This window comes from Rhinoderma darwinii, chromosome 1, assembly GCF_050947455.1.
Source record: "Rhinoderma darwinii isolate aRhiDar2 chromosome 1, aRhiDar2.hap1, whole genome shotgun sequence".
Lineage (NCBI taxonomy): Eukaryota > Metazoa > Chordata > Amphibia > Anura > Rhinodermatidae > Rhinoderma > Rhinoderma darwinii.
The window spans coordinates 315,698,036-315,986,393 of NC_134687.1; the positions used below are offsets into that span (position 1 = coordinate 315,698,036).

Consider the following 288,358-nt stretch of genomic DNA (forward strand, 5'->3'; position numbering starts at 1 on the left):
ACTTAATGCTATGTGCGTCTATTGATGCGTTTGTACTCTAATATTGACGGGCATTATCTGAGAAAAAAATGTTCTACCTACGGCTTTTCATAATTTGTTTTCTACTATATTTATATATATTTATATCATATTGGATTCCAACTTTTGCTTGTGCATAGTATTTTGCACATCCATGTAACTGGTATGTTCTCAAATATTAGTACATGGAATCCTCCTTATATGTCCTAATTTGGATCTTTAAGGGTTATTTTTTCACATGCATTGTTAATTGCTACAGGTGTTACACAGAACTATACCGCCCAATTCACAGATTATGAGTATAAACCAGAGAGGCCCACATTGCATACGAATATCTGCCATGAATAAGAACACAGCTAGTGTTTGAAACGCGTAGGCTTTATTTGCACTTACCATTTTTTAAACCACCTCGATACTGTGTCTTTTTATATTTTAATAATTTTTCTGACAATAAAAGTGGGAACATCGATTCCTTTTTTAAATCACCAAACAGCGCTGAATGAGTGCAAGACGTAGTACTGGTGAGCTGGAGGTTTCCTTCCTTCTTCCAATACCTCGACTACTCTGCGCCCAGCCCTCCAAAAATTTGTGTGCAATGTCCAGGTCAGATAGGATACGTCCCCATCTGCAGAACATCATATTAGTATGTGTTTTTGCGGCCATATTACAAAGGCCCCAATACAATATGGTGATAGTAGGCCGGTGAGAAGGGGGACCAAGAAAATTATCGAAAGGGGTATTTAGGGCTTCTTTTTCCAGATTCCTAAGTTTAGAATGTATGAAAAAGTAAAGTTGGATATAGGAGAAGTGATATTTTCTACTCAGATCAATCTTGGAAATAATCTCTGAGTATGTCAGCAATCTCTTCTCCCCAGTATGCATCAAGCAGCATGCAGTACTTATCCCATTGTCTCTCAATTCCTTATAAAGGATGCTCTCCCTGTCAGGCGGGAATTCTGGGTGATTCCATAGAGGCATATGTTTTGAAAGGAGAAAAGGCAAACTTTGCTGTTTCCTCATTTATTTCCAGGTCACCAGTGTGTCTCTAATTACAACAGACTGTTTTGCTACAGCAGGTCAGTGAGAGTATTTGGTGTGTAAAAGCGATTTGATGTGCCATGGGGAAATTACCGTAGCGCTTGCTCTATGTGTCCGGTCGAGTAGTAGGGTGACCCATGACACTACAGGGTGATACTACACCTCCTGGCAGTACATATCCTCCGGCTACACCTCCTGGCAGTGCTGATCCCCGATTTTCTCTGCCGCTACCTCACCACTATGATGGAGATGCGAAGACCTGTCGTGGATTTTTGAACCAGTGCCAGATCCACATGAGCCTGTAGGCAAGGGCATTTTCGACTGATGGTGCATGGTTCGCTTTCATCATCTCTCTACTCACTGGCAGGGCCCTAGCATGGGCGAACCCTATTTGGGAGAGACAAGGACCTGAGAACTGTGACTTCCAGGGATTCCTACAGAAATTTCGCACGATGTTTGAGCAACCTGGACGATTCTCGTCGGCAGCTGCCGCCATTCTGAACCTACGCCAGGGAGACACTTCAGTGGGCGAGTACGCAATCCACTTCTGCACCCTGGCGGGAGAATTGTCATGGAGCAATGAGGCCTTGGTGGCTACATTCTGGCAGGGACTGTCTCCTGAGATTAAGGACGAGCTTGCCGCCCGAGATCTACCGTCTACCCTGGATGAGCTCATCCTCCTGGCCACCCGGATTGATATAAGGATCCGAGAATGGTTCCAAGAAGCTCGTCGGGAGAGAAGACTCCCTAGCCCGGTTCCTACTTCTCCTTAGATGCTGATCCTCCAAAGGAGTCTGTGAGGATGGACCAGTTTAAGCTGTCACGTTGCGGGGTGTGGACCCACTGGGCCATACCATGTAGCGGAATGGCAGCTGGCCAAACAGGTAAAGTACAGAGTCAATAGTCTAGAGAGGATACCTGAGGCAATGTAGACAGTAGCAAGGCAGGCTTGGCTGGGACCAGGCGGCAGGTAGACATCAGGCGTGGCGTAGCAGAACAGGCGTGGAATTCAGCACAACACGGCAACAGCTCAGCACGGCACTAGATCTGGATAGCACGGGAACAGGATACAGGGAACACTAGGAAACTGGAAGACACTAGGGGACCATTAGCAAGACAAACTTTGGGTAACGAACAACGCTCAGGCAAAGAACAAGAGGGCAGAGCCCCTTTTATAAGCTCAGTAGCATTCCGGGCTAGATTGCAGACTTCCTGCAATTATGCGCGCACTGGCCCTTTAAGACCGTGCACGCGCAGGAGCGGGCACCGTTCAGAGACAGTCTTGATACCCGGAAGTGAGTGCCGGCGCCTCACAGGAGGACGACGCTGCAAGGAGCTCGGATGTCCATGGCCACGGCCGTCGAGGGTAAAGTCAGAACGACGAGCCGTGGCCATAGACGTTACAGTATCCCCCCTCTTCTTGAGACCAGAGCGGAAGAGAAACTTCCTCATGAGGACAGGGGCATCGATATTCTCCTCTGGCTCCCAAGACCTCTCTTCTGGACCGAACCCCCCCCCCCCCCCCCAATCCACTAAATAAAACGTCCTTCCTCTCACCTTCTTGGTGGCCAGAATCTCCCTTACTTCAAAAGTCCCAGATGAGCCGCCAGGGTCCACTGCGGAACTTGGAGTCCTGGAGTGGTGGTTCAGGACCACTGGTTTCAGCAAGGAGACATGGAAGGAGTTAGGGATCTTGAGGGTAGGAGGCAGCCACAGTTTGATGGACAACGGGTTGATCTGTAGCAGGATTTCGAAGGGTCAGAGGAACCTAGGGGCAAATTTGCAGAACAGCACCCTCATTTGGATATTCCTTGAAGACAACCAGACCTTTGTACCTGGAAGAAACTGAGGAGGAGCCCGTCTTCTTGTATCTGCCTTTCTCTTTATGCGGTCCACTGCCAGCAGGATAGAAGATCGGGTCTGTTGCCATATTTGCAGAAAGTCCCTGAAGATAGCATCAGCTGCAGGCACCTGGGACAAAGTAGAGACAGGAAGAGGTATACGAGGATGTTGGCCGTAGACGATGAAGAACGGACTGGGATTGGTGGACTCACCAGTGTGGTTATTATAGGAGAACTCTGCCCACAGAAGCAGCTGCACCCAGTCATTATGCCGCCTGGAAACAACGTGACGCAGATAGTTCTCCATAATCTGGTTAACCCTCTTGACTTGCCCATTGGATTGGGGATGATAGGCTGAAGAGAAGTCCAACTTTACACCGAGGAGACTGCAGAGTGCTTTCCAAAACTTCGAGGTGAACTGGACCCCTCGGTCCGAGACAATATGCAGGGGCAAGCCGTGCAGACGAAAGATGTGTTGAATGAAGAGGTCAGCCAATCGCATAGCAGAAGGTAGACCGGTCAAGGGAACGAAATGAGCCATGAGGAGACAAAGTCCATAACGTCTTTGGGCAGCGTGGGCCACCAGAAATAGGGGGCGATTAGATCTTGGGTCTTACAAGCACCCGCGTGACCTGCTAGCTTGGAACTGTGACCCCAGCAAAGGATTCTTCCTATGTCTGCCAGACGCACAAAAGTCCTTCCCGGAGGAATGTCTATAACTTGCAGGGGGTTCACAGAAGATGCAAGAAGGGCAATAATAGTCTGTGGGGACTTCACAGTGTCCTCAGTTTCAAATGACCTAAACAAGGCATCGGTCCTCACATTGACGAGGCTTGACGAGGATTCAACCGCTGGGCCGTCTGTAGGCAGGTCAAGTTCTTGTGATCCGTGAAGACCAGGATAGGATGGACTGCGCCTTCCAGTAGGTGTCTCCACTCCTGCAGAGCCAGCTTGATGGCCAGTAACTCCCGATGCCCAATCGAGTATTTGCGCTCTGCGGAAGAAAACAGCTTGGAATAGTAGCCACCTACCACAGCCTTGCCTTTCGGACCTCTCTGGAACAACAGTGCACCAGCACCAACAGAGGAAGCGTCCACCTCTAAAGAAAACTGTAGGGATACATCAGGGTGGTGAAGAATAGAGGCTGACGTGAACTTTTTTTAAGGATTCAAATGCGGCTTCTGCCTCCGGAGTCCACACTTTGGCATTCATACCCTTTTTAGTGAGGGTAGAAATGGGAGCAGTCAAAGATGAGAAGTTGGGAATGAACAGCCGGTAGAAGTTGGCGAATCCCAGGAAGCGTTGTATGGCCCTTAAGCCTTGGGGGCGTGGCCACTCCAGGACAGCCTTTACCTTCTCAGGGTCCATCTTCAGGCCCTGATCGGAAATTATATAGCCCAGGAAGGGTAGAGACTTTTTCTCAAACACACACTTCTCCAGCTTAGCACAAAGATGATTCTCTCTTAAACGTAGCAACACCTGGCGGACATGAGTCTGATGAGTTACTGGATCTGGGGAAAAAAATCAAAATGTCATCGAGATACACCACAATACAAACATAAAGGAGATCACGAAAAATGTCATTGACAAATTCTTGAAACACAGCGGGGGTGTTACACAGGCCGAAGGGAATAACTAGGTATTCATAGTGCCCATCACGAGTATTAAAAGCAGTCTTCCACTCGTCACCTCGATGAATCCAGATCAGATTGTAGGCCCCCCGCAGGTCCAGTTTAGCAAAAAAAATTACCCCCCGTATGCGATCAAACAGTTCTGAAATCAAAGGCAGTGGGTACCTGTTCTTCACCGTGATCTGGTTGAGGACTCGGTATCAATGCAAGGTCGTAGGGATCCATCTTTCATTTTGACAAAAAAGAACCCAGCTCAGGCTGGGGATGAGGATTTACGAATGAAGCCCCTCTCCAGATTCTCTTTAATGTAGTCCGACATAGACTGGATCTCTGGCAAGGAGAGAGGGTACACTTTACCGCGAGGAGACGACTCAGGAACCAAGTCGATCGGACAATCATCTGCTCGATGTGGCGGCAATGTCTCAGCTTCCTTCTTATCGAAAACATCAGAGAACATAGAGAAACAAGAAGGCAACCCTGCCAATAACTGAAGTGGAGGAGGCTGCTGTGGCTGGATATGACCCAGACAGCGGTCAAGACACTTCGGGCCCCACTGGAGAACCTCTCCAGAGTTCAAATCCAGGACTGGGGCGTGCAAACGGAGCCAAGGCAAACCCAGCAGCATGAGGTTGAATGCCTTGGACAGGACAAACAGGGAGATGAGCTCAGAGTGAAAAGCTCCCATTTGAAGTCTCAATGGCTTGGTCACAGACACGACTAGGTCAGGCAATGGCAGTCCAGGTCAGGCAACGATCAACGGCCTTTCCAGCAGGACAGTGGGCAACTGAAGAAGGTCCACAAGGTCTTGGTAGATGAAATTGGTTGCAGAGCCAGAGTCCAGGTAGGCAGAGACCGGATGGGGCCTCTCGCCAGCAATGATGGTTATGGGAATGAACAGTTTGGAGGAGAGTTCTCGATTGAATGCAGTGGCGCCCAGGGTTGTCTCTCCAACCAAACCTAGGCGCTGGGTTTTTTTGGCTTCTGAGGACAACGACGCACGACATGGCCAGCGAGGCCGCAATATAAACAGCATCCAGAGTCCAGAGGTGCGCCTGCGCTGTTTCTCCTGGACAGACAATTTTAGCCAATCCACTTTCATCAGAACCTCGGGCAAAGCAGTAGAAGGAGGCAAGAGGGGTTGCTGGAAGTTGGGCGCCAGTCTAGGGAGCCGTGTCTCCTGATGAACTTCATGAGATCTCTCCTTCAGCCTTATGTCCACCCGAGTGGCAAGCAAAATCAAGTCGTCCAAGGAGGTGGCAGATCTCGAGCGGCCAGTTCGTCCTTGATCTCAGACGATAGACCATGCCAAAAGGATGCCACCAAGGCCTCATTGTTCCAGGATAGTTCTCCTGCCAGGGTCCGGAACTGGATGGGGTTTTCACCCATGAAGGTGTCCTTCTGGTCGAAGGTTAAAGATAGCAGTGGCTGCCAAAGAGACTCGTCCTGGCTCTTCGAAAACAGTCCGGAATAACCACACAAACCCCTGGAAGTCTTGGGTCTCATGTCCCTGACGTTCCCAGATAGGGTTTGCCCATGCCAGGGCCTTGCCAGCAAGTAGAGACACGATGAAGGCGATCTTGGTTCCGTGCAGGGTAAAAGGATATAGCATTGGTTCAGAAACCCCTGACACGTACTGGGGTCTCCATAGAACCGAGAAGCTAATGTCAGCGAGAACCGAGGATCCAAGTCGGAACTGCCAGGTGGTGTAGCAGGAGGGTCGATCTGAGAAGCTTGCATAGAGGCAGGAAGAGAAGCAGCTAACGTCCCTAGCTGCTGTGCCATGGAATCTACTGCCACAATAAATTGATCCTGTCTAGCTCGGAGATCCTGCAGGTCCGTCTGCATTGCTTGGGAGGGTGACATGCCCTTGAATTGACCAGCGGGGTCCATGGCCTGAGCCTACTGTCATGATGCGGGGTGTGGACCCACTGGGCCGTACCGCGTAGCGGGATGGCAGCTGGACAAACAGGTAAAGTACAGAGTCAATAGTCCAGAGAGGATACCTGAGGCAATGTAGACAGTAGCAAGGCAGGCTTGGCTGGGACCAGGCGGCAGGTAGCCATCAGGCGTGGCGTAGCAGAACAGGTGTGGAATTCAGCACAACACGGCAACAGCTCAGCACGGCACTAGATATGGATAGCACGGGAACAGGATACATAGAACACTAGGAAACTGGAAGACACTAGGGGACCATTAGCAAGACAAACTTTGGGTAACGAACAACGCTCAGGCAAAGAACAAGAGGGCAGAGCCCCTTTTATAGCCCAGTAGCAATCTGGGCTAGATTGCAGACTTCCTGCAATTATGAGCGCACTGGCCCTTTAAGACGGAGACAGTCTCGATACCCGGAAGTGAGTGTCGGCGCCCCACAGGAGGACGACGCTACAAGGAGCTCGGATGTCCATGGCCACGGCCGTCGATGGGTAAGTCAGAACGACGAGGCGTGGCCATAGACGTTACATAAGCTGTCTACCCAGGAGAGACAACGCAGTCGCACCTCGGGACTGTCTATATTGCGGCCTCGGAGGCCGTCTTGTGCGTTTGTGCCCCCAAAATCCCCAGAGCCTAGGGTTGGTAGGAGAGACAACCCTGTGTGAAGGACTTTTGTCTAAATTGTCCATTCCCATGACCATAGTGTCCGGCGAAAAAACGCCCTGGGTCTCTGCTTATTTGGACTCTGGATCCGCTGCTAATTTCATTAGAAGACCTGGTGGATCTTCTCCAATTGCCCAAAACCCCTCTGGAGAGGCCTTATATGGTTGCATTTGTGAATGGACTACTTCTGCCAGACCCGGTGGTAGCTGTGACCAAGCCGCTGAGGCTCCAAGTGGGATCCCTTCATTCTGAGGTCATCTCGTTCTTTGTCCTGGCTTTAGCTGTCAACCCTGTGCTGCTAGGCCTGCCCTGGCTCCGACTACATGTCCCAGTCCTGGACTGGAATTCTGGAGGGGTTCTCCAGTGGGGTTCCGAGTGTCTCAACCGCTGCCTGGTACAGATTCATTTGGCTCAGCCTCCTCTGCCTCAGTCCTTGGTAGGATTGCCTTGTCATTATTCTGCATTCTCGGATGTCTTCAGCAAGAAAGAGGTGGAGACGCTGCCCCCACACCGGGCGTATGACTGTCCTATCGAGCTGGTTCCTGGTGCATCCCTTCCCCAGGGTAGGGTATATCCTCTCTCCTTGCCACAGACTCTGTCCATGTCCGCCTATGTTAAGGAGAACTCGGAGAGCGGTTTCATACGGAAGCCTTGCTCCCCGGCAGGGGCCAGGTTCTTCTTCGTCAAGAAAAAGGATGGTTCTCTGCGTCCTTGCATCGACTACCGGGGTCTCAACCAGATCACGGTAAAAAATAGATATCCGTTGCCATTGATTTCTGAACTGTTTGATCGTATTTGATTGAGACAAGATTTTTTCTAAGCTAGACCTGCGTGGGGCATACAACCTAATCCAGATTTGCCGGGGTGACGAATGGAAGACGGCATTTAACACCTGTGAGGGACACTATGAATATCTAGTAATGCACTTCAGCCTGTGTAGTGCTCTCGCGGTCTTTCAAGAGTTCGTTAATGACATCTTCCGTGACCTCCTCTATGTTTGTGTTGTGGTCTATCTTGATGACATCTTGATTTTTCTCCATATCCGATGAGTCATCGGAGACATGTCCATCAAGTTTTGCTGCAGTTAAGGGAGAATCGCCTATACGCCAAGCTGGAGAAGTGCGTATTTGAGAAAGATGCTCTACCATTCCTGGGCTACATCATCTCGGATCAAGGCCTCAAGATGGATCCTGAGAAGGTAAAAGCCATCCTGGAATGGCCACGCCCTCAAAGCTTGAGGTTCATACAGTGCTTCCTGGGATTCGCTAATTTCTACACACACTTCATTCCAAACTTCTCCTCCACTTTAATAGCCTGAAAAGTGCCTTCACGTCAGCCTCTATCCTCCATCATCCAGATGTATCTCAACAGTTCTCATTGGAGATGATCGCCTCCTCTGTCGGTACTGGTGCACTCCTGTTCCAGAGAAGTTCCAAGGGCAAGACAATGGTATGTTGCTATTACTCTAAACTCTTCTCTTCCGCAGAACGCAACTACTCGATTGGGGATCGGGAGTTACTGGCCATCAAATTGGGTCCAGAGGAGTGGAGACATCTACTAGAGGGTGCAGTTCATCCCTTGATATTCACGGACCACAAGAACCTCACCTTTCTCCAAACGGTCCAACGACTGAATCCCCGTCAGGCCAGGTGGTCGCTGTTCTTTGCCCGGTTCCAGTTTTAGCTCCACTACAGTCCGGCCGACAAGAATGTGAGGGCCGATGTCTTGTCCAGGTCGTTCGAGACAGAGGACACTACAGAATCTCCACAGAATATCATTGATCCATCCTGCATCATCCCAATCAACCCTTTGCAAGTTAGAGACATTCCCCCGGGAGGACTTTTGTGCGTCTGGCAGACAGAAGAAGAATCCTCCGCTGGGGACACAGTTCCAAACTGGCAGGTTACGCGGGTGTCCGTAAAACCCGAGACCCGATTGCTCGTCAGTTCTGGTGGCCCACTCTGCCCAAAGACATCACAGACTTTGTCTCCTCCTGCACGGTGTGCACAGCAAATAATGTTGCCCACTCCAAACCGGCTGGCCTGCTCCAGGCGCTGCCCCCTGGCAACAACATATTACTATGGACTTTGTCACAGACCTGCCTCCCTCTGCTGGATGCAGTATGGTCTGGGTGGTGGTGGACCGATTCTCCAAGATGGCTCATTTTGTTCCGCTGACTGGCCTACCTTCTGCTTCCCGACTGGCCAATCTCTTCATCCAACTGTAAAGGATCTGCCAGGCACAGCTTCGGGGTTAACGCCCATAGGTAATCAGTCTTCACCTGAGTCTATGTCTCTGAGACGGACTCCAGCTTCCACCACTCAGGCTGGCAGGCTTAGGAGTGGGAGAGCCTATTGCAGCCTGGCCAGACTCAGCTAGCTCCCGCCCTCTGTCTATTTATACCTGCCTTTCCTGTTCCTCCTTTGCTTGTGATTCTTCTCGTGTGGTTTCCTGGCCCAGGTACAGCTGCTGACTATTTGATCCTGCTCCATATTGACCCCGGCTTACTGACTACTCTCCTGCTCTGCGTTTGGTACCTCGTACACTCCTGGTTTGACTCGGCTCGTTCACTTCTCTTGTTGCTCACGGTGTTGCCGTGGGCAACTGCCCCATTTCCCTTAGCTTTGTGTACCCTTGTCTATTTGTCTCGTGCACTTACTGAGCGTAGGGACCGCCGCCCAGTTGTACCCCGTCGCCTAGGTCGGGTCGTTGCAAGTAGGCAGGGACAGAGTGGCGGGTAGATTAGGGCTCACTTGTCCGTTTCCCTACCCCTATCATTACATAATCACAAGCCCATTACCTAGTCTACCCTGGTCCCTGTCTCTACTATGGACCCCCTTGAGACCCTGGCCCAGCAAATGCAGGGTCTCTCCCTACAGGTCCAGGCCCTGGCTCAGAGGGTCAACCAGCCTGACGCTACCATGGTAGTGCCCCTCACCTCACCTCTTGAACCCCACCTCAAGTTGTCTGACCGGTTCTCAGGGGACCGGAGGACTTTTCTCTCCTTTGGGGAGAGTTGTAGGCTCTACTTTCGCTTAAAGCCTCACTCCTCAGGTTCTGAGAGCCAGCGGGTGGGTATAATTATGTCCCGGCTCCAGGAAGGGCCCCAAGAGTGGGCCTTCTCCTTGGCTCCTGACGCCCCTGAACTTTCCTCCGTTGATCGTTTCTTTTCTGCTCTCAGACTAATTTATGACGAGACTGACAGGACTGCCTTTGCCGAGAGTCAGCTGGTGACCTTACGTCAGGGTAAGAGACCTGTTGAGGAGTATTGTTCTGACTTTAGGAAGTGGTGCGTAGCTTCTCGGTGGAATGACCCTGCCTTAAGGTGCCAGTTTAGGTTGGGTCTGTCGAACGCCCTGAAAGACCTGCTAGTTAGCTATCCCTCTTCTGACTCCCTAGACCAGGTTATGGCTTTAGCGGTACGACTTGACCGACGTCTCAGGGAACAACAACTTGAACGTTTTTGTGTTTTCCCCTCTGACTCCCCCATGATGCCTCCCGAGGTCCCGTTGCTTCGCTCTTCCACGGAAGACTCGGAGGTACCTATGCAACTCGGGGTCTCCATGTCCCCCCGACAACGTAGAGAGTTCCGCAGGAAGAATGGTCTCTGCTTCTATTGTGGGGATGAGAACTATCAAGTGAACACCTGTCCTAGGCGTAAGAATAAGCAGCCGGAAAACTTCCGCGCCTAAGTGATCATCGGGGAGGTCACTTGGACGCACAGGTATTTCCCGTAAATATGAAACGTAATAAAATCTTGCTTCCCTTTCAGGTCTCTTTTGGTGGTAGGTCTGCTACCGGCAGTGCCTTCGTGGATTCAGGGTCTTCTGCTAATATCATGTCTGTGGAATTTGCTATGTCTCTAGCTATGCCTTTGATTGATTTGCCTAAACCTGTCCCGGTAGTGGGTATCGACTCCACTCCTCTTGCTAATGGTTATTTTACACAGCATACCCCTGTTTTTGAACTCCTTGTTGGCTCCATGCATTTGGAGCAGTGCTCTGTACTGTTGATGCAGGGATTATCGTCCGATTTGGTTTTAGGCCTTCCATGGTTGCAGTTGCATAATCCCACGTTTGACTGGAATACTGGGGAGCTTACCAAATGGGGTAATGAATGCTTGACGTCATGTTTTGCTGTTAATTCTATTTCTCCCCCTGAGGAGGTGAACACGCTACCTGAGTTTGTGCAGGACTTCGCTGATGTTTTCTCTAAGGAGGCCTCCGAAGTGTTACCTCCTCATAGAGAATACGATTGCGCTATCGAATTGGTACCAGGAGCTAAGCTCCCTAAGGGTAGGATATTTAATCTTTCTTGTCCCGAACGTGAAGCCATGAGAGAGTATATCCAGGAATGCCTGGCCAAGGGTTACATTCGCCCCTCTACTTCTCCGGTAGGTGCTGGCTTCTTCTTCGTAGGGAAGAAGGATGGTGGTCTTAGGCCATGCATTGACTACCGTAACTTAAATAAGGTCACTGTAAGGAACCAGTATCCCCTTCCTTTGATTCCTGATCTCTTTAATCAGGTTCAGGGGGCCCAATGGTTCTCTAAGTTTGATCTACGGGGGGCGTATAACCTTATCCGCATCAAAGAGGGGGATGAGTGGAAGACTGCGTTTAACACGCCCGAAGGTCATTTCGAATACCCCGTCATGCCCTTTGGGTTGTGTAATGCTCCTGTATCATTTAACGCGTTTCATAGTACATATATTCTCATGACAAACAGATGAATATAATCAACCTTTTTTAATATATAATATATAAAATAGAATATACGTTATTATTTTTTAAATACATTTTTATAACCCCTCTTATGTACTCATATTCATTATTATATATTTTTTGAACGATTTACAGTAGTTTCTTTCTCTTCTTGATCTCCCCTGTTCCTCTTTTTATGGCCCTAATAAGCGGTATGTCTCTAGGACAACAACATACAAATACAAAAATACAAGAACGACAATATAATGTTTTTTGATTAAGTATGACCACAATTTAAGTTAATCATGTTTTTAGATATATATACAGTGTCTTCAGACATGGGATGTGATCCTCTAAGTGTGCTATTTTATAGGAATATCTCTCCTTATGATTTTCTTCTATGTTTCAGTTAGCGTAAATATGGAGTATCTTATTAATATCTTTTTGAATGGTCTTTTTCTTATGTTCTTTTTTAGTTTGGACCAACTAGTGTCTTTTAGGTATAACTAATTTATTTTTTAACACATCCTCTGTATTTTTATGTATTTTAAATCTTTTTGTATGTTTATTGTGATCACAGTGTTTTGCCGTAACCCGCCCCCCTGCTCTGACCTTTGACCTTTAACCTGACCCGGTAGTTATCCGGTTTCTCTGGGTTATATAAGCAGTGAATCTTCTCTGAATAATCATTTGTACTCTGACCTGACGAAGAGGCCGGTACGGCTTCGAAACACAGTCTTTTGTTGTTGTTTCATGTACAATTAAAGTATCTCATCCTTATACGGCTGCGCCCTTGGATTTCTCCGACCTTTTTTCCTTTTTACTAAATTAGCCCATGAGCAACCTGGACTATAAGAGGGGCCCAGCCCCTTCCTGTCTTGCCTGAGCTTTGTTGTCGTTACCCTAGTCTGTCTATGCAAATGGTCTCCTAAGTGTTTTCCAGTTCCCAGTGTTTCCCGTTCCTGCTACCTGTATTCTGTGCTATCCTGGTCAAGTGCCGTATTGAGTTGGAGTTGTGGTGAGCTGAGTACCCAGCCTGTCCTGCTTCACCATGCCTGGTGCCTGCTTGCTGCCTAGTCTCAGCCAAGCCTGTCTTGCTACTGTCTGAGCTACCACAGGTACACCTATACGAACTATAGACTGTGACCTGAGTCCTGTTGGCCAGCTTCCATACAGTCAAGGCGGTACGGCCCAGTGGGTTCACGTACCCAACGTGACAGATTGTTTGGAGGGGATTTAGCAACTTAGGAAGGATAACACTTTCAGTAAATGACACCTCCGCAGAAACAAAAAATTGTTCCTATTTCTGGAGTTTGTCGCGCATTTTTTAAATAATGGAGGATAACATAACCAGTAGAATGTATATGTGATATGTGATTCTCCCGGTTTGATATGTGGTTCAGAACATTCAACAAATGAAAAAAAAAAACCTGTGTAAATGTTAATAAACAGACCTGCGGTGTGGAATTTAATTCCACAGCATGTCAATTTATGCTGCGTTTTAGTTGATTTTCCGTTGCAGGATTTCCCCATTGAATTAATTGGGGATGCAAATCTCGCAACAGAAAGTCAAGTGTTGCGACTTTTGCGGCATATTACACCGCAAAAATCGCAACTACGGAAAAAAAAATCATACTTACCCAGAACTCTGTCCTTCTTCCTGCAGTCCGGCCTCCTGGGATGATGTTTCATCCCATGTGACTGATGCAGACAATTACAGGCTGCAGCATCACATGGCCTTCAACGTCATTGTAGGAGAGCGGACTACATGCAGAGAAGACCGTGGGGGTAAGTATGAACGGCTTTCTTTTGCAGCGGAAATTCCATTAAAAAAACGCACCACAAAGTGGTCGCACACGCTGCGTGATTTTTACGCAGTGTCCGACCCGTGGAAACCTGGCCTTCGGCTTGTTTGGATTTGGTGCAAAGCCATGGTCCTAAAAAAGCCTTTGTTATCGTCATTTGTACCATATGCACTATAAATAGACCACTGCTCCACATTCTCATCCATAATCACCTGCACCCATCTCCCTTCCTGGTTCTGTGTACTGTGGAGTATTTTACACTAGAAAGTTTTTAGAAATTAGGATCAGTACTCCCGCTTTACCGTGGACAGAGGATGAGCCATGCATAGTACTCACCCAGAACTTCTAACTGAGGTGGTAATCTGAAGTCCTCAGATGAGTCTTCTGTAAGAGGGCCACATCTTGACGAAGTCTTTTGTGGTGTCTTAATATTTGGGATCTTTTATTTGGAGAACACAATTCCTTTCCAGGCTATTATGCGCATATCAAATGCTTATTTTAGGTATGAAAGATAGAGAAGTGATTTGTGCATCGTCAAGAAAATTGTCCGGCGGATGTGATGAGGAGATAGATGAGAGAAATAAAAATTAGTTGTCATCTGTGCATCAGTCGTTGTGCCCTGCGACATAACATTAATCCACAAACAGAATGGGATACAACAGTCTTAAGAAGGTAGTGTCCTTGCATCTTTTAAAACATATCAACTGGCAACACATAGGAAACCGTAGTAATATCAACTAAAACTAAATCAATGCTGACTCATCATCTAGGATAAGGAAAATATTCTTGCTCTTCAGTCTCGTGTGTGGTACTTCACTTTTTGATGAGGTTAGCTGGCATGCTCGTGAGCCGTGAGGGTGACCCTAAATAATTAAATGTGTGAGCATTGCAATATCTACGTCCAGTGTGATGCTCACATCTGTGTTATCCCAGACATAAACAAAGGCATTATACTGTGTTATGCAACTGGTGTATGGCCTCCTATCTATACATTAGGTGCAGGAGTTTTACAGCAAAAAGAAAAGCACCATTTATCGTTATAATCCAGGAAGGGCATGATGTATTGTCTTGGATGAATATTCTGGATTTCACTTGTATTGGACTGCACGTTATTTCACTGCGGAAGTGCTGGAGATCACTTGATTTAACTGACTCTGAGAGGCCCATCAGGCGTAGATTATTGTGTCTGGATCAGTATCCAATATCATCCACCTTTTTTGTGAGCAATTTGTTATCTTGTAGAGCCAAACGCAAATGTTTTCGTGCAGATGCCTGGCCATATTTCAGCTGTGAGACCTGAGTTTCAAGCTCTGTGATTCGGGAAGAATGAGCTGTTACTTCCTTTTGCAGTTGCATTAGGGTAGGATGCACTGTGGATTCCAGGTTTTTCTGGATATCTAGGGCAATGCATTTAGCGACTTCATAATCCAAATGTGCTTCTGATCTGAGATCTGGAGCGTCATCACTGAAGAATTCCTAAGAAACCTCCGCCAGGGGGATACCGCTCGTTGCAGAGTTGTAAAAATTTCACTGCCTGATAGAACGATTCAAATAAATTTTATTAAAGCATTAAAAGTAAAAGAAGTGCTGTCAAATACCTAAACAGGCATATCCAGATAATATCAGGAAGGAGATACTTGGTGTCTCTATTCACTTTGCTTGCACACCCAGTCTCCCTTTTTATGATATATGCTCCTGACCCCTGATGAGGCACGCCAATAAATATTGAGTGCTGAAACACGTAGGGACACTTCTATTATTGACAGTGGATCAAGAGCATATATCATAATAAGGGAGACTGGGTGTGCAAGCAAAGTGAATAGAGACACCCAGTTTCTCCTTCCTGATATTATCTGGATATGCCTGTTTAGGTATTCGGCTTGAGAGCACTTTTTTTTTACGTTTAATACTTTAATAACATTTATTTTAATCGTTCTATCAGGCAGTGAAATATTTCCCCCCTTCCCCTTCAAATCGCTACTTACCAAGTTTGACGAGACAAAATGTTGCCGCCCTCTCCATTCTGTAGTTAGGTACACACCTAGAAGGGTGAACCCAGGGGTTTCAAGAACCATATAGGTGAGAGTGATGCAGAAATATATTTTTGAAGATCGCTGTGCCACCTGAATACATTGCCAATACCTCCAAAACTATGTTTATAGCTAACATTCCCCGGCACCTCTGAACTTTTCCGTCTAATGACCAAGTTGTCTGTGGTAGTGAACTCGCTTTTCCGTTATTCTGTTCCGCCATGGGAAAAATGGAAGTGCTGGATCTGTCGCATGATGGAAACCAACGGCGCCAGACGGAACCCATTGACTTTAATGGGTTCTATCTGCTTTCTGTAATTTTACCGGACAAAATAGCGCTGCATGCTGCGCTTTTCAGTCCAGAGAATATGATAGAATCTGTAAAGGAAGCTACTAACTGAGCCTTCGACACAGATGTGAACAGAGCCTGAGTGACCTCAGTCAGTAAAAGGGTAAATGCTAACATCCATGATGGTCTCCGGTATACAAATAGAGTGACGTTACCTGAGAAAAACCTGGGTACCACCGATAATGATAAAAAGTGCTTAGAACTTCATTCCTATATTTAATATACCCATTCATATGTTCAGGGGTGGACGAACGACAATTTGATCATTAGGGCAGTACACAGGGCCCGACGGGGTCCACTACCTCTTACAACACACTTTAAAGGGATTGTCACACCTATTAGCACATATGGACGTCATAGGGGTGGGTCTCCCATATGCTCCCTGGTGGATGTGGCCCATCCTTGTATTCCATGCACGGCGATTCATAAGGGTTTTTTCACAAGGCCAAGTTTCGCCCGTTTTTCGGGCCGTAGATGGCCGAAAAATCGGGAGCAGAACGCCTCCAAACATCTGCCCCTTGATTGCAATGGGAAATACATCATTCTGTTCCGATGGGCCGTTTTTTTACGCGGCCGTTTTGAAAAATGGCTGCGTAAAAAAACGGCTGTGAAAAAGAAGTGCAAGACACTTCTTGGGGCACTTTTGGAGCTGTTTTTCATAGACTCTATTGGAAAAAGCTCCAAAAACGGCCGTAAAAAACGCAGAGAAAAACGCTGCGAAAATCGCGAGTGGCTTCAAAAACGCCTGAAAATTAGGAGCCGTTTTCCCTTGAAAACAGCTTGGTATTTTCAGACGTTTTTAGTCTAGCGTGTGAACATACCCTTAGGCTGGGTTCACACTGAGTTTTTTGCAGGCGGACATTCTGCCTCAAAATTCCGTTTGGAATTTTGAGGCACATTTTCCTCTCCCTGCACGCCGATTCTCGCTGCGTTTTTCGCCCGCGGCCATTGAGTGCCGCGGGCATAAAACTCTGCGAAATACGCTTTCTCTGCCTCCCATTGATGTCAATGGGAGGTCAGAGGCGTAAACGCCCGAATATAGGGCATGTCCCTTCTTTCTCCCGCGAGACGGTTTTACCGCTCGTGGGAAAAAGACGCCTCCGCCTCCCATTGAAATCAATGGGAGGCATTCTAGGGCCGTTTTTGACGAGTTTTGCGGCGCGGTTTCAAAAAACTCTGTGTGAACCCAGCCTTAGAATGCCACCAAGTAATACTACATGTATGGCTAGCCACAACTTCCCCCAGGGATAACAGCTGATCAATGGGCCAGTTTCATTTCTAAAAAAGTGGTTGTCACCATGAGAAAAATACTTTCATATTTAAACGAACACTAAACATAAAAAATACAGTACTATTTTTTTCTCATATTGCACTCAAACTTGTCCTTTAGTTCCTCCACTGATCATAAAAATGTGAGTGACCTCAAACACTGTGACTACCACTCTTAGGGGAGATTCACACGAACGTTGCGTTTTTGCGCGCGCAAACAACGCAGCGTTTTGCGAGCGCAAAAACCATTTGACAGCTGCGTGTGTCATGCGTGTCTGATGCGCGGCTGCGTGATTTTCGCGCAGCCGGCATCATAGAGATGAGGCTTGTCAACGCCCGTCACTGTCCAAGGTGCTGAAAGAGCTAAATCTTTCAGCACCCTCGACAGTGAATGCCGAACACAACAGCGAAAAACCTGTAAAAAAAAAAGATAAAGTTCCTACTTACCGAGAACTTCCCGGCCGTTGCCTTGGTGACGCGTCCTTGGTGACGCGTCCTTGGTGACGCGCCTCTCTTGACATCGGGCCCCACCTCCCTGGATGACGCAGCAGTCCAAGTGACCGCTGCAGCCTGTGATTGGCTGCAGCCTGTGCTTGGCCTGTGATTGGCTGGAGCTGTCACTTGAACTGAAGTGTCATCCCGGGAGGTCGGACTGCAGGAAGGAGACAGGAGTAATCGGTAAGTTAGAACTTCGGTTTTTTTTTACAGGTTAATGTATTTTGGGATCGCAAGTCACTGTCCATGGTGCTGAAACAGTTTAACTCTTTCAGCACCATGGACAGTGACTATCTCCTGACGTCGCGTACCGATAATTTTTTTGCCGGGATCGGCCAAAACGAGTTTGGCCGAACCCGGTGAAGTTCGGTACGCTTGTCCGGCTTCGCTCATCGCAAAGACACTCCGTTTGGATGTTCGGAAACAGAAAAGCACGTGGTGCTTTTCGGTTTTCATTCATCCTTTTCACTGCTGTTGCGCGAATCACGCTCGTCCCACGGAAGTGCTTCCGTGTGGTGCGCGTGATTTTCACGCACCCATTGACTTCAATGGGTGCGTGATGCGCGAAATACGCAGAGTTATTGAACCTGTCGCGCTTTTTGCGCAGCAGACAAACGCTGCGCAAAAAGCACGGACTGTCTGTACTGCCCCATAGACTTGTATTGGTCCATGCGTGCCGCGTGAAAACCACGCGGCCCGCACGGACCGAATACACGCTCGTGTGAATCCCCCCTTAGGCCTAGTTTACACTGAGTTTTTTGCAGTCAGAAAAAAAATCTGCCTCAGAATTCCTTCAAGACTTTTGAGGCAGATTTTGAACTGCCAGCGTTGTTTCAACACTTTCTTTCCTTGTTTTTTGCCTGCGGCCGTTGATCTTATGCAAAAAACTCTCAGAAATTAACAGCAGAGGTTTTCTGCCTCCCATTGATTTCAATGGGAGGTCAGAGGCGGGCACCGCTCAAAGAAAAAAGTATGGCGCTTTTCTTCGCGGCCAAAAGCTGCCCTGGATAAAAACGCCTCGTTAACAATAAGGCCGGATTCACACGAGCGTGTGTCATCCCTGTATGATGCGTGGCTACGTGATTTTCGCGCAGCCGCTATCATTATGACACTCCGTCTGGATGTTTGTAAACAGAAAAGCACGTGGTGCTTTTCTGTTTACATTCAGAGTTTGACAGCTGTTGCGCGGATCACGCGCGTCCCACGGAAGTGCTTCTGTGTGCCATGTGTGGTTTTCACGCACCCATTGACTTCAATGGGTGCGTGACGCGCGAACAACGCACAAATATAGGACATGTCGTGAGTTTTTCGCAGCGGACACACGCTGCGCAAATATCACGGACTATCTGCATGCCCCCATAGACTAACATAGGTCCGTACAACACGCGTGAAAATCATGCGCGTTGCACGGACGTATTACACGTTCGTCTAAACAAGCCCTAACAAAAGGAAGATAGTCGGGTAACTGGCACACGTATACACTAAGCCGCTATAGAACAATATCCTGGAGATCTTCTTAAATGAATATAATGAGAGTGAGGGCATTTTCACACAAACGCTGAATACGTCCGTGTGACGGCCGTTAAAACGGCCGTTACACGGACGCATGTATTTCAATGGGGCCGTTCACACGGTCATTGCTTCAATGCACCGTGTGAAGGGTTCGTTGAAGAATAGAACATGTTCTATTTTCTTCCGTTTTCACAGATCCATGAAAACGGGACCCGCACGTGTGAAACCGGACGTGAAAAACAGTAGTTTTTTACGTCCATGTTTACCCATGTTCGTGTGAATAGGCCCTAAGAAAAATTCTCAAAATCACAGTGGACAAGTAAAATCACGAGCATGCATAGCAGTCAACAAGAACGTGTCCTCCATCTGTATAGAGACCCTCACATGCAAAACTACCAGTCCTCCGTGTCAGGCGGGGAGCTCTGTATCATGTGAGGCTGAACGGAACACGCACGACTACCAGGCGAGAGTACGGGCTCATTTACATAAGGGGCGGGGCATCCTCCTCCGCTAAGAATGGAGAGCAGATGCCAATCAATGGAATACTACATGTACATCCAGTAAGGCAGCGGGCTGAACTGACACACTGCGATCCAGGGAGCCGCCGGGAAGCGGATCGTCAGGATGGGGAGTAATGGCCATTCTCCTCGTACGCGGGGTCCTCATGTAAGTGCTGGCCTCTATTGTCACTAGACCCCTTGCTGCACAGGCCTGGGGGCGACGTGGATGTTGTGTGTGTGCTGATCTAGCTGTTGTAGTGACCAAGCCACGTCCCTGCTGTGCTGAGGACACTTGCAATTCACTGTGTTGTCTGACAGCCCTAACAGGAATAGTGGGGCTGATCCATCTTTTGTCTGGTTGCTGGTCATTTCCTTCTTTCCATGCCTTGTGAAATCTTACAGCCTATAATATATATATATATATTGTGGGGCAGAGGCTGTCTAGATTGTGCACCCTGTAAGTATACTGAATGACCACATTGTAGAACGCTTTATATTTTCTTTACATTCAGATTTTTTTTTTACAGTGTCTCATGGTCAATATGACCTCTTCTGTAACCGGGACCAGATGTTCCATGTTTTATGAGAAAAAGAAAGGATCATATACATTATAAAATTGTGATGTCCTATTCTTATTGGCTGTGCAGCTCCACACAAACGACAATTATTGACTTAACCCAAAAAAAGTTTTTTTTAAAAAAAGGGACCATTTAAAGGGACACAATCTAAAGTCTATCTTGTTATGAGGCTATATGCCGTTATTGTCCCCTGTTTTCAGCCATTACATAGGCTGTAGTGTTCTTCAATGATATGAGCAGCTCTTTTTCGCTTGGCTGGCTTTGACGTGCACTGATCTCTGTGCTCCACTGTGGAGCTACACTACAAATCAGAAGAGCAAACCTTTCACTGACAGGTCTGCTATAAACTACAGGTGACATTGTTCAGCAAGGTGTCTTATTGTGCGTTGTTCCTGTACTGCATGTATATCTTGTGCCTCCGCTTAACCCCTTAGTGACCACCAATACGCCTTTTCACGACGGTCACTAAGGGGCCTTAGCCTAGGCTGTCGCCTTTTCGCGGCGGCCCAGTTTAAGTCCTGCGCAAGTGTCCCGTGCAGGCTGGAGCCGGAGCTCGGCTGTCTGACGACAGCCGGGCTCCTGCTCCAACGGTAGCAGTCAAAGTTTAATTAGATCGCAGCAGTTTAACCCGTTAAATGCCGTGGTCTATAGCGGCATTTAAATAATTTACGGAGGGTGCTAGCTCTGTCACCCATCGGCGGCCTACAAATGCAATTGCGGGCCTCCAATGGGGTGCCATGACAGCCGGGGGCCTGATAAAGGTATATACCTAATAGATTGCCTGTCTAAGTATACCAAAGCATTATATCTGTGATCTAAGGATAGCACTGTGAAGTCCCCTAGTGGGACTAAAAAAAAAAAAAGTTATAAATGTTAAATACAAATTATTAATAAAGATTACAGTAAAAAAAAATTATAAATATTTTCCATAAAAAGTGGTTTTATTTAAAATAAAAGTTATATCTTTTTGAATGCGACTATAGAAAAACTCAAAAAATAGCTTGGTCATTAGGGCCTAAAATAGGCTGGTCACTAAGGGGTTAAGAAGGTCCTAGATCGAGGCTGCGTCAGCTCTTCACCCAAGCTTTTATGTTTTATTTAGTTATACTGTTTCTTAAGTTTTACAATGCAGTTCTAGTATTATTACCTATTTGTTTCTTATATCAAAAATTCAATAAAGGCGGATTAACCCTAAACTACAAATAAGGTGACCTTAGTAGTTATAGCTGATGGGGCCAAAAGCTGTACTGCCTTGTAGAGGTAATGCAGTAATAAGTGTCAATAAATCAGTGTCACCAAGTGGAGGAAGAAGTGATCCTGACTCTGACACCTTAAACCGCACATAAACCTCTATTCTATAGATCGGTGCTCCATCTACATCTGTGTGCCGGCTCCGGAAGTGATTTTCAGACAAACAGGATGTGCTGTGTAAGGACGACTTTTACATACTAAAAGTTCCTCAACGATAGATAAACAGTTTGCTCATGCACTATAATAAGTGGAAATGCTTCCTATAATTAGAAAAAATACTCCCTTTTATGCGTCGGAGCAATAACAGTAACTACCTTCCGGCTTAAAGGGGTTTTCCAAGACCAAATAAAAATTAGCTAAATGCAGGAAATGTGATAAAATAGCAAAAGAAACATTACTTTCCTGGTATATCTCCCGCCACTCTAGTGGTCCCATGGATCTTTGTAAGGCCTCATGCGGCTGCAATTCACCCACAAATCTGCGGGTGAATTGCGGTTCCATTCGTTTCTATGGGCCCATGCACACGACAGTGGTTTCCACGGTCCGTGCATTTCCCAGGAGCCGGGACCGCAAAAAGATAGGACGTCTTATTACGGCTGTGTTTTTGCGGTCCAGGCTCATAGAAATGAATGCACGCGGCCATGTGCACGGCCCGCGATTTGCGGGCGGCCCGCGGGTGACACTCCACGGCTGTCCGAGCCAAACATCACGGCCGTGCACAGCACTACAGTCGTGTGCATGAGGCTTTAGCTGTCCTGCAGTAATAACCATAGCAATGCTTCATCACCACTGAGGCCAGTGATTGATTATATCGGCCATCAACATGTCAGTCAACACATCATCACTGCAGGGCAGTTAGCAAAGAACGGTGGGACCACTTGAATGGTGGCGGATTTACTAGGTGAGTAATTATTTTATCATATTCCATGCCTTTAGCAAAATTTTTATTTTGTTCCGGAAAACCAGTTCAAAGGGATCTGTCAACCGTTTTGAGCTCTCAAAACTGCTGACCGCGCTAAATAGAATAGGGGGTGTGGAGTGCAACGATAACTGTTGCATGACTGAGCAACCACCATTTAGTCCCCCCAGCACCGTGGTCGCAAGTGCCACTCTCTGCTCTGAGTGACAGCTCTAGCGTCCAATCTGGAGATCACTCAGAGCAGAGGGGAGAAACTGGCAGCGTTCTCTAAGGAGAGCTTAACGGGGTATTCCCTAAATCATAAGTTATCACCTATCCACAGGATAGGTGTACATTTTCTGATAGCTGGGAGTCCCACCACTGGGAGACCCTCCGATTGTGAAAAGGGGGTTCTTGAGCCCCCCAGATCCACCTCACTGCAACTCTCATGGGGAGGAGGAGCTGGAATGGAGCTGCAGTTGCCCCATTTTTAATGTCTATGACAATGGAGCAACAGGATATGCCATAAATGGTAGATGCGGGTACCACCTCTGGGACCCATACCTACCTCTAGAATGGGGAGCTACGGTATTTCCGTAACTCCCATTCACTTCTGTGGGAGTTATGGAAACAGCGTAGCTCAGTGATCTCGGCTGTTTGTGTCTCCTGACCACCTAATTAGGAAGTGACCGGTCAGCAGCAGGAGCCGAGCAAGTTAGAACGGTGTTTAGGGGGCCCCGTTCTAGAGATAGGTGTGGGTCCCAGTCCCGCATCTATCGGACATTAATCGCATATTCTGTGGATATGCCATAAATGTCTAAGATGGGAAAACCCCTTTTAAGGGGTCGCCAAGGGAATTCGATTGGGAATTATACTGACCTAACTACTGCCGTATAAGGCCTCATTTACACGAGCGTAATATACGCGCGTGCGACGCACGTGCTTTTCACGCGTGTCGTACGCACCTATATTGCTCTATGGGGCAGTGCAGACAGTCCGTGGGTTTTACGCAGCGTGAGTGCGCTGCGTAAAACTCACGACATGTTCTATATTTCAGCGTTTTTCGCGCATCACGCACCCATTGAAGTCAATGGGTGGGTGAAAACCACGCAGGTCGCACGGAAGCACTTCCGTGCGAACTGCGTGATTCGCGCAACAGCTTTCAAAAGGATGAATGTAAACAGAAAAGCACCACATGCTTTTCTGTTTACAAACATCCAAACGGAGTGTCATAATGATGGCGGCTGCGCGAAAATCACGCAGCCGCGCATCATACACTGATGACACACGCAGCTGTTAAGTGCATTTTGCGCACGCAAAACGCCGCGTTTTTTGCGTGCGCAAAACGCACACGCTCGTGTAAATCAGGCCTAAAAGTAGCCTTAAAGGAATGTCATTAAAAAATTACATAGGTTGAAAAAAGACATACTGTATGTCCATCAAGTTCAACCAAGGTATGGAAAAAAGGAAGCAAAATACATATTATTTATATCAGGTTTTTATTCTAACTGGTTTTTTTTTGGTTTTTTTAATCTTTGGAGTTTTTTTTTTATTATTTAATATGTGACTACACCAAAAAAATCTTGCATCATTCCAGTTTTCACACTGGCCACTAGAGCTGACATCCTGTTTTAGGCACATTTTCCACGAGCAGATATTTGTATTAGCGATCGCTAATACAGCGTTTACAGACACAAATTTATGCGGAGATAATTGGTAGACTACTTAAAGAAGATCGTTCACTAGGTCATATAAGTTGAACTGGTTTACTGACCTGAATAGTGCGGTCTCCCTGATTCCAGCGCTGTTTTTTCTTTTTTCCTGGACCCTTTTATTTAGTCATGCTCCACATGAAAATTAGGTGTGCTGAACTCTAAGAACTCCCCTCTCCAGTTGATCAACGGTTTTGCTTGTCTTCACCGTTAGGGCTCATTCAGACGAACGTGAATAACGTCCGTGTGGTGCGCAGGGAAATCCAGCACACGGACCCATTGATTCAATGGGGCCGTTCACATATGCAGGCGTTTCCACGCAGCGTGTGTCCTTTGCGTAAAACTCATTGCATGTCCTATATTGGTGCGTTTTTCATGCACCTATCGCCCATTGAAGTCAATGAGTGCGTAAATATTACGCACAACACACGGATGCACATCCGTGTGCTGTGCGTGATTTACACCAATTCAATTGAAAATAATAAAAAAAAGATGTGCTTTGTGAGTGCGTGAATAACGCATGCCCCTCGCAAAGCACACTGATGCATAATGGAGCAGAAAAACGCGCATGAATCTGATACGCTCGTGTGAATGTAGCCTTATACAAGCTGAGACACAACTGCAGAAGGGAGGCGTTGGGGCTCTAGATGTCGGGCAGTTCGTGGTTTGGTGGAACTCCAACCTTAATTGCATATCTCACACTTATATTTTACCCTGATGCAAGCCTTAAGATCTTCAACACTTGTATGTTCCTATTCCTTTACCCTATTGCTAACAAGCGGTGTCAGACGTTTGTTAGCCTCAAATTTCATGACCGACTCGCTTTACAGGAAATGTCATGTATTTCATTTTAGTTTCATCAATTAGATTTAAAGAGTATCTCCACTTTCAAAAAACTTTTGATATGTCATAGAGACATGTCAGAAGTTTTGATTAGTGGAAATCCTGGTGCTGAGAGCCCCAACGTCACTGAATCAAAGGTGAAGAAGCGCTCAGCTGTGCACCTCTAGCTGTGATCGGCATTCTTTTTTTAAGCTGAACACACCTAGCTGTTCTATGTGACCCCAGGCTGACTAGGAGAGACGATCACAGCCCAAGGTCGCAGAGCACTGAGCTTCTGTCTGTAACCAGACTTTGTGTGCTTTTTATTTAATGGGCAATGCACCTGTGAAACCCACACTTCCAATCTCATCTCCTTAATTGAAACACCTTTTGCCAATCAGCTCTCGGAGAAGTGAATTAACACAGGTTCACTAACTTTTTCTCTCTGCACTGAGACTATTTACTCAATGTGCTCAAGAAAAGACATGAACAGTGCAACTGTTTGTGTGTTATTAGTTTTGTTAGACTGTATTTGTCTATAATTGTGACCAAAGGGGGTTTCATAGAACGCTCGTTCCCGATAATTGCCCTGTGTAAACAGGGGAATGATCAGCAGATGAACGAGCAAACGCTCGATCGTCTGCTGGTCGTATAGTTTTAAAAAAGTTAAATATTATCGTTGTCAGCAGCACATCTCCCTGTGTAAACAGGGAGACGCGCTGCCGACATGATAATAATGGATGGGGACGAGCGATCCGAGTAACCACCGCTCGTCCCCATCCATAGCTCCGTGTGACGGGAGCAAACGGCGTCAATCAACGATGTCTCGCTGCACCGGCCGATGTAAAAGGGAATTTAGATAACAAATAGACAACATTTTATTAGTAACCAACGCAGAAATCCAGGTAACTCCAGGTAATTATATTTTCTTACAACTGTACAGTATGTCCTATTAGGATATACAGAGTTAATAGTGAGTGGTCCTCCAATCGAGAAGAGAGTCTCTGTAAAGAGTGGGAGACTACTGCCATCTAAACATGCCATAATGCCCATTGATCTCGATCAATGGCCCGTGTAAAAGGGCCATAACAATATGTCACACCATACAGCCCTCATTTGTTCCCGAGAAACAATTTGCTTGGAGATTTCCATTACATCCGAATATTGCCCCTGTCAACTTATTCAGCCTAAAGGCAAACCACAAATACAGGGGTCCGCATCCTTGTATACAAAAGCATCATCTTTTATTAAATAATGCTAATGACCTCTGTCAAAGGCTGTGAATTTTACCAAAATCCGTGACAAGGATCACAATACGCAATCCAATTTTAGGGTGCCACTTCTGACTTTACTAGGATTGCTAGTGTTGTCTTTACAAACAGACCCATAGCAGCCCTCCTCTGACTACATATAACAACATAGACCCATAGCTGCCATCTTCTGACTACACTCAAGAATATTTTATAATGACCCAACTGTCTTTGTTTGAAATGAGTTTTCTGAGCCTTTGAAAAACACAGAAAAGTACCTATATGTGTCTAAATTGTCACTACATGATGACACCATACCTCAGAAGTAGTTATTTTTAATTTTCATTATCTTGCCCATCTCTGTGCAGCACTGTTTTCATTTTGCTAGGGCTTGCTGCGGACGGGACTACAGTTTAAAAGATTGCAGCTCCCATAATTCCTCTACCCTCTTACAGACATTGTTTATATTTGCAGCTGCCTGCATGCCCCTCTATTACAAGGTGTAAGGTAGTGCTGTAATTACCTTCTGCTACTAATACACAGCTCTGTATAATCTGCTGTCCAGCATGTGAAACATGATCCCTCCAGCGATATGGAAGGAGGGGGGGAAGCAGGGAGCAGTGTAGATAAGAGACATATGATGTGGGGGGAGGGGGGGGGAGAGTGGGGATCACCATGTATTTCATGTGCAGAACGTCACACAAGCAGAGGAAATAAACACAAGGAGCATGGTCATGTGACTGCAGGTGAGACTGACTTAGGGCTTATTTACACGAACGTGTAATACATCCGTGCAACGCGAGTGATTTTCACGCGTGTCGCACGGATCTATGTTAGTCTATGGGGCCGTGCAGACAGTCTGATTTTTGCGCAGCTTGTGTCCGCTTCGTAAAACTCACGACATGTTCTATATTTGTGCGTTGTTTGCGTATCGCGCACCCAATCGCGCATCACGTACACTTCCGTGTGACGAGCGTGATTCGCGCAACAGCAGTAAAACTATGAATGTAAACAGAAAAGCACCACGTGCTTTTCTGTTTACAAACATACAAACAGAGTGTCATAATTGAAAATCACGCAGCCGCGCACCATATGGTGCTGCCACACGGAGCTGTTAAATACATTTTGCGCTCGCAAAAATCCGCATTTTTTGCGCGCGCAAAACGCACATGCTCGTGTAAATCCAGCCTTAGAGACATTTTAGCTACAGACACTACATTAGTAAGTAACTAAACAGACGTATACATCCAATGTATGTGACTGTATGCTATTGTTGATGCAATCCTGGCCAAAATATATTAACTCCTTAACGCCGAAGGACGGATATATCCGTCCTCAGCAGCTGCTAGTTCGCGCAGGAGGACGGATATATCCGTCCTGTGATGGCGCGGGTACTGAGACTGTACCCACGCGATCAGCGGCAGGAGCACGGCTGTTATACACAGCCTGGCTCCTGCTGCAACTGCCGGAATCGAAGCGCGCGCCGATTCCGGCAGTTTAACCCATTAAATGCCGCTGTCAATAGTGACAGCGGCATTTAATGTGTTTGACAGAGGGGGGAGCTCCCTCTGTCACCCGATCGGCGCCCCCGCAAACAAATCGCGGGTCGCCGTCGGGTTTCCATGACAGCCGGGGGTCTAACAAAGACCCCCAGGTCTGCCTTCAGCATCTGCCTGTTAGGCGATGCCGGAGGAATGACCTAACAGGTTGCCTGTCAGTTTTACACTGACAGGCAATAATGCTTTGGTATACTAAGTATACCAAAGCATTATATATGCGATCGGCACATCGCATAGTGAAGTCCCCTGGTGGGACTAAAAAAAAAAAAGTAAAACAGTTAAATAAAGTTTGTGAAAAAAAAATAAAAATAATTACAGTCAAAGTCAAATAAAACTACTTTTTTGGCCCAAAAAGTGGTTTTATTTAGTAAAACGGTCAAAACAAATCACACATACACATATATGGTATCCCCGCGTTCGTAACAACTTGACCAATAAAATGAACATATTAATTAAACCGCCGGATGAACGGCGTCCAAAGAAAACGCAAAAAACAACGTCAAAATTCTCTCTTTTCTCCCATTCCCCCCATAAAAAATAAAATAAAAGTTAATCTATAAGTTCTATGTACCCCAAAATAGTACTAATAAAAACTACACATTGGCCCGCAAAAATCAAGCCCACATACGGCCACATCGACGGAAAAATAAAAACGTTACGGCTCTTGGAACGCGGCGATGCAAAAACAAGTAATTTTTTTCTAAAAGGGTTTTTATTGTGCAAACGTAGGAAAAACATATAAAACCTTTACATATTTGGTATCCCTGTAATCGTGCCGACCCACAGAATAAAGTTAACATGTTATTTACGCTGCATAGTAAACGGCGTAAACTTATAACGTGAAAATCAATGCTGGAATAGCTGCTTATTTTCAATTCTCTCCTAAAATAAAGTTAATAAAAGTTAATCAATATATTATAAGCATCTAAAAATGGTACAATTACAAAATACAACTCGTCCTGCAAAAAACAAGCCCTTATACGGCTATGTCGACGGAATAAAAAAAGAGTTACGACTCTTGGAATGCGACCGTGAAAAAACAAAAAATAATCCTTGGTCATTAACGTGCAAAATGGCCCGGTCATTAAGGGGTTAAACTGAAGGATTGTGTGGGTGTGTCAACTGACACCATTCAGTACAGTTATCCAGAGCCAAATCCATATGTTATATCGATATATCGGAGAGAAGTAAGAGACAATGCTTTGTGTACCCAAAAATATGCTTCTCTACTTTATTGTAAAAATGCAATTACAATAATATCTTTCAAAAGGGGAGTAGCTTTGAGGTCAGCCAATCGTTTACAATGTGACGTTGGCTCTAGCTCAGCCAATTACATACAATGGGGAGTTGTTCGTGCTGAGCCAATCACAAGCATGAAAGGCTTTTTACATGTAAGACTACAATTTCCCATAACGTGCATCGTCACGAACTGATGGGTCATAAAGACCCCACAGCTGCCATATCTCCAGTCTATTCCCCATAACAACAATGGTAAACAAACTGTATTCCCAGATGGTATGGGGCGGCAGACTCGAAAGAACTGGTAAATATTTAGCTATATTCTCCATAACAAGGAATCATAACATTAGCTAAGGGCCTGTTCACTTCAGCGTTGGCTTTCCGTTGAGGGGTTCCGTCGGAGGTTTCCATCGAGTGAACCCCTCAACGGAAAGTCAAATGTAAACCTTAGCTTCCGTTTGCATCACCGTTGATATCAATGGTGACGGAAACATTGCTAATGGTTTCCGTTTGTCACCATTACGGCAGGATTCCGTTTTTTTCGATGGAATCAATAGCGCAGTTGACTGAACTCCTCAACGGAAAGCTAACACTAATGTGAACCGGCCCTAAGAAATAAAAACCTATAATTATTCAGACAATCCACCAGCATGAATTTACTTCTGTTTAAGAAACAGCTGATTCTTCAAACACAAAATGGATTCTTTAAGACAAGATGGATACTCCGTGCAAGATATGGTCAGATCACTATACTTTCAAAATGGAGTCACAAACACATTTGACTCACTTTCACAGCCATACAGCTGCATATGTCGCCCATAGTCTGCTATTGTAAAAAAAACTTCACACGATCATGTTCGGTCCGTAAAGGACGGAACGTATTTCGTCCGCAAGTCCCGGACCGAACACAGTGCAGGGAGCCGGGCTCCTAGCATCATAGTTATGTACGATGCTAGGAGTCCCTGCCTCGCTGCAGGACAACTGTCCCGTACTGTAATCATGTTTTCAGTACGGGACAGTAGTTCCACGGAGAGGCAGGGACTCCTAGCGTCGTACATCACTATGATGCTAGGAGCCCGGCTCCCTGCAGTGTGTTCGGTCCGGGACTTGCGGCCGAAATACGCTCCGTCCTTTACAGACCGAATATGCTCGTGTGAATCCAGCCTAAGGGTATGTTCACACGTAGTCAACAAAAACGTCTGAAAATCCAGAGCTGTTTTCAAGGGAAAACAGACCCTGTTTTTCAGACGTTTTTTTACCAACTCGCATTTTTCGCGGCGTTTTTCGCGCCGTTTTTGCACCGTTTTTTACGTCCGTTTTTGGAGCTGTTTTCATTGGAGTCTATGAGAAAACAGCTCCAAAAACGTCCAAAGAAGTGTCCTGCACTTCTTTTGACGAGGCTGTATTTTTACGCGTCGTCGTTTGACAGCTGTCAAACGACGACGCGTAAATAACAGGTCGTCTGCACAGTACGTCGGCAAACCCATTCAAATGAATGGGCAGATGTTTGCCGACGTATTGGAGCCGTATTTTCAGACGTAAAACGAGGCATAATACGCCTCGTATACGTCTGAAATTTGGCCGTGTGAACATACCCTAAATGTACACTGATGCAGTCTGAGTAGTCCATGAGTGTGCTGCATTGTCTATACCAAACAATGTAATCTTTAAAGGACCAGTGTCACGAAAAAAAAAAATTTTAGATCAATTTGACTTTAGTGTGTTATTAAAATTTTTTTTATTTATTTGTGTGTTTGTGTTTTACTTTTTTTTTATTCTTTCACTTTTTCTTCCCTATGGGGGCTGCCATTTTTTTTTCCATTTCTGTATGTGTCGATTAACGACACATACAGACATGGAATACGGCACATACAGTCCCATAGTGAATGCGAACGGGGCCCGTTCCATCCACTATGCTGTACGCCGTCTGTGTGGGAACGGTGCATGCGCCGCTCCCACACCGTCCAAGTTGAACTGTGCGACGTCCGGCGCCATTTTCCTGTGGACCGGAAGTCGCGGCCGGACAGTAAGATTACTACTTCCGGTCGCGGCTTCCGGACTTGTGCACTTGGAGCGGCAGTAGCAGACGGAGCGGACGGACCGGAGGGAGCGGCGGCGGCAGGAGCAGGTAAGTTATTTCTCTGTATGTTCGTGTTTTAGTGTGTGTTTACTACTGTATGTTAACCTACTACACTGTGTGTTAGCTCAAAAAATGGCGACACACAGTGTAGGAGGTTTGACCGTTCAATCCCCTCGTTTCTCCCGGCACTAGCCAGGATAAAGGAGGGGGGATTCTGAGAGCTCACTAGAGCGAGTGAGTTTTCTCAAATTTTGCAGCATAAAGCAAGGTGGTTGCTTTACCACATGCAATGCTGCAATTTTGGGAATTGCTCCATCTAGTGACCAGCGCTGGGAAATATTATAAATTAGAATCTAATTTATAATATTTCCTGACTCGTGAAAAAAAAAAAAAATTAGAACAATGTTTCATCACCTATACACTAATTGTTTAACTAAAAAAAAAAAAAAGGTTTTTCTAGCGACACATTCTCTTTAATGTTGTTTCACAATCAAAACCTAACTGCAATAAACTTTCTCTTCCTTGTGTTCAGCCCCAACGGAAAGTATTCTACTTTTACTTTGACCACTGCTCATTGTAGTTAATAGAAGAAATTTGTGGACAAACAAATTATCCTAATGCAAAATGTTTCGTGCATTTCCTTCAAAAGAAAGCGTTAACTTAAGCAGCCATAAGTCTGAGAGATAAGTTGACCTACTTTTTATGGATGGTTGCTGGAGAGACCAGATGCTACAGACGCGATAGAACAGTCCATCATTGTTTTGAGTTGTCCTGGATGAGACTGTCACATGAAAATATGTCACAAGTAAGCGGAGTTCTCATTCGATAGGGTTACAGACCAAAAGGGGAAAGGCAGGCACCGCTGGAAAGAGAAAAAAAAATTATATATATATATATATATATTGGAGTGCAACACAAGCGTCTAACAAACTATGGTAGCATATATATTAACCCGTTAGTGACCGACCCATCGTGTTTCTACGTCGGTCACTAACGGGCTTTATTCCGATGCCATAGACTTTTTACGTTACGGCATCAGAATAAAATAGCGCCGCTGGGGGAGGTTTAGCTCCCTGCTCTCAGCTGCCGGAGGTAGCTGAGGGCTGGGAGCAGTGACTGGGGACCGCTGTTTGCGGTCCCCATACCGGCGATCGCCGGTATTCAACGAATACCGGCGACCGCCTTTACAATAAATGTGCCTCAGCAAATTATGATTTTATCTCCTCTCACCATGTATGTTTGGTGAGAGGAGATAAAAAAACTGCTTCTTAGGCCCCCTGCTGCCTCCGATCGTGTCCCCCGTCGTCCCCCCGTGCCCCCCCCCCCCCCCGTCCCTAACTGCCGGGAAAAAAAAGAAAATGGCGCACGCATGCGCAGTCACATAAGACAGCTATTCTGCCTGTACATAGAAACTGATCAGGGACCCTGATAATTGGTCCCTGATCATATGGTCACTGTGATATACCCATATTTACACAATACAGCACAAGATTTGTGCTCTTTCCCTCCCTCCTCTCACTGTAGTTGATCTGTGAGAGGAGAGAGAGAAATACTATAGAAATCTTGTGCTGTATTATACTGTGAAATACACCACATACTTACTCGCCAGTGTTCCGATATTGTCCATAATCACCCCAGATTACCCGTAATCACCCCAGATTACCCGTAATCACGCCAGATTACCCGTATTTACTTGTTATCTCCGTCATTCTTATTTTTTTCCGCTGAATTAGTTTTAGTTGCTGTAATTAACTGCGGTTTACCGTATTTTTTTATTTTTTTACGTTCGTGTTGTGTCTATATTATATAAGAAAAAAAAAAATCCCCCAAAAATTTAAAATACAAAAAAATAAAAAATGGACTTGTTAGTTTAGTGTTATAAAATTTTGAACCGCAGAAGCCGCAGAATGTTCTCTGCAGAGCAGGCATACGCCATGCTATGCTCTAGCGGTTCCGGCAGTGATACGGACACTGCGTCAGAAGCAGAACTTGGCTCAGAAAGCGACACAAGTTCTGCTTCTGCCACTGGACCCCCCAGCCCTATGGTGGTGGACGCAGCGGTCACCGGTGAAGCGTCAGGAGCCGGGCCTAGTACTGCAGTCCCTCCCGCAATGTGGGATCCTGCAGTTTCTTTCTCCCCCCAAATTCCGCCATTTACAGCGACTCCAGGCATCAACTCTGATGTCACAAATTTTACCCCCTATAATTTTTTTAATTTGTTTATAGGCGATCAGGTCCTGGAACTAATCGTCCAGCAGACGAATTTATACGCCAGGCAATTTGTCACCCAAAATCCCAGTTCTTACTATTCCAGAGGATGGATCCCCACAACCGTCTGTGAAATGAAACATTTTTTGGGAATTACCCTAAATATGGGGATAGTAAAAAAAACGTCTATCCACTCCTACTGGGCTACCAGCGCTATCCACAGCACCCCTGTATTTGCTGCTGTCATGACCCGAACGCGCTATGAGACGCTAATGCGCTTCATGCACTTCTCGGACAACTCCCAAATCCCCCCAAGAAGTGACCCAGGCCATGATCGCCTCAACAAGTTGAGACCCCTCATCTCCCTCCTATCTGAGTCTTTTCTAAATTTGTACACCCCAGGCCAAAAAATAGCGGTAGACGAGTCCCTTATGGCCTTCAAGGGCCGTCTATCGTTTCGCCAATATATCCCCTCCAAAAGAGCCCGATACGGAGTGAAACTCTATAAGGTGTGCGTTAGCACAACGGGCTACACCTGTGCCTTTTTTATATATGAGGGCAGGGACCGCCACCTTAATCCCCCAGGATGCCCAGAGGATATTGGCATTAGTGGGAAAATTGTCTGGGAACTCATGGTGCCATTCCTACAGAAAGGGTACCATGTGTACACCGACAACTACTACACCAGTGTCCCCCTGTATAAGTCCCTCCATGCTGCGAATACAGGGGCCTGTGGGACAGTACGAAAAAATAGAGTCGGCTTCCCTCAACAGCTGGTGTCCAGGCGACTAGTAAGGGGTGCGTCACTCTCATTCACCAGTGACCAGTTACTCGCAATAAAATGGAGTGACAAAAAGGACGTGTACATGCTCTCCACCGTGCACGAGGACACCACAGTGGCAGTAAGAGAGAGGGGCGCTACCTCTGATAAGAGGAAACCGGTCTGCGTGGTGGACTATAACAAGTTCATGGGGGGAGTCGATCTATCTGACCAGGTCCTACAACCGTACCTGGTCAAGCGCAAAACTAGGGCCTGGTATAAAAAGGTAGCGATCTACCTTATCCAGATGGCCACTTACAATAGTTATGTGCTCTATAAGACCCAGGGAACGCTCAGTTTCCTCCAGTATCAGGAGAAAATTATAGAGCACCTCCTGTTTGACTCCCCCGCACATGGAGACTCCTTTGAGTCGGAGAATGTTAAAAGGCTCACTGAGCGCCACTTCCTTCACCCCGTCCCTGCCACTGAGAGTAAGGAATACCCCCAAAGGAGATGCCGGGTGTGCAGTAAACACGGAAGGAGGAGGGATACCCGGTTTTACTGCCCCATGTGCCCTTCAAATCCAGGCCCGTGCAACTACCCCTGTTTTGAGACCTACCACACCGTTTCTAATTATTAATTTTATCTATAATTTAGGGAACACCAAAAAGGGTGTGGTGGGGGGGATTCTTTTTAGGGAGTCAATTTCATTTATTCATATTTTATTTTTCGTTACTGAGCTTTCCAAGGGAGGGAGGGATTCTCACGGGGAGGTAGTAAAGTATTTATTTCAGACTGTAAAACTAATTTTCCCCTTTTTTGATTTTTTTTTTTTTTTATACATTTCTTGGACAATTAAATCCAGGACTTGATCACTCACAAATGAATACAGTTTATTGTGCAGGAGCCCACATCTGTCTATTCAGAACATGGACCCCACAAGTGTTCTTGAAATAAAAAATAAATGTGGGCATTGCATTTATTAGTAGATAAATCCAACACCTGCGGCCCGTGCCGCCCCTGAATTAGTGGAAGTCGTGCATTTTAGCAATGGTTACAAGAATAAATTGGGGATGTATTTCCTTTTTCTTATGACTATGTCCTGTCACATACGGCTGTTACATTCCTAATTCTGTACCGTGATACGGGCATGATATTTTTTTTTTGGAGGATCTCTAATAATCGAGCTGTTCCTTATCAATACACCATGGGCTTTGTTACGGTTCTTATGGAAATACTGACATAATTTTGGGGATTAGTGATCCTTTACTGTTTCTATAGATGGTTTTGGACACTGTCCCTTTATATATTCTGTAGGTGATTGGTTGTTTTGTGCACATAGCGGTTCCTACCTTGCCGGGCAGGGGCCTGTTATGGTGTACCGCGTCACTTGGCACATTCGTCCCTCATAAGGATTGATGGAGCTAAAGAGACGTTGTACAACCAGTCACTGAAAAAAAAAATCTTGTCATGGCAGCCCTGCAGGTGTTCTTCTATCTAGTGAACAGACTCGAGTTTGCAACATAGTTGGATACATTTTCCTCCATTTGTCTGAAGATATTGCCCGTCACTCCAGTACAGTTTATTTTTTCCTCTCTGACTGATTTTATATTAGGACAGAATTCTGTCCACAATGACATCATAATGGCACCAACTGCTTCTTCAGCAAGACATAGTCATAAGTACAGCCAAATACGTCTATAGCGACATGTATCCATTATGAATACACGGCTTCACTTCTCTTCTGTATGCCGCACAAATTTATTAATGTGGCATATTTCTAACAAAATAACCTTCTACCACGTCTCCTCTATTTCATGTGGAAACGTAATAAGAGTTTGAAGAAAACATTATATACCCATAGTGTCTGAAATGATACCCATTATTTCCTCCTTTAAAAAATTTTTGGTCCGCATGCCCACTACACCACTAGATGAATACCTTTAGGGGTTCAGTTTTTAAAATGGGGTCATTTCTGCGTGTTTTTTTTGTTTTGTTCAGGCAGCTCAATGCCTCTAAATGCATGATATGGGGCCTAGAATTTATTCAATTGTGCCCTGAAAGCCAAAGGGTGCTCCCTCTCTTTTTGGCCCAGCCACACGTCTAATAAGCAGATTGGGGCAACAATGAGAGTATTTTTGAAAACAGGAGAAACCGGGTGATTGATTTTGGGGTGTGTTTCTTAATTTTCATGTTCGCTTTACACAGAAATCGGTCTTCAAAGTGATACTTTTATGAAAAAAGTGATATTTTTATTTTTTTTCACCTTATATGCATTAAATTTAGCAAAAAACTGTGGGGTCAAAATACTCAATACACCCCTAGATAAATACCTTAAGGGGTCTAGTTTTCTAAATGGGGTCGTTTATGGGGAGTTTCTATCGTTCTGGTAGTTCAAAACCTCTCCAAATATACAGTGGGGCCTAAAACATTTTCAAGCAAAATATGAGTCCTGAAAGCCTCCGGGTGCTCTCTTCCTTTCAAGCCCTGCTGTGTGTCCAGGCAACGCATTAGGCCTCATTTACACGAACGTAATATACGCGCGTGCGACGCGCGTGGTTTGCACGCATGTCGTACGCACCTATATTAGTCAATGGGGCAGTTTAGACGATGCGTGAATTGCGCTCAGCGCGTGTGCGCAGAAAAAAACTCACGACATGTTCTATAATCGTGCGTTTTTCGCGCACTCACGCACCCATTGAAGTCAATGGGTGCGTGAAAACCACGCATGCCGCAGGGAAGCACTTCCGTGCGAACTGCGTGATTCGCGCAAGAGCTGTCAAACTCCTGAATGTAAACAGAAAAGCACCACGTGCTTTTCTGTTTACAAACATCCAAACGGAGTGTCAAATTCGAGATGAGCGCACCGAACTTCACCGGGTTCGGCCAAACTCGTTTTGACCGAAACCGGTAAAAAATGTTCGGGTACGCGACGTCAGGAGACAGTCACTGTCCACGGTGCTGAAAGCGTTAAACTGGTTCAGCACCATGGACAGTGACTTCCGCTCCGAAAATCCATGAACCGGTAAAAAAAAAAAGACGTTCTGACTTACCGATAACTCCGGTCCGACCTCCCGGGATGACAGTTTAGTCCAAGTGACAGCTGCAGCCAATCACAGGCCAAGCACAGGCTGCAGCCAATCACAGGCTGCAGCGGTCTCATGGACTGCGGCGTCATCCTGGGAGGTGGGGCCGGATGACAAGAGAGGGACGCGTCACCAAGGCAACGGCCGGGAGCCCGGACTGGGGGAAGCAGGAAGTTCTTGGTAAGTATGAAAGTCTTTTTTTATTCACAGGTTGGTGTATATTGTGTTCGGCATTCACTGTCGAGGGTGCTGAAAGAGTTACTGCCGATCAGTTAGCTCTTTCAGCACCTTGGACAGTGACGGGCGTCGACTAGCCTCATCTCTATGATGGCGGCTGCGTGAAAATCACGCAGCCGCGCATCATACACGGATGACACACGGAGCTGCCAAGTGCCTTTTGCGCGCGCAAAACGCAGCGTTTTTTGCGCGCGCAAAACGCACACGCTCGTGTAAATGAGGCCTTAGAGTCACAATGGGGGAATTTTTGAAAACAGGAGAAACAGGGTGATAGATTTTGGGGTGTGTTTCTTCATTCTTATGGTCGCTTTACACAGAAATCGGTCTTCAAATTTATATTTTTATGGAAAAAGTGATTTTTTATTTTTTTTCACCTGCTATGCATTAAATTTAGTAAAAAACTGTGGGGTCAAAATACTCAGTACACCCCTAGATAAATACCTTAAGGGGTCTAGTTTACTAAATGGGGTCGTTTATGGGGAGTTTCTATCGTTCTGGTAGCTCAAAACCTCTCCAAATATACAGTAGGGCCTAAAACATTTTCAAGCAAAATATGAGACCTGAAAGTCTCCGGGTGTTCCCTTCCTTTCGGGCCCTGCCGTGTGTCCAGGCAATGCATTAGGGTCACAATGTGGGCATTTTTGAAAACAGGAGAAACAGGGTGATAGATTTTGGGGTGTGTTTCTTCATTCTCATGGTCGCTTTACAAAGAAATCGGTCTTCAAAGTGATACTTTTATGAAAAAAGTGAGATTATATTTTTTTACGCCTGCTTTGCATGAATTCTTACAAAAAAACTGTGGGGTCAAAATACTTACAACACCCCTTAATAAATACCTTAAGGGGTGTAGTTTGCAAAATGGGGTCACTTGTGGGGGTTTCCACCATTCTGACACCTATGAGCCTCTGAAAACCTGGCTTGGTGCAGGAAAACCAAATGTACTTCAAAATGTATAAAATGATTACTAAACTTGTAAGTCCTCTAAATTGCTCAAAAAAAAATATTTTTTTTCAAAAGTGCAACCAAAATAACAACAAAGCAAACCTCAATATTTATTACCCTGATTCTGCAATTTGTATAAATACCCCATATGTGCCACTTATGCGCCAGTTGACTGAAACACAGTCCTCAGAAATGAAGGAGCACCTTACGGAATTTAGGGCCTCAATTTTATTATGATGTTTTTTAGGCACCATGTCTCATTCGTTGAGCCCCTAAAGTACCAGTACAAAGGAAACGCCCAAAAAGTGACACCATTTTGGGTGTACCCTTCAAGTAATTTATCTAGGGGTATAGTAATCATTTTGACCCCATGTGTTACATAGAAGTTACAAATGAGAAAAACATATTATTTTCACAAGGGGTAATAGGAGAAAAAGCACCCTAAAATTTGTTACGCAATTTCTCCTGAACTCGGAAATACCCCTATATGTGGTTGTAATTTGCTTTATGGGCACACGGTGGGGCTCAGAAGGGACAGAGCACTATTTCGCTATGTGGCAAGATTTTGCTGGAATAGTTTTTAGGCGCCATGTTTCATTAGCTGAGCCCTGAAGTACCGTTACAATGGAAATCCCCCAAAAAGTGACCCCATTTTGGAAACTACACCCCATTTATTTAGGGGTATAGTGATTGTTTGGACCCCACAGGTGTTACATAAAAGTTATTAACACTGGGCCCTAAAAATGGGACATTTTAATGTTGTAATAGCAGAAAAAGCACCCCACAATTTGTTAAGCAATTTCTCCAGAACACAGATATACCCTATATGCGGTCGTAAACTGCTGTATTGGCACACAACGAGGCTCTTTGGCTTTTGGACACAGATTTTGCTGGAATGGTTTTGGGCCACCATGTAGAATTTGCAGAGCCCCTGAGGTATCAATACAGTAGAAACCCCAAAAAGTTATGCTGTTTTGGAATCTATACCCATAAAGGAATTAATCTAGTGGTCTAGTAAACTTGTCCCCGAAGGTGTTTGTTAGAAATGGTCCATGAAAAATCAAATTTTCTCCAATAATATGTGGTTTTAGTCCAATTTTTTTTTCTTAAAGCGTAATAGGAGAAATAGCACGCCATAAGTTTGTACACAATTTCTAACGAGTACGGCAACACCCCATATGTGGACATAAACTGCTGTTTAGGCACGTGGTAGGGCTCAGGAGAGAAAGAGCACTATGCAATATTTGAGGCCTACTATGGTGGTATTTATCACATTGTGCCGTGATTACAGAGGATTTGAGGTGTCAAAATATTATAAACCCCACAGAAGTAACCCCATTTTGGAAGCTACACCCCTCATGGACTTAATCTAGGGGTATAATGGGAATTTTTAGTATGTGACGGACACCTCTCATGGTATTCATCTAGTGGGGTATAGTAAGAAGTTTTAGTTCGTGAATTGACACCTCTCATAGTATTCATCTAGGGGTGTAGTGAGAATTATTAGTTGTGAAGTGGGCAGCCTGGAAATCCTGCACTGAAGGTGGAATGGCAGGTACCACTGCCAACCTACCCACATTCCATAAAATGCAGGCCAGAAAATAAATTTCTTAAAAACCTCAGCAAATTTTTTTGCTGAGGTAACCCATCTATTCTGCATTTTATCATCTCAACCAGCTTTACAACCAGGGTGAGAGGGACCATTACTATTACTCCATTACTATTCCAGCTGCCTACAGGGTATAGTGTACAGGGTACATTGAGAATATTTTGTTTATTTTGGGGGTTTTACTAATATTACAATGAGCAAAGGGGCTTGTCGGTGATTAAAAAAAAAAAATGATGGCCAATATGCAAGACAGAAGGGTGGATGAGAAATTAAAAATCTAAATAAGTGTGGTAAAACACTGAAGACACAATCCGGGGTTTGTGGGGCACGTTTCGCACATATTTCTTGTGTCCTTCCTGCTGCCTTGTTTGAGCACACGTGGCATCTTTTCTGGGGACTCAGTGGGGGGGGGGACTTCTGTGATGAAATGCTGGCCCAGAACAATCCTGCTAACGTCTCTGCTAGATGTACTGCCCTCAGCTTCCTGGTCAGCAAATAATATGGATTTGATTAACCTTTCCTGAAATTGTAGCAACTTATCCCTACTGCCAACATATCTGTACAAAACAAAGGCGTTGTATAGTGTTATTTGTGTCCGCTGGACTAACAGCTTCTTATACCATACCTTTTTGTTTTGCGCATGGCGCTGTACGGCTTCATGACTTGATCAACGCCTCCCATAAATTTATTGTACTCCGGTATGCACAGGGGTTTGAGGGCTTGGGTGGTGGACCTGCGTACTGGGACAAGGCTGCTGCTGCCATCATGAATGGTGGTGAGGATCAGGACGTCTCTTTTGTCACTATATCTGAGGAGCAGCAGATCTTCAATGCAGACGGCCCTGCTCTCTCCCACCCTTAATGACTGTCCCAGCAGAGTTTTGGGGAGGCTTTTCTGTTTTTTTCTGGATTGTGCCACAGGGCAATGTGGATCGGGAGTCAAGGACTTTAAGCAAAGTGACACTATTTTAGAAATTCTCTATATATAAATATTACCCTTTGCCAAGCAGCGAATACACAAGGGACCATACAATCCTCATGCTGACTCCTAGAAAGGGGGTGGGGATTTAGAGCATTAATTTTAGAGTTCTTTCCCTCAAACTCTGAAGCGATGGAACTACCTGGTGGCATTTTCACAGATTTTGTACAATTTAATACCGTACAGGGCACTTTTGTTTGGAAGGTACTGCCTAAACCTGAGCCTTACCTTAAAACAAACAAGGTATTCATCTACTGCAATATTCTGTCTAGGGATATAATATTGGGAAAATGCCTGACAATAATGGTCAATTAATGGCCTTATTTTGAAGAGCCGGTCCAAATTTGGGGCAACTGGGGTTGGGAAGCGACTGTTGTCATTAAAATGCAGAATATAAGTATCGCTTCAAAGCGTGTCCTGCTCTTTATTGTGTGGTAGAGGGGTGCTATAGAAAATATCGGGAGACCATCGGGGCTTTATTATAACACCAAAAGTTACCTTGCTCTGCTGCATTTGTTGGAGTCCAATTTTGGCCTCTGGCATAGTAGGAGTCATGGTTTTGGGAGAATGACTGAGCAGCTTAAGGCTGGATTCACACGAGCACATTACGTCCGTAAAGGACGGACGGATTTCGGCCGCAAGTCCCGGACCGAACACACTGCAGAGAGCCGGGCTCCTAGCATCATACTTGTGTACGATGCTAGGAGTCCCTGCCTCTCCGTGGAACTACTGTCCCGTACTAAAAACATGATTACAGGACAGTTGTCCGGCAGCGAGGCAGGGACTCCTAGCATCGTACATAAGTATGATGCTAGGAGCCCGGCTCCCTGCAGTGTGTTCGGTCCGGGACTTCCGGCCGAAATACTTCCGTCCATTACGGACATAATGTGCTCGTTTGAATCCAGCCTAAGTGTTCGTCTGCTCAACCATAAAATGTATTAGGGAGTGAGAAAACAAAACGAAAAAAAAAATCAATGGCTCCGAACCCTGTGGCATCAAATGGAATACCTCAGGAGACTGCGAAATGAGGCACTTGGGGGCTATAATTGTCTGCAGCTAGCCATGACAACTCGGGCATAGCAGGACCTGCGACTCTTCGGCGCCGACGGAGGGGGGAGGTCAGTGTCGCTAGATACGGTCTCAGATGAAAGCACAAACTGCTTCACCTTCACTTGCTGAGTCCGTATAAAGATTTCTTATGCCTTATCAGTGGTGTAAAGCCTTTGGACCATATTTTTCTTTATACAGTACAGGAGCGACTGGCCACAATTTCTTATTTTTGTAGTTTTTAGAGGTTTTTTTATATATAAAAAAAAAAATGCTGATTCCCAACTGAACACTGGGAGCAGTGCGGCTACCAGTGATTCTGCTGTATTTGAGTGGAGATACCTTACCTACCTACCAAATTCTAGATGAGAGGTGTCATTGCTACCTAACCGAGACCTCGAGCAGTGAGCAATTTAAGGGTAAACGGGTATACAGCTGGGTATAGGTGATGACCGGTCTGGTGACACAGATCATTAAATAACCAGTGAGCACCAAAGGTGGTGGTCACTGGTTTATATGTGTCAGCAGCTGATGAGGGGCTGATCGCCAGCTTTTTTTAGTCTTTACTTAAAGGGAATGTGTTGCCAGCAAAACATGTTTTGTTTTTTTAAATTAAACATTTAGTGTGTAGGTGATTAAACATTGTTCAAATTTTTTTTATTTTTATCACGAGTCAGGAAATATTATAAATTAGATTCTAATTTATAATATTTCCCAGTGCTGGTCACTAGATGGAGCTATTCCCAAAATTGCAGCATTGCATGTGGTAAAGCAACCACATTGCATTTTGCTGCAAAATTGGGAAAAAAGCACTCGCTCTAGTGAGCTCTGAGAATCCCCCCCTCCTTTATCCTGTCTAGTGCCAGGATAAACGAGGGGATTGAACGGTCTAACCTCCTACACTGTGTGTCGCCATTTTTTGAGCTAACACACAGTGTAGTAGGTTTACATACAGTAGTAAACATACACAAACACGAACATACATAGAAATCTCTTACCTGCTCCTGCCGCCGCGGCTCCCTCCGGCCCGTCCGCTCCGTCTGCTGCCGCTGGTCCAAGTGCACAAGTCCGGAAGCCGCGACCGGAAGTAGTAATCTTACTGTCCGGCCGCGACTTCCGGTCCACAGGAAAATGGCGCCGGACGGCGCGCATTTCAAATTGGACTGTGTGGGAGCGGCGCATGCGCCGTTCCCACACAGACGGCGTACACAGAAGTGGATGGGACGGGCCCCGTTCGCAGTCCCTATGGGACTGTGGCTGCCGTATTCCATGTCTGTATGTGTCGTTAATCGACACATACAGAAATGGAAAAGAAAATGGCAGCCCCCATAGGGAAGAAAAAATAGAAAAAAGTAACACACAAACACACAAATAAATAAAAACGTTTTTAATAAAACACTAACATAAAACTGACATGAAAATTTTTTTGTGGTGACACTGTTCCTTTAACAAATTGTGCCCTAACAGACGGCGTCTGGCTCTGTCAAGCTCCAGGACACAAGTAAGCTTGACAGAGCCAGAAATGGCGGCAAAACACTCCTTCTGCGCTGTGATTGATCAGTACACACTTGCCAATCACATCGATCGCCAGCACGGAACCATTCCGATTGGTTCCATGTCGGCATCTCCTGCCCGTCAACTCTTCTTTGGAGCTGCGTGACGAAGGTATACATATATCATCACAACTAAGCGGTATTCTATTATTTATTATTTATTATTAATTATTATCACTATTATTTTCTATTATTATTTTTCATTATCTATCATTTATTGTTTAATTATTGTTTATTTATTCATTATTATTATTTTATTTTAATTACTATTTCTCTTTCTATATATTATGTCTTATACATTTATATGGCATACACAATCATATTTCAGTCCTATATTTTTTTTATTTTTTATAATGCAATTAGGTGATATGCTTCTATTAGCTGCTCATCTAACTGATTGTATTGTTCCCCACATCGAACCTGTTCGGCCCTTTAGCTGTTAGTGTTCTTCATGACTTCATTATTTATATTACAATATTATCTCTCAGTATTTCTATCATACTTATAATAAACTTATACCCTGTTGCTTCTATCTTTGGCCACTTATGACTGATTGTAACAGAAAAAAAAAAAAAAATTTGGCCAAACTTTCCCACTGCGCGCTGTTGCGCTTCACTATGCGTTCCAACATAGTTTCCCTTCTCTTCCGGTATGTCTGTGTTTACAGGTTACCATGACAACGCGCTACTATGCGCTATATTAGGATCTCGTACAAATAAAACATTCTCTAGACATCGTACTATCTCACCATCCCCCTGACAACTCCATATCATCTATCCCTTCCATATACCACATATAAAACACTTGTATAAACAATATGTTATTTGTACTGAATGCCGATAATCATTTTGGTTCAGGAACTGAACGGATCAGTTTGTTCATAGATTTACTATACTAAATGTGACATCTAATAACATGTACTATCTGTTAGCAACTCGTTTGTTATTGCATTCACCCCATTTTTTCATTTTGTATTATGTTCTTTATGTTATGACATTTGCTGAACTTTGACCTGCTGATTTTGGCGGTTTTTCTGGCCAGGAGGCTGGTCTGAACTGGCCCAATGAGCTTGATTTCAATTTTGTACATTTGTGTATATATATGTGTCCTCTGTACTATCCCCTTGATATGCCTGATGAAGATGCCAGTCCGGTATCGAAACGCGTAGCATCCATCGTTATTAAACTAATTACATTAAGCAGCGCCGTGTATCCCATTTTTTCCTCCTTATCTCTCTTGGAGCTGCGTTGCCAGTTCTGTCACCATGTCGCTTGACACAGTGCCAGTTTAAAGTACTGACGTGCCTGGTATGTTGGATTGCACGAAGTCAATCACACGTCGTTTTTTGCAGGAAGGGGTTAATATACTGTATCCTGTTTGTTTCCAAATCTGGTAGGAAGGAACGTACAGCTTAGTTTTTAAAGGGAAATTGTTACTGACTTTATGAACATACTTTTTCACTGCACTGTACTTTTACATATTGGGAAAAATTTGGAAGGCAAATATGTTTCTTTGCCAAAATCCCCAATTTATTAAGCACCTGTGGCACTTTTTCCAAAACATATAAATATTCGGGCGGGGCTGCAGAGTTGCGCCGATCGTGACCCATTTATAAAGATTTCTAAGCTGAAAAGTAAAGGCAATCAATGCCAGGTCCAAGTTGGGGTTGTTTTTATTCCATTTCTAAATTCATTAATAGGGCGTTCACCTTGTAGATTAATCCGGCGCACACTACAATGGTTTTGCTGCATTTTTTCCCCCATTGACTTCGACGCGTCGTTGAAAGGCTCATGCAATCACCACTGTGTGGGTCAAGCCAAGAGATGGGTAGACCGGTAGGAGGCCCACTGTGACTGTAACCCTGAGGCTTATATACACCTGGATCCGGCGTTGCTGGTATGTCACAACTACAGAGTATTGTGCATATACTTTTGTTCTTTCCTACCTTCCCGGTAGCAAAGGTGATCTAATTATGTAACCTATTTAAGCAATAATAATAGTGAAACTCAGGAAGTGATGGTTCCTTATTGGGTGGACCAACTGCCTAATTTCTTAATGTAATATTTTTATAATAGTATAAATAAAAGTAATACCCTGCTGGGCTGTGGAGCATCTCTGTCAGCCATTTTCAGTGCAATGCCGAATGGCTTTACTGTATCCAACTACTTTAGGGAGTTTGTCATTCTCTGCAGATTATTAGTAGAACTCTTATTTGTAAATTGTGACTCCATAATACCATGGAAGTACTGGGAAGATGATGGCATCTTTAAATTGGATCGAAATGTTGGACTGTCCTATATCAATATACTTGGCTTGCATCTCTATAAGGGTATGTTCACACACACTGTTTTCAGACGTAATTCGGGCGTTTTACGCCTCGAATTACGCCTGAAAAAATGGCTCCATTGCTTTCAATGGGCTTTACGATGTTCTGTTCCCACGAGGTGTAATTATACGCGTCGCTGTCAAAATACGGCGCGTAAAAAGACGCCCGCGTCAAAGAAGTGCATGTCACTTCATGGGACGTTTTTGGAGCCGTTTTTCATTGACTCCATTGAAAAACAGCTCCAATAACGTCCGTAAAATATGCAGCTAAAACGCGAGTTGTTAAAAAAAAGTCTGAAAATCAAGAGCTGTTTTCAGGCGAAAACATCTTCGTAATTTCAGACGGATTTTCCTACTGCGTGTGAACATACCCTTACTATTATAACCTGTTCGGCTAGTTATTGTTCTCCAGCTAAACTATGATAAGAAAATGTTATGCGGAAGGGAATTTCCCACTATTTTAAGGTATGGTTTCTGTCAATATTGTCTGCAAATATGAAGTCAATTCAGTTCAGTGTGTTCTTTCTTTGGTGTGTGTATGAAGGATTTAAAAAAAATAAATGACTGAGTAAAACGATTGAGAAAGCAATTTAATGTAATAGCGGCGTAGGGAAAATTATAAGCAATCATTAACGGTGCCTATAGTTTAAGTCTGGACGAGGAGAGGGCCCCATCTGCTTTTGGCAACAGCCCCCCTTCAAAACCATTAAAGACACAGACCCCTTATATATTCAAGATTTCCACCTAAAACGGAAAAATAGAAATATACAAGTAAATCAGAAGATTTCAGAGCGATAGGCAAAGTTCAGTAACAATTCTTTTTGACCCCATGTCCTTATAGAAGTATGGCAGTTAGATTCAAAATACTATTAGGGTATGTGCACACACACTAATTACGTCCGTAAGTGACGGACGTATTTTGGCCGCAAGTACCGGACCGAACACACTGCAGGGAGCAGGGCTCCTAGCATCATAGTTATGTACGATGCTAGGAGTCCCTGCCTCGCTGCCGGACAACTGTCCCGTACTGTAATCATGTTTTCAGTACGGGACAGTTGTCCTGCAGCGAGGCAGGGACTCCTAGCATCGTACATAAGTATGATGCTAGGAGCCCGGCTCCCTGCACTGTGTTCGGTCCGGGACTTGCGGCCGAAATACTTCCGTCAATTACGGACGTAATTAGTGTGTGTGCACATACCCTTAGAGCGTGTACACAAAGAACGGCTATAAGTAATGTAGACCGTAGGCAAGCGGGTGATTCTGACCAATGGTCTATGACACATCTAATGGTCGCCATGCCCCCTGAATACCTTTTTGCTTTTCTACTATCAAAGAAAAAGAGCAAAGTTCATACTTTGCTTTGTGGTATGGCTCAAATCCACGCAACAAACACTGGGGGAAACCATGGTGTTGATGTAGTTGTTGTTTTTATTTTTGCTTTTATGGAAAACTTGAGTTTTTGCCCAAGCCAATAAGGAAAACCACCAAATGTAGGGTTCTATGAAAATCCCATGAAAACATGATTACAGTACGGGACAGTTGTCCCGCAGAGAGGCAGGGACTCCTAGCGTCGTAAATAACTATGATGCTAGGAGCCCGGCTCCCTGCTCTGTGTTCGGTCCGGGACTTGCGGCCGAAATACGTTCCGTCCTTTACGGACCGAACATGCTCGTGTGAATCCAGCCTTATTGTGTAAAATTGGAGCCACATGGATTCAGTATATGCCCACAGAAGTCTTTGGTTTGGATTCATAATACGGTCATGTGCACAAGGCTCTAGGGTACATTAAAGTGCAATTTTTTTTTTTGCGTTTTGTCCACTGTGGTCATTTTTGTTCGGTCACGGATTCTACAGTTTGTTTTCCATTGACTTTGATGCGGAAAACCTGCAGAATTGGAAAAATTTAGGGTTCTACATGCAGTACCGCAACATAACAATCACTTTTAGGACTATTTATCAAAACCACTGAAAAAAAGGCAGGTATTTAAATGCAGTTTTGGTCACAGTTTCTGCATCACTGCTTGCACACAGTATCATATCCTAATAGATCCGGTCTTTGTTTTGCACATGAGCCAGTGGCATTCACCTTTCACTAGAATAAATCATGACTATGGGCCTCATGCATAAATCTTTCCTAACAATAAGTGTTTGTATTGTGCAGAGTAACCAATTAGATTACTTCTTTCCTTATTAACCCTGCCTTGAAAAAATGATTGCAGAAACCTGTTTTGATTAGTGTTTTTTTTTTTTTTTTTAAAGGAACAGTTTTTATGTCGCATGTGCTTGAAACACGTATAAAGTGTCACAATCCTTCAAATAGGACTTTAAGGCCGTGTTCACATACTGCAGATTTTGCATGTATTTTTTTAAGCCAAAACTCGGAACAGAGCCCAAACAGAAGAAATATATAAAGGAAGGCCTTTTTTGGTTAAAAAAAAATGTGAACAAGGCCTAAATGTTCCTAAGTCACAAGAACTAAAGAGAACTCCACATGATTTCAAGTAGCTGGTATAAACTTCAAAGACATAAGTTAATTCCTTTTTAATAATATATGACTTGGTTAAGCTTGTGATTTTGTTTTTCAAGAAGACCAGATATTGAATTGTAGGAAACATAAGAGAGACAGCTCAAAACAGGATAGAACAGTTCTGACCACTGTGCGGCATTAGGGAAATTGTAAGGTAATAATAGAACAGTGGTTTGTATGATCATGCATGGCACGGTCACTCCACGACGGCACAGTGTGCCCATAATACAGACCTACATGCACCCTGTGTGCCTCTGTATTATGCTTTCATGAGGCACCTCATGCTGCCCTAGACGCAATGCTTCTAGAGGACAGTACCTCTGCAATATGGCATGCAATGAAATATGCTACACTTTTGTACTTTGCACTTTGTAACCCATGAGAATAAACTATGGGGGCCACAATATGGGGGCCACAATACGGATCCATACAACACTTTGTGTGCATGAGGCCTTAGGGCGGATTTACACGAGCGTGTGCGTTTTGCGCGCGCAAAAAAAAACTGCGTTTTGCGTGCGCAAAAGGTACTTAAAAGCTCTGTGTGTCACCAGCATATGATGCGTGGCTGCGTGATTTTCGCGCAGCCGCCATCATTATGACACTCTGTTTGTAAACAGAAAAGCACGTGGTGCTTTTCTGTTTTCATTCATACTTTTTACTGATGTTGCGCGAATCACGCGCGTCCCACAGAAGTGCTTCCGTGTGCGGCGCGTGATTTTCACGCACCCATTGACTTCAATGGGTGCGTGATGCGCGAACAACGCACAAATATAGGACGTGTCGTGCGTTTCACGCAGCGGACACAAGCTGCGTGAAAATCACACAACCGTCTGCACTGCCCCATAGACTAATATAGGTCCGTGCGACGCGCGTGAAAATCACGCACGTTGCACGGACGTATTTCACGTTCATGTAAATCTGCCCTTAGTCTCATATCCCCCATTATAGTATATGCATGCACAGATGCCCTTGTACCTGCTACAGATACAGCCATATTGTACCTGCCCCAAGTGTCCCATACAGTGCCTACCACAGATGCGGACCTGAATTTCTAACTGCTGGAAGAAGAGAGGTTCTAACATTCTAGTTTTACTTTTCTTTTTTTTTTTTAAATATAGTGCTGGTTCATGGACCAGTGTTATCCAATGTCCATAAATTCAGGGATTGTCTGTAAAAACATGGGCCCTTAGCAGACTAAGGGCGCCATATTATGGATCAATACCAGACGATCATGTGCATGCGGCCTTGGTCCGTAACAATATGTCAACCACAGATTCCGCCATAACTGTGTGTACCTGCCACAGATCCCATAAATGTAATGCCCCATATCCGTGTCTCACAGATGCCCCCAAAACTTGGCGTGTCTGCCACAGATGCGGACATCGGTGGTACTGGTGACTGATGCTGGCAGTCAAGCACGGCATGCCTCAGGCTAGACTATAGCAATGCGGCACGTGACATCGGGAGTTCCTTTTCCCTTTAGCCTAGGTCTTCCCTCTACATAGTTTCCCTGACTCAGGACCCATGTACAGACAGGGCCAAGACTTAAAGAAGCAATCCGCTTTTTTCTTTATTGCCTCCTCTATTTGTATGTTGGTGTTTCAGTGGGGTGCTGTGTGTAGAAAAACGTACCGATCCCATCATCATGTCGTATTTTTCCGGTGCTGCCCACATGATCTTCACTCTGATCGGTCTGTGCTCGCTGTGCTTCCAGAAAAACAGGACTCAGGCTCTCAATGCATTCCTATGGGAGCAAGAACGCATTTATGAGGTCAGACACTGATATTGGACAAGACGGCCTGGCTCATAATCGCCGTTCTAGTTCATCCCAAAGGTGTTCGATGGAGTTGAGGTCAGGGCTCTGTGTGGGCCTGTCAAGTTCTGCCATGCCTTTATGGACTTTTCTTTGTGCACTGGGCACAGTCATGCTGAAATAGAAAATGGTCTTCCCCGAACTGTTCCCACAAAGTCGGAAGAATACAATTGTCCAAATGTCTTGATATGCTGAAGCATTAAGATTTCCCTTCCCTGGAACTAAGGGGCTTAGGCCAACCCCTGAAAAACAACCCGATAGCACTATACCTCCTCCACCAAACTTTACAGTTGGCACAATGCAGTCAGGCAGGTAACATTCTACTGGCATTCGCCAAACTCAGACTTATCCATCAAATAGGGAAGGGTGAATCGTCACTCCACAGAACACGTTTCCACTGCTCCAGAGTCCAGTGGTGGTGTGCTTTACACCACCCCAATCCGATGCATTGTGCTTGGTGATGTAAGACTTGCATGCAGCTCCCTCTATGTAGCATTGTGGTTTGTCTACGTCCTGCTGGGAAGTGGTGTGTGTACCTGCCCTTGTGAGTAAGTATGGCCTGTTAAGTGATTTTTAATCACCACCCCGGCAACTAAATCGATGGGGAGCCGGTGGCTGCAATGGCAACCGGAGATCTAATACTGGCCTCCCGGCCTGCCTAGTATGGAAGCCTTCCGGTACCGACGGCAAGATGGTGCGGGCTCAGAAGCTGCGCCAATGTCATCAGCGGCGGGTGTCAGCTGTATGTTACAGCTGACAACCTCCTGTAATGGCAGGGACCGGAGCTAGCCCCGATCCCTGCCATTAACCCCTTAGATGCAGTGATCGGAAGCGATCACTGCATCTTAGTGGTTTGTAGCAAATCGGCAGATCTGTCGTGCGATCGCAGGGCTGCCGATTGCTGCTATGGCAACAGGAGGCCGAACAATGGCCTCCTGGTCTGCCATTACGGAAGCCGATTAGGCCCCGCCTGGAGGCGGAGCCTAACCGGCTTGCTGTCAGTGAATGACTGACAGAGCTAATACATTGCACTACATAGTCAAAATGCCTTGAGGGTCTAGCTTCTAAAACCGGGAAACACAGCATAATTGGAGAGCTGTCGTTTCATGGTGGCACCAGCTGGGCACCACATATTGGCATATCTATTGAAAAATTGCCATTTTCACTCTGCAACATGGAGTGCACACTAATTTCTGGAAAACACCTGCAGGGTTAACATTCTCAGTACACCCCTAAGTGAATACCTTGAGGGGTGTAGTTTCCAAAATGTGGTCACTTCTGGGGGGTTTCCACTCTTTTGGTCCTACAAGGGCTTTGCAAATGCAACATAGTGACCAGAAACCAATCCCGCAAAATCTGCACTCCAAAAGCCAAATGGCGCTCCTTCCCTTCTGAGACCTACTGTGTGACCAAACAGCAGTTTACGATCACAAACTAGATAATTCCGTACTCCAGAGAAGTTGCTTTACAAATGTTGGGGGGATTTTTCTTCTTTATTCCTTGTGTGTGAACATTGTTTTTGTTTTTTTTTATCTAAAACGACATCTTATTTGAAATTTTTTTTCATTTTCACGTCCAAGTTCTAATATAATCTATGAAACACCTGTGGGGTCAAAATGCTCACTACTCCCCTAGATGAATTCCTTGTGGGGTGTAGTTTCCAAAATGGGGTATTTTATGGGGTGTTTCCTTGTGTTTTGGCCCCACAAGACCTCTTCAAACCTGACAAGGTGCCTAAAATATAATCTAATAAAAAGAAGGCCCCAAAATCCACTAGGTGCTCCTCTGCTTCTGAGGCCTGTGTTTCAGTCCACAAACACACTAGGGCCACATGTGGGATATTTATAAAAACTGTAGAATCTGGGCAATTAATATTGTGTTGCGTTTCTCTGGTAAAACTTTGTGTTACAGAAAAAAAATTGATTAACCTCTTGCCGCGCTGCTCCGCAATAGTACGTCCTGCAGACGGAGTTAGTTCCCGGCGCACACTGTCCTAACGGACAGTGTCCGGGAACCGGGAGGTCAGCTGTCCCTGACAGCTGACACTCCAGCCTTGCCGGTCAGCGGACCATCGCCGCTGATTTCGGCAATTAACCCCATAAATGCGGCGACGGATTGCCGTCGCCGCATTTAAGTGGTTTGAAGCACATCGGCAGCCCCCACGAAGTGATCGTGGGGGCTACCAATGCTTGTCGTGGCAATCGGAGGTCAGATAATGACCTCCGGGTTGCCATGTACGGAAGCCTCGGAGGAGCATCCTCCTGCCGCTCCTCCGAGACTTCCTGTCAGTGTGACTGTCACGTCACAATGACAGTTGGAGTGCATTACACTACGTGTGTAGTGTAATGCATTCCAGCAGCGATCAGAGCTGCAAGTCTAAGACCTCATTCACACGACAGGGTTTCCCGGCCGGGTGCCGGCCGTTCATAAATCGGCCGGCACCCGGCTGCATTAGGAATAATAGACCCCTAATGGGGCTATTCACACGACCGATTTTTTGACGGCCGGTAAAACCGGGCGTCAAAAAATAGGACATGCTCTATTTTCGGCCGGATACCCGGCTGCCCGGCTCCCATAGAAGTCTATGGGGCCGGGTAATACACGGCCATCACCGGAATGTGTCCCGAGTGATGGCCGGGTTTTCCGTCGCTTGCGCTCTATCTCCTCCTCCTCACAGCGCAGAGTGCACGTGAGGAGGAGGAGTTGATGCCATTCGGACGACTGGCTGTACGCTGTACACTGTGTGGCAGGGCCGGGGTGTACAGCAGGTGGAAGGGAGCACTGCGCTGGCTCCCTTCCCCTGCTTGTTTTAAAAGCGCTCTGGCTCGGCCCACCTTCCATGGCGCCGCTAGCAGCTGCTGCGGCTGCTTCTACTGTAGTGATGCCACTATAGCAGAGCAGGGAGGTATCTCCCCGCTCTGCTATGTGCTAGCCCCACTTTAGCTCCTTGAAGGAGCAGAATCCCTGTGTGTTCGGGGATTCCGCTCCTGGACAGAGCGCTTGATATCTGTCCATATCTGGGCAGTGACATCAGGGGAAACTGCTGAAGCGAAATCCTCGAACACATGGGGATTCCCCTTCAGGAGTTGCCGCTGATGTCACTGTCCAGATCTGCCCGGCCCGGAACGGATGCAAAACTTTATGCAAACCGGCCGGGCAAAATGGCCGATTTTACCGGCCGACACTCGGGCTCGGGCGGGACCCTGTCGTGTGAATCCCGCCTAAGTGTCCCCTAGTGGGACAAGTGAAAAAAGTAAAAAAAAAAAAAAAAATGTTTTAAAAAAGTGTCAAAATAAAAGTTGTAAGTTATATAAACAAACACTTCATTTTTTTCCTATAATAAGTCTTTCATTATAGGAAAAAATGAACACGTTAAAAAAAGTACACATATCTGGTATCACCGCGTTCGTAACGACCCCAACTATAAAACTATAATGTTATTTTTCCCGCACGATGAACACCCCAAAAAAATCAATAAAAAACGACACCAGAATCGATTTTTTGGTCACCACCCCTCTCAAAATAGAGAATAAAAAGTGATCAAAAAGACGCATGTACCCGAAAATAATACCGATAAAAACTACAACCCGTCCCGCAAAAAACAAGCCCTTAGACCGCTTTTTTGACTGAAAAATAAAAAAGTTACGGCTCTCAGAATATGGTGACAGAAAATAAATTATTTTATAAAAAAGAGATTTTATTGCGCTAACGCTGCTAAACATAGAAAAAACTTATATACATATGGTATCACCGTAATCGTACCGACCCGCAGAATAAAATATAATGGTCGTTTATAGTGCACGGTGAACGCCGCAAAAAATAAAACTAAAAAACATTGTCAGAATTGCTTGTTTTTGGTCACCCAGCTTGCAAAAAACTTTAATAAAAAGTGATCAAAAAAATCGCATGTATCCCTTGTGAAAATGAGAAAATTCAACATTTTAGTGGAAAAAAATTGTGATATTAATTTTCTCCGCCTAATTCTAATAAATTCTGCAAAAGACCCATGAAGTCTAAATGCTCACTATACCCCTAGAAAAATTCCTTGAGGGGGGTTTCCAAAATGGGGGGGCTTCCACTGTTTTGGTCTCCCCAGGGCGTTGCAAAGGCGGCATGGCACCAAAAAACAATCCATCAAAATCCGTGCTCCAAAATCCAAATGGCGCTACTTCCCTTCTGAGCGCTGCCATGGGTCCAATCAGCAGTTTATTACCACATATGGGGTATTGCCGTAATCAGGAGAAAATGCTTTACAGATGTTGTGGTTATTTTTTTCCTTTATTCCTTGTAAAAATTTAAAATTTCTATGATTTTTCAGAAAAAAAGTTGATTTTCATTTTCACTGCCTAATTCCACTAAATTCTGCAAAAAACCTGTGTGGTCAAAATGCTAACTATACCTCTAAAAAAATTCCTTGATAGGTGTAGTTTCCAAAATGGGGTCCCTTTTGGAGGGTTTCCCCTGTTTTGGTCCCTCCAGGGGGTTACAAACGCGACATGGAACCGAAAACCAATCCAGCAAAATCCATGCTCCAAAATCCAAATGGCACTCCTTCCCTTCTGAGCCCTGCTGTGGGTCCAATCAGCAGTTTATTACCACATATGGGGTAATGCTGTAATCAGGAGACATTGCTTTACAAATGTTGGGGTGATTTTCTTCATTATTCCTCGTAAATATTAAAAATTTCTATGTTTTTTCAGAAAAAAGTAGATTTTCATTTTTACAGACTAATTCTAATAAATTTAGCGAAAAACCTGTGCGGTCAAAATGCTAACTATACACCTAGATAAATTCCTTGAGGGCTGTAGTTTCCAAAATGGGTTCACTTTTGGGGTGTTTCCATTTTTTTGGCATCATAAGACCTCTTCAAACCTGACAAGGTGCCTAAAATATATTCTAAAAAAAAGGAGGCCCAAAATCCACTGGGTGCTCCTTTGCTTCTGAGGCCGGTGCTTCAGTCCATTATCACACTAGGGCCACATGTGGGATATTTCTAAAAACTGCAGAATCTGGGCAATAAATATTGAGTTGCATTTCTCTGGTAAAACCTTCTGTGTTACAAAAAAAAAAAATGTATTATAAATTAATTTCTGCAAAAAAAATAAAATTTGTAAATTTCACCTCTACTTTGCTTTAATTCCTGTGAAACGCCTAAAGGGTTAAAACACTTTGTGAATGCTGATTCGAATACCTTGAGGGGTGCAGTTTTCAAAATGGGGTGACTTCTGGGGATTTTCTAATATATAAGGCCCTCAAAGCCACTTAAGAACTGAACTGGTCCCTGAAAAAATAGCCTTTTGAAATGTTCTTTAAAATGTGAGAAATTGCTGCTAAAGTTCTAAGCCTTGTAACGTCCTAGAAAAGTAAAAGGATGTTCAAAAAACGATGCAAACATAAAGTAGACATATGGGAAATGTTAACTAGTAACTATTTTGTGTGGTATTACTATCTGTTTTACAAGCAGCTACGTTTAAATTTAGAAAAATGCTAATTTTTGCTAATTTTTTCTAAATTGTGGTGTTTTTCAGAAATAAATACCAAAATTATCGACAAAATTTTTTCACTAACATAAAGTACAACATGTCACGAGAAAACCATCTCAGAATCGCTTGGATAGGTAAAAGCATTCCAGAGTTATTACCACATAAAGTAACACGTCCGATTTGAAAAAATCGGCTGGGTCCTGAAGGCCAAAACAGGCTGGGTCCTGAAGGGGTTAAATATGAATATCTGCAAAAAAAAAAAAAAAAAAACATTTGTAAATTTCACCTCTACTTTGCTTTAATTCCTGTGAAACGTCTAAAGGGTTAAGAAACTTTCTAAATGCTGTTTTGAATACCTTGAGGGGTGCAGTTTTCAAAATGGGGTGATTTATGGGGACTTTCTAATATATAAGGCCCTCAAAGCCACTTTAGAACTGAACTGGTCCTTGTAAAAATAGCCTTTTGAAATTTTCTTGAAAATATGAGAAATTGCTGCTAAAGTTCTAAGCCTCGTAACGTCCCAGAAAAATAAAAGGACTTTTAAAAAACGATGCAAACATAAAGTAGACATATGGGAAATGTTAATTAGCAACAATTTTGTGTGGTATAACTGCCTATCTTACAAGCGGATACATATTAAAGATACTCTGTTACCACATTATAAGTGGCCTATATTGTACATGATGTGATCGGCGCTGTAATGTAGATTACAGCAGTGTTTTCTATTTAGAAAAACGATCATTTTTGCCGGAGTTATGATCTATTTTCTCAATGAACAACTGGGCGTGTTTTACTGTATGGCCAAGTGGGCGTTGTACAGAGGAGTGTATGACGCTGACCAATCAGTGACCAATCAGCGTCATACACTTCTCCCCATTCATTTACACAGCACATCACGATATAGCTATATCGCTATGTGCAGACACATAAACACACACTAACATTACTGCAGTGTCCTGACAATGAATATACATTACCTCCAGCCAGGGCGTCATGTGTGTTCAGAATCCTGACACTACAGCACAGGAAGCGTAATCTCGTTGTAAATGATAGTTTACAGCGTAATCTCGCGTGATTACGCTTGCTGTGCTGTAGTGTCGGGATTGTGTTACCGAAGTGTCAGGATTCTGAATTACATCACGTCCTGGCTGGAGGAAATGTATATTGATAGTCAGGACACTGTTTTTGTGTATGTGGCTGCACATAGTTATCTAGCTATATCGCTATCTGCAGTGTAAATGAATGGAGAGAAGTGTATGACGCTGATTGGTCACTGATTGGTCAGCGTCATACACTTCTCTCCACAACGCCCACTTGGTCATCTAGTAAAACCCGCCCAGTTGTCCATTAAGAAACTCATTAGCATAAAGCTAAAATAGGTCATAACTCCGTCAAAAATGATAGTTTTTCTAAATAAAAAACACTGCTGTAATCTACATTACAGCGCCGATCACATCATGTACAATATAGGCCACTTATAATCTGGTGACAGAGCCTCTTTAAATTGAGAAAAATGCAAATTCTTGCAATTTTTTTGCAAAATGTTGGTGTTTTTCACAATTAAATACTGAATATATCGACCAAATTTCCCACTAACTTAAAGTCCAATGTGTCACTAGAAAACAATCTCAGAATCGCTTGGATAGGTAAAAGCATTTCGACGTTATTACCACGTAAAGTGAAACATGTCAGATTTGAAAAATGAGGCTCTGTCAGGAAGGTCAAAAGTGGCCAAAGCGGGAAGGGGTTGAGGTGTGTCCCAATACTTTTGTCCATGTAGTGTATATAAAACAAACTACCTTTCACTAGTACCACCTCATACTACAGAATCCACTTGCTATGGATGCAGAAAATCCATTTATCTTTTGTCATCATTATATCCTACACACTCTTTTCGATTTGAAACAGTTTGAGGAAAAAAAAACGTGACTAGTCTGTTCTCTTTCCCTATTTTGACGGAGCTCCCCTTTTAAATGCAGCACTTTATTGCAGCAAGAATAACCCGCTATGAATGTCATGCAATATGGTTGCGATTTTCCATTGTGTACGTTGAGGCAACACGAAACCCTCTGTATTACAGCAGGGGTCACGGCACTGGAAGTACATAAGTCAATATTTGAGCTCAGGGCAGCCTGGTATCTGTGGGGAAGCATAGAACGCACAGCGCAGTCATTCCTGACACGAGGTAACCACGCCCACGGAGGCGTTCGCTTCACAAAACCTAATGACCGCACGTCTTCGACGAGCTCATGATCACGCCCTTTGCATAGCTGTCCGTGTTGTGTCCGCCCATTTCCCCTCAGGAGCCCCTCCCCTCAGGCCGCATCGTCCTGCAGAATCTCGTTCCCGTTCGTCTTGCCGCATCTTGTTTCGTGATTGCGCATTATCTGTGCTGGGTCCGCTGAACACCCCCTCCAGGTAAATAGTGATGAGACCCGGGAAGAAGCTCTGATGTGTACGTGTGGCAGTACCACTTGGGGAGGGGGGGGGGGGGTTTATTATATTATTTACTGTGAGCCCTCCTCCTACTCTTGTGTTTTTCCCCTGGCATATACTTTATACATTGTCTTCATAGTTGTTTCCTTTTAGCTCATCTTTAAATAACTTTATTTTAGAGGTCACTTGTTAAGTGTGGATATCTTAAAATACATTTTAGGTGGCCTCTGAGTTTTTCTTCATTACAAATATAATACAATGGTATACCTCCCAACTTTGAAGTATCGCGTAGAGGGATAACCGATATATGCGCGCTGCAATTTTTTTCCTTTTAAGCCATGCCTCTAACCCCGCCCATTCACTGCCCACACACACCCATGTTCAACCCACACCGTATCATGCTCAACCCACACCGTATCCTGCTCAACCCACACCGTATCCTGCTCAACCCACACCGTATCCTGCTCAACCCACACCGTATCCTGCTCAACCCACACCGTATCCTGCTCAACCCACACCGTATCCTGCTCAACCCACACCGTATGATGCTCCCATTGTTCCTCCCCACAGTGAAATGCCCCGATAGAACCCCCACACAGTATAATATCCAATAGTGCCTCCCACAAAGTATAATGCTAAATAGCTGCCCCACACGTATAATGCCCCTATAGCTGCCTGCATACAGTATAATGCACACACAGATTCTCCCATACAGTATAATGCCTCCATAGCTGCCCCATACAGTATAATGCCACTGTCACGATCTGTGGGTATGTGGATCCACTAGAGTATCCAATAATACAAAGTCCAGCACAAGGTTACCTGAATAGTCCCGACAGTCGCAGTGGCTAGGCACAGATGGCACTTTAGACGGCAGACGATGCAGAGCGTGGCAGATGACACCAGGCGTAGGGTAACACAGAAGGCGTGACCAGAGGCACAACACGACTCCAACTACTAAGGCACAGGAACAACGGTAGCACGGGATACAGGTAACAGGTACGGGAACACTGAGAACAGGATAACGTTAAAGGACCATTTGCAAGACTAACATGGGTAAATACAACAACTCTCAGGCAATGGGTGAAAGGGCAGGGCCCTGGTTAAAGTCCAGCGTGGTCATGGGTTAATTGGTAATTATTTTCATGTGCGCGCTGACCCTTTAATGCCAGGCACGAGCGTGCACGCGCACCCTACGGGACACAGCCAAAGGAAGCGTAAGTGAGCGCTGGCGTCTCCTGGGGAGGAAATGCTGCCCAGCGCTCACTGATCCATGGCTGCGGCCGCCAAGGGCACTACAGTATCCCCCCTCTTCTTGGGGCCACAGCAAGAGAGAAACTTCTTAATGAGGGTAGGAGCATTGAGGTTCTCCTCTGGCTCCCAGGACCTCTTTTGGACCAAACACCTTCAATTCCACTAAATAAAAAGATCTTCCTTCTACTTTTTTGGTGTCCAGGATCTCCTTAACCTCTAATATATCAAAAAAACGTTTGGGGCAACTGCAGGACTAGGAGTCTAGGTGTAGCGGTTCAGGACCACAGGCTTCAGGAGGGAAACATGAAAGGAGTTGGGGATCTTGAGGGTAGGAGGCAGCCGAAGCTTATAGGAGACGGGGTTGATCTGCTGCAGGATCTCGACGGGTCCGAGGAACCTGGGAGCAAACTTGTATGATGGCACCTTCAGCCGGATATTCCTAGAGGACAGCCAGACCTTGGTGCCCGGAAGAAACTGAGGCGGCTCTCTTCTCCTTGTGTCTGTCTTTCGTTTCATGCGGTCGACCGCCAGCAGAATAGAGTATTGGGTCTGCTGCCAGACCTGCAGGAAGTCCCTGAACGCAGAGTCAGCTGCGGGCACCTGGGACGTAGCGGACACCGGCAGAGAAATTCGTGGCTGGTGGCCATAAACGATGAAGAACGGTGTGGCAGCAGTGGACTCTCTTATGTGGTTGTTATAGGAGAACTCGGCCCAAGGAAGAAGCTGCACCCAGTCATCATGCTGCCTGGAGATGAAAAGGCGCAGATAGTTCTCCATGATTTGATTGATCCTCTCGACTTGACCATTGGACTGGGGATAGTAGGCTGAGGAAAAGTCCAACTTCACATCAAGGAGTTTACAGAGGGCTCTCCAGAACTTTGAGGTAAACTGAACCCGCCGATCAGACACGATATGCAGAGGTAAGCCATGCAGGCAGAAGATGTGTTGAATGAAGAGGTTGGCCAGTCGAGAAGCAGAAGGTAGACCGGTCAGCGGAACAAAATGAGCCATTTTCGAGAATCGGTCCACCAGCACCCAGACCGTACTGCATCCAGCAGAGGGAAGTAGGTGCATGACAAAGTCCATTGCTGTATGCTGCGAGGGAGCATTGAGCACATGCAGCGGTTGGAGCAGACCAGCAGGCTTGGAGTGAGCAACCTTTTTAGCAGCGCACAACGTGCAGGACGAGACAAAGTCCCCGATGTCTTTGGGCAGCGTGGGCCACCAGAAATTACGGACAATCAGATCTCGGGTCTTATGGGCACGCTCTGGGCGGGGATTCCGCTCCAGGAGTAGACCCTGACGTCACTGTCCATATATGGACAGTAATGTTAGGGGCTCCTCTAGGAGCGGAATCCCGGGGCTGAGTGTTATTGACGCTGTAGCAGGGGATTCGGCTCCTGGAGAAAACCCTGGCGTCACTATCCATACATGGACAGTGACATTAGGGGCTCCTCTAGGAGCGGAATCCCCAGCCAGAGCGTCAACTAAGCTCTGGCTGGGGATTAAACTCCTGGAAGGAGCCCCTGACTTAACTACAGTTACGTCAGGGGCTCCCTATATGAGCTGAATCGCCGGCCACAACGCTCTGGCCAAGGATTCCACTCCTGGAGAAGCCCCTGACATCGCTGTCCATATATGGACAGTGATGTCAGGGGCTCCCTTTATGAACGGTAAATTGTTGGAGTTCCGGTGGCTGCAATGGCAACCGGAGGCCTAATACTGACCTCCCGGTCTGCCTAGCACGGAAATCGGAGGCGGGCCTGAAAAGCTTCCGTAGCCGATGGCAAGATGGCTCAGGAGCTGAGCCGGCGTCATCCGCGGTGGATGTCAGCTGTATGTTACAGCTGACATCCACCTGTAACGGCAGGAACCAGAGCTAGCTCCGATCCCTGCCATTAACCCATTAGATGCAGCGATCGCTGCATCTTAGAGGTTGCTAGCAGATCGGCAGGCCTGCCATACAATCAGGGCTGCCGACTGCTACCATGGCAACAATGGCCTCCTGCTCAGCCATTAACTCCTTAAGGACGCAGCCACTTTTTGACCAAATGACACAGCCTAATTTTTTAAATGACGTGTCACTTCATGTGGTAATAACTCCGGAATGCTTTTACCTGTCCAAGCGATTCTGAGATTGTTTTCTCGTGACATATTGTACTTTGTTAGTGAAAAAATGTGGCCGATTTAAATTCAATATTTTTTTGTGAAAAACACAAATTTAGAGAAAATTTGCAAAAATTACGTTTTTCTAAATTCAAATATCTGCTTGTAAGACAGATAGTTATACCACACAAAATAGTGACTAGTTAACATTTCACATATGTCTACTTTGTTTGCATCATTTTTTGAACATCCTTTTATGTTTCTAGGACGTTACAAGGCTTATAAGTTTAGCAGCAATTTTTCAAATTTTCAAGAAACTTCAAAAGGTGAATTTTTTTTTATTTTTTTTTAGTGAACAGTTCAGATCTGAAGTAGCTTTGAGGGCCTTATATTAGGAGCCCCCACAAATCATCCCATTTTAAAAACTGCACCCCTTAAAGTATTCAAAACAGCATTTAGAAAGTTTCTTAACCCTTTATGCGTTTCACACGAATTCAAGCAAAGCGGAAGGCAAATTTGCAAATTTCATTTTTTTTTTTAAGAAAATCCATTTTAACCCCTTCCCTCTTTAGCCACTTTTGACCTTCCTGACAGAGCCTCATTTTTCAAATCTGACATGTGTCACTTTATGTGGTAATAACTCCGGAATGCTTTCACCTATCCAAGCGATTCTGAGATTGTTTTCTCGTGACACATTGGACTTTATGTTACTGGCAAAATTTGCTCGATATGTTCAGTATTTAATTGTGAAAAACACCAAAATTTAGCGAAAAATTGCAAAAATTAGCATTTTTCTCAATTTAAATGTATCTGCTTGTAAGACAGGCAGTTATAATACACAAAATTGTTGCTAATTAACATCCCCCATATGTCTACTTTAGATTGGCATCGTTTTTTGAACATCCTTTTATTTTTCTATGACCTCACAAGGCTTAGAACTTTAGCAGCAATTTCTCACATTTTCAAGAAAATTTCAAAAGGCTATTTTTACAGGGGCCAGTTCAGTTGTGAAGTGGTTTTGAGGGCCTTATATATTAGAAACCCCAAAAAAGTCACCCCATTTTAAAAACTTCACCCCTCAAAGTATTCAAAACAGCATTTAGAAAATGTCTTAACCCTTTAAACATTTCACAGGAATTAAAGCAAAGTAGAGGTGAAATTTACAAATTTCATATTTTTCTGCAGAAATACATTTTTAATACAATTTTTTTTATAACACAGAAGGTTTTACCAGAGAAATGCAACTCAATATTTGTTGCCCAGTTTTTGCAGTTTTAGGAAATATCCCACATGTGGCCGTAGCGTGCTACTGGACTGAAACACCGGCCTCAGAAGCAAAGGAGCACCTAGTGGATTTTGGGGCCTTATTTTTGTTAGAATATATTTTAGGCACCATGTCAGGTTTGAAGGGCTCTTGCGGTGCCAAAACAGTCAAAATCCCCCAAAAGTGACCCCATCTGGGAAACTAGACACCTCAAGGAAATTATCTAGGGGTGTAGTGAGCATTTTCACCGCACAGGTTTTTTACCGAAATTATTGGAAGTAGGCCGTGAAAATTAAAATCAACATTTCTTCAAAGAAAATGTAGGTTTAGCGATTTTTTTTCTCATTTCCACAAGGACTAAAGGAGAAAAAGCACCGCAAAATTTGTAAAGCAATTTCTCCCGAGTAAAACAATACCTCACATGTGGTAATAAACGGTTGTTTGGAGACACGGCGTGGCTGAGAAGGGAAAGAGCGCCATTTGGCTTTTGGAGTTCACATTTAGCAGGAATGATTTGCGGAGGCCATGTCACATTTACAAAGCCCCTGAGGGGACAAAACAGTGAAAACCCCAAACAAGTGACCCCATTTTGGAAACTATACCCCTTGAGGAAATTATCTAGGGGTATAGTGAGCATTTTGACCCCACAGTTTTTTTGCAGAAATTATTGGAAGTAGGCCCTGAAAATAATAATCTACATTTTTTCAAAGAAAATGTAGGTTTAGCTAATTTTTTCTCATTTCCAGAAGGACTAAAGGAGAAAAAGCACCACAAAATTTGTAAAGCAATTTCTCCCGAGTAAAACAATACCCCACATGTGGTAATAAACGGCTGTTTGGACACACGGCAGGGCTTAGAAGGGAAAGAGCACTATTTGACTTTTTGAGATCACATTTAGCAGGAATGATTTGCGGAGGCCAGGTCACATTTGCAAAGCCCCTGAGGGGACAAAACAATGAAAACGCCCAAAAAGGGACTCCATTTAGGAAACTACACCTCTTGAAGAATGCATCTAGGGGTGTAGTGAGCATTTTGACCCCACAGATGTTTCATAGAATTTATTAGAATTAGGCAGTGAAAATAAAAACAGTCCTTTTTCTTCAATAAGACGTAGCTTTAGCGCAAATTTTTTCATTTTCTCAACAAATAAAGGAAAAAAAGAACCCAACATTTGTAAAGCTATTTCTCCCGAGTACGGCAATACCCCATATGTGGTCATAAACTGCTGTTTGGGCAAACGGCAGGGCTCAGAAGGGAAGGACCGCCATTTGGAGTGCAGATGTTGCTGGATTGGTTTCTGGGCACCTGTGGGCCCAAAACAGTGGAAACCCCCCAGAAGTGACCCCATTTTGTAAACTACACCCCTCAATGCATTTACCAAGGGGTGTAGTAAGCATTTTAACCCTGCAGGTGTTTTGTAGAAATTAGTGTGCGCTCAATGTTGCAGAGTGAAAATGGGATTTTTTTCCATAGATATGCCAATATGTGGTGCCCGGCTTGTGCCACCATAACAAGACAGCTCTCTAATTATTATGCGGTGTTTCCCGGTTTTAGAAACACCCTACATGTGGCCCTAATCTTTTGTCTGGACATATGACAGGGCTCAGAAGTGAAGAGTACCATGCGGAGTGGAGGCCTAATTTGGCGATTTACAAAGTATTGGTTCACAACTGCAGAGGCTCAGATGTGAAATAATAAAAAGAAACCCCTGATAAGTGACCCCATTATGGAACTGCACCCCTCAAGGCATTTATTAAGGGGTGTAGTGAGCATTTTCACCCCACAGGTCTTTTCCATAAATGAATGCGCTGCGGATGGTGCAAATTAAAAATTTATATTTTTCCCTAGATATGCCATTCAGTGGCAAATATGTCATGCCCAGCTTATGACGCTGGAGACACACACCACAAAAATTGTTAAAAGGGTTCTCACGGGTATGACGGTGCCATATATGTTGAAGGAAACTGCTGTTTGGGCACGCTGTAGGGTTCATGGCCGAGGGAGCACCATTTGGCTTTTGGAGAGCGGATTTTGCTTGGTACTATATTTGTTTGAGTATTGCTGGTGTTTTATAATGTGGGGGTACATGTAAGCGGGGCGGAGTATATAAGGGGCATAGTCAGGTGGTATAAAAAAATAAAAATAATCCATAGATGTGTGTTACGCTGTGAAGCAATCCTTTCTGCACAGGCCGGTGTCGCACTGATAAATGGTGTCATTTCTTATCCCCCTTTTGGTCCACACTCCGCGCCTTTGTAGTTTGGGGAATTTTGCTGGGAAAGTATTATCCTGGTATAATACGGGCACCGTCGCTTCCATCGGATATGATTGGGCCCTCCCTTCCTGGTTCCCTAATTTTAGGTCCTTGATAAATCGCCTCTTGAAACAGAAGAAATGTTCTCCTCGGGCACAACTGCATATTTTTTTATTTCCTGACTTATTGGAGCCATAACTAATTTTATTTTTCATAGACGTAGCGGTATGAGGGCTGGTTTGTTGCGGGACGAGCTGTAGTTATTATTGGTACCATTTTGGGGTACATGTGACTTTTTGATCACCTTTTATCCTATTTTTTGGGATGCCAGGTAAACCAAAAAACGCAATTCTGGCACAGCTTTTTTTGGTTTTTTTTTATACAGAGTTCACCACGCATTATAAACTACATGTTACCTTTATTCTGCGGGTCAGTACGATTCCGGCGATACCTCATTTATAGAACTTTTTTATGTTTTACAACTTTTTGCACAATAAAATTACTTTTGTAAAAAGAATGTATTTTTTCTGTCGCCAAGTTGTGAGAACCATAACGTTTTAATTTTTTTGTCGACGGAGTTGTATGAGGGCTTGTTTTTTGCGGGACGAGCTATAGTTTTTATAGGTACCATTTTTGGATACGTGCGACTTTTTGATCACTTTTTATTGTAATATTTGTAGGGCAAAGTGACTAAAAAACAGAAACTCTGGTAACGTTTTTTACGGGTTTTTTTTACGCTGTTCACCGCGTGCAATAAATAATATAATATTTTGATACCTCCGGTCGTTACGGTCGTGGCGATACCAAATACATATGGTTTATTATTATTTTTCAATAATAAAGGACTTGATAAGAGTAAAAGGGGGATTGTGTGTTATTTGATTACTTGAAACTTTTATTGTTTTCAAACTTTTATTTTTTGCACTTTTTTTTACACTTTTTTATACTTTTTTTACACTTTTTCTCAAGTCCCACTAGGGGACTTGAAGGTCCAACGGTCAGATTTTTTTTTTTCTAATACATTGCACTACCTATGTAGTGCAATGTATTAGATCTGTCAGTCATTCACTGACAGCAAGCCGTTTAGGCTTCGCCTCCCGGCGGGGCCTAAATCGGCTTCCGTAATGGCAGAGCAGGAGACCATTGTGTCTCCTGTTGCCATAACAGCAGTCGCCAGTCCCGATTGCCTGTCAGGGCTGGCGATCTGCTTGTAACCGCTACGATGCAGCAATCGCTTTCGATTGCTGCATCGAAGGGGTTAATGGCAGGGATCGGAGCTAGCTCCGGTTCCTGCCGTTACAGGTGGATGTCAGCTGTACAGTACAGCTGACTTCCACCGCTGATGACGCCGGATCAGCTCCTGACCCGGCGCCATCTTGCCGGCAGCTACGGAAGCCGATCAGGCTCCGCCGCCGGGCGGATCTTGACCGGCTTCGGTGCTAGGCAGACCGGGAGGCCAGTATTAGGCCTCCGGTTGCCATTGCAGCCACCGGAACCCCGGCAATTTCATTACTGGGGTTCCGATGAGCTGCAAACACCTTAAGTGCAGCGATCGCGTTTGAGCGCTGCACTTAAGGGGTTAATGGCGGGGATCGAAGCTAATTTCGGTCCCCGCCGTTACAGTCGGATGTCAGCTGTAAGATACAGCTGAGATCCGGTGATGATGGGACCGGCTCAGCTTCTGAGCCGGTGCCAAACGTTTGACGTACATGTACGGCAAGATGCGGGAAGTCAGTACTTTCCATGACGTACATGTACGTCAAATGTCGGGAAGGGGTTAATCCAGTTTCATTCCTGTAATAACGAAGGTTTTTACCAGAGAAAAACAACTGAATGTTTATTGTCCTGATTCTGCCATTTTTAGAAATATCCCACATGTGGCCCTAGTGTGCTACGGGCCTGAAACAAAGGCCCCAGAAGCAAAGAAGCACCTAGTGTATTTTTCGGCCTTCCTTTTTCTTAAATTATATTTCAGGCACCATGTCAGGTTAGAAGAGGTCTTGTGGTGCAAAAACAAAGGAAACCCCCCAAAAGTGACTCCATTTGTGAAACTACACCCCTTGAGGAATTCATCTAGGGGTGTAGTGGGCATTTTGACCACACAGGTATTTCATAGATTTCATTAGAATTGGGCAGTGAAAATGAAAAATTACATTATTTTCCAATAAGATGTAACTTTACCTCAGAATTTGTAATTTTTTTTTTTCAACAAATAAATGAGGAAAAGCACCCCAACATTTGTAAAGCAACTTCTCCAGAGTACGGAAATACCCAACATGTGGTCATAAACTGCTGTTTGGGCAAGCGGCAGGACTCGGAAGGGAAGGCACGCCATTTAGCTTTTGGAGCGCTGATTTTGCTGGATTCATTTCTCTGCACCATGTCGCATTTGTACCAATACAGTGGAAACCCCCCCAAAAGTGACTCCATTTGGGAAGCTACACCCCTAGAGGAATTCAACTAGGGTGTAGTGAGCATTTTGACCCCCCCAGGTGTTTCATAGATTCCATTAGAATTGGGCATTAAAAATGAAAAATTACATTATTTTTTTCCCACTAAGACGTAGCTTTAGGTCAAAATGTTTCATTTTCTCCTCAAATAAAGGAGAAAAAGCACCATAACATTTGTAAACCAACTTCTCCAGAGTACGGAAATACCCGATATGTGGTAATAAACCACTATGAATACACATCAGATGGGAAGGCGCGCCATTTGGCTTTTGGAGCACAGATTTTGCTGGATTGGTTTCTTGACACCATGTTGCTTTTGCAAAGCCCCTTAGGTACCAGTACAGTGGAAACTCCCCAGAAGTGACTCCATTTGGCAAACTACACCCATTGAGGAATTCATCTAGGGGGTAGTGAGCATTTTGACCCCACAGGTGTCTCATAGATTTTATTAGAAATGGGCAGCGAAAATGAAAAATTACATTATTTTCCAATAAGACGTAGCATTAATTCAAAAATTTTCATTTTCTCAACAAATAAAGGAGAAAAAGCACCATAACATTTGTAAAGCAACTTTTTCAGAGTAGGAAAATACCCCACACGTGGTCATAAACTATTTGGACACACAGCAAGGTTCTAAAGGGAAGGAGCGCCATTTAGTATTTGGAGTGGAGATTTTACAAGATTAGTTTTTTGACACCATGTTGCATTGAGCTATAGTACCAGTACAGTGGTACCCCCGAAAAATTACCCCATTTTGGAAACTAGATCCCTCAAAGAATTTATCTAGGGGTGTAGTGAGCATTTTGACCGCACAAGTGTTTTGCAAAAATGAGTAAGCAATAGATGTTGCAGATTGAAAATTGCCGTTTTCCACAGATATGCCATTTCAGTGCCCAATGTGTTGTGCCCAGTTTGTACCACCGTAGACACACCTTCCATAAATTGTTAAGCGGGTTCTCCAGAATACAGTAATACCCCATATGTGGTAATAAATTGCCGTTTGGGCACACTGCCAGGCTCAGTTGAACCACCATTTGGCTTTTGAAGCGCATATTTTGCTTGGTGTTTTACTGGTATTTCAGCTTATAATGTGGGGGCATATGTAAACGGGCGGAGTACATCAGGGTATATGTAAGCTGGGGGGAGTACATCAGGGCATAATAGGATGATGTAATAATGGGGTGAATGAATAATCCATGGATTGGTGTGGTACGCTTTGAACCAATCCTTTATGCACAGGCCGGGTTTATTGGGTATTATACAAAATATCTGCGCTCCAGTATTGACTTCTTCATTAGCCCTATAAGCCGCACAAGGCCCTAAAGTTTCCTCATCTCCGCTGCATCTGCAGGTGTTATTTTTTCCGTTGTGTGAGGGCGCGTTTTTTGTTGAACGAGCTGTAATTTTTATTGGTTCCATTTTGGGGTACATGCAACCTTTTGATCACTTTTTATTACATTTTTTTTTGAGACAAGATGACCACAAAATAAAATGCTGTCATTGTTTTTTTGTAAAAAATGTTTACGGTGTTCACCGTGCAGTAAAAATAATGTGATATTTTTATAGATCAGGCCGTTCCGAATGCGGCGATACTTATTATGTATAGTTTTTTTTTCATGTTTTCATTTTTTTTTTCTAATTTATAAAGGAGTTGATCAGGGAAACAGGGCGATTTTGTTGTTTTTATTAGTTAAAGGGAATGTGTCGCTAGAATTTTTTTTTTTGTACTTTTACTTTAAACACGCCCAGTTGTACTTTAGAAAGCCTCATTTACATAATTAAAATGGTCATAACTTGGCCAAAAATGCTCGTTTTAAAAAAAAAACAAACGTTACTCTTATCTACATTGCAGCGCCGATCTGCTGCAATAGGAGATAGGGGTTGCAAAATCTGGTGACAGAGCCTCTTTAACCCCTTAATGACCTGGCCATTTTGCACGTTAATAACCAAGGATTATTTTTTGTTTTTTCACAGTCGCATTCCAAGAGTCGTAACTTTTTATTTTATAGCCGTATAAGGGCTTGTTTTTTGGGGGACGAGTTGTATTTTGTAATTGTACCATTTTTAGATGCTTAGAATATATTGATTAACTTTTATTAACTTTATTTTAGGGGAGAATTGAAAATAAGCAGCTATTCCAGCATTAATTTTCACGTTATAAATTTACGCCGTTTACTAAGCAGCGTAAATAACATGTTAACTTTATTCTATGGGTCGGCACGATTACGGGGATACCAAATATGTAAAGGTTTTATATGTTTTCCTACGTTTGCACAATAAAAACACTTTTAGAAAAAAATTACTTGTTTTTGCATCGCCGCATTCCAAAAGGCGTAATTTTTTTATTTTTCCGTCGATGTGGCCGTATGTGGGCTTGATTTTTGCGGGCCAATGTGTAGTTTTCATTAGTACTGTTTTGGGGTACATAGGACTTCTAGATTAACTTTTATTTTATTTTTTATGGGGGGAATGGGAGAAAAGAGAGAATTTTGCCGTTGATTTTTGCGTTTTTTTTTTGGACGCCGTTCATCCGGCGGATTAATTAATGTGTTAGTCAAGTTGTTACGATCGCGGGGATACCATATATGTGTATGTGTTATTTGTTTTGACACTTTTACTAAATAAAACCACTTTTTGGGCAGTTTTATTTGATTTTGTCTGTCCATTTTATTTTTATTTTTTTCACAAACTTTATTTAACTGATTGACATTTTTTTTTTAAGTCCCACCAGGGGACTTCACTATGGGATCTGTTGATCGCATATATAATTCTTTGGTATACTTAGTATACCAAAGCATTATTGCCTGTCAGTGTAAATCTGACAGGCAATCTGTTAGGTCATGCCTCCGGCATCGCCTAACAGGCATTTGCTGAAGACAGACCTGGGGGTCTTTGTTAGGCCCCCGGCTGTCATTGAAACCCCCGACGGCGACCCGCGATTTGTTTGCGGGGGCGGCGATCGGGTGACAGAGGGAGCTCCCTTTTGTCAAACACATTAGATGCCGCTGTCACTATTGACAGCGGCATTTAATGGGTTAAACTGCCGGAATCGGAGCGCACTTAGATTCTGGCAGTTGCAGCAGGAGCCAGGCTGTGTATAACAGCCGTGCTCCTGCCGCTGATCGCGTGGGTACACTGTCAGTACCCGCGCCATCACAGGACGGATATATCCGTCGTCCTGTGCGAACTAGCAGCTGCAGAGGACGGATATATCCGTCCTTTGGCGTTAAGGAGTTAAACTGTTAGTCAATGATTACACATTGTTCTAATTTTTGTAATTTTTTTTCACAAGTCAGCAAATATTATAAATTAGATTCTAATTTTATAACATTTCCATGTGCTGGTCATTAGAGGGAATTCCCAAAATTGCAGCATTGCAATGTGGTAAAGCAACCTCATTGCTTTATGCTGCAAATTTGGTGTAGACACACACGCTCTAGTGTGCTCGCACAATGCCCCCTCCTTTATCCTGGCTAGTGGCTGGAAAAAATAAATAAGTTGTGGCTCTCAGAATATGGTGATGCAAAATGTGAAGAGCGTTTCAAAAGCAGATAAAACTGGGCAACATTTAGCAGTGCGACACCGGGCACACATCTGCGGATTATTATTTATTTACCGCATTATTATAGCCTTTTATTATGCCCTGATGTACTCTGCCCAGCTCACGTATGCCCCCACATTATAAACTGAAATACCAGTAAAACCCCCAAACAGAACTGCTACCAAGCAAAATCCATGCTCCAAATGGCGCTCCCTGCCTTCTGAACCCTACAGTGTGCCCAAACAGCAGTTTACGTCCACATATATGGGGTCGCCATACCCATACGCCATACCCAGGAAAACCTGCTTAACAGTTTATTTGTCTTCAGTGGCAAAAACTGGGCACAACATATTGTGCACTAAAATGGCATATCCGTGGAAAATTGCAGTTTTCACTTTGCACCATCCGCTGCGCATTCATTTCTAAGGATAAAATACCCGCGGGGTGAAAATGCTCACTACACCCCTTAAAATGCCCTAACTGGTGTAGTTTCCAAAGTAGGGGGTCACTACTTGGGGGTTTGTTTTAATATTTGACCCCCAGAGCCCTGCAATTGGTCAATGCTCTGAAAATCACTTCTGAGCCCTCTCAAATGTCCAGGCAAATTATAAATGCCTTGAGAGGTGTAGTTTTGAAAATGGGGTCACTTCTTGGGGGCTTCCACTGTACTCCTGGTACCTCCGGTATTTGCAAATGCAACATTGCACCCGAAAACCAATCCCGCAAGATCTGCATGCCAAATAGCACTTCTGACTTTCTGAGCCTTGCCGTGTGTCCAAACAGCAGTTTATGACCACATGTCGGGTATTCCCGTAATCTGGAGAAATTGCTTTACATATGTTGGGGTGCTTTTTTTTTCTCCCTTATTCCATGTAGAAATTACGTTTCCATGTCTTATCAGAAAAAAAAAATAGATTTTTTATTTCACGCCATAATTCCCCTAAATTCAGCAAAAAGCCTGTGGGGTCAAAATTCTCATTATACCCCTCTATAAATTCCTTCAGGGGTGTAGTTTCCCAAATGGGGTAACTTTTGGGGGGTTTCCACTGTTTTGGTCCCACAGGGGGTTTTAAAAATGTGACATGGTGCCCAAAAACCACTCCAGCAAAATCTGCATGCTAAGTAGCGAGCGCTCCTGCCTTTTTAAACCCTGCCGTGTATCCAAACACCAGTTTTCTGATCACATGTGGGGTATTACCGTACTCTGAAGAGATTGCTTTACAAATGTTGGGTGGCTTTATCTCCTTTAACCCTTGTAGAAATGTTGATATTCATTTTCACGGCCTAATTCCATTAAATTCAGCAAGAAAACCTGTGGGGGGGGGGGGGGTCTAAATGCTCACTATACCCCTCGATAAATTCCTTGAGGACTGTAGTTTCCCAAATGCTGTCTTTTTGGGGGTATTTGCACTGTTTTGGCACCACAAGACCTCTTCAAACCTGACATGGTGCCTAAAATATATTCTAATAAAATAGAGGCCCCAAAATCCACTAGGTGCTCCTTTGCGTCTAAGTGGCCGGTTTTTCAGTCCATTATCACACTAGAGCCACATGTGTGATATTTCTAAAAACTGCAGAATCTGGGGAATAAATATTGAGTTGCGTTTCTCTGGTAAAACCTTCTGTGTTACAGGAAAAAAATGAATTAATAAAGATGTTCTGCCCAAAAAAAAATGAAATTTGTAAATTTCACAGGAATTAAAGCAAAGTGAAGGAGAAACGCCTAAAGGGTTAAGAAACTTTCTAAATGCTGTTTTGAATACTTTGAAGGGTGCAGTTTTTAAAATGGGGTGATTTTTATAGCCGGTTTCTAATATATAATTGTGAATAGACATCCCGTGGAATGTCTATTCACTGTCTAAACACTTCAGTATTGTTAATGTGTTAGTATAAGACAGCACATAAGGATCTAGCAGGATCCCTATGCGCTGTGTAAATGAATGGAGAGGAGTGCATGAGGCTGATTGTACAACGCCCACTTGGTCTAAAGTAAAAACACGCCCACTTGGGCATTAAGCAACTCATTAGCATAAATCTAAAATCTCTAATAAAGTGGTGAAAACAGATCGTTTTTTTTTAAATAAAAAGCATTACTGTCACCTACATTATAGTGCCGATCTCCTTATGTAGGAGATAGGGCACTTCTAATGTGGTGACAGAGCCTCTTTAAAGTACAATGTGTCACGAGAAAACAATCTCAGAATCGCATGAAAAAATAAAAACATTCCAAAGTTATTACATAAAGGGACACTTGTCAGATTTGAAAAAAATGGCCTGGGCCATTAGGCGAAAACAGGCTGTGTCCTTAAGGGTATGTTCACACGAGGTCATTACGTCCGTAATTGACGGACTTATTTCGGCCGGAAGTATCGGACCGAACACCGTGCAGGGAGCCGGGCTCCTAGCATCATAGTTATGTACGACGCTAGGAGTCCCTGCCTCGCTGCCGGACAACTGTCCCGTACTGTAATCATGTTTTCAGTACGGGACAGTTGTCCGGCAGGGACTCCTAGCGTCGTACATAAGGCTCCCTGCACTGACTTAGGTCCGATACTTGCGGCCGAAATACGTCCGTCAATTACGGACGTAATGACCTCGTGTGAACATACCCTAAGGGGTTTAAAACTGACGATTTGTGGTAAAATCGCATGTTGGCTTAGTGTTTAGCATCATCGTGGTTGCTATGTATGTCTCCAATATGTTAAGGTGTCTGTAAGTCTTAATCCTTATAAGTTTAACCCCTTAATGACCAGCCTATTTTAAACCTTAAAGAGGCTCTGTCACCAGATTTTGCAACCCCTATCTGCTATTGCAGCAGATAGGCGCTGCAATGTAGATTACAGTAACGTTTTTATTTTTAAAAAACGAGCATTTTTGGCCAAGTTATGACCATTTTTGTATTTATGCAAATGAGGCTTGCAAAAGTACAACTGAGCGTGTTTACAGTAAACGTACAACTGGGCGTGTATTATGTGTGTACATCGGGGCGTGTTTACTACTTTTACTAGCTGGGCGTTAGGAATGGGAGTGTATGATGCTGACGAATCAGCATCATCCACTTCTGTTCGTTAACACCCAGCTTCTGGCAGTGCAGACACACAGCGTGTTCTCGAGAGATCACGCTGTGACGTCACTCACTTCCTGCCCCAGGTCCTGCATCGTGTCGGACGAGCGAGGACACATTGGCACCAGAGGCTACAGTTGATTCTGCAGCAGCATCGGCGTTTGCAGGTAAGTCGATGTAGCTACTTACCTGCAAACGCTGATGCTGCTGCAGAATCAACTGTAGCCTCTGGTGCCGATGTGTCCTCGCTCGTCCGACACGATGCAGGACCTGGGGCAGGAAGTGACGTCACAGCGTGATCTCTCGAGAACACGCTGTATGTCTGCACTGCCAGAAGCTGGGCGTTCTGAAGAGAAGTGGATGATACTTCTCGTCAGAACGCCCAGCTAGTAAAAGTAGTAAAAACGCCCCGATGTACACACATAATACACGCCCAGTTGGACTTTTACTTTAAACACAGTTGGACCTTAGCAAGCCTCATTTGCATAAATACAAAAATGGTCATAACTTGGCCAAAAATGCTCGTTTTTTAAAAATAAAAACGTTACTGTAATCTACATTGCAGCGCCGATCTGCTGCAATAGCAGATAGGGGTTGCAAAATCTGGTGACAGAGCCTCTTTAATGACCAAGGTATTTTTGACGTTTTTCTATCATCGCGTTCCAAGAGCTATAACTTTTTTATTTTTGCGTCGACATAGCTGTGTAAGGTCTTGTTTTTTGCGGGACAAGTTGTATTTTTTAATAGCACCATTTTGAGATACATATTATCTATTGATTAACTTTTTTATTAACTTTTTTTTGGGGGTGAATAGAAAAAAACACAGAAATTTTGCCACTCTTTTTCGCGTCCTAAATCTACGCCGTTTACCATGTGGTATAAATAACATAATAAGTTTATTGAGCGGGTTGTTAGGATTGCAACGATACCAAATTCGTATAGTTTTTGTATGTTTTACTACTTTTACATAGTAAAAGCGCTTTTGTTTTTCAAAATTATTTGGTTTTTGTGTCTCCATATTTGAAGAGCCATAACTTTTTTTATTGTTCCGCCGATGCAGTTGTATGACGGCTTTTTTTTTGCGGGACGACTTTTAGTTTTTATTGGTACCATTTTTGATCACTTTTTATCACATTTTTTTTTAAAGTCCGGATTCACAGAAAACAGCAATTTTTTTCCATTGTTTTTTTTATTTTTTACGGCGTTCACCGTGCGGGTTAAATAATGTAATAGATTTATAGTCGGGTCGTTACGGACGCGGCGATACCAAATATGTGTAACTTTTTTTTTTTTTTTTCTTTATTTTGGTTTTTTAATACTTAAGCAGTTTGTAAGGGGAAAAAGTGGGTTTTTCATTTTATTTTTTTTCACTTTTTTATTAACTTTGTTAAACTTTTATTTTTTTTGACTATTTTACTAGTCCCACTAGGGGACTTTAATATGTGATCATCCGATCGCTATTATAATACACTGCAATACTTTTGTATTGCAGTGTATTACTGCCTGTCCATATAAAACGGACAGGCATCTGCTAGGTCATGCCTTTAGAAAATGCCCTTTTATAAGTTTTTATGTTACAAAGCAAAGGGTGAAATCTGCAGCAACATCTGCATTTAAAACATGCAGAATGTGCCTCAGATTCACAGCAAACTCCAGTGTCCGAACGTAGTCCTAAAACGAATGCACCCAGCAGAGCCTTGTGCATGGAGCCTGTATGGAAGTGCATGAAGGCCATTTAAATTATTAGCATGGAGCTGTCCCATTCTGTCAGGTGGCGTATATACATGGATATTCTCCCCTAGTTATGCAGACTGTGATGGAACATGCCCCAATTTTTATCGACAATTATCAAGTCGACAATTCTCACCTATCCATTATTGATCCTGGTATAAGCTCCTTTAAAGAGGCTCTGTCACCACATTATAAGTGGCCTATATTGTACATGATGTGATCGGCGCTGTAATGTAGATTACAGCAGTGTTTTTTTATTTAGAAAAACGATCATTTTTGACGGAGTTATGACCTATATTAACTTTATGCTAATGAGTTTCTCAATGGACAACTGGGTGTGTTTTACTATATGACCAAGTCGGCGTTGTACAGAGGAGTGTATGACGCTGACCAATCAGCGTCATACACTTCGCTCCATTCATTTACACTGCAAATAGCGATATAGCTATATCATTATGTGCAGTCACATAAACACACTATAACGCTACTCATGTGTCATGACAATGAATATACATTACCGTCAGCTAGGACGTGATGTGTATTCATTCTCCTGACCACTTCTGTAGCGTCTCTGAGACTACAGCACAGCGAGATCTCGCGAGATTACGCTGTGAGCTGTCATTCACAGCGAGACTACGCCTGCTATGCTGTAAATAACGGACGCTACAGAAGAGGTCAGGAGAATGAATACACATCTCGTCCTGGTTGGAGGTAATGTATATTCATTGTCATGACACGAGTAGCGTTATAGCGTGTTTATGTGACTGCACATAGTGATATGGCTATATCGCGATCTGCAGTGTAACTGAATGGAGAGAAGTGTATGAAGCTGATTGGTCACTGACTGGTCAGCGTCATACACTTCTCTCCACAACACCCACTTGGCCATATAGTAAAACACGCCCAGTTGTCCATTAAGAAAGTCATTACCATAAAGCTAATATAGGTCATAAGTAAAAAAATGATAGTTTTTCTAAATAAAAAACACTGCTGTAATTTACATTACAGCGCCGATCACATCATGTACAACATAGGCCACTTATAATGTGGTGACAGAGCCTCTTTAAGATAAAACCTTCATATGAGGCACACAGAGGTGCAGTAAAGACCCAATGGACCGCTTTATGGGAGCCCTATTATGGTTCCGTACAAAAAGTTTGGATGAGCCCTTCTAGTGATGACCTGCTGTTACGGTCTTCCAGAAAAACCTCTAAATAGGTTCTGAGAAAGAGTAGTGGTAGGGTTGTATAGTGGTGTAAAACCTCTTCAATTGCTATAATAATACTAACAAAAAAAAACTTCTGGTCAGTCAGGTTCCCTTTGTCTACTATTACATGTTGCATACATATCAGAAAGCAGTCAACCTGCGACATCTTTTCAAGGCTCTATATTTTCATTTTATGTGTCTGGTCTATAAAATATATATATATATTTTAGGCAGATCACAATCTGACAGCATTTGCACTACACTGGAATGAATGCAGCATTTACAGCAGACGTTTTATACACACCACACACAGAGATATATTATTTATTTATTTAATTATTGTATATCTCTGCCACTAAACCGATGACTGCAACAACAAAGACTGTGCAGAGATGATGGATTGACAGACTCTGTTGTATAACTAGTCTGGAGGGAGGAGTCCCCTAATGTACTATTAAGTTCCAGCCAGGGGCAACAGTACAAGAGTTCCTCCACTTCTCCTTGGCTCTAATTTTTATATTCACTCTTCGCCAGCCTGGTCCTTGTGATTGACAGATTCCATAAGTAGAGATCTGTCAATCACTATGGGAAGCAGAGGGGACGCATCTCTCTAACAGGCTGGCGTTTAATACTGAGTACACGCCGGTATGATATGTCCTTAACCCTTTCAGGACCAGACTAATTTTCGTGTTTATGCTTTTGTTTTTTCCACCCCGAGTTCAAAAAGTTTTTTGTTTTCTTGTTGACACAGCCATATCTTTTTACGGGACAAGTTGTACTTTCTAATGGTACTATTTAATATTATGTGCGATGTACTGGGAAGCTGGAAAAAAAATTCAGAATAGGGTGAAATTGGAAAAAAAAACCAGCAGTTCGGCCATTTTCTTAGGCCTCACGCGCACGACCATAAAAACTCCTGTTATTACGGGTCGTAGACTTCTATTGGCCACGGGTACCTTCCTGTTTTCTTACGGGAAGGTGCGCGTGCCGTTGAAAAAGATAGAACATGTCCTATTTCAGGCCATAACGGCACGGACAGCCCATAGAAGTCTATGGAGCTGCCGTAATGACGGGTGGCTACATGTGTGCACCCGTCATTACGGCAGCGTTGCTAGGCGACGTCAGTAAATAGTCACTGTCCAGGGTGCTGAAAGAGTTAACTGATCGGCAGTAACTCTTTCAGCACCCTGGACAGTGAATTCCGATCAGAATATAGAGCAACCTGTAAAAAAAAAGACGTTCGTACTTACCGAGAACTTCCTGCTTCCTCCAGTCCGGTCTCCCGGCCGTTGCCTTGGTGACGCGTCCCTCTCGAGATCCGGCCCGACACCCCTGGATGACGTTTCAGCCCATGTGACCACTGCAGCCAATCACATGCTGCAGCGGTCACATGGACTGCCGCGTCATCCAGGGATGTCGGGCTGGATGTCAAGAGAGGGACGCGTCACCAAGACAACGGCCGGGTAAGTATGAATTTCTTTTACTTTTACCTCGGAAAGGGCTGCCCCTTCTCTCTATCCTGCACTGATAGAGAGAAGGGGCTGCCGATTACTGCAGTGCAATTTTGCATCGAAAACGTGCCCGTAAATACGGGTGAAATACTGGTGATACCGGAACCGTATTTACGGGCACTGGTCCGTAAATACTTGTGCAAAATGGGTCGAATACGTGTGACACCGGACCCGTATTTACGGGTGGGAGAAAATACCGTCATGTGCATGAGGCCTTATGGGTTTCTTTTTTACAGTGTTGAATGTACTTTGAAAATGACACTTTACCTTTATTCTGCGGGTCAGTACGATCACTTTAATACCAAATTTATGTAGTTTTTGTTATGTTTTAGTACTTTTTTTTTAAAAACATTGGCATCGCCATATAGTCACAATATAGCAAGGCAAAAATGTAACTTTAAAAAAAATAAATTACTTTTTATATTTCTGTGTACAGAGCTGTGTAAGGCATATTTTTCTACGTAGACAGATGTAGTTTGTATGAATACCAATTTGGCGGATGTCGGGCATTTCGATCACTTTTTATTCTATTTTTTTTGGGTGTTGAAGTGGCAAAAAAACCCTGCGATTCGGCCACTTTGCCTATTTCCTGCTATGACGTTCACCGTTTTGGATAAATATTTTTATAGTTCCGGTATTTTCGGACGCAGGCATACCTAATGTGTGTGTTTTTATTATTGTGTATTTTTATGGGATTTAGGGTAAGGGGGAGATTTTATTTTTTTATTTAGCCCCCCTAGGGGGCTTGAACCTGCGATCATTAGTTTGCTTCTGCCATAGACTGCAATATCGCAATATTGCAGTCTATGGCAAAATTAGTGCATTGCTATTGAGACCTGCCTCAGGCAGGTCTCAATAGCAATCTTCCTGTAGCAGGGCTGGGAGCGTTCACAATGCTCCCAGCTGCTGCTCCCGCGATCTCTCCGCGTGGGAGTCGGTGACTGGCACCGAAGCAAAGGGGCAGTAAAAACCCCTCAGATGCCGGTGGTCACATCTGACACCGAAATCCTGAGGGGTTAAATGCTTGCGATCAGAAATTTTTCTGATTGCATGTATTGCTGCTGGGACCCTGCTGAGCAACACAGCAGAGACCCGGTGGCTATGGCGCCCGCTAAGCTTCTGAGCGGGCGCCATTTTTAAATACCCTTTCCTGACGTAGATGTATATATGAAAGTGTTAATCACGTTGCGCTTTGAAAAAAAAAAAAAATTATCTACATAAGCTCAATGTCCATGTTAACGAACTGTATGTTCTGTGACCACAGTCCCCACTATCTTTGTTTTGGGGCCATTTCGCAGCATAAAATCTATAGCAAGCTTTTTTTATATTTGTATGTGATGAAGGAAATACTCATGGTATACATTTGTATGGTAAAGATTGGGATCTATAGGACTAGGGTTGAGCGAGCGTACTATTTTTGTCTACGTCGTGTTCTGGTTCCCTTTTTGTTGTGAAGTATTACCCATTTTCGATCCAACATGTCTTTGTTGAACCTTGCTATTTGCTTTAGCACTGCTTGTTTGGTCAGTTAGCCAACCTTTCACGTGGAAAGTTTGGCTAATTGTAAATTTGTTAAACATCAAATATTTAGCAGGAAAGTTTTGTCAAACATAGTAATTTATTTTGTTGGTCTATCCGACATAGATAAATTATATCTTGGATATACACCTTCACTATTTGCATCAATAGTCTAAAACTTTCATTAGCCGTCTTTTTGTTTCATTAAAGAAGTATTCCGACTAAACACATTTATGACTCGCGATCTTCCTATTGGGGACCCCTGACCCCTGTTTTGGAATCCAAGCCGGCCTATGTTGGTTGCAAATAGTAGGATAAGATGAGACAATCTGGTTGCACTTGTGTGGGTCTCGCTATTGACAGGAGGTATGGAAACAGCCGAGCACACCTGCCCTCTCTTGGACATGACTGCTAGTAAACTATTCACAATAGTGCTTTTCCACTCCACTGTCATCCCTCTCTAGACAGCTCCATATTATTGTGTCCATCTCCTTATCACACATTTCATATTTAATTAGTTCTACCTTGAGCTGTGCATCATTCTGCCAAGTTGCGTCATTATAATGTCAAATATTTAGCAACATCTAGAATTTGATTGTGATGGTGCCAAGGCTAAACCTTATATAAACATTTAATCTTGGGTGTGGATTCCGAAGTACAAATACTTCATTCTCCGCTGATACTACTTCTAAACTCATGAGTCACAGTTCCATTATAAACCGGAAAAGTTTATATGTGGAAATTGTTGCGTTCCCTTATTTAATTCAGGACTATGGCAGTATACCCTGTTTTTAACCCCTTAGTGACCACTAATACGCCTTTTTACGTCGGTCACTAATGGGCTTTAGGCTAGGCTGACGCCTTTTCACGTCAGCCTAGTCTAAGTCCTGCACGGGTCTCCCGTGCAGGCAGGAGCCGGGGCTCTGCTGTCTGATGACAGCTGAGCTCCTGCTCCAACGCCCGCGATCGAAGTTTACTTCGATCGCGGCCGTTTAACCCGTTAAATGCCGCCGTGAATAGCGACCGCGGCATTTAACTTTGTTTACAGAGGGAGTGCGCTCCCTCTGTCACCCATCGGCGGCCCGCAAATGAAATCGTGGGTCTCCGATGGGGTGTCATGGCAGCCGGGGGCTTGATAAAAGCCCCCAGGTCTGCCCTGGACATATTCCTGTTAGGACGCGCCGGAGGCACGTCCTAAGGCTGGATTCACACGAACGTGGCGTTTTTGCGGACGCAAAAACGCGGCGTTTTGCGCGCGCAAAAATCACTTGCTAGCTCAGTGTGTCATCCGTGTATGATGCGCGGCTGCGTGATTTTCGCGCAGCCGCCATCATAGAGATGAGGCTAGCCGACGTCAGTCACTGTCCAAGGTGCTGAAAGAGTTAACTGATCGGCAGTAACTCTTTCAACACCCTCGCCAGTGAATTCCGATCACCATATCTAGCAACCTGTTAAAAAAAAAACAAGAGGTTCGTACTTACCGAGAACTTCCCGGCCGTTGCCTTGGTGACGCGTCCTTGGTGACGCGCCTCTCTTGACATCTGGCCTCACCTCCCTGGATGACGCTGCAGTCCATGTGACCGCTGCAGCCTGTGCTTGGCCTGTGATTGGCTGCAGCTGTCACTTGGACGGAATTGTCATCCCGGGAGGTCAGACTGGAGGAAGAAGCCGAGGAGTTAGCGGTAAGTTAGAACTTTTTTTTTTTTTTTTTTACTCGTTCATGTATATTGGGATCGGAAGTCACTGTCCATGGTGCTGAAACAGTTTAACTCTTTCTGCACCCTGGACAGTGACTATATCCGGACGTCGCGTACCGGAATTTTTTTTGCCGAGTTCGGCCGAACCCGGTGAGGTTCGGTTCGGTTGTCCGGGTTCGCTCTTCTCAAAGACACTCCGTTTGGATGTTTGTAAATAGAAAAGCACGTGGTGCTTTTCTGTTTACATTCATCCTTTTGACAGCTCTTGCGCGAATCACGCAGTTCGCACGGAAGTGCTTCCGTGCGGCATGCGTGGTTTTCACGCACCCATTGACTTCAATGGGTGCGTGATGCGTGCAAAACGCCCAAAGAACGGACATGTCGTGACTTTTTTTCAGCGGACTCACGCTGAGCAAAAATCACGGACATGTCTGCACGGCCCCATAGACACATATAGGTCCGTGCAAATCACGCGCGTTGCACGGACGTTTTTCACGTTCGTCTGAATAAAGCCTCACAGATTGCCTGTCAGATTTACACTGACAGGCAATAATGCTCTGGTATACGAAGTATACCAGAGCATTATAGCAGCGATCGGAATATCGCACAGTAAAGTCCCCTAGTGGGACTAATAAAATAAGTCATCAAAGTGAAATAAAGATTATTAATAAAAAGTACAGTAAAAAAATAAATCCATTTTTTTCCATAAAAAGTGGTTTTATTTAGTAAAAGTATAAAAAAAAAAAAAAAAAAGTACACATATGTCGTATCGCCGCGACCGTAATGACTCCATTAATAAAGTTAATATGTAATTTAAACCGCAAAGTGAACACCGTAAAAAAAAAACGCAGAAAACCATGGCGAAATTGCAATTTTTTTCCATTGCCCCCCAAAAAAGTCATAATAAAAATGAATCAATAAGTCCCATGCACCCCAAAACAGTACCATTCAAAACTACGTCTTGTCCCGCAGAAAACCAGCCCAAAAAATCACTACATTGATGGAAAAATAAAAAAATTACGGCTCTTGGAAAGCGACGATGCAAAAACAAATAATTTTAGTTCAAAAGTGTTTTTATTGTGCAAAAGTCGTAAAACATAAAAAAACCTCCACATATGTGGTATCGCCGTAATCGTACCGACCCATAGAATAAAGGTAACATGTTATTTACGTCGCATAGTGAACGGCGTCAATTTAAAAACGCATAGAACAATGGCGGAATTTCATGTTTTTTTTTATAATCCCCCCCCCCAAAAAGGTTAATAGAAGTTAATATAAAAATTATGTGTACCCAAAAATGGTGCTATTAAAAAGCACAACTAATCCCGCAAAAAACAAGTCCTCATACAGCTATGTAGACGAAAAAATAAGAACGTTATAGCTCTTTGAATGCGACTATAGAAAAACGAATAAAATAGCTTGGTCATTAGGGCCTAAAATGGGCTGGTCACTAAGGGGTTAAATAAATGCGTGGTTGTTTTTTTTGTTTTGTTTGCAACCCAGCCCTCCTCTCATGTACTCCCTTTTTTCACACTCCATCAATGCGCCTCTGTTGGCTGCAATTCTGGTCCAAAACACCATTTTTGATTTAAAAAAACAAATCTCGTTTTAAAAACCCAGATTCAGGTTTAAAATTTATTCTCTACTAAAAGAAACCTGTTTTTACATTCTCTTTTCTCTGTTTTGTAGGCACTTTACTTTGAAAACTTGTCGAGGCGGAAAGTTGTCATGGAGAAGAACACAAACCAAAGAAAACTCCGAGTATGTGTGGCAACCTGTAACAGGGCAGATTATTCCAAGCTGGCTCCTATTATGTTTGGAATCAAAGCAGAATCGGATTACTTTGAACTCAGTGTAGTGGTTATAGGATCCCATCTGATCGATGACTATGGGTAAGATGTGTTTTCCTCTGTTTTTGTTTTTTCTTGATGGACATTATTTATTTTGCTGTAGGACTTGTACACTGGCTTCAACCACCTTTCCCCTTGTATTTCTATAAACCTAACTGGGAACAGATACCATCAGATTACGGAAAACGTCTTTTTATAGGTGGTGAATGAGCCCTTACATTGTATATGTAAAAAGTCACCCCCATCTTAGAGCTCATTCAGACGAGCGTATATGTGGTCCATGTGATACGGCCATCACACGGACTCATGTTCTTTAATGGGGCCGTTCATATGACCATTGTTTTAACGGAGCGTGTGACTATGTCCTATATTTTTGCGCTTCACGCATCCTTCCATAGACTCTAGTCTATGGGGGATCCGTGACAACGTGCCCCACACGGGTGCACCTTGGACGTGAAAAATGGCTATTTTTCAAGTCCGAAGTTGGCTCCGTTCGTCTGAATGTGGCCTTGTGCGTACTTTGCATAGTTTTCTGTCTGGAAAACATGATAAATGCACAGAAGAAAAGATAACCGTGTAAGTACAGAGCTATACAAGGCTTTGTAGCATACAGGGGAACATTCAGACTTAGGTGCCAGTACAATCCCATTTTGAATTAGTGAATGTTTTCCTTTTTATCCTTTGAATGCAACAGAACAACATCAAAAACCTATTGGCCCTGTAATTTTTATTTGCACGTTCCATAAAGCAAGTGTGTGTTTATGGGGCGTCCGCCAGACTCCGATAAGGCTTCAATTAGATGCCCGTACAAATAGAAGTTAATCAGTGTACCCCGTAAAGACCGTAAGGATGGATGCAGGTTTTGGCGTATTACATTCTAATTAAAACGCCCATGCTCTCTCTCAACCAATCCCATAATTACTCATGAGGAGGTAACTTTCTCCTGGGTGGACTCCTTTTCTTATTCTACACAGATCTAATTCTGCCATGTGCACTATGATAAGCGCTCCAAATGAAGAATTGGGTGCCACATCGTGGGTGCATCCACTAAATTCTATTTGTCAGGACATCTTCTATAGGTCACAGATGTGCTTTTAAAATGTTCGGACTGTAAATGTTCTTTGAATGTAGTTGTTCTTTGATCAATTTGTTCTTTTAGCCAATATTTCCAATATTAACCCCTTCACCCACCAGGATGTAACCCTTTTCATTTTCTTTGCAAAAAACTCTATTCTTGCTTAATCAAAAAAGATTTGCTAAACCTCAGTAAAATGTAAATTGGTTAGACATCAACTTCACCCATAGTGCCAAAGTCCATAAAAGTTCCAGATGTTTTTTTTTCCATGGATTATGGATTTTGTGGGAAATTCCACGAGAAGGGAAGATTGGCGTCTTGCTACGCCGGTGCCCAGTTTTGCGGGTTCGCCCCCTTTCTCAGGCATGTGTAGTGAATCCCACCACCAGTTGAAATAGTCGTAAGTTACGTTATACATTACAGTATACATTATAATAGACAGTGAATGAATAGGGACATAACATTAATTTATTTTGTTGTGATATAATATTTATTTCTATCTTTGATTCATATTACATATTGTTATATTGTGAATGTTCTTTATATTACGATGTCAATCAAAAAGGTGTGTGTTCAGGAGTGGAGCATTTTCATTGCGGAAAATATGATCATGGAAGATGTTAATATTACACAATTTGTTTAAACATTTAGGTCGGGTTCACACGCAGTATAAACACTGGATTTTCCGCAGCAGATTTAATTTTGAAAAATCTGCATTGTAATTCAGTAGCAGCCGAGTGGTTGAGATTTGAATAAGTCCCATCCACATGCTGCGTAAAAACCCCACCAAACAACCGTTCAAAAATTGACCTGCGGTGCGTTATTTTTTCTTAATCCGCAGTCCATTTATGCTGCAGAATCGCTGCTTTTATGTTGCAAGTTTTACTTATTGTATTTAATGGGGAGGTAAAACCCACAACAAATAGCAGATGTTGCGATTTTTGCGGCGGAAAAGCTGCGATTACGCCACAAAAAACGCAACTCAGAAAATAAATAAGATTATACTTACCCAGCACTCTGTGCTCCTGCGTCTAGCCCGGCCTCCAGGGATGAGTTTTCATCCCATGTGACGGCTGCAGCCAATCATAGACGGCAGCGTTCACATGGGATGAAACGTCATCCCAGGAGGCTGGGCTGCAGGACGACAGAGGGACGCGTCGCCATGGCTACAGGTAAGGATGACCTTTTTTCCTGCTATTTTCCGCAGCGGACACTCTGGCCGAAAAACTACACTGCAATTTAGTGCGTTTTTTCGGCCAGAATTCCCTGCTGCGGATATGCGGTGTCCTTTTACGCAACGTATCAGCCCTGTCTGAACATACCCTTGTGGTTGGTAGACTTAGGTTTAAATCCAATACACCTCTCTTTGTCTTATTTTAACCTGTTCATCGTCGTTGCCCTCGATTTCTTCGAGGATGCACCATATTATGTTTCACTTCATGAAAATGTTTGGCAACTGTAGTTTCACCATATATTTTTCTGATGGTTTTTCTAGTTTATCTTTTTCTTTGGTTTGCTGCTCATTAATTGTTTGTTCGTATGTTCTAATTGCTGAGTTCAGACGTGTTTTAATTAAACGTGCGGTTTGGCCCACATATGCTCTTCCACATTCCGCGTTTTAACATATAAGTCCCATGTTTGCAATTACAATTAAAGTATCCTTTCAGGGCAATCTCAGTATCTTTTGTTAGATGGTTAAACGTATTTCCTTTTATAATTGTATACCATTTTTACAGCTTAGACAGTGAAAGATGCAATTTTTCAGGGTGTTATAGTGAGCTTGTTTGATATTCGTTGGTTAGACAGAGATTTGCCTTAACGGTAAACAAAATTAGGTCTGGTTTGATAAATAGAGCCATATTTTGGGTCGCTCTTTAGCATCTCCCAATTGTAGTTTTAAAGGGGTTTTCCCACCAGGAACATTTGACATATCCACAGGATATGCCACTCACTACTATGGGACTTGCGAAAACAGCGTAGCTCAGCGAGCTATACTGTTTTTTTGTAAATCCCGACCATAAAGTCAGGAAGTGGCCGGGAGGCAGCGAGAGCAGAAGGTAGAACGGGGTTTAGGGGGCCCCGTTCTAGAGATAACTGTGGGTCACAGAGGTGGGACCCACTTCTATCTGACAGAAATGTTCCTGGTGGGAAAACCCCCTTAATCCATTTTTAAATGTGGAGATAAAAATATCCACTTTGCGGGCTGAAATGAGAAAAAACTGCGATTCCTCACATTTTTTTGGGGGTTTCGTTTTTACATCTTTCGACATGTGGTAAAAACGTCAACTTAACTTTATTCTGTGGCTCAATACGATTATGGTGATACCAAATTTAAATAGTTTTTTTTAAATATATTTTACTACTTTTAAAAACAAAAAATAGTTTTGGTTCACCACACTCTGAGAGCCATAACTTTTATTTTTATTTTTCTGTGGATTGAGCGGTGTGAGGGCTTACTACTTGCGGGACGAGTCCAAGTTTTTAATGGTATCATTTTTTGGTATACACGACTTTTTGATTACTTTTTTTAAGTTGACTAAAAAATAGCGATTTTTGGCAGTATTTATTTTTTAACAGCGTTCACAGTGCGCGTTAAATCTATATTGTAATTCAGACTTTTACGGACGCAGCGACACCAATTTTGTTAACTTTTGTCTTATTTTTTTACAATACTTTAGAGGAAAAATGGGAAAAGCTGTTGTTTTTTTGGTTTTTTTTTACTTTTAATTTTTTTCATTCCGAAAAACAGTCACTTTTTTTTTTTTTTTTACACATTGTATTAGTCCGCCTAGAGGACTTGAAGCAGCGATCGTTAGATAGCTGGTAAAATATACTTCTATACTATTGTATTGCAGTATATTGTCATTTTTACAGGCTTCTGTTAAGCCCTGCATGTGTGAAGGCAGTCCTGGGGGCCTTCATTAGGCCCCTGGGCTGCCAGAACCATCGGCAACCCCAATTGTGTTGCGGGGGGCGATGAGCTGTCTGATGGGGTACCCCCCTCTTTCTAACACCTCAGATGCTGCGGTCACGATTGACCTCCGCATTTGAGGGGTTAAACGGCCAGGAACAGCGCGATCGCTGTTCCTGGTCATTAGTACTGGGTATCCGCTGTAAAACACAGATGACACCCGCAGCGTATGGAGCGTGCTCCATACTTCTTCCCCTGCTCCACAACGTACCGGCACGTTCTGGTGCGTGAAGGGGTTAATACCCCGAAAAATTGCACTTTTCCCCGTCTCTCCTGTCAAAACTGAAATTCTATTATTAAAGGCAACTCATTTAACCATCCAACAAAATGTAATGAGATTGCCATGAAAGGATACTTTAATTGTAATTGCAAAAAAGGGAATTAATGCCAAAATGCCCATATGGAGAAGTACAGTACTGTGCAAAAGTTTTAGGCAGTTGTGGAAAAAAATACTGCAAAGTAAGAATGTTTTCAAAAATCAAAGTGTTTTCGTAGTTTTGATTTTTTTTCAATTAACAAAATGCAAAGTGAATGAACAGAAGATAATTTTTCCGTAATGAAAATGCTTTTAGTCCACTTCTGAACACACACCTTTTTGATTGACATAGGAATATAATGGACGTTCACAATATAAGAATGTCATATGAATCAAAAATAGAAATATTAGAACAAAATAAATTAATGTTACGTCCCTATTCATTCGCGGTCGTTCATAATGATGCTGTAATTTTTATTTACATTTTTTTTTTGTATTTTTAGAAGTAACGTATAGCGTAACTTTGCGACTATTTAAACTGGTGGTAGGATTCACTACGCATGCTTGAGAAAGGGGGTGGACCGACGAAACTTCACACCGGCATAGCAAGACGCCAATCTTCCCTTCTCATTCTCCCCCACAAGATCCATAATCCTTCTAGAACTTTCATAGGCTTTGGCACTATTGGTGAAGTTGGATTATAACTTATTTACATTTTACTGATGTTAAGCAATTTTTTTTTGATAAAGCAACAAAAGGTTTTTTTTTGCAAAAAAAAATAATTTGTTACGTGCTTTATTTAGTTATTACCTTATAAATTACCTTGTAATTTACCTTGTTACAAAAATGCTCCAGTTGCATGATATTCCCTTTACTTCATTATAATGGTGCCCCCTGGTGTTCAATCTGTATAGTAATGTGCACGTCCTCTTACTGAGCTGAATAAGGAAGAACGCACATGCTCTGTTCAACTCTCCAACTGTCACCAGCCAATAGAAAATGCCTTCTCTGCTTGTCAGTAGAGAAGAAGCTTTTATTCAGAAACACAGATGGTAGTGTAGATGGAGACGCGCACAGTAAGGCCTTATTCACACGGCTGTGTTCGGTCCGTGATATACGGGCCGCATTTCCCGGACCGAACACCGTTCAGGGAGCCGGGCTCCTAGCATCACAGTTATGTATGACGCTAGGTGTCCCTGCCTCCCCGCGGGAAAACTGTCCCGTACCGAACATTTTTTCAGTAGAGAACATGCTACTCAGAACTGACGCAGTGGATAACCTGGTTTAATCCTAGTCCCACGGCTTTAATGCATGTTTTGTGTTCGTCAAATTGATGCGGTTGTAAGGGTTTTTATGATGTAACTACCTTATTGTCCCGTTATTTCCTTTATTTAGTAATACCTATCGTATGATTGAACAAGATGACTTTGACATCCAAGCACGGTTACATACGATTGTGAGAGGAGAGGATGAAGCAGCTATGGTGGAGTCAGTGGGACTTGCTTTAGTGAAATTGCCAGATGTTTTGAACCGGTTGAAACCAGACATCATTATTGTCCATGGAGATAGATTTGATGCATTAGCATTGGCTACAAGTGCTGCCCTCATGAACATAAGAATCCTTCACATAGAAGGAGGTGAGGTCAGTGGAACGATTGATGACTCCATCAGACATGCCATCACTAAGCTGTCTCATTACCATGTCTGCTGCACCCTGAGTGCAGAACAGCACCTTATTGCCATGTGTGAGGACCATGACCGCATCCTTCTGGCTGGCTGTCCCTCTTATGACAAGCTACTTAATCTGAAAAACAAGGACTACATGGGAGTTATCAAAGCATGGCTAGGTATGTGTAATAGGCGCACACCCTTTGCTATGTGTCAAATCACTTTAATACACTTTAAAACACAGTTCAGAGATGTTTTGTTTTTTTTTGCAAAATTTGGAATTTGTTCCAAAAAAGAAATTTAAAGGCTTTCCTTTTTAATAATTCTCGTCTGTTTAGGATCTACTCTTGGTTTTGGCTAAATAGAAAAAAGTACGCTATAAACCAGGCCTGTAGGCAGTGATGTGCTGCATGGCAGGCCCTTTTTCTTTTGTGCATGCTATGTAGCACGTCCATAAAGAATAGAGGAGCCTTCGTCTGATACGTTGCAGTCTGTGTTCCCTTCATATGATATTTTGCCCAAAACAACAGTTCGTGGAAGAGAATAGCATGTGTAGTCTCTTGGAGGTAAGGGGCCGTATGTGTAATTCACCATAGTGTGCCATAATAATGCAGTTTTTTTAACCAAAAACACAAGCCGAAAGGAAAAACTTGCATGTCGTATCTCTTCTTCATCCATAGCTGGGAGGATTCCATGTGTTTTATAAAGAAGTGATCTGGAAGCAAGAGCAAAAAAATATAAATCCTGTAGTTTCCCCTCCCTGTCTGGGAAATGACTATCCCAATTACAATATTTTTTTCCTTTTTCTATTTTCGAACATTTCTCACTTAGCTAATAATGTTGTAATGGTTCCATCACTAGGAAGTACATAGAGCTGCTTTATTTTGAACTTCGGCTATTGGAAAGGAGTGAGATATATGTAGAAAAGCGATAGATTTTTACAAACATTGAATCATTTTATTGTGAGCCCCAATGGGGACAGTAAAAGAGGACCTCTGTACAGCGCTGCGTAAGATGTTGGCGCTATATAAGTAACTGAAAATAAATAAATACATGGCTTTTCCCATAAAATGCATGCATGATTGCTGGGACCACCCCCCTGCCCCACAATCGCTAGAACCCGGGTCCATTACTTCTCACTGCATTTGAATATAGCGGCAGTGGAGCATGCGCACTGTCACTCCATTTAAAGTCTATGAGACTGACCTACAGACGAGCGCTGGATATAGGGCTGGGTGATTTTGACAATAAATAATATTTAGATTTTTATTATTTGAATCTCGATATTAATTTATTTTTTTTCTTTATATAAATAACTTTTTAACATATATTGCTATAATAATTGTACGTAACTTCACAACTTTTAACCTCTGCAAATACTTTATTTTATCATATAAATTTTTTCCAATTGTATTTAACGTCTGTGTTCCCTGGCAGGGAACAGGTTAACAGAATCTATAATCAATGAGGCACTGCGTGTACCAACATCCCTCTCTCCTAGTCACCACTTCAGCCGGTCCCTGACATTGCCGGATTCACACGACCGTGAAAAATGGTCCGTGTGTCAGCCGGATTTCGCGGCCCGATCACGATACATGTGGATGGGACTCCTGGCATTAGTCATTTAGGCTGAAGTCACACGACAGTGAAAGAAATGGGCATTAAAAACTGATCAATGGTCCGTTTTTCATGTCCATTTTGCATCAGTCTCTCCAGATTCTTATCCATTTCCAGTCCGTCTTTCATGGCTGTTATAAAAAAAAAAAAAAAAGGATGGATTTCATTTGTCAGGGTAGATGGTGCCCCAGCGCCCACATATAGTGACGTAGTGATATAGTGCCCACATATAGTGATTGTGCCACAGTGCCCACATTTAGTGACAGTGCCCACATACTGCCACCCCACAATATAGTGCCACAGTGCCCATTTAGACAGTGCCACACCCCCTTGCAGATAGCACCCCCACACCCATGTAGATCGTACCCCACCTTGTAGATCACACCACCTTTGCTTGTAGACTGCGCTGCTGTAGCTGCCACTAGGAGCTGAATCCCCGGCCAGAGGTTTCCGACACTTTGGCCGGGGGATCAGCTCCTAGTGGGAGCTACAGCAACGTGATCTATAAGGGGGGGGGGGTTGTGGTGCGATCTACAAGGGGGATGCTATCTACAGTGGTGCGATCTATAAGGGAGGGTTGTGGTGCGATCTACAAGGTACAAGGGGGTGATTCGATCTGCAACGGGTGGTATCTACAGGGCAGTGTGGCTATGTACTAGGAGTCTCTGCTTTGCCACGGAACTGCTGTTCCATGCTGTATCATTTTGTTCAGTACAGAACAGCAGTTCCATGGGGAAGCAGAGACAGAACGGGGCGGACCAGGAAGTGACGAGGCGGCGGGGTGGAGCTTCCTCCGCAGGACGGCACCACTAAAGAATTGAGGACGAATTAATCGAATTCATTTGATTAGTCGCCCAGCCTTAGCCCACATATAGTTCCACACCCTTGCAGATCGCACCCCCCCCCCCCTTGTAGTTCGTAGCACCGCCACCCCTTCCTTGTAGAGGTTGCCGACGCTCTGACCGGGGATTCAGCTCCTTGTGGGAGCTACAGTGGCGCTATCTACAAGAAGGGGGTGGCGGTGCGACCTGCAAGGGAGGGTGGCAGTGCGACCTGCAAGGGAGGGTGGCGGTGCGACCTGTAAGGGGGGTTGGGGGATAGTGGTGCGATCTGAAAGGGGGGTGCTATCTAAAGTGGGGTGGTGGCACTATCTATAAGGGGGGGGTAGTATTTACAGGGCAGTGTGGCTATATACTAGGAGTCCCTGCTTATACACTAAAAATAGCAGTCATTGGTCCCTAAAATAGGCTGGTCACAAAGGGGGTATACAGAATTTGATCAAAATATGCGCTAAGAACCTCCCTATTGTAAGTAGATTTAGCAGTAATGCATATTTATTTATATTTAGTGTTTAGGTGGCATTAGTGTTCGCAGTGTGAAGTCGCCATTTTTTTTTTTTTTTTTTTTAATATATATATATATATATATATATATATATATATATATATATAATTTTTTTTTTACATTAACATTTGATTTTTGTATGATTTCTTATTTCTTTATTTTTTTTTAATTCCGTTTGCCAGTTTACAGTTAAGGGCCTGTTCACATCAGCGTTGGCTTTCCGTTCCGGGGTTCTGTCTTAGGTTTCCGTCGGGTGAACCCCGCAACGGAAAGCCAAACTGAAACCACAGCTTCTGTTTCAGTCACCATTGGTATCAAAGGTGACGGAAACATTGCTAATGGTTTCCGTTCGTCACCATTCCGGCAGGTTTCCGTTTTAACAACGGAATCACTAGCGGAGTCAACTGCGCTATTGATTCCGTCGGAAAAACGGAATCCTGCCGGAATGGTGATGAACGGAAACCATTAGCAATGTTTCCGTCACCTTTGATACCAATAGTGACGGAAACGGAAGCTGTGGTTTCAGCTTGACACTCCGTTGCGGGGTTCACCCGACGGAAACCTCAGACGGAACCCCGGAACGGAAAGCCAACGCTGATGTGAACAGGCCCTAACAGATTTATTCTTCACAGGTGATGATGTAAAACCTGGGGAATATATTGTAGCTCTGCAGCACCCAGTTACTACAGACATTAAACATTCGGTCAAAATGTACGAGTTTACCTTAGACGCTCTCATTTCATTCAACAAGAAAACGTTGGTTCTGTTCCCAAACATTGATGCAGGTGAGTTGCTGTGAAAAGCGTATGTGACCTATTTCTTTTATAGTTTACGCTTAATTTACTTAGTTTTTTTTTAAAGCTAGGACATCTTTTGACGACTTATTTTTACATGTTTTTATTTTTTTTTAAATAAATTTGTTTTGAATCAGTGTGATTTGGTGCAAATTCCTAAATACATTTTATTAAGAATTTTGTTTTCCTTTTTGAGATACAGCTTTGTATCCTGTATATGGAGCAGCTGTATCTCTGCTTAAAACTGAATCGGCTCCGCAGCACTGACGGGTTCAGTAACCGTGGGTCCTGCGTGTCTGACATGCAGGATCCACCTGTAATCGATCACATCTAAGTTATAAACTTAGATGTGATTGTTAACCGCTCAATCCTGCTTGTCCGACACGCAGGACCCACTGTCCCTGAACCCGTCAGTGCTGCTGACCTGACAGGTACAGGATTCAGCGCAAGATACAGCTGCTCTATATACAGAATACAAAGTAGCTGTATCTCAAAAAGTAGAAAATCTTTAATAAAATGTATTTAGGAAGTTGCACCAATCGCACTGAAGGACACTTATTTATAAAAAAAATAATAATAATAAAAACGATGTCAAAGGTGTACATAGCCCTTTAACCCTCTAGTGACCGCCCCATAGTGTTTTTACGGCGGCCACTAACGGGCTTTATTCCGATGCAATTGCCTTTTTACGGCGCTGCATCGGAATAAGTAAACAGAGCAGGGAGCTGTCAAATCTCCCTTTCTCAGCTGCCAGAGGTAGCTGGGGGCATTCCTGCTCGACCGGGTGAGATCGATATTAGTATCGATCTCACACGTTTAACCCCTCAGATGTGGCGCTCAATAGCGAGCGCCGAATCTGAGTTGTTTTGGAGAGAGGGACGGAGCTCCCTCTAATCCCACTGACACCCGGCGATACCCGGTGTCTTCTATGGCAGCCGGGGGCCTAATAAAGGCCCCAGGTCTGTCTGTAGTGTATGCCTGCTAGGTCATGCCTGTGGCATGACCTAGCAGATGCCTTTCCGTTTTACACGGACAGGCATAATACACTGCAATACAGAAGTATTGCAGTGTATTATAAATGCGATCGGATAATCGCATAGTGAAGTCCCCTAGTGGGACTGGTAAAAAAAAATAAATTAAAAACCCACTTTTCCCCCTTACAAACTGCTTTATTATTAAAAAAAAGTTACACATATTTGGTATCGTTGGTATCGCCGCGTCCGTAACGACCCTAACTATAAACTTATTACATCATTTAACTGGCACGGTGAACGTCGTAAAAAATGAAATAAAAAAACATATAAAAATGTCTATTTTCTTTGAATCCAGCCTTAAAAAAATATATAAGTGATCAAAAAGTCGCATCTACTCTAAAATTGTACCAACAAAGACTACAAGTTGTCCCGCAAAAAAAAAGCCCTCATACAATTGCATCGGCGAAAAAATAAAGTTATGGCTCTTCAAATATGGAGACACAAAAACAAGTAATTTTGAAAAAAAAAGTGTTTTCACTGTGTAAAAGTAGTAAAACATACAAATTTTGGTATCGTTGCAATCGTAACAACCCGCTGAATAAAGTTATTGTGTTCTTTATACCACATGGTAAACAGCGTAGATTTAGGAAGCAAAAAAGTGTGGCAAAATTGCAGGGTTTTTTTCTATTCCCCTCCAAAAAAAGTTAATCAATAAATTCTATGTACCCCAAAATGGTGCTATTAAAAAATACAACTTGTCCCGCAAAAGACAGGACCTTCTACAGCAATGTCGACTCAAAAATAAAAAAGTTATAGCTCTTTGAATGAGACGATGGAAAAACTTAAAAAATGGTTTGGTCATTCAGGTCTAAAATAGGCTGGTCACTAAGGGGTTCAAGACAAACTATTCATTGTCCTTGTGTCAGTATTGATTTGTTTTCCAGAAAATGTCAAGCTCTTCAGTAGGTGAATTCTGAATTTCTGCTTGTTACAGGAAGTAAAGAAATGGTACGAGTGATGAGGAAGAAAGGTGTGGAGCACCATCCCAACTTCAAAGCAGTGAAGCATGTCCCATTTGAACAGTTCATCCAGTTAGTTGCGCATGCAGGATGTATGATTGGGAACAGCAGCTGTGGTGTGCGGGAGGCGGGAGCTTTCGGAACGCCAGTCATAAATTTGGGAACACGGCAGACTGGAAGAGAAACTGGTGAGACTATTGTGAATATACATAAAAATGTATTATACTAGAGATTTAAAGAGTTGTTGAAAAACATGGGTGCTTTCTTCCAAAAAACATGGACACCCATGGATTGGTTTCTAGAATAAAGCAGCCATGTGCAACCCTGTACAATCCTTTTAGCAATTGCCATGGTGACTACAAAAAAAAAAAGAAGCAGACCGCAGGATTCTAAATCTACATCACAATATTTATTTCCTCCAGCAACGCACTTGCAATTAACCAGTTTCTCAAACCCTGCTAAAGCTCGTTTATTTACTGGATTATTAAGTAATTGCTGCGCTTCTGAGATTAAAGTGTGTCTCCAGTTATCGAAAATTTCTAATATGTCATAGAGACATGCCAGAAATTCATCACTGGGGGTCTGCTACAACCCAGCAGCTAAAGGGAACTGCAGCATCTTGAGTTCCCGAAGGCTTCTCCTGGCTTTACTTTGGAGGAGCTAAAGATGCAGAGATTAGTCCACTGTTATGTTGGCTCCCTCCATCCTAATTTGCTGTAGTTGGCCAATAGGGTGTGAACTACCCTCAAGCTGCTTTGCACTGATTGGTCAGCATCAGAGGCAGGGAAGCTAGCTCCACCCCTTTGGCTAATGACCGCATATATAAAGCCAACACAACAGTGGGCCATATCTCTGGAACGGAGAGGTCTAGGGAAAAAAAAGAAAAACAGCACTGGAATCAGGGAGACCGCACTATTCAGGTTAGTTAACCAATTCAAGTTATATGACCTAGTGACAGGTCCTCTTTAAATTATTTACTGGTGTGTGCTTTCAACTTCAGTCTGCTGTACTAGCAGCCTACTGACACTTTTTTTATAACTAAATGGCCACTATGTGACACAACTTTAAGTCTGATGGGGATCCAGATTGCTGCCTCTTAATTAGTCTTTGCTGTTTTGGTAACCAGAGTCCATGGCACGTTCTTACAGGTCTTTTTATTAACGGTTTGTTGATTTTGCAGGTGAAAATGTGCTTCATGTCCGTGATGCAGACACCGAGAATAAGATAATTCATGCGCTACAGCTGCAGTTTGGAAAACGATATCCTTGGTAGGTGTGATTCTCACCTGAATACACCAGTGTACTGTGTTTAGGTTTTGCCACTGAGCACAATTTCTTTACTTTTTCCTAGCTCAAAAATATATGGAGATGGCAACTCTGTTCCAAGAATCGTAAAGTTTCTCAAATCAATCAGTTTGTCAGAACCTCTTCAAAAGAAGTTTTGCTTTCCTCCAGTAAAAGAAAATATCTCTCAAGATATTGATCATATTTTGGAAACGCTGAGTGCTTTGGCTGTTGATTTAGGAGGAACAAATCTTAGGATAGCGATTGTCAGCATGAAGGTAGAGTATTTTATAATACAGCATGTCATTTTGGCAACCGCTACATGAATATTTCCATTTGGAAGGTAAAGTGGTGCACATCCCTTTTGAGATGGGGGTTAAAGAGGCTCTGTCACCACATTATAAGTGGCCTATATTGTACATGATGTGATCGGCGCTGTAATGTAGATTACAGCAGTGTTTTTTATTTAGAAAAACGTTCATTTTTTACGGAGTTACGACCTATTTTAGCTTTATGCTAATGACTTTCTTAATGCCAAACTGGGCGTGTTTTACTTTTTGACCAATGACCGTTTTTCTAAATAAAAAACACGGCTGTAATTTACATTACAGCGCCGATCACAGTATGTACAAGATAGGCCACTTATAATGTGGTGACAGAGCCTCTTTAAGGCTTATACACATGGCTATTCCATGTACCCTTACGGTGGTGTACGCACTGCTCTATAGGCCCATAATATGGACCTGTAGGCAGTCCATGTGCCGCTGTGTGGTGCCCCTGGAATGCAATGCTGCTTCTAGAAGAGAATACATCTGAGCATGCCTCCGTTAAAAATCTGAGGATGTACAGTACGGGCACAAAGAATTCTATAGACACTATCCAGGACCGGAGTCCTGAATATGGCTGCTTGCATGTGGCTTTTGTCACCTGTATAATGTCCCCCTGGTGCACATGCTTTATGTAGAGCTGGCTTTGGCCCCAAACAGATGGACATCCTGGTTAATTATCAAGAAGCCATCTAAAATAACAATTTATTTACAAGATTTATTTTGATAAGAACAAATTCTTATTAGCAAAACGGTTATTCATTCTAATCAGAACACTGTTAAAATGATACTCATGATCATAATGTTATTAAAAACCATCCTCTGTAGGTGAGACATTGTAGCCATTTATAGCACTAAATTATACAATGTGACATTCTTGGTCTGCTTTAAACAACAATCGCCATGAAAATCCAACTCTTTTTTTTTTATTTTTTTTAAGGGGGAGATCATAAAAAAGTATGTCCAACCCAACCCTAAAACATATGAGGACAGAATAGAATTGATTTTGAAGATGTGTGTTGAAGCAGCATCAGAAGCAGTCAATCTGAACTGCAGAATACTTGGTGTGGGTATGTTCCTCTGCTTTTATTCCACTAGATATATATACAAATATTATTATACTAATACAAAACACTGTATATGTTCACAAAATACTACTTTATAACATATAGGTATTTCCACTGGTGGACGTGTAAACCCACATGAAGGCGTGGTGCTTCATTCTACAAAGTTGATTCAAGAGTGGAGCTCGATTGACCTGCGAACTCCTCTGTCAAACACACTTCATCTGCCAGTATGGGTCGATAATGATGGGAATTGTGCTGCTCTAGCAGAGAGGAAGTTTGGTCAAGGCAAAGGAGTAGAAGATTTTGTCACTGTTATTACTGGGACAGGTATGTATCATAGAGCTTTGGAAAGATCACTAGGAAGTCCTATGACTTCTGCATGTGTCTAAATATTCTTCTCTTCTGCCTGTAGTCTCTGGCAACGATACTAAGCGCATAACTATTAAAGGGGTTTTCCAGCCAATAAAAATGGATGCCTTATCCTCAGGATAGGCCATCAATAGCTGATGGGTCAGGGTTCGACTCCCGGGACCCCTGTCGATCAGCTGTTTTGAAGGGGCCGCAGCGCTCATATGAGCGCTGCTTCCCCTTCATTTCTTCTTGCTCACTGTGAATTGTCGACCCACATTTAGCGGCGATTCACAGGTATTGCATCCTTTCTCTCATTGAAGTGAATGGGAGAAAAGGCTGCAATACCTGTGAATCACCACTAAATGCGCGTCGAAGATTCACAATAAGAAGAAATTAAGGGGAAGCAGCGCTTGTACGATGATCGGCGGGGGTCCTGGGAGTCGGACCCTGACCCATCAGCTATTGATGGAGTATCCTGAGGACAATCGAAAAATAGGGAGGCAGCACTTCCAAAAAACAGACCGCTTTAATCACCGGTGCAACGTTTCAGTACAACAGTACCTTTCTCCAGCATGAGAACTGTTGTACTGAAACGTTGCACAGGTGATTAAAGCTTTCTGTTTTTTGGAAGTGCTGCCTCCCTGTCTATTTTTTGATTGCCCAGTATTGAGGGGCGTGCACTTGTGGTCCGGTGCTGTGTATTTTCTTAATTTATTTATTTTTTGTTTGTCCTGAGGACAGGCTATCCTTTTATTATTGCCTGGAAAACCCCTTTAACAGATTCCCGACCGCTGGCTGTGTTTTTACGGCCAGAGGTCGGGGTCTCTGAAGTCTTTCGTATAGACTAATTACGGCGGCACTTCAGAGTGCACGCGCAATTGCGTGCACACAGCCCTGTGCCCTGGCTATTGCTAACCGCAGAGTGTCAGGGGCCAATCGTTTAGTCCCTGAACATGTGATCGCTGTGACAACCAATCACAGCGATCACATGCATTTCAATGTAAAATATAGTGTGCACGCAATCGCGTGCACACAGCCTAACAGCTACACCGTTACCAACAGCACTGGGCAGAGTATCAGTGACCAATCTGTTGGTCCCTGAACATGTGATCGCTGGGAAAACCTATCGCAGCGATCATATTTGATTTATTTTGACATTTCTAGCAGCAAATCTCCTGCCTCTTCTTCTCCTCACACATTGTTTCAGTGAGAGGAGAAGAAGAGACATAGAGAGAACTGCTGCCAGAATAATATAGTAAAAAAAATAAATACGTTCTTTGTATAGATAGAACAAAAGATAGATGGATAGATTGTATAGATAGATAGAAAGGTAGATAGATAGATTTCTATCTTTACTAGAATATTAGAATAGGCAGGTAGGGTATATATATCTCAATAGTGGTTTATTTTTTTGTTAGCGGTAGTGTAGATCTATATCTAATCATTTAGTGTGTGTGTGTGTGTATATATATATATATATATATATCTGTTATAAAAAATAAATATTGTTTGTTTAGTTAGTGTTAGTTTCATTATGGCGAGGAAGTTTTTTAGTGCTGAGGAGGCATACGCCATGCTGTGGTCAGAGTCTGAGACCGCATCAGAGATGGCGTCAGAGATGGAACCTGTTTTGGGCAGTGACGATGATAGCGTCACTTCAGGTTCATCTTCAAGGGACGTTATCCCTGACGCAGTAGAGACAGCGGAACATGGAAGCACAGGGCCTAGTAGCGCTGTAGCACGGGACAGCCTGGTCCCTCCAGTTCAGGCTCTTGTATGGGCACCTGCTCCATCTTTTGGGCCTAGAATCCACGGATTTACTGCACACCTGGCATAACTGTGGACAATGCAAATTTTGTCCAAATCGATTACTTCCATTTATTTATTACTGACGACATCCTAAATATGATTGTCCATGAAACTAATTTATATGCCGCTCAGTATATAAGGCAGAAACCTTCATCCACCCATGCCAGAGATTGGACGCCCACCAATTTGCAGGAATTTTAAAAAAAAATTAAGGCTCACCTTAAATATTTGTTGGTTACACTTCTTCTCCTCTTCCTCTTGCTATCGGGGTTTCTCAGGGATCAGTCCTAGGTCCGCTCCTCTTTTCTCTCTACACAGCCCCGATTGGACAAACTATCAGCAGATTTGGCTTCCAGTACCATCTCTACGCTCATGACACCCAATTATATGCCTCTTCCCATGACATCACCGCCGCTGTAATACTAAACACCAGTGATTGTCTGTCCGCTGTCTCTAACATCATGTCCTCTCTATCTGAAACTGAATCTCTCTAAAACTGAGCTCCTTGTGTTCCCACCATCTACTAACCTACCCAAACCTGATGCCTACTACCATAACTCGTAGGCGGCACTCCCGCTGTCTCGGGGTTATTTTTGACTCAGATCTTACCTTTACTCCTCACATTCAATCACTTTCACGCTCCTGTCATTTTCACCTCAAAAACATCTCCAGAATCCACCCTTTTCTTACTGAGGAAACCGCCAAAACTCTCATTGTTGCTCTGATTCACTCTCGTCTTGACTACTGTAACTCATTATTAGTCGGTCTTCCCCCTCACCAAACTCTCCCCTCTCCAATCTATCCTTAATGCAGCAGCCAGGCTCCTCTTTCTAACCAAACGGTACACCAACGCCCCTTCTCTGTGCCAATCACTACACTGGTTGCCCATCCCCTTCAGAATTAAATTCAAACATATTATTTTCACCCACAAAGCTCTCCACAGTGCTGCACCTCCTTACATCTCCTCCCTCATCTCTGTCTACCACCCTACCCGTGTTCTACGTTCTGCCAACGACCTTAGATTAAAATCCTCCATAATTCGAAGCTCCCACTCCCGTCTCCAAGATTTTTCTCGTGCTGCACCTGTCCTCTGGAATGTGCTACCCCAGACAATCAGATTAATTCCCAATATCCACATTTAAATGTGCCCTGAAAACACATCTTTTTAGACAGGCCTATAACATTCCCTAATCTGACTCCTTTCCATGGCCCCCTTATAGATTAGTCATCAGAATAAGATTCCCTCACACTCCTTACACCCTTAGGGTATGTTCACACGATTAACAAAATACGTCTGAAAATACCGAGCTGTTTTCAAGGGAAAACAGCTCCTGATTTTCAGACGTTTTTTGAGCAACTCGCGTTTTTCGCGACATTTTTTACGGCCGTTTTTGGAGCTGCGTTCAATAGTCTGAGAAAACGGCTCCAAAAACGTCCCAAGAAGTGTCCTGCACTTCTTTTGACGAGCCGTCATTTTACGCACCGTATTTTGACAGCGACGTGTAAAATGACAGCTCGTCTGCACAGAACATTGTAAGACCCATTGCAAGCAATGAGCAGATGGTTTGCTGACGTATTGGAGCCGTCTTTTCAGGCGTAATTCGAGGCGTAAAACGCCTCCATTACGTCTGAAAAGAGGTCGTGTGCACATACCGTAATACACTTCATGTCTGTCATACACAGATACTGGCTGGTGACCGGCTCATGCAGCTTTATGTGTACTACCCCATGTGTATAAAAGATGGCTGGACCATTATACTGAACATACGCTTTTACACTTTGTGTCTCCCTTATTTCCTCATAGATTGTAAGCTCTTGCGGGCAGGGTCCTGAATCCTCCTGTCTGAATTGTAAATTAGCTTTGTCACTATGTAATGTCTTATATTGTCTGTTTATGTTCCCTCTAAATTGTAAAGTGCTGCATAATATGTTGGCGCTATATAAATAGACTATTATTATTATAATTATTAAATATGGGTATTGTAAAAAAGCCCTCCATTAGGTCTTACTGGTCAACCAGACTCACCAAAGTCACCCCAGTGTATTCTGCAGTAATGCCTAGGTCTCGTTATGAAACAATAATGAGGTTCCTCCACTTCAATGACAACGCACAGACCCCCCCCAAGTAACGATGCAAACTGTGATCGGTTGTTCAAAATAAGACCACTGATAAATTCCCTCAATAATTTATTTCTGCAACTCTACACCCCTGAGCAGAATGTAAGTGTGGACGAATCCCTCCTCAACTTTCATGGAAAACTTAGCTTTCGCCAATATCTACCTTCCAAAAGGGCAAGATATGGCGTTAAGCTTTACAAATTGTGTGAAAGCGGGTCAGGATATACCACCGCCTTCAGGATTTATGAAGGGCGGGTCCGCTCAATAAATGTTCCTGGATGCCCCCCTGATCTTTCCACCAGCAGTAAGATAGTGTGGGAGATAATGCAGCCTCTGCTTCACAAGGGGTACCACCTGTACTGCGATAATTTTTATTCCAGTGTGCCCCTGTTTAGGCATTTGCATGCTGCAAGGACTGGGGCATGTGGTACCATGCGCAAAAAACAAATTGGTTTTCTGCAGCAATTAGTGGGGAAGCGCATGGTAAAGGGGGACTCCTGTGCTTATGCATCTGAAGAATTGCTGGCAGTCAAGCACAGGGATCACAAAGATGTGTATGTGCTAAGCACAATACATACCGCAGGAACAGTGGCAGTGAGGGAAAGGGGGGCATCATCGGACAAGCACAAACCAGTGAGCGTGTCCGAATATAACAAGTACATGGGGGGGTGGATTTAAGCGACCAGGTTTTACAGCCCTATTTAGTAAAACGCAAAACTAAAACCTGGTACAAAAAAGTGGCCATTTATCTGTTGGGGTATGTTCACATGGCAGCGTCGATTACGGCTGAAATTACGGAGCTGTTTTCAGGAGAAAACGGCTCCTGAAATTCAGATGTAATGGCATGTGCAGGCGTTTTTTGCAGCGTCCATTACGGACGTAATTGGAGCTGTTTTTCTATGGAGCCAATGGAAAACGGCTCCAATTACGTCCCAAGAAGTGACAGACACTTCTTTGACGCGGGCGTCTTTTTTACGCGCCGTCTTTTGACAGCGGCGCGTAAAAAAAAATGACCGTCGGCACAGAACATCGTAAAGCCCATTCAAATGAATGGGCAGATGTTTGCCGGCGCATTGGAGCCGTATTTTCGGACGTAATTCGAGGGTAAAACGCCCGAATTACGTCCATAAATAGGGTGTGTGAACCCAGCCTCACAGGTGGCAATCCACAATTCATTTGTGCTCTATAAAAAAAAAACAGGCAGAGGCACACACCTGGATTTCCAGGAGAAAATTATCGAAGGCCTCATATTTGACGTTCAGGACAACAGAGAATGCCCCCAGTCTGAGGATGTCACGCGACTGACTGAAAGACATTTCATCACTCGCATTCCCCCAACACCAACTAGAAGCAACCCCCAGAAAAAGTGCCGCGTCTGCAGAAAAGACGGGCACCGCAAAGATTCCCGATATTTCTGTCCCTCATGTTTTAAAAAATACCACACTGTTCTGAATTATTAGATTTTAGTTAAGTAGTTGAAAATATATTTGCCCTACATTACGTTTTTATTTTTCCCCTGATTTTACTCCAAGGGTGAGGGAGGGAATGGGTGGGGGGTGGATGTCATGTTTGCATGTTGTCTAAAGTTCATCTGCTAGAGAGCTCCATTTGCATAAATCTGCAATTTCTTATTTTAGAAAACCCCAAAAAATAAATTCCCATTATACCCCTAGATGAATATTTTGGGATTTCTGCTTCAAGAAACTCTGTTGAGTTTTGTAAAACCAGCTTTGAAAAAAGGCGATTTGTGAAATAAGCTTCTTCTATCGTCCGCCCTCCTACATCTCTATGTGATAAATCAGACACACATATTTGGTATCCCCGTGCTCAGGAGAAGTGGAAGAATGTGAAAGGAGATGAACTTTGTCTGTGGTCTATACTATGTGTGAAAAATGCTGGTATAAACTGACGCATTTGCTAAATTCTTGCATTTTTTCCCAATTTTGCCCACTTTATAGAAAAAATATAAAAATGATGTATACTGACAAATGGCATTAAAACAAAGCCCTATCTGTCCTTTAAAAAGAGGGTAAAATTCAAAGATGAACTTTATTCACCTGCCGAGTTATAATCTAAAGAAGCGCATAGCAAAATTGTGCCATTTTCTCTGGTCATTTAGAAAAACTATAGGTAGCAGACCCTGTTCCTAAACAAGCTTTTGGGGAAATTCCACATTATCACTAAGTTGATCTAGACAGCAGTTTAGTATCATTCTGCTGTCTGACGTGACCTAACAGCCAGTCGAAGTCCGTTTTGGTGGAGTCGGAAGAAATGTACCAACTCCGGCTTCAAATTTAAAAATATTAAGAATTTATTCTATGCATGGCGTGTTGCATAATTACACTCAGGAATTTGTGTTTTATGATGGTGATAAAACCTAATGTTACCGTTTTACTACAGTAAACTTGTTATTACTTATAATTATACATGAGCCATTTATGAAGGAGTACAATTCGGAGCTGGAGTCTGACAGTGGAAAAATAGGAGTTGGAGCTTACCGACTCCACAGCTACTAACCGCATATAGTTTCAACTGTGTAACCGTCCTCTGAGCACCATTTCTTTCTGGTAATAGAAGTCCAGCAGAATTCTGAATTAACTTTTCTGTTTAAATAGCAAATAGTGGTACAAAACAAGTAAAGCAAAACCTGTCCTCTCCTTTTTATGTATGCCTAAACTATGGAAAAGTGTAAAGTGACATTCAAGAGCTGAGCGTTCTTCAAAAAGGACCTGTCAGCTCTCCTGATATGTCTGTTTCAGTAAATACTTGCATTCCACATAAAATAAAAATTGTTTAGTGCCATTCCTCTATTTCTTCTGGCAACATATGAATAAATTGACAAGAGGGTGTTACCAGTCCCCTTGTTGATTGGGTGTATTCCTACTCACTCTGGCACGAATTGGACAGTTTCAAGCTGTGCACAGACATGTTTCTTTGACAAGGGGGATGGTTACACCCAGTTGTCAATTATACATTGCCAGGAGGAATGACGGAGTAATGGAACAATGCAAAAGGCTAAGAAAAGATGCTCCAGAATCGTTATTTAATGGAGAAATCAAATACGGTATTTACTAGAACAGACCAGTCTGGAGAGCTGACCAGTCCTTTTTTAAGCGAACTGATATTATTCCACAATCCAGCCATCACCCTATACTACCCCATTAACATGCGGACTTGGCTCTTCTTTAAAAGTTAATTGTATTTTAGCAGCCTCACATCTCTGGCATGGTTTATCTTCAGGGGAAACAAAGAATTTAAACTTCTAGTCAAATGAGGGGACTATGATCAAAGGTTTAGGGGATCGGAGAAGAAAATGATACATTAATGTTTGTATGAGTGTTCGTAGTTTAGAAGGTGCTTACATGGTAGTAAATTGTCTTCATTTTTGTCCTCCGAACTCTTCTAAAGCATTAGAGCATGATTTTTAACGGACAGCTGCTCCGATTCTTATGGGCGTACAGGCATATTGTAGAAGATTCACGTCAACCCTTTAGTGGGATTAATGTTTAGGTGTTCGAGAGGGATAAATATTTTGATGATCTCAAGTGATACCTTCCTATATGTATACAGACTTGTTTCCTCCTGGAAAATTTGTCGTCATTGAGAAAACAGTCTGTGTAGCCTAATATACTAATGTGAGTGAACACTTGGCCTATTCTATATTCTCTGTATTTCAGGTATCGGTGGAGGAGTGATCCATCACAATGAACTTGTACATGGCAGCTCATTTTGTGCTGGTGAGCTAGGACATATCATGGTTTCTTTTGATGGACCGGAGTGCATGTGTGGCGGCTATGGCTGCATAGAAGCATATGCGTCCGGTATTGCATTGCAAAGAGAGGCCAAGAAGCTGCACGATGGTGAGTTCACATGTGGCTTTCTTCCTGCAGGTTGCATGTTTGTCATTAGATGGCAGTGAGATCCCGGCCTTTCCACCATAGCTATTTGCTCCGTATATTCGAATGCATTAGCTTAGATGTTTAGTTTGTCCTCTACGTTGCAGGGGCAGATTTGTGCCTCATGATTTGCACGTTTAGTGATTGATGTTGGCTAAAAAAATTACGTTTTTGTTTATTAAATGTTAAACTAATAATATTTAACACCATTTTCCCTATTTTTTTCAGAGGATCTGCTGTTAATAGAAGATATGGCGCTAAAGAATGATGAAAGTGTTACAGCTGTCCATCTAATTCAAGCAGCAAAACTGGGAAACACCAAAGCCGGCAATATTTTAAAGACAGGTATTCACAAATATACATACAAATAAATATACAAATATAGACACTTGTCTACATATAAATATTTGGTAAATATCTCTGGTTGCGGAGATGATCCGGGACATAACATTAACCTGACTTCTTGATACACACGCCACTGATTTAACTTGCTTAAAGGATTTGTCTCAATAAGATAACCCCTATCAATAGGGCATATATAGATGTTATAGATTGGGTGGGGGGTGGGCTCTCCACTCAGGATGCTCCTCCATGAGCCAGAGATTGGAGCTGCTAAGAAAGAACGGCTTCCACTTCGGCAAGGGAAATATATGGCCAGCAGCTGCTTCCCCCGGCGATGACGGCTGATCGTAGGGAGTTTCTGAAGTTTGACCTGTGGCGATCATCTGATTGCTGGGTAGGCTTTAATATAGAAAGGTGTCTTGAGGAATGTATATGTAATAGCTAACCTTTTGCATCTTTATTTTTATTTATTTTTTTTAACAGCTGGAACAGCTCTAGGCATTGGCATTGTGAACATCCTGCACACGATCAACTCATCGCTGGTGATACTCTCCGGCGTTCTAGCAAACCAGTATGTAAATACAGTGAAAGACGTGATACGCCAGAGAGGCTTGGCCTCCGTCCAGGATGTCAATGTTGTTGTATCAAACTTATCTGACCCTGCGCTCCTGGGGGCAGCGAGTATGGTACTGGACTATACCACCCGCAGGACATACTAGACCTTAGTTGGGCTGTGTCATTGTAACAATTACATTGCCAGTATGAAGGCTGCAAGGCCAATTTTTTTGTGCCTAAATGAAGCTGGCTGATGTATGTTAAAAAAAGAACACTTGCTATTGTAGTTGTTTTCCCTACTATATTACATGGTACATGTATATTACCAAAGCCCGCTAATTTTTTTTTAGGATGAAAACATAGTATTGCCCTCACTGGTTCCATTTTGAGGTGAACAGTGACCAGACATTCTAGCCTAAATAGTGGCTACAATTGACTTGTGCTTTCAGCCTATGTATGTTTTGAAGGATGTAAAGAGCAAAGGGCTTTTTTTGTTCGAGAAAAGGCCACATATGAATGTTTAACGGGTTGTATGTGGCTTAAAAAAGGGTGTTTTTTGTTTTGTTTTTTTTATCGGAAATCGTGTCACTCTTGTCCATGGCTGCATCTGGTATTGCATTTAAGCCCCATTTGCTTAAATGGTGATGAGCTGCCATTACAGGCACAGCCCATGAACGAGAGCGGTTCTGGGGAGAAAAAAAACAAACAAAAAATGCAGCCTTTTTTTTTTCCCTAATCTGTTCAGTCTCCATGTAGTCCGTCTTTTATTTTGAGATATAAATGTGTTCATATAATAATTTAAAAAAGCCAGAAGTGTTTTCTCAATGATCATGAGAATCATCAGAATGGGTTTAGTTGTGCAATAAGCAAGCTTTTTGTATGCTACTGTACATATCTGTAATTTAGCGAGGGTTTTTTTTTAACTTTTTCTAAATACAATCCACAGCTCAAACAAAGAATGTTCTTCTTCAACACAATTCTATATTGCACATTGTTGAGGTGTTAAGTTTAACACTTGCATCATCGTGTTGTCATGAACAAATGCAGTGTGAAACCTGATTGCCTCCTCTGCATCCTCTCAATATAGATGATCATTGTAGTATTTTCATATTTTTATGTTGGTTGTGGTATTATTATTGTTTTACAGGTCTTTCAGATCACTGCTGTAGGTGTAATACTATATTATATATCGTCCCCATGTTATCTACATTGTAAATCTACGTGCATTTTTGAATGGGATTTGGAAAATGTATTTATTTTTTGTGCATTCTGGCATCTTCCTTGCCCACTTTCGATATGGAATCCGCACCAATTACAGACTGTAAAGCCGACCTAAACCATCATTTACTTTTACCTTGTTTTAATATATTAATTATTAAAATGGGTATAAGGGAGTACTACATCCTGTAAAATGGCTGTAGTACAACTGGAAACCGGTTACAATCAGATCTTGAGAAATGTAATGGCTGGAATAACACAAAAAAACAGACGTTTGGAAAGTTGCTCTTTTTAGTTTTGTGTAATTTGTTACCAGTTAGCATAATCAAGGTTTATCATTTTTATTTTACAAACGTTTATTAAGCTTTTAATGTATTTAAAGGTTATGTTTAACTTTGCCACCAATTTTATTTTTAGTGCTCTTGTGCATCTAAAATGAAAAATGAAGCAAAAATGATTTTTAGACTAGACCATAGTCTTGTCTAAAAATCTCCTACCGTTTTGTACTCACCGCTCTTATGGTTACAGACTACAATTGTGTATAGTGTGATCCTGCAGTCATACTCCCTTCCTACTGTCTCCTACTTCTTGGTACTCTACCGAATGTATATTAGTAAGAATTAGGGGACAAATGGGAGTATGACCGCTGGATCCGACTGCACAGGCTTTGTTTGTAATGGCCTACAGGCTACAGCCATTTTGCAGGATGCAGTGCTACCTTACACGGAGAATCCGTTTTGCATAGGAGCTGTATACACCAAAATTGAGGATACTTTTAGTCAAGTTGCCTCACTTTATTTTTGATGCATTGTAGCACTTTAGGAAAGAATTATTACATTGGTTGCAAAGGTGAATCTTTGCACATTAGATTGCCAACTCCACTCGAAGTTCTTAAACTAGAATTATTTTTCTTTGCTTGTATTGTATTTGTACAATATACATTAATTGTGGGTTGTTGTTTTTTAAATTTTGTTTTATTAAACACCAATTGTTAAATGCTATGGACACCTTTTGACGTGAAGAAAAAAATATATATTTCTGCATTTGTCAGTGGTTACCTGGAGTTAAATTTTCACTAAGTTCAAGGCCGCAATCTTCATTACTTCATTCATTTTCGGGCCCCTTGATATTTCCAACCTACTCCTAGATTCAGCCTCTCCCTCCCAGTTAGGGTACGTGTACACGCAACTCAAAAACGTCTGAAAATACGGAGCTGTTTTAAAGGGAAAACCGCTCCTGATTTTCAGACGGTTTTTAATCATACTTGTGTTTTTCACATCCGTTTTTTGGACCTGTTTTTCTATAGTCAATGAAAAACTGCTCCAAAAACGGCTCAAGAAGTGATGTGCACTTTTTTCACGGCTGTGTAAAAAAACGCCCCGTCAGAACAGAACGCCGTATTTCTCACTGAATTCAATGGGCAGATGTTTGGAGGCGTTCTGCTTACGATTTTTCAGACGTTTTTCAGGACGTTTACGGGCCGAAAAATGGCTGATAACACTACGTGTGCACATACCCTTATACGTGCTGGATGTGAGTTCTGCGTATACAGGATGCTACTGCCTTCATTAGCTCTCATGTATCCGCACTGCTTCATTCCTGTACTGCTTTCACCTTCTATAGCCCAAGAGAGATCATTTGTGTTGACACTGCTGCTGAGGGGTGTATGATTTCTCCCTCCCACTATCTGTATTCTGGGTTCTCTCCAAACTAATACACTGGGGAGGATAGGGGAATCACACAGGATGTTTCCTCCATATCTACACTCTACTGACATCCTGTGTGATCTGCACTCCCTGAACACTTGGATTTTTTTCCCTCTTAACATTCTCTAATCTGCTGTGTACAACCTCCTTACCTTTCATGCTGCTATTTCTTAACACTGAGAGAAGGTAGGGGAAGAGGAGAGAGCAGACAATGCAGTATCAGAAGCTTCAGCGCAGCCAGCTATGTGAAGGACTGAGGCCCCATGCACACAACCGTAAAAAATCTCTAATTGCAGACCATAATACGGTTCGCAATTACGGACCCATTCAGTTCTATTGGCTGGAGACGCCTTTCCGTATCGCTACGGATAGGTGTCGGTGCCGTAGAACTGTACCGCAAAAGATAGAACATGTCCTATCTTTTGCGTTTCACAGACCGTGCTCCCATACTTTGTATGGGAGCACGTGCCGAAAATGCGGGCCTTGATTATGGGCACGGCCATGTGCAGGAGACCTTACACAGACTACAACCGCAAAATGGTAGGACATTTTTTTAATGTAGACTATTTAGAAAGTTGCTTAGTTTTGCATTTAAGAAGAAAATTAACAAAAAAAATTTTTAGTACAAAGATGTTCATAGCCTTTAAAATAATAGCTTTATCATTCCTACTGCTTTCTAGATTTTTATTTTTTGTGACTTTGGTGCAAGATTTGTTGTAAAATGTAGCACATTCTACCAAACATGACTAGTACATTTGATTGTTTTATGAAATGTTATCTCCTGTACATTCCACCTTATCTCTTGGGTGATACTGTGCAGTACACTCAGAGGATACCTATTGTGATATTTATTTATTATGTCATTATAAAAACTATGATGATTGTTTAATAGCACAACAATACAATAAAGAGACTATTGAGAGAGCACACAAGAGCCGTGTTTGAATTTTTAAATGTAATAAAAATACAATGTTGGAGTTTTCTTCTTTTCTGTTTTGTTTTTTAAACCACCTTATCTGCCAAATAGTGTAGAATTTGTCCAGGAGGAAGCTTACAGAGGACCGTTTAAGTTCTGAGAAAAAGGGTAAGGGTTCGTTTGTGTGGTCGTTCGCATTAACCTCTCATCAGTTTACATGGTTGTTAGCAGCACATCCGCTGTTTACACGAGGGGATGTGTTGGCAACAAACTATACATTTTTATACCCGTATAAATGATGATGATCAACAACAAACAAGCATTTTGTAGGTTAACCCCTTCCCTCTTTAGCCACTTTTGACCTTCCTGACCGAGCCTCATTTTTCAAATCTGACATGTGTCACTTTATGTGGTAATAACTCCGGAATGCTTTCACCTATCCAAGCGATTCTGAGATTGTTTTCTCGTGACACATTGGACTTTAAGTTACTGGCAAAATTTGCTCGATATGTTCAGTATTTAATTGTGAAAAACACCAAAATTTAGCGAAAAATTAACATTTTTCTCAATTTAAATGTATCTGCTTGTAAGACAGGCAGTTATACCACCCAAAATTGTTGCTAATTAACATCCCCCATATGTCTACTTTAGATTGGCATCGTTTTTTGAACATCCTTTTATTTTTTCTATGACCTCACAAGGCTTAGAACTTTAGCAGCAATTTCTCACATTTTCAAGAAAATTTCAAAAGGCCATTTTTACAGGGGCCAGTTCAGTTGTGTAGTGGCTTTGAGGGCCTTATATATTAGAAACAGCCAAAAAGTCACCCCATTTTAAAAACTTCACCCCTCAAAGTATTCAAAACAGCATTTAGAAAATGTCTTAACCCTTTACACATGTCACAGGAATTCAAGCAATGTAGAGGTGAATTTTACAAATTTCATATTTTTTTGCAGAAATAAATTTTTAGTACAATTTTTTTTATAACACAGAAGGTTTTACCAGAGAAATGCAACTCAATATTTGTTGCCCAGTTTCTGCAGTTTTAGGAAATATCCCACATGTGGCCGTAGCGTGCTACTGGACTGAAGCACCGGCCTCAGAAGCAAAGGAGCATCTGGTGGATTTTGGGGCCTTATTTTTGTTAGAATAAATTTTAGGCACCATGTCAGGTTTGAAGGGCTCTTGCGGTGCCAAAACAGTCAAAATCCCCCAAAAGTGACCCCATCTGGGAAACTACACACCTCAAGGAAATTATCTAGGGGTACAGTGAGCATTTTGACCGCACAGCTTTTTTACAGAAATTATTAGAAGTAGGCCGTGAAAATTAAAATCAACATTTCTTCAAAGAAAATGTAGGTTTAGCGATTTTTTTTCTCATTTTCACAAGGACTAAAGGAGAAAAAGCACCGTAAAATTTGTAAAGCAATTTCTCCCGAGTAAAACAATACCCCACATGTGGTAATAACCGGTTGTTTGGAGACACGGCGAGGCTGAGAAGGGAAAGAGCGCTATTTGGCTTTTGGAGCTCAAGTTTAGCAGGAATGGTTTGCGGAGGCCATGTCACATTTACGAAGTCCCTGAGGAGACAAAACAGTGGAAACCCCCCACAAGTGACCCCATTTTGGAGACTACACCCATTGAGGAAATTATCTAGGGGTATAGTGAGCTCTTTGACCCCACAGGTTTTTTGCAGAAATTATTGGAAGTAGGCCCTGAAAATAAAAATCAACATTTTTTCAAAGAAAATGTAGGTTTAGCTTATTTTTACTCATTTCCACAAGGACTGAAGGAGAAAAAGCACCACAAAATTTGTAAAGCAATTTCTCCCGAGTAAAACAATACCCCACATGTGGTAATAAACGGCTGTTTGGAGACACGGCTTGGCTTAGAAGGGAGAGAGCGCTATTTGGCTTTTGGAGATCACATTGAGCAGGAATGGTTTGCGGAGGCCATGTCACATTTGCAAAGCCCCTGAGGGGAAAAAACAATGAAAACGCCCAAAAAGTGACACCATTTAGGAAACTACACCTCTTGAGGAATTCATCTAGGGGCGTAGTGAGCATTTTGACCCCACAGATGTTTCATAGAATTTATTAGAATTGGGCAGTGAAAATAAAAACAATCCTTTTTCTTCAATAAGACGTAGCTTTAGCGCAAATTTTTTCATTTTCGCAACAAATAAAGGAAAAAAAGAACCCAACATTTGTAAAGCAATTTCTACCGAGTACGGCAATACCACATATGTGGTCATAAACTGCTGTTTGGGCACACGGCAGGGCTCAGAAGGGAAGGACCGCCATTTGGAGTGCAGATGTTTCTGGATTGGTTTCTGGGCGCCTGTGGGCCCAAAACAGTGGAAACCCCCCAGAAGTGACCCCATTTTGGAAACTACACCCCTCAATGCATTTACCTACGGGTGTAGTGAGCATGTTAACCCTGCAGGTGTTTTGTAGAAATTAGTGTGAACTCGATGTTGCAGAGTGAAAATGGGATTTTTTCCACAGATATGTGGACAATATGTGGTGCCCGGCTTGTGCCACCATAACAAGACAGCTCTCTAATTATTATGCTGGGTTTCCTGGTTTTAGAAACACCCTACATGTGGCCCTAATCTCTTGCCTGGACAGTCGACCAGGCTCAGGAGTGAAAGCGTACCATGTAAAATTGAGGCCTAATTTGGCGATTTACAAAGTATTGGTTCACAACTGCAGAGGCTCAGATGTGAAATAATAAAAATAAACCCCTGGGAAGTGACCCCACTATGGAAACTGCACCCCTCAATGCATTTATTAAGGGGTGTAGTGAGCATTTTCACCCCACAGATCTTTTCCATAAATGAATGCGCTGTTGATGGTGCAAATTAAAAATTTATATTTTTCCCTAGATATGCCATTCAGTGGCAAATATGTCGTGCCCAGCTTATGCCACTGGAGACACACACCCCAAAAATTGCTGAAAGGGTTCTCCTGGGTATGACGGTGCCATATATGTGGAAGGAAACTGCTGTTTGGGCACGCTGTAGGGTTCAGATGGGAGGAAATGCCATTTGGCTTTTGGAGCGTGGATTTTGCTTGGTAGTAGTTTTGTTTGGAGTCTTACTGGTGTTTCCGTGTATAATGTGGGGGTACATGTAAGCCGGGCGGAGTATATAAGGGGCATAGTCAGGTGGTATAATAACGGGGTAAAAAAAAACAATAAAATGATCCATAGATGTGTGTTACGCTGTGAAGCAATCCTTTCCGCACAGGCCGGTGTCGCACTGATAAATGGTGTCATTTCTTATCCCCCTTTTGGTCCACACTCCGCACCTTTGTAGTTTGGGGAATTTTGCTGGGAAGTGTTGTCCTGGTATAATACGGGCACCGTCGCTTCCAGCAGATATGTTTGGGCCCTCCCTTTCCTGGTTCCCTAATTTTAGGTCCTTGAAAAATCGCCTCTTCAAACAGAAGAAATGTTCCCCTCGGGCACAACTGCATATTTTTTTATTTCCTGACTTATTGGAGCCATAACTAATTTTATTTTTCATAGACGTTGTGGTATGAGGGCTGGTTTGTTGCGGGACGAGCTGTAGTTATTATTGGTACCATTTTGGGGTACATGTGACTTTTTGATCACCTTTTATCCTATTTTTTGGGATGCCAGGTAAACAAAAAAACGCAATTCTGGCACAGCTTTTTTCGTTTTTTTTATACAGCGTTCACCTTGCGTTATAAATTACATGTTAACTTTATTCTGCGGGTCAGTACGATTCCAGCGATACCTAATTTATAGAACTTTTTCATGTTTTACAACTTTTTGCACAATAAAATTACTTTTGTAAAAATAATGTATTTTTTCTGTCGCCAAGTTGTGAGAACCATAACTTTTTAATTTTTTTGTCGACGGAGGTGTATGAGGGCTTGTTTTTTGCGGGACGAGCTATAGTTTTTATAGGTACCATTTTTGGATACGTGCGACTTTTTGATCACTTTTTATTCTAATATTTGTAGGGCAAAGTGACCAAAAAACAGAAACTCTGGTAACGTTTTTTACGTTTTTTTTTACGCTGTTCACCGCGTGCAATAAATAATATAATATTTTGATACCTCCGGTCGTTACGGTCGCGGCGATACCAAATACATATGGTTTATTATTATTTTTCAATAATAAAGGACTTGATAAGAGTAAAAGGGGGATTGTGTTTTATTTGATACTTGAAACTTTTACTGTTTTCAAACTTTTATTTTGTGCACTTTTTTTTACACTTTTTTATACTTTTTTTACACTTTTTCTCAAGTCCCACTAGGGGACTTGAAGGTCCAACGGTCAGATTTTTTTTTTTCTAATACATTGCACTACCTATGTAGTGCAATGTATTAGATCTGTCAGTCATTCACTGACAGCAAGCCGATTAGGCTTCGCCTCCCGGCGGGGCCTAAATCGGCTTCCGTAATGGCAGAGCAGGAGACCATTGTGTCTCCTGTTGCCATAACAGCAGTCGCCAGTCCTGATTGCCTGTCAGGGCTGGCGATCTGCTAGTAACCGCTACGATGCAGCAATCGCTTTCGATTGCTGCATCGAAGGGGTTAATGGCAGGGATCGGAGCTAGCTCCGGTTCCTGCCGTTACAGGTGGATGTCAGCTGTACAGTACAGCTGACTTCCACCGCTGATGACGCCGGATCAGCTCCTGACCCGGCGCCATCTTGCCGGCAGCTATGGAAGCCGATCAGGCTCCGCCGCCGGGCGGATCTTGACCGGCTTCGGTGCTAGGCAGACCGGGAGGCCAGTATTAGGCCTCCGGTTGCCATTGCAGCCACCGGAACCCCGGCAATTTCATTACTGGGGTTCCGATGAGCTGCAAACACCTTAAGTGCAGCGATCGCGTTTGAGCGTTGCACTTAAGGGGTTAATGGCGGGGATCGAAGCTAATTTCGGTCCCCGCCGTTACAGCCGGATGTCAGCTGTAAGATACAGCTGAGATCCGGTGATGATGGCACCGGCTCAGCTTCTGAGCCGGTCCCAAACATTTGGCGTACGTGTACGGCAAGATGCGGGAAGTCAGTACTTTCCATGACGTACATGTACGGCAAATGTCGGGAAGGGGTTAATAGGCAGGCATGTTTACCCTGGGCAATGAATGAGAACGAACGCACCTAAGATTGTTCGGGTAATTGTTGCCTAGTGTAAAAGGGCCTTAAGTGACAGATTAACTTACAAGACTTTTCTCAAATACATAATGTTAGCAGAACAGGATTTCCCTCAGTACGGTACATTCACATGTTGCGGTAGTTTGCCAGTTTGCGTTTGACCACGAATTGTCGTGATTTTGTGATGCAACACATTCTTAACATGTTTCGTCTGAAGAAAAAAACTGCACGGCCAATTACCGTATTTCAAAAGCGTGGTTAAAGGCATGTGGTTCTCAACTGCTCTGCATCGCAATGTGTGAATTTATAGAACAGAGTTCTACTTCCTGATTTCTCACGAGATTGTGACCGCACTGTGAGGGTATGTGCACACGATAACTGCATTTACGTCTGGAATTACGGAGCTGTTTTCAGGAGAAAACAGCTCCTGAATTTCAGACGTAATTGCATGTACTGGCGTTTTTCGCCACGTCTTTTACGGACGTAATTTGGAGCTGTTCATTGAAGTCAATGAAAAACTGCTCCATTTACGTCCCAAGGAGTGTCCTGCACTTCTTTGACGACGCTGTTATTTTACGCGCCGTCTTTTGACAGCGACGCGTAAAATGACAGGTCATCGGCACAGTACATCGTAAGACCCATTGAAAGTAATGGGCAGATGTTTGCCGACGTATTGGAGGCGTTTTTTTCAGACGTAATTCGAGGCGTAAAACGCCTCCAATACGTCTGAAAATAGGTCGTGTGAACCCAGCCTGAGATTACCTACTTCTTTGGGAGGTACTAAATGAAAGGGAAAGGAGTGGATTTTATACAGCATTTACAGCTGAAGTGACTGATTAAAGGGTACCTCCAGTGATGTTGCTGGCCGCATCTCACGTTGCATATTTGCTATGGAATTTGTCTGGAATATTACGGTAGCAACAAAGTAGAGATTTGAACAAATCTCATCCACATGCTGCAGACTTTTTTCTTAGCAGAAAAGATGTGCGGAAATTGACCTGTGGTGCAAATTGTGAATCAGCAACATGTTAATTTATGTTGTGAAAACGCTGCAGAGTTTCCGTGCGGAAAATGCAGATTAACCCCTTAATGACCGGGCCTGTTTGGACCTTAATGACCAAGCCAGATTTGTCAAATCTGGTATGTCTGATTTTATCAGAGAATAACTCTGTGAAAGTTTTGAATATCCAAGTAATTCGGACATTGTTTTTTCGTCACATGTTGTACTTTATTTTAGTGGTAAAAGTAGACTGATACAATTTGTGGAAATTAATTAAAAAATAGAAAAATGTAAGAAATTTTGTAAAAATTATCATTTTTGCCCTATTTTTAACTGCAATATGTCACATATGTACATACAGACTGTACAATTTTTTTGATTAAATATATATTTCCATCTTTTTACTCTATTTTGGCAGCGCTTTTGAAAAAAAAAAATCATTTTTGAGCAATTTAGAAGACTTACAAATTTAGTAATAATTTTATACATTTTGAAGTACATTTTGTTTCCCTGCACCAAGCCAGGTTTTCAGAGGCTCATAGGTGTCAGAATGGTGGAAACCCCCACAAGTGACCCCATTTTGAAAACTACACCCCTTAAGGTATTTATTAAGGGGCGTTGTAAGTATTTTGACCCCACAGTTTTTTTGTAAGAATTCATGCAAAGCAGGCGTAAAAAAAAATAATTTCACTTTTTATATAAAAGTATCACTTTGAAGACCGATTTCTTTGTAAAGCAACCATGAGAATGAAGAAACACACCCCAAAATCTATCACCCTGTTTCTCCTGTTTTCAAAAATGCCCCCATTGTGACCCTAATGCATTGCCTGGACACACGGCAGGGCCCGAAAGGGAGGGAGCACCCAGAGGCTTTCAGGACTCATATTTTGCTTGAAAATGTTTTAGGCCCCACTGCACATTTGGAGAGGTTTTGAACTACCAGAACGATAGAAACTCCCCATAAATGACCCCATTTAGAAAACTAGACCCCTTAAGGTATTTATTAAGGGGTGTTGTAAGTATTTTGACCCCACAGTTTTTTGCTAAATTTAATGCATAGCAGGTGAAATAAAAAAAAAAAAAACTTTTTCCATAAAAGTATCACTTTGAAGACCGATTTCTTTGTAAAGCGAACATGAAAATGAAGAAACACCCCCCTCCAAATCTATCACCCGGTTTCTCCTGTTTTCAAAATACTCCCATTGTTGCCCCAATCTGCTTATTTAGACGTGTGGCTGGGCCAAAAAGAGAGGGAGCACCCTTTGGCTTTCAGGGCACAATTGAATAAATTCTAGGCCCCATATCATGCATTTAGAGGCATTGAGCTGCCTGAACAAAAAAAAAAAAAAACATGCAGAAATGACCCCATTTTAAAAACTAAACCCCTAAAGGTATTCATCTAGTGGTGTAGTGGGCATGCGGACCAAAAATTTTTAAAGGAGGAAATAATGGGTATTATTTCAGACACTATGGGTATATAATGTTTTCTTCAAACTCTTATTACGTTTCCACATGAAATAGAGGAGACGTGGTAGAAGGTTATTTTGTTAGAAATATGCCACATTAATAAATTTGTGCGGCATACAGAAGAGAAGTGAAGCCGTGTATTCATAACGGATACATGTCGCTATAGACGTATTTGCCTGTACTTATGACTATGTCTTGCTGAAGAAGCAGTTGGTGCCATTATGATGTCATTGTGGACAGAATTCTGTCCTAATATAAAATCAGTCAGAGAGGAAAAAATAAACTGTACTGGAGTGACGGGCAATATCTTCAAACAAATGGAGGAAAATGTATCCAACTATGTTGCAAACTCGAGTCTGTTCACTAGATAGAAGAACACCTGCAGGGCTGCCATGACAAGGTTTTTTTTTTTCAGTTACTGGTTGTACAACGTCTCTTTAGCTCCATCAATCCCTATATGAGGGACGAACGTGCCACGTGACGCGGTACACCATAACAGGCCCCTGCCTCGCAAGGTAGGAACCGCTATGTGCACAAAACCACCAATCACCTACAGAATATATAGAGGGGCAATGTCCAAAACCATCTATAGGAACAGTAAAGGATCACTAATCCCCAAAATTATGTCAGTATTTCCAGAAGAACCGTAACAAAGCCCATGGTGTATTGATAAGGAACAGCTCGATTATTAGAGATCCTCCAAATAAAAAAAGATCATGCCCGTATCACGGTACAGAATTAGGAATGTAACCGCTGTATGTGGCAGGGCATAGTCATAAGAACAGTCAAAATAAAAAAATTGTGGATGTGGGATTTTGTACTGGACAATTAATTCCAGCACTTGATCACCCACAAATAAATAAAAAAAATCATAAGGGGTAAAATTAGTTTCACGGTCTGAAAAAAATGTGCTCTACGACCTCTCCCACAAGAAATAATCCCTACTTGGAAAGCCCACAAACTAAAAAGAAAATATAAAGAAATTGACTCCCTAAAAAGACCGCCCACCCATTTATTTATTTTTTTGGGTGTTAAATGCTAGTAATTTGAAACCGTGTGAAAGGTTTCGAAACGGGTAGTTACAAAGGGCTGGTTTTGATGGACACATGGGGCAATAAAAGCGGGTATCCCTCCTCCTGCTATGCTTGCTACATATCCGACACCTTTTTTGGGTCTCAGTGGAAGGAATAGGGTGTAAAAAGTGGCGCTCTGAAAGCCTGCGCACATCCTCAGATTCGCAGGATTGTGCAGGTATAGTGGACGCAAAAAGGAGATGCTCAATGACCTCCCGAAATTGAAGAAAAGTGAGCGTTCCTTAGGCTTTTTTGAAAATAACAAAACTGTTATAGGTAGCAACCTGGATGAGGTAGATTGCTACCTTTTTGTACCAGGCCTTATTTTTGCGCTTCACCAGGTAAGGCTGAAGCACCTGGTTGGAAAGGTCTACACCCCCCATAAATTTGTTGTAGTCTGTTACACAGACGGGTTTCTGCTTTGCAGTGGTAGCCCCCCTCTCCGTAATTGCCACAGTGGTGTCCGTGTGTACGGTGGACAGCATGTAGACATCCTTCTTGTCGGTCCACTTCACTGCAAGTAATTCCTCACTTGCAAGCGCCATGGATGTTCCTTTTCCCAAACGCCTGGACACCAACTGTTGTGGGAGTCCCACTCTGTTCTTCCGTACTGTCCCACAGGCCCCTGTATTTGCAGCATGGAGGGCTTTATAAAAGGCAACGCTGGTATAAAAATTGTCTGTATAGACGTGGTACCCCTTGTGCAGAAATGGCTCCATTAGGTTCCACACTATTTTGCCAGAGGTGCCAATAGTTTCTGGGCAGCCTGGGGTATGAATTTGGCGGTCCCTGCCTTCATATATTTTTAAAACCGCAGGTGTAACCCGTTGTGCTCTCGCACACTTTGTATAATTTCACCCCATATCTGGCTCGTTTGGAAGGGATGAATTGACGAAAGGAAAGTCGGCCTTTGAAGCTCATGAGCGATTCATCTACAGACAAATTTTTATCAGGGGTGTACAACTTTAAAAATAAATCATTTAGAAGGGTGATTAATGGCCTTAATTTATTAAGCCGATCATAGGCTGGGTCACTTCTTGGGAATTGTCGGTAAAATGCATGAATCGCATTAGGGCCTCATAGCGGTTTCTGGACAGCTGCAAATACAGGGGTAGCGTGGACAGCACTAGAAGTCCAGTAGGACCGGACAGATGGTTTTTTAACCAAACCCATATTGAGGGTAATGCCTAAAAATTTTTTTATTTCTGGGACACTTGTGGGGCTCCACATTCTTGAATATATAGACGCATGCTTTTGCAGAACAAACTGCCTAGCATACAGATTAGTCTGCTGGACTATCAAGTCTAAGACCGTATCGCATACAAATAAATGAAAAAAATTATAGGGGGTAAAATTTTGGATGTCAACACTAATTCCTGGAGTCACTTCAAATTGGGGTACTTGGGGGGGGGGGGGAAATGATCGTGCAGGATCCCACATCACGGGAGGGACTGCAACACTCGGCCCTGCACTTAACACCCCTATAGCGACTGCTGTATCTACCACCATAGGACTATGGGGTTCAGCGGTAGAATTAGAAGCGTCACTGTGGGGAACAAATTCTGAAGCGGTGTCTGTTTCGCTTTCAGAAATGTCAGAACATAGCAAGGCGTAGGCTTGCTCCGCGCTGTACATTCGCTGAGACATTACGGTAGTATTACGGCACTAAACACTAATGCTAAACTAGCCCTAACCCTAAAGTAACGCTAAACTAGCACTAACGCTAATCTAGCACTGACACTAATCTAGATTTTATATATGATTTATATATACATATATATATAAGTATATATTAGAAAGCGGTGATTTGTTTTTTCACTCTTTTTTTTTTTTTTGACAGAACAGGACGCAGACTGATCTCTCTCTCCTCTCAGAACAACTACAATGGGAGGAGAGAGAAACACAGCCAATGTCCTGGCTGTGTTATGAAAATAACTGTCTGTGATAGGTTTTATCACAGACATCACCTGATCAGGGACCAGTCACAATGGTCCCTGATTGTTGCTGTGCCAGCTGCCGACACAGGTAAGTTATGCACAGCGCATGCGTGCGCCATTTTGTGGGGGGGGGGAATCGGACGGGGGGGGGGTCGGACGTGAGAGGGGGGGGGGGACGACACTAATTACCCTTTCTCTCTCCTTTCTAAGGAGTTATTCCATGAGTGGAGAGAGGATAACGTTCTGCCGCTTTGCAGTGACCGCCGTGATATAACGATTCACGGCGATCACGTGACCAGAGACCACTAGTAATGGTCTCTGGTCGTTGCTCCGAACACTCATCTACCTCCGGTAGCTGAGAGAACGGAGCTCTGATCTTTTGTTTCGGCGCTACATTAGGCTAAAGCGATCACGTGAAAAGCCTTAGCCTAAAGCCCCTTAGTGACGAACGTGAAAAGGCGTATTGTTGGTCACTAAGGGGTAAAGGTTTCGCTAAGAATACGCAACTTGTGCAGGGAGCATAAAAGTTAATGAAGGAGAGTGTTTGCTCCTGTTGCCTAGGCAACTGTATTACTGCTGCAAACCAGGATGCCCCAAAAACCCACCTGGGACCTCATGCATGCGGCTGTTTAGCCACCTATGGTCCCATGCTATACCTTTTGTGTGTTCTGTTTTTTTCACATCACAGTATTCTTGTGAATTCTCCCTGAATCTGTTTATTTGTTACTTCACATGCAGGTATTCTGCCTTAGAAATATTGCTTCTCGGAGGGAGAATACAGTTCCTCAGAGAGACCCCTATATGGTGGTACATGAAGGGTACAGAACCGTAGGGACTCCAGGTACTGGGTCTGTGCACGTGGCCTTATTAACTCTTGCAAATTTGATCAGAATTATGCATCCTTGGTTTAGAGGCCACATCACCATTGTTTACTTGACAACGACAAGCTCTCAGAGAAAAAAAATCTCTAAATATAACGAAGGTTTCTTTTACACTGCACATCTATTATGCAAATAGGCCAACTCACCACCTAAATTGGCAGGCTTTTTCCCGTCATGCTAAGCGCCATCCATGATTTTTTTTGTTTTTTTCCATAATCGCCAGTGGCATAAAATGGAAAAAAAAATTTAGATCTTGCAGCTGTTAAATTTGAATTGTCGCATACACACCAAAATGTGTTTATGCTTGGGGAAACTCCTGCATAAAAAATTCCCTGTGCCGCCATAGAGTACGATCAGAAAAATCTGTCTGCCTTTACCCAACACTAGGGGGCGCTTACTGCATACGGGCTAATCAGACTTCAATTGAACGCCACAATTAAGCCATATGCACAAGGCTGGATAACAGAGAGGACAAAAAAATGGCAATTGGCCACAGGCCTCCACTGCCTAGGAGGCTCTACCATCCACATTACCTCTAGTCTTTCACATACACACTCAGCAGCATAACCTGGTACTGTAAAAATAAGCTCAAGTGTATGTATGTATATGTATGTATATATATATATATATATATATATATAGAGAGATAAGCAGCACTCTGCGACAGATTCCAATACGGTAATGGGTGCAAGCAGGTAATCCAGATCCATGGTAACACAAACCCTAACATATAAACATACAAATAAATGACAACCACAACTTTATAATTGGAAATATAGGCTGCAATGTTTATTAAGGGTTACCCAAGAATAAATAATTCAATCCAACATAACCATAAAATTATTGAAAATTCATTAATCAATCATCATCAAATTATTGAACCAAGTCCCCCCAGAATTAGCTGGGAGACTAAACCCCACTAGTAAACATCGCGACAGGGAAACCCTTTTAAAAAAGGGGAGGGCTGGGCGGGGCTTGTCTTGAATCTTCTTCAAACGGCCCGGAACACTGCCGGACACCAGAATTTAAACAGGAAATCTTCCCGCCGTTGCTGCTCATTATCCAATCAGTAAAAAGCGCGGGCTTCACGAGCGCAAGGTGGAAAATTCCAGAACCTGCTCATCCATTCCTGTACAGCTGACCTCAACCTGACCCATGCAGGTAAGTACCAACTGTGATAATAAAAGGGGTGGGGAGGAAGAAACCAAACCAGAAACCACAAACCTTTTGAATCATAAAAACTATGTGGGGCTGTGATACCATGTGTCCCCCAAGCGATTGCTATGGGGGGCCCTGACATGGATTATAAAACATAAACGAAAGAAATCCCACAGCACTCCGATGGTTCCAAAAAGTATGTGATTTATTCAGTCAACAGCTGCAACGTTTCCGTCCTGCTATAGGACCTTTTTCAAGCATGCTTGAAATGCTTGAAAAAGGTCCTATAGCAGGACGGAAACGTTGCAGCTGTTGACTGAATAAATCACATACTTTTTGGAACCATCGGAGTGCTGTGGGATTGTGTGTGGGATTGTGTGTGTCATAGTCCAGTTGTTTGCTCCCCCACAGCAACCCAATTCTTCCAGTCATGGCGATCAAATACCACTTTAATTTCATGATTGTTGCCCAACTGTCTCCAAACTGAAAAGTATCGATACTCTAATGTCCACAAAAGCTGCTTGCCTTCCTCAGTAATGGTAAGAAAAAAAACTCTCTGAGCCTGTGCTTTTTGACTCCATATACCTTTATGTAAACAAGTTATCCTACCTGAAGACTCTAGGACCTCTAACATAGGAAAAAAACCTCCCCCTATTTGTGAAGGTTGAAATGAGAAAACTGCAGCATGAAGTTTCATCCCAGGAGACCGCTGCAGTGGCGGTCACATGGGATGAATAATCATCCCAGGAGGCTGGCCCTCTGATGTAATCCAGGCCAGCCTCGTGGCATGACATTTCATCCCATGTGACTGCCACAGCCTGCGATTGGCTGCAGCAGTCACATGGGATAAAATGTCATCCCAGGACGCCGGCCTGGAGGAAGCAACAGACTTCTGGGTAATTTTTTTGCAGGGGAATCACTGCCATTTTGTCACAATAAACGCAACAACTGCTATTTGTTGCGGGTTTTACCTCCCCATTGAATTCAATGAGGAAAACCCGCAACAAATAAGCATTTACGCAAATGCAATTGACATGCTGCGGAATAAAACTGCACCGCATACCGATTTAAGCGTCATTTCCACACACTATTTACGCAGCGTGTGGATGAGACTTAGGGCAAAGCTCCACGTGGCGGAATTGCTCTGGAATTCCGCTGCGGACACTCCGCAGCGTTAATCCGCAGGGGACCCGTTTCTCTATTGCCTTCCACTGCTTTTTAGTAGTGTTCGTTTAGACGATGCGGAAAATTCCGCTGCGGAGCGGAATTTGGTGTCCGCAGCATACAATGGATGTTGCGGACGTGTGGCGGACTCATTGCGGAAGTTCTCCATTGACTTCAATGGAGATTCTAAATTCCGCAATGAAGTCCGCAGATGTCATGTACATGTTATGTGTGCTGCGGAGCGTATTGGTTTTTTAACATGACATTTCTTCATTCTGGCTGGACCTATGTATTTCTAGGTCTACAGCCAGACTGAGGAAGTCAATGGGGCTCCCGTAATTACGGGTGACTACGTGTGTGCACCCGTAATTATGGGAGCGTTGCTAGGCGACGTCAGTAAATAGTCACTGTCCATGGTGCTGAAAGAGTTAAGCGATCGGCAGTAACTGTTTCAGCACGCTGGACAGTGACTACCGATCACAATATACATCAACCTGTAAAAAAAATAGAAGTTCATACTTACCGAGAACTCCCTGCTTATTTCTGCAGTCCGGCTTCCCAGGATGACATTTCAGTCTAAGTGACGGCTGCAGCCAATCACAGGCTGCAGCGGTCACATGGACTGCCGCGTCATCCAGGGAGGTCGGGCTGGATGCCGAAAGAGGGACGCGTCACCAAGACAAGTATGAAGTAGGTAAGTATGAATTTCTTTTACTTTCACTAGGGAAAGTGCTGTCCCTTCTCTCTATCCTGCACTGACAGAGAGAAGGGAAGTACTTTCACCTCAATACGCAACGGCCAGTCCCCATCAATTTACTGCACATTTTGGGCAGATCCGCAACAGAATTCTGTGCGGCATTGATGCGGACAGTTGCGGAAGAAATCCGCCACGTGGGGCCATGCCCTTATTTTATCTCATCCACTTTGCTGCTACCGTATTATGCTGCAGATTTTCCACAACTAATTCCGTTGTGGAAAATCCACAGCATTTATGCAACGCGTGAACGAACACTTTAAAACTTTCGATTTAAATTGCAGTCTGCAGAGTGTTTTGTAATGCACATGATACCACGCTCCCCTGTCTGTATATGGAGTGATGTCAGGGGCTCCCTGTTAAGAGAGACATCCCCAGTCAGAGCATTGCTGACCCGGAATTCCGTTCCTGGAGAAGCCCTTGACGTCACTGTCCATATAGGGGTATTGAAGTCAAGGGCTGGTCCTGAAGCTGAAGCCCCAGCCAGAGTGTTGGCAATGCTCAGGCTGGGGATTCCACTCCTAGAGGGGCCCAAATGCGCTACCTACAGGGAGGAGGTCTGTGTGGCACTACCAAGGAGGGGGCACTATCTAAAAAGGGGCTGCTCAATCTTGAAAGGGGCTGCTCAATCTTGAAATGGTCTGCCAACTGAGCAGCCAGACTGCATTTAATGACACTTAAAACTGGATTGTTAAAATAAGCACGTGGAGTAAACTCACAAATTTACAGTAAGTTTAAACCTAGCCGTAATATTATTGTAATGTAGTAGCGTTTTAGTAGATCAAATAACGCAATGATTAACAATTTTGTATTGTATCAAATTTTAAAGTAATGCGGCCTGTCAAATTCAAATTTTTTTCTATGTGCGGCTCATTTAGCTGTCGGAGACCCCTGGGCTAACTGATGCCATGTCTAGTCATATTCAGTCATGTGACCCACCACACACACAAAATGTGTTGGGGCAACATGGGCTATGTGAATAGGACTAATGGTGGAATAATGATAAACAACATCACTGTGCCTATATTCAGTCTCCAGATGATTTATATAAAATGGCTGCCTGTCTCTAGGTGATACGTTACATATAAAAAAACAAAAACAAAAAAAACCACAACCAAGACTGGTAGAAGAATGGAAGAGCTGCTCCTCACTGATACTGACAGACATAATAGGCTGCTGTAGATAGAAATACTCAAACATCTGCTCCTCAACCTATTATTCACCTGGACAGTGTTACCTGAAAGCCAGGGGGTCACATGACTGCATTCATTTATCATACGGGTACTTTTTTTTTTTTTTATGAACTAATCTGTGGGCTATACCTTTTTATTTTTAGGCAAAAACAACTGCACTGATAAAAGGTATGTGAGCAGAGTTTTAAATGCATGTTTATTAGAAATCTTTAATTTCCTATTCTATAAGAAAATAGAAAAAACAAAAAGTCGATAACCCCTTAGTTACCTAGCTAGGCCCAGAATTATTTGGACAGTAACAAGTTTTGGCATTTTAGCCGTTTACCAAAACATTTTGAATATACAGTTATATAATCAATATCGGATTAAAGTGCAGACTCCCAGCTTTAATTTGAGGGTATTCACATCCTAATTTGAGAGGGTTTATGAATTCCATCTCTTTAACCCCTTCCCGTCGTAAACAACTTTGATTTTCATTTTTTCCTCCCCACATTCCAGAAGCCATAACATCTTTATTTTTCCGTCGATATAGGCCTATGAGGGCTTTATTTTTGCGGGACGAGATGTAGTTTTGCGTAGCACCATTTATTTTGCCGTATAATGTACTTGTAAACGGGAAAAAAAAATATTTGTGGGGTAGAAAATGAAAAAAAAACAGCAATTCCTCCATGGTTTTTTGTGCATTGTTTTTACGGAATTCACTGTGCAATTAAAATGTTAACTTTATTCTGTGGGTCAATACGATTACAGCGATACCAAATATACATAGTTCTATATTTTACATGTAAAAACCTAAGTGTAAAAAAGAAAATGTATTCTGCGTCACCAAATTCCGAGAGCCACAACTTTTTTATTTTTCCGTCGATTAAGTGGTATGAGGGCTTATTATTTGCTGCATAAGCTGTAGTTTAATACAATTTTGGTGTACATGCGACGGTTTGATAACTTTTTATTTCATTTTTTGCGGGAGATGAGGTGACCAAAAAAATAGACATTCTGGAGTTTACTTTTTTTTTTTTTTTAATGGCGTTCACCGTGCGGGTTAAATAATGATATATTGTAATAATTCAGACTTTTGTGGACAGGGCGATACCAATCATGTTTATTTACTTATAATGGGAAAAGGTTTTTTTTTTACACCAAAAAAAAAAAAAAAAAGTGTTTTTTTTTATTAGTCCCCCTAGGGGACTTCAACCAGCGATCGTTAGATTGCTTGTACGATATACTGCAATACTAATGTATTCCAGTATATCGTGATTCTGACAGGCACCTATTAAGCCCTGCCGGAGGCAAGGCTTAATAGGTGTACAAAGATGGCGGACCTGGGGGCGTTCATTAAGCCCCCAGGCAGCCATAGCCCGCTCCATACTTCCCCTACCCGACTTTGGCGTATGGATACGTCAAATGTGGGGAAGGGGTTAATATGTAGCTGCCTTTTTTTCAAGGGACCAATGGTAATTGGACAATTATCTAAAAAATTTAATGGGCTGCATGGGCTATTCCCTCATTAATCAATCATCAATTTAGCAGGTAAAATGTCTGGAGTTGATTCCAGGTGTGGCATTTGCATTTGGAAGCTGTTGCTGTGAACCCACAACATGAGGTCAAGGGAGATCTCAATGCAAGTGAAACAGACCATCGTTACCAGAAAAAAAATTAAGAAATCCATCAGAGATCACCCAAATGTTAGGAGTGGCCAAATCAACAGTTTGGTACATTCTTGGGGGAAAAAAAATAAAAAATAAGCGCACTGATGATCTTGTGAACTCCAAGAGGCCTGGTCGTGCACGGAAGACAACAGTGGTGGATGATCGTAGAATCCTTTCCAAGGTGAAGAACAACCCCTTCACAACATCTACTCAAGTGAAGAACACTCTCCTGGAAGTAGGTGTATCAGTATCTAAGTCTACCATAAAGAGAAGACTTCACGAGAGCAAATACAGAGGGTTCACCACAAGGTGCAAACCATTAATCAGCCTCAAAAATAGAAAGGCCAGATTAGACTTTGCCAAACATGTAAAGAAGCCAGCCCAGTTCTGGAACATTCTTTGGGGAGATGAAACGAAGATCAACCTGTACCAGAATGATGGGAGGAAGAAAGTATGGAGAAGGATTGGAACGGCTCATGATCCAAAGCACACCACATCCTCTGTAAAACATGGTGGAGGCAGTGTGATGGCATGGGCATGCATGGCTGCCAAAGGCACTGGGTCACTAGTGTTTATTAATGATGTGACTGAAAATAGAAGCAGCGGGATGAATTCTGAAGTGTTCAGGGATATACTTTCTGCTCAGATTCAACCAAATGCAGCAAGGTTGATTGGACGTCGCTTCACAGTACAGATGGACAATGACCCAAAACATACTGCGAAAGCAACCCAGGAGTTTTCTTTTTTAAGGCAAAGAAGTGGAAAATTCTGCAATGGCCAAGTCAATCACCAGATCTCAACACGAACGAGCATGCGTTTCATTTGCTCAAGACAAAACTTAGGGCACTTATAATCTGGTGACAGTGCCTCTATCTCCTACATAATGTGATTGGCGCAGTAATGTAGATCACAACAGTGGTTTTTATTTTGAAAAACTATTAATTTTGAGCAAGTTATGCACAATTATAGATTTATGCGAATTAGTTTCTTAATAGACAACTGGGCTTGTTTTTACTTTTTTTTTACAAACTGGGCGTTGTAAAGAGAAGTGTATGACGCTGACCAATCAGTGTCATACACTTCTCTTCATTTTTAGCAGTACTGGCAACACAGCGTAATCTCGCTGTGCAGTCACTTACTCCCACATGAACTTTACCGAAGTGTCTTGAGAGTCAGACATCGCCTCCAGCCAGGACGCGATGTCTATTCACACTCACAACACTTTGGCCAAAATACACCTCAAGGGCCCCTCTCCCGACTTTCTAGGGGGAGCAGGAGGAGGGAACAGAGAATGAGTAAACAGACACGCTGCATACAAGTCTATGGAGAGGGGTGAGCATGAGAAGGAAGCAGGAGCAGAGTGAGAAAGATACAGGCTGCTGGTAAGAGTTCTGTTACCCCAGTGCTGGATTCTCAGCTATACTCCGTGCTGCTGTATAATGGCCTCTATGCTGCTGCAGTTATGTGATAGAAGATGAGAATCCTGCTCTCCTATCTCTATGTATAGAAGACATTATAGCAGTTAGGCTCTACCCACTAGCTCAGAGAAAACAATTAGATATAGAGCCTACAGAGGAGGTTTCTCCAATATTGGACAGCCTTTTTGAACTTTAAGTTATAACCAATTCTATAAGTCCATTACAACATTTGTTAAATATACTTTTGTCTTAGTAGTATAAATAATGCATTAATGAAAATGAAGTATATAGCGGATACTTGGTTGTCACATGTTCATAGCTATGGCTTATGTAATTTAACACTAACTATTCCGGACGTTGTAAGGTTTGACGACTTTACTAGAACTAGATGTTCATTTGTGTCGTTGCCGATACCCATTATGGAGCAATTTGGTAGTGGACAGACGACACAGACTGAAATATTCAAAGATTTGACCATATATAGACTTTTAATATATCACTATTACACTTGTGCACAAATCCAACAACAATCTGTATTACACTGAATTACATTCGGGAGGACACCCCTCATCCAATCATAGTCTAAGTACAAAGGAGAAACAGGAGCAATTACATTAGAATGATCAAATACATGGAGGAAATTTGGTCCCGAAAAGGAGGAAAGTTAAGAAGAAATCATGACAAAACAATATGACACTTCCAATATTTTAGTGAACCAGTGGGGCCTGCTTGAGCGAGATCAGGACTGAGCGCATACGCGAAACATCTTTTGTTTGCTTGCTAGACTTGGGGTTAAAGTCACAAAGGCGAGCCACTCTTTCCCACTCTGGTACTGGAGAGGTTTCTTCAACATCGCTTGCAAAAGCTTCTTCGGCAGCCCTGAAAAGCAGTAAATTCACTCATTAGAAGGCCTGAAGTTAATTATTTTCCCTCTGGCTACAGGAATTAAACGAAGTGGTTTCCTATTTCTTAAACTGTATCAACCAAAATGCATTCAACATGGTTTCAAGATAGGAGCGGAGCTGATCTTCCCATACAAGTGTCTGATTGGTGTACATTAGGTATATAGCGCGGACGCTATATAAATTGAGAGAAAGAATGAACAGAGGAGTTAGAATTATGATTATAATGAGAATTAGGATTAAATATGGCTAAAGGTGGTGTGTGTGCACGCTTGCCTCATACCAGCTGTTCGTGCCACCCTCATGGTTAACATCCAGCATTATGAATACTTAGCACTATGTTAAAGCATATTTCACAAGCAAGTAACACAAAATCAACACAACTAAAGCTACGAGAAGCCTGAAAATCTAAGTAGTGAGTCAGACTAAGCCTTTATATACAGCAACTACTCCAATGCCTGTATACATATCAAGCAGACAAGCTATGCTACCTTCAGTAGCTGACCACTCGTCGGCTAATCTAGACAGAACTGGTAACAAATCTAACAAGTAATGCTGAAGGAATAGAGTTTTGAAAGCCTTGCGAGAGAATGCCCTATGTAATCTAAAAGCCGAATGGTTTCTAGTACCTCCATACAAAGTCTACAGTACTCCACAAGCAGCCAAATTATTATAGAGGAAAAACAAATGCAACATGTAGATAAAGCAGGAAAGAAAAAAAATAAGAGGAGGAACTACAATGAGGATGAGTTTCCATGGCAAGGTGCGATCACATTAGGACATACGGTGGGTATACGCCACTGCAGACATCACTACGACACTAGAACTTAACCATGGGACGGGCAGGTTAAGGGGCAGAGAGAAGATTTTACTTAACTGTTCTAGGCTGTAGCAAGGATGGTTTATGTTTGTGCTTATAGGTGAAGAGAAGAAATAAAAAACAAGAAAAAGTTTAAGTCAGATATAGAAGATGAAAATGAACGTAATGATGACAAGCAGGACATGCATTATGACAGCTGGCAGATTTACTTCATCTTTAATGACAATTAGTACGAAGGCTGCAACACGATTATATTCTAAGTCAAGGAGGAAAGGACATTGCACAGAAGGGAAACGCTCTAAAGAGTTCAATTTATTCAGGAGAGCACAACAATTAAAGTGTATGATGCAGCTCAACACCCACACAACAGAATAATACACGGGAGCCTTCTCTATTGTGTGAAGCCTGGATCAAAGCTTACAACCATCTGAAAGTGGATTGTGTAGGTTGCTGGAAATATCCTACGTGAACCAGAGCAGTGACAAGGCAGGGGCTTATACAGCGTGCCAACAGAGCTCTTAAAGGGAACCCGTCACCAGCATTTCACCTATTAACCCCTTAATGACCGGGCCTGAAAAGACCTTAATGACCAGCTCAATTTTTCTGTTTTTGCCTCTCTGCGTTTCAGCAGCCATAATTTTTTTATTTTTTCATTGACGTGGCTGTATGAGGCCTTGTTTTATGCGAGAGAAACAGTATTTTTTTTCCCCCACAGTTTGGGGGTAAAAAAATAAAAAATTTCACGGCATGAATATAGGAAAAAGCGATTATCGGAATCGTTTTTTTGGTTTATTTTTTATCCCGTTCAAGTTTCACGCTAAATAACCCATTCGATTAATTCTTCAGGTTATTACGGTCGTGTAGATACCTAATATGCGTTGGTTTTTCGTTTTTTATTTAGTGTAGGGGCAATAAAATGTATTTAATGCAAAATAAAGACTTTTGGGGACTTTTTTTATTTATTACTTTTTTTTTTAAATCCCATCAAGGGATAAATTTATTTGTAACTTAATTTTTTTACTTGTAATGTATTAGCATACTCCTGTACGCTAATACATTACACTGTGTCACTATGACACAGGCTGCTGATCGGGCAGCACATAGTGTGCCCGAACAGCAGGCAAACGGAACAGACAGCCCTGGGGTCCTTTGTAGGCCCCCAGCGCTGACTGCAGAGGGATTCCCCATTGTTTGATCGCATCACTGGAATCCCGGTGATGCGATCAAAGAGGGGAATTCCCTTTGATCTTGCATTGGTCACAGACCGCGGTAATCAAAGGGTTAAGCAGCTGGGGTCCGAATGTTTGCCGACCCCAGCTGTGTTCAGGAGGCTGCTCTAAGATAAGGAGCTGTTAGTTACAGCTCCTGCTTGGAGGACGAGCGCTCATACGAGCGCTCATCAACTTCATCTGCAGTGACGCCAAAAGACGTCTCTGTAGACTAAGCACCCGCACCGCCTGACGTCAAAAGAAAGTGGGCGGTCGGGAAGGAGTTAAACTCTATTCACTTCTCGCTGGCCGCTTCTCTCAAAAATTAATTGCAGTTTTCCCCGCTCCTAAACTCCTCCAACCGTAAATAATGCTCTGCAAACTTTTTGCGCCTTTTATGGTAATAATCCGGCAGTCTCGTTCCTTACTCTTATGCCCGCCCACCGCTGAAAACCAGCTGGCCCTGAATGCCAAAATTTCGTCTGAGATAGCGCGTATGCACCCGTCATGTATGGTCCTACACCCTTCCCTGCTTCTTCTGGGACTCAAATCTAGTTACTGCGCATGCGCCGCTACGGTGTCCTGTTGTGCACACACACCAGAACATTGATGCGCAAGCACGGGATTACGTGTGTGCGGTGGGAGGCAAGGAGCTGTCAATCAAAAGTAAGGAGGCCGGGTTAACTCGAAAAGGCTTGAAGAAATGATGACTTATGCTCATTAGCATACGGCACAGGAACACTAAAAAACTGAATACTAGAAGTACAGAGCCAACTTAGAAGACAATTATAGGTTACATCAAAATTATTTTTCACCCACTACCACCAGGTATTGCTGGTTTAATAGGCGAAATGCTGGTGACAGGTTCCCTTTAAAGAATTCTGTAAGCAAGTCAAGTATTTTTGTGGACCAGGACTTGGTCTAGCTGCATATTTTTACCATGGAAACCATTATATTGTGGATTGTAATAACAGTATCTTGCATGCACTAAAAGACAAAAATTATACAAATTTAAAAAATAATTACGTTTTAGCCACTGCAAAAATTGACATATCCAAATCCTCCCATATTTCTACTCTGACACCTGGAAATTGGAAACTATAAGCACACGGTCACTCAAAGAACCAAAGTAAATCCTTTTTTATGCAATGCCAGGGCATTCCACCATTACGGTTACAAGATGTCCCTAGGCACCAGAAATTCTAGGGTTGAGAATGCAACATACAAACACATGCAACAGTCATTATTCTGATGGAATTGCTTACATTTCTAGTAACATACAAATAAAAAAACACGAATCAGAACGTTCCGATTATATATTCTTTACAATTGGTATTAAAGCGGCCAAAAAAAAAAAAAAAGCTCAGAAACGTTGTAGGTGGGAAGACGGCTGAGTAAAATGGTAAGGTAAGGCTACGTACAGATTTCCGTTCGGGGCTTTGTTCACAGCCTGTCGGCAGTTCTCAGATTTGACGGCAACCCACAACGGAACCCCATTAGGTCAATGGAGTTCATCGTGCGCCGTTTGGATCATTTACATCATTGTGTGTGAACAGAGCCTAAGATTATTGCACCCCATGTCTTGTTAGAAAAGGATATATTTAAAAGAAAAAAAGGCAGCTACATAAATACACAATGCAGCTGAAATAATCCATTATCTGATCCTTCACTGTATATTTTATCACATTTTCCACTATACAAGAAGCCAAGTTAAAAAGAAACCGCTCTTAAATTCTATATTCCTAGATTTGTACATTGTGTTTGTGAATTATGTAGTAAAGGGAAAAAACTAAACAAAAGGAAAATCCTGCCATGAGGCGCACACCAGAAGAATGCCCCTCTAAATGTATACAAGTCTGAATTCAATGTACCTATTATGCCACACTACACGGGAACATTAATCATACATACTTGTTTCCTAGAATGGTCTAGGATCAAAGAAGTGTCAATGCAGTATCAGATAAGTGCAACCTCAAGAGTAGAACTTAAAAAAAAAGCTACATAGAATTCTAAGAAAAAAAAAAAATAGTCAATTATCACTCCCTCTAAAAGTTTATTCCGATATCCCTTGTTAATCCCCTAAAATGTGCAAACTCTTGTGATCTAATCTGGATCAATCTTTCTCTGTATTCTTTTATTTCCCTCTTCCCCTATAAAAAACAAACAAAATGCTGGAACAGGTAGAATACCGTATTAGTGCAGTATGCGATTTTATTGTGAACGTAAAAAAAACAAAATGGAAGCCATTCAGAAATTTGACCATTATTTCTAACTATTTGGTTACGATGCATCCACTTACAGTAAAAAATAAATAAAAAAAACGCATGCTAATACATGATCATGTGAACAAAGCCACAAAAAAAATAAAAATAAAATCAGGAAGTAAACTGAAAGCCACTGCTGAGTTAAATGACACATAAATGGTTGATAATATTCGTTCGTTTAAAAAAAAAAAAAAAAAAAAAAAAAAAAATGGTGCATACACAACACAAGTAATGTAACCGATAACACCACATTGGCAACAGAAAGCCGCATGGTCAGATTTATGAAACGTCAGGCACTGAATAGATGTATTATATAGCAGCTTCAAATATTGGTCGTTCTGGTGATAGATGTTGCTATAACTACAGACTACTGCTTCCACCCATGGGGAACAGTAGGGGGAAGAGTGGTCTGAAACAGCTTTCAGAAACTGTGCGGACGCCTAATACAATGTCAGCACAGCTTCCACTATGGAGAGGGCAGATAGAGGCTGGTGACTATATTCACTAATGTCTGCCTGCCCAATACAGCTTTGGTGGAGAGAAGTGCCAGGTCACAGAAGCTTCACTAGTCTTATTTTAGGCATGTAGAACTATGCTCTACATGCAGAGTAAAACAAAACTCCAGTACAAGGTAGTCACATCACAGCAGTGCTCTCTCAATAGAAGGCACAGATGTATCCCCTCAACAGGGTCCACTTCTCTCCTCCCAGCAGTCACAGCAGCATCTCACCCCAGTAGTCACAGCAGTGCTAACAAACAGATACAGGAGGTGGTCATAGCACCATTATCGGAACAGTCTATGAAACTGGATGTATGACTGAAGTTCACAATATTCAGGCATTTTAGAATGCCATTTGCCTTGCAGTGTAGTATGCTTACATTTAACTAGCTAACAATTAAATTATTATTATTTTTTTTTTCTGGGGCAACATTTTTTCTAATCTGCTCCTCACAAAAACAATTTAGTAAAAAAGTTATTCTACACCAGGGCTTTACCCTGATCAACTCATTTACAGAGATTGATACACGTTTTCCACAAATTCCCTATTTCCTTACTAAAGTTTTACTTATCTTTGTCATCCATCACAAAAGCACAAACACATTAACACAAGAGGAACATCCATGCATGCAGAGTAGAATTTGTAATTTTGCAACATACACATAACCAATCACGTCAGCGAAGGGTTGTTTGTAGAAAGCTTCATCTGCCACCCTACAGACAGCAAGAAGTCCAAAAGGTAGGCAAGCAGTCAAAGAAAAAAAAGAGAGCATTGAAAAGGAGAACATCAGAGATAGCATTAATAAGCATGGAGGGAGAGAAAAAAAAAAAAAGAAAAAAAAAAAGAGAGAGATTAAGGCCCCATGCACACAACCGTGCCTGTAATCACGGGCACGGACGGTCATCCGCATTAGTGGACTGTGCTCCCATTATAAAGTATGGGAGCACGGTCCGTAAAATAAACAGGACACTACCTATTTTTTTTACGGAAGGTTTCTATGGCATGGACACCTTCCAATAAATATATGGGAAGGTGTCAGTAGGCCATAGAAACGAATGGGTCCGTTACAGGTTACGGATTAATTCTACGGTCGTGTGCATGGGGCCTGAAGTACGAAAACAACCACACCAGAACACAAAATGGCATCGACAGTCAGTTTAGTATTCAGAAATGTAAAGGAAAGACAACATGCCCATTAATATAAAGAATTGCGCACAAAAATCACTTTGTAGACACAATAAACCATTACAAATTGTCAAATGTTTTTAAATTATTGTATTTTGCCTCATTACACTACACTCACAGGATGCATTTGCTCATTAGCATTACATGCCCCCCCCATCATGGTGCGGAAGACTACATTACATGCCCCCCATCATTGTGCGGAAGACTACATTACATGCCCCCCATCATGGTGCGGAAGTCTACATTACATGCCCCCCATCATGGTGCGGAAGACTACATTGCATGCCCCCCATCATGGTGCGGAAGACTACATTACATGCCCCCCATCATGGTGCGGAAGACTACATTACATGCCCCCCATCATGGTGCGGAAGACTACATTGCATGCCCCCCATCATGGTGCGGAAGACTACATTACATGCCCCCCATCATGGTGCGGAAGACTACATTACATGCCCCCCATCATGGTGCGGAAGACTACATTACATGCCCCCCATCATGGTGCGGAAGTCTACATTACATGCCACCCATCATGGTGCGGAAGTCTACATTACATGCCACCCATCATGGTGCGGAAGACTACATTACATACCCCCCATCATGGTGCGGAAGACTACATTGCATGCCCCCCATCATGGTGCGGAAGACTACATTACATGCCCCCCATCATGGTGCGGAAGACTACATTACATGCCCCCCATCATGGTGCGGAAGTCTACATTGCATGCCACCCATCATGGTGCGGAAGTCTACATTACATGCCACCCATCATGGTGCGGAAGTCTACATTGCATGCCCCCCATCATGGTGCGGAAGTCTACATTACATGCCCCCCATCATGGTGCGGAAGTCTACATTACATGCCCCCCATCATGGTGCGGAAGTCTACATTACATGCCACCCATCATGGTGCGGAAGTCTACATTACATGCCACCCATCATGGTGCGGAAGACTACATTACATACCCCCCATCATGGTGCGGAAGACTACATTGCATGCCCCCCATCATGGTGCGGAAGACTACATTACATACCCCCCATCATGGTGCGGAAGACTACATTGCATGCCCCCCATCATGGTGCGGAAGACTACATTACATGCCCCCCATCATGGTGCGGAAGACTACATTACATGCCCCCCATCATGGTGCGGAAGTCTACATTGCATGCCACCCATCATGGTGCGGAAGTCTACATTACATGCCACCCATCATGGTGCGGAAGTCTACATTGCATGCCCCCCATCATGGTGCGGAAGTCTACATTACATGCCACCCATCATGGTGCGGAAGTCTACATTACATGCCCCCCATCATGGTGCGGAAGTCTACATTACATGCCCCCCATCATGGTGCGGAAGTCTACATTACATGCCACCCATCATGGTGCGGAAGTCTACATTACATGCCACCCATCATGGTGCGGAAGACTACATTACATACCCCCCATCATGGTGCGGAAGACTACATTGCATGCCCCCCATCATGGTGCGGAAGACTACATTACATGCCCCCCATCATGGTGCGGAAGACTACATTACATGCCCCCCATCATGGTGCGGAAGACTACATTACATGCCCCCCATCATGGTGCGGAAGTCTACATTGCATGCCACCCATCATGGTGCGGAAGTCTACATTACATGCCACCCATCATGGTGCGGAAGTCTACATTGCATGCCCCCCATCATGGTGCGGAAGTCTACATTACTTGCCACCCATCATGGTGCGGAAGTCTACATTGCATGCCCCCCCATCATGGTGCGGAAGACTACATTACATGCCCCCCCCATCATGGTGCGGAAGACAACGTTACATGCCCCCCCATCATGGTGCGGAAGACTACATTACACGCCCCCCCCCCCATCATGGTGCGGAAGACTACATTACACGCCCCCCCCCCCCCATCATGGTGCGGAAGACTACATTACATGCCCCCCCCCCCCCATCATGATGCGGAAGACTACATTACATGCCCCCCCCCCCCCATCATGATGCGGAAGTCTACATTACATGCCCCCCATCATGGTGCGGAAGTCTACATTACATGCCCCCCCCCCCCATCATGGTGCGGAAGACTACATTACATGCCCCCCCATCATGGTGCGGAAGACTACATTACATGCCCCCCCCCCCCCATCATGGTGCGGAAGGCCACATTACATGCCCCCCCCCCCCATCATGATGTGGAAGACTACATTACATGCCCCCCATCATGGTGTGGAAGACTACATTACAGGTAGTAGAAACTTCAGGCAACTTGATCAGTTATCAAATTTCTCTCCGAGCAACCAGACCACGTTCGAGGGCAGAATACTAAAGCTGAATTCTGACAGGTTGTTATGGGCAACAAGGCAATTTTTTTTTCTCTCTGAAACAGGTCCTATACAAAGACGACCAAACGTTTAATTACCAAGTCAGCTTACAGCTCCCTCCACGCCAAAGTAGCTAGTCTATGATCCGATTGCAAATGACAGTGGGCGTGTACGGGCAACGCGTTCTGGAATGACTCACATAATTATGTTGTTAATTTAACCTTAAAAAACACTCATCAGCTGCACAACTCATAGAAATCACAGGAGAAAACACACGTAAAGGAGCGCTAGAGCTCTGTTCACATCACATTTTGCCTTTACACGTTTAGCGTATACCCCGGGGAAATCCCCCTGGCATGTGTGTCGAATGTAAAGCCTTGATATACGCAACTTTGTGTCATACTATGTAAGAGAATCCGATACCGCACAAGTTCCTTTGCAGGATACCTCTGCTCTGAAAAGCATAGCGGACTGCACTTTTCAGTACAGCTTAAAAAAAAACCAAAAAAAACAAAAAACAAAAAGCCAAAAGCCTCGAACAAATACCAAAAGAACATTCTGACAGACCTTGGATAAATGGGGCCCTATGGATGCAAATGTAAAGCAAAAATGTGATGTGATCACAGCACTAAACTGATGGTTAAGTCTGCTATATATCAAATCAGAGAATCCTGGGTTTAAAAACATTGCAGCCAGACCTGTGATCTATACAGTGTATAAAATATATTGTAATCTGGGTTGAGAGCGTGCACGGTCTCCTTTCCTCCCAATTTCGTACAGGAGAGCCTTGCTGTATTCGGACTTCTAGGATAAATACAGCAAGGATTCAGTACCGAATATGGGAGGCAAGACGATTAAGGCCTCATTCACACGGCAGGGTTTCCCGGCCGGGTGCCGGCCATTCATAAATCGGCAGGCACCCGGCTGCATTAGGAATAATAGACCCCTAATGGGGCTATTCAAACGACCGATTTTTTGACGGCCGGGAAAACCGGCCGTCAAAAAATAGGACATGCTCTATCTTCGGCCGGGTACCCGGCCCCCATAGAAGTCTATGGGGCCGGGTAATACACGGCCATCACCGGGATGTGTCCCGAGTGATGGCTGGGTTTTCCGGCGCTTGCGCTCTATCTCCTCCTCCTCACAGTGCAGAGTGCATGTGAGGAGGAGTTGATGCCATTCTGACGAATGGCATCACTGTAAACTGTGTGGCAGGGCCGGGGTGTACAGCAGGTGGAAGGGAGCGCTGCGCTGGCTCCCTTCCCCTGCTTGTTTTAAAAGCACCCTGGCCCAGCGACACCTTCGATGGCGCCGCTAGCAGCGGCTGCTACTACTGTAGAGACGCCACTATAGCAGAGCAGGGAGGTATCTCCCCGCTCTGCTATGTGCTAGCCGCACTTTAGCTCCTTGAAGGAGCGGAATCCCCGTGTTTTCGGGGATTCCGCTCCTGGACAGAGCGCTTGATGTCTCTATCCATATCTGGGCAGTGACATCAGGGGAAACTCCTGAAGCGGAATCCCCGAACACATGGGGATTCCCCTTCAGGAGTTGCCGCTGATGTCACTGTCCGGATCTGCCCGGCCCGGCACGGATGCAAAACTTAATGCAAACCGGCTGGGCAAAATGGCCGATTTTACCGGCCGACACTCGGGCTCGGGAACGACCCGGACGTGTGAATCCCGCCTAAGACAGATTAGTTTGTACACCGTGTGCTGCACGATCCTTGAAATTATGTATAATTATCTGATTTATATGGGTTGTTTCATTTAGAAAGCCCATTTTCATATACCCTACTAGAGAACTGTGCATTAACACAAGGGGTTTCCCCATTCAGAACCCCATCTTTAAGCCAGAGAGGCTACAAACAGCATCTCTCACCCTAGAGTGCCCTAACACGTTTGTGACGGACTTGATTTTAACGGGAACTTTGTAATGCTGCGTTTCCCCTGTAGAGGTGCTGCAGGAAAAAAAATAAACAAAAAAAAACCACTTGCTGTCTGGTTCCCCTGCAGATTACAGATCATCGCTGAGGGTCCCAAATGAGATTAACATTACCGATTATTTGCTTTGGTCTTCTGTAACAATTCATCCTGTCTGGCATACCACTCGTCTAGCTCTTTTGCAGCCTTCTCTTTCCATTCAGTCTCTTGCTTTCTAGAGTTAGCATCTGTGTTGAAGGAAACCCAAAAAAACATTCAATAAAAAAAAAAAACTGTCTGGAAAATCGGGCAGCAAGTGTTAAGCCATAGTGGGTGAAGAGAATTGGTTTCCTCTCCGACACGTTTTAGGAAATAATTGTATTCTCCATGAAGTAACAAGTCTGGACCATATTTCAGAAGGCTGCATTGTGCCATTCCTCTATTATACTTCCCGGAAATGTATTAAAGTTGACAATTGGGTATTACCATTCCTCTTACCAGCATGGTGAGTTCCTACACAAACTGACCGTGTGCAATTAGTGCTCACAGTCTCAGACTATGTAGGGACACGCCCCTTTGACAAGGAGAATGGTAACAGCCAGTTGTCAATTTATTCATAATTTTCTAGGAGGAATAACAGAGGTACGGCACAACGCAGTGTTCTAAGAAAAGATTATCCAGAATTGTTATACTATGGAAAATACAAGTATTTACTAAAACAGACAGGTAACATCAAGAGATCAGACATAAATAAAAATCGGGTTTTCTAGTTTTATGCAAATAAGGCTTTATCATGATGTAAAGAAAAGGTCTGCAACTTCCTAATACTTTCTGCGTTTCAATACCTCAAAAGTTGAAAGATCTGTCTGCAGTTAGTGAACGGGAACATTCTTGTTCCCATCCAGAGGCTAAAAAATATACGATTATACTTTTTATAACTGAGAGTTTGCTACAATTCAGTCTCGGCAATAATCTGAGCGCTAGACACATCAGTAGCATAAGTTTCTCCTGCTCAGATTGGTTTTGTCATTGGATTGGACTAGAGCGGTGGAGACACATTCTGAAACAGGAAGGGCCTTTCCTAAAGCAAGGTCTGCACAGAGCCCTGATTTACTCCTACTGAACACCATCAGTGACCCTCACTGATTCCCCATGTTAAATCTAGTAGAAGATCTTCCATGTGGCTCTGTAGATATTGTAGTCAAATTAAAGCGATAGCTTCTCACCAAGAACTTCTAAACGACTCATCTGCTCCTCCCTCCATTTGCGGATGCTCTCTGGCTCTGCTTGTAGACGATCGACTTGGGAAATTGCTGCATAACTGTCTGTTGGGCCATTAGACTCCTGATCAAAAGTAAACAATTATATACCAGTGTGTGAGTATACATCTATATATCCATCAATCAAGTCATCTTTTTGCCTAGGTTAAAGGGGTTGTTTATACTATATATCTTTACTTTGGGCTTAAAGAGGCTCTGTCACCAGATTTTGCAGCGCCTATCTGCTATTGCAGCAGATAGGCGCTGCAATGTAGATTACAGTAACGTTTTTATTTTTAAAAAACGAGCATTTTTGGCCAAGTTATGACCATTTTTGTAATTATGCAAATGAGGCTTGCAAAAGTCCAAGTGGGCGTGTTTAAAGTAAAAGTCCAACTGGGCGTGTATTATGTGCGTACATCGGGGCGTGTTTACTACTTTTACTAGCTGGGCGCTCTGAAGAGAAGTAACATCCTCTTCTCTTCAGAACGCCCAGCTTCTGGCAGTGCAGATCTGTGACGTCACTCACAGGTCCTGCATCGTGACGGCCACATCGGCACCAGAGGCTACAGTTGATTCTGCAGCAGCATTAGCGTTTGCAGGTAAGTAGCTACATCGACTTACCTGCAAACGCTGATGCTGCTGCAGAATCAACTGTAGCCTCTGGTGCCGATGTGGCCGTCACGATGCAGGACCTGTGAGTGACGTCACAGATCTGCACTGTCAGAAGCTGGGCGTTCTGAAGAGAAGAGGATGTTACTTCTCATCAGAGCGCCCAGCTAGTGAAAGTATTAAAAACGCCCCGATGTACGCACATAATACACGCCCACTTGGACTTTTACTTTTAAACACACCCACTTGGATTTTTGCAAGCCTCATTTGCATAACTACAAAAATGGTCATAACTTGGCCAAAAATGCTCGTTTTTTAAAAATAAAAACGTTACTGTAATCTACATTGCAGTGCCGATCTGCTGCAATAGCAGATAGGGGCTGCAAAATCTGGTGACAGAGCCTCTTTAATACCAGGTTTGCAAAAAAATATATAGAAAAAAAAAATTCCCTCCCTATGGTGCCAACTCAACTGAACTCCATTGCATGTAAACATTGCAGCAGTGCTTAGTTTAATTAGTGGGTGCCGCAGGGAGATACTTTAACCTTTTTTATATTTTTTTTAGGCCTCATGCACACTTCCATCACCATTTTCACAGCCGTTTCTCACGGATCCGTCTCTCCGTGTGTACTCCGTGTCAGTTTCGGGTTTCCGTTTCAAACGGACGTTGTGCTTCTGTGTTTCCGTTAATAAAACGGAAGGCGTTGAACTTTATTTGAACTTGTCACGTCCCAGGCTGTGAATTTTGGCACGCCCTGCCGTTGCTAGGGCAACGGATCCGTCAAAAATGGACGGCACACGGAAGCCTTCCGTGTGCCGTCCGTTTTTTTGACTGACCCATTGAATTCTATGGGCACCAAGGTCACGGAATCACTGACCAAAGTAGGGCATGCTCTACTTTTGACAGAACAGAACAACGGATCTGTCAAAATAACGGAAGTGTGCATGGGCCCATTGAAATGAATGGGTTCAGGGTGCTATCAGTGACAAAAACGGATCTTACCCTGAAGGAAAAAACTGAAGTGGGCATGAGGCCTTACTCTTCAAGAATAGGAGGGCTAAATAAAAATTAACACACACACACACACACACACAAGGATTAAGGCAATCAGCAAAGAACACATTCAAAGAGCATTTCTATTCTAACTCAATTCATTGTGAATCTGATGTACTGCATTAGGTAAGCAAAATAAATTTATACAACTGAAAAAGGAGTGAAACGGAATAACGCTTAAGGGGGGAGGGGCGCAAGTGAGAAACACTGAATATACAGGCATTTGTTTAGGAGGTGCAAAAATATTAAGACAGTGAAAAGAACTTCTGCTGACAAAAACAAAGAAAGGAACAGTAAAATAGGGGATTCTGTTCATACAAAATAGAAGCTACATAAATGAAGTCCAGTTTAAGCAATAAAAATAAAAAAAATCAATGATATATGCAGATGCCCCAAGGGTATATTCAGAAGTCACAGAATCCCATACCGGAAATCCACGACAATTTACAGTTTTGAAGCATGCTGCAGATTTTCAAATCTTTCGGTTGCATAAATGTTGTGGATGTTCACTGCGGATTTCACTCTTAGCAATGCAAAGTATGAATGCCGCTGCAAAATGTTAATGTAACCCACCAAAAACTCAGCAACATCTGGCTTAAAGAGGCTCTGTCACTAGTTTAGTAATGCCCACTCTCCTAGGTAATCTAATAGGCACTGTCTCACTGATAATGCTAGTGAAAATTGTGTCCCAAAAAGTTTTATTATTTTAAAAGTTATGAGCTTTTTTTCTAAATATGTAAATGAGCCTTTATTAGACGAGCAGCGATTCCCCTGCGGTGGAGCCACCTCACAGCCTCTGACTCTGTCCTATCAGCATGAAGCTGCTTCACACAGTATGAGAGACTGAGGCTGGAGGGAAAGGGGATCACTGAAAACAGCCATATCTCCGACTGTGGGTTATGGTGGCATATGAAAGATGAGATTCTAATTTTTCATATGACACCAGGATCGCAGTTCTAGCTGTGACACAACAAGAGATATCACCAGTTGAAAACACAGTCGGGAATGGAAGCCGTATACTATATGATCACACTGTGTTGCTGGGTAGGGAAGGGGAAGAAGCTGTATACTGATGGGACGGCGTCATACAGAAAACCTTACACCGCCCAGAGTGAAAAGAAGGAGTCACCTCCTATTTGGCTATTAGAGCCACATTAGCATATTTAGAAAAATGCTCATAACTTTGCAAACACATTTTTTTTTAAAACAAATCACACTGTAGTTGTCAGCAAAGCGCCTATTAGATTAGTGCCAAGATCACGAGAGCATGCAGCTTGGCATGTCAGTGGCCAGCAATGCTTGACCTGGAAAGAAATGTGGTAAAAGCCACAAAAAAAAACACCATATTACCTGGTAGAAGTCGCCATTCAAAATCGTATCTGCATTATAAACAGAAGAAAAAAATAAGTATTACATAAATATATTTTAAAGCAATATACAGATACATTATCTGAAACTCTGCCGCGTTAAAACAAAGTTATACATGTGATGGGGTGTATGGAGTAATAGCTGGTGCCCTCGATTTGCCCCCTATGCCGTGGATCCGCCATTTTAGGCCTCGTGCACACTTCCGACACGGTTTTCACGGCCGTTTTTGACGGATCAGTGTGTCCGTTTTAGCGGCCGTGTGCACTCAGTGTTTCCGTGCGCCGAGCATGGTACTGTCCAGGGTGCTGAAAGAGTTAATGGGCAGCACTGATCGGCTGTAACTCTTTCAGCACCCTGGACAGTACCATGCTCGGCACTCGGAAAATACAATTCTAATGTAATAAAAAAAAAACAAAAGTTCATACTTACATTCTTCCTGTCCGGCCTCCAGCGATGACATTTCATCCATATCGCCGCTGCAGCCAATCACAGGCTGTAGTGGCGGTCACGCACGTCAGAAGGCCGGCCTCCAGGGATGACTTCATCCCACGTGACTGCCTCTGCAGCCAATCACAGGCTGCCGCTTCATTCTGGAAGGTCGGACTGGAGGAAGAAGAGGGACTCGTCACCAAGACAACGGCCGGGTAAGTATGAACTGATTTTTATTTTATTTTTGATTGAGTGATTGATAGAGACAAGTGGCTGCCGATTATTTTAATATTTCTGTTATGTTTTTCTGCCCACCCGGCCGTTGCTAGGCAACGGCCCTGTCACACACGGATGCCTTCCGTGTGCCTTCAGTTTTTTTTTGACGGCCCCATTGACCTGCATGGGCCTCACGGTCACGGAATCCCGGACCAAAGTAGAACATGCTCTACTTTGGATCGGAACGGAGCAACGGGACCGTCAAAAAAACAACAACAACTGAAGTGTGCATGGCCCCATTGAAATGAATGGGTCCGTGTGCTAGCCGTCAGAAAAACGGCTAGCACCCTGAAGGAAAAAACTGAAGTGGGCATGGTGCCTTAGGGTCCCCTCTGTGCGGTCCCAAAATGGCCGCAGTGCTTCTTAGACTACGAATCGAAGACACTCCCTCTGTTCTCAGATTGGACGGAACTGCAGACTGGCCAATCAGAGAACAGTGGGAGTGTCTCAGACTCGTAGTCTAAGAAGCAGTGCGCCCATTTTGGGACCGCACAGAGGGGACCTTAAACCGGCGGATCCACGGAATGGGGAACAACTGGTATTATTACTCCACAGAACCCATCAAATTTAAAATGTTGTCGCTTTAATGCCACATGCATAATGTGCTCATCTTTCCAAGCACTGTGTTTTAGCAGTACATCTCCAAAATGCAAATGACATGGTGTACCACACGGGCCATCCATGGCAGGATTCTTCTAAAGGCTACTTCACGCCAGATTATTAGACTTGTACTCATGGTGGTACATATTAACCAAGTCACTGGACATTGTCCTCCAGAATAACTATCTCTACTCCGTAAGGCTCGGTCCACATCACATTGGGATCCTACCGACGTATATCTCTGATAGAAGGCTGTAACATATCCCACTATACAGGCATACAGTGGGATACGTTGCTAATAGAGTCCCATTGTAAAAAAAAAAAATATCGCGCAATATCAATTTTTTTTACTGTATACCTTTGTATGGAGTAGCATATTCTACTGCACTATTTCATAGCACACAAAAAAAAAAAACAGTATACCTTCCCAGAGCCCAAAAGGAAACTCTTGGCTTCCGTCAGGTGAGTAGACCTATGTATAGGTTTGGTGTATAATGAGACCATTCACACACGCAGGAGTTTTCACGCAGCGCGTGTCCAATGTTGGTGCCTTATTCACACACCTATGCGCCCATTGAAGTCAATGGGTTTGTGAAAAACACACACTGCACAAGGATGCACGTCCGTGTGCGGTGCGTGATTTGCGCATTAGTTATAAAAAAAAAGTGCTTTGCGAGTGCTTGAAAAACCCATGCCACTCCCAAAGCACACGAATGCATAACGCAGCACACAAACGGACCAGATGCACGTGTGTTTTTTTACACGAGTGAATGGGATACGCTCGTGTGAATGTAGCCTTAGAGTCTATAATACGGACCTTCAGCCTCCTCTCCGCACACTGCAAACAGCAATTACATTAAATGGGTTCAATTAGGACAAAAAAAACATTTCAGAATCAGGGAGCGCACAGGAAGTGTTATAGGGATTGTCCAGTTGGGACAATCTATGAAGTTCCATGACTTGTACTATTTGCTGCATCTGCTTTTTACAATCACCATTTGAACTGTTTTATCCACAGGAATTTCCTCACTTTCAGCCTGCACAGCAAAATACAGTTCCTGCTAAAGCACACTAGGAATGCGGTGACTTACACTTCAGATTTTATTGTCACTATATTCCCGTGCTTCTGTATAAGGGGTCACTGACAGACACAGATTTGGTTATTGAAGGCCCTTTTACACGGGCCAATGATCGGGCAAACGAGTGTTTTATATGAACGCTCGTTCCTAAACATTGCTCTGTGTAAACAAGGCACCGATCAGCTGATCAATGGGCAAACGCTCATTCATCCGCTGATCATATCCTTTATTTTATCATCATTAGCAGCATATCCCCAAGTGTAAACAGATGTGCTGCCGACATGATGAAAATGTATGGGGATGAGTGACTGTAGTAACATCCCTATACATTACTGATCAGCTCCTTGTGAAAGAGCCAACTAGCGCCAATCAACAAGCTGTCTCTTTGATCTCATTTTCCCGGCCCATATCAGATCATGTAAAAGAGCCCTTAGGGGAAGTTCACGCATGGCATTAATACAGCGGATTTTCCGCAACAGGTCTCGTTGTAAAAAAGCTGCAGCATAAGGGTATATTCACACGCGGAGTCAAAAACGTCTGAAAATACGGAGCCGACCTCCTGGTATGACGTTTCATCCAATGTGAGCGCCGCCGCCAATCACAGGCTGCAATCATCATCCCAAGAGGCCAGCAGCACGGACACCAGCCCTGGGAGAAGTGACGTGCCGCTATAGGAGACCAGGGTAGGTAAGTATGGACTTGTTTTTTTCTCCCCTCATTTGGTGTCCAGAGGCAATTTCAGCCAAAAATCTGCATCAAAATCACACATGATTTGGTACGGACTTTCAGACGGATTTGATGCAAAGTTCAATCCAACCCGTGTGCCTTCAGGCATGTCTGCAGGAGGTAGTTTTTCTTGAAATTATAGGAAATAATTCCAGAGTGCACAGTATGACCATTACCACTTGTCCTGATTGGATAAAAGGCTTCATGCTGCTGCGACCACATGGTCCCTCTTGGCCAATCAGGCTGAAAAGTGCTTTTGAATAGAACTCCAAACTAGAGTTCAGTAATAGTGTATACTGAATCAAATCATAAAAGAGCGTCTTATCCGCCGATAGAGCCCTTTAAGTTGGCCATCGCTTCGGTCGCTGCTTGTTTAATCGTCGCCACATTTAAGAAATTTACCATAACAAAACGGCAGACGCCGCACTTCCCACTATTGGCAATATGCACTTGTTCCGCCTCATCATAGCGCTACTGTATGCAGAGATCTGTTTTGTGTCAATCTATTCAGATCGACTAGCAGTTCATTCCTGGTATATATGCTAAATATGTATCTATCGCAGGAGGGAAAGGTTATCGAGGACCCGGTTTGGCCTTGTTCACACAGTGCAGATTTCGCACGGATTTAAGCCAAAACAAGGAACAGAAGAAATATATAAAAGGAAGGCCTTATAGGTTTGCTCTCCTGGATCCAAATCTGGTTTAGGCTTAAAAAAATAATGCACGCAAAATCTGCACTATGTGAACAAGACCTACATTTGGATTAATTGTATCAGCACATTTCCAGTCCACTTCCTTTCCAATGTAAAACCAGGAGGATACACAGACAGGAAAGCGCATAGCGAGCCGTTTCTACTAAATATTGCCTAGAATGACTACGCAGTATAGGGGTTCACCGAACGTACCGGGAATATAGGGACTTGCTTTGTATAACATTGTCATTCTTCAATAAACTTTATAGAATATTTCACACTTTTTGGTTTGAACACTAGTGAAAGTGAATTGTGGTTGGGTAATAAAAGCAGCATTACATTTTATAACTTTCCACTGCTATTATGAATTCCATCTAGAGTCAAACTCTTTTCTACCGGGTTTACAGCGCAAAATTAACTGAACGCCAAACCCTACATATTGCATTAAAACAGTAGAAATCCCATAGCCAAGGAACAGTTGTGCCGGTACATAATCCTCTTAAATGTCACCTAGCACAACGTCCAGTAATCTGCGGACGTCAACTACGGATAATCCAGGAAGAACAGGACCACCACTGAATTATTAACCGCGTTTGCGGAGGCGAAACATACCGCTATAATCCGATTTACGTGTATTAATATCATATACCAGGTCCATACAAACAAAGCCTAGAAGGATCTATAAAGATCACATTATAGATCTATGGACCAGTGTGATAGATAGATATATATATATATATATCTCTATCTCAGAAGGCCATGACATTCTATAGGGGACATTAGCCGCTGGCAGCATCGGAAGTAGCCATCGATACCTCTTTGCATCCCTCCTATTACACTGACGTCCCGGCAGGTCAGCTCGAGTGTCGTTCTTCCCTATATTCAAGATAATGGCGGTCACGATTAGGAAGACATAGGTTCCCCTCCGTGCCCTGCCAGGATATAATACACCGACCATTCTAGGGGGCAGATCAATGACTCCTTCCTCCTCTCACCTACTGCCCCGTCGTGAAAGGCGCTGGGCACATCCCCACCGTCCAGGATGCTGAAGCCTTCATCATTCTCGATACCGGCAATCTCGCTCTCTTGCTGTGCCAGGAATGCGGCGGCCGGGTCCTCCTCAGCGGACATTCCGTTACCGACAGAATCGAAAGCGTCAAACTCCGACATGATTGGAGACAAGAACAGAAGGCGACGTGTGACCAGGAGACCTAAAGAAAAATGTCGATTGTTATTTCCAACAGATCACACTCCGGCGATCGCCTGACGACAGGCACGGAAGTGACGTACGCCGGGAAGAGGCGGTAGGAACTTAGCGCAAAGTGTGGCAGGAAATGACGTCACATGGGCCGCATCAGCTGACCGTTATGAATGAGGTGTGAATTGTCAGGGCGTGGCTTCTGAACTGTGGTGATTGACAATCTGGATTCAGCGGAGTACTGGAGGGTTTCATCGTTTCTTACAGACTCACAATATGAAAGAAACTTTATATTATAATTGCCTTTAACTCTTTTATTGCCATGACAATTTTCACACTTTTAACATACACAAATAAAACCTGAATTATAATTTTAAAAACAAATCATATCCCGTATAGTTTATGAGCCATACACATTGTAAAAACAAGTGTAAGGCTGGGTTCACACACCCTATTTACGGACGTAATTCGGGCGTTTTAATCCTCGAATTACGTCCGAAAATACGGCTCCAATGCGCCGGCAAACATCTGCCCATTCATTTAAATGGGCTTTACGATGTTCTGTGCCGACGGTCATTTTTTTTACGCGCCGCTGTCAAAAGACGGCGTGTAAAAAAGACGCCCCGCGTCAAAGAAGTGCCTGTCACTTCTTGGGAGGTAATTGGAGCCGTTTACCATTGGCACCATAGAAAAACAGCTCCAATTACGTCCATAATGGACGCAGCGAAAAACGCTGGCAACATGCCATTACGTCTGAAATTCAGGAGCCGTTTTCTCCTGAAAACAGCTCTGTGATTTCAGCCGTAATGGACGCTGCCGTGTGAACATACCGTAAAGTGTAAAAAATGCATATAAATTAATGTTTGTGGCTAAAAGTCTGACTCCTGACGAAGCCACAGGCGAATCGCGCGTTCAGACGTGCTTTTGTATTTCCTCCATCCTCTTCAGGACTTTCTTCACCAGAGCCAATGATATAAGAAGAGATATCTATCTGACCAGTATGGGTACATATTTTGGGTCATTGCCATTTCTTATTACCATTTACTATGCAGTCTTTTCTTCTGTATGCTATGGGCCTTCACACCTGTTTGATTCATCTTGGGTTACTTTATATACTTGGATTTTGGTGTACGCCAGTGGCGTAACTACCACGGAAGCAGCCGTAGCAGCTGCTACGGGGCCCACGGCTTGAGGGGGCCCGTGCCGCCAGCCGACATGCCCCCCCATATGCCCGGTGGCGCCGCTAACAGCCATTATAGCTGCTATAGCGGTATCGCCGCTACTACGGGGCCCGCACCGCTGAGCCCTCTCATGCCCGTAGGCAGTGCTACCACCGGGGGGGGGGGCCCTGGTGCTAGCGACAGCAAAATACATGCATTAGCGCTGAATGGCCGGGAATGTTCCGACCATTCAGCGCCTTACAAAGATGCTGATTGGCGGGCCAAAATTACTTGCCCCGCCAATCAGCGCCTTTCAAGGACGCTAGCGGCACGATGAGGTCATCGCGCCGCTTCCGTGCTTGAAAGGCGCTGATTGGCGGGGCAAGTCATTCTGCCTCGCCAATCAGCGTCATTGAACGACGCGTCGTTCAGCTCCAGCAGACCTGCTCAGAAGAGAGCATGTCTGCATTGCCATCGGACTGCGCGGGAACGGGATCATGTGCGTATGTAAAGTTTTTTGTTTTTTTCTAATAAAACTGTGAGTGGAATTATCTATAGTGGGGGTCGTCTATATGTGGGCCACTATATACAGGGGGGGTCTATATGTGGGGATGTGGGCCACTATATACAGGGGGGTCTATATGTGGGCCATTATATACAGGGGTGGTCTATATGTGGGCCACTATATACAGGGGGGTCTATATGTGGGCCACTATCTACAGAGGGGGTCTATATGTGGGGATGTGGGCCACTATATACAGGGGGTCTATATGTGGGCCACTATCTACAGGGGGTCTATATGTGGGGATGTGGGCCATTATCTACAGGGGGGTCTATACGTGGGGCACTATATACAGGGGGAGCTATATGTGAGAAACTATACAGGGGTGGGCTATACGTAGAGCACTATCTATAGGGGAGCTATTTTTAGGGCACTTTCTATTGGGGTGGGCTATATGTGGGACACTATATACAGGCATGGGTTACCTGTGGGGCACTAGTTACAGGGTGGCTATATGTAGGGCACTGTCTACAGAGGTGGGCTATATGTGGGACACTATATCCAGTGGGAGCTATATGTGAGACACTACAGTGGTGGGCTATACGTGGAGCACTATCTATAGGGGAAGCTATATGTAGGGCAGCACGGTGGCTCAGTGGTTAGCACTATTGCCTTGCAGCTCTGGAGTCCATATGTGGGCACTATCTACAGAGGGCTGTATGTAGGGCACTATCTACAGAGGCTCTATGGGGTCACTATCTACAGGGGGCACGGTGTGTGTGTGTGTGTGTGTGTGTGTGTGTGTGTGTGTGTGTGTGTGTGTGTGACAGTGTATGGTACTATTATAATCAGGGACACAGTGTATGGCGCTATTATATTTAGAGGTGTTGAGAATTTTAACTTCGTTTATAGGTAATATGACACATATAAAATCAACAGAAAGATATGACTCTAGTATAGCAGCCGGAGACCGCACACACAAATTGTTGCTGACTATAGTCTATGGGCAAACATGAATGTATTAGACCAACCTCCTAGACCAACCTCAAGGGGATATATCCCCTTGAGGAAGCATACGTGGCGAAACGCGCGTCGGGGCTTATACGGCGGAGCAGACACTCTTCCCACTCTTTGTTGCTAGTATGGGTAAGTCCTTGATTTTGACCAGTTAACTCTGTGTAATGCACTGTCTTTAGTAATATACTCTTGAAGGAGGTTGGTCTAATACATTCATATGTTTGCCCATAGACTATAGTCAGCAACAATTTGTGTGTGTGGTCTCCGGCTGCTATACTAGAGTCATATCTTTCTGTTGATTTTAACTTTTATGGTGTTTGTTTAATAAAATAAAAAATTTATATTTATACATTGGCGTTAAAGGCTCTTAAATTGTTTCTCTGTGTCATATTAATTAGTACATGGAGCCGCCTAGATGATATGAGGGGACAGTGGTGGTTTAAACAGTCTCCAGCCTCTATTATAATCCTGTTTGGAGTCTATATATTGATTCTTCGTTTATAGGTGCAGAAATGTTTTAAAAGTGAGAAGCTGAAGAAATCTGAGCAGAAAACTGCTGAAATGGGTCATGGCAGGTAGAAATCCATCATAGAGGTCTGGACCGGAGGGGAAAAGAAAAGAACTAGAATCTGAGACGTCACCGGTGAGTCACTTAATGTAAATGTTTATTCTGCCTCTGATCAGCACTGTAGTCACTGTATGATCTGCAGCGAGATGATGGGTGGTATGATATTTTTTGTGTGAAACAGCATCTCCCAGCATATCCTCACCATTCTTTGGGCCTTGCTGTAAGCTGTAGTTTTACGCCGTATAAACCTATACAGCTGGGGTTGCACTAAATTGAGCTGTATTTGTTCTGGTGTTGTATATATCTACTGATCTTTGTTCTGGTGCTATATATACGTATGAGATTGGTTTTGGTGCTGTATATATGTAATGAGTTTTGTTCTGGGGATGTATATATGTACTGAGCTTGGTTCTGGTGCTATATTTATGTACTGAAGCTGGTTATACTGAGCTTGGTTCTGGAGCTGTATTTATGTATGAGCTTGGTTCTGGTGCTGTATATATGTATGGGCTTGGTTGTTCTAGTGCTGTATTTATGTACTGAGGTTTGTTCTAGTGCTGTATTTATGTACTGAGGTTGGTTCTGGTGCTGTATATATGTCAGAGCTTGGTTCTGAATCTGTAATTATATAGGATATATTTATAATAACAAAAAGGGCAGATGGAATTGTTCTCAATTCATTGTATATTTAATGGGAATCTGTCTGGTAGTTTTAACCCCTTGAACCGCCACCATGCGGTGATACATGACCTGACAATATTTCCAAACATTCTCTTGTATGTTTTTTTCAGATGCAGCTGTAATGGCGGGGTAAGGAGACAGACAGGTGAGCCCTAATCTACCCGCCACTCAGTCCCTGCCTACTTGCAACGGCCCGTCCTAAGCGACGGCGTACAACTGGGCGACGGTCCCTACGCTCACTAAGTGCACGACAGACAAACAGACAAAGGTACACAGAAGCTAAGGGAAATGGGGCTGTTGCCCACGGCAACCCCGTGAGCAACAAGAATAGTGAACGAGCCGAGTCAAACCAGGAGTGGACGAGGTACAAAATGCAGAGCAGGAGAATAGTGAACGAGCCGAGTCAAACCAGGAGAGGACGAGGTACAAAGCGCAGAGCAGGAGAATAGTTAGTCAAGCCAGGGTCAATATGAAGCAGAAGAAAAGAAGTAAGCAGCTGCAGCAGCAAGGCCAGGAAACAGACTGAAAAGAATCACAGGCAAAGGAGGAGCAGGAAGTGAGCGTATAAATAGGCTGGCCAGGCTGTGATAGGCTCTCCCACTCCTCAGCCTCCCAGGCTGATTGGTGGAATAAGGGGTCACTCGACCAGACTTAGGAGCAGGTGCAGAGTGAGTAACCACGGGCGTCGACACAGAAGCTGTGTCTGGCCGATCCTTTACAGCAGCAAAATCTTTAAAATCCACTTTTAAAACGGAACACACTATATGCTAATTACTCATTAAAGGGTCATGGGGCGGTGCCGCTATCCTGAAGAGTCACATAGTCCTGCCTCCAAACCCACCTTTCCATGCCTGATTGACATCCCCCTGGCAGACACAACTTTCTCGGATGCACCATTGCCTTGTGGCACTATACACAAGGGGGAGCTGTGTGGCACTATACACAAGGGGGAGCTGTGTGGCACTATATACATGGGGGAACTGTATGGCACTATTTACAAGGGGGAGGGCTGTGGCTCTATCTACAGGGGGCTGAGTGTGGCGCAATCCACAGGGGTCTGTGTGTGGCACTATCTACCAAGGGGGGCTGTGTGGCACTATATACAAGGGAGGGGGGCTGTGTGGCACTATATACAGCAGGGGCTTTATGGCGAAATCTACAGGGGGGCTGTATGGCACTATCTACAAGGGGTAGGTGGGGGCGCTATCTACAAATGGGGTGTGACTCTCTATAGGCGGGGCTATATAGCACTGTCTACAGGGGGGCTGTATGGCACATTCTACAGGGGGCACTATTTATAAGGGGGGCTGCTTGTGGCACCCGGGGGAGCCCCGGTCAAGAGTTTGCTATGGGGCCCAGTCTTTCCTAGTTACGCCCCTGGTGTAGGCATATAGCCTAACGTTTATACATTTATTAGCTGTTTCCAAATCACGATACTCTGGGGAGTCATGCTATATTAGTTCCAGTAACATGTCATAACATTGCTCAATGTTAGTCCTGACATGAGTGGAGGCAGGGCCGGCTCCATGTTTATGTGGGCCCTAGAACGACAAAGTCGAATCACGAGAAGAACCTTGACAGAACTGCATTGTGTATGTCCTGCAAAAGTACGTGCAGACATAAGGTCACATGACCTTATGTTTGCAGTTCTTCTTACTGTTTAGAGACCTGAAGGTCACATGAGCGCAGGTCCTAGAACAGCAACAAGACCCCATAGAGAAGTCAGTGAGCTGCTATGTAAGTATAAGGGGATGGATTAGTTTAAGAGGTCTGTATTTAGCGGGTCTGGTCTGGGGCCTGTATTAGTTTAAGGGGTCTGTTCTTAGGAGGTCTGGTCTGGGGTACGTATTTAGGTGGTCTGGTCTGGGGTCTGTTTTTATGGGGCCTGGTCTGGGGTCTGTATTAGTTTATGGGTCTGTATTTAGAGGGTCTGGGGTCTGTATTAGATTAGGGAGTCAGGTCTGGGGTCATTATTAGTTTAGAGGGTCAGATATCGGGTCTATATTTAGCGGGTCCGGTCTAGGGTCTATTTATTTAGGGTGCTTGTTCTGGGGTCTGTATTTATTTAGAATGCTTGTTCTGGGGTCTGTATTTGTTTAGAGGGGTCTGGTCTGGCGGACTGCAATAGTTTAGAAGGTCTGCTGTCTATATGTATTCTAGAGTCTGGTCCGGGGTCTTAAATTATTAGTCTGAGTAAAAGGAGTTGTCCTTGAATAGGTCATCAATATAAAAAACTGGTCCGTACCCGGACAACCTGTTTAATCTATGGGCCTAGGCCTTGGTGTCTGAATTTTTATGTTTCTCTAGAGACTGGAAATGACTGCAGAAGTGAGGGGCAAAGATGTCTCATCAAGAGTAGTCGCCACAACGGTCTGTGTCAGATGGAGAAGAAAAGAAAACGACTTCCATCAGAGAAGACATCTTTTGTGAGTCACTGGATCAATAGAGGATCTGTCCCCTCTCCTGACATGTCTGTTGTAGGAAATCCTTGTATTCCACATAAAGTCTTTGTGTAGTCCAGGACTAATAGACAAATGCGTGTTACCATTCCCATTGTCAAGAGGATGTGTCCCTACACAGTGTGATACGGTCAGCGATGATTCGAGACTTTCAGTATGTAGGGACACAGCCCTTTGAAAAGGGGAATCGTAACACCCATTTGTCAATGCTCACACAGAAAGGTGGTGTTCACTATAGACACGGCAGAGCGGCGGTGGGAAAGGGGGGCCCAAGTTTGGGGAACAGTCCAGGGCCTATGGTCTAATCAATCAGCCACCGGTATATATTGCCAAAGATTTCACCTGATATCTTTGCAGAAAATATTCAGCCGTATGTAGATGAGATTTGTTAAAGTCTTAAGCTGCGGATTTTCCGGCCGAAATTTTCGCTCAGTACATAAATACAGCACCAGAACCAAGCCCACTACATAAAAACAGCACCAGAACCAAGCTCATAACATAAATACAGCATCAGAACAAAGCTCATAATGTAAATACAGCACCAGAACCAAGCTTAGTACGTGTGTATATATAGTGCCAGAACCAAGCTTATTACATAAATACAATACCGGTGTCACGGTCACAGGGTATGTGGACCCACTAGGCTGCTCCGCCGTAGCGGGGAGGCAGCTGACCAGGTCACAGTCTACACGAAAGTCAATAGCAGATAGCAACGCTTGGGTACCTGAACTAGTCCAGACGGTGGCTGTGGCTTCAGCACGGATGGAGGCCGGTGCGGCAAGTAGCGCCAGACGTGGCAGGCAGTATTCGATGTGGCAGAAGACACTGGACGTGGCAGAAGGCACGGGACGTGGCAGAAGACACTGGGCGTGGCAGAAGACACTGGACGTGGCAAACGACACTGGACGTTGCAGAAGGCACTGGACGTGGCAAACGACACTGGACGTGGCAAATGACAGCAGGTGCAGTAGACACGACTCCAACACTGGTATGCACAGGAACAAGAACAGTACAAGACACAGGAACAGGAAACAGGGCACGGGTAACAACTGGAACGGGGAAACACTAAGGGACCATTTGCAAGACAGACTGAGATAGACTAACAACGCTCAGGCAAGGATCAGAAGGCCTGGGGCCTTCTTATAGACCAGGAAATCATGGAAGTTGATGATGATGATGATTTCCTTTGTGCTCGCGCTGGCCCTTTAAGGCCGGGCACAAGCGTGCATGCGCACCCTACGGGAGGACACAGCAGAACGGAGCGGAAGTGAGCGATGGCGTCTCCTAGGAAGGAGATGGGGACCAGCGCTCACGGATCCATGGCTGAGGGCGTCGGGAGGTGAGTAAACCCGATGGCCCGTGGCCATGGATGCTACAACCAGAACTGAGCTAAGTATATAAATACAGCACCAGAACCAAGCTCATAACATAAATACAGCACCAGAACAAAGCTTAGTACGTATATATAGCACCAGAACAAAGCTCAGTACATAAATACAATACCAGAACTGAGCTAAGTACATAAATACAGCACCAGAACAAAGCTTAGTACATAAAAACAGCACCAGAACTAAGCTCAATACATAAATACAGCACCAGAACAAAGCTCAGTACATATATACAGGACCATAACTAAGATGAATACATATATACAGCACCAGAACAATGTTCAGTACATATATACAGCACCAGAACAAAGATCAGTACATATATACAGCACAAACAAAGTTCAGTGTAATGACTAGCAGGTTTGTGGACCCACTGGGCTATTCCACATGATTCGTGTAGGGCCACCTCTAAGGGCGCTGTCTAAGCAACCTCCCCGGTCTTCACCATTTAACCCCTATACAGGGATCTGGTCTTCGCTGCAGAGAGACTGCCAGGTCGCTACCTCTTGAGGTGGTCTTAGCAGAGCAGCTGCTGGCTAGACAGGTGCTAGGCAGGCTCAGGCAGATGGTACCTTGGTTGTAGAAGGATACAGGCTAGTGCCGGAAACTTCAAGCAGACTGGTGCCGGATTACTAGAAGCAGGCTGGTGCCGGATTACTGAAAGCAGGCCGGTGCCTGATTACTGGAAGCACGCTGGTGCCGGATTACTGGAAGCAGACGCAAGGTACAGGATGTTAAAAGGTAACGGACCCAGAATACAGGATACCAACAGGTAACGGTCTCAGGATACAGACAGGTAACGGCCTCAGAATACGGAATACCGACAGGTAACGGACTCAGGATACAGAATACCGACACTTATACACTTATAAAGCCCTGGGTGTGCAGGGATAGGCTGGTGTAAAAGTGTTGTGAACACGCTGGCCCTTTAAGAAAAAGCAAGAATGCGTGTGTGCACCCTACGGGCACAGAGCAGGAGAGGAGGCAGGGAGCAGAGCACGCCAGCGTCTCTGAGAAGGGAGAGGGAGACGCCAACAAGCATGAAAAGACCGATGGCCGCTGGGAGGACAGAGATGCCACCGGTCAGTGGCCGTCGGCACTACATTCAGTACATATATACTGTACCAGAAGCAAGCTCAGTACATAAATACAGCACCAGAAGCAAGCACAGTACATAAATACAGCACCAGAACAAAGCTTAGTGCGTATATACAGCACCAGAAAAAAGCTCAGTACTTAAATACAGCACCAGAACAAAGCAAAGTACATAAATACAGCAAAAGAACAAAGCTTAGTACATATATGCAGCAACACAACAAAGCTTAGTACATATATACAGCACCATAACCAAGCTCAGTACATATATACAGCACCAGAACAAATCTCAGTACATATATACAGCACCATAACAAAACTCCATATCTCCATATTTGAACAGCCTCCTCGCGATCTCACAGGCTTTTGCGTGTGAGATTTCACTTGGGCGCTCATGAGTTGGCCGGTGATGTGTTATCACCATGCCAACACATGTTAGCCGGGGGCGAGCACCACTCATCCCATTTTACGAGTGTACCGACAGGGTTTAAATATCCCTGTGTCGGTACACTCAGGAGAGCAGCCTACCTCCCTCACCAGTCCACTGACGAGGAGCAGCTGGGACCTGCCCTCACCACTCCACCAACGAGAGCTACTTACCTGCTCCCCAGCTCCACTACGGACCGGCTCACCTCTCCTGCCTTCTGCTCCCCGGCTCCACCAACGGACGCTCCCAGTAGCAATTAGACTAAGTACCTACATGCAGCGATAGCTGCATGTAACCCTTTCTTTCCTCATGGACAAACGAGCATTCATACCTCTCTCCCCCTACATTTATCCCTTGCTTTTCCCCCCTACACAACGAAGTGGTGCCCCTGAGTTAACCCTTTACCACCTGCCTACACATCCTCTTGCCTAGTTAACCCTGTACATACCTACCTGACAACCCCTGGTTAACCCTTTACCTACCTGCACATCACATCCCCTGGTACACATCCCTTGTTAACCCTTTCCCACCTGTCTGCACATTCCCATTGTTAACCCTTTACCTGATTATCCCCTGGTAACCCTTTGTCCTTTACCTCTCTTGTTAACCCTTAGTGTACAGGGACAGTTATACTTAGGAAGGAGCGGGACAGAAATAGTGAGTGAGTGTGTATGTATTGTAAGACAACGCATATATGTATGTTCAGGTAAGTGGGTTTAGGTAACTGGCTCATGAAACGATATATATCAATAGCACTGTCTGATGTTGACTGAATAAACAATTTTTTTTATTGCCTATTGCAGTGCTGCAAGATCTTCTTTTGAATATACATATATATATATATACATATATATATATGTATATATATATATATATATATTCAAAAGAAGATCTTGCAGCACTGCAATAGGCAATAAAAAAAATATATATATATATGAGACACTTCCTTTTACACTTGGCATAGATGACATTTGGCACAGATGACACTCTCGACTCTGACACTAGTGGACTCTAGAGAGGCCGGGAGCTTCATATACCAGGCCTTAGTAGACCGTCTCCTTCGCAAACACACTCCAGTGCATTGAAATTCTGGAGAAATTCTTCAGTGTGGACCTCACTGTCACCTTAACTGTCTGTCTGTGGTTCATTCTGCCCAATCTCCAGTGCCTCGGTCGCTCCCTGGTCTGCCTCAGCAATATGCCTGTTATGCAGACGTGTTCAGCAAGAAGGAAGCTGAGATCTTGCCTCCGCATCACCCATACGACTGTCCAATCGAGTTGCTTTCTGGGACTTCATCTCGTGGATAGGTATATCATCTCTCTCTGCCCGAGACCCAAGCCATGTCGGCATATGTCAAGGAAAACCTCGAGAGGGGGTTTATTAGAAAGTCAACGTCTCCAGCCGCAGCTGGATTTTTCATCGTAGGGAAAAAAGATGGATCCCTCCTACCCTGCATAGACTATCGTGGTCTGAATAAGATCACTGTCAAAAACAAGTACCCCTTGCCGCTGATCTCTGAGCCCTTTGACCGTATTAGTGGAGCCAAGATTTTCACTAAGTTGGATCTCCGTGGGGCTTATAACGTGATCCATATCCGCGAGAGTGACGAGTGGAAAACCACATTCAACACTCGAGACAGTCACTATGAATATCTTGTGATGCCCATCGGTTTGTGTAATGCTCCAGCTGTGTTCCAGGAATTTGCGAACGATATACTCCGGGATCTGCATGTCTGCATGGTGGTTTATCTGGATGACATCTTGGTCTACTCACCTGATCTGACAACACATCGGAAACATGTTCGCCAAGTACTGTCACGGTTAAGGGGGAACAGCCTCTACGCTAAAATGGAGAAATGCATTTTCAAAATAAATCCTTGCCCCTTCTTGGGCTATATTATCTCTGATCATGGACTTCAGATGGATCCACAAAAGGTAAAGGCTGTTCTAGATTGGCCTTGTCCTCAAGGTCTTCGTGCTATACAGAGGTTTCTGGGTTTTGCGACAGATAGTTTATCCCGAATTTTTCTTCGCTTACCGCTCCCATCTCAGCCCTTACCAAAAAGAGAGCCAATGCAAAGGATTGGCCCCCTGAAGCTGAATCTGCATTCTCAGAGCTTAAAAGGTCCCTCACTTCTGCCTCCGTTCTACACCATCCAGATGTCTACAGTTAGTTCTCGTTGAAGGTTGACGCCTCTTCCATTGGTGCTAGAGAACTCCTCTTCCAAAGGGAAATGCTGTCTCCGGTGGCTTTTACCTCTAAAATCTTCTTGGCAGCAGAGAGGAATTATTCTATTGGAGATTGTGAGCTTCTAGCCATAAAGTTGGCCCTAGAAGTGTGGGGACAACTGTTGGAAGGATCGGCACACCCAGTTGTCATTTATACAGACCACAAGAACATTACCTACTTACAATCAGCTCAACGACTAAATCCATGTCAAGCCAGGTGGTTGCTTTTCTTTGCTAGGTTTAATTTTCAACTTAATATTCGTTTAGCGGACAAAAACGTGAAAGCAGACACGATATTCCGATTATTTGAGACAACTGACCAGTGGATTTACAGCACATCAATGGCCCCTCACATATAATATCTTTTACTCCTCTGCAGATCAAAGACATTCCTCCAGGGAAAACCTATGTCCCTATAAGCTTGTGGAGGGGATTATTAATACTGAATATGGTTACTAGCCTGCAGTTTTAAGCCCAGGAATATTTTTGAGTTTTTTAAGAACTAATGCTCGCAAAGGCTGAAGCATCGTTCCAGCTGCCAGCATCGATAATATACCAATGTTGCTATTTCGGCAATCAAGCGCAAGAAGCGCCAGTATTTATGTATTGTGTCGCCATGGACACGGAGACTCACTGACATCATCGGTCACGTGGTTGACTTTTGACAAATCATGAGTATACGTATACAGACTTTGTGTCATGCTCATGACTACAGAGACACTCTCTCCAGATTACTGGATGGGCAGGATTTTAAAATTGGATACTGCTCCGCTGCAGATGTGTGAAGCTTAGTAGGGGGATGTGCTTTGCACCCTTTACCGGCTATAAATACTACCGGTTTCTAAAGTGATCGGTACCGTCACTTCTGAACTTAACGTTTGATGTCCACACATGGCGTTGCACCAGTCACTTCCTTTACACTTTTCAGCATAATATCATGTCTTGGGGTCATAACTAGCCCACTATTTGCGTTTAGTCTTCCTACTAAACATCATGGCTGAAACATATGGGCCTGTGTAACAATATTTCACAGGTTACCTGTATCATGGTTGACCCATGCATTCATAGATCTCTGTGTATCTTTCTGTGTAAATATATGATGTGATGTTCCTTCCGGCGCTTTCTTTGCATTTGGAAGGTGTTGACCACACTATATCAATTCTGTCTTTTTGAAACAATGTGATAGTCCCTCTTGCGCCATCTTTGCATGTGAAAAGCTTTTTCACCACACTGTATCAATTGTTTCTTTATTTTTCTGAAACAACTGTGTGCAACTTTTCATTCCCTGAACCTGGGAATCCTCAGGAGAAACGCGTAGGAATATTTTAACTATATTTGCCTTTGATCAGCTGTTATATTATTAGGTGTTTTTTGATACCTAAAGTACATTTACATTTTGGCTTACACCATGTTACTTTAAGTAAAAATCCAATGTTTGAACGCCTGTCTACTGTTAATAATAATACCTCTAAGGGCACTATAGTAGGGACAGTTTGCGTTTATCTGGGATGGTGCTCTTATCTGGTTAAGTGTTAGTAGGTCATACTAGGGCCCTGATGGCTTCCCACTTCCACCTCAATGCCAACTAGTCCTATATCTCTTAGTGTCAGGACATTATTAAAGTGTAGCTAAACATTCAACAAACTTCTGACATGTCATAGTGACATGTCAGAAGTTTGGATTGGTGGGGGTCCGAGCACTGAGACCCCCCCACCAATCGCTAGAACGAAGCAGCTGAAGCACTCGTGTGAGCGCTCAGCTGCTTCGTTTCTGTTCGGCTTTTTCCGGAAAGCCGATGTATCGGAATATGGGCTCATAGACTTTGTATTGAGTCCGTACACCGATACATTTATTTCCAGAAAAAGCCGAACAGACACGAAGCAGCTGAGCGCTCACACGAGCACTTCAGCTGCTTCGTTCTAGCGATTGGTGGGGGTCTCCGTACACAGACCCCCACCAATCCAAACTTCTGACATGTCAGAAGTTTGTCGAACGTTTAGCTACACTTTAAGCTCAGCTGTTTACGTAACTCCATCAGAAAGTGTCCGGGAAGCTGCGGGAACCAAACAAGGTAGAAGGGGCTTCAGGAGGCCACGTTCTAGAGACCCGCATCTATCAGACATTTATGGCATATCCTGTAGATATGCCATAAATGTCCAATGTGGGAAAACGCCATTAGGGCCTGTCCACACTCTGCGGAATTGCGCCAGGAAAAAACGCAGCAGAATATAGTAGCATCATAGTGGATGAGATTTAACAAATCTCATCCACATACTGCGTAGAAATTCAGAGCAGAAATTAACCATCGGTGCGTATTTTTCGGACCGCAGCATGTCAATTCCTGCTACGGAAAGTGACCAGAATTGATGGGTTTTTCAGAGAAGATGTCTCTATCTCCTAACATTGTGAAAAACACAGCAAAATACGCACCATTTTCTGCCGTAAAAAACGCAAGAAATTACACGTTTTTGCCGCAGCAGAATGTCTGCGTTTATCAATGGAATTGCTGCAGAAATTTTCGTCAGCAATTCCATTGTGTGTAGACAAGCCCTTAAACAGGCCTTCTCCTCTGCCTTAGTTCTCCATAGACCGAAACTCAACAAACTATTCAATCTTGAAGTGAATGCCTCATGAGTAGGAGTAGGCGCTGTTCTTTTACAAGGTAAAGTCTTTTGCTGTGGGTTTTTCTCCAAGGCCTTCTCCGCTGCTGAGGAAAAATATGACAACAGAGAAAGTGAACTCTTGCATATCAAATTGGCCCTTGAAAAATGGAGACATTTGTTAGAAGGGGCTCATCATCCCAACACTTTTTTCACCGACCACAAAAATTTATTATACCTGCAGACAGCATATCGACCTAATCATTGTCAATGCATGTTGGGCTTTGTTCTTCTGTAAATTTAATTTCTTCCCCCATTATCAAACAGCTGACAAGAGCATGAATGCATATGCCTTGTCTCACTCCTTGGACCCTGAAGATCAATATCCTGTACTTTAATTCATCATTGACCTTAGTCACTTTTTTCCACGTTTCTGGACGAAGTTTTCAAAATCCCTCCAAGAAAATCTTTTATTCCTCCTAATCAAAGAAAGCAAATTCTCCATCAGTCTCATTCTTCCAAGTTTACCGGTGATCCAGGCATTTGGAAAATGTTAGATTTAGTCTCTAGTCATTACTGGTGGCCTTCTCTGTCCTGGGACGTAAAAAATATTACTTGTGTACAAAATAAAGCTTCACACCAAAGGCCTGCTGAATTAGTACATCTATTGCCTATTCTGAATTCTCCCTAGACTCATATCGCTATAGAATTTATTACTGACTTACCAAGTTCTTCTGGCTGTACTGTGATTTGGGTCGTGGTTGACCGTTTCTCAAAGATAGAACACTTCATTTCACTTTCTGACCTTCCTTTTGCTAATCGTCTGGCTACTGACTTGATTAAACATATTTTACGATTGATTACCGCATGGACTCGCTAAGCATATCGTATCCAATAGAGGAGTGCAACTCAATTCAAGGTTCTGGAGAGCACTCTGCAAGTTACGTGAAGGGGTTGTCCACACACAGAGCGGTTTCTCATACTGATGACCTATCCACAGGATAGTGTAGCACGCGTGGTGGAGACCCGAGAAGGGATGGGAAAGGTATAGGCCCACAAAATGGCTGCCGGCTGGGCTCTCAGTGTGGATCACGCTGGCTAACAGGGGGTTTGCACGGTTTAATGAAGATGTCAGTCTCTAAATCCCCCGGGACACTCCTGGTGTCTGCTCCTGTCCTGATGGTGTTTTGGGGGTGTCCTTTATGCTAGCTGTGCAAAGGAAGACAGGAGGCCACACAAAATGGAGATACAAGGTCCTGTGATAATGTCAATCTACAACACAGGAAAGTGCAAGTATGGCTATAGTAGTCTACCCTGCTGCTACAAGCGGTGGATATATGGAATATATGCTATATAGGGCTTTTCTAACCCAAATCAGTACCTCTTTATTCTGTCCGGCTCTCTGGCTCTTTTCCCAATTCCTGGGTTTACTTTGCTTCACAGATTTTGTAGTCAAAGGCCCTTGTAATGTGATATCTCTCTCTTTTTCCTGCTTTTTCTCCTCAGTAAGCTGTCGTCAGAACTGCTACATGCTGATTTACTACTGTTCCAGCAGAACTGGCAACTACTCGCTCCAACTGCCCCTCTGAGGGGGGAGGCCCCACTATATATAAACTAAACTATATATAAATAAAAGTCCTCCCACTTTCTGGAAACTTCCAGGAAAATACCATCTTGCATAACATAACATCATAAAATACATTTCCAACATATTGTCTATCAAGCAGGGTCTTCAAGGACACTACAATAGGTCATCAGTATATGATCGGCGAGGTTGACACTCGGACACCGCACCGATCAGCTGTTCTGGCTGCCTCCGGGCCCCGGATGCTATGCAGTGGCCGGTGTCAGAAGCAGATGGCTCCAGTCACAGTATAGCAGCCGTGCTGTAGTACTGAGGCTGTGCTCCTATTCGACACCGGCCACTGCATTACATTCGGTGCCTGGAGGCAGCCAAAACAGCTGATCGGTGCAGGGTCTGGGTGTCAGACCCCCACCGATCATATACTGATGACCTATCCACAGGATAGGTCATCAGTGTGAAAAACCGCCCTGTGGCCGGACAATCCCCTCAAGTTGGACTTGTCATCTGCCTATCACACTCAATCTAATGGACAAGTGGAACAGATAAACCAGGTTCTGGAGAACTTTCTTAGGTATTTCATATCTCCTCTCCAAGACAACTAATGTTCTCCCTTGGGAGGAGTTTGTCTATAAAAAACATACTTGGGAATCCACACAGTCATCACCTTTCCTCTTGGTATATGGGCAGCATCCGAGAATTTCTCTACAAGTTCTAATAATTTCTGAAGTTCCAGTAACTAACCTTTCTCATGCTAAATTCTCATGCATTTGAAAGGTCATGCAGGAGGCCAACAAGTCTATAAATAAAGCTGTAGCCTGCTTTAAGAATTCCTCCACAGTTTTACCCTGAAGACAAGGTCTGACTGTCCCCACTGTTTTAAGTTGGCTCCTCGGTTTTTGGATCCCTTTGAAACATATCTCTGCCTCTTACAAGCTCTGCCTCCCTCAAACGTTGAAAATACCCAATTCTTTTCATGTGTCTCTTCTCAAGACGCTGGTTCTAAATCACTTCTCTAAGAAGTCTCCTCATTCTCCTGCCCCACTAGTACTGATACAGAATATGAGGTCAACAGGATTCTAGACGTCAAGAGGTGTAGGAGGGAAGCTGTTGTACCTCGTTGATTGGAAGAACTTTGGAGGAGAGATCCTGGGAACCTGAATCGAACATTGCTGCTCCAACTCTCCTCAGAAAATGTCTGGCTCCTGGCCAGCGCCGCTCCACTTTTCCAGTCTCAGTTGCTGGAGGCCTTTCACGCTGCCGGCGCTCACATCCAGGCTTGGCTACTGCTAGGGCATGCGCGGTTGACTCTTCTATTCCTAAATGGCCAGCGCGCACCAAAATCCACTCAGGTTTCCTGGGTATAAAAGGTATCCTCCCATATGGCTCCAGTGCTTGAGCAATTAGGTTCTACACTAGCTTGCTGGTTGTTCTCTGCATCAAATTATATTTCCTGTTACTGACTTCTTGGCTGAACTTTTGTCCATTACTGACTGCCACCTGCCCTGATCACTTGCCTATTAACTGTGACAACCCTCTGCCGCCTGCCCTGATCACCTGCCTATTAACCGTGACAACCCTCTGCCGCCTGCCCTGATCACTTGCCTATTAACCGTGACAACCCTCTGCCGCCTGCACTGATCACTTGCCTATTAACCGTGACAACCCTCTGCCGCCTGCCCTGATTACTTCCCTATTAAACGTGACAACCCTCTGCCTGATCACTTGCCTATTAACCGTGACAACCCTATGCCGCCTGCCATGATCACTTGCCTATTAACCGTGATGACCCTCTGCCATTTGGCTCTGCTAACCGTGAGGGTTTGTCTGCCACTTGCTCTAATCTGTGCTATACCTGACCCTGCATACTGTCTGCTGTTTCTGTACCACGCCTGTGCACATCGGCCATTGCCAAGGGAGACTACTCAGGGGGTAGCGACCTCGGGATACTTGCAGCCAAGCCCATATCTTCGTATGGAGGTAAAGGGTGAATAGTTATCCCTTAGACCCCGCTCTCTAGTTTAGCCCAACGCCTAACTCCTTAGTAATACAGTGGGTCCACACCATCCTCTGTTGACCCCATGACAGTCACTACTTCCACAGCCTGTGACATGTACACACTAAATGGGGACTAAGGCTATATACACATGATAGTGAAAATGATGGCCATTAATACTTTCATGGCCGTTTTGCACCAGTGTGTCTCCAAATTTTCATCCATTTCAAGTCCGTCTGACCGTTTTTAATGGCCATTTGTCATCCGTTTTTCATGGCCGTTAAAAATACGGATTTCATTTGTCAGGGTTTTTTGTCCCAACACACTGCAAAAAAACAGTGTCCATGTAGATAGTGCTGAAATGCCCCTGTAGATAATGCCCACAGAGATAGTGCCAGTGCCCACATAGTGACACAGTGCCCATGTATAGTGCCACACACAATGCCCATGTAGATAGCGCCACACTCTCTTGAAGACAGCACCATACCCTCTTGAAGATAGCGTCACACTCCCCCTATAGATAGCGCCACACCCCACCCTGTAGATAGCGCCATTGTGCTCCCTCTAGGAGCGGAATCCCCCGCCAGAGCGTCACATATATGGACAGTGACGTCAGGGGCTCTGGGATGCCGCTCCAGTTGGAGTGATTGGCGTCACTGTCCATATATGGAAGAGTGGAAACCCCGGGTCGGCAATGATCTGGCTGGGGATTCTGCCCCTAGACGGAACCCCAATAGTGCTATCTACAGGGAAGGGTGTGTGTGCGGTGCTATGTACAGGGGGTATGTGGAATTCAGGTAGAAGCTTTGGCTATGATAGGGTCAAGCTGAAACAGCTTTAGCGTATAAACGCTAAAGCAGGAGGGGCTTTGAGCGCTGGGAACTCGACAGTCCGCTAGCTCAACGAGAAAGCGACAGCGCGCGGATGAGGAAGAAATGTCACGTGATCACCAGAAAGCATGTGACCTTTTACGTCATCCCTACCAGAAGTCATTTCATTCTGTCCCTGAGAGAGCGGCAGCACTGCATTCTATTCTGCAGGCGGCTCACACGAATAATGCAGTATGACACCACGAATAATGAATCGGGGAGTGGCCAGGGCGCGTACAGCTGCTTCCTAGTGGAATCAGGTGACCTTCTCTCCCGGCTTGTGATTGGCTGAGGGTGCGGCCCTGCTGTGGACACGTCACTGACAGACAGAACAGGCTGCAGGAGAGAATCAGAAGCACGGTCTCCGCATTCATCTCACACTCGTCTCATACAGCAGCCACCATGCCTCTCCAGTTTCAGCTGTGCCCCGGCCGTATGGTGGGAAACGACTACCCCTGCTTCATCATAGCTGAAATTGGGCAGAATCACCAGGGAGACGTAGAGATCGCCAAGAAGATGATTCGCATGGTTAAGGTAACAGAATCTGGCATTCCGCTATGCCACACGACTTTGTCGTAATGTGACACGACAAAAAGTAAAGTAATGGCTATGTTATGACTTCATATGTACGGTGCCAGGACACATGTTGGCGCTCCTCTGCAGTATGTGCCCCCTGTGCCATGCTCTGTGTACAGCAATGCGTGAATGAATGGGTTTATCAGTCCTATGATAGATCTACTGCAGATGCTGATTTGTGCCACCCTTTCTACAAGCAGTATTGTGTTGGCACTAAGAAGATCTCGCCCTCTCTTTTTACTAGGTAGTGTGGGTGGTAGGAGAGGTGGGAGTGGGTTTGAAGAGATTGCTGCAAGATTTATGCCAAAGTGTAGGGGGTGATGCATCAGCCATCATCCTCCGCAGAATTAGATCCCCGTCTATTAGAATTCCATTACATGTGACCGTCCAGAATGGTCATTTAGAATTACCCCATTGTTTTACTGCCTGTCCCGTTTTACTAGGATATCTCCGATTTGAAAAAGTTAAGGAAATGGTTAACACTCCCTTTTCCCTGGTACAGATGTAGTAGAGCTGAGTATGTCATCTAACACTCATGGGTTGCATTGTTTTATGTTGATAACTCTCGGACATAGCATGTGAACGTGGCAACCAATCAGAGGGCTTAGTGGTCATGTGTTGTATTTCTGGCGTTATGACAAATACAGCTCCTCAGAGCTGAGCCCTCTGATTGGCTGCAGTGTTGACATGCTATGTGCATGTAAGCGATCGCCGGGAGCGTCAGTGCTGGATCGCCAGGGGAAAGGATAAGTAAGTACTTCTTTTGTTAATGAAATTGATTTGCAGCCATTGCAAAAAAAAAAAAAAATCAGAACCCAGATAACCCCTTTTTATAGTGTATCTCCAAAAGGGCTACCAGTTCCGATTTAGGAAGGGCTACCATTTGTCAGTTGAGTATTAAGAGACCGACCAAGACCGACACTCTGATTTCTGCCCCCGATGTGTGGTTTGTTGTGCTCAAATTGGGCTAATCTTCAGGTTGTTTTTTTTCATGGGGGAATGAGTAGCATGCTACTTATTCTCGCAAAAAAAAAACAGGGGAGTGGGTGTGGTAGGGGGACTAAGAGCCTGTATTTTTGCATCCTGTTGAAAGGATTTGTTGTGTTTTGTTTTTTTGCTTAAATTTACTCTTAAAACAGGATGCAGCTGGACACAAAAATAACGCAGGTTCCTTTTTCCTTGTACAATAGAGGCGGATAGACGTCCTGTTTTAATGGGAACCTGTCAGTAGGTTTGGAGTCATTAAATCACCGGTATGTCATTATGTAGATGGGGTTTACTGTTCTAAAAATGTCCATATCAAAATTTTGTTTCGGCAATCATTCGTAAAATAACTTACACGGTATGGAAATGAGTCCGGGAGCGGCATCGCGTGCCTGAGCTAACCGCACATGAAGCCGAGGACAGAACACTGCGCATGCGGGTAAGTTATTTGACTTTCTATTGCCTAAACCTCCGGTTTCGACCTGGGCAGGTTTGGAACACTAAACCCCAGTTGTATAATGAAATATCGGTGGTTTAGTCGGTCTCCTCCTGCCCTTCCCATGAATACTGTCAACTCTTAACCGAGTCCACTGTATTCTTTGCTAGCTGCTATTAGCCAAACGGCACAATTTTTTTTTTTTAGGAATAATAGTTCAGTCGACCTGTACCAATAATATCCTGCCCTTTAAAGGAACAGTGTCACGAAAGAATTTTTTTTTACATCAGTTTGATTTTAGTGTTTTATTAAAAACTTTTATATTTGTTTGTGTTTTACTTTTTTTTATTTTTGAACTTTTTCTTCCCTATGGGGGCTGCCATTTTTTTTTTCCATACATGGAATACGGCACATACAGTCCCATCGTGAATGCGAACGGGGCCCGTTCCATCCACTATGCTGTACGCCGTCTGTGTGGGAACGGCGCATGCGCCGCTCCCACACAGTCCAAGTTGAACTGTGCGACGTCCGGCGCCATTTCCCTGTAAACCGGAAGTCGCGGCCGGACAGTAAGATTACTACTTCCGGTCACGGCTTCCGGACTTGTGCACTTGGAGCGGCGGTAGCGGACGGACCGGAGGGAGCGGCGGCGGCAGGAGCAGGTAAGTTAGGTCTGTGTATGTACGTGTTTTACTGTGTGTTTACTACTGTATGTTAACCTACTACACTGTGTGTTAGCTCAAAAAATGGCGACAGTGTAGGAGGTTTGACCGTTCAATCCCCTCGTTTCTCCCGGCACTAGCCAGGATAAAGGAGGGGGGATTCTGAGAGCTCACTAGAGCGAGTGAGTTTTCTCAAATTTTGCAGCATAAAGCAATGTGGTTGCTTTACCACATGCCAATGCTGCAATTTTGGGAATTGCTCCATCTAGTGACCAGCGCTGGGAAATATAAATTAGAATCTAATTTATAATATTTCCTGACTTGTGAAAAAAATTAGAACAATGTTTAATCACCTATACACTAACTGTTTAACTAAAAAAAAATATATATTTTTTTCTAGCGTCACATTCCCTTTAAGGGTATGTTAACATGTGCCAGTTTTGTTGCAGAAATATATGAGACTGTCCCATTAGTCTGAATGAGGTTTGACGAAATCCATTCACATGCTACAGAAACATCCCCTTTCAGATGAATGGAACAGATTTTCAGTTGCAGAAATATCTGCAACAAATCTGCTGCGTGTGAATATACCCCAATAGAGAAATGAGAGCTGGGACTCCCAGGTCCCTTATGGAGGAAAAACTTGGAAGTTCATGTAGGAATATGGCATCAAACAACTTTGAAGTATAAAAAGAGGATAAGGTGAAGTATAAGAACTGGTAACAAACAACCTTGTCCAGATGAACAGACAAGTGTACACAGGGCGTGTAAAAAAAAAAAAAAAAAAAAAAAAAAAAAAAAAAAAGCAATGCAAACATGGAGAACAAACACATAAAAGAAAAAAGCTAAATTGAATAGATAGTTGACACTAAGGCTGGATTCACACGAGCATATTCGGTCCGTAAAGGACGGAACGTATTTCTGCCGCAAGTCCCGGAATGAACACACTTCAGGGAGCCGCTCCTAGTATTATAGTTATGTATGACGCTAGGAGTCCCTGCCTCGCTGCGGGACAACTGTCCCATACTGTAATCATGTTTTCAGTACGGGACAGTAGTTACACGGAGAGGCAGGGAATCCTAGCGTCGTACATAACTATGATGCTAGGTGCTCGGCTCCCTGCAGTGTGTTCGGTCCGGGACTTGCGGCCGAAATACGTTCCGTCCATTACGGCCGTAATGTGCTCGTGTGAATCCAGCCTAAACGTTCCATACACCAGGCGATAATCTCCTAGTACATGAATTGTAGACAACCCTAAGGCCCCATTCACACGAGCGTGAATCACGTCCGTGTGCTGTGCGTTGAAACAACGCACAGCACACGGACCCATTGATTTTAATGGGGCCGTTCACAAATGCGTGATTTTTCACGCAGCGAGAGTCCGCTGCGTGAAACTCACTGCATGTCCTATATTGGTGCATTATCACGCACCTACCCGCCCATCGAAGTCAATGGGTGGGTGAAAACCACGTACCGCACACGGATGCACATGCGTGTGCGTTACGTGATTTGCCCATCAATTCAGTTGAAAATAATAAAAAGATGTGCTTTGCGAGTGCGTGAATAACGAATGATAAAACCAGCGCCACCCAACCTTCCATACTAAAAACTTAATTAATAAATAAAGACCAAAGGACAATGCAGATGGAATAAAATGGCTGCTTTATTTATTAAGGTGTTAGATAATAAATAGAATAAATATGAAACTTGTAATACCAAATATTTTCATAAATATTAAAAACCAATAAATATTATACCAATAATTCATGACCTTGTCCACCCATAAACTGGGCGACTAACCCCCCCACTAACAAGATACCGCGACAATAAAAGGGAGGGGGGCGGGACGGGGCGATGATGATCTTCTTCATCCAACTCGGACAGGCAGCAGACCACTCCAAAACCTGGGAATATATATTCAAAATTCCCGCCTTTTTACCAAAGGGAACCAATGAAAACAGATTTTCCCGCCACATAGGAATTTTCCAGAACCTGTGCGTGCCAAGACCAAGTGGGTGGGGCACCATTGACCTGAACCTGACCTCATACAGGCAAGTACCAAATAAGAATAGGGGAAAAAGAGGGTTAAACCGAATGACCTTTAATTAATGACCATAAAAGGAACTGAAGGAAAACAGGAGGAAAAAAGGGGGGGGGGGGGCGACGTGTTACCATGAGGGGCTACGCTGTAAACAGGCGAATAGCCCCTATTCATGCCCCTCGCAAAGCACACTGATGCATAACGCAACACACGGACCCGATTCACGCGCATGAATCTGATACGCTCGTGTGAATGTGGCCTAACTCACTGAGACTTTGCTGTTGGTTGCTTAAAGAGGCTCTGTCACCAGATTCTGAAACCCCTATCTCCTATTGCATGTGATCGGCGCTGCAATGTAGATAACAGTAACGTTTTTTTGTTTTTTTTTAAACGTTCATTTTTGGCCAAGTTATGAGCTATTTTATATATATATATATATATATATGCAAATGAGCTTTGAAATGGACAACTGGGCGTTTTTTTTTCGTTATGTCCAACTGGGCGTGTATTGTGTTTTTAACTGGGCGTGTTTCCGTGTATGACGCTGACCAATCAGTGACCAGTCAGCATCATACACTCATCTCCATTGATTTACACAGCAGCGATGTGCAGCCACATAAACAGAGATTAACGTTAATCAAGTGTCCTGATAATGAATACACATGATCATCCAGCCTGGACGTCATGTGTATTCATTATCAGGACACTTCTGAATCTTTTCTGTGAGATTCCAGCAAGCCACGCGTAATCTCGCGAGATTACAGAGGTAAACGAGATTTTGTTTCACTTGCTGGAAATCTCAAAGAAAAGATTCAGAAGTGTCAGGATTCTGAATACACATGACGTCCAGGCTGGATGGTCATGTGTATTCATTATCAGGACACTTGATTAACGTTAATCTCTGTGTAATGTGGCTGCACATCGCTGCTGTGTAAATGAATGGAGAGGAGTGTATGACGCTGACTGGTCACTGATTGGTCAGCGTCATACACGTAAACACGCCCAGTTAAAAACACAATACACGCCCAGTTGGACATAACTTGAAAAAAAACGCCCAATTGTCCATTTCAAAGCTCATTTGCATATATATATAAAATAGCTCATAACTTGGCCAAAAATGAACGTTTTTAAAAAAAACAAAACGTTACTGTTATCTACATTGCAGCGCCGATCACATGCAATAGGAGATAGGGATTTGAGAATCTGGTGACAGAGCCTCTTTAAGAAGAACATATAGTCACTATGACTATCTTCTATAACGCCTAATCGGCCACGTTCACATGCAAGACGCTGTTGAAATTCACAAGAAGGCTCTGTGTGACCAAACTGATGTAAGGGGAATGCAGAAACCAGGTCAATGGCTGACCCTAGGGAAACAGGAGGTAGTCGTGTGGAGCAGGCATCCCGGCAAGGTTCCAGCAATTGAGAAGCAGTTCTCCGGTGTTGTGGTCGACAGGCTTGTAGGAAATCCATCCACGCCCTCGTGTGGCTAGTAGTGGTACTGGTTGTTGATCTGAGAATTGGTTTTGCAGAAATCTCTCAATCTTTTTAAGGCTGGGTTTCCACAGTCCAGATTTGCTGCAGATTTTGCATGTATGTTTTTTAATCCAAAACCAGGAACGGAACAGAAAAAAGAAATATAAATATTTAAATAAATTTTAGGTCTGCTCTCCTGGATCAGATTCTGGTTTTGGCTTACCAAATGCAGGCAAAATTTGCAGCAAATCTGCACTGTGGGAACCCAGCCTCATGCACACAACAGTGTGTACCGTCAGTGATCCGTGGGAAGATAGGACATGTCCCATCTTTCCACGGATCGGAGAATCGGGTCTGTTTTCACAGACCTGATTCCCCTGCTAATGTGAATGGGTGAATCGGGTGTCACTCGTGTGCAACTGCATTTAGACTTCTGTTTATACCTAACACATCTAATCACAAACTTCCATGCATGAATGATAGACTTTTTCAGCAAAGAATACTTTTCCTCCCCTTTTTTTTTAATTTTTTTTAATTTTTTTTTTTACAAATTCTTGTAATGCTAGTGTTCAGATCTTTTTGTAAATGGGCCTTTATTGACCCTTCAGGAACGACTTTAGATTCAGATTGCCTTGTGTGAAAAGAACGGTAAATGTATACACCAGGGGTCAGCAACCGTTCGCACTCCAGCTGTTGTGAAACTACAACTCCCAGCATGCACTGACTGCCAAAAGCTTTACTTTTCCAGCAAAAGGCTATCAGGGCATTCTGGGAATTGTAGTTTTAAAACAGCTGGAGTGCCAAAGGTTGCTGACCCATGGTATACACTGACTCTGGAATAGCACAACTCACAAGAGGAGTGGTGGGCGTACTCCCATTTCCATTTGAAGGTTTTGGTGCTTAACAGTAAGCGTATGTAAACACAGCCGAAAAATCGAAAGCATAAAAAAAGGCCGAAGAAGTGCATGTCACTTCAGCCGTTTTTGGAGCCGTTTTTCATACTCTATAGAAAAACAGCTCTAAAGACGACCGTAAAAAACGCGACTTTGATTAAAAAAACTTCTGAATATCAGGAGCGGTTTTCCTTTGAAAACATCTCCGTATCTTCAGACGTTTTTTTATTTTGTGTGTGCACATTCCCTTACTGGTTCCTTATGTCATGACTAAATTTGTGCCAGTTAGGGTATGTGTGCACACCAGATAAAAAAACGTCTGAAAATACGGAGCTTTTTTCAAGGGAAAACCGCTCCTGTCTTTCAGAAGTTTCTTTATTCAAAGTCGCTTTTTTCGCGGCGTTTTTTTAACGCCCGTTTTTGCAGCTGTTTTTCTATGGTCTATGAAAAACTGCTCCAAAAACGGCCCAAGAAGTGACATTCATGTCTTTTTTTTGTGGCCGTTTTGAAAAACAAACGCCCCGTCGGAACAGAACACCGTTTTTCCCATTGAAATCAATGACCAGATGTTTGAAGGCGTTCTGCTTCCGAATTTTCAGCCGTTGTTTTTTTTTTTCGGGACGTTTACGGGCCAAAAAAACGGCTGAAAACCCTCCGTGTGAACATACCCTTAGGGTATGTTCACAAGCAGCAGCTTTGCTGCGACTGAGCATGCCATACATGTGAAGCAAGTGGTTTCTGCAGCAGGTGTGTGGATTTCTGCAAATCCCATTCGGGTAAATGGGACAGTCACATAAATTTCTGCTTCGTGTGAACATAGCCTTTCAAGTATTGCTAGGGTGGAATGGGTCCTCCATTATGGTGTACTTACGTGGAGCGGCTGGCATCCAGTGACCGCTTGGTGACACCCATGAAGCATCTGGCTATTTTGACCATGCAATGCAGCGATGACCTACACTGATGTTGATGGCTAGCCCACCTATGGAAGGTAGTACGGATATTTCAATGTAGACCGCTTTTCTTAAGTGTTCTTCGGGAGTGTAGTTATTGGTTCGCCTTCATGATGAAAAAAAGATAAAAACAATGAAGACTCAGGAACATAGGTAAATAGGCAATTAAAAACCGCCAAACAGTCCACTCATTTCTTAGCAGTTTTGGGGTAAAAGTTCAGGCGGTATTCAGTTAGAGCATTTATTACGTGGCTACTAAGAAAATGAAAGTGGCTTTTCCGTCATTCCAGCTGGCTTCAAAATCTGAGTACGGAAATGTCGTTTCAGGAAACTTGTTGGGATAAGGGTAGGGACACGCACGTAGCTGCCCCTGTCTGGCCGAGAGGAAAAATACATGTATTTAAAGGGGTATTCTTAACTAAAAACATTTATGGCGTATCCACTGGATGTGCCATAAATGTCGGATAGATGCGTGAGGCAACTGTGGGACCCGCATCGATCTGGGGAACAGGTCCCGTGTCTATCAGACATTATGCATAAATGTTTCAGTTAAGAATCCCCCTTTAAAATTGTGCTCACAAACCTTTCCTATACCAGGGCAGTAGCCTCTGTCTAAAAAAATAAATGGATATACCGTTGCACAGGACTGAACCATGGGCTATACCATTCTACTGTGCGGACAGGTCAGCTGCACTGATATCAGAAAGGTATGAGAACAGATTTTGTTTTATTCTACAAACAAGTAAAACTATTTTCAAAACGAAAATTTTTAAATTGGACAACCCCATTTTATTTTTCGTGTTTACTTTTTTATTTTTACACCATGTTCTTTTTGTACTACTTGTTTGAATCTTTTTAGGGATTTATAGGAAGTCTAGCGCAATCGAAAAAACACAAAAAATAATAGGCACCAGAGGCAAATTTTTAGACATTCCTGATTCCTGAGATTTCTACAGCTCTGAATTATTAAAAATTTCCTTTGCTTGTTTAGGGAGTGCCTAGCCCAATCAGCCAATGTGTTTATTCTAGAAATCGCTGAGGAAGGTTGGGACACGAAGGCCCAGTTCACATTGTGTTGTTTGGTGCTGACTTTGACTTGGAAACTGGGAATCCGCTCAAAAAACTATCCAAAATCGCCATCTATTGATTTCAATGCGAGGTAGGTTCTTTTACCCCGGCGCTCATGGGCGGCAGAAAAAAAACGCACCATTTTGGTTAGAGCATTTTTGACAAAAAAAAAAAAGTGCCAAAGGATTGCTTTTCAAAATCCTTCTCAAAAATCCTGAAGGAAATTTGTGAACTGGGCCTTAGGGGTGAAGTTATCAACCTTTCTACACCAGTTTTTTTTTTTTTTTTTTTGTTTTGTTTTCCACCCTCAGCACTTTTTGAAAAGGAGGTGTGGCAGGGTAGAGGCCTATGCTGGCACTCGTACCTTGCCCCCACTTTCCCTAGAAGACTCCAACCTCCCTCCTCACCATCATTTTACTACCCCTTCCTATCAGGTTACCCCCCCCCCCCCTTGGATAATAAAAAAAGAAAATATATGGCTGGTCACCTTACCGCTCCTTCTCCCCTCTGGGTCCCCTCAGTCTCTTGCTACCGGCCGCGGCTCATACAATATACTGACGCTGGGTAGCTTCAGGACGTTGTAGGTGATGCAGCTTGCTGAGGGCACCTGAAGGGGAGAAGCGAAGAGGAGCGTTTAGGTGACAGTACATATATTGGGGGTGGGGGAATGGTTGGCACAATCTTTGCGCCACAGTTGTCGCACGGGCAGTGGAGAGATGCAACAGATTAAGAGGCGTGTCGAATTTTACTTCACCTGAGCAGATAGCTAAGATTGGCCTATGAGGCTTAATAATCAATTAGAACGTGGCCTTTATTATGTACAAATTGTCAAAAATTGAATAGTTTTCCAGTTTTATTGTTTGCTAATGCTGTTTGACCTACACAAGTTCTTTAAGACCCGACTAGAGGTGAAGCTCTGTTGGATCTGGTCATTTCTAATAATGCAGAGCTTGTTAAACCTCGGTAACAGTGATCACAATATAGTTACATTTTACCTATACTGTAAAAAACAAACGCAGGCTGGGAGGGCAAAAACATTTAATTTTAAGAAGGCCAATTTCCCCAGGATGAGGGCTGCAATTCAGGATATAGACTGGGAAGAACTAATGTCAAATAATGGAACAAATGATAAATGGGAGATTTTCAAATCTACTTTGGTTAGTTATAGTGCAAAATTTATTCCTGTAGGTAACAAGTATAAACGACTAAAATTGAACCCTACATGGCTTACACCTTCTGTAAAAAGGGCATTTGAAAAATACAAATCTGAGGGTACAGCTGTAGCCTTTTTAAATTTATAAAGCGCGTAATAAAATCTGTAAAAATTTAATAAAATTTAGCAAAAATACAAAATTAAAGGCGGGTGGCCAAGGATAGTAAAACAAATCCCAAAAATTCTTCAAGTATATTAGTGCAAAAAAGCCAAGGTCTGAACATGTAGGACCCCTAGATAATGGTAATGGGGAGTTGGTCACAGGGGATCAAGAGAAGGCAGAGTTACTAAATGGGTTCTTTAGCTCTGTATATTCAGCAGAAGAAAGAGCAGCTGATGTAGCCGGTGCCAGTTTTGTTAATATATCAGTTGATATACTGAATTGGATGAATGTAGATATGGTCCAAGCTCAATTAAATAAAATAAATGTGCACAAGGCCCCGGGTCCAGATGGGTTACACCCTAGAGTTCTTAAAGAACTTAGTTCAGTTATTTCAGTCCCCAACTTCATAATATTATTTAGAGATTATCTCGTAACTGGAATAGTGCCAAGGGACTGGCGCAGGGCAAATGTGGTGCTTATTTTCAAAAAGGGCTCTAGGTCTTCTCCGGGTAATTATAGACTAGTAAGCTTAACATCCATAGTGGGAAAAATGTTTGAGGAGCTATTGAGGGACTATATACAGGATTATGTGACAAAAAATAGTATTATAAGTGACAGCCAGCACGGTTTTACTAAGGACAGAAGTTGTCAAACCAACTGATTTGTTTTTATGAAGAGGTGAGCAGAAGCCTAGACAGAGGGGCAGCTGTGGATTTAGTGTTTTTGGGCTTTGCAAAGGCATTTGACACTGTCCCCCCATAGACGTCTAATGGGTAAATTAAGGACTATAGGTTTAGAAAATATAGTTTGTAATTGGATTGAGAATTGGCTCAAGGACTGTATCCAGAGAGTTGTGGTCAATGATTCCTACTCTGAATGGTCCCCGGTTATAAGTGGTGGGACCACTATTATTCAATTTATTTATTAATGATATAAAGGATGGGATTAATAGCACTATTTCAATTTTTGCAGATGACACCAAGCTATGTAATATAGTTCAGTCTATGGAAGATGTTCGTGAATTGCAAGCGGATTTAAACAAACTGAGTGTTTGGGCATCTACTTGGCAAATGAAGTTCAATGTTGCTAAATGTAAAGTTATGCACCTGGTTACGAACAACCTGTATGCATCGTATGTCCTAGGGGGAGCTACACTGGGGCAGTCACTTGTTTAGAAGGATCTGGGTGTACTTGTAAATCATAAACGAAATAACAGCATGCAGTGTCAATCAGCTGCTTCAAAGGCCAGCAGGATATTGTCGTGTATTAAAAGAGGCATGGACTAACGGGAAAGGTATATAATATTACCACTTTACAAAGCATTAGTGTGGCCTCATCTAGAATATGTCGTTCAGTTCTGGGCTCCAGTTCATAGAAAGGATGCCCTGGAGTTAGAAAAAATACAAAGAAGAGCAATGGAGCTAATAAGGGGCATGGAGAATCTAAGTTATGAGGAAAGATTAAAAGAACTAAACGTATTTAGCCTTGCAAAAAGATGACTAAGGGGGGACATGATTAACTTATATAAACATATTAATGGCAAATATAAAAAATATGGTGAAATCCTGTTCCATGTAAAACCCCCTCAAAAAAAAAGGGGGCACTCCCTCCGTCTGGAGAAAAAAAGGTTCAAGCTGCAGAGGCGACAAGGCTTCTTTACTGTGAGAACTATGAATCTATGGAATAGCCTACCGCAGGAGCTGGTCACAGCAGGGACAGTAGACACCGCAGGAGCTGGTCACAGCAGGGACAGTAGATGGCTTTAAAAAAGGGTTAGCTAATTTCCTAGAACAAAAAAATATTAGCTCCTATGTGTAGAAATTTTTACCTTCCCTTTTCCCATCTCTTGGTTGATCTTGATGGACATTTGTCTTTTTTCAACCGTACTAACTAACTCTGCTTGGTTTTCAAACCTGGCAAAACTCAAGATGTTTTATTGACATGTTAATGACCTGACTTTCAGTATTGTCATATGATCTCGTTGGTTGCCGTGCGCAGCTACTCCACTTTTGCTTTACACCAGTTTTGATACATCTTCCCCCTGTATTTTGCAGTTCAAGTAACGAGCATCTCGTTATTTCACTGCGTTCTCACATCACTAGGATCAGTTTGTCACTGCCACAGCCCAATCCGAGGTATTACAAAGCATTTATTTAGGAATTTCCGCCCATTCTTCTATTGCTGAACTGCTTGATAGATTTTTAGGCATGGGCTACTTGTCTTAGATCCCACGCTTCATCTCTTTTGAGTTCCGGTCAGCACCGTCCAAACTTCCATTTGTGTCCTTTAAGCCATTAATATGCTCTTTTTTTTTTTGGGGGGGGGGGGGGGGGGTCATTGTCTTGCTGGTACAGTTTCTTCAGTAATGGAGGGTAGTCTAGTTCCTAAGGAAGTAAAGAAACCCACACAATCGCACTACCACCACCACCCCAGCAATCTGTAATTGTAGCCTGTAATGGCAACACTAGGTTTGTTACATCTTCTTTGAAAATACCACAGTGGACCCCTTTATTAAGTCTATAGTACCAGTCAGAATTCATTGGGATCCGTTTAAAGATGACCAGTCACCTCTCTTGACATGTCTATTTTAGTAAATACCTGTGTTTCAACACTTGTGGAGCATCTTTTCTTAAAGAGGCTCTGTCACCAGATTATAAGTGCCCTGTCTCCTACATAATGTGATCGGCGCTGTAATGTAGATAAGTGGTTTTTATTTTGAAAAATCATTTTTGAGCAATTTTAGATTTATGCTGATTCGTTTCTTAATAGACAACTGGGCGTTTTTTTTACTTTTGACCAACTGGGCGTTGTAAAAAGTGTATGACGCTGACCAATCAGCATCATACACTTCTCTCCATTCATGTCCATTTGTATTCACTGCACAGCGTGATCTCACGAGATAACTCTGTGCTGTCACATACACCCATATTAACTTTACTGAAGTGTCTTGAGAGTGAATAGACACTGCCTTCAGCCAGGATGTGATGTCTATTCACACTCCTGACACTTTGGTAAAGTTTTTGTGGGACTTGCTCACGCAGCACAGCGTGATCTTGTGAGATCACGTTGTGCTGTTACTCACAGGGTGATCTTGTGAGATTGTGCTGTGATTAAGTCCCACACAAACCTTACAGAATAGACATCACGTCCTGGCTGGAGGAAATGTCTATTCACTCTCAAGACACTTCAATAAAGTTAATGTGGGTGTATGTGACAGCACAGCGTGATCACTCTGTGCGGTGAATACAAATGGACATGAATGGAGAGAAGGGTATGACGCTGATTGGTCAGCGTCATACTCTCCTCTTTTTATAACGTCCAATTGGTCAAAAGATAAAAAACGCCCAGTTGTCTATTAAGAAACTAATTAGCATAAATCTAAAATTGCTCATAACTTGGTGAAAATTGATTTGTTTTTCAAAATAAAAACCACTGTTATCTACATTACAGCGCCGATCAGGTTATGTAGGAGATAGGGCGCTTATAATGTGGTGACAAAGACGCTTTAAAACTCTGTGTTCTGTTCCCCTGTTATTCCCCCTAGAAATTGAAGAACAAAGCCTTATCCTTCTAAATCTGGTTGCTGGATTTGTTCTCCTGTCTAGTATACGAAGCACACAGGATTTGACTAGATTTGCCCACTCTTACTCTTTTCTATTGATGTTTTTGGGAGTTTTTAGTCTGACTCCTAAGGTTGTCCACTCCTGTTCATGTAGAATTTTTGAGACCATTTGCTGTGCTCCACTTGGTTCATGTCCTCTATATATGTTTACTGACTTGTCATTCTGGGGTTATATGAATGTGTATATAAATTACTTAATATGAAGTGACTCAAAAAATACAAACCTAAAAAACAAATTGCTTAAAAGGATAATAACCAAACTGTACCCTGATACATGTGGGCTGCGTCATATCACTGCTGCTAAGCAAAATAGGAACACTTAATGGTTGTGTTGTATTTGCCAATTTTTTATATATATCTCTTTTTATTTTTTTCTTGGCCTGTAGCCTTCTACAATAAGAATGTCCTGTTGAGTTATAAAACCATCTGTAATTAATTTTATGCAGACGCTCAAAATCCTGCTTACCGAGTGGGTGTAGCACAGTCAGCATGCAAATATATGATCTAATGAAGTGGTTTTGGAGAAGAAGGCTCTGTAAGGGTAAAAATGTGGTTTACTTTATTTGTAGGCTTTGTTGAATTCGTCCCATTATTCATTTTCTCTAATAAATATGTTCTAACGGTCAATTTAAACGTATACAACATATATTAAACGTAACCTGAACCGAGATAAGGGCAACATATTACAGGGACAGGTGCATTCTCCTATTAGTCAAATCGGCACAAAACAATATAGGAGCAATCAAAGAATACACCGGACTTAGTTATGTGTCCCGTGTATTCATGAGGCGAGCACTCTCCCATGCTTTATACTGCTTGTTTAGATTGGTGGCTATGTATTTCAACAAGCCCACCATAAGCTAGCCAGGGTGTTAGTGCATGGATAGGATTCTTATAAACTTCAAACCACTAAACCATAAGTGAGAAAGATATATTATGAGGTAACTGCCAACCATATACTAAGGAATATTGGCCTCTTTGAGGGGTAGGTGGGAGGAGGGGGGGGGGGTCAAATTTAGCTGAAATGGTTTTTCGGCTGTCATGTCGCATTTGCAAAGCCCCAGAGGGACCAAAACAGTGGAAACCCCCCAAAAGTGACCATTATTTGGGAAATTACACCACTTAACTCTGGGTATAGTGAGTGTTTTGACCCCACAGGTCTTTTGCAGAATTTATTAGAATTAGGTCGTGCAAATCAATATCAACATTATTTCCACTAAAATGTTGAATTTTTTTAATTTTCACAAAGAATAAAGGAGGGAAAAAAAAACAACATTTGTAAAGCAATTTCTCACAAGTACAGCTATACCCCACTTATAAATAGTTTTTTATTATAAATTAATTAATCCTTTCTGGACTGATCCATTTTTTGCTTTTTCTTTTTATTCTCCTCTTTCACTCCCCGCCTTCCAAGAGCCATAACTTTTTTTTTTTTCTCCGTCAATAGTGATGTGAGGGCTTATTTTTTGCGGGAGGAGTTGTATTTTCTATTGACACCATTTAAAGTACCATAAAATGTACTGGGAAACTGAAAATAAAATTCTTTGCAGGCTGAAACTGGAAAAAAACTGATTCCTCCATTGTCTTTTGGGTTTTGTTTTTACTGCTTTCACTGTGCAGTAAAAACGACAACTTTAAAAAAAATTCTGCGACTCAATACAATAAGGGTATGTTCACACGGCCTATTTACGGACGTAACTCGGGCGTTTTAACGCCTCGAATTATGCCTGAAAAGACAGCTCCATTACATCTGCCCATTGATTTCAATGGGTTTTACGATGTTCTGTTCATACGAGGTGTATTTTTACGCGTCGCTGTCAAAAGACGGCCACCTCAAAGAAGTGCATGTCACTTCTTGGGACGTAATTGGAGCCGTTTTTCATTGACTCCATTGAAAAACAGCTCCAATTACGTCCGTAATGGATGTTGCGAAAAAGGCGTGCACTTGCAAAAACATCTGAAATTCAGGAGCTGTGTTCGCCTGAAAACCGCTCCGTAATTTCAGACGTATTTGGCGTTGCCGTGTGAACATACCTTTACGGTGATACCAAATTTGATATATATATTTTTTTATATTTTACTACTTTTACAAAGTAAAAAAGAATTGTTTTGTTACACCACCTTCCGAGAGGCGTCACTTTTTTAAAAATTTTTAGTCGATTGAGAGGTGTGAGGGCTTATTTCTTGCGCGACGAGCTGTAGACTTTAGTGGTACAATTTTTTTTGTTGCATACAACTTTTTTAGCACTTGTTATTAGAGCTAAGGTGCGTTTTGAAATTCTTTTATTTACGGCGTTCACCATGTGAATTAAATATTGGTTTATTGTAATAGTTCAGACTTTTACGGATGCAGCAATACCAATTTTGTGTTTTTTTTGTTTTTTTTACATTGCTTTAGAGAAAAAGTGGGAAAAGGGTTCTTGATGGGGTTAATTACTATTAATGTGAGGCACATGGAGGTTAAATTCATCACACCTCGTGCCTCACAATAAGTGAAAGAAAGCAGTTTTTATTTTATTTTTATACAGTGTACACATCATAAATGATGCAAAAAAAATAGTTGTGCAGGTTATTACGGCCGCACCAAAACCGAATGTGTATATTTTATGTATTGAGACTTATTTTAATGTTTATTGTAAAAAAAGGTATGTGTATTTTTTTTATTTAACATTTATTTACTTTATTTTTTAAACTTTAATGTACTGGCATATATCTATGTTACAGTACATTAGCCTGTGTACGATCAGTCATACCTAAGTATGACCTAACAGGAAATATGGTAAGACAGCCCTGGGGTCCTTCAATGGACCCTGGGCTGTCTGCCCATATATGGTATGTCCCTCAATCGCGTCACAGGAATTGTGACGCGATCCAAGGGGCATCCCCCCCCATCTCATTCTCATCTCGGCTTTGTTCGCAGCATTCACGAGAATAACGGCAGATATGAGGTTTCTCTGATCTCTGCCGTTCTAAAGCAGTGCTGCGGCTGTGTAATACAGTCATTGCCCCGCTCCTGACAGGAAGTGCGCGCGCGGTCAGCATGATGCGATGCGGCCGGCGCTGCACTAAGCGCAGGCACTGAAGACAGAACATGGGGGTGTTTGGTAGTGTGGCCGCCATGTTCTGTTTTCAGTGCCACTGCTCATTAGTGCAGCGCCGGCCGCATCTCATCATGCTGACCCCGCGTACTTGTTATCAGGACTCTGGACTTTCATACATTCATCTGCTACAATACTGAGCTGTGCAGCCGCACAGCTAAGTAGCGAAATACATGAAATAACGGTATTGAGCCGTTTGGGGATGCAGAGTATCTAAACAGTATCGAAGTTTCGATGCATCGTGCATCCCTAGTATGGACCGCTTTAGACTACCATATAGATAAACTGCAGTCACTGATCAAGGTTGTGGCATAGTAGAGCAGAGCTAAAAAGTGGCCAACACTGAAGAAAATGAATAACGAGTAAACATTCCCCTCGAAGTAGTGGATTAAATATGATTTATTACACAGACACTATAACTGTAATTCTGCCTTATTTTGGCAAACATTTATTGATATATCTATCATAGTGCAGGTACAATGATTGTGTTTGATCTTATTTTATTAACTCTATTGGTGATATATTGGCTTTGCATTCTTATTTGTACTTACAGGAGTGCGGTGCTGACTGTGCCAAGTTCCAGAAGAGTGAGCTAGAACACAAATTTAATAAAAAAGCCTTAGAACGACCATATACCTCACCACATTCCTGGGGGAAAACATACGGGGAACACAAGCGCCACCTGGAATTCAACCATGATCAGTATCGGGAGCTACAGAAGTATGCAAAGGAAATAGGAATTTACTTCACGGCCTCTGGAATGGATGAGGTAAGACTTAGATTAGTGTTACACAGCTCCCTCATTCTCCCAATAGAAGTTATTGCTGCAACACCATCGTGAAATATAATAACCTAAAGGCATTTGATTTACAAATGCTGGTTAGTTTAACCAATGCCCTTTTTTTCTAAATGAGATTTTATAGCTATTCAGTTTAAGCTATAAGATTGCGCCATCTAATATGTAAAAGCTGAGGCAAGTTTATTAACTGTTTTGAATTTATATGGCTACTGTATTATTTAAATTTATTTGTAATGCCTATGTTTGATATTTTACCTGTTTTTATCTTTTCGGTCTTAGATGGCAGTAGACTTTCTAAATGAACTTGGGGTTCCATTCTTTAAAGTGGGGTCAGGAGACACTAATAATCTCCCCTATATAAAAAAAACTGCTCAGAAAGGTAGGTGAATTTGTTGTCCTTTACTGTATATTATAAACTAATTTTGAATATATAGACTTTATTTAATAAAAGTGAATTAAAAAGTTAAAATGAAGATTTGTTCTTCCCGTTTGCCAGCGGCATGACAAAAATGTCACTAAATTGCTAAATGATTAAAAATATCACTACAATGAATACATGTATTTTGTAGGAAGCCAGTAAATGGTGTGCTAATGGTGAGATCCATGTGATCTACCAGGTACAGCAGAAGTAGTTTAAATAATCTACCTCCATTTTTTGTTTCAGTATATATTTATTAATCATTAATTTTTAAAGCACAAACAGAAATAAAGGCTTAAAGGGGTATTCCAGCCACAAATGTTTATCATCAGTCCACTAGATAGGTGATATCAGATCGGCTGAGTTCCACCTTTTGGGAGCATGTCACCATTCTAATTCTATGCAAGTGACCGAAACAGCCAAGCGCAGATCTTTGTTTGCTCTCAGTAGATGAGAACACCCTTGTTTACATTTAGAGGCTGCAAACCTGTATATACCCAGTTCTTCTCTCAGCCGAGAAGTGGATACAATTGTATCTAGTCCAGGCAATCCTCTGTGATCTAAATGCATCTACAATTTTATCCTGTCCCAGGCATTGCCCTGTGAGCTAAATACATCTAGAATTGTTTCCAGTCCCGGAAATGCTCTGTGAGACAAATACATCTACAATTGTATCCAGTCCCAGGCATTGCTCTGTGAGCCACATACTTCTACATTTGTATCCAGTCCCAGGCATTGCTCTGTGAGCTACATACTTCTACATTTGTATCCAGTCCCAGGCATTGCTCTGTGAGCTACATACTTCTACATTTGTATCCAGTCCCAGGCATTGCTCTGTGAGCTACATACTTCTACAATTGTATCCAGTCCAGGCAATGCTCTGTGAGCTAAATACATCTACAATTGTATCCAGTCCAGGCAATGCTCTGTGAGCTAAATACATCTACAATTGTGTCCAGTCCAGGCAATGCTCTGTGAGCTAAACACATCTACAATTGTATCCTGTCTAGGCAATGCTCTGTGAGCCACATACATCAGCAGTAGCTGCACAAATCTCTCTGGTAGTTTGCTACAGTTACAGCCAAAGCCAAGTAACCGATCGGTATGTTATGGAGTGTGAATGGAAACCCACGCAAACACGGAGAGTACACACACTCCTTGCAGTTGTTGCCCTTGACTCAAAAACTGGATCCCAGTGCTAACCACTGAGCTGCTATAATGCTCTGACTATCCGCTTATCTGAATGTCCTACCAGATATGGATTTTCTCAGACACAGGACCTGCTGTTTTGTATGTGATGAGCAGGAGTCACAGCGTCTGGTTGCACATGGAACCACTTTTCTGCCCCCTGTCGCCAACTGCGAATTCGTGGCTTCTTCCACTCAGCCGAGATGTTGGAGTCTAAAAGATGCTGCTCTCTGGGTTGCATGATGCATGATCCGTTGGGGTGCCTCTCCTTTCTGCTCTATGGGAGATAGGGAAACAACCAAGTAGTATGGAATTGTGATCAACCTTTAAAGAAGATTAATAGAGAAATTTAAGCTTCTCATGACCTCCCACTTAGCTGCTGTCATTCTTGAAGAATAATTGGTTCTCTTAGTCTTTGAACTCCCACACTTCTAGATAGAAAGAATGGGGGGGGGGGGGAGGTCCTATATTAGTGCTGTAGGTCCCTCTTTTACCACCGTATATCCAGGTAGAAGTGTGTGCTCTTTATCATGAAGAATCAGGGTTAATCGGAAATAATTAACAAATAAATAATCATAGACCTAAAAGAAAAGGTCAACCATGATCACATTTGCAAAAACCTATATATGTCTCATATTACTGTACCATACAAGAGAATCTTTAGACCTGTATTTAGACTAAAATATTAATTTTATTGTTCCATAAATATGTGGAAAAAAACTCCCATAAATATACATACAAATATTAAAACATACTTAAAAAGAGACTCCGAGATCATCAGAAATTAACCACCATTGCCTAATGTGTATGATAATACAGTACAACAGGTAAGGCAGCAACACACAGGGAGAGCATGTAATACGCCTCTAGACAGAAGTCCACTAGTATATTCACCTTCAATGTAGTCTATAAAGTAATAGATGACTAACCTACATAAATGATCAGCAAAGCTTCATATCCATTACCTGTGGCTGGCATGATGGCTATCAGTGATCACATTGGCATAGTCTACAGTAAACTATGTACTATGGTCCAAAACTCCATAACAAAGCACAGTGCTGAAAATCCCTAACAAACCATTTTAAAATCTGGTCCCTGAGTAGCAATCTCCAGGACCAAGGCAGAAGCAGATGAGCGCATGTGTCAAAATTACCTGTGACAGAGCGTTATTCTACAAAGATTAGAATTGTCCAGAAGATATTAAGAGCGACTTTTTTTTATATGCACACATTTTCCAATACTAAAGCCACTTTTTAGTAGTAGTAGGGTATTGCCGTAATCGGGAGAAATTGCTTTATAAATGTTGGGGTGCTTTTTCTCTCCTTTCTTGTAAAACTTAAAAATGTGCATGTTTTATGGGACAAATGTGACTTTCAATCTCAGACTAATTCCACTAAATGCAGCGAAAAATCTGTGGGGTCTAAATCCTCACTATATCCCTCTATAAATTCCTTGAGGGGTATACTTTGCCAAATGGGGTCACTTTTGGGGGGTTTCCACGGTTTTGGCACCACAAGACCTCTTAAAACCTGACGTGGTGCCTAAAATATATTCTAAAAAAAGGAGGCCCCAAAATCCACTAGGTGCTCCTTTGCTTCTGAGGCCTGTGTTTCAGTCCATTACCGCACTAGGGCCACGTGGGATAATTATAAAAACTGCAGAATCTAGTTAATAAAAATTGAGTTGCGTTTCTCTGGTAAAACCGGTGTTACAGGGAAAAAAAAGGAATAAAGGATTTTCTGCAAAAAAAAAAAATGAAATTTGTAAATTTCACCTCCGCTTTGCTTTATTCCGTGAAACGCCTAAAGGGTTAAGAAACTTTCTAAATGCTGTTTTGAATACCTTGAGGGGTGCAGTTTTTTTAAGATGGGGTGATTTAATAGGGGGTTTCTATTTTATATAAGGCCCTCAAAGCCACTTCAGAACTGAACTGGTCCATTAAAAAAAGGCTTTTGAAATTTTCTTAAAGGGAATGTGTTGCCAGCAAAACATGTTTTTTTTTTTTTTTTTTTTTAGTTAAACAATTAGTGTGTAGGTGATTAAACATTGTTCTAATTTTTATTTATTTTTTTTCAATTTATAATATTTCCCAGCACTGGTCACTAGATGGAGCCATTCCCAAAATTGCAGCATTGCATGTGGTAAAGCAACCACATTGCTTTATGCTGCAAAATTGGGTAAAAATCCCTCGCTCTAGTGAGCTCTCAGAATCCCTCCCTCCTTTATCCTGGCTAGTGCCGGGAGAAACGAGGGGTTTGAACGGTCTAACCTCCTACACTGTGTGTCGCCATTTTTTGAGCTAACACACAGTGTAGTAGGTTTACATACAGTAGTAAACACACACTGAAACACGAACATACATAGAAATAACTTACCTGCTCCAGTCGCCGCCGCTCCCTCCGGTCCATCCGCTCCGTCTGCTGCCGCTGCTCCATGTGCACAAGTCCGGAAGCCGCGACCGGAAGTAGTAATCTTACTGTCCGGCCACGACTTCCGGTCCACAGGAAAATGGCGCCGGACGGCGCGCATTTCAAATTGAACTGTGTGGGAGCGGCGCATGCCAACATAAAGTACAGCTATTTTGTGTAGTATAACCATCTGCCTTACAAGCAGAAGTGTTTAAATTAAGAACAATGCAAATTAGTCTCAAAATTTTGCTATCTTTCACACTTAATCACTGAACGTATTGACCAAATTTTACCACAAACATAAAGTCCAATGTGTCACGAGAAAAAAATCTCAGAATTGCTTGGATTAATAAAGGCATTCCAAAGTTATTACCACATAAAGTGACACATATCCGATTTGAAAACATGAGAAGCTTGGGACTTCCCAGCTCTGTGTCTGGCTTGCGTGTCCAGCAGCTCCATAGAAATGAATCGAGCGCCGGTCATGAATGCGTGATCGGCGCTCCATTCATTTCCATGGTGCTGTCGAACACCGACCCCGGAAGTCCCATGCTTCTCATGGAGCACTTCGGGGGACTTTTGGTCCCCTGTTCTCCTTATCGCTGGGGGTTCCAGTGGTCGAACCCCCAGCAATCACACATGTATCCCCTACCTTGTGTATAGGGGATAGATGTGTTTTTTGGGACAACCCCTTCAAGGACACGTCCAATTTTGGCCTTGAGGACAGAACGATTTTTTTTATATTTCCCTCTTTGCATCCCGGTTCGCGTAACTTTATTTGTTTTCATTTCTTGTATGATATTGTATGAGACTTTTTTTTTTTTTTTTTTTTTTGCGGGACAATTTGTACTTTTATGTAGGTACCATTTTTTTGGTACAAATATATTATCGTTTTAATAGAACTCCTTATTTTGGTGAAAAATGCAGAGAAAAAAAAAAGCTGTTCCACTGCAGTTTTTTTTTTTTAACACCATACACTATCATTATAAATTTGTTGTACAGGTTGTTACGGTCGTGGTGATTCCAAATATGTCTATTTCATGTTTTGGGACTTCTAAAAAGTTTATTCATTGTAAAAAAAAGTTTTTTTCGTTTTTTTTGGGTAATCAAATATAGGGATTTTTCATTTTTTTTTTTTTATTTTTTAACTAATGTGTTGGCATATATCTATATGTCAGTACACTAGCCTGTGTGCTGATTGTACACAGGCAGTTGTTAGGGCATACCTCACTATGCCCTAAGAGGGAATATGGTCAGACAGCCCTGAGTCATAGCACTGCCAATTTATGGGCCTCGATCTCGTCCAAGGGGTTTCCTGTGGCTCCCTCCTCCTATTCACTTTGAAAGCCGCGATAAGCTTTGATCGCAGCATTCAAGGGGTTAACGGCAGAATAGGTTTCTCTTTTCTCGGCCGTTAGAGGGGCTGTGCTTGTGTATTACAGCCGTTGCCCCGCTCCTGATCGCACGCGCACATTGGCTATCACACAGGACGATAATTCTCATCCGAATGCGACAAGCACCCGCCGCTCAGGATGAGTATTCTTGTCCTGTGTCCGCAAAGTATGGGAGCACAGCCCGTAAAACGCAAAAGATGGGACATGTCCTATCTTTTGCGGTACACTTAAACGTCCCAGACGCCTTCCCGTAAACAAACGGGAAGGTGTCTGCGGACAATAGAAATGAATGGGCCCCTAATTGTGGACCGCAATTACGGACAATTTTTATGGTCGTGTGCATGGGTCCTAATACAGGCTGTAACTTCGGACCAGTAAAAGATAAGTAATGCAATGTATTTAGAAATTAACTTTGCTTTTTATGTGGAATAATGATATATGTAATATGTAAAATGCTGTTTGACATGTGCTTTAAATTAATTGAGCATTTTCATTACAACTTTGTGTAAATCTTCTTTTTCTCTCTAGGTCGACCAATGGTGATATCAAGTGGCATGCAGTCAATGGATACCATGCGGCGTGTTTACGAGCTTGTAAAACCAATTAATCCAAACTTCTGTTTTCTTCAGTGTACTAGTGCATATCCCCTTCTTCCAGAAGATGTCAATCTACGTGTTCTACAGGTGAACTGTTTCTTCCTTATATATAGATTTGAGAAAAGGTTGTAGATGGGTTATAGAGAAATGTCATCAAAGATGCTCCCTTTAATAATGGGAACTTAATGTCCGCTTATAAAAGTACTGCTAATATTCTGTCACGAATATATGGCTATATGAATATGGCGGTTCTCCAAATTGGAGATGTGTAAATTAGTAGGGGACATGATTCTTTGATAAACCGCTTCTTCAGGGGTTTTGAAGCTACTGGCCCCTGAAGACCCCAAACATCAGGGAGGCTTGTGTTTTTATACGTTTTTTTTGTTTTTTTATCAAGTACATTTTTATTGTAAGATTTTCTTTTATGGTGGTTTGTTTTTTTTAAAGGAGTTTTCCCAAAATCATAAATTGTCCCCTATCTTGTGGATAGGTGATAATTTTCTGATCCCTGAGTGGCCCCACCGCTGGGTCGCCCACCGATTGGGAGAATGGGGGCCCCAAATCCACAGTGTGGAAGAGCTTGTATGGAGCGGCGTTGATCATGCGCCCACCGCTTCATTCACTGCCTATCAGAATGACAGAAGCTGGCGAGCACTGTACTCTGCTGTTTGTCATTCCCATAGACCGTGAATGGAGCAGCAGCGCGTGCTTGACCACCGCTCTATTCATTGTCCTCCTCACTGCGATGGTGCAGGGATCAGGAACAGGGGGTTTAGGACCCCCGTCGTTCTGATCGGTGGGGCCCCCAGCAATCAGAAAAGGTGATCATTTATGATTTTGGGAATAAACCTGTAATATTGGTTCTTCATATACATTTATTAAGCAGTGTCTTGTTAGTTGGTAGTCTGCAGTGGAGTACTAGTGGACTAGTCAAAACCCTACAGATTATTAGACAGCTAGTATAGGTAGAGTAATTCATATTAAAGGGGTAGTCTGCTTGTCCGCTGGACAGTCCTTACTTGTTAAAGGGGTCCCTTGACATTAAACTGATCACAAAGTCCTGCTAGGACCCCAGTGATCAGCTGTAATCTGTGTAAATTTTCTCTGCAGCGCCACCACAGGAAAAACTAAGGTTTGCACAGTGCTCATTCAAATCAATGGGTAGTCCATGTAAGGCCTCGTGCACACATCTGTACTCTGGTAAGTATTTTGCTTCAGTATTTGGAAGCCAAAACCAGGAGTGGGTCCAAAACCCGAAAGAGGTGCAAATCTTTCCATTATAGGTTTTCTCTGTATATGTTCCACTACTGGTTTTGGCTTCAAAATACTGGCGTGTACATGAGGCCTAAGGCAGGACAGGACAGGTCCTCCAGCGTGAGAGTCTCTCCACCCTGGAAAAGGAATGAGAATCATGAGTAGGGGACCCCCCCCCTGTATTAACTCAGAATTCTTTAATAGAGTATATATGCTCTAAACAGCTCTACCTTCTCTCCCCAGTCTGCCCAGGCAGTGTAGAAGACGTGATAACACCTGGCCCTGTATTCTCCTGAGCGCGCCTCGGCTACTGAATTGGCGCATGCGCAGTACAACACTAAAGTTTCGCAGGCTGAATCCGCTTTACTGCGCATGCGCCAATTACGTCACACCAATCTGGGTGTAGTGTGATTTAATCGGCGCATGCGCAGTAAAGCCGGTACGACCCGTGTGTAAAAAAATAAACAAAAAAAACACTGGCATTTTCCAAACAAGAAAACCGCAGTGTGAACTACCCCATAAAATCTGGGTGTGATGATTGTTGTTTTTATAACCTTATTCATTTAACACTTGTAGAGATTAAAAAGTATTGACAGTCATGTCAAGTCAAAAGGAAAATTAATTGCATGTCTTATAATACACATATTTTTCAGATGTTTTTAATTGTTTTATTTTTGCTTTTAGGAATTTAAGTCTGCCTTTCCAGACATCCCTGTTGGTTACTCCGGCCATGAAACTGGTATTGCTGTTACTATTGCAGCTGTTGCGATGGGTGCCAAAGTGGTTGAGCGCCATGTGACCCTAGACAAGACTTTGAAGGGTACTGACCATCAGGCTTCTCTTGAACCAAACGAACTGGCTGACTTAGTTAAATCTATAAGGCTAGTGGAGAAGTCAATGGGGTCTCCAGTAAAACGTCTCCTGCCTTGTGAAATGGCTTGCCTCAATAAGGTAACCTCTATATTTCTTATGGATTTTAACTTTTTTTTTTTTCATGAAACAAAACAATAGTGTAAACCAATCCCTGTGAGTGGTGGACCATTCTTCACCATCTTATTATGACAAGCAAATCTGACTTTAGTGGGTGCTTTTTGTCCCATTATAAAGAACCAACTGTAAATTAGGGTGAAGTAGGATAATTGGTCTAGGGGTGCTACACATGGTCTGGTCTGGGCCCCCAAGTCCCAGTGAATAGAAACTCTCTAAAGGGGTCGTCTCACAAAGTCCATTCTTTTTAAATAGACTCTCCTCTTTAACCCCCAGCGATCAGCTGTCATCCACAGGGTAAGCCACATCTGGCTATACTGCGGCCACGGTAGGGTAAAAGTAGCATTACATGTCTGTCATTGAAATTAATTTGCTTCATGGACAGGCCTGTTCCCCTAAAGGAGCTCCCTGTATGACGTCCCTATCTCCCAAAAAGGCTTATGGGCAGTGGTTGTCTTTAGGAGACAACCCCCTTAAAGGACATTCTAGAATATTGTGTTTTGAGTTTTCAATTTTGAGGTAAAAGTTTTCAGCATGATGATGACTCGAGCTGACTCGATGATGAAAGCGAGGTCCAGTAAAGAAAAACTAGATTGTAAAGTTCATTATAGAAGAACTTTACTGGCCTTCACAAACCCTTGACTTTGTGGAACCCCCTAGAATATCTGGGGATAATTTAGAACGTAGCCTGACCTCCCTAAGGCTGCCATGTTCCAATGTATAGGGGAAAGCCTTTCCAGAAGATTGGAGCCATTATAGCAGAAAAGAGGGAGCAGCTCTGATGGCATTGGGTGTTCTATAGGTAGTAATAAATGTGAGGTATAAAATGTAGAATGATCAGCATTTCCGTATAATATATATAGGATTGCAGAGCGTGCTTGTCTGACTGACGTCTGGAGTCACTTTAATCGACTGAGAGTCAGACGATGTAAGTTGTCAAGCATTTCCTTCTCCTCCCTGTCATTTAGTTTTCTGGGACATTTGTCATCCGAAAAATCACAGAAAATAATATTTTGCCGCCTTTTCTTATAGGGAAGATTTTATTCGGTTTCTGCAAATTTAACCCTGAAGTAGAGAGAGAATTTTTTCCACAGACCCATATGTTCTTTATCTGAATAAATAGTATGTTATGTTTGATGATGATTTATTTTTAAGAAAGCCAACATGATTTTAACCTCCCCTATCACCAATGGTGTGTTGCAGCCGCTTTTCTAACGGTATTGAAGCAACATCTGAATATAGCCATGGCAAACGTTAACGTTTGAGCGGTTGGGGAAGATAGCTGTTGGTATATCTCGTATATGGCCCGCTAAAGCCTTCTCCACATATCCCATTGTTAACATGTCCGATGTTTTAGTTTTAATCCGTTTTTTTCTGTGTGTCCATGTAAAGTATATGTTGACAGTTATACAGATACTTATGGATATAAGCTACACTCCGAGAACATCTGACATGTAAGTGTATGTAAACAAAAATTGTGTTCAGATTTTCGGTCCGATTTACCACTGTGACAAACAGCAGAGGGGATGAAACAAAAAACATACTCCCCTCCCCTAGGAACCCCTTAGTGACGCTTCCCAGCAAAATACGCTATATTTGTTGCGGATTTACACTATCCATTGAGCTCAAAGGGGAAAATCTGCAACAAATATGCATTTAAAAATCTGCATTGCAGGTTAATTTCTGTGTACATTTTTTATGTGGATGAGATTTTTAAAAGCTCATCGCCTTTGCTTCTACTGTGATATGCTGCAGATTGTCTGCAACTCTGGATGGATAATCTGCAGCAATTCCGCTACATGTGCATGCAGCCTAATATGCCTAAAGGCATTTTAATGTTTTTTAATGAACATGTAGATTTTGACACTTTCTTTAACAGGTTTGTTCATCGCCTATTTTGATGCTGATTTTTTATTAAATACCGGTTTGATGCCAAAATGCTCAAAATAGCTAGCAAGCATTTTTTGGCAGAGTTTTAAAGCCTCTTGACTTCAATGGTAAAATTTGGCCCAAATTGTGGTAAACACTGCGACTTTTGTGCCATTTCTGCCACTCACAGCGTTTTTCTACGGATTTACCATAGGTTTACACCAGAAGCTGATGTAAATTATCACACAAATCTACGCCAACTCATTGCGTATGAAATGAAGGTTATAACAAATCCCCCCCCCCCCCCCCCCCCCCGGTGTAACTTGGGATCAGTACTTAACATTACTTGTCAATTTCTGTTTAGAGCAAATTGTAAAATGTTATCACGATCAAATATCCAATGTAGAAAAACAATAAAAATGTAAACTTGGGGTATGACTTATAAGCGATTTCACTGCAGTTTAAATATTTTATTATATTTATTTAGTAACTGGCAATCCAAAACTTGATACTGTTGAAATTACCATAATGGGGCTGTATTTGTACTGGGAGATTGCTACCTTCTGTCCTTTCTGATGGCATGGATGGTGGACTGCATGAACATACCTTCACTGCAAAGCGCAATATCTGATCAGCTCTTCGGTTATAGGGGTTGCCCCAGTATTCAATGCCATTGCACTAAAAACAAATTAATTTTTAATGCTGAATTAGTCATTTACCTTTGTTACAAAAATGCTCCAGTTGCAAGATATTCCCTTCATTATAATGGCGCCCCCTGGTGTTCAAGCTGTATAGTAATATGCACCTCCTTCTACTGTCAGAATGAGGGAGGATGCACATGCTCGGTTGAACGCTCAAACTACCACAAGGCAATAGAAAATGCCTTCTCTGCTTTATCAGTAAAGAAGATGGAGACTCACTCAGACCTCATGCACACACTCGTGGGCCTCCGCCCGCATTTTCAGGCCGTTCTCCCATAAAAAGTATGGGAGCACGGCCCGTAAAATATGAAAAATAGGTCATGCTCCATAATTCCCGGCACAATTCTACGGCACTGACACTTATCCGTAGCGATATGGAAAGGTGTCCGTGGCCAATAGAACTAAATGGGTCCGTAATTGCGGACCGTATTAGTGTGCATGGGGCCTAAGAAATGGTATCACAGAATAGGAACTCTTCATAAAACATAACCTTTATTTATTATAGGACTAAAATACCCCAGGTAATTACATTGATATATAGATACCCCTGACACCACCAAAGCTTATTCAATAAACAATGCACAATTGTCACCTAGAGTATCCAGAACAAATGTGTCTGTAGGTGGCGTGTTACAATACGCCAACCTTTGTGAATTTTTATTATCGGCTCCTCTTCTAAAGATACCCCTTGTAGAAGCTGTCCTTAGACCGTCATAACATAATTGATGGCTGAAAGATCTTGTCAGGTTACTCTATTAACATGCTTGTTCAAGATGAGCGGACAGTAGACACCTCAAGTACCACTTGGGGTAAACAACTGATTGAAACCGGAAAAACCATCGGGATAGAGTCTAGCAGCCCTATGATTTGCATACCGTGTTTGGCATCTTTAACGTGGATCTGGCAGGTTTCGGGCATGCTGATTTCAGTGGTCTGTCATTTATATGTTAATGTGTAGTTGTTTCTGAGGACTTACATCTTATATTTGCGGTGAGACAGACATATGCTACAGGGCTTGAGGCCAATAATCATATAGTTACACCCCCCCCCCACATCTCCGACTCTGGTGCGGCAGCGCGTCTGGCACGCCGCAAATATAAGTTATATGTTAATGTGCAGTTATTTCTGAAAACGTACAAGTGACAGACCGTTGAAACCTGTAGCAACTTCATTCTGTCCTAAGACAGGACAATACAAATCTGACCGATCCACTTTAAAGCCGTAGAAATATGTGCATTGGTCGGTGGGGCTGTGTGCAAGAGCTGTAGGCATCCAGTGAAGAAATCAAGGAAAATGGCTGTATTACTGAAAGTGTGTATACAAATAGATCTGTTTTTAACTGTAGTCCGAGACGGGCCTAACTACCTGTTTTAAAAAAAAAAAAATGTCATTTATGTATCTTTCAGCTTGGTAAATCTGTAGTGGCAAAAACTAAAATCCCTGCAGGCACTGTGATAGCTCTCAACATGTTGACGGTGAAGGTGGCCGAGCCACGTGGTTTCCCTCCTGAGGAGATCTTTGACCTTGAAGGCAAGACCGTTAAGAGAGACATCGAGGAGGATGAATCTGTCACAGAAGAAGCAATAGAGAATTACAACACAAGAACGAAATGTTAATACAATTTCAAGCCTGACTGTTATCCAACAGTTTTTCTCCAGTCACCTTTTACCTTACTAATACATGTTTTACGTAGAAGTCAATTGCACAGGGTTTTGGATCCTTTTTGTATCAAACTATTCAGTGGCATGTCAGATCGAGTTGCTGTACTAGATTTGTCAAGTCTAAATGGGTGAAAGTGCTGTTGCTTGTAAGGCTGTGAAATGCATGGCAATCACTGTTTTGTAAGCAGATTCTCTTTTGAAATTTGCAGATCACAGCATTTTGTGAATATTTCTTATAGTTTGATATATACACTGAAAAAAATAAAATCGATAAAAAAAAAAATCGGTGGTGGCTCTGCTATGGACCTTTTGCTTTCTAGGAAATTATTTCACCCCCTTGTGTTGTAAGGCTAGCATTAGCCTATTATCATCTACTTTATGTAATGCTTGCTTCGATTCATTGAACATAGAGCATGAGTACGAAACATTTCCTTCAATAAACCTCAACACTGGGCTTCATGCGTTTTTGAATTGACCCATAATCGTTTTTACAGCATGTTTACTGGAATATTATTATTAGTTATTTTGCTTTATATGCTTTTCCTGGCATGTTTACATTTAGTGCATCATTACCTTCAACCACGATCCTTGGTTTATGAATCTGGCTTTTATTAGAAAGGAATCCTTAATGCACGATTTACCATCCCGGGGAAATGTCCTGTGAAATGCACTTTCTCTGAATGTTTCAAAAAGATTTTGAGATTTTCTGAATGCTTTGTAATCGTTGCTCATTTTCAATTTGTTACTAAAATCTTGAACTTTGTTAACAGGATACATTTTATGAATAAACTATCCTTTACAAATAGGAGTTTATTGACAGTTCTGCTTTTATGGCTGGTTTATGATTAGGAGGTTATACAACTGTATAGCATTGATATATCACAGCTGGGGGGCAGCAGTAAACTTATTTATTAGTGGAAAATCTATTTAAGTTGGCATTGCCTAAAATTGGAAAATCCCCCTTCAGATTAATAGGCTAACTAACCGTAGCTGCATACATATTTTATCCATACAGATTCTATATTAGAAAACATACAAGAGGTGTCCAGCATTTTACATTTATGGCCACACATAGGCCATCAGTATGTGATAGGTGGAGGTCGCAGCCCAACAGTTAGCATGGCTGCACACCGTGGCACCTGCACTGCAGCACCGAGTGACTCACTCCTCCATGTGACTTCACTTGAATGGGCTAAGGTACCAGACCGCACATGCACATTAATTTCACCGTGTGAAGTACTGTACTGAAAGTGCAGTAGCCTCTTTGTTCTGCTGATTGGTGGTGGTCCCTGGCGTTAGTCCCCACCAAACACGGCTGGTCTAAGGTTGGTTGCACCCCTTATAGAGTAAGTTAATTTGAAAAATAATACTCTTACAGTTTCCAAATAACTCTTCCCAATCAATAAACTAGGAAATGCATCTAGGCCAGTTTTTCTCCTACACCTTCACGACTGCACCAGGAGGTTTTACCCGGTTCCAAAGGGAAAGGAAACAGGTAGCAGTTTAAATTTCCCTACCTCACCCTTTCCAGTTGTTTCCTGTACCTTTTGGATATGGGAAGCAGGATCCGTGCGAACTGCATGATATCAGATTCATCGCTGCCCAATCTCTTCCTCTCCCCTGGAGTGACGAGCAGTGACTGATTTCATGGAGGAACGGAGCAGACAACTGGGCTCCAAGCAGCAGATACACCAAGGAACAGGAGAGTTGGTAAGTCCTGTAGTCTGGGCAAAGAGGGAGCTTAAAAAGTTTTGACTTATTGAGAAATGTGGAATATGTAAGAAGTCTCTTCCTGCAACATACTGTATAAAAAAAGCACTCTGTTAGAAATGTATGGAGAAAATATTGAGTAGGGAATCCCCATCCCTTCTACATAATATGAGAAGTGTGATATGTGAAGAGGTGGATTTAGCATTATCTAGGTGTACCCTTCCAGCCTCTCCTATTTCGTCTACTTCCAGATCAGTCTTACAGGATTTGTCAAATTCAGATATCCATCAGGAGGAAGGAGGGCTGGATTCTGACAATCGTGAGAGACCGTTATTCCGAGCTGTGGACAATGTACAATGGACTTCTCAAAGCATTAAGATATGAAAATATCAAGGAGTCCAGGTTTAAATGTCTGGGGGTCTGTACTCTAGAGTAGAGGTTTTTTTTTTTTCTTCCCAGTCCACAAGAATATTAAAAAGCTAATCAGAAAGAAATCGACATATCCAGAAAAGGCTCTTTATCCATAGAAACTTCTAGCGTAAATACCCATTCACTGAGGCGGTTTCTGATAAATAGGATAAGATTCTCAAAATTGATCCTCCTGTAGCTAGAATTTTAAACCATATCGCTCTCCTCTGAGAATTTGGTCCTATTGAAATACCCTATGGCCAAATAGGTATCCTTAAGCAGACTTGGGAGGCTAGCACAGCAGCCTGTAAATCAAGCATTGCTGCTACATGTATTGCAAGAACCTGAAAGATTTGAATGGAACGGTTAATGGACCTTAATTTTAAGGCCCCAAGAGAGCAGATTTACCCTTTCACCTATGACCGTACCCCTGGAGAGTAATCCCATTCGCTGGACCGAAAGCCTGAGGAGATGGACACCTCTCCACACCCCCAGTCAGGTTTCCTGTCCTCCGGATGGGATCGTCCTGTTAGGAAAAGGAGCACTTCTCCATGGGTTGCAGACCCCCTATCAAGGTTCTTACCTTTTCTCCCTAGGGGTGCTCTGGAAGGTGTAAGTCTCCTTTGGAGGGAGCAACCTTAAGTCTGGGTTCGGTTGCTCCCCTCCTCTCCCGGTCCATCGCATTCCTCCCTCGAGGTGGTTTTAGGTCCCGTGAGGTGAGACCTTCCTCTGGCGGGAGAGCGGTTCTCCCGGGGTCATGCTCGGTTCCCTAGTGGGGCCGGCACGCATGCCCAGTGTTGGCGGCTTCTGGCACACTCTGTGCAAAACTTCCGGTCGCCGCGACACGTCACTTCCGGCAGGGGTAACCGCGTCCTATGCTCCAGAAGTGATTGTTCCGGCGGCCCCAACAGGGAGGAGAGGCTCTAGGTGTCCAGAGCAAAGGGCCTCCCCAGCCAATCCAAGGCCTATTTAGGCCTGAATGATATGGAGCCTCAGTCTCCAGCATCTCCCTCCATAATGGAAATGCCAGGAGAAGCCACCGGATGCGCTGACAGCTCGGATACCACAAGGTCCTCCAGTCCGGTACTTGAGAAGGCAGGACCATGGGGTAAGACAAAAAAAACAAAAACCTCTTTCTTGCTAATACTGTTCTCTTCTACATATGTTTAGGCCAGGGAAGGTCTTAGGAAAAAAATGGATAAAACCCGTAACAAAGAGTGCGCAGTTTGCAATAAGAAACTCGCAGCCTCTTATAATAAAGGACTTTGCCAGAATTGTTTAGATAAAATCACCACAGAAGAATCTACAAGTCTGGCTTCAAGCATTAAAGAGATTGTGAGGGCAGAAGTTAGGAACTCCCTAAAGAAAAAGAAGGATCTTCCATCCACCTGTTCTAGTCTGGTAGATCTATCCGATTCCTCTGCTGAAGAGGATTTTCAGCTAGAAGGAGAGCTGAGCTCTTCAGATAATTCCTCGGACGGGGGGGGGGGGGGATTTGTTCTTCGCAGAGGACGTAGACAAGCTTCTTTTAAAACCATAAGAGCAACTATGAACATCGATGACCCCAAAGAACCTCGTTCCGTCCAGGACATAATGTTTGAAGGCATAGGGCCTAGAAAACAGAACTTTCAGAAGAACGTATTGAACCTTATTAAAAGGGAATGGAAAAATCCAGATAGGAAAGTTGGTATTCCCAAATTTCTTAAAAGGAAATATCCCTTAGAAGAGGTCTGCAAGGACTGGGATAATACCCGTAGACTTGACGCCCCAGTGGCAAAAATATCAAGGAGGAATCCTCTTCCATTTGAGGATCTAGGCTCTTTATCCGATCCCATGGATAGAAAAGCCGATTACTACCTCAAGAGAAGCTTCTACGGGGGCTTTCTACTACTATAAATCTCCCCTCCAAAGATTGTGTGATGGCATCGCTAGGCCTGGAGGATGTGTACTATCACGTGCCAATATGCAGTCGTCCTCATCAGAAATATCTTAAAGGGAACCTGTCACCAGCATTTCACCTATTGAACTTTACTTATCCCTCACTGGCCGCTGCTATAAAAAGTTAATTGCCATTTTCCCCTCTCCTAAACTCCTCCTCCGACTGTAAATAACGGTTCTCAAACATTTTGCGCCTTTTATTGTAATAATCCGGTGTCCCGTTGTACGCACACACCAGAAGAGGACATCAATACACAAGCGTGGGATTTTGTGTGTTGGGGGAAGGCGAGGAGCTGTCAATCAAAGGTAAGGAGGTGGGGTGGACTCGGAATGACTTGAGGAATGAAGATATGACTCTTATGCTCATTAGCATACGGTGCGGGAACACTAAAACACTGAAGACTACAGAACTGACTAAGAAGACAATTATAAGTAATATAGAAATTATTTTTTACCCACTACCACCTGGTATTGCTGGTGTAATAGGTGAAATGCTGGTTCCCGGTTCCCTTTAAGAGTAGCAGTGAACCTCAACAAATCCTTGTTTCACCTTCAGTACAGAATCCTCCCCTTTGGCATTTCACAAGCCCCAAGGGTGTTCTCAAAGATAATAGCAGAATTGATATCATACATACGGACGAGGGACATCCTCCTGATTCCCTACCTGGACGATTTTCTAATAGTGGCAGAAACATCTCAGACCCTGGTACTACAGATAGAAATAATTTGTTCTATCCTAACGAACTTAGGATGAAACATGAATCTAAAAAAATCACATTTAATTCCATCAACCAGATGTGTCTTTCAAGGGATCCTGCTAGATTCCTGCAGGCAGATGTCCTTTCTCCCAGAAGGGAAGATCAATCCCCTGATAGACAGGGTCTCAGAGCTATATTTAGACCATACGACCTCTTTGAGGGAAGTTATGTCCGTTCTGGGCCTCATTCATCCCAGCAGTATTATGGGCTCGCTTCATGTCCAGGGCTCTACAATGGGACATGCTAAATCAGTGGGACTGGAGCGGTCTCTCCCTAGATCAATCCCTCCGCATCTCATCAGCGGCCAGGCTGTCTCTCAGATGGTGGTTGAACAGGGAAATCCATGGGGTGCCCCACCTGAGGTTCACAACCCCTACTGTCAATATAACTACGGATGCGAGTCATTGGGGTTGGGGAACTACGACGACTCTTTTCTTCAGAGTCAGTGGGATCACCAGACCGCACAGATGTCCTCCAATTTCAAAGAACTGGCAGCAGTTTTTCAAGCTATGAAACTATACCAGCAATTTCAGGTCAGAATTTAAAGATATATTCAGACAACACGACAGTGGCTTATATAAATCATGAGGGAGGGGGCGAGATCAATTTCACTGATGGAATTATCTTCCCAGATATTTTCTCTGGAAGAACACCATCTGTTGACCCTCTAAGCTGTCCACCTGAAGGGAAGGAACAACTAGGTGGCAGACTTCCTAAGCCGAGAAAGGTTACGCCAATCAGAATGGTCTCTGAATACGAAAGTATTTCAGAAGATTGTTTACAGATGGGGGATTCCCTCAATAGACCTGTTTGCATCCAGAGGAAATAGGAAAGTCAAGAAATTCTTCTCCCTGGATCCATCAGAACACCCAACAGCAATAGATGCATTCTTCCAGTGTCAGAGTCAAGAGAGGGGCTATGCCTTTCCCCCGCCCATGTCTTCTTCCAAGGGTGATCAAAAAGATCAGGGAAGACAGAGCTTCAATAATCCTGATAGCCCCCTTCTGACCAAAGAGACCATGGTTCACATGGTTAAGGAAAATGTCCTCAAACCAACGGTGGATTCTCCTGACCCTACCAGATCTCCTATACCAGGGCCCAGGCATGCACCACGAAATTCAAAAGCTTCATCTGACAGCCTGGCGACTGAAAGGGTAATCCTTAGACAGAGAGGGTTCTCAGAGTCTGTCATTTCTACTCTGCTAGCAAGTAGGAAAAAGGTTACCTCTGAAATATATCTAAGGGCCGGGAAAGCATTCACAAATTTTGCAGGGGTGAACATAAATCCACTAACCAAACCAGATATCCCCTTGATATTATATTTTCTCCAGGCAGGATTAAATAAGAACCATAACCCCTTCGCGCTCAGTGACGTACTATTCCGTAATGGTAACCACATCGTTCGCGCTCCATGACGGAATAGTACGTCACGGAAGGAAGGGCCATTTCGGCCGTCTTCCCGGTACATACAGGAGCTGTGACAGCTGCTGTCTCGTACAGCAGTTGCCGCAGCTGCTATAGCGGGGACCGATCGATGTGTCCCCGCTGATTAACCCCTTAAAAGCTGCATTCAATAGCGATTGCGACTTCTTAGGGGTTAAACCACCATCGACGGCCCGCTACAGGATAGCGGGCAGCGATGGTTGCTATGACAACCGGACGCCTAATAATGGCTTCCGTCTATGCCATCTACGGAAGCCTAATGGGTCCTGACAAAGTCAGGACCCACTATGCTTGCTGTCAGCGAGTAGCTGACCGCTCTCATACACTGCACTACGCATGTAGTGCAGTGTATTAGAATTGCGATCGGGGCCTCCTGCCCTCAAGTCCCCTAGTGGGACAAAGTAATAAAGTTAAAAAAAGTCGTGTAAAAATAAGAAAATAAAAGTTTTAAAAGTAATAATAATAAAAATCCCCCTTTTTCCCTTATCAGTCCTTTGTTATAAATAAAAATAAATAAATAAACTATACATAATTGGTATTGCCGCGTCCATAACGGCATGAACTACAAAATTATTTCGTTATTTATCCCGTGCGGTGAACGCCATAAAAGAAAATAATAATAAACCGTACCAGAATCACAATTGTTTGGACACTTCACTTCCCAAAAAATTTAATAAAAAGAGATCAAAAAGTTGCATTTACCTAACAATGGTTCTGATCTAAACTACAGTTTGTTACGCAAAAAACAAGTCCTCGCACGGCATTCTTGATGGAAAAATAAAAAAGTTCTGGCTCTTAGAATAAGGTAACACAAAAAGTAAATAATTTTTTTTCAAAAAGTATTTTATTGTGCAAACGCCATAAGACATAAAAAAAAACTATTAACATCTGGTATCGCCGTAATCGTATCGCCCCGCAGAATAAAGTGAATATGTCATTTATAGCGCACGGTGAACGCTGTAAAAAAAATAAAATAAAAAACAATAGTAGAATTACTGTTTTTTAGTCACCACGCCTCTTAATAGTAGAATAAAAACTGATGAAAAAGTCGCATGCACCCCATGAAAACTGCAATGAATTCCTCAAGGGGTCTAGTTTCCAAAATGGGGTCACTTTTGGGGGGTTTCCACTGTTTTGGCACCACAAGCCTCTTCAAACCGGACATGTTGCCTAATAAAAAGGAGGCCTCAAAATCCACTAGGTGCGCCTTTGCGTCGAAGGCTGGTGCTTCAGTCCATTACCGCACTAGGGCCACATGTGGGATATTTCTCAAAACTGCAGAATCTGGGCAATAAGTATTGAGTTATGTTTCTTTGGTAAAATCTTCTTCTTCTGTTTTAAAGAAAAAAAATGGAATAATGATTTTCTGACAAAAAAAAGAAATATGACCATTTCACCACTACTTTGCTTTCAATTCCTGTGAAATACCTAAAGGGTTAATAAACTTTCTAAATGCTGTTGTGAATACTTTGAGGGGTCTAGTTTCTAAAATTGGGTGTTTGATAGGTGTTTCTAATGTATAGGCCCCTCCAATTAACTTCAGAACTGAACTGGAACCTAAAAAAATAAAAGTGAGGCAATGCTTCGCTTCTTACATTACACTGATAATGAGCAGTGCCCACCTCGAGATGACCCCAGTTTTGACCGTTTGTATAAATGGAGACCCCTATTAGACTATTTCTGTGCCCGGATTTCCCTAGCATACACCCTCGAGAATTGTATCTCTATTGATGAGTCCTTGGTACATTTTAAAGGGAAGCTTCAATTCCGCCAGTACCTGCCGAGTAAGAGGGCAAGGTATGGTGTGAAGATGTATAAGCTGTGTGAGAGTGCATCAGGGTATACCTACAAATTTAGGATATATGAAGGGAACTACACCAGTATTCAGCCCCCAGAATGCCCCCCCCCTTACTGGGAGTTAATGCAAAAATTGGGTGGGATTTGGTGCACCCACTGCTGGACCAGGGTTAACACCTCTACCTGGATAATTTTTATACCAGCGTCCTACTCTTCAAGTGCCTCGCTTCCAGAAGTCCTGCGGCATGCGGCACTGCTAGAAGAAATCTGAGAAGCCTCCCTAAGACTCTGCTTGGGCAAACACTCAGAAGGGGTGAGAGCAGGAAACATTCTAGCAGCAACATATTGTGTGTCCAGTACAAGGACAAGAGAGATGTCCTTGTATTGACAACAATACATGGCCACACCAGTACCCATGTACCAGTACGAGGTACCAGTACAGAGACCCCCCAAACCAGACTGCATCCTGGACTACAATAGGTACATGCGAGGGGTGGACTTGTCAGATCAAGTCCTGAAGCCCTGCAGCGCCATGCAGTGTGGTATAAGAAGCTGGCCGTGCACATCATACAGATGGCATTGTACAATGCGTACGTGCTACGTCGATGTACAGGCCAGATGGGAACTTTCCTGGAATTTCAAGAGATGGTTATCAAGAACCTAATCTTTAGGGACAAAGAAGGGGGGGCACCCAGTACTTCTGGAAGCGAGGCCACACGCATCGTACCAGGGCAACACTTTACAGGAGAAGTTCCCCAAACTGGCAAGAAGGGAAAAAGTCAAGAGGTGCAAAGTCTGCTATAAGGAAGGACACAATATATCAATGTGACACGTGTGCCGAAAAACCAGGGCTCTGTATGAAAGAGTGTTTTAAAATTTATCATACGTCCCTTGATTTTTAATCTACCCCAGTTTTACTTACCCTGATGCACGCCGCACAGTTTATCCCCCTCATCTTTCCCTTCTGAGCCCTGCTGTGTGCTAAGGCAGCTGTTAACAGCCAAATTGAGGGTATTGCCATTCCCGGGAGAACCCACATTACAGTTTATGGGGTGTATGTCTCCGGTCAAAATGCTCGCTACACCTCTAGATGAATGCCTTAAGGGGTGTAGATTTTAAAACGGGGTCACTTCTCGGTACCTCATGGGCTTCTGCATACATGACTTCGCACCAGAAAATCCCCAGTAAGCTAAATAGTGGTCCTTTCCTTCTGAGCCCTCCCATGGGCCCAAACGGCAGTTTATCACCACAAATGGGATATTGCCACACTCAGGACAAATTGGGCAACAAAATGGGTTATTTTATTTCTTGTGAAAATAAGACATTTTGAGCCAAAACGACATCTTATTGGAAAAAATGTTAAAAAAATTAATTCACAGCCCAATTCAAATAAATTCTGTGAAAAAACTGTGGGGTCTAAATGGTCACAGCACCCATAAATGAATTCCTTGAGGGGTGTAGTTTCCAAAATGGGTTCACTTCTGGTGGGTTTCCATTGCTTTGATACCTCTGGGGCTCTGCAAACGCAACATGGCACCCGAAAACCAATCCAGCAAAATCTGGACTCCAAAGAACACACAGCGCTCCTTCCATTCTGAGGGCTCCCATGGACCCAAACAGCAGTTTATCGCCACAAATTGGGTATTGCTGCACACAGGAGAAATTTGGCACCAAAATGGGGTATTTTTTTTTATTTCACCGCCCAATTCAAATACGTGCTGTGAAAAAACTGTGGGGTCAAAATGGTGACAACAACCATAAATAAATTCCTTGAGGGGTGTAGTTTCCAAAATGGGGTCACTTTTGGAGGATTCCTACTGTTATGGCACCTCAACACCTCTTCAAACCTGGCATGCTGCCTAAAATATATTCTAATAAAAAAAAGAGGCCACAAAATACACTGGGTGCTTCTTTGCTTCTGGGGCTTGTGTTTTAGTCCACGAGCACACTAGAGCCACATGTGGGACATTTCTAAAAACTGCAGAATCTGGAAAATACATATTTAGTAATGTTTTTCTGGTAAAACCTTCTGTGTTTTAGAAAAAAATTGGATAAAATTGAAATTCAGCAAGAAAAATGAAATTTCATCTCCACTTTGCTTTAATTCTGTTTTGAATACTTTGAGGGGTTTTTAAAATAGGGTGTTTTATCGGGGTTTCTAATACATAGGCCCCTCAAAGCCACTTCACAACTGAACAGGTACCTTAAAAAAAAAATGCTTTTGAAATTTACTTTAAAATATGAGAAATTGCTGTTTATGTTCTAAGCCTTGTAACGTCCAAGAAAAATAAAAGAATGTTCAAAAAACAATGCCAATCTAAAGTAGACATATGGGAAATGTGAAGTAGTAACTATTTTGGGTGGTATTACCATCTGTTTTACAAGCAGATGCATTTAAATTCAGAAAAGTTCTATTTTTTCAAAATTTTCTCTACATTTTGCAATTTTTCACAAATAAACACTGAATATATCGACCCACAATGTCTCATGAGATAACAGTCTCAGAATCGCTTGGATAGGTTTAAGCATTCCTTAAGTTATTACCACATAAAGTGAAATATGTCAGATTTCAAAAATGGGCTCTGAGCCTTAAGGCCAAAACAAGGCTGCGTCCTTAAGGGGTTAAGACTAGCACCTTAAAGATTCAGATATCCGCACTAAGTTCATTCTTTGATTTCAAATTGGTGGAACACACCTGGGTTAGGAGATTCCGGATAACAGCCTCCTCTAGACTTAAACCCCAGATTAGATCCTCAATTCCTCTTGGGACTTAAATATTGTTCTCCAGGCCATGACAAATCTACCGTTCGAACCACTAGACTCCATTACCATAAACATGCTGACACTCAAAATTAAGTTCTTGTTAGTCATTACATCGACCCGTAGAGTAAGTGAGATTCAGGCCCTCTCTGCTTTTCCTCCATATACTCTACTATTAGATGACAGGGTCATCTTAAAAACCATACTGGGGTTTCTTCCTAAAGTGGTCTGTCCGTTTTATCTAGACCAAGAGATTGTTCTTCCCTCTTTTTGTAATTCCCTGAAAAATCCGATGGAACAGCGGTTTAACTGCCTGGACGTAAGGAGGGGCCTAGTCCAATACCTAGAAATCTCTAAAGATTTAAGAACCTCAGAAAATTTGTTTGTCCAGTTCCTGGGTCCCAACAAGGGTTCGGCAGCCTGTAGATCCACTATAGCAAGATGGATTAAACAGGCTATACATTTAGCCTATGTAAGTCAGAATCTCCAGCCTCCAGAGTTCTTTGGAGTCCACTCCACCAGGACTGTGTCCCCTTCCTGGGCTGAGAGAGCTGAGGCATCCTTAGATCAGATATGCAAGGCTGCTACATGGTGCACTCCTCCCACCTTCCTCTAGCATTACCGATTACAACTGCATACAGCCTCTGACTTGGCATTTGGTAGAAAGGTACTACAAGCTGTGGTCCCACCCTAAATTTTGACTTCTATTGTACATCTCCAGGGGTGCTGTCATAGATGAAAGGGTAAAATATTAATGACTTACTGGTAATCGGTTTTTCATGAACCTATGACAGCACTCCTCTGTTACCCTCCCTAATTCTTGTAGTGCATATAGTCCTCATAAGGTTGAGTGGCAACATGAATACAAAAGGATTCCTTGTAAATACTGTATATATGAAGGTGTGAGGTAATTCCACTTGGGAAGCGAAAAAAATAAAATTTAAATATAAATAAATAAATCAATATATAAAATAAACGAAACTAATTCTCATCCTGAGTTCTTCCTAAGACTGGGTGTGTGGAGAGTTGTGTCCTTTTTTTATATCATCAGGCTTCCTGTCCAGCGAATGGGATGTCTCTCCTGGGGTGCTGTTATAGGTTCATGAAAAACCGATTACCGGTAAGTAATCAATCTTTTTGGCTTCTTTGCCAGTACTTTCAAAAGGCCGTGTATCTCTGACGCATCTGCTGATTCTGTCGGGCTTTATGCCAGAACAACTGCTCTTTCAAATTCAGCTAAGAGAGCTATCTGACTTCGTAACTGGGCAGGAGACGCTGGGTCCACGTCCAGATTATGCTTCTTATCCTTACTTTACTGGTAATTCTATCATTTGATCCTGTATCCTCCACGACAGCACTGGGTTTTCTCCAACCCAATACTGTAAACTGTTGCAAAGAATAATAAAAATTCTTTGGCATGTATATTATCATGTGTCTCAGGTATTAACTGGAAAGGGTAATGATGATGGGATTTAACCCCTTAAGGACACCGCCTGTTTTCGCCTATTGGACCAGGCCAGTTTTTTTTCAAATCTGACGTGTCACTTTATGTGATAATAACTTTGGAATGCTTTTATTTTTCCAGGAGATTGTTTTCTTATGACACATTGTACTTTAAGTTAGTGGTAAAATTTGGTCGATACATTCAGTGTTTGTTTGGGAAAACACCTGAATTTACAGAAATTTTAAAAAATTGGCTTTTTTCTACATTTTTAATGTATCTTCTTAAAAAACAGATAGTAATTCCACACAAAATAGTTACTAGTTAACCTTTCCCATATGTCTACTTTATGTTGGCAATGTTTTAAACTGCTGTTTGGATACACGGCAGGGCTCAGAAAGGCAGGAGCGCTATTTGGCATGCAGATTTTGCTGGCTCCGTTTTTGGGCGCCATGTTGCTTTTGCAAAACCCTGAGGTACCTGAGTACAGTGGAAGCCTCCAGGAAGTGACCCCATTTTAGAAACGACTGCTCTCAAGGCATTTATCATTTGCCTGGATATATGACAGGGCTCAGAAGTAAAGAGCAACATGCATGACGCGATTGTGGGGGCGCCGATGGTTGGTATCGCAGCCGTTGGCCTAACAATGGCCTCCTTGTCTGCCAAGTGCGGAAACATGTTAGGACCCGCCTCCTGCAGGTCCTAATAGGCTTGGTGACAGTGTCACAATGACAGCTCTAATACATTGCACTTTGTAGGTAGTGCAGCATATTAGTATAACGATCAGCGTTGCAGACCTTCAAGTCCTCTAGTGGGACAAAAAAAAGTTTCAAGTAAAAAAAAAAAATAAAATTGACTTTTTTCCCATAATAAGTCTTTTATAATGACCCAAACTATAAAATTATTATGTAATTTATCCCACATGGTGAACGCCGTAATAAATAAATATGAAAAAACAACACCAGAATTGCTGTTTTTAGGTCACATCTCCTCCCAAAAAATGGAATAAAAAGTGATCAAAAAGTTACATTTAACCCAAAATAGTACCAATAAGAATGACAGCCCGTCACGCATAAAAAAGTCCTGATACAGCTTTGTTGACGCGAAAGTAAAAAAGTTATTGCTCTTATCGCCGTAATTGTATACTCACAGAATAAAGTTAACATGTAATTTATGGAGCATGGTGAATGCCGAAAAAAAAAACAATAAAAAACAATTCTGGGACTTCCGGTTCCGGCACTGGTATGTGAAGACGTGTGTGACATCGCTCCCGCTCCTCCAGACCTTACAAAGCTGTTTCCGCCTGCAAATATCTCCTCAGTTTTGGCTGTGGTGGAGAGGATCTGACTTATAACCGACTGGCGTTACCTATATGGAGAGTTATTTGCTAAGGAGCAGCAAAAAAACTGATTTTGAGGATATGGGAGAGGACGCTATGGAGGAACAGCCGCCTAAGATGGCGCCGTTGGAAGATCGACGGGACAGTAACGACACGTCATCTCCGCTTCCCTCCCAACAACTTCTTACCTTATAGGACACATTGGATTATAAGTTATTGGCCAAAGCAGTGGCCGACCTCATTGCTCTGGATTTATCCAGTACTCTGGTGATGACAGTGCAATCCACCCTGAATCGCTTACAAGAGAATATTACTCAACACGAGGGCCGCTTAAATGAAGCTCAGCAGAGGATATCTAATACTGAGGATGAGTTGGTTGCGGTGGTGTCCCAGACCAGCGATCTGCATCAGACTGTTCGACAGCTCTATGAGCGCATCGAGAATCTTGAGAATAGGTCCCGCCGGAATAATTTGAGATTGGTCGGCCTGCCAGAGACCATACCAGTAAAAGCCCTCAGAAAATTGTGTGAGTGTGATTTGCCACAGGCTTTGGGCTTATCAGGGCTCAAACGGGTAGAACGTGCACACAGAGTGGGCCCGCCTAAACCGCCTGCATCTGAATCACACACTGGCAATACTGACCGACCCCGACAAGTGATAATGCGATATTTGGATTTTGTGGATAAAGAGGACATCCTCCATGCTTACCGTAATCGGAAAGATCCACTCACCTTTCAAGGTGCACGTATACTTATTTTCTGGTATTATTCAGCAGATGTTACCAGACAGCGTCTGGCTTTTAGTGCCACGTGTTCATTGTTGTTTCGGAAGAACATTAGTTTTCAGCTCATGTATCCTGCTATTCTTCGGATCAAGCATACAGATGGAACTTTTCAGACTTTCAGAGATCCGGCGGCAGCGGAACGCTTCTTTGCTTCGGAGTCCTCACCTACAACATCGGTGATTTCAGACGTTGGGACATCCATCTCCTCTCCTAAATGCCGGTCCCATTTGCTGGCCCAGTCGCCCCGTAGCACTTCTTCTCTGACCGACTCTAAGGGGTCAGCATCTAGTCCAAAATCACACCGCACTATGCATCGAGGATTCCAGGGTGGAGCGCGGCTACCAGATTGAGGACTTTAACTGAGTGAGATGGGTCCTTGTTGCGGTACTTGTGTTCACCTGGCTAAACTTACCAGATTGTCAGAATTGGCTTTAACAATGGGGGAGGGAAGGGCATGAGACTGTTCTCTTAAATGTCATGCTCTGGGGAATATCTTACTGGTTGTTCCTCCCATCTTTAGCTATACAATATGGAGGGAAGGTGATGTGTAACGTTGAGTACCAGATTTATGGGAGTCCTATCGGAAAGATCCACTCACCTTTCAAGGTGCACGTATAGTTATTGTTGTGTACAATTGTTATTTGTTGTTATGCACTATTTAACTTTGTCCGCTGTGCCTCTTAATGCATTACTGCTCATTGGAAACTATTATTGCAATTTCTGTTTGAAGTTAATCTCCCGGGATATCCTATATAGCTGTCATAATTTTGGTCCTTTGACTGAGATTAGTGCCCTCGTATTTGTGACATATTCAGTTGATCATATTTATAGTACATTTGTGACATTAAAATCGTCACTTGGAATGTTAAGGGGCTTAGGTCCCCGGCAAAACGCATGAATTTGAAAAGACTCAAGGTAGATATCGCTTTGCTGCAGGAGACCCATCTACTTAAAGATGATTTTTCACGTATGCTTAAACTTTGGGTGGGGGAAGTTTATGGCTCTCCTGCAGTAGAGCGTAAAGCAGGGGTTCTGGTACTGGTTCGTAAAGCCTTTCCTCATACGATTACTGATGTAGTTACGGATGATGAAGGTCGGATGATACATCTCCAGCTAACATAGCCCACAGGGTACAATAAGTCTGTATAATGTGTATGTCCCGAATAGTTCGCAAAGATCTTTCTACAATAAGTTCCGTGACACTTTGCTACTTGATTAATTTCCGGATATAGTAGTGGGAGGTGATTTCAATGGGGTGGTGTCACAATATGAAGATAGACCGTTCAGACAGGTTGTAGATCTTACGGCCCCTGCTTCTAACTCTCACTTGGCTGGTCTCTTGTCGGTTGCCCCGTTGATTGATGGTTGGAGACATGTTCATCCTAGTAACCGGGAGTATACTCATTTTTCTCCCCCCCACTCTTCTTGGTCGCGTATAGACTATGTTTTACTTAGCCGTGCATTACTTTCTAAGGTCAAAGAGGCCTCTATTGAAGACCTAGTTATTTCGGATCACACACCCATCTTAATAGACTTGCTTGATACATACCCTAAAGGAGACGCTTACCTGTGGCGTTTTCCATCCTTTTTGACCAATGATGAAGGCTTCCCGACACTCTTGAGAGGTTGGTGGCTTGAATATGGGGCTACAAATGGGGAACATGTGTCCGATCCCCAGTTATTTTGGAATACGGCGAAGGCAGTTTTGAGAGGGCGCATTATAGCTCATGTCAGCAAACTTAAAAAGTTGTATGGTTGCAATACGAAACGACGAGTGCCACTTTACGACAGGCATATACCGACTTTCTTTTGACTCAGACCCCTCTCTCTAAAACAAAATGGATCTCAGCCAGGGGAGATTTTGATGTATTGGCCGAGCGATGTGAGGACTTTATTAGGACCCAGCAGGAAGTAGTTTGTAGACGATTTGGTGATAAACCTAGTAAATTGTTAGCGAATTTAGCTAGAGGAAAGAGACCTTTTCATTGTATTCAACGACTGAGATCCCCTGGGGGAGACATTACAGAAGACCCAAAGTCCATCAATACATTGCTGGGGGACTATTACGCTTCTTTGTATCGAGATGATCCAGGGGAGATGCCTGATGGTGTAGAATTTTTGCAAAATGTCTCTCTACCTCCAGTTTCTGAAGAACAACTTACTGCTCTCAATGCACTAATAACTGCGGAGGAGGTGCAGAGCGTAATTATGGCCCTGCCCTCGGGTAAATCCCCAGGCCCTGATGGTTATCCAGGCGAGTTTTATAAAGTCCTGAAGATGCAAGTGGCACCCGTTTTAACTAGCCTGTTTAATAATGTGTTGTCAGGACGAGATCGGGCTTTTCAAACTAATTTAGCCTACATCAAGCTAATGCCTAAGGAGGGTCAAGATCTTGATTGTCCCTCTTCTTATCGGCCGATTTCGCTGATTGATCAGGACCTCAACATTCTGGCCAAGCTCATGGCAAACCGTTTGGCTCTGATCTTGCCCTCACTGATTGGCCCATCGCAGGTGGGTTTCGTGAAAGGCCGTTCGGCTGTGACTAATCTCCATAGAGTTGTTTTGGCAATGGATGTGGTTGGGGATGGCCTAGGGGGAGAGACGCCTGCCCTGATCACCCTAGATGCAGAGAAAGCTTTTGATAATTTGAGATGGGGTTGGTTAGGTCAGGTGTTGGATGCTATGGGTTTTCAGGGGGCTTTTAGAAGGTTTCTAGGAGTTCTTTACATGCAACCTAAGGCTAGTGTGCACACGCCTGGATTTGTCTCCCCGCCCTTTCCTTTGCTAAAGGGGACGAGGCAGGGATGTCCGTTGTCCCCTTTATTATTTGATTTGGCTTTAGAGCCTTTGGCCCGGTCTCTGGATATGGACCAGATTTTTAAGGGTATTCCGATTGGTGGCGCTACACTGAGACTGGCCCCCTTTGCGGATGATATCCTATTATTTATGGCTAATCCGGGCTCGGAGCTGCCTAAGGTACTAGATGTCATTTTGGACTTTGGTGTTTTTTCGGGATTTAAATTAAATGTCTCAAAGTGTGAGGCCCTGTTTTTGGGAACCAAGGACCCACAGGGGGGGTTACCCACTCATCTGTACAATATTCCTGTAGCTAAACGCTCTATTAAAAACCTGGGTATCCATATTGGGCGCACCTCAGACTCCCTATATCATTTGAATTATCTCCCCTTATTTACGAAAATTCTGCATGACTTGAAAAGGTGGCATGGTTTACCACTCTCCTTGTTGGGAAGAAACCACCTTCTTAAGATGATGTGCTTTTCTAAATTATTGTACCCATTACAAACCCTACCTCTTCTTTTGAAACATATAGATGTATCAAAGTTACATTCGGCTTTTGTCATTTTTTTTTGGAAAGGGAGGAGGCCTCGAATTCGTCTGGATAAGCTTATGGCTACTAAGGAGCGGGGTAGTATTAATTTGCCTAATATACGGGGGATACAATTTGGCTTGTTTAGCCCGACATGTAATAGATTGAGTTGCGCGGACTAGTTATCATTCTGATCTTGAATCGCATTTTTGTGCACTATGGGACCTCTGCACGCTTCTCCACTCGTCCCTTTCAGCCATGCCTAGGTCCATAAAGCAATCTGTGATATGTAGGGATACTTTCATGGCTTGGCGGGTTATGAGACGGAGCTATGGTTTATCCTTTCGAATTTCCAAGTATCTTCCCCTATGGAATCATCCGGAATTTGTTCAAGGTAGAGACAGTAGTCTTTTTGCAGAATGGAGGACGAGGGGTATTCTTAGAGTGGAACATCTGCTTCATGACACGGATCCGAGATGGCTTACTGGGCAAGAGTTGATAGATAAATTCGGGCTGAGGCCTTTTCAACGTATTCAAAATGCTCAGGTCCAACATTTCTTCGGGAATGCACTACGTGATGTTAGTCGAGAAGTGATCACGAATGATATGGATCAAGCTATTTTTCAGGATACTGGAAGGATGTCTATCTCTCATATATATGGTAAAATTAGGGACAGCTTGATTGTTATTCCGCCGGAACAATTCTTTACAAAATGGGAAGAACAACTTTTGAGATAGTGACATAAGGGATAAAATCCTGATAGGTTGGGGTTCAGTTCGGAAACATGTGGTGAGGGAGGTGTGGAGGGATACTCAGTTTCGTATAATGCATAGGGCGATCTTTGGTTTTAACCTACCACCGAGTCCTGCCATGCCTGATCGCCTGGTGGACTGTCCAAATGTCATATTAGTAGAACAGACCTATTCCACGGTTTATGGCAATGTTCCGCAATTCAGCCCTTGTGGTCTCGGATCCGTGACATGATGGATACACTGTGGCGATTGTCTTTGCCAATGTCTCCTGTCCTTTTCCTCTTCCACTATTGGGAGGAAGAGATGGATGGTGGCAGAGCGGAAGGGAGGCACCTGCCTCAACTGTTTCACCTGATCTGTTTGGTAGTTAAGCGGTTACTGTTACAACACTGGTTGGTATCGACAGTACCGACTATACAAAATGTAATGAACCAATTAAAACAATGTTTGCACATAGAACGATTAGACGCAGAATGTATGAAAACCAAACGCACTAAGAAATTTTTTACAAAGTGGAAAGCATTTCTGGTGAGGCATTTATCTGACTCGGAACTTCAACAGGCAGTGTCTCCCTTCAAATTTGTTAAAAAAAAAAAACAAAAAAACAAGTCCAGAGTTGCTTGTTTTTGGTAATTTCCTCTTCCAAAAAATGAAATAAAATGTGATCAAAAAGTCTCATGTGTCCTGAAATAGTACCAATAAAATCTACAGCTTGTCTTGCAAAAAACAAGTCCTCACATAGCTCTATCAACCAAAAAATCTAAAAGTTATGGAACTAGTAAGGCCTTATTCACACGACCGTGATTTTCACGCGAGTCGTACGGACCAATGTTAGGCAATGGGGACGTTCAGACTGTCCGTGATTTTCACGCAGCGTGTATCCACTGCGTAAAGCCCACGACATGTCCTATACTTGGCCGTTTTTTCACGCATCACGCACCCATTGAAGTCAATGGTTGCGTGAAAATCGCGCATGGCACACGGAAGCACTTCCGTGCGCCGCGCGTAATTCGCGCTACAGTTGTAAAATAAATGAATGAAAACATAAAAGCACCTCCTGCTTTTATGTTTGTAATCATAAAAACAGTGTCATAACGATGCCATATGCGCGAAAATCACGCAGGCACGCACCAAATACTGATGCCACACAGAACTGTAGCAGCTTTTTTGTGCGCGCAATACACACACGCTCGTGTGAATAAGGCCTAACGCGGTGATGAAAAAACATTCCGATGTGCAGGCCGGAGGGGAACATTCCTTCGGTTTCAAGGCCCTGGTATTTAGGAAGGGACATAGCACATCTGCTGGAAGCGAGGGTGCCCGTATTATAGCAGGGCAACACTTTCACAGCAAAATTTTCCCAAACCAAAATGGAGGAAAAGTCCCAACAAGGTGCAGAGTGTTACAAAAGGTGGATAAGAATGGACACCGTTTATCAGTGCGACACTGGCCTGCGCATAACGGATTGCTTCACATCGTACAACACATCTAGGGATAATTGTATTATTTACCCTATTTTTATACTCTCTTATTATGCCCTGATGTACTCTGCACAGATTACATACAGTGAAGGAAATAAGTATTTGATCCCTTGCTGATTTTGTAAGTGTGCCCACTGTCAAAGACATGAACAGTCTAGAATTTTTAGGCTAGGTTAATTTTACCAGTGAGAGATAGATTATATTAAAAAAAAAGAAAATCACATTGTCAAAATTATATATATTTATTTGCATTGTGCACAGAGAAATAAGTATTTGTTCCCCTACCAACCATTAAGAGTTCAGCCTCCTCTAGACCAGTTACACGCTCCAAATCAACTTGGTGCCTGCATTAAAGACAGCTGTCTTAAATGGTCACCTGTATAAAAGACTCCTGTCCTCAGACTCAATTAATCAGTCTGACTCTAACCTCTACAACCTCTACAGCAAGACCAAAGAGCTTTCTAAGGATGTCAGGGACAAGATCATAGACCTGCACAAGGCTGGAATGGGCTACAAAACCATAAGTAAGACGCTGGGTGAGAAGGAGACAACTGTTGGTGCAATAGTAAGAAAATGGAAGACATACAAAATGACTGTCAATCGACATCGATCTGGGGCTCCATGCAAAATATCACCTCGTGGGGTATCCTTGATCCTGAGGAAGGTGAGAGCTCAGCCGAGAACTACACGGGGGGAACTTGTTAATGATCTCAAGGAAGCTGGGACCACAGTCACCAAGAAAACCATTGGTAACACATTACGCCGTAATGGATTAAAATCCTGCAGTGCCCGCAAGGTCCCCCTGCTCAAGAAGGCACATGTACAGGCCCATCTGAAGTTTGCAAATGAACATCTGGATGATTCTGAGAGTGATTGGGAGAAGGTGCTGTGGTCAGATGAGACTAAAATTTAGCTTTTGGCATTAACTCAACTCGCCGTGTTTGAAGGAAGAGAAATGCTGCTCATGACCCAAAGAACACCGTCCCCACTGTCAAGCATGGAGGTGGAAACATTATGTTTTGGGGGTATTTCTCTGCTAAGGGCACAGGACTACTTCACCGCATCAATGGGAGAATGGATGGAGCCATGTACCGTCAAATCCTGAGTGACAACCTCCTTCCCTCCACCAGGACATTAAAAATGGCTCATGGCTGGGTCTTCCAGCACGACAATGCAGCCAAGGCAACAAAGGAGTGGCTCAAAAAGAAGCACATTAAGGTCATGGAGTGGCCTAGCCAGTCTCCAGACCTTAATCCCATCGAAAACTTATGGAGGGAGCTGAAGATCCGAGTTGCCAAGTGACAGCCTCGAAATCTTAATGATTTACAGATGATCTGAAAAGAGGAGTGGGCCAAAATTCCATCTAACATGTGTGCAAACCTCATCATCAACTACAAAAAACGTCTGACTGCGGTGCTTGCTAACAAGGGTTTTGCCACTAAGTATTAAGTCTTGTTTGCCAAAGGGATCAAATACTTATTTCTCTGTGCACAATGCAAAGAAATATATATAATTTTGACAATGTGATTTTCTGTTTTTTTTTTAAAATATAATCTATATCTCACTGGTAAAATTAACCTATACTAAAAATTCTAGACTGTTCATGTCTTTGATAGTGGGCAAACTTACAAAATCAGCAAGGGATCAAATACTTATTTCCTTCACTGTATGCCCCCACATTATAAACTGAAATACCAGTAATACTCAAACAAAACTACTACCAAGCAAAATCCACGCTTCAAATGGCGCTCCTTTCCTTCTAAGCCCTACAGTTTGCTCAAACAGCAGTTTACGTCCACATGTATGGCATTGCCATACCCGGGAGAACCCGCTTAACAGTTTGAGGTAAGATTCTCCAGTGGCACAAGCTGGGCACAAGCTGGGCACAACATACTGTGCACTGAATCGGCATATCAGTGGAAAAATTGCAATTTTCGCTTTGCATCATCCAAGGCTTATTAATTTCTGAAAAACACCTGTGGGGTCTAAATTCTCATTATACTCCTCGATAAATGCCTTTAGGGGTGTAGTTTCTAAAATGGGGTCACTTTTTTTTTGGTACATCAGGTGTTTTGCAAATGCGACATTGCCTCCGCAAACCATTCCAGCATAATCCACGCTCCAAAAGGAAAATACCACTCCTTTACTTCTGAACCCTTCCATATGTCCAAACAGCAGTTTATAACCACATATGGGGTATTGCCATACTCAAGAGACAAATGCTGGGGTGATTTTTCTTCTTTATTCCTTGCGAAAATGTTGATCTAAATCTACATCTTAATTTTCATTTTCACAGCTTAATTCTAATTTATCCAGCAAAAAACCTTTGAGGTCAAAATTCTCACTATACCCCTAGATGAATTCCTCAAGGGGTGTGGTTTCCCAAATGGAGTCACTTTTGGGGTGTTTACACTGTACTTGTACTACAGGCCCTCTGCAAATGCGACATGGCGCCCAGAATCCAATCCAGCAATATCTACATTCCAAAAGCCAAATGGCGCTACTTCCATTCTGAGGCCTGCCGTGTATCCAAACAGCAGTTTATGACCACATATGGTGTATTGCCACACTCGTGGGAAATTGCTTTATGAATGTTGAGGTGCTTTTTCTCCTTTATTCTTTGTGAAATTGAAACATTTTGAACCAAACTACATCTTAGTGGAAAAAAATAAATTTTTCATTTTCGCTGCCCAATGCTAATCAATTCAGAAAAAAACTTGTGGGGTCAAAATGCTTACTATACCACTAGATGAATTCCTCAAGGGGTATTGTTTCCCAAATGGGGTCGCTTTTTAGGGGTTTCCACTGTATTGGTAGCTCAGGAGCTCTGCAAATGTGACATGGCAACCAGAAACCAACCCAGCAAAATCTGCGCTCCAAAAGTCAAATGGCGCTCCTTCCCTTCTGAACACTACCGTGTGTCCAAACAGCAGCTTTTGACCACATATGTGGTATTTCCGTACTCGGGAGAAGTAGATTTACAGATGTTGGGGTGCTTTTTCTCCTTCATTTTCATGGTCCAATTCTAATAAAATCTATGAAACACCTGTAGTCAAAATGCTCACTACACCCCTATATGAATTCCTTGGGGTGTAGGTTCCAAAATTGTGTCTTTTTGTGGGTTTTTCCTATGTTTTGGCACACGACCTCTTCAAACCTGGCATGGTGCCTAATATATATTCTAATAAGAAGGCCCCAAAATCTACAAAGTGCTCCTTCATTACTGATGCCTGTGTTGCAGTCAAGTAGCACACTAGGGCCACATATCAGATATTTCTAAAAACTTCAGAATCAGGGTAATAAATATTGAGTTGTTTCTCTGTTAACACTTGCTGTGTTACAGAAAAAACAGATTAAAATTGAATATCTGTAAAAAAAAATAACATTTTGAAATTTCACCTTTAGGGTATGTTCACACGGCAGCGTCCGTTACGGCTGAAATTACGGTGCTGTTTTCAGGAGAAAACAGCACCGTAATTTCAGCCGTAATGGCATGTGCAGGCGTCTTTCGCTGCGCTCATTACGGACGTAATTGGAGCTGTTTTTCCATGGAGTCCATGGAAAACGGCTCCATTTACGTCTGAAGAAGTGACATGCACTTCTTTGACGTGGGCGCCTTTTTTACGCGCCGCCTTTTTACAGCGGCGCATAAAAAAAATGCCCGTCGGCACAGAACATCGTAAGACCCATTATAATGAATGGGCAGATGTTTGCCGACGCTTTTGAGACGCATTTTCGGACGTAATTCGGGGCTAAAACGCCCGAATTACGTCCGTAAATAGTGTGTGTGAACCCAGCCTTACTTTGCTTTTATTCTTGTGAAACATCTAAGGGGTTTTGAATACTTTGAGGGGTGCAGTTTTCAAAATGGGGTAATTTATGTGGGTTTCTAATATATAGACCCTTCAAAGCCACTTCAGAACTGAACTGGTCCCTAAAAAAATAGGCTTTTAAATTTTTCTTGAAAATGTAAGCAATTGCTGCTAAAGTTCTAATCCTTGTAATGTCCTAGAAAAATAAAAGTATGTTTAAAAAATTATGCCAACATAAAGTAGACATATGGAAAATGTTAACTAGTAACTATTATGTGTGAAATAACTATTTGTCTTAAAAGGAGATACATTTCATTTAAAAAAAAATGCTGATTTTTCCAAATTTTCGCAAAATGTTAGTTTTTTCACAAATAAACACTCAATGTATCGACCAAATTTTACCACTAACATAAAGTACATGGTGTCACGAGAAAACTGTCTCAGAATCGCTTGAATAAGTAAAAGCATTCCAAAGTTATTACCACATAAAGTGACACGTGTCAGATTGGAAATATGGGGCACAGTCAGGATGGTCAAAACTGGCTGCAGTTCGGAAGAGGCTAAATCTACATTCATACTACAGTGAAAAACGCCCAGACGGCCGTTCTTTTGTCCTACTTTCGTCAGTTTTCACGGTCAGCCCGATCCCATAGAAGTCAATGCATCAGTGATTACCGCCCGTTTTTCAGGAAACAATCCTTGTAAAGGCCGGTATAAACTTATCCTGGCCAAGGACTCCCCAGACACAGCGCTACTTTGAGCACTGAGCCCAGGGAAGCACTTGACATTACTGTCCATAAAAGGACAGTGAAGTCAGGACTTTCAACAATAGAATCCCCGGCCAGAGCATCGCAATATCTCTGGCTGAGGACTCCGGTCTTGTAGATAGCACCCCTCCATGTAGATAGCACCCCCCTGCCTGAAGATAGCAACCCCCCTATCTCTTGTAGATAGCGACACTGTAGCTCCGTGTAGGAGCAGAATCCCCGCTCTGGCAATATATGGACAGAGTCGACCAGGGCTCCATCTATGAGCAGAATCCCCAGCCAGAGGGATTCCGCTTCTACAGTGAGCTACAGTGGCTCTATCTACAGGGGAGGGGGGTGGTGTCTACAAGGCGGGTGCTACCTACAGGGGGTGTGCTATCTACAGGGGGGTTCTATCTACAGTGGGGTGGTGCTATATGGGGGGTGTGACACTATCTACATGGGCACTGTGGCACTATCTACCGGGGATGCTGTGGCGCTATCTACATGGTCACTGTGGCACTATTTGGGCTCTGTGGCACTATCTGCAATGGACACTGTGGCACTTTGTGGGCACTGGCACTTTATATGTGGGCACTATGTCCCCTTATATGTAGGCACTGTGGTACTATGTGGGCACTATCTATAGTGGGCACTATATATGTGGGCACTGGCCCTATGGTGGCATTATCTACAGTGGGCACTGTGGCACTATCTACAGGGACATTGCAGGTCTATCCTTTTTTTTTTTAACGGCCATGAAAAACAGATGACTAACGGCCATTAAAAACGGACAGACGGACTGGAAATGGATGAAAATTTAGAGACACACTGATTCAAAATAGCCATGAAAAATTGACAGTTGATTTTTTTCAGTGTCGTGTGAATGTAGCCTACAGATACTGCTTGTATTTACATCCGTTATTGTTTTTATTGTGTTACATTGCTCAGTGTGTGTCCATGATTTTCCTCAGTATTTTCTCCTATATTGCAGATGCAAATATGGGCATAAATATGGATGAAACCAAGAGGCTGTGTATCTCTATGGGAGAATATGGGCTGAATATAGACATTAAAGGGAATGTGTCGCTAGAATTTTTATTTTATTTTTTTCCGTTAAACAATTAGTATTTGAGTGATTACACATTGTTTAAATTTTTTTAATTTTTTCACAAGTCAGGAAATATTATAAATTATATTCTAATTTATAACATTTCCATGTGCTGGGCACTAGAGGGAGCAGTTCCCAAAATTGCAGCATGGTCACTGTGGTAAAGCAACCTCATTGATTTATGCTGCAAATTTGGGGTGGACACTCTCTCCTCTAGTGTCCTCATACAATCACCCCTCCCTTCTTCTGGCTAGTGCGAGGAGAAGGAAGGGTTTGAATCTTCAAACCTCCTACACTGTGTGCCGCCATTTTCTGAGCGACTGCACAGTGTAGGAGGATTAGATACAGGGCTCAGCAGACAGTATCACATGAACATAATACACACATCACATACACGAACATAAATTACCTGCCGCCGCCGCCTCCACTGGTCTATTCCTTGCACCTGAACATATGGCCGGAAGCCACGGCCAGAAGTCGTCATCTTACTGTCCGGAAGCGGCTACCGGTCCACATGAAAATGGCGCCGGATTTCGCTCTGTGAACGAGCTTCGTTTTGGTCTGTGTGGGAGCGGCGCATGCGCCGTTCCCACACAGACGGCGTACACTTCTGAGAATGGAACGGCTGCCGTTCGCATTCTCTATGGGGTTGTATGTGCCGTATACCATCTCTGTATGTGTCGTTAATTGACACATGCAGAGATGAAAAAAAATGGCAGCCCCCATAGAGAAGTCAAAGTTTGAACACAGTAAAAATTAGAATGTGACAACACTAATAAATAAAATTTGTGTTTATATTTTATTAAAAGCAATATAATAATAAAAAAAAAAAAAAATCATGACACCTTCCCTTTAAGGGAACATGCTGTTTATTATTTAATTCAAAGAGCTTTTTGTCAGAATTTTCAGACTTAGAACTAATGTTGCTTTATAAAATAATCTTGTGGCAGTGTTCAATTGGATAATTAATAAATTTTTTCAGTTCCCCATTAGGCAGCTTTTCAGAAATTTTTACTTAGGAGAGAATCTAAGGAATTTGCCTATCTCTAAATGAGTCTAAATGAGCTCCAGTAAACGCTTTGACCACTCATGTTCATTTTTGCTCAGCAGTGAATGTGAAGTGACATGGCAAATCAGCTGTCAGCTTGTAGGGCAAGCTGCTAAATTATGAATTCTAGGAGGCCAGGTGCAGACACCCCTAGTTGAATTTTTATGAGTAGCCGTTTTAATTTAGAAAATGACTCTCACATAGTGCAGAATATATTTGTAATATCTCAGAAAATATTTGTACTTACCATACAATAATGGTGACAGGTAAACAAACAGCCATGTGAGTAGCTGCTTTGAGTGGGACTGTAATAAATTAATATCCCTTTAACCCCTTCAGGACCCAGCCATTTTTTGGATTTTCCTTTTCATTTCTTCCTGCCCACCTACCAAAAGACATAACTTTTTAATTTTTCCGTCAATATTGCCATATGAGGGCTTGTTTTTTTGCGGGACGAGTTGTAGTTTTTAACGGTACCATTTGTTGTACCATATAATGTAGTGCGAAATTAGAAAAAAAATCTTTCTGGGGTGGAATAGAAAAAAAACAGCGATTCCTCAATCTTTTGAGTGGTTTTGTTTTTACCGCTTACCATATGGTACAAATGGCATGTTAACTGTATTCCACCAGTCAATACGATTACGGCGATACCAAATTTATATAGTTTTTTTTTATGTTTTACTACTTTTACAAGGAATAAACGAATTGTTAAAAATAAAATTTGTGTTGTATTGTCACCACATTCTGAGAGTCATAACTTTTTTTATTTCTCCATTGATTGAGCGGTATAAGGGCTTATTATTGCGGGGTGAGCTGTAGTTTCTATTGCTACATGAGACTTTTTGATAACTTTATTTAATTTTTTGTGAGATATGAAGTGACCAAAAAACGGTGAAAATAGTGACCAAAATAGTGTAATAGTTTGGACTTAGTTTGAACTTTTACAGACGCAGCGATACCAATTTTGTATTTTTTTTGAAACATTTTTTACATCAGAGAAAAAAAATGGGAAAAGGTTCTTTTTTTGAACTTTGAATTTTTTTTTACACTACTAAAAACTTTATTTTACTTTTTTTTTTACACATTTCAATAGTCCCCCTAGGGGACTTGAACCAGCAATAGTTAGATCACTGGTAAAGTATATTATCATTTTTACAGACTCCTGTTATGCCGTGCCAGAGACACGGCTTAACAGGAGATGAAGGAAGGCAGTCCTGGGGGCCTTCATTAGGCCTCTGGGCTGCTATGACAGCAATTGGCGCCCCCCGATCGCTTTGCGGTGGGGCCGATGAGCTGTCAGAGGGGACACCCCTCCTGTTTTGTAACATCTTAGATGCTTTGATCGTGCTTGATCACAGCATCTGAGGGGTTAAACAGCCAGTAACCACGAGATCGCTGTTCCTGGCTGTTAGTCCCGGGTGTCAGCTGTAAAACACAGCTGACACCCGCTGCACACGGAGCGGGCTCAGCGGGTCACCCCTCTCTGAAAATTGCCTCCCCCACCACGACGCAATAGTACGTTGTGGCGCGGGAAGAGGTTAAAGCCAGGATGACACACACACACACACACACACAGTCACAGTCACAGTTTAAATGCAGATTTGGGCTCAGTTCTTTTGAGCCAAACATACGAGTGGACACAAAAGAAAGGAGATGCATCAGTCTTTTCTTTTCTGAGCCAAAAACTGCACCAAAGTTGTAACAAAACTGCATCAAACCTGCAAACAACAGCAAAGCCTTTCTAAAACAAAAGGTAAAGCAGCTCAATCACTTCAAGTATTCAAGTATCCCAAGAACAAGACCGTTCATCTTCATTCAAGGGCAGTAGACTGAGATTGCACAGATACTGCCTGTAAGTACAGAGCCATCTATGCCAACTTGTATAGCACTGTTCCAAGCTTCTAAGCCCTCATCAGTACAAAATATGAAAACTAAGGATCTAAGGTGTATGACTTGAAGGAACCAAGCTTATGTTTAGAAGGAAACCCCAGGAAAATGCAGGACATTTGTGTAATGATCTAAAGAAATGGGAATTAGGGCAGTATATAAATATATGGATTAAAAAGATTCCTTTTCCAGTTGGGTTCATTGTTCTATTATGTTCTATTAACTGCTCTATTATGCATAGTTGAAAAATGACAAAGCAATATGTAAACCAGGTCGAACAGATGACATATTTTCTCCACAGTCAGGTTAGATTATTAGTTCAGTCTACACATTGTGACTGATCCATCCCATAATCGAAGAGCTGGATGCAAAGGTTCAGTAAATCTACAGCGGAAGGTATGCAGATGCTTCACTCCAGATGTGACATCGGAGAATGATAGAACTCCAGATTCATAGTCCAAGAAGACTCCAACTCTTTCTGGAGGTTTAGTAAGATGAATCACTTTCCTTTCTCCTTTGTGGAAGGCCCAATACTCGTGATCATATCTTTTAATGCACCATGAGCCACTGGTCCAACCAAGACGACTCAACTCGGAGTCTCCTTTCCTTTTAATAGATGGGTATGTGATTCCAATCCACCATCCGTTTCCTGCTTGGAGGACGTCTACTTCCCAGTAGTGACTGCCGGAAAAGTACGAGTCTCTGCTCAGAATTTGCATGAGTTTATCAAACCTATGTGGATGGCTAGAATTAAATTTCCCTAACCAACCACACTGCACTGTGAGTAGGTTCTCAGAGAGCCTCAATTTAGGGTGCATTGTGTCCGGATCTAAAGTGGGGGTTCTGGCATCTGCAAAGTAAGTGAATAAAGGTACAGAGTTAAAGAAGATTAAAACATAGATAAGTTCATAAGCACATATAATGTTATAATGTAAGATTGATTGTAAGACTAGGTTCACACTGTGTTCGCCATTACGTTTGGCATAAGCGTTTGAAGTATGTTGACGAATGTAAGCCCCAGTTGTATACAACTACATACTATATGAAATTATAACTACGGCACTCAATCTTCATGTTCCATTGGTAGAGAATTACATTAGCCGATGTTTCGGTCCTTATATTGATGATTACATTTATACATGACACAATGTGATGAATAAATATCCAATGTTTACAGTGCATTATGTAAATGTTGTGTAAATATTGGAATTTTTTTTCAGGGGAACCAAAACGTCAGCTAAAGGCCTGTTCACATCGCAGTCGACTGCGCTATTGAGTCCATCAAAACAACGGAACCCTGTCACAACGGTGACAAACGGAAACCTTTAGCAAAGTTTCTGTCACCATTGAGATCAATGGTGAGGGAACCAGAAGCTAAGGTTTCAGTTTGCTTTTCCGATGAGGGGTTACCCAACGGAAACCTCCAACAGAACCCCTCAACGGAAGGGCAACTCTGATGTGAACACAGCCTAACATAGCTTTCTACTGTTTAATATATGTGCCCAAAAACTTGGATCTACTTTCAAATTTATTATGGAGCATGAAGATAGAGTACTGTGGTTTTATATAATATAACGAAATTTACCTGACTACCTAAACTATAGTGCTTACGATTCGATATTTAACACAGCTGAATTTCATTCACGGTATGTATTTTTTTTTTTTCATAATATTGTATTGAAAGCGTAGTCGACTCTGCTTTTCAATACACTTGAGGCAAAAGTATGCCAATAGGACAGTCTTGACAAACCTTTGGCTAATGATACTCTATTGGCAAGGAAAAAAGGAAAGAGATGGATCCAGCGCTGTGTCCTTGAAATTGTGTTTAAAAACGGAAACTATTTCCAAGTTTTAATGAAAAATGAATAAATATAAAAACAGGTAACATTGTAGATAGATATTCTCAAATAGATCGTAGGATTTGTGGCAGTGTGAGCGGTGCCTACGCGTTTCTGACGCATGCAGCGTCCTTAGTCATGGCTTCTGCTGAGTCACTATAGTCAGTCTGAGAATTTATAGTCAGTCTATTTTTAGTAACCATTAATTGCGGGTCACGGATTAGGGAACTCCCAAAACTCCCTAATCCGTGACCCGCAATTAATGGTTACTAAAAATAGACTGACTATAAATTCTCAGACTGACTATAGTGACTCAGCAGAAGCCATGACTAAGGACGCTGCATGCATCAGAAACGCGTAGGCACCGCTCACACTGCCACAAATCCTACGATCTATTTGAGAATATCTATCTACAATGTTACCTGTTTTTATATTTATTCATTTTTCATTAAAACTTGGAAATAGTTTCCGTTTTTAAACACAATTTCAAGGACACAGCGCTGGATCCATCTCTTTCCTTTTTTCCTTACTTCTTGCGTGTGCCGACACGAGGATCCGTGTGCAAGTCTATACATGCGATAAGGTGAGCTGGAGGAATCCTCCCAAACTTTTTCTATACTCTATTGGCACTTTAGATGTCTTATATGTCGGAAGTATTTATTTCCTGGCGTATACACCAACTGTAGAGCCCAACTGTTGTGTCAATTTAATGAAGTAAATTGTGCTTCTTAGTAGATGGACCACATCCCAATATGCTTCCTAGTAGGTGTCAACAACACAAAAACAATAAGATTTTATACTACATATTTGCCTATGCTTTATTGAATTAGCAGAGAATGTTTACATGTGATCTAAGACTACACATCACTAATCAGTAAATAAAAACATTCTAGTTTACGTCTAGAAACGGAAAATCCAAATCATATCTTCAACTGTGGGTTTGCTACAATGTATCCATGTATCCAGTCTAGGACTGAACTCCTAGCTGATACACTATACTTGCAATTGTAGCGGAAAATCTGGACATAAGAAAGATTTATGCTGTGGTGGTGGTTAGCTCACAGATTTAGGATATTTTTGTGCAATTTTACACAGTTTTTTTGTCTTTCACTGTTTTTTTTTCAAAATGCAGTCTGTTTGTTCCTATACACATTACATTGTTTGCAGGATCCGCTGAAATTAATATAACGTGTATGGCTATCTCTAGAAAATTTCTGGGCATACAATTCCTTATATAATGACTCCAAACCAGCTTCACTTTAACTATTACTTAAAAGGGTATTCACATCTTATAAAGTGATGGAATATCGCTAGAATATGCCATCACGTGATCAGTGGGGTCTTACCGATCCTGAGAATGAAGGAACTGAAGTACTGCTTTAGCGCTGCATCCCCTAAATGTTTTTCCCTGCACCGCGGTGCCCAGCCACTCCCTGGGCCGGGAACTGAAGCACGGCTGCATTCAAGTAAATAGAGCCATGCTATAGTTCCCTGCACAGCCAGATGGCTGGGAGCGCCGCTGTAAAGAAAAAAATAGAAGGGGACGCAGTGCTAAGTCTCAGGATTGGTGGGGATCCCAGAGGTCGGACCCCCATTAATTATAAAGTGATGGCATTACCTAGGTATATACCATTATTTTATAAGATGGGAATAACCCTTTAACACTTCACAACTAAGATGTAAACACACCATACTATAGTGCCCATAGTACTGTTCTTATGCATCAGAAATGTTTATTCTGGAGTTTGCAGTATAATAACTGTAATGGATTTATGAAGTACTTTGCATTACAATGCTGACATCTAGAGTCTAAATAGGAGACATACAAAAATGCTTGAAATGAAATACTGTAATAGCAAACGTAGCAAATGTAGCAAACAGTCACACTTAGGGTATGTGCACATGCAGTGTTTTCAGGTGTATTTTGTGCCGTTTACGCCTCGAAAAACGCCTGAAAAAACGGAAGCAGGGGCGTTTTTTTTTACGCCTCGCTTTCCAAAAACTGCACGTAAAAAGACACCCGCGAAAAAGAAGTGCATGTCACTTCTTGGGACTTTTTGGAGCCGTTTTTCATTGAGTCTATAGAAAAACAGCTCCAAAAACGCAAGTGGCTTAAAAAAACGTCCCTTGAAAACAGCTCCGTATTTTCAGACGTTTTTGATTTTGTGTGTGCACATACACTTATAAGGCTATGAGGTCACATAGACAAATAGTGACAACACAACTCACATTTTAAGAGTGATGACCTACTCCCAGTTGACGCTGTTTTGATTAGTTTTCCTGGATTTTGGGTAGATCTTGAGCTTGTACCATCTACAGAATCTGAATGATGATAAAAAAAAATTGCAAATACATAAAAATATTAATGGTTTTATTATTTTTATTTTACCGGCATTTCTTTACTAAAACTCTATTATCCAGATCAGAGAGGTGCAACAAAACTCCCTCTAGACCCAACCTATCTAAGCATTTCAATGAATGCCATTTAATGTTCAATCTTTTTTGGGTGGATTTTTCATGAGGATAGAGCACCCATTTAAAAAAATTTTTGAGAATTGTAGCAAATGTCCAAACAAGCTGTTCCAGAAAAATAAATAATTACTCACCTTTTGAAATCCCCTGCCACAGTTCCCTGGTCCTCCACTGCTCTCCTGACACGTGACCGCAGCAGTCACTCACTAGCCCCAGTGGTGACGTGAATACACTCAACACATCACCGCTGCGGCCAGTGATTGAGTAAATAGTTTTTTCTTATTTCAACACGTTTACAGCTTGTTTAAAATTGGTTTAGAAGCCTTTTGTCAGTCTGTAGGACTTTATGAATCTTCCTGAAACAGTCTTGTTGCAGGGGACAAAGGGGTAATTTCCTGCTTATCTCTAAGGATTTTGTCTGTTAATCCTCACCCCTTTGCTAAACCCCAAACCTCAAACATTCACCAATCTGTGTGTCCTACAACAGACAGGGCAGAGGGGGGAGGCTCCTGCTGCAACCAGTTGTCTGAAAACCAGACACAGGATTGTGAGGAGAAGGAGAGGGGAAATTGTTGATCTCTTGGGACATATATAAAATAATTCTTTGTATAATTGTCAGTATGTGTACTGTCACCCTCAGCCATTTTTTAAGGCATGAATTAGGTACAACTGGTTAAAGCTTACAAAGGGTCTCGATAGCAGACAAAAGACACAAGCTTTGGTGGAAACGGCAACTATTTACTACTATAAGGGTATGTTCACACGGCCTATTTTCGGCCGTTTTTAGGGCCAAAAAATCGGAAGCAGAACGCCTCCAAACATCTGCCCATTAATTTCAATGGGAAAAACGGCGTTCTATTCTGATGGGCGGTCTTTTGAAAAACGGCCGTGTAACAAAACGGCTGCGAAAAAGAAAGGCAGGTCACTTCTTGGGCCGTTTTTGGAGTCGTTTTTCATAGACTATAGAAAACGGCTCCAAAAGCGGCCGTAAAAAATGCCGCGAAAATCGCGAGTGGCTTAAAAAAACGTCTGAAAATCAGGAGCTGTTTTCCCTTGCGTATGAACATACCCTAAGGGTGTATTCATAGGAAACGGTTTTGTGCTGTTTTATTTGCCCCGACGGCGACAACATTTCGGCAGAACATTCCTGCAGTTTTGGAAAATTGTATCAGATATAGAGGTTTCAAAAACCACACCATTTTTGCAGCGATTTTGCTAGATTCTGGCTTTTTTTGCTGCAATTTTGCAATCATTGCAGCAACAAAAATGCCACACAATTTGTGAATACCTCCATAAACCATCAAAAAATTAAAACCTTAATCAGATAAAAAAACTTTAAAGAGGCTCTGTCACCAGATTATAAGTGCCCTATCCCCTACCTAATCTGATAGGCGCTGTAATGTAGATAACAGCAGTGGTTTTTATTTCATTTTTTAGCAAGTTATGAACAATTTTAGATTTATGCTAATTAGTTTCTTAATGCCCAACTGGGCGTTTTTTTACTTTTTACCAAGTGGGCGTTGTAAAGAGGAGTGTATGACGCCGACCAATCAGCGTCATACACTTCTCTCCATTCATTTCCATCTGTACTCACAGTACAGCGTGATCTCGCGAGATCACGCTGTGCAGCCACATACACCAACAGCAACTTTACCGTAGTGTCTTGAGAGTGAATAGACATTGCCTCCAGCCAGGATGCGATGTCTATTCACACTCCCGACACTTCGGTAAAGTTTCTGTGTGAGTAAGTCCCACAGAAACTTACAGATTCTCCTTCTCGCCCTGCCAGCACATCCCCCGCTTGTCCCACTTTCCTGTTCCACACGAGCTGAAGTAAAAGCTGTAAGTATATTCAGCTCCCACTTCAACCTGCTATAGCTCAGGCTAGTTCGCAGCTAGAGCTGCAATCTAGGTCTTGTTTTAATGCCAAAATTTATGGCCTTTAGTAGCAATGACGTATCAGATATATCGTTGGCTACTAAACTGCCTTCCTGCAAGGACGTTTGAGATATGTCAAGCGAGGACTCAAGCGAGGATCGAAACTCTGGACCAGTAGTTCGTTAAAGACATTTTCTGTTCATTTTAACAGCTGAGAGGTACATCTAAACTTAAAACAGTAGTTGTTCTGTCAATACTTATAATTGAGAAATTTGATTTGTAAAGAGGCTTGGTGGCAGGGTGTAAACATGAAATTAAATGGATTTTGTAAAACCCTCATCAGACAGAGGGGAACAAAAAGTTGTTTAGCCTTAATTCATAAAGATTTGACAAAAAAAGACCATGTATGTTGAAATGGGACCTTGGTGTTTTCTTTGTTTATCGAGACTTGGCAGAAGAAAATGTTAGGCTCTGAAAAATATACGAAAATGTGTTAATCATGTGGAAATTGCGTGGAAGATTCAACTACGTTGGCATTAACCAGAAAAAATTATTTAAATTTAAAATTCGTGCTTTAGGGGCTGCTCACAGGAAAGTACATGTGCTGGAATTATGCCCACAGCAAGTCCCTATGGGATGAAAAATGCAGATTATTCTCCAGTGTAACCATGGGAGACATATGCTATATGGACAAAAGTATTGGGAAATCTACACATTACACCTACAGGAGCTTTTATGACATCCCATTCTAAATCAATAGGCATCAATTTGGAGTTGGTCCTCCCTGTGCAGCTAAAACAGCTTCTACTCTTCTGGGAAGGCTTTCTACGAGATTTTGGAGTCTGTTTGTGGGAATTTTTTCCCATTCATCCAGAAGAGCATTTGTGAGGTCAGACACGATGTTGGACGAGAGGGCCTGGCTCGCAATCTCCGTTGTAGTTCATCCCACTGGTGTTTGATGGGGTTGAGGTCAGGGCTAGGTGCGGACCAGTCAAGTTCTTCTTAACACCAAACTCACCCAACTATGCCTTTATGGACCTTGCCTTCTGCACTGGGGCACAGTCATGCTTAAACAGAAAAGGGTCTTCCCCAAACTGTTCCCACAAAGTTGGAAGCATACAATTTTCCAAAATGTCTTGGTATTCTGAAGCATTAAGATTTCCCTTCACTGGAACTACAGGGCCTAGGACAACCCCTGAAAAACAACCCCTCCTCCACTAAACCCTACAGTTGGCACAATGCAGTCAGGCAGGTAACATTCTCCTGGCATTCGCCAAACCCAAATCCATCAGACTGCCAGATAGAGAAGCATGATTCATCACTCCACAGAACACGTTTCCACTGCTCCAGAGCTCAGTGGCAGCGTGCTTTACACCACTCATCCGACGATTGGCATTGTGCTTGGTGATGTAAGGCTTGCATGCAGCTGCTCGACCATGGAATCTCATGCCATAAATCTCCTGGAACACAGTTTTTGTGCGGATGTTAATGTCAGAGGTTTGGAAATCTGCAGTTACTGAGTCAGCAGAGTGTTGGTGGCTTTTATGCATTATGCGCCTCAACTACTCCACACTGTAACTTTACGTGGTTGCGTAGGAATTGCTGTGGTTTCTAAAGGCTTCCACTTTGCAATAATGCCACTCACAGTTGGTCGTGGAATATCTAGGAGGTAAGAAATTTCACGAACTGACTTGTTACAACGGGGGCATCCTATTACAGTACCACACTGGAATTCAGTGAGCTCTTTAGAACGACCCATTTTTTTTTACAGATGTTTGTAAAGCCAGACTGCATGACTAGGTGCTGGATTTTATATACGTGTGGCAATGGGACTGAATGAAACATCTGAATTCAATGATTAAGAGGTATGTTACAATACTATTGTGCATATAATGTATCACCTAACCCAGAGCTTACTCTGTTGGACATATACTTTAATCAATTGCCCTTAAAGGCAAGATGGGTGGTGTCGAGAATTTCGGCCACAAAATGTTTATTAATTTCTAAGGAATGGAAAGGAAATAGAGGTTCTAGATCCGATGAGGTGGTGAATACAGTGGACATTTTTTATTTACATGAATTTTGTTTAAAAGGTAGCCCTAGATCCCCATATAATTTTTAGATGGACAAATTGGACTAGTAGAACTTTAATAATCCTTAAAGAGTAACTGCACTTTCATCAAACTTTTAATATGTCATAGTGAAATATCAAAAGTTGGCATCGGTGGGGGGTTCGCCGCCATCGCTGAAGCAATTGTGCAAAAGCGCTCAGCTAAGCGGCTTGCACCTTTGGCTGTGATCAACACTCTCTGTCAGGCTGAAGACAGCTCTCATAGAACATCTATGTAAGCCGTCTTCAGGCTGACGAGGAGCAATGATCACAGCCAAAGGTGCAAAACACTCAGCCGAGCGCTTCTACACCTTTGTTTTAGCAACGATGGAGGTTTCTGCACCTGGACCCCCACCGATCCAAAATTTTGAAATGTCTCTATGACATATCAAAAGTTTGATGAAAGTGCAGTCACTCTTTAATGCATATGATATTAGGATTGTTACGGTTAGCATAATTACGATAATCAATTATTTCTGTTATCTCTATGTTTGGGTGTTGCTAGGCAATGCCTTTGGTCTGACTCTGGATTTGGTCACCATTTTGCTTTGCCTGGTTGATTAGGGTACCTTTCTTGGGTCTATATATACTTCAGGCCCGGTTATACTGTTTCTGGCATGTGCTAACTCTTTCCAGAATCTTGTGTGTGACTTTGTTCTTGTTTAGATTTTGTTTGTACTGTGGGACCTGTTGGTCTTCTGAGAGATCTAGTTTTTGTATAGTGGTTTTATGTGTATCCTGGGATCAGTAGTTCCACTGGTTTGTTTGCCTTTCCTGTGCGTTTGGTCTGCTGCAGAGCTGCCCACTGTCTATTCGTCTTTTAATTGCTTGTATGCTATTCATCTGCCTTCTACTCCATTTATGCATCGTTGCCTTCTGTGTTTTAAAAAGTAATTGCATTAATAAATCTCCCCCTATATGTTGGGGCATGCCCACTGAAACCTGAAATGTTGCAAAGTAAATGAATTTTTACAATTTATTGGCATTGTATGATTGCTGAAACTCAACATATAGACCTGCTGTATCTTTCTTATGTCCTTAGTGTCTAATATTTATTCAACAATATTTTCAAAAAGTCTACCAGATTAAGCCTAATAACTTGACCCAACACTAAAAACAGTGTATATTAACTATTTTCAAAATATCTTTATTTCAACAATAACACGTTCTCGTATGTTATATGGTCGTATACAATAAATCTTTTAAAACATGTGTGTTATCTCAGATATCTTATTTTTCATCTAGACTCATTTATAAAGGGATCAAATAGATATTACTAAGAGTAGCCCTATAGTTGCAATTTTTTTGTATACTTTGTATCTATAACTCTTCTATAATCTGCACATTTCTGTTAATTTTGTTATTATAGATTATTATTCTCATCCCTTCTGGATGGGTATGAAGGTTTTCATCTGAGAACTGACATGCTTGTGAAAAACATTACATATCGATCCTCCCGACATGTTTTGCCATTGTTTACAGTTTCTTTAGAGGATAACGATCTAAAATATGCACGTTGCCTGCTGTCTTTATCCTCTATCTATATAATTACATCTGACGCCAACTAAAAATATGCCCCTACTTCCGCAATGTAATTGGTCCTTCACCGATGGTGTATCCTACGTCAGGAAATCTCTCCCCTATAAATTGCACGACTGTACGCATTCTTTCAAGCATTATGTGTACTGTAGATGCTTCTCTATTTAGTGCATTTCTTATTGACTTCTACTGCACATGGCCGAGGTCCTAAAAGTTTTTTTAGCATTTATTTATAACTGCGCCTGCACGTGGATTTCTGGAAACTTGAATAGCGGAATAAACGTGCTCCTACACTTAGTTCATACATCAACTTCAGATATCCGATATTTATAGTTATTTGTCCTCCTTATTTGAAACAATAATAGAAATGCTAATAAACTAATTATAATCCAATTGAATGATTTGTGCTTTTTTTTATCATCCTGAATTTGGTAGCTATGAAAGGTAGGTTCATGTCCGCTTACTATAGTTCACCACTCATATTTTAATATTAGATCTAATCTAATATAGATTATCTAGTATAATGTAGCTAAAGATAGAAAGTAGGCAAACTTTGTGGTCAAATATTAGTGTGACAAATAACAAATGAACAGAAATGTTGCAGGCTATAATAGAGTTATAGATACGAAGTATGCAAAAAATTACAGAACATAGGCAAAATATCAGTATATAAGATATAGATTATCAAATAAGCGGCTCATGGCCATATAGCCAGAAAATAACAAGACTATTGTCAGTAAAAGTAAATCCAAATAAACAATTGTCAGAACAGACCAATACATGGTACAATAAAGTATTCCTGTAAAGAAGAGAGATGGAGAGTGGAAGAAAAGAAGGGAAGATAGAGAGAAAGAAAAAAAGGGGGGAACAGGGAGGAGTCAGGGACATGCTCTGTTCACCATCTGCAAAAAGAGAACGTAGACAATAAGGCTACATACTCCTGAGCGTTTTCAAAGCTCAACCAGTAATGCCAAGAGCGAAGAAATTTATTGTGATAATCCCGCAAAGAGGCAGTGAGATCTTCCATACGTTTCACCTACTGAATTTTCTGAAACCAAAAGGTGTGTTGTGAGGTAACACCATGGGCGGAAAGAGAGGGTATGGATAGAAATAAAATTATGAACTTGAGACGCCTGCACAACACGTGTTTTTAAAGATTTATTGTATATGACCCTAAAATATATAAGCACCTATTATTGTAGAAATAAAAATATTTTGGTAATAGTTAATATGCACTGTTAGTATTGGGTCAAGTTAGTGGGTTCAATATAGTGGGCTTTTTGAAAATATCAATGTATGATTGGTCTGACCTGGTGGAGACTGCTAGATATCTTTTTAGTGTATAAAATACTGCAGTCTACGCCAATTTCTTTATAGACCAGCAAACATTTTTTTCTGCAATCCAGACTTGTATGACAGCTTCAGGGGCGTAGCTAAAGGCTCATGGGTCCCGGTGCAAAAGTCCTTCTTGCGCCCCCCAACTATATATAAAATATATACTGTATATATCGGAGACAGCATATCTATAGGACTACGACCCCTGTACCTATGGATAGGATTAGATACAGTGGCTCGGCAGACTGTATCACACGATAGGCTTAGATATAGGGCGAAGTGGACAGTATCACAAATGGTAGGCTTAGATACAGGGCCCATGTTTGATACGGTCTGCTGGGCCCTGTATATAAGCCTACCACATGGTAGGCTTAGATACAGGGTCCATGTGTGATATTGTCTGTTGGGTCCTGTATGTATGCCTACCACATGGTAGGCTTAGATAGAGGGCTCATGTGTGATATTGTCTGCTGGGCCCTGTATCTAAGCCTACCACATTATAGGCTTAAATACAGGGCCCATCAGACAGCATCACACCATGTGTGAGTCTGTCTGCTGGGCCCTGTATCTCAGCCAACCAAATGGTAGGCTTAGGTACAGGGCCCATGTGTAATGCTGTCTGCTGGGCCCTGTATCTATGCCTACCACATAATAGGCTTAGATACAGGGCCTATGTGTGATACTGTCTGTTGGGTCCTGTATCTAAGCCTACCACAAGGTAGGCTTAGATACAGGGCACCAGCAGACAGTAAGCTTATACATACCCTCCTCGCTCCTGAGCCACAGCACAAGTCCTGACGTCATTCAGCATCACAACGTTGTGCGCGGCACACATAGCGTCGTGACGTCATGATAAAGGCGTCCGGACCAGCGTTGCGCCCCAACCCGACTTAGGAGCGAGGATGGTAAGTATACTGTTACTATAGTAACAGAGGCCCGTGCAGTTTATTACATTGGCCCCTATAGTAACTGTGAATAGACATGGTGCGGGGGACAGTGGAGCCTCCTGGCTACGGGGGCCCGGTTGCAATTGCGAGCACTGCGACCCCTATAGCTACGACACAGGACAGCTTCCATCAGGCAAACCTGGCAGACCACATTTCTGTCTTATAAAATGTCTCTTTCTGTATGTGTCGCAAGGATAAAACCCCTAGAATCCACATCCGAACATCAAACTGTGCCAAACAAGTAAAAATGTCTTAAAACTCATTATAAATATGGAGCAATAGTGTACATCAAAATAAATATGAGATATATGACAAAAACGGTATAAAACACTTTTGATAAATTACCCCATATAGCATTTTTACTAAATATTAAAAGGATCCGGTCATCACCATCTTACCTTATAAAACGTCCTGACCCCTTAGTGGCCGCAGCTGTCCATAGTTCATTTATGTGTTCTTCTCTCCTCACGTCCTCCTCTTGCCCGAAATATTGTCATTTAAACTTTTACCGCCTTTTATGGTAATTAATTTAAACTTTGTGACGCAGGATCTTAACTCCACACACGTACGCCGCCTGTCCAGCCCTAAATGCCGAAATCTCGTTTCAAATATCGCGCATGCGTGCCTCACCACCCTTTCCTGCTTCATTCATACTGAAATATTTAACTGCTCATGCGCCGCGTGGGTACACACCCCCTTTCATCATCGTCGTCGTATGTTATACTGCATAAGCGCGGGATTTCAGGTGCAGTGGAGTGAGAGAAGCTGTCAATCAAAAAGAAGGAGGCGGAGTCAACTCTGAAACGCCGGAGGAATGAAAATCTGACTCTTTTCGAGTGAAGTTTGACTCTTTTGTGCTCATTTGCATACGTCGCGGGACCACTGAAAACCGGAATACAGAGCCGACTTTGATCATATTGATAGGTTAGCTAACAATGATTTTTCACCCACTTTCTCAAGGTATTGCTGGCTTGATACCTAAAATGCTGGTGACAGGTTCCCTTTAAACTAGCACCTAATTTCTTCTTATGGCTGAACCCTACTTCACAAATAAAATGAAAGCATTCCCTTTTCAAGTAGGATGTTAGTGAGGGACAGTTCACAGTTTAACATGTATTCTTCCCATTACACCACAGGTAGTTTATTGATAAATAAATAGGATAAAATCCAATATGTTCTTTTAGTTTTCATGCAGCAGACAATGAATTTATATGGCTGGGTTCACACGAGCACATTACGGCCGTAATGGACGGAACGTATTTCGGCCGCAAGTCCCGGACCAAACACACTGCAGGGAGCCGGGCTCCTAGCATCACTTTTTATGTACGACGCTAGGAGTCCCTGCCTCGCTGCAGGACAACTGTCCCGTACTGTAATCATGTTTTCAGTACGGGACAGTAGTTCCACGGAGAGGCAGGGTCTCCTAGCATCGTACATAAGTATGATGCTAGGAGCGGCTCCCTGCAGTGTGTTCGGTCCGGGACTTGCGGCCGAAATACGTTCCGTCCATTACGGACGTAACATGATCTTGTGAACCCAGCCTAACGTTCATTGCTGAGGTACACTTCAGAAAAAAAGGTATGAGTAGCCTACCATGCAGGGGTCTGGACATACAGGATAGATTTCCCCATAGAGATTCTGACCTTATTCAACAAAGAATGACACACTTATACAACATTCCCTACCATATGCATGGGGCAGAGTTTGGAGGCTATTCAGGAATATATGAACTTCAGGTTGACCACCTGCCTTCATTTTCAAATACTTTATCAGATGAATGGAAATTATCACATCAAATATGGACTCAAAGGAGACCAGTTGAAGGATATTCATAAAAACTAATCTAAAAGAAAATGGAGCCCATAGCAGCCACTCAGATTATAAGACTAGTTGGACTGGCCTAAGTACACTTGGCCTAAATATCTCTACCTGTTTTTTCGGCTTTTGAGACACTCATCACCTGCCTAACATCTGTATAAATATTGAGATATAGAGTGTAAGGTGAATGTCGAAACTAGAAGACGAGTAGGTAGATGTAGGTAGGGAAAGAGTTAAGGGAGTTAGGAGGGGTGGTTAGGAGGTAGTGGGGGCAGAGGTTAGTTGGGCGAGGGTAAGTTCATTTAAGGGTGGGTGAGTGTGGAGGGGCGCCATTACAGACCAGGCAGCGTGAAACTTGTCCCGCCCACCCTAATTTCACGTTCGTTATGTATATTGGCAAGTCAGTGATTTCGCTTTGTTGCTCGTTGTTTTTGCTTTTTTCACAGGTACCAGGGGATCCTGAGGAGTAGTTTTGCAATGTCGCAGCAGTAGCATGGCGGATTGGGGGTCCTTGGAGTTGGTGGTAAATTGGTGTGGGGGGGGGGATTCATCGGGGGTATGGGCCCTCCCTAATTTATTATGGTTTAGTGTTCTGGTCAATTTGAGCTCCTGCTGGGTGGTGTCCCGGCGAGTGGTTGCAGTTTAGGTCAGCCATCTGCAGGTATGACAGTGCCCCTGAGCCTGTAGAGTGACGGCTGGGAGTAAAATACGATGCAGCTGGGCTGTTTATGTTTACAGACTTTTGTAGCTCCAAGGACTCCACTTCCATTGTTATTCTTATATGTAAATTGTTGTTTCCATTATGTTTATTTGTAAAGAAAATGGCTGCTGCGGCCAAATTTATCCAACCCAAGGTGTTTGTGTTTTCTTATAGGGGACGGTTTATTCATAGTAGCATTACCCCTATGAGAATGAACGTACTCTACAGTCCCCTGATCAAGGTTTTGGAGGTGGAAAATAAATTCCCAACCTTGCATTTCACATTACATTTATGTAAACCTTCTGTTTGGCTTTTTGATTATTTTAATTTTTGACACAAAGAACTATAATTTGTGACTGTGTGGACCATGAACCATCTTACTGACCTGCCCACTGCTCATTGCTGCCCTCTATCTTCTCTGAAGGAGTGTGAGATATCTGGTCTACATCAGGGGTGATCTTTTCAAAGAGGTGGTCTTATAGATAGCTTTCACTGTACTGCCTTACTGTACCTTTTTGAAGGCGGATTGTAGGTGGTTCTTTGATAAAAGATTTGAGGTTTTCTATGAAGGCACTATAGTATTTCTCTACATGTTCAAATTTGACAGGGATCGGATGCAACTGCTCAGCTGGAATTGACTGACTCTTCATTTCTTTTTCAACCGAGGTGATATCCTAAATGAAAGCACAAGCCTTTTATATAACAGATAACATTGGGATGATGTAGAGCATAATCTAAATAATACGAAAGATGCAGGAGACCAACAAGCTATGGAGCAACAGGATATGCCATACTAGAATGTATGTGGTCTTCACTCCAAATTATTAAAGCTACAAAAATATTTCGATCAGGTGTGCAGACACAACCTCTGGAGTAACAATTCATAGACTTTCTATTGAGCCCTTACATGGCTAGTTCGGCTTTCTGATGAAAGCCGATCAGAAACAAAGCGGGCACTTTTAGCGATCAGTGGGGGGTTCTGGTGCTCTGACCCCGCCCAATCAAAACTTCTGACATGTCACTATGACGTGTCAAAAGTTTTTTAAAACTTTAGTTACCCTTTAACTCTCCTAGCCTTATTGCCCAACGTAACAATGCCATCTACAGTGCTTACCAGGGGCGTAGTTAAAGGGGTACTGAAGCAGCAGCTTCACCCAGGCCCTGAGGAGACTCACAGATGGCATACAGTAGGTGGGGGGCCCCGTTACATATTTTGCATAGGGGCCCAGTAGCTTCAAGTTACACCTCTGGTGCATACCCAAATATAGTCGCCACAGTGCCTAATAACAAAATTATTACATCCTCCAGACTCCCTTGCTGCTATTGGCCTCTCCTGATCTTGGACTGCCAGTGATTTCCAAAATGAAGGGCCTCTTTAAATCTCTTAAACCACTTTGGTACTGCTCAGAGGTGTCTGCTGGTCAAATCTGACACATCATTTTATGCAAAGACCCATTCAAAGCAATGACAGGTGCTTAGTATGTTGTACCATATTTTCCGAAGTTTCTGAACTGGACCTAAGCACTCTATTGAGCCCTTCCATTCTGGAAATAAGTGGTGATCTTCTCACAAGTATCTATGACAAATTAGAAGATCTTTTTGGCTGAATTCCCCCATTAGGTCTATGTAGACATCTGTATAAGACCTGTACATCAGAAGGTACAGTTTGCTTTGCTTACTTTTGAAATGTGTTATAATTGCAACCATATTACCTGAATAAATTGTACAGCATCAGGTTGTTGATGTATTCTTCGGATATGGGTTGTAAATTTGTCGATGGCACATATCTGGTCATGGCACGATTCTATCTGACCATCATACGCCCACAGGGCCATCTTTGCCTTATCTTCAATAAATTTCTTTGCTAATCTTTCCTCTTCATCCAGCAGAAGTCTTAGCTCTGTAAATTTCACTGTCAGTGTATCTTTACTTGCCAAAGTGTGGGCCTAGAAACACAGATGGGAGTATTAGGAAAGTGTCAGGAATCAAAACGAAGCACATCATGTTTTATTTACAGCAGAGGTGAGAGCTTTGTTAAGCTTTTCAGCTGACTTGTACTGATAAGGCTATGGCAAAAAAACAACAACATATCTTTCACTGTCTGTTGAGCGCAACAGACTGGTCAACAATGTCATGTCTGGCAGACTGGCAGGGACAGCAAGGTGCCATGTTCGGAGAAACAGCTAACTACACTATTCCAGTTACTTTCTTTTCATCTGAAATATATTGTTCTCATTCTAGGGACTTTTATGAATGTTCCTTTTTATTTTCAATCTAAATTGTGTAAATCTAAAGCAATATATTTTGACAGTGCATATAGTGTCTTGTATACAGCTAGGCTAAAAGTGTTAAAAAGTCCCATCCGCCCCCATACCTGCAACATTATGTAATGTCTGATCGAAATCCTCGAGGAGAGAAATCCTTTTTAGGTACAAGCTGGCTTTGGAAATAACTTGCGACAGAGTTGCCATCTGTTTGGAAAGTCACAGTCTGTAAAAATAGGCCTGTGTCCATAATAAAAAAAAAATGCGCCCGTGATATATTTTATCAGTGTCGGACTGCATTTCCTTGGGCACACCAGAGGAGATGATCCTGAGGGACCCCCTCCTTCTATACAGAACATGTATATGTTCACTTTTAATTGCATTGTAATCTTTATCATTGCACTCACAGGACATATCAATGAGGTCTAATAGGTTATCTTTGACTCATCCTATAGGAAATAGACCCTGGTAACAAGTTATTGCTCCAAATGGGGTTGTCAGCTCCAAATGGGGTTGTCAGCTCCAAAGTCGGCTCCAAATGGGGTTGTCTTCTGCTGGACCATTGGGGCCCATTATTGTGTCAGAGTCGGGGGCCCACCCCACCAGGGATTCCCCTAGTACCCTAGTAGGCCAGTCCACTGCTGTGTTTTTTTTAATCATTATTATGATTTTACAGCTTATGGTAAATGTGTTAATCATCAATATCTGAGTTATAGAAATATATTATTTAGCATCTTTATGATTTACTTTTGTTTTCCAATCTTTCGGTAAAAAATGTTGACCGTTTGTGATTTTTGGCTAAATTGTCCAGAAAAAAACTAAAAAGGAGGTTGGCAACCCTGCCCTCCAATCAGCTGTTATTAATGGGGTTAGCTGCGTCTGGCCAGGTATTTCCCCTTCAGCAGCAGCTGCAAGGAAAATGTAGTATTAGGTCTCATGCACATGACCATAAGGGTTTTCACAGTCCGCAAATACGGATGCAATTGCGGAAGTGCCCATAGACTTCTATGGGCAAGTCCGTGCCGCAATTGCGGACAAGAATAGGCCATGTTTGCGGATCATGCCTACGGCCCAGACACACATCTGTAATTATACGGAAAGGTGTCTGTGGCCTATAGAAATGAATGGTCAACAATTTCATCCATAATTACAGATAATTGTTTTGTTTTTTTCATGAGCTGACATACAGTGTAATCGGGGAAGTCTTCAGACCCTTTCACTTTTTTCACATTTTGTTATGTTGAGGCCTTATGCTAAAATGAAAAAAAAAAAAATAACGTTTTTTCCCGCATCATTCTGCACTCAATACCCAATAATGACAAGGTAAAAAAAGATTTTTAGACATTTTTGCAAATTTGTTAAAAATGCAAAACTCACATTTTGAATGGACATAAGTATTCTTACCCTCTGCTATGACACTTGAAATTTAGCTGTGGGGGCCTCCCATTTCTCTAGATCATCTTTGAAATGTTTCTACACCTTGATTTAGAGTCCACCTGTGGTAAATTCATTTGATTGGACATGATTTGGAAAGACACACCCCTGTCTATATAAGATCTCACAGTTGACAATGCATATCAGAGCAAAAACCAAGCCATGAGGAGGAAAGAACTGCCTGTAGAGCTCAGAGACAGAATTGTGTGGAGGCACAGAACTGGAGAAGGGTACAAAAAAAATTCTGCTGCACTGAAAGCTCCCAAGAGCACAGTGGCCTCCATAATTCTTAAATGGAAAAATTATGGAACAACCAGGACTCTTTCTAGAGCTGGCTGCCCCAGCAAACTAAATAATCAGGGAAGAAGGGCCTTGGTAAGAGAGGTGACCAAGAACCCAATGGTCACTCTGGCTGAGCTCCAAAGATCTTGTGTGCAGATGGGAGAAACCTACAGAAGGTCAACCATCACTGCAGCACTCCACCAATCTGGGCTTTATGGCAGAGTGGCGAGATAGAAGCCTCTCCTCAATAAAAGGTACATGAAAGCTCGGCTATATTTGCAAAAAAAGTACCTAAAGGACTCTCAGACTGTGAGAAACAAGATTCTGTGGTCTGATGAAACCAAGATTGAACTTTTTGGCCTCAATTCTATGCAGCATGTCTGGAGGAAACCAGGCACTGCTCATCACCTGCCCAATACCATCCCTACAGTAAAGCATGGTGGCGGCAGCATCATGCTGTGAGGGTGTTTTTCAGCGGTTGGGACAGGGAGACCGGTCAGGGTTGAGGGAAAGATGAATGGAGCAAAGTACAGAGATATTCTTAATGTAAACCTTATCTATAGTGCTATCGACTTCAGACTGGGCCAAAGGTTCACCTTCCAACATTACAATGACCCTAAGCACACAGCCAAGACAACACAGGAGTGGTTTAGGGACAACTCTGTTAACCCCTTCCCGTCGTAAACAACTTTCAGATTTTAATTTTAGTTTTTTCCTCCCCACCTTCCAAAAGCCATAACGTCTTTATTTTTCCATCGATATAGTACTGATGGCTTGATTTTTGCGGGACGAGTTGTAGTTTTTCGTAGCACCATTTATTTTGCCGTATAATGTACTAGGAAACGGGAAAAAAATTATTTGTGGGGTAGAAAATGAAAAAAACAGCGATTCCGCCATGGTTTTATGCGCGCCGTTTTTACGGAATTCACTGTGCAATTAAAACAATATGTTAACTTTATTCTGTGGGTCAATACGATTACTGTGATACCAAATATATATCGTTTTTTCTATATTTTACTACTTTTACAAGTAAAAACCTAAGTGTAAAAAAGAAAATTTATTTTGTGTTGGCAAATTCCGAGAGCCATAACTTTTTTATTTTTCCGTCGATTAAGTGGTATAAGGGCTTATTTTTTGCGGGATAAGCTGTAGTTTTTAATAACACAATTTTGGTGTACACGCGACGGTTTGATCACTTTTTATTTCATTTTTTGTGGGAGATTAGGTGACCAAAAAATAGAGATTCTGGCGTTTACAATTTTCTTTTTTTACGGCGTTCACCGTGCGGGTTAAATAATGATATATTGTAATAGTTCAGACTTTTACGGATGCGGTGATACAAATTATGTTTACTTATTAAATTTTTTACTATGCTCTAGGGGGAAAATAAGAAAAGGGTTTTAATATTTTTTATTTTTTTTACACAAAAAAACAACTTTATTTAACTAATTTTTAAATTTTTTATTAGTCCCCCCTAAGGGACTTCAACCAGCGATCGTTAGATCGCTTGTACGATATACTGCAATACTAATGTATTGCAGTATATCGTGATTCTGACAGGCCGGAGGCAGGGCTTAATAGGTGTACAAAGATGGCGGACCTGGGGGTCTTCATTAGGCTCCCAGGCAGCCATAGCAACCACCGCCCCCCCCTCGTGATTGCGTTGCGGGGGGCGCGATGAACTGTTAGAGTGGGTCGCCCCCCTCTTTCTAACGATTTAAATGCTGCGGTTGCTATTGACCGCAGCATTTAACGAGTTAAACGAGTGGGGTCGCGCTCGAGCGCGATGCCGCTCATTACTCTGAAGTGTCGACTGTAACATACAGCCGACACCGGCATCGTATGGAGCGGGTTCACTCCGTGAGCCCGCTCCATACTTCCCCTACCAATCTATGACGTAACTGTATGTCATATGTCGGGAAGCGGTTAATGTCCTTGAGTGGCCCAACAAGAGCCCTGACTTGAACCCAATTGAGCATCTCTGAAGAGACCTGAAAATGGCTGCCCCCAACTGTCCCCAGTCAACCTGAGAGAGCTTGAAAAGTTCTGCAGAGAAGAATTGCAGAAATTCCCCAAATCCAGGTGGCATCATACCCAAGCAGACTGGAGACTGTTATCGCTGCCAAAGGTGCTTCAACTAAGTACTGAGTAAAGTGTCTGAATACTTATGTCAATGCAATATTTTGGTTTTTCCTTTTCAATAAATTATCAAAGATTACTAACATTCTGTTTTCACTTTGTCATTATGGGGTATTGAGTGCAGAATGATGGGGAAAAACGTGAGTTTTTTTTTAATTTTAGCACAAGGCCTCAAAATAACAAAATGTGAAAAAATTGAAAGGGTCTGAAGACTTTCTGAATGCATTGTACATACTTCAGTTATTGTGGTTTATTGTACAAGCAAAAGCAAATTCCATTCACTGGCTTAGACAGGGACGTCTCAAAGAGAAATAAGTGAGAGAGTTTTCAGTGAGACATAGGGTGGCGTTAAATTGGTTGTTAGGTACCCATATGCTGCTTTATATGGCACTGAATGATTTTGCTTCATATATTATCTGGATAATTACGGTTACAATTTCTGCAGTAATTACTAGAATGAACATGATAAAAAAAAATACATGTTCTCAGGCTATGCTTTATACTGCCACGATTTACAGCCATTCCTCCCATACACTGCTCATTTTACATTTCTCCTACACCAAATTTAGTTCCACTTGCTGCTACATTAGTGATTTCATTTTACAATAGAATGGCTAATCCAAATGTACATAATTTGTAAAAGCATACATGTAAACAGCAAAATATTTTCCTTTAATATACATTAAAATGTCTACAACCATATGTGGCAGGTACATGGAGATCAAAAAGTAGAAATATTTGAAAGGACCACAATCCCCTCCAACCATATAGTTGTGCATGTCCCCTTTTTTGGTTCCTATTTGTATTGTCAATTCTATTTTTCTTTACCAACCATATCATCAATTAGTAATAATCAGATTGGTAAATAAATATGCTTTCACATGGGCCAATGATTCGGTGAATGCTCGTTCCCGATCATTGCCCTGGGTAAACAGCCACTGAATGAGCAAACGCTCGTTTATCGGCTGGTTGCATGTTTTATGTAGCCAAAAAAATGGTCGCTAGTTGGCAGCACATCTCCCTTTGTAAACAGGGGATGTGCTTCCGACATGATGGAAATACATGGGGACAAACGATCATAATAACTATCGTAATAACAATCATTCATCCCCACTTAACAATCGTTGCTCCTTGTGAATGGATTGGCGATCAGCGCTTGTTAACGGTGATTTTACACTGGCAGATATTCTCTTAGTGGTCCTCCCTGACAAGATTGATGAATTTCAGCAGTTGCTTGTGGACCAGTGTTATTTGGGTCAAAATGCTAAAAAGAATTGCATTTTAACATTTTAGTAATGTTACTTTAAAATAAAGTTTGAGATGGGTTTCCTTTTCCAATGCAGTCACTTTGATGTATGACACAAGTAATTATGGGTGATTGGAACGAGGTTAGTTACAGATTGGGCTTGTGGCAATATTTTCATTTTAACTTTATTGGTAATGCTTTTTTTCAACCTGCTTTATTTCATGCATATGTCCTTTTTTTTAAGTACATTATAACCTTCTACTTTTCCACAGTAACTGGTGCTAAAACCAGGGGAAATCAGCCCTGATACAGTGACAATTTTCACTATTAGGCTGGGTTCACACGACCTATTTTCAGACGTAATGGAGGCGTTTTACGCCTCGAATTACGTCTGAAAAAACGGCTCCAATACGTCGGCAAACATCTGCCCATTACTTTCAATGGGCTTTACGATGTACTGTACCGACGACCTGTCATTTTACGCGTCGCTGTCAAAAGACGGTTCGTAAAATTACAGCCTCGTCAAAAGAAGTGCAGGACACTACTTGGGAAGTTTTTGGAGCCGTTTTCTCACAGACTCCAATGAAAACAGCTCCAAAAACGTCCGTAAAAAATGCTGCAAAAACGCAGCGAAAAACACTGCAAAAAACGCGAGTTGCTCAAAAAACGTCTGAAAATCAGGGGCTGTTTTCCCTTGAAAACGGCTCCGTATTTTCAGACGTTTTTTGTTAAGCGTGTGAACATACCCTTAGTGCTGTTCAGAGTTAGAACCAGCAGCTCCCTAACATCACTGCCACTTGCCTCTACTCTATACAACACATCACTCATTGAACACTGTGTATGTAAAGCCAGAAGTGGTAAAAAGATTCTTCTGTCTTCTGTCCTTGGTGCCAGGCACCCAACATTCAGTTGTATGATCGCTTGTGCAGACACAGATTTAAACGAAGAACACGCAATGTCCTTGTGCAAATTAAAAATATTGGAATGTGTGTCAATTATACAATAAAATAATGAAATACATTGGCACAATTTTGTTATCATCCCTTGAATATTGTTATTATTTATTTATTTATTTATATCTTAAATACTCTCCAATTTTATCTAAAAATCCCACCTACACGAGGATGTACGGTATTACAATTTACTGCTATTATTTTGCTATGCATCTTTGTAAATTATTGGCTATGTAATTTGTAAACTTTGCATATGAAATCAGAAAGATTGCATTGTAATAGGTGTTGGCAGTAGCTGGATATAAAACAGATCCTGTCTGCAAAGAGTTAATTGACTCAAGGAGTTGAGGTCTGAGACTCTACCATTCATTTCAACAAATTATGAATTGTGTCAGGAGCTGCCAATGGTTTTTACTGATTGTATTTGAGAGCCCTGGAATTAGGAATTTCTCAACTTAGAGCTAAATAGAATTTGCAACTTTCGTGTATTGAATGTAACCCTGTAGTGTTTCTTATTTTTTAGATATGCCTCATACCTTGAGATCTGTGGCAGCTTGCTCAATATGATGTATGTTGCCAAGTACATAGCTTTTCTTTTGATCAAGCTTCTCCAGGCATCTGCTTGTCAGATTCTGCAAGACATGGGGAGAAGTTTATTAGCATAGAAAACTGTTTTGCAAGTCAGTGTGCCATACTTTTCATGTAGCAAAGGGACTGAGAGAGAATCCTACAAAGGTTTTGATGTACAGGTAGAGTTTAGGTACACATATCATAGTTCTCAGACTCCAATGTCTATATGCCTCAATGTGTACACCAAACTAGACTGATGTGTGAAACCATCATGTTATCACCAACCTAGGGCTCATTTAGGGCAAATTCCAGAAGTAAGTTTTGAACAATGGGAATCCATAGGGAACCAATACAACAAGATCTCAGTCTATGGATTTTGCATTTTATTGCAACCAGTGTAGGACTGGCATGCCTTGAGTCAACGGGAGTGTAACATCCAATGGGGTTGTGGAACAACTGGGCTACTCTGCCATAACGGAGTAGCTGCTGACCAGACAGGTGTAATACAGTCACTGGTAGATGGTACCTTGGAGGCAAATGGACACAGTCAGATAGCAGGCAGCGGATACAGGCTGGTTCCGGATTACTGAAAGCAGGCTGGTTCTGGATAACTGTAAGCAGGCTGGTGCCGGATAACTGGAAGCAGGCTGGTGCCGGATAACTGGAAGCAGGCTGGTTCCAGATTACTGGAATCCAGTAGTCTAGCTAGTGGGGGGGGCTAGGGGCCAGCAAGGGGGCTCTGGGCCCACTGGGATGGTGGGGCCCACTGAGGTGGTGGGGCCCACTGAGATGGTGGGGCCCGCCGCTCTCACTATGACCGCACGCGGCCACGCTGTATTAGCTAGCAGTTGTGCCGCAGGCTAGGCACGTCTGCTAGAGCATGCCTGTGCTGCTGCCTGTGAGAGAGGAGCAGAAGAAGCCTGCGTATGAGGAGAGGGTGAGCAAGCACCCCTCCCCGATGGATCCAGTTATGATAGGGTTTATATACAGGAATAATGGCTGCTTTATACAGAAATGATGGGGATTAATACAGGGATGATGGCTGGACTACCCATCATCCCTGTATATAACATCCATAATCCCTGTATATATCAACCATCATCCCTGTATATACCAGCCATCATTCCTGTATATAAACCCCACCATCCCTATATATATATATATATATATATATATATATATATATATATATATATATATTGTGAGGGTTTAGCATCTGGAGAGTTTGGTACAGCGGTTTCTTTGTAGCCAGAGACAGGGACACCGTGCATTAAAAGTCATAACAGGGCTTTGCCTGTGTTTTTATTCTTGTCAAAGAAACAGCTTCTTGTACAACAAGGCAAAATACAAAATAAATCCTGCTCGTCTGAGCACTAACTAAACAAGATATTTATCTAACTATACCGAGTGCCTTCCTACCAGGCACTGGACACAAAGTAACACAGGTCTTTACTCACATAGAATACAGGCTACTCCAGCCTTAGTAATCTCCAGTCTGAGTCAGGGGTGAGACTCACACACACTGTGTCTGCGCCTTTTTATACACAGGCTACAGGTGCAGCTAATTGAGCAGCAGCCTTGTCCTACAAACAGAGATGTACTAGGGATTGGGGAACCCGCCCTGCTCTTCTCTAATCCAACTCCAGGCCCTTTTTCCGGCTTTTCCTTAAGCCGAGATTGGAAAGCTAGAGCTTTCTATTGCAAGAGCTACTCATTCCCTGGAGCCTAGGATACATATGACAGGATTCTAGGGGAAATGTACCTTCCCTCAATGACTTTACCTGTCACTGTCTCACATACCCTCTTCCTCTGTTCGAGCCCGTGGGATCGGACACATTTAGCTACAAGGCAGTGTGTCCTAGACAAAGCATTGCCCTGCAGTTTTCCTGCTCTGTGTTCCACAGTATATTTGAAGCTCTGCAAAGTAAGAAACCACCGTGTAACTCTTGCATTTCTCTCTTTAGCTTGACACATCCACGTAAGAGGAGAGTGGTCTGTAACCAACCTAAACCGACGACCCAATAAATAATATCTCAGGGACTCAAGTGCCCACTTAATTGCCAAGCACTCCCGTTCAACTATGCTATAGTTTTTCTCAGCCGGGGTAAGTTTTCTGCTCAAATAGGTCACAGGATGTTCCTGACCACCCACCTCTTGTGACAGAACTGCTCCGAGCCCCACATTAGAAGCATCAGTTTGGACAACAAACTCCTTTTTGAAGTCAGGAGTGACTAAGACTGGTTGGTTACACAGGGCCAGTTTCAACTCTTGAAAGGCGCTTTCAGCCTTCGTGTCCCACTTGACCATGACAGACTTACTTCCCTTGGTAAGATCTGTCAGGGGCGCCGCTGTGCTGGCAAAGTTTGGAATGAACCTGCGGTAATAACCTACAATTCCTAGAAAAGCTCTGACCTGCTTTTTGGTTGAGGGCTGGGGCCAGTTTTGGATAGCCTCAACTTTGTTGACCTGTGGCTTTATCACCCCTCTCCCAATTATGTACCCCAGATACCGTGCTTCCTCCAAGCCTAAGGAACATTTCTTTGAGTTTGCTGTTAACCCCGCAGCTCTGAGGGAGTTTAGTACTGCTTGTACTTTTGGTAAGTGGCTTTCCCAGTCATCACTAAAGATTATAATGTCGTCCAGATATGCCGAAGCATACCGACGATGGGGTTTGAGGACTATGTCCATTAACCTTTGAAAGGTCGCTGGAGCCCCATGTAGCCCAAATGGTAAACAAATATATTGAAACAGACCATCCGGGGTGATGAACGCAGTTTTCTCTTTGGCGCCCTCCGTGAGGGGTACTTGCCAATAGCCTTTGGTTAAATCAAGTGTTGAAAAATACCTTGAATCGCCCAGTCTCTCTATTAACTCGTCAACTCTTGGCATTGGGTATGCGTCAAACTTTGACATCTCATTTAACTTGCGGAAGTCGTTACAGAAACGCAATGACCCATCTGGTTTCGGAATCAATACAATGGGACTTGACCATTCACTTTTTGACTCTTCAATAATCCCAAGGTCTAGCATTTTCTTGACCTCCTCAGATATGGCTTGTCTACGAGCTTCAGGGACTCTGTAGGGTTTCAAGTGGACCCGAACCTGAGGCTCGGTCACAATGTCATGTTTTATTATACTGGTCTGTCCTGGCAGTTCTGAAAACACGTCTGTGTTTCTCTGCACAAACTCTTTTGTCTCCTGTTTCTGTGGCTTTGCGAGGGATTCTGGCACATACACATCTGGGTTAGGACTATAGGGCGTCCTTACTGCCACGAGGGTCTCTCTTTCTTTCCATGGCTTAATTAAGTTTACATGGTATAACTGCACTGTCTTCCTTTTACCTGGTTGGTAAACTTTATAATTTACATCCCCCACCTTTTCAATTATCTCATACGGCCCTTGCCATCTAGCAAGAAATTTGCTTTCTACGGTTGGCACTAAGACCAACACTCGATCACCAGAGTTAAAATTTCTAACTTTAGCAGTTCGGTTATACACCCTGCTCTGAGCATCCTGAGCTTGCTCCAAGTGTTCCTTAACTATCGGCATGACCGCAGCGATTCGGTCTTGCATCAACGTGACATGCTCAATTACACTCCTATAAGGTGTGGACTCTTGCTCCCAGGTTTCCTTGGCTATGTCCAGGAGACCACGGGGTTCTCTGCCATATACAAGTTCGAAAGGAGAAAACCCTGTGGATGATTGAGGAACTTCACGTACAGCGAACATCAAATAGGGCAGAAGACAGTCCCAATCCGTCCCATCCTTACTAACCACCCTCCTCAACATGCCTTTTAATGTCTTATTGAATCTTTCGACAAGACCATCAGTTTGAGGGTGATATATAGAGGTACGCAGGTGTTTAATTTTCAGCAGTTTACATAATTCCTTGGTGATTTTGGACATAAAGGGAGTTCCCTGATCGGTAAGGATTTCCTTAGGTAAACCAGTACGGGAAAACATGTAAAACAACTCTCTTGCAATGGCTTTTGAAGAGGAATTTCGCAAAGGGACTGCCTCAGGGTAGCATGTGGCATAGTCCAACACCACTAGGATATATTGATGTCCTCTAGAGGATTTGACTAAAGGGCCGACCAGATCCATGGCAATTCTTTCAAAAGGGATCCCAATGATAGGAAAAGGCACCAGCGGACTCCAAAAATGTGGCATAGGAGCCGTTATCTGACACTCCGGGCAGGACTCGCAATACCTCTGAACTTCCGTATATACCCCCGGCCAGAAGAATCGTTGTAAGATACGCTCTCTGGTCTTTTCGCAACCTAGATGTCCACCCAGCACGTGTTTATGAGCCAGGTCCAACACCGTTCTACGATACGGTTGGAGTATCACCAGCTGTTCAACAACCTCCCCACGTACGTTATCTATCCGATACAGCAAATCCTGGTTAACCGCCATGTGTGGAAACACCTTATCAGCCCCTGGATGTTGAGGCACTCCATTTAATACCTTAGTATTTTCCCTGGCTTTTACCAATGTGGGATCGCTAAGTTGAGCGGTCCCAAAATTGTTACGTGATATATTTAACTCTGGTATCTCAGAAATTTCCTCCTGCTCATCTGTTTCACCAGCAAAAACAGCCAGAGGAAATTTATCAGGCTCAGTGGTCAGCCCTACTGCTGGCACCTCAGCATCTTCGTTAAAGGGTTCTGGGCTAATCACAGCGCACACATTAATACCATCATTAACATTTACAGTGGAGGTTACATCTTTCTTCCTCCACAAGTCCCAGAACACTGGGAAGTCTCTCCCCAGGATCACACTGTGCATCAGGGACTTGACCCCACTCACTTCATGGCAAGCGGTTCCACAGGAAGTCTCTAGAGTGACCAAAGCGGTGGGGTATTCTTTAGTGTCCCCATGTATGCACAGGACCCCTATACTATGTCCGCTGAATGTTCCAGGGTCTATCAGGCTGGCATGCACCAGGGTAACCAGACTCCCAGAATCCAGCAAGGCACTCACAGTACACCCTTCCACTTTTACGACACACATTTGTTGCTCAGTCTCGTAAACAGTCTCAGCAGAACAAACAGGACGTGCAAACAAGGATATTCGCCTTGCTGCATCACACTCCATTGGCTCAGTAGTCAGGGGACAATTGGCAGCAATATGCCCAGGTCCATAACACCGCCAGCACTGTATGCGGCCCCGGTCCCCAACTTGAGACCCTGGTCTGGCCTTCAGTGTCTCTCTGGGATTTCTTCCCTCCGTCTGCTCCCCTTCTGAGCCACCTCTCTTAAAGATATTTCTCACCCCTCTAGTAAATGGAACAGTCTTACCGGGTGCTCCGCACGATTTGCTGTTCCTGGGGTTAGAACATCCAGGCGGTACTTCTTGGAGTAGATCCTGAGTAGCTCAGTACCTTTTAAATAGGTGTATGTCTCTTTAAGACCGTGCCCGCATCCTCCACCATATGTGAGGGTTTAGCATCAGGAGAGGTTGGTACAGCGGTTTCTTTGTAGCCAGAGACAGGGACACCGTGCATTAAAAGTCATAACAGGGCTTTGCCTGTGTTTTTATTCTTGTCAAAGAAACAGCCTCTTGTACAACAAGGCAAAATATAAAATAAATCCTGCTCATCTGAGCACTAACTAAACAAGATATTTATCTAACTATACTGAGTGCCTTCCTACCAGGCACTGGACACAAAGTAACACAGGTCTTTACTCACATAGAATACAGGCTACTCCAGCCTTAGTAGTCTCCAGTCTGAGTCAGGGGTGAGACTCACACACACTGTGTCTGCACCTTTTTATACACAGGCTACAGGTGCAGCTAATTGAGCAGCAGCCTTGTCCTACAAACAGAGATGGATTAGGGATTGGGGAACCCGCCCTGCTCTTCTCCAATCCAACTCCAGGCCCTTTTTCTGGCTTTTCCTTAAGCTAGAGCTTTCTATTGCAAGAACTACTCATTCCCTGGAGCCTAGGATACATATGACAGGATTCTAGGGGAAATGTACCTTCCCTCAATGACTTTACCTGTCACTGTCTCACAATATATATATATATTAGCCAGGCTGGTATACATAGGGATGATGGGGGTTAAATACAGTGATATTGGGGTTCATATAGGGTAATGATGGCTGGTATATACAGGGATGATGGGGGTAATATACAGGGATGGTGGGGGTTATATATGGTGATGATGGCTGGACCAGGCACCATGCATGTATATAACCCCCGTCATCCCTGTATATAACCCCCATCAAGCCCTGTATATACCAGCCATCATCCCTGTAGATAACCCCCATCATCCCTGTATATACCAGCCATCATCCCAGCATATACCAGCCATCATCCTTGTATATACCAGCCATCATCCCTGTATATACCAGCCATCATCCCTTTATATATATTAGCCAGGCTGGTATGTATAGGGAGGATGGAGGTAAAATACAGTGAAGATGGCGGGTTTATACAGGAACGATAGCTGGTATATACAGGGATGATGGGGGTTATATACAGGGATGGTGGGGGTTATATACGGTGATGATGGCTGAACCAGGCATCATCCATGTATATAACCCCCGTGATCCCTGTAGATAACCCCCATCAGCCCTGTATATACCAGCCATCATCCCTGTATATAGCCCCCGTCATCCCTGTATATACCAGCTATCATTCCTTTATATAACCCCCATCATCCCCGTATATACCAGCAATCAAACCTGTCTATAACCTCCATCATCCCTGTATATACCAGCCATCATCCCAGCATATACCAGCCATCATCCTTGTATATACCAGCCATCATCCCTGTATATACCAGCCATCATCCCTTTATATATATTAGCCAGGCTGGTATGTATAGGGAGGATGGAGGTAAAATACAGTGAAGATGGCGGGTTTATACAGGAACGATAGCTGGTATATACAGGGATGATGGGGGTTATATACAGGGATGGTGGGGGTTATATACGGTGATGATGGCTGAACCAGGCATCATCCATGTATATAACTCCCGTGATCCGTGTAGATAACCCCCATCAGCCCTGTATATACCAGCCATCATCCCTGTATATAGCCCCCGTCATCCCTGTATATACCAGCTATCATTCCTTTATATAACCCCCATCATCCCCGTATATACCAGCAATCAAACCTGTCTATAACCTCCATCATCCCTGTATATACCAGCCAGGCTGGTATATACAGGGAAGATGGGGGTTATATACAGGGATAATGGGGGTTATATACGGGGATCATGGAGGTTATATACAGTGATTATGACTGGAGCAGCCATCATCCATGTATTTAACCCCCATCATCCCTGTATATACCAGCCATCATCCCTGTATATAACCCCCATCATCCCTGTATATAACTGTGATCATCCCTGTATATACTAGCCATCATCCCTGTATATCACCCCATCATCCCTGTATATACCAGCCATCATCCCTGCATAAACCAGCCATCATCCCTGTATATAATCTCCATCATCCCTGTATATAACCCCCATAATCCCTGTATATAACCCCCATCATCCCTGTATATACCAACCATCATCCCTGTATATAACCCCTATCAGCCCTGCCTATGTCAGCCATCATCCCTGTATATAACCCCGTCATCCCTGTATATACCAGTCATCATCACTGTACATACTAGCCATCATCCTTGTATATAACCCCCATCATCCCTGTATATACCAGCGGTCATCCATTTATATAATCCCCATTATCCCTGTATATAACTCCCATCATCCCTGTATATAACTCCCATCATCCCTGTATATATAAGCCATCACCCTTGCATAAACTAGCCATCATCCCTGTATATAACCTCCATCATCCCTGTATATAACCCCCATCATCCCTGTATATACCAGCCATCATCCCTGTATATAAGCCCCGCATATGCCAGACATAATCCCTGTATATAACCCCCATCATCCCTGTATATACCAACTATCATCCCTGTACATACCAGCCATCATCCTTGTATATAACCCCCATCATCCCTGTATATACCAGCCATCATCCCTGTATATACCAGCAATCATCCATTTATATAACCCCCATCATCCCTGTATATAACTCCCATCATCCTGTATATATAAGCCATCATCCTTGCATAAACTAGCCATCATCCCTGTATATAACCTCCATCATCCCTGTATATAACACCCATAATCCCTGTATATATCCCCCATCATCCCTGTATATACCAGCCATCATCCCTGTATATAACCGCTCATCATCCCTGTATATGCCAGCTATCATGCTTGTACATAATAGCCATCATCCCTCTATATACCAGCCATCATCCCTATATATAACCCCCATCATCCCGGTATACACCAGCCATCATCCCTGTATATACCAGCCATCATCCCTTTCTAGAACCCCCATTATCCCTGTATATAACTCCCATCATCCCTGTATTTATTAGCCATCATCCCTGTATATACTAGCCATCATCCCTGCATAAACTAGCCATCATCCCTGTATATAACCTCCATCATCCCTGTATATAACCCCCATAATCCTTGTATATAACCCCCATCATCCCTGTGTATACCAGCCATCATCCCTGTATATTCCAGCTATCATGCCTGTACATAATAGCCATCATCCCTGTATATAACCTCCATCATCCCTGTATATACCAGCCATCATCCCTGCATATAACCCCATCATCCCTGTATATACAAGCCATCATCCCTGTACATAATAGCCATCATCCCTGTAAATAACCTCCATCATCCATGTATATAACCCTATCATCCCTGTATATACCAACCATCAACCCTGTATATAACCTCCATTAACCCTGTATATAATAGCCATCATCTCTGTATATAACCTCCATCATCCCTGTATATAACCCTATCATCCCTGTATATAACCCCATCAGCCCTGTATATACTAGCCATCAAACCTGTATATAACCTCCATCACCCCTGTTTATAATAGCCATCATCTCTGTATATAACCTCCATCATTCCAGTATATAACCCCCATAATCACTGTATATAACCCCCATCATCCCTGTATATACCAGCCATCATCCCTGTATATAACCTCCATCATCCCTGTATATCATAGCCATCATCCCTTTATATAACCCAAATCATCTCTGTATATACCAGCTATTATCCCTGCATATACCAGCCATCATCCCTATATATAATAGCCATCATCCATGTATATAACCCTATCATCCCTGTATATACCAACCATCAACCCTGTATATAACTTCCATCACCCCTGTATAGAATAACCATCATCTCTGTATATAACCTCCATAATCCTTGTATATAACCTCCATCATCCCTTGATATACCAGCCAAATTGGACAACGTGGACGTTGACTTGGTGAGTAACATGGTTTTTAAATATATTTTCTATTAATATATCAAAGTGTTTTTCTATGTGAATTTGTAATGACGGGGTAGGGAGACAGACAGGTGAGCCCTAATCTACCCGCCACTCAGTCCCTGCCTACTTGCAACGGCCCATCCTAGGCAATGGCGTACAACTGGGCGACGGTCCCTACGCTCAATAAGTGCACGACAGACAAACAGACAAGGGTACACAGAAGCTAAGGGAAATGGGGCAGTTGCCCACGGCAACACAGTGAGCAACAAGAGTAGTGAACGAGCCGAGTCAAACCAGGAGTGCACGAGGTACAAATCGCAGAGCAGGAGCATAGTCAGTAAAGCCAGGGTCAAAAATGAAGCAAGGTCAATAATCATAGCAGGAGCAGCAGAGCCAGGAAACAGAAAAGAATCACAGGCAAAGGAGGAGCAGGAAATGCAGGTATAAATAGACAGAGGGCGGGAGCTAGCTCCGTCTGGCCAGGCTGTGATAGGCTCTCCCACTCCTCAGCCTCCCAGCCTGACTGGTAGAAAATCGTGTCACTCTCTCAGACTTAGGAGCAAGTGCAGACTGATTACCCACGGGCGTCGACACAGAAGCTGTGTCTGGCAGATCCTTTACAGAATTATAATAGTTGCATGCTGTAGGCCTAATTGTGAATGTACTTCTACCTGCTGACCTACTCTGCTTCTAGGGATTTGGCAGCCTCTGCTTTGTATATGCTAAGGTTTATGTGATGCTTTAGAGCCGATGTTCTCCTTTCTTATATTTGGCTTGTCTACTGCTTTCAAATATCAAGTTGGTTTGGATATGTATCTCCTTTTGATATACCGCTGACCTGGTATTATAGTCTGCTGTTAAACTTCTATAGATGTGTTTCTGAAATTGAGATGGCTGCCGTTTCTGCTCCTGCTAATCATGTAATAGCCCCCTTCTTTTCTAATGTTTTGCATAATGTAGTAGACAGCATTTAAACTAGGCTATACATGTGTAATCTACTTTAGACAGCCGTTTATACTGCTCTCAAACTTTTATGCTTCATAGATAATAAAGCAGCATATACAGTACAGCACTCATGCTCATTCAGAATGATAACCACTATGATTAGCATGCGCCTCTGCAGTTGTAAATATGCATTGGGGGGCCCACTGGGTTGAGGCCCACTGCTGGAATCATGCTGGTGCCAGATTACTGGAACCAGGCTGGTGCCAGATTACTGGAACCAGGCTGGTGCCGGATTATTGGAAGCAGGCTGGTGCCGGATTACTGGAAGCAGGCCACAGAGTACAGGATATTGGACTGGTCACGGACACAGGACTCCGGATGCAGGACACAGGACTGGTCACAGACACAGGACTCAGGATACAGGTCTGGTCACGGACACAGAACTCAGGATACAGGAAACAGGATACGGAAACCTACGCAGGCTAACACTGGGTTAGTAACAACATTGCTCAGGCACTTGGGAGATGGTGAAGGTTACTTAAGTAGTCCTGGGAAGCAGCAGGGGTGGTTGGGCAACTTTTGAATTTTGCGCGCATTGGCCTTTTATGAGGTGGCTAGAGCATGCGCACATACTAGGGATTCAGCCCGATCTATACACTACACACCATACAGCCTCATTCCGACATACTCACCACCATACCTATCGATGCTGCTGCTGCCATGGTTACAGAGATCCTCGTTCCATGATTCAGATTACGTCATTTCCTACACAACATCTTCCATGGCAACCAGGAACGCTTTTAGACTTGTACGCCGACGTCACGACGTGCGCGCATTCGCAGACTGCATTCCTACACACCAGCCGGCACCGGATTTCCACTAGGATTATTAGAATAATTAGTGCCCTATATTTAGGGCAATACAGGACGCACCCCTACACTCTCCTTGGAGCATCTGGTAGATGCCATTATACTTATCTATTTAATCTATCTCATTTATACACAGGAATGTTTGTTTCATACTTTGCCTATATTCTATTTCCATTCTATGCACATTTATTACCAGTACTTTATGGTATGGTCGTGAGGGGTATTTTGTCACTACCCCTCCCTCTCTTCTAAGTTGTTTTATATGCATTCTATCCTTTTCTGTGATATCTTGTTCATGTTCACAGGCTGCAATGTATATTGTGTTGGATTCTCTCTTTATTTTTCTTTTGTTTTCTCTTTTTGATATACATTCCTATGATTTACGAGTATATTTTTGCATGTGCATATACAGGGGCATAACTAGGAAAGACTGGGCCCCACAGCAAACTCTTGACCGGGCCCCCCCTCCCCGGGTGCCACAAGCACCCCCCCTTATAAATAGTACCCCCTGTAGAATGTGCCATACAGCCCCCCTGTAGACAGTGCTAAATAGCCCCGCCTACAGACAATGTCACACCCCATTTGTAGATGGCGCCCCCACCTCCCCTTTGTAGATAGTGACATACAGCCTCCCTGTAGATATCACCTTAAAGCCCCCACTGTATATAGCGCTATTAAGGATTTTAAGGATTTTGCTGCATCTGAAAAAAACATACAAGGGAATGTTTGGAAATATTGTCAGGTCATGTATTACCGCATGGTGGCGGTTCAAGGGGTTAAAACTACTTGACAGATTTCCATTAAATATACAATGAATTGAGAACAATTCCATCTTCCATGCAATTTTGTTATTATAAATATATCCTATATAACTACAGATCCAGAACCAAGCTCTGACATACATACAGTACCACAACCAAGCTCAGTACATAAATACAGCACTAGAACAGAGCTAAGTACATATATACAGCACCAGAACAAAGCTCAGTACATAAATACAGCACTAGAACCAAGCTCTGACATATATACAGCACCAGAACAAAGCTCAGTACATATATACAGAACTAGAACAAAGCTCATACATATATAAAGCACCAAAACCAAGCTCAGTACATATATACATCCCCAGAACCAAACTCATTACATATATACAGCCCCAGAACCAACCTCAGTACATAAATACAGCACCAGAACCAACCTCAGTACATAAATACAGCACTACAACCAAGCTCAGTACATATATTCAGCACCAGAACAAAACTCATTACATATATACACAGCACCAAAACTAATCTCATACGTATATACCGCACCAGAACCAAGCTCAGTACTTACATACAGCATCAGAACCAAGATCAGTACATATACACTAACGTTCAAAAGTTTGGGGTCACCCAGAAAATTTTGTGTTTTCCATGAAAACTCACACTTATATTTATCAAATGAGTTGCAAAATGACTAGAAAATATAGTCAAGACATTGACCAGGTTAGAAATAATGATTTTTATTTGAAATAATAATTTTCTCCTTCAAACTTTGCTTTTGTCAAAGAATGCTCCATTTGCAGCAATTACAGCATTGCAGACCTTTGGCATTCTAGCTGTTAATTTGCTGAGGTAATCAGGAGAAATTTCAACCCATGCTTCCAGAAGCCCCTCCCACAAGTTTGATTGGCTTGATGGGCACTTCTTGCGTACCATACGGTCAAGCTGCTCCCACAACAGCTCTATGGGGTTGAGATCTGGTGACTGCGCTGGCCACTCCATTACAGATAGAATACCAGCTGCCTGCTTCTTCCCTAAATAGTTCTTACATAATTTGGAGGTGTGCTTTGGGTCATTGTCCTGTTGTAGGATGAAATTGGCTCCAATCAAGCGCTGTCCACAGGGTATGGCATGGCATTGCAAAATGGAGTGATAGCCTTCCTTCTTCAAAATCCCTTTTGTCTTGTACAAATCTCCCACTTTACCAGCACCAAAGCAATCCCAGACCATCACATTACCTCCACCATGCTTGACAGATGGCGTCAGGCACTCTTCCAGCATCTTTTCAGTTGTTCTGTGTCTCACAAATGTTCTTCTGTGTGATCCAAACACCTCAAACTTCGAATCGTCTGTCCATAACACTTTTTCCAATCTTCCTCTGTCCAATGTCTGTGTGCTTTTGCCAATATTAATCTTTTCCTTTTATTAGCCAGTCTCAGATATGGCTTTTTCTTTGCCACTCTGCCCTGAAGGCCAGCATCCCGGAGTCGCCTCTTCATTGTAGACGTTGACACTGGCGTTTTGCGGGTACTATTTAATGAAGCTGCCAGTTGAGGACCTGTGAGGCGTCTATTTCTCAAACTAGAGACTCTAATGTACTTGTCTTGTTGCTCAGTTGTGCAGCGGGGCCTCCCATTTCTCTTTCTACTCTGGTTAGAACCTGTGTGTGCTGTACTCTGAAGGGAGTAGTACACACCGTTGTAGGAAATCTTCAGTTTCTGGGCAATTTCTCGCATGGAATAGCCTTAATTTCTAAGAACAAGAATAGACTGTCGAGTTTCACATGAAAGCTCTCTTTTTCTAGCCATTTTGAGAGTTTAATAGAACCCACAAATGTAATGCTCCAGATTCTCAACTAGCTCAAAGGAAGGTCAGTTTTATAGCTCCTCTAAACAGCAAAACTGTTTACAGCGGTACTAACATAATTGCACAAGGGTTTTCAAGTGTTTTCTAATCATCCATTAGCCTTCTAACTCAGATAGCAAACACAATGTACCATTAGAACACTGGAGTGATGGTTGCTGGAAATGGGCCTCTATACACCTATGTAGATATTGCATTAAAACTGTGCTTTTCTTTCAAAAATAAGGAAAGTGACCCTAAACTTTTGAACGGTAGTGTATACAACACCAGAACAAATACAGCTCAATTTAGTGCAACCCCTGCTGTATAGGTTTGCACGGCATAAAACTACAGCTCCCAGCATGGCCTGAACAATGGTAAGGATATGGGATATGGGAGATGCTGTTTCACAAAAGAATCATACCACCATCATCTCACTGCAGAACACACAGTGAATACAATACTGATTAGAGGCAGAATAAATATTTACATTAAGTGACTCACCAGTGACGTCTCAGATTCTACTTTTTTTCTTCTCCCTCCGGTCCAGACATCTATGATGGATTTCTACCGGCCATGACCCATTTCTGCAGTTTTCCGCTCAGATGTCTTCAGCTTCTCAGTTTTAAAACATTTCTGCACCTATAAACAAAGTAAAATTTCCCAACACCTCTAAATATAATAAAGCACCATACACTGCACCTCTAACTATAATAGCACCATACACTGTGTCCCTGATTAAAATAGTACTATACACTGTCACACACACATACCATGCCCCCTGTAGATAGTGCCCCCATAGCCCCTGTAGATAGTGACCCTCATAGAGCCTCTGTAGATAGTGCCCTACATAGAAGCCCCTGTAGATAGAATCCCACATACAACCCTCTGTAGATAGTGCCCACATATGGACTCCAGAGCTGCAAGGCAATAGTGATAACCACTGAGCCAATGTGCTGCCCTACATATAGCTTCCCCTATAGATAGGGCTCCACGTATAGCCCACCTCTGTAGATCGTGTCTCACATATAGCTTCCCCTGTGTATAGTGTCCCACATATAGCCCACCCCTGTAGACTGTGCCCTACATATAGCCACCCTGTTGCTAGTGCCCCACAGGTAACCCACCCCTGTATATAGTGTCCCACCTATAGCCCACACCTATAGAAAATACCCTAAAAAAATAGCTCCCCTATAGATAGTGCTCTACATATAGCCCACCCCTGTATAGTGTCTCACATATAGTGCCCCACATATAGACCCCCCTGTAGATAGTGCCCCATATCCCCACATATAGACCCCCCTGTAGATAGTGGCCCACATATAGACCCCCCTGTATATAGTGGCCCACATCCCCACATATAGACCCCCCCTGTAGATTGTGCCTCACATCCCCACATACAGACCGCCCCTATAGCTAGTGCACCACATATAGACCCCCCTTTATATAGTGGCCCACATATAGACGATCCCCTGTAGATAGAGCCCCCACTATAGATAATGCCACTCACAGTTTTATGAGAAAAAAACCAAAAAGCTTTACATACTCAAATGATCCCATTCCCACGCTGTTCACTGGTGATGCAGACATGCTCTCTTCTGAGCAGGTCTGCAGGAGCTGAACGAGCGTCGTCCAATGACGCTGATTGGCGGGGCAGAATGACTTGCCCCGTCAATCAGCACCATTCAAGCATGGAAGCGGCGCGATGATGTCATCACGCCACTAGCCAATCAGCGTCATTGTAAGGCGCTGGATGGTTGGACATTCAGCGCTAATGCACGTATTTGGCTGTCGCTAGCACCGGGGCCCCCTCCGGTGCTAGCGACGCCTACAGGCATGAGAGGGCCTGTGTCGCCCGGCCCATACTTGTTGGAGGCTCGGCGGCGCGGGCCCCATAGTAGCGGCGCTACCGCTGTGAAAGCCATAAAGGCTGCTAGCGGCGCCACCAGGCATATGGGGGGGTGTTTCGGCTGGCGGCATGGGCCCCCTCAAGCCGCGGGCCCCGTAGTAGCAGCTACGGCTGCTACCATGGCAGTTACGCCACCGTGCATATATATTTCTCATATATATATATATAGGGCAGGTGGGCATATAGGGCAGGTGGGCTAACACTTTTTGATCAAAATGTGCACTAAGAACCTCCCTATTTGTAGGTAGATTGAGCTTTAGTGCATATCTATTTATATTTAGTGGTTTAGGTGGCATTAGTGTTGCAGGGTGCTGTCGCCATTTTTTTATATCTGCTATATATATATATATATATATATATATATATATATAGACAAATCCAATACACAGGTCAGCACTCCAGAGTAAAGTGAAAAATAAGGATCCTTATTTTTCACTTTACTCTGGAGTGCTGACCTGTGTATTGGATTTGTCTGTGGATTTGTGACACTGGTCGTGTGTCTGAACAGGGACTTGCACCCCACACTTGAAGAACGGTGCTGCTTTTACTTTACTTGCTTATATATATATATATATATATATATATATATATATATATATACATATATATATATATATATATATATATATATATATATTGTGACAACTTGGGGACCACTTAGCTCATGGGATCGCCATCTCCCGGGTGAGATGGTTGGCACACATAGAAAGTTCATTCCAAAAAGGTTTAAACCAGCCGCAGCTAGCTTTATTGTCTTCACAACAGCAGGTCAGTGGTACAACAATAAACATCCAAAATAAACCCTAGGCCATCCAGCCTCTAACTAACACATTCAGTGTCCCTCACTACGTGACACTGAGCCTTGTGCCCAGCACCTCAAAACCTTCAGTTTTACCTCACACGGTGGTGACTCTCACAGGCTAGCATGCCTGTCTTCCCCAGACTGAGAGCCCTGTGTGGACTGCACACACCTGATATAAAGAGCCGTCTCAGGTGGAGCCTAACTAGGCTCATCAGACAGCCCAAGCACCAGCAGAGAAAACCCTCTCTGCTGTACATGCTCCCTGGTTGCTTAAAACCTGAGTTTCTGCACCGTCCAGCAGCTGCACTGCTACATATCCCCCCCCCCCCCTTTGATAAAGGCCGTAGGACTGATCACATTTCAACCTCCCTCCAGGGTCAAAGCTCCTACGTTGGGACATAATCACACTTAGGGTCACCCCTACAGTAACAAACATTTGATAATCACCCCAGGGTGTATTATACGGGTGCTCCTGCAACTCTTCTATGTTGGCATGCCTAGCAGCATCCTCATCCCTTGTAGGCACTACTAGCTTTTGCTGATCACAGCCGTATTTACATGTGTGGTGCCCTACATTCATGGACCTTTCCGCATCCATGAAGTGGCTTTGTGTGTTACCCCTTGGTTTAGACACTGGCTCATAGTGTTCAGTAACACTCATCTCGTGAGTTTTGGTATACACCGTACCATCCAGCAAACCACTTTCAGACGCTATACTCCCCTCCATCTTGGAGTTTTTCATCTCAGCATTTAAATGCTCAGACTGTCCGTCCAGAGACAATTTTCCACCGCACTCACCAGACCTCTCTGGGTTGCTATTAGTAACAGTACGCACATCACATGTGACACTCTCGACTTTCTCAACTACGGCCTCAAGGGGCACACTTGAACTAATCCCCTCTTCTGTCTCGGCTGCTGGACTGCACACACCTGATATAAAGAGCCGTCTCAGGTGGAGCCTAACTAGGCTCATCAGACAGCCTATGCACCATAGGCCTATGCATATATTTATATATGGAATCCAAAAATCAGGCGGCACTCCAAGGTATAAGCAAAATAGAAAAAGGTGCTTTATTGGTCCATAAAAACACGACGTTTCAGCTCAACACAGGAGCCTTTCTCAAGTGAACAAATTCATGTCATGACCACACATATATAAGAGAACCAATATTATTAAAAAGTAGTGCCAATAAATTGCAACCACACGTACAAGGTTGCCAAAAAGATACATAGTGAAATCATATACACAACTTTTAGACAAGTAAGGGGTGTGTTACAAAAGTGTTATCTAAGCAGGACTACAATACATAACATGATACAATATAGATGGTTATACAATCTAACAATCTTTTAATTGTATGTAATTAGTAGAGATCGTACATATGTGTAAGTATTACTACACTTGAGGGACTCACCGAGAGTAAGGATCCGGCTCCAATATAAACACAGTACATGTGTGTTATAATCGCCATTACCGAGCCGCTACTACGCAAGCTCAGGAATATCGGGCTGTCAAAAGCATTAGTATTCGTACTGCACATGTCACGCATGCGCAGTACCGAAAGGAATGCCAGTCAGCCATAACTGAAGAGGGCAAAAACCAATCTCAGATGTGCGAAAAAATCCACGATAAGTAATGGATTTAGCGAGTGAAAGGGAAGCCCTTGTCACCCGTACTCAATGTGGGAAGACAGTTTATACTGAAGTGCCCAATAAGTATGTGCATATATAAGGCAAAGGAAAGCCCAGCCTATTGCGTGGAGGTTTATATTCAGAACCCTATATTCTGAATATAAACCCCTTACTTGTCTAAAAGTTGTGTATATGATTTCACTATGTATCTTTTTGGCAACCTTGTACGTGTGGTTGCATTTTATTGGCCCTACTTTTTTATAATATTGGTTCTCCTATATATATGTGGTCATGACATGAATTTGTTCACTTGAGAAAGGCTCCTGTGTTGAGCTGAAACGTCGTGTTTGTATGGACCAATAAAGCACCTTTTTATATTTTGCTTATACCTTGGAGTGCTGCCTGATTTTTGGATTCTACTGCGGCAGGTCTGTTAGCCCTGACCTGGGCGGGTCGGCACCCACATACGACTTACAAGGCTGTGCGGCTGACATTGCGTTTGTATATATATATATATATATATATATATATATATATATATATATATATATATATATAAATATTTTTTACTCAATGAATATTGAGCATGTTTTATCTCATCATGGAACTTCTCTGGTTCCTATTTTCATATCACGCGGCTTTCCGTACTGACGATATCCGCCAAAATCGTTGAGAAAAGACTAAACCATGCTCCAATCATCCTTAAATCATTATATACTAGCAATTTATCGTCTTCACTGTATTTTTTCTTGTATACATTTACCTTAGATTTATATACCTATGTTAATATTTTAGGAAAATGTATCCATTTCGATATAAGTGATTACAGTTCAGAATGTATATTATACACTTGTTCTTTTTTTCTCACAGCGATGGTTATAATGGCCTTGGATAAGCCGAAACGTCCATTTAAAATCGCTTACCTAAAAAGTCCAGTATTTGGAATAAAGCATTTTGAAAAATCCATTTCAGTCATATTCTTAATATATTCTAAGGTAAATCAACCTTACTGTATTGTCCCTAGTAACAAATGATGAGCTCCAAATTAGCTTCAAATGGGGATTGTCTTCTGCTGGACCTTTGGTGCCCCTTAGGGTATGTTCACACGGCCAAATTTCAGACGTATACGAGGCGTATTTTGCCTCGTTTTACGTCTGGAAATACGTCTCAAATACGTCGGCAAACATCTGCCCATTCATTTGAATGGGTTTGCCGGCGTACTGTGCAGACGACCTGTTATTTACGCGTCGTCGTTTGACAGCTGTCAAACGACGACGCGTAAAAATACAGCCTCGTCAAAAGAAGTGCAGGACACTTCTTTGGACGTTTTTGGAGCTGTTTTCTCATAGACTCCAATGAAAACAGCTCCAAAAACGGACGTAAAAAACGCCGCGAAAACGGCGTGAAAAATGCGAGTTGGTAAAAAAACGTTTTCCCTTGAAAACAGCTCTGGATTTTCAGACGTTTTTGTTGACTACGTGTGAACATACCCTTATGTAACAACCTGGACCCAACGAAGAAAAACCTCTGATACCCTGGTGGGCCTTCCCCCATATATCGTCAGTTATCAAGTGTACTCAGTCATGATCCACTACAAGATTTGGGGATGACTAAAGTGTTAATATAATTAGATTTTCTTGCATTTATATAAATACCTAAATTCAATTGAAACTTTGCCTCTGTTTGGTTAACCATTTTGCTTTTTATGGCCTTGTCATTGTATGCTCGGAATCAATACTTTATGTTGCAGAGAAAGAGAGGTGAAAGGGCACTAAGCAGTGGCGTAACTACCGCCATAGCAGCCGTAGCGGCTGCTACGGGGCCTGCGGCATGAGGGGGCCCGTGTCGCCTGCCGGCACGGGCCCCCACCATGGCCGGAGGCTCCGCTAGCAGCCGCTATGGCTGCTACAGCGGGATGCCACTTAACACTACGGCAGAGCAGGGAGGTATCTCCCCGCTCTGCCATTAAACAAAAATACATGTATCCCCTATCCACAGGATAGGGGATATATGTGTGATCGCTGGCATTGATAGGGAGAACGGGGGACTGAAAGCCCCTGAAGTTCTCCATCACAAACCTCGGACTTCCGGGGTCTGTGTCGGCAGCTCCGTAGAAATGAATGGAGCGCCGGTCATGCCTGTGCGAATGCGTGACCAGCGCTCCTTTCATTTTTATTAAGCTGCGCAGACGCCGGTAGTCAGAGGTTAGTCATGGAGAACTTGGGCGGACTTTCGGTCCCCCGTTCTCCCTATCGCTGCCAGCGATCACACATGTATCCCCTATCCTGTGGATAGGGGATACATGTCTTTTGTCTTTTCACACTGTAGGTCGCATTTTTTTGGGGGGTTGAGGACCCTGTACGGCGTTCCCTACAGGGGGGGGGGCTGTATGGCGTTCCCTACAGGGGGGGCTGTATAGCGTTCCCTACAGGGGGGGCTGTATGGCGTTCCCTACAGGGGGGCTGTATGGCATTCCCTACAGGGGGGGCTGTATGGCGTTATCTACAGACCCCCCGTAGGGAACGCCATACAGACACCCTGTAGATAGTGCCATACAGTCCCCCTGTAGATAACGCCATACAGACCCCCTTTAGATAGCGCCATACAGTCCCCCCTGTAGATAGCGCCATACAGACCCCCTGTAGATAGCGCCATACAGCCCCCTCTGTAGAGAACGCCATACAGCCCCCTCTGTAGAGAACGCCATACAGCCCCCTCTGTAGATATCTACAAAGGGGGCTGTATGGCGTTATCTACAGGGGGGTCTGTATGGCGCTATCTACAGGGGGTCTTTATGGCGCTATCAACAGAGGGGGCTGTATGGCGCTATCTACAGGGGGTCTGTATGGCGCTATCTACAGGGGGGCTGTATGATGTTATCTACAGGGGGATGTATGGCGCTACCTACAGGGGGGGCTGTATGACGCTATCTACAGGGGGGGTCTGTATGGCGTTACCTACAGAGGGGGTTGTATGGCGTTATCTACAGGGGGGCTGTATGCCGTTATCTACAGGGGGGCTGAATGCCGTTATCTACAGGGGGGCTGTATGGCGCTATCTACAGGGGGGTCTGTATGGCGCTATCTACAGAGGGGGCTGTATGGCGTTATCTACAGAGGGGGCTGTATGGCATTCTCTACAGAGGGGGCTGTATGGCGCTATCTACAGGGGGTCTGTAAGGCGCTATCTACATAGGGGGCTGTATGGCGCTATCTACAGGGGGTCTGTATGGCGCTATCTACAGGGGGGCTGTATGGCGCTATCTACAGGGGGGCTGTATGACGTTATCTAAAGGGGGATGTATGGCGTTACCTACAGGGGGGGCTGTATGGCGCTATCTACAGGGGGGTCTGTATGGCGTTACCTACAGAGGGGGTTGTAGGCGTTATCTACAGGGGGCTGTATGCCGTTATCTACAGGGGGCTGTATGCCGTTATCTACAGGGGGCTGTATGGCGCTATCTACAGAGGGGGCTGTATGGCTCTATCTACAGGGGGGCTGTATGGTGTTATCTACAGGGGGATGTATGGCGTTACCTACAGGGGGGGCTGTATGACGCTATCTACAGGGGGGGTCTGTATGGCGTTAACCTACAGAGGGGGTTGTATGGCGTTATCTACAGGGGGGCTGTATGCCGTTATCTACAGGGAGGCTGAATGCGGTTATCTACAGGGGGGCTGTATGGCGCTATCTACAGGGGGGTCTGTATGGCGCTATCTACAGAGGGGGCTGTATGGCGTTATCTACAGAGGGGGCTGTATGGCATTCTCTACAGAGGGGACTGTATGGCGCTATCTACAGGGGGTCTGTAAGGCGCTATCTACATAGGGGGCTGTATGGCGCTATCTACAGGGGGTCTGTATGGCGCTATCTACAGAGGGGCTGTATGGCGCTATCTACAGGGGGGCTGTATGGCGTTATCTAAAGGGGGATGTATGGCGTTACCTACAGGGGGGGCTGTATGACGCTATCTACAGGGGGGTCTGTATGGCGTTACCTACAGAGGGGGTTGTATGGCGTTATCTACAGGGGGGCTGTATGGCGTTATCTACAGGGGGGCTGTATGGCGCTATCTACAGAGGGGGCTGTATGGCGTTATCTACAGAGGGGGCTGTAAAAAAGGCACTATCTACAGGGGGGGGGGGTTGTGTGACACCCAGGGGAGGGGGGCCCCAGTCAAAAGTTTGCTATGGGGCCCAGTCTTTCCTAGTTACTCCCCTGGCACTAAGCCTCTGACATTTGGCGTCCATATTAGGGTATGTTCACACGCAGTAGCAAATTAAGTCTGATATTACGGAGCTGTTTTCAGGCGAAAATAGCACCTGAATTTCAGACGTTTTTGCAAGTACTCGCGTTTTTCGCGGTGTCTTTTACGGACGTAATTGGAGCTGTTTTTCAATGGCGTCAATGAAAAACGGCTCCAAAAACGTCCCAAGAAGTGTCCTGCATTCTTTTGACGAGCCGTCATTTTACGCGCCGTCTTTTGACAGCGAAGCGTAAAATTATACCTCGTCTGAACAGAACATCGTAAAACCTATTGCAAGCAATGGGCAGATGTTTGCAGATGTAATGGAGCCGTCTTTTCAGGCATAATTCGAGGCGTAAAACGCCTGAATTACGTCTGAAAATAGGTCGTGTGCACATACCCTAACTGTTCTGCTAGTAAGCGTCAAGACAAAAAGTAAACTTCATCCAAATAAAAAAGTTTTTTTGTAATCTTTGATAAGAGAAGATACATTAAAATAGCTTCTTAGTCAAATAGATTGCTGTATTTGCATTTTCTTTATAAGATAATCTGTTTTAACGAAGATACTTGTCCTAAAAGTGCGTTAAGCATGCTAATTAACATGAGGCGTTTTGCTATCCCGCTGCACATTTGTCAGCATTTTTTAAAAGGTTCCTTTTTGTTTTTAGCATGTGGCGATCATTAATTACAAACTTAAAATTAAATAATAATGGAAGACTATGGCAAATTGCCAATACTTTTCTCAGTTCAGGTGCCAGATCTTTCAAACCTTTGTTTTTCATACGGTATTTCAAAAGATCCAGCAGATGTCACTAGACAGCCGGAGCTCTGCATAGTGGTATTTCTACCGAAACCTTGAGAACATCATTCTGCTTACACAAGCATTCTTAAAACTATTAGGCCCTGTTCACACTGAGTTTTTTTTTTTTTTTTTTTGCAGGCATTTAAGATTTTGACCTGCCTGCAATTTCTTGCAGCGATTTTCGAGGCGATTTTGTGACATTTTTCGTTCTCGCCCATTTAGCACAGCAGGCAAAAAAAACCTGTAAAAAACAGTTTCTCTGCCTCCTACGGCAAGAATGAGCACGCAACTTTTTTTTAATGCAAACGGCTAAAAGCAATGAGAGGCGGTTTCTGACGTGTTTTTGGCGCTGATTCCGATGCGGTTTCCGCGTCAAAAGCAGCGTAAAAAAACTCATTGTGAACTGGGCCTTACGGAAAATTGGACAATACCTGCCACTGTGTGCATTTTTTCCAACATCACTTTATTGGTAGCTCAATATTTATAATAAAGGTAATCTGGTTATATCAGTGACAGATGTGACAGGGGCCCAAATGCTAAATTGCCTGATTTTCACCAACAATGCGTCTTTGTCCTATTTTGTACACATACGCAAACATATATATTTATACATTATTATGCAAAACTGCATATTTCTTGTTCAGTGATGTAATCCTAAAAGTGACTGTATTTTCTGTATTAGCCCCATCGTATGTCCAATTTAGCATAATTTGCCCACTGTTATAGATACTGGGATCTATCAAAAATAGTATATAGTCAATAAATGTATATATTAGTATTCCTTGAAATCTTAAAATGCCCCCAAAAAAAGTCATACAGTAACTGAATAATACTACCATACAGTGACTGACTGGTTCTACAGAGGAAGGAAAACAGTTCTGATCAAAAAGCCAACTCAATACACTCCAAGAAAGCCCTCATACACAGTGCAGGTGCCAGACAGTGGCCCCAAACACAGTGCAGGCACCAGAGAGTGGCCCTATAAATAGTACAGTTGTCATAAAAAACACCCTTAATCTCTTCAGGACCAGCCTATTTTGGGCCTTAAAGGAGTTCTCCAGCTACTAAAAATTGAAGGCCTATCCTCAGGATAAGCCATCAATAGCTGATGGGTCGGGATCTGACTTTCCGCACCCTCGCCAATCAGCTGATTTGAAGGGGCCGCAGCGCTTGTACGAGCGCTGCTTCCCCTTCATTTCTTCATTGAAGTGAATGGGAGAAAAGGCTGTGATAATGTGAATCGCCGCTAAATGCATGTCGAGCAAGAAGAAATGAAAGGGAAGCAGCACTCGTACGAGCGCTGCAGGCCCTTTAAAACAGCTGATCGGCGGGGAGTCCTGAAAGTCGGACCCCGACCCATCAGCTATTGATAGCCTGTCCTTAGGATAGGCCATCAATTTTTAGAGGCTGAAAACCCCTTTGACGAAGCAATTTTTTTAGTTTTGTCATCTCCACATTCCAAGAGCCATAACTTTTTTAGTTTTCTGTCGACGTAGCCGATGGAGGCTTGTTTCTGCGGGGCAAATTGTGTTTTTCAATGGCACTATTTTGGGGTACATATAGTGTATTGTATAACTTTTATAAAGTTTTGGGGAGATGGAAGAAAAAAAGCTATTTCGCCGTTGTTTTTTGGGCTTTGTTTTTACGGTGTTCACCATGTGGTATAAAGAACTTGACTTAATTCTCTGGGTCATTACTTTTACGGTAATACCAAATATATGTAGTTTTTTTCGGTACATTTTAGGGCACATACGACTTTTTATAGCAATAGCAATTCCGCAATAGTATTTTGTGATTTTTCTTCTGTATTGCATTGTATTTATTACTGTCAGGGTTTTACTGAAAGGCAACCTATTAGACCCTGCCTTAGGCAGCATCTAATAGGCAAATGCTTATGGCAGAAATGGGGGCGTTTGCTAGGCCCCCAACTGCTTTGACAACCCATTGGTACCTCGCCCCAACGTGTCGCGGTGGCGACGATGGGGTAACAAAGGTCACTATTGACTACGGCATCTAAGGGCTTAACATTAGCTGTATTTTACAGCTTACACCTACAGCTCCTGAGCCCTCTCCTTCCCCGCGACATAACTGTGTGTTGAGGTGCAGAAAGTTGCTTCAAACCTTGACATACAGTCGTGGTATGGAAAGTGATTAAACAACACAGCGGCGAAAGCTGCTGCAACCCTACCCCTATTCACCTCATTCCTACACCACTACTCACATGTCCATCACATGCCATTTAACGTAGATATTCTCACATGCTGCCATACAGTGTCACACAGAGGCACTATATGGCAGCAAAAGTAGTGCCTACATTTTTGCATTACTGACCTGTACAGGAGCTTTGCCATGTGCACAAGTCTTAACAGAACAGGAAACTGGCGTAATGAACTGTATAACATGTATAAGACCAACTGTTGCCTTGGTTGCAATACTCCGTGCCAAATTGCCTCCAGGAGCAAGATCAGCAATAGATCTGTTTCATCAGCAGCTTCATGGATTACGTTTCCAAGGCTGAGCAGCTGCCCACAAACCCGAAATCTGCATTTGCAATACCAAGTGTTAGCTCGTAGAAACGCATTTTCTTGGATGAGAAATCATGCTTCACTATCTGATAGTCTAATGCAGTGGTTCCCAAACTTTCTGAGGCCGGGACCTATTTTTGTCCGAGACTTTTTTATTTGGGACCCCCCCCCCCCACACAGGCCATACTTAGCCCCATTTCGTCTGACGTATGTCAACATCATTCATTATTTTTGTGTGTTTGTGTTTTTTTACAGGTTCGGTTGTTGGACTACTTCGGATTTGAGGACTACTTCAATGACAGCGTTTTTTTATTCTCAATAAAATGGTTAATTGGGGTTGTGTTTTTTTATTTCAATAAAATATTTTTTCTATGTCCTTGTATTTTTTTAAACTTTATTATTACTGCCATAGTAATGGCCGCTGGCTGATTGACTACCTCCATTACTAAGGTGGGGCTTAATGTTAGCAGGTGCAGAGGCTAACACTAACCCCCATTATTACCCCGGTACCCAGTGCCACCAGGGGTACTGGGAAGAGCCGCGTACGAACCAGTACCTGACCATCTGTAGTGACAGTCAGGCACCGGGGCGGCCGCAGGCTGGTATTATTAGGCTGGGATAGGCCAAAAACAGTGGCCCTTCCCACCCTGTTAATGCTGCCTGCTGCGCCTGTGTTGTATCTGGCTGGTTATTTTTTATTTTATTTTTTTTAAATGACGTGGGGCCCCCCCCCCCATTTTTCATAACCAGCCAGATACAATAAAGCAGCAGCAGCCTAGCATTACCAGGGTGGGAAGAGCCACTGTTTCTGGCCTTTCCCAGCCTGATAATACCAGCTTGCGGCCGCCCCATTGCCCGACCATCATAACAGATAGTCAAGTACTGGATCGTACCCGGCTCTTCAGTTCCAAGCACCCCTGGTGGCGGTGGGTACCGGGGTAATAAAGAAGGTTAGTGTTAGCCTCTGCACTGGCTAACACTAAGCCCCGCCTTAGCGATGGATGCTGTCAATCAGCCGGCGGCCATTACTAAGGCGGTAGTAATATAGTGTGAGACAGGATCAAAGATTGTGTGATGCTGTCTACTGGGCCCTATATCTAAGCCAATCACATGGTAGGCTTAGATACAGGGCCCATGTGTGATACTGTCCATGGGACCCTGTATCTAAGCCTACCATAAGGTAGGCTTAGATACAGGGTCCAGCAGACAGTAATCTTATACAGTATAAGATTACTGTGTGCTGGGTCCCTGTATCTAAACCTACCATGTGGTAGGCTTAAAAACAGGGCCCATCAGACAGGATCACACATGGGCCATGTATCTAAGCCTACCATGTGATTGGCTTAGATATAGGGCCCAGCAGACAGGATCACACAATCTTTGATCCTGTCTCATGGGCCCTCTAAGCCTGCTACATCGTAGGCTTAAAGGGGTTGCCCAGTCCCTAAACATTGATGGCCTATCTTCAGGACAGGCCATCAATAGCTGATGGGTCGGGATCCGTCTCCCGGGAGCACGCCAATCAGCTGTTTTGAAGGGGCCGCAGCACTCGTACGAGAGCTGCTTCCCCTTCATTTCCCTTACTCGCTCACACTGTGAATCGCCAACACGGATTCACAGTAAGGGGAAGCAGCTCTCGTACAAGCGCTGCGGCCCCTTCAAAACAGCTGATTGGCTGGCTCCCGGGAGTCGGACCCCGCCAATCCGCTTCAGCAGACAGGGATATTAATCTTACCCTCCTCTTCAGCCGCAGCAGAATTTCTGTCCTGACTCTATCCAGGATCACGATGTTGTGCGCGGCACATAGCGTTGTGACATCATGCGCTGCGCACAGCGCTGTGACGTCAGGACCTCCGGAACCAGGAAGGTAAGTACTGTCAGTTACTATAGTAACAGGGGCCTGCGGCCCGAGTTACTACAGTAACTTTTTATTGATGTGGTGCGGGGGGCCGAGGGCCAATTGCGACCGCTGCGACCCCTATAGCTACGCCACTGGTCACAAATATATATGGCTTCCGCAGATATAATATGGGAGACTACTAAGGCCTACATAAGGGCAGAGAATAAACAAATACTACAGCTGAAAGAACAAGTTAATATAACGGTAAAAATATATAGAGAGACCCCTTTCGGTTGAATTTTCAGAAAGCTGGAAAGATGCACAACTAAGATACGAATCCCTTATAAGAGATCAAGCAAATCAAGAAATAATGCTCCAGGCAATATTTCTTAATGGCAAATAGATCAAGCAAACTACTGGCGAGAATTACAAGAAGCCAGTTTCAGCCTAACTGTATAATAGCTATTGAAGGGGAGGATGGGAACTTAGTTTCTGACCCAGAGGCCATAGCATGGGACTGTGCCACTTATTACAAAAAAAAGTTATAATTCCAACTCAGGGAGCAATATTAATGAGATCAAGCAGTACCTAGGTCAGTTGAATTTTCCTATCCTGAGTATCGCACAGATTTGCGTTTTAGAAGTGCTAATGCAAGAAATATTGAGGGCCCTCAGGGAAGCATCTAATAATAAATCACCAGGCCTCGATGGTATGCCTTATGACAGGGGTCTTAAACATGCAGCCCGCAGCCCATGAGGCTGTCATCTGTGATTCACAGGTCACCGAATCTCCCGAGACATCCTCGGGACAGCAGAGAGCAGGCCGAAGGAGGAGTGCCACACACAGACTCTCTGTAGAAAGTGCCGCATGCACCCCCCCCCCCGTAGAAAGTGCCACCTCCCTGTAGATAGGGCACCACAAAGCCCCCTGTAGATAGTGCCACCCCCCTGTAGATAGTAGCGCCCCACATACCCTACTCTGTCGACAGTGCTACACGCCCCTCCTTGTAGAATTGCCGACGCTCTGGCTGGGGATTCCTCTACTGGAAGGGCCCCTGACTTTACTGTCCTGTCAGGGGCTCCTCCTGGGCTGAAATCTCCGGCCAGAGTGTTGCCGATGCTCTGACCATGGATTCCGCTCCTAGAGGTGGCCCCTGACGTCACTGTCCATAAATGGACATCAGTGGATCCTTCAGGAGAGGAATCCCCGGCCAGTGCGTCAGCAACGCTCTGGCTGGGGATTCCACTCCTAGAGGGAGCCCTAATCGAGCGATCTACAGGGAGGCGGGGGGGGGGTGTGGGGCGCTATCTGCAGGGGAGGGGTATGTGTAGTACTATCTATAGGGGGGTGTGTGTGTGTGGCATTATCTACAAAGGGGTATGTGGCAGTATCTACAGAGGGCACTGTGGCAATATCTACAGAGGGCACTGTGGCATTATCTATGGGGGGTGGCACTATCTACAGAGCGCAATGTGGCATTACCAACAGGAGTGCTTGGCAGTATCTACAGAGGGCACTGTGACAATATCTACAGAGGGCACTGTGGCACTATTTCGAAAGGGGCTGCCCAATCTGGACATTCTTGTGTCTTCAAAACTCTGCTAACTGAGCAGCCAGACTGCATTTAGCGACACTTAAACTGAAAAACTGGATTGTTAAAATAAGCACATGGAGTAAACTCACAAATTTCCGGTAAGTTTTAACCTAGCGGTATTATTATAGTAATGTAGTATTATTATAGTAATGTAGTATTGTTATAGTAATGTAGTATTATTATAGTAATGTAGTATCGTTATAGTAATGTAGTATAATTATAGTAATGTAGTATCGTTATAGTAATGCAGTATTATTATAGTAGTGTAGTATTATTATAGTAATGTAGTGTTATAGTAATGTAGTATTATAGTAATGTAGTATTATTATTATAGTAGTGTAGTATTATTATAATAATGTAGTATCGTTATAGTAATGTAGTATTATTATAGTAATGTAGTATTATTATAGTATTGTTTAAAAGTAATGTGGCCCGTCAACTTCAGGGTATGTTCACACGGCCTATTTACGGACGTAAATCGGGCGTTTTTGCCCCGAATTACGCCCGAAAATAGCGCCTCAATAGCGCTGACAAACATCTGCCCATTGAAAGCAATGGGCAGACGTTTGTCTGTTCACACGAGGCGTATATTTACGCGCCGCTGTCAAATGACGGCGCGTAAATAGACGCCCGCGTAGAAGAAGTGACCTGTCACTTCTTGGGCCGTAATTGGAGCCGCTATTCATTGACTCCAATGAATAGCAGCGCTAATTACGGCCGTAATTGACGCGGCGTTCAAGCGCCTGCACATGCCGGTACGGCTGAAATTACGGGGATGTTTTCAGGCTGAATCATCCCCGTAATTTCAGCCGTTACAGACCCCCGCCGTGTGAACATACCCTCAATGTACGGCCCACTTACCCGGACCTTTGAAAAATATTTAAATCTCTTACTTCCAGAGATACTTAAAGAGGCTCTGTCACCACATTATAAGTGCCCTATCTTTTACATAATGAGATCGGCGCTATAATGTAGGTAACAGCAGTGTTTTCTATTTAGAAAAACGATCTATCTTCACCAAGTTATGAGCGATTTTAGCTTTATGCTAATGACTTTCTTAATGCCCAACTGGGTGTGTTTTTACTTTTGACCAAGTGGGCGTTGTGGAGAGCGTCATACACTTCTCTCCATTCATGTAATCAGACATAGTGATCCTGCGTTATTCACTATGTGCAGTCACATACACACACATTAACGTTACTGAAGTATCCTGAAGTGAATAGACATCACCTCCAGCCAGGACGGGATGTCTATTCACAATCCCGACATTTCGCTAACGTTTGTGTGGGAGTTACAGCACAGCAAGCGTGGTCTCGCTGTAAGCTGTCATTTACAGCGTGATCTCGCGAGATTACGCTTGCTGTGCTGTAAGTCCCACACAAACATACCGAAGTGTCAGGATTGTGAATAGACACTTCAGTAACGTTAATGTGTGAGTAAGTGACAGCACATAGTGAACAATGCAGGATCACTATGTGCAGAGTAAATGAATGGAGAGAAGTGTATGACGCTGATTGGCTATTTAACGCACCTAGCCACGGACAATATCTGTGTGCTGTTAGTGTTTCACGAATCAATTACACTGAAAAAAAAATGTGCTTGCAAGCGTGGAAAAAAAACATGCCACACGCAAAGCACACTGATACAAAATGCAATGCACACAACCAGATTTACTCGCGTTTTTTACGCATGTAGATCTGTCACGCGCGTGTGAATGTAGCCTTAGATACAGGGCCCCAGCAGTAAGTATCCTTGTACTAAACCTCAGAGACAAATTTGACATTTCTGGGGCCCCAAGCAAAGTTATGTCTTGGGGCTATAATCAAAGACACCTATAGAGCGTTCCCCACACAATGCCCTCTGCTCTGTATATAGTGTCACAAACCCCCCTGTATGGTTCCACACACAGTCCCCCCGCCATACATCCCCCTTGTAGACAGTGCCATGCAGGGCCAGCCTTAGGGGTGTGCAACAGGGCGCATCACTCCAGCAGATGGAAGGGGGCGCTGCACTGGCTCCCTTCCCCTGCTTGCTTCAGAAGCAGAAAGGCAGCTGCTGTGTCGCCGGGCCCGGGCGCTACTTCACTCAGTGATGTTGCTACCGCTGTAGCAGCCATAGCGGCTGCTAGCACCAACACTGGGCATGAGGGCGCCCAAGCCGTCCACTGGGACGTGCCCCCCATCGCTGGCGGGGCCGCTAGCAGCCGCCGCGGCTGCTACAGCGGTAGCAACGCCATTATAGCAGATCAGGGAAGTATCTCCCTGCTCTGCTATCTACTAGCGCCACTGTAGCTCACTGAAGGAGTGGAATCCCCTTGTGGCCGGAGCGCTTGATGTCTCTGTCCATATATATACAGTAACATCAGGGGCAACTCCTGAAGCGGAATCCCCGACAACAGCGTTGCTGACTCTGTGACCGGGGATTCCACTCTAGGGGAAGCCCTAGACATCACTGTCCATAAATGGACACAGACAACAGGGGCTTCTAGAGTGGAATCCCTGGTCACAGCATCGGCAACGCTGTGGCCAGGGATTCCTCTTCAGGAGTTGCTCCTGATGTCACTGTCCATATATGGACAGAGACATCAAGCGGAGCACTCCAGCAGCGGAATCCCCAGCCACAGGGGGATACCGCTCCTTCAGAGAGCTACAGTGGTGCTATCTACAGGAAGGGGGAGGTGCTATCTACAATGGGCTGTGGGCTGTGTGGTACTATCTATAAGGGGGCTGTGTTGCACTACCTACAAGGGGGCTGTGTGGCACTACCTACAAGGCGGCTGTGTGGCACTACCTACAAGGGGGCTGTGTGGCAATACCTACAGGGGGCTGTGTGGCACTACCTACCGGGGGCTGTGTGGCACTACCTACAAGGGGCAGTGTGGCACTACCTACAAGGGCCTATGTGGCCCTACCTACAGGGGGCTGTGTGGTGCTCTCTAGGGGCTGATTGTCATTTTACTGTTAGTGGAGGGCTGATGGTCATTTTACTGTGAGTGGTGAGCTGATGGTCATTTTACTGTGAGTGGGGAGCTGATGGTCATTTTACTGTGAGTGGCGGGCTAATGGTCATTTTACTGTGAGTGGGGGCTGATAGTCTTCAAGTGGTTTCCACCTCTGAGCTCCAATTGAAATTAATAGGAGGCAGAAAATGTCTGCTGCACTCGTTTGGTGCATTTTTGCCTGCATCTTTTGCATTAGCTTCAACGGCTTAAAAAAAAACTCAAAAAAAAAAAGTCAAACAACGCTGTCAATTCAAAATCTGCTTTAATATTGCTCAAGGAATTTTGAGGCAGATTTTTTTTTGCCTTACAAAAAATGCTGTGTGAACCCTACGAGTGTAGTGCTTGTTTTTAGCCGTTTTCTGTCTTTCTGTAAACAATTTTTGGTAGGGGTGCCTGAGGAAATTTTATTTTTCCAGTGGTGCCTCAAGTCCGAAAAGGTCGGGAAACTCTGTACTAAGCTACAGGATCACGCCGGCCTAGGCAAGGATCTCTTCATGGAGCAGCTCAGTTCGTCGTGGGAACGGGGCCTAGGTGATTACAATTTTTTGTTTTGTTTGGGGGCACTGTCTACAAGGGGGAGGTGGGGGGCTGTATGGCACTGTCTACAAGGAGGAGATGGGGGATTATGGCACTGTCTACAGGGAATCGAAGAAAGGAACTGCAGCACTCAAGATAATCCAAAGAAGTGTTTTTGATTTATTCACCAAGCATAAAAATACTTGCAACGTTTCAACCCATGAATGGGTCTTTATCAATCATGCTTGATAAAGACCCATTCATGGGCTGAAACATTGCCAGTGTTTTTATGCTTGGTGAATAAATCAAATATACTTCTTTGCATTATCTTGAGTGCTGCAGTTCCTTTCTTCGATTGCATATAGATGGTCTCCCTTGGACCTGGGAATCTTTACTGCGTGCACCACCCATGTTTGGGGAGTTGTCATTTCACACTGAAGAATTTTTTGTGGCGTTGCTGCTGTTTTCCTGAATATCTACTGTCTACAGGGAGGCTGTATGGCACAATCTACAGGGGGGCACCTTATACTGTGTAGGTGTACTACAGGGGGCAATATACTGTGTGTGGCACTTAGGGGGCATAATACAGTGTGGGCACAATAAGAGGACAAAATATTGTGTCCTTGAAGGGGTTATAATATATTATTAAATATTATTATACTGTATGGGGGGCACTAAAGGGGCATTATACTGTGTGGGGGCACTATATAGGGCATTATACTGTCGGGGGCATTATACTTCTTTTATGGAACATTTTTTTTATGATGGGGTGGGGCGCCGAAAGATAATTTTGCACGGGGCGCCATCTATCCTAAGGCCGGCCCTGGTGCCATGCAGTCCCCTGTAGGTAGTCCCACATACCCTCCTTGTCTCAGCAGACAGCACCATACATGATAGGCTTAGATACAGGGCCCCAGCAGTAAGTATCCTTGTACTAACATATGTTCACCCTCAAAACAAAAAAACAAAAAAATATATAATGTGTATATATATATATATATATATATATATATATATATATATATATACACACACATACACAAGCCCTATGACCCTTTAGCTACGGATAGGATTAGATACAGTGGCTCAGCAGACAGTATCACACTTGATAGGCTTAGATACATGGCCCAGCTCGCTGACATTGCAGCTCCAGCGCTGGACCCAGGAAAGGAAGTATAATAATTGTTTGTTTTTTTTTATATGTTACAAATTTTTGGGGTGTTTTTGTGGTTTTTTACAGGTTCGGTTGTTGGACTACGTCAGATTCGAGGACTACTTAGGTTACGTTTTTTTTATTCTCAATAAAATGGTTAATGAGGGTTGTGTGTTTTTTATTTCAATAAAAGATTTTTCTTTGTCCTTGTATTTTTCTAAACGTTAATACTACCGCCTTATTAATAGCTGCTGGCTGGTTGACAGAGTCCATTACCAAGACGAGGCATAATGTTAGCTGGTGAAAAGGCAAACACTAATCCCCATTATTACCCCGATACCCACCACCACCACCAGAGGTGCCGGGTAGAGCCGGGTATGATCCAGTACCTGACCATATGTAGTGATGGTCGGGCACTGGGGCGGCCGCAGGCTGGCATTACTAGCCTGGAAAACGCCAAAAACAGTGGCCCTTCCCACCCTGGTAATGCTAGCCTGCTGCTGCTGTGTTGTATCTGGCTGGTTATCAAAAATGGGGGCTTAGATACAGGGTCCAACAGACAGCATCACACATGGGCTTAGATACAGGGCCCATGTGTGATACTGTCTGTTAGACTATGTATCTAAGCTTACTGTATAAGATTACTGTCTGCTGGGGTCCTCTATCTAAGCCTGGCTTGTGGTAAGCTTATATACATGGTCCAACAGACAGCATCACACATGGGCTTAGATACAGGGCCCATGTGTGATACTGTCTGTTGGACCCTGTATCTAAGCCTACCACATGTTAGACTTAGATACAGGGCCCCAGCAGACAGTAATCTTATACAGTATAAGATTACTTCCTGCTGGGGTCCTGTATCTAAGCCTGCCTTGTGGTAAGCTTAGATCCATGGTCCAACAGACGGTATCACACATGGGCCCTGTATCTAAGCCCATGTTTGATGCTATCTGTTGGACCCTGTATCTAAGCCTATTATAAGGCAGGCTTAGATACAGGATCCCAGCAGGCAGTAATGATGTCACACTTACCCAGCTCTTCGGTGCAGCGGATGTCCCGACACCATCCGACATCGTGACATCATGCACGGCGCACAGCGTCCTGACGCTAGAAGACCGCTGCCCGGTTGCAATTGCGACCCCTGTAGCGGCAATCGCCCAGAGATCCGGGGCACCGGGCCAAAGATCCGGGGCCCGGAGGTCCGGTGCTAGCGACGCCCCTGGCGGCCAAGGTAGCACTAGCCAAGATGATATTGTTACCTAAGATACTACATTACCTTTCCAATAGCCCAATATGGTTATAAATGACCTCATATGACTTTATCGATGGAAAAATTAAAGACGTTACAGCTTATGGGGGAAAAAACTAAAATGAAAATCCGAAAAATGCGGGAAGTTATTAATGTAACAACACTGAATTTTACAGTGTATTAAATTTAAAAAACAACCTCTTTATTTACACATATCTGCTCTGGAGTGGTTACATGTGGATCTTGTCATAGATTCTGCTACTATTTTACTTTTTGAAAAACAATGGGGGACATCTGCTGCAAATCTGAAAAAAAATCTGCAACAGGGAGAACATGCTGAGAATTAGAAAATCATGTACTGCATTGTACTGTATTTTACTTCCAAATTTTTGGTGTCGATTCTGCAACAAAAATCTGCAACTAATCCACTGCTCGGGAATCTGCAACTAATCCACTGCTCAGGACCATGCTCTAACCAGCATTAGATAGAATATTAATTAAAAATTTTATTAACTATTTAAGCAATGATGTTAATAAAATATAGGGTACCTTCTTATTCGTGGCTTCTTCTTGTATGAGTGTCACTTGATGACCTTTGTGTGCTCCAAGTAGAGGGCACAGTGTACACACGCATATTCTGCATGCCCCGCAGAACAGCTCCACTGGCCTTTCCCTGTGCTCCATACACCAGTGTGTCCTTCTCCTCAACTCCCCCATATTTCTGGCCTCCTCACCTTGTGCGTTACACACTTGGTGGCTGTTTTTTTTCTCTTCCAGCATGTGTGGCTGAAAGTGCTCAGGACAATACGACTCCTTACAAGTCAAACAGCTCCATTGGGCAATGCATGGGCTTTGAGGGAGACACCGGTCACACTGTAATGGCTGTTGGCAGGCTGTGGCTTGCCCTTCTCTTGCCAATTTGCAAGAAGGGCATGGCCTTTCACAATTAGGAAGATTCTGCCAGAAATTCTCCAGACAGTCAAGACAAAAGCGGTGCCTACATGACACCATTAACACGGGTGATGAACAGCTAGAATTACATATACCACACTGATCAACTGGTTGGTACAAGCTAGAAGTAGCTGTGGGCACCATCTGTGAATCCGTCTTGCAGATTAAACTCTTCTGGTTATCTCTTTCTTCTTGCTTGTCCATTATTGCTCCTTCTGCTTGAAGTTTTGCCCACTCCACCTGGGTCTGCTAGAGGCTAAATTGTGAAAGTCTTCTGTATTATTATGCTATAACCAGTTCCTCTGTTTCCGATGTTTGCAGGCTTTTTGGTAGTCCTGTAAGACCTGTATTCACCAGTGTTTTGAAAAGGATGTGCTATTCTGATGAAAGATCGACTGGCTTCTGTCACCAGGAAATGAAACTAGATTCTCCTTTGCACGTGACAACAAGTTAGCAGTGATTGACCCTTTCAAGACCAGATTCACTTGAACAATTTGTGCCATTTGTAGTTAAACAGCTATAACATATTTATTTGCATTGATTTGTTTATTTTTCTTAACACTGTGATTTTTATTTTCTGTAGCATTTTTGTATTTTCTTTAAATCTAGCCACAGTTCAGTTTTTCCTTCTGTCTAAGGCAATTTCTTTGCTACTGTATATCATATATAAAAAATGTGCTAGGGTCCATCAGGACGTGATCAAATATAAAAGATCATAATTATAAATGGTTCTGTTATTTATTAAAATACAATAACTAAATAAAATAATGGGATTGTCTTCTCTACATGAAAAGCTGCACTGCTCCCAGTGGCGTAAATATAGGGGTGGCGACTGGGCCTTGAAGCAAGGGGGCCCCCCGCACTGCCTCTATAAAAAGTTACTATAGTAACTGGGGCCTATGTAATAAACTTCACGGGCCCCTGTTACTATAGTAGGTGACAGTATCCTTACCCTCCTCGTTCCGGAGCTCAGCAGAGGTCCTAACGTCTCTTCGTATCATGACGTCGCAACGCTGTGCGCCGCGCATGACTTCACGATTCTGTGCGCTGCACACAGCCTCCCAACTCTGGATGGAGTCAAGACCTCCGCTGCAGCCGGAGCCGAAGAGGAGGGTAAGTGTGCTATTACTGTCTGCTGGGGCCTGGGTTGTCCAGTCCCTAAAAATTTATCAATCCT

The 288,358-nt window shown here is 43.2% G+C and overlaps 4 protein-coding genes across 8 annotated transcripts; 2 read left to right on the plus strand and 2 right to left on the minus strand.

Annotated features, from left to right (window-relative positions):
- The first annotated feature begins 19,758 nt into the window (after positions 1 to 19,758).
- On the plus strand, positions 19,759 to 110,776 carry GNE (glucosamine (UDP-N-acetyl)-2-epimerase/N-acetylmannosamine kinase). Of its 2 annotated transcripts, none has more exons than XM_075825534.1 (12): positions 19,759 to 19,949; positions 83,463 to 83,665; positions 89,321 to 89,772; positions 93,187 to 93,339; positions 95,317 to 95,529; positions 96,522 to 96,609; positions 96,692 to 96,902; positions 97,891 to 98,020; positions 98,123 to 98,344; positions 105,973 to 106,155; positions 106,420 to 106,536; positions 107,017 to 110,776. In XM_075825534.1, exons 1-12 carry the CDS (start codon positions 19,908 to 19,910, stop codon positions 107,250 to 107,252), a joined length of 2,250 nt encoding a protein of 749 aa, XP_075681649.1. In that variant the 5' UTR covers positions 19,759 to 19,907; the 3' UTR covers positions 107,253 to 110,776. The 2 variants fall into 2 exon arrangements, with proteins under 2 accessions (XP_075681649.1, XP_075681650.1); XM_075825535.1 differs by lacking the exon at positions 19,759 to 19,949 and adding an exon at positions 58,044 to 58,158.
- A 19,445-nt stretch (positions 110,777 to 130,221) lies between these two features.
- On the minus strand, positions 130,222 to 150,278 carry CLTA (clathrin light chain A). Of its 4 annotated transcripts, XM_075825536.1 has the most exons (7): positions 149,955 to 150,278; positions 145,140 to 145,168; positions 142,091 to 142,208; positions 141,001 to 141,112; positions 136,106 to 136,159; positions 131,532 to 131,567; positions 130,222 to 130,631 (listed from the first exon to the last, which is right to left on the minus strand). In XM_075825536.1, the coding sequence occupies exons 1-7, from the start codon at positions 150,127 to 150,129 to the stop codon at positions 130,460 to 130,462; spliced, it is 696 nt and encodes a 231-aa protein (XP_075681651.1). In that variant the 5' UTR covers positions 150,130 to 150,278; the 3' UTR covers positions 130,222 to 130,459. The 4 variants fall into 4 exon arrangements, with proteins under 4 accessions (XP_075681651.1, XP_075681654.1, XP_075681653.1 ...); XM_075825539.1 differs by lacking the exon at positions 136,106 to 136,159; XM_075825538.1 differs by lacking the exon at positions 131,532 to 131,567.
- Positions 150,279 to 168,870: 18,592 nt separating this feature from the next.
- Positions 168,871 to 199,934, plus strand: NANS (N-acetylneuraminate synthase). The gene is made up of 6 exons (XM_075825541.1): positions 168,871 to 169,263; positions 186,405 to 186,620; positions 186,930 to 187,029; positions 192,587 to 192,741; positions 194,593 to 194,859; positions 198,872 to 199,934. The coding sequence occupies exons 1-6, from the start codon at positions 169,132 to 169,134 to the stop codon at positions 199,079 to 199,081; spliced, it is 1,080 nt and encodes a 359-aa protein (XP_075681656.1). The 5' UTR covers positions 168,871 to 169,131; the 3' UTR covers positions 199,082 to 199,934.
- A 26,991-nt stretch (positions 199,935 to 226,925) lies between these two features.
- TRIM14 (tripartite motif containing 14) lies at positions 226,926 to 287,566 on the minus strand. Its single transcript, XM_075825542.1, has 6 exons — positions 286,780 to 287,566; positions 251,162 to 251,257; positions 244,020 to 244,253; positions 242,819 to 242,981; positions 231,738 to 231,830; positions 226,926 to 228,520 (listed from the first exon to the last, which is right to left on the minus strand). The coding sequence occupies exons 1-6, from the start codon at positions 287,383 to 287,385 to the stop codon at positions 227,985 to 227,987; spliced, it is 1,728 nt and encodes a 575-aa protein (XP_075681657.1). The 5' UTR covers positions 287,386 to 287,566; the 3' UTR covers positions 226,926 to 227,984.
- Between the last annotated feature and the right edge of the window lie 792 nt (positions 287,567 to 288,358).

Bases quoted from the DNA above. Each gene is read 5' to 3' on its own strand.
- GNE (XM_075825534.1), top strand. From the start codon at position 19,908: ATGGGGAGTAATGGCCATTCTCCTCGTACGCGGGGTCCTCAT. The intron at 93,340-95,316 runs GTGAGTTGCTGT...TGCTTGTTACAG, and splicing joins GTTCCCAAACATTGATGCAG to GAAGTAAAGAAATGGTACGA. The intron at 95,530-96,521 runs GTGAGACTATTG...TTGATTTTGCAG, and splicing joins GCAGACTGGAAGAGAAACTG to GTGAAAATGTGCTTCATGTC.
- TRIM14 (XM_075825542.1), bottom strand. From the start codon at position 287,385: ATGGACAAGCAAGAAGAAAGAGATAACCAGAAGAGTTTAATCTGCAAG. The intron at 242,982-244,019 runs GTAATATGGTTG...GCTTTCATTTAG, and splicing joins ATGCTGTACAATTTATTCAG to GATATCACCTCGGTTGAAAA. The intron at 228,521-231,737 runs GTGAGTTGTGTT...CTTACTTTGCAG, and splicing joins TAGGTCATCACTCTTAAAAT to ATGCCAGAACCCCCACTTTA.
- NANS (XM_075825541.1), top strand. From the start codon at position 169,132: ATGCCTCTCCAGTTTCAGCTGTGCCCCGGCCGTATGGTGGGAAACGAC. The intron at 186,621-186,929 runs GTAAGACTTAGA...TTTCGGTCTTAG, and splicing joins CGGCCTCTGGAATGGATGAG to ATGGCAGTAGACTTTCTAAA. The intron at 194,860-198,871 runs GTAACCTCTATA...TGTATCTTTCAG, and splicing joins AAATGGCTTGCCTCAATAAG to CTTGGTAAATCTGTAGTGGC.
- CLTA (XM_075825536.1), bottom strand. From the start codon at position 150,129: ATGTCGGAGTTTGACGCTTTCGATTCTGTCGGTAACGGAATGTCCGCT. The intron at 145,169-149,954 runs GTGAGAGGAGGA...TTTATAATGCAG, and splicing joins CTTTCACGACGGGGCAGTAG to ATACGATTTTGAATGGCGAC. The intron at 141,113-142,090 runs GTGAGAAGCTAT...CCTTCAACACAG, and splicing joins GAGTCGTTTAGAAGTTCTTG to ATGCTAACTCTAGAAAGCAA.